Source organism: Haliotis cracherodii, unplaced genomic scaffold (genome assembly GCF_022045235.1).
Source record: "Haliotis cracherodii isolate W230 unplaced genomic scaffold, xgHalCrac1.p SCAF_37, whole genome shotgun sequence".
Lineage (NCBI taxonomy): Eukaryota > Metazoa > Mollusca > Gastropoda > Lepetellida > Haliotidae > Haliotis > Haliotis cracherodii.
The window spans coordinates 990729-1247008 of record NW_027266294.1 but is presented as its reverse complement, the minus strand read 5'-3'; the positions used below and the strand labels follow the sequence as shown (position 1 = coordinate 1247008).

Here is a 256280-nt window from a genome sequence, read left to right as displayed (position 1 = left end):
AATAGCGTCTGCTCTGTACAAGTGCCAAATTAAATCTGCCAAAACCAAGCATCAACTGTGTGCTTGACTCAAATAACCGAAGAGATGTCCATTTACTTGCCCTTTTATAACTGAGTAAGGAAAGTCTCGATTATGTCAAGATTTGATTTTTCAACATTACAAGCACAGAAACATCATCCCTTTATCAGTGGGGATCAGTCAATAAACGGGATGACCATAGATACAGTTTACATCTCTATCGTCAAAGGTCCAGGACAATCTGTCAATAATGAAAGCAAATGCCAACTGACGTATGTTGACAAAACTAAATCTGAAATACTTGAATTCCTCGTTAATAACATTTATATAAAATTTGGGGATCGGACATTGAAGCAATAGGCATCCCCATGGGTACACGGTGAGCTCCCAACCTTGCGCATCTGTTTCTTTATGCATACGAGTCATCATTTCTGCCTGACAAACATAGAAATGTTGCCAAGAAGTTTTAAATTAAGCTTAAACATCGGTGACCTGATATTGTTCAATAATGGTTAAATAGCCAATTCCCTTCCTCCAATATGTCCTCATGAAAGTTTCACATAGATCTCTGACAAGAGGGACATTTCTAAATTTAACGCATCAGTGACAACAGTGGTGTCTGAAACAATTCTCTATTTTGATATGTACACTTGACTTGCCTTTATATGTGTTATGAGTGCTTTAAGTTGGGTAAAATGCTCTCAACTTTCACGAACTATCACAACTAATTGACAGTGACTGATAAACAGATGCTTAATGATATGGTAGGAATCTTTCAATGGTACATGTGTACCTTGCTTATGGAAAGGATTTGTTGCTTTGTATCGTGTTTTCAAGTGTTTCTTAACTTGAACACTTGACGTGCCTTTACATGTGTTCGTGACGGGTACCATAGGTGGGGTAGTATGCGCTCAGCTTTGACGAACACCCGGTATCACCCGATGACAGATGAACTCATGCTTATGACATTGTTGGAATCTTACAATGGACTCTGCCTTCAGCAGCGATTTCCTGTGCTTATAGAAAGGCTGTGTTGCTTTAATTCATTGCTATTGAGGTAATGACATAAGTAGAACTTTATTTTTACATGCAAAAACTATATCAGGAGCAAACAAGTACGATTTAAAAGACGTAAATAATGATAATTACCTCATGACTTAGTTGAGAAAGCTGTTAGCGGCAGGTTCAGTGTGGTTGTGTTAGCCTTTGTTCTCAGTGCCCTAATTTCGTCTTCCTCCTCGCTCCACGTGATTAAATATCATATCATATCAATGAGGACTGGATGCACCATACAGAAGAGACTTCGGACAGATCATCTGGGGATAAAAGGCTATGGTATACCATGGTTTTGAATAGTGTAAGCGAAACTAGGTAAATGAGAGTTTAGATATTATATTTTTGAATCATTTAACCTTTAGCCTGCTGAATTATTTTCACACTTCTTACCCCTGCCTGCTGGATTAATTTTAGCATAAGGCGCTCTAAAGAGGGTGGGTGATTTCAAACAGTCGGTGCCTCATTAAACAAGGGCCAATTGAAGAAATATTTTGCACATTTATTCCTGATAGAAAACTACACAATTCTATATAAAAATATCCTGATGTTTTCAATCATACCAAGGTTAAGACCAAAGCGAACACAAAATTTGTACATTTTCTTGAACTTACCTGAATTGCGTTATTGAAGGTGGTTTGCATTTCCTGCTAGGAACCTTTTAATATCGTAACATTTGTGCAAATTGATTTCAGTAATCATATCTCCGATATCTTAATTTTAATTGAGTAAAAAATCGGGTTTTATAATCGGCATATATCAGCGCGATGGTAAAATTATGAACCATTTCAGTGAATTTATTATCTAAATGTTAAACAGAAAAAAAACTTAATTTTCGAGGTCATCATGTCGGTTGCAGAAATACGAATATTCGGGTTGATCTGAAGTGTCAGTTATAAAATTTGCAGGAAACAATTAATGACTTATAAATATTCACCAATCCTAATTTCAAGCGTTTTGGTTGAATATTTACGATATACAAAAATAAACAACCCGTGTCATGATGCTAGCAGACGTCCTAAAATCAAACATGGCGCGCTTCGCCCGACCTCCGCATAACTTATTGCTATCTTAATATCAACAAAGTTTACATTGCCTTTATAAATATAACTTGGCGAAAGTTGACGATCTTCTCAATCGAAGAATGTTTTATTCGTCATATTCCAATAAATATGACGAGAGAAAAATGAAAATAAAGATCGTGAATTCTGACAGCACTATTTCAATAAGTGCAAAGGTCACCGGATGTGATGTCACAGACAGGGGTAGTCTGCTGATAAGCTTTCGAAACAAAACAATTACAGTAAATTTTGAAATAGTTCGCCTATCACATAGAGCAAAAATATAAGTCGATACACAGTATAAGTAATCACCACAAACATGAAATAAAAATGTGACTTTGACGATATAATTCGCGTATTAGTTAATCCGTTTGACCTTGCATGCTCCCGTGACCCGGAAACGGTAGACGATAAATCAACATGCCACATGCAAGTTTCTTGGTATCTTTTATTTGAACTTCTGTTGATATTTAAGAATCACCATTCAATGTTGTGAATATAAATGGGACATGATTCATATTTCTGCGATGTACACGCTGATAAGTTTCACTACAACAAGTGTATCCCACTTAATACGTCTATGGATATCGTCGATCAGCAAGATCACCCTCAACAACAGGTGCGCGAAAATGGGCTTGACAAAACGTGTTTCAAAATAACATCCCCGCGTTGCTGAATATGATAGGGTATATATAAGTAATAAAATGCTACGTACATATTTTCGGTGTTAGTTCCACATTACATTTAGGATAGTTTTCCTTTCGGGAATACATTCATAGATTCTAGTATGATTCTAGAACAGTTACACGAAGGATTTCTAAATTTATTCCAAAAATATGAAGACCACCATGATTGCGTATTGATGATAGATTTGTAATTGTTTAATTATTTACAGCTGTTTACAGGTTTTAAAATTTTAAGATATATTTAATAGTTATTGTTCCCACAATGATGGTGTGTGGGGACAGTAAATATTAGTCTTTGCATCAGCACAGTGTAACTGATCAAACTTCAATTATTATCTTTAGTTTAAACATATTTATTCAACAATTATTATCTTGCACTCTGAAAATCAACTATATGAAAAAGTAACTCTCTGATGTCATCATTTTAATTTTAGTATTCCATGAATAATGAATAAATCAGATCCTTAACATATACATACTAAACTCATATGGACATTAATCTTGTGCATTATGTGGTTTGTTTCCAAATAAAACAATTCTGAAAGATAATTTAATAGGAATTAATTTAATTTAATTACAGTAACAGTACTTGTAACAGTACATGACATTTTTGTTTGTTTAATCACAAGAACCATGGTGGCACATGAGCTGGTAAGTTTGCCATAAGTTTCTTAGAAAATGCTATCTCAGTCTTCTGGTTGGAATGAAAAGAAACATGCCTGTGTACATGTTTACCCTTGCCAGATGTATTTTTTCCAGTCAGCCAATCCATTACTTTTGTTCACCTTATGTGGTCTATTTTATACATACAGGTACTGCTTCCAACCTGTTTTTTCTTTGTATGCAATCACAGTATCACAACTTCCTCAGCTGGTGTGTATAAAAATTCCCCTGTCATCATGAAAAAAAAATTATAAAGGAAGGTCATATTTTCATTCAAAAACATATCTGTCTTTCCTTGAATACTCTTTGTCTAAGTGACAGAAATGTCAGTGTCATAAAAAAAATTTAAAAAGATTTTCATAAGGACCTTTCTTAGATAGACCTAGATCTAAGTCAAACCATGTGACTAGTTAGGTAGAATTATACTTATAAGCCCTCATTTCTGAGGTGTCCATATTTTTCACATTTTTAGGACTAAACGTGATCCGTGTAGATCTGCCTGTTTTGTTATGTAAACAAATTCTTGTCTTAAAAAATGAGAAAAGGAATCATTCAGACGAATTTTTTTATCCCATTGATTCACGAAAATCAGTTGAAATGTACAGTTGTGACTTTTGTACCCAAAATTTCTAGTAATTTGTTACCAGAATTGGTATGTGATTTTGTAGATCTACCTAGAATTATTTCAAAGATATACATTAATTTGGTGTCTTAAACTTAACATAATATCACTTTCCTATCAAAACAATTCATTCTAACTTAGGTTTAACCAACTTAACTGGCCTCTCCTTCAGTGACAAGACGTCAATTTTCTCTCAACACTAAACAATCAATTTCAAGGATAACAGTCATAATCATATTTGGAACTTGATGAAATATTTTATCATGTGTTCTGTTCATCTACATGAAAACATAAATATAATTTTAGATCTATTGTCTTATTTTCTTAGGTACGAATTCACAAAGTATTTTGGGTACAATTTAATTTGTTTTGGGTACAAAATCACATATATAGGAGCCTAGAATCTATATATATATTTACACTAGCCTACCTCGTTGTGTACCAAAATTGTATCGGTTCAGAGGACGGGAGGTTCTCAGAAAGTTTTCAACAACATCTTTAATATTTAAATTGTTCTTTTTGTAATGTTAGACCAATAACAATATTATGTTATTATTATGGCATATCAATACGTTGTATCGCTCTCCGTTGCGTTCGTTTTTAGAAAATATTTTTAAAATTAAAATCATCGAGCGTGAAATCCATTACGGTTTCGGATTTAGACTTACACATTTGATGGCGACAATCACGAAGAAATATGAAACAAATAGGAGTGTAGACTGCTCTCCAGATCAATAAATAGTAAATAGTTGACGAAAAATAGTAAATTATGTATTGTCTTTTGATTTTGAATCTATTTCGGAATTTCTTTATGATAGCTTACCAACTTTTGCATATTTTGCTTCCATGTGTCACATGCGGTACGTGCTTCCGGTTTCAGAAATGATAGCTAAAATTGCAAGTATTTTGATTATTTCTCGTAAAATGCATTATTTTGCTAATGAATGGTTTACCTAGAATGTATATCAGTTCAGATTTTGCGTATCATCCAATATTTGTCATTTTTCCGCAGTGTTTGTTGACTTTGTTCAACTCAACAAATCGCGAGTTAGGCCACGCCCAAACGTATCTCTGACGTTTGTCGGCTTGTCAATGTGTCGGAAAGTTTATCAAACGAAATCATTTGCAAACTCTTTAAAAATGAAATTCTTTTTACAAAGATTTATACATACGTGTCAATAATTCTAGAAAATTAAGTTAGATGTAACAAAATGATTGTAATAGTCTAACGGGATAACTATGCATGTGGAGTTGTTTGTTTACCGCCCTTTCCATGATCGTACAAGTTCCATCCAATCGATGATGTTACGATTCAGATTGTTTTTGTTCACAATTAGTTACACCGAAAGTTGCTAATTTTTAGAAATAAAGGAACATGAGTGTTTTCCTTTCGTCAGCAAACAAAAAATTATGATCGAATAGGAAAAATGATGAAATTATAAAGAAAATATCGGACTGCATGCCGCTCAACGTGAAGTGCCAAAAGTCAACAATGGCCGTTTCTGGTAGTTGTGTGCCGAGAAGTTTGGCCGAAACTTTTTTAACTCGCGATATTTTCTTTTTGAGGTAAATAAATGACTGAACGTTTTGATATTGAGCAAGCTGAGCATTTATGCATGTCATACGTAATTTAAATGTTACGCAAAGCCTTCTTGGTAAATAGATATGGCGAGTTTTATTTTGGGGTGTTGTTATGATATTCGCCTGTCGAATGGGTTCGACATCAGATGCACGGGGATGGACACCTCTGTCGAATGGGTTCGACGTTAGCGTGCAGAGCTTTAAATAAAAGCATATGTAAATGTAAGGTTTGGATGGGTTATATTTCCGTCACCAGTTTGCTCAACCAGTGAAGGCATGGCTTCAATTCCCCACATAGGTACAATGTCCATCTGTTAGATCATGTGACTTGACTGTTACACTGTACACTTGATCAAGTGATCTGACTGTACGTAACACTGTACACGTGATCAAGTGACCTGACTGTACATAACACTGTACACTTGATCAAGTGATCTGACTGTACGTAACACTGTACACGTGATCAAGTGACCTGACTTTACGTAACACTGTACACGTGATCAAGTGACCTGACTTTACATAACACTGTACACGTGATCAAGTGACCTGACTGTCCGTAACACTGTACATGTGGTCATCGGACCTGAATGTACGTAACACTGTACACGTGATCAAGTGATATGACTGTACGTAACACTGTACCCGTGATCAAGTGACCTGACTGTACGTAACAATGTACACATGATCAAGTGACCTGACTTTACGTAACACTATACACGTGATCAAGTGACCTGACTGTACATAACACTGTACATGTGATCAAGTGATATGACTGTATGTAACACTGTACACTTGATCATGTGACCTGACTGTACATAACACTGTACACTTGATCAAGTGACCTGACTGTACGTAACAATTTACACGTGATCAAGTGACCTGACTGTACGTAACACTTTACACGTGACCAAGTGACCTGATTGTATGTAACACTGTACACGTGATAAAGTGACCTGCTTGTACGTAACACTGTACATGTGATCAAGTGACCTGACTGTACGTAACACTGTACACATGATCAAACGACCTGATTGTACGTAACAATGTACACGTGATCAAGTGACCTGACTGTACGTAACAATGTACATGTGATCAAGTGACCTGACTGTACGTAACACTGTACACATGAACAAATGACCTGATTGTACGTAACAATGTACACGTGATCAAGTGACCTGACTGTACGTAACAGTGTACACGTGATCAAGTGACCTGATTGTATGTAACACTGTACACGTGATAAATTGATCTGACTGTATGTTACACTGTACACTTGATCAAGTGACCTGACTGTACGTAACACTGTACACATGATCAAATGACCTGATTGTACGTAACAATGTACACGTGATCAAGTGACCTGATTGTATGTAACAATGTACACGTGATCAAGTAACCTGACTGTACGTAACACTGTACACATGATCAAATGACCTGATTGTACGTAACACTGTACACGTGATCAAGTGACCTGACTGTACGTAACACTGTACACATGATCAAATGACCTGATTGTACGTAACAATGTACACGTGATCAAGTGACCTGACTGTGCGTAACAATGTACACGTGATCAAGTGAACTGCTTGTACGTAACACTGTACTCGTGATCAAGTGACCTGATACTGTACACGTGAACAAGTGATCTGACTATGCGTAACACTGTACACGTTATTAAGTGACCTGACTGTACGTAACACTGTACATGTGATCAAGTGATATGACTGTACGTAACACTGTACACGTGATCAAGTTACCTGATTGTACGTAACACTGTACACGTGATCAAGTGACCTGCTTGTTCGTAACACTGTACACGTGATCAAGTGATCTGACTGTATGTAACACTTTACACGTGATCAAGTGATCTGACAGTATGTAACACTGTACACGTGATCAAGTGACCTGATTGTATGTAACACTGTACACTTGATCATGTGACCTGACTGTACGGAACACTGTACACGTGATCAAGTGACCTGACTGTACGTAACACTGTACCCGTGATCAAGTGATCTGACTGTACGTAACACTGTACATGTGATCAAGTGACCTGATACTGTACACGTGAACAAGTGATCTGACTATGCGTAACACTGTACATGTTATTAAGTGACCTGACTGTACGTAACGCTGTACACGTGATCAAGTGATCTGACTGTGCGTAACACTGTACATGTGATCAAGTGATCTGACTGTACGTAACACTGTACACTTGATCAAGTGATCTGACTGTACGTAACACTGTACACGTGATCAAGTGACCTGACTGTACGTAACACTGTACACTTGATCATGTGACTTGACTGTAACACTGTACGTGTGATCAAGTGATCTGACTGTACGTAAAACTGTACATGTGATCAAGTGACCTGACTGTACATAACACTGTACATGTGATCAAGTGATCTGACTGTATGTAACACTGTACACGCGATCAAGTGATCTGACTGTACGTAACACTGTACACGTGATCAAGTGATCTGACTGTACTTAACACTGTACACGTGATCAAGTGATCTCTCTGTGCGTAACACTGTACACGTGATCGGTGACTTCGGTGCATACGTGCTGTCTGGTTACAGTATTTGCATTATGTTATCACGGATCTTTTGTGTTAACTTGAAAAGATATTTTTTTTCATATGCGACTTCATTGAGACTTGTATCAATGTTACTCTCCAGGTGGCTGTTAGAAGTTGTTGGGGAGTGCAGTGTGCTTGGTTGAGAATGTCATTGTCACAGGGGGCCGAACATGTGCTCATAGCGGGTAGACAGAAGTAAGACTCGCATAGTGACACAACTGAATATGTGTATTTTGCTTGGATAGAAAATTCTCGATAGGCATATGTTTAGGCCTTGTCAGTAATGTATTCCATGAAATGAGTATGTGTTGTCAAGGCGTGTGCTCATTCTATATAAACTGTAGGAGGTACTACAATTCAGGGCTGCCACTTTCTAGAACTAGCACACCACAGGCTTCAATTTTTAGTAATTTACCTTCATGTTATTAAGGATGTCTGCTGGTGCTGTCGAACTGTCGTGTCTTATTTAACACAGATATTTACATCATGTACAAGAACTAGCACACCACAGGCTTCAGTCTTTAGTGTTTTACCTTCATGTTATTAAGGATGTCTGCTGGTACTGTCGAACTGTCGTGTCTTATTTAACACAGACGTTTACATCAAGTACAAGACGTCAAAATGGCCGCAACAATAAACGTGACGGGAGAGATTTCGGAAGTTGTTTATGAACCTGTGGCGGTTACATGTTTTAGTCATCATTGATCAATTGGCCGATTATTGAAAGGTGATTAAAGATGTGTCAAATAGACACTGTTGACACTCATTGTCAGCCTAGACACGGATCGAGTCGATACTACCATAGTTTGGATGTGCATTTTTTCGTTTTGCTCACTTGGATTGGTCGTCAAATTGTGTCGTTCATACAGTTATGAATGTCAATTTCGCGTTCATGTGACCGACCTCTCGTCCGATGGAAAAGCCGTATATCGTGCAACCTTCAAAATAAAAAATATATTATATAAAATTGGACATTGGCATCACATTGGTTTGGCCGAATGTATAAGCCTAATTTGACTCAACTTTAACGTAGAACATTGACCACCATTGGACAAACGTTACCATACTATCTGGGATTCTAAAAGGGGAATGAGAGGGGTTGTTGACAAAGTAGTCAATACAATGTCAGGAAAGGAGGAAGTACAAACTCTGAAATCAGATACACTCGGAATATCAACTGGCTATTTGTCATAAAGAACCGGAAGAACATTGAATGGTTGACTTATTTGAAATAGCCCTGCACAGATTGTCCGAGTAAAGCATTTTAGAAACGGATTTAGACATGACATTGGGCCGACATTGGCAACTTTTCGTATATAGTTTATGCCGATGAGCAAGGTTGAGTTGACCCAACGTTGTAAGCCAACTGTGACTCAAAACCCAACGGAGAGCGCTGCGCCAATGAGGGAGCGTATCAAGATGTTATATGGGTATTTATGTAATTTGGACCAGGATCGAGAGGCAAATAGAATATTTATTTGGGGTAATAAGCTAGCTTTAAAAATAAAAATGAATTGGAATTATAGAGTATAATTTAAGCTTTCTAACCATGGTCTTGGACATTTTAGTAAGGTTGACAATAATTAACATGTATATGTGTGTCGGACATAAAACGTGTTATATTGTGAAGATATACGACGCAGTGGAATCCAGTAGTACAGAGTGGCACGGGTACAGGAGGCTATCAACTGAGAGTTTTACTGCAACTTTTAAACACGTGTTTGATGAGGAATAATAGTTACTCTTCATATGTCTCGTCCCTTCCAGAGGGCATTAGCTTGTTTTAGATTTCTTGCTCCGCTAAGAGTTGAAACTGGAAGATATAATGGTAGCCCCTCTGTGAAACAACGTGTTTCTACTCTAACGAATTTATTAAAGATGAATGTCATGTTTTACTCTATCGTCCTGTATATACAGATGGAAGAACTAATGTAATTACTAGATGAACTATTAGATAACTTCGGTAATGTTACTGATAAGGAAAACGAACAATCTAGTTTATTCAGATGTGTGTCTACTGGCGACAAAACCTGCTCTTATTTACTACAGAAAAATATATGTACAATGTTGGATAATATTAAACATTAATGTTTCACTGTTTTATGATGTTCAATTAATGTTTTACGTTTGCATATGCATCAGACACATGTATTACTGACAAATAGTTTCTCATAATGCCGTGTCGAATAGCTCAATTATTGTAACCTATTTGTGTATGTTATATGTTTGTGGAGGTGAGACTCAAATAAGGCGTCCGTCTGTTAACAAATGAGTAAATATTTCAGTGTTCACCATCATTGATGAGTTATTACATAACCTACATTAGCGCGTGCATTGATGAACCTCACAGGTTATTTTCAATATTGTTCATTACAATATTCTTATACAAATACACACTCAAACTGGCGTATATATTTAGCTTGTCTGTCATGGGGGAGACTTTCTCAGTTAATCCACATGTCAATACACGTGTCTTTCTGTATGCTGGCAGTGTTCAGGTATTTCCATGTGCGTTATTACTGTAAGGTGGACTATAGGCATACGGTGAAAGTGTGGACTTTTGACACAGGACGAACAATATGAAGTGTACTTGAAAAGACATGACTGTCAGATACAAGTCGTATTGCAGTCATTAAACGCTGCCTTTAAAACGCAGACGTCATCCGAACTGATTTGTTGATCAGCCAAGCCGTGTCCCACGCCCGGTGATGACACCAACATTATATAGTTGACAAAAGAGGACATATCGACATTCTTGTGAAGTTTCACTCTTTGAAATGTAGCATGTTTTACACATGCTAATACCATTCAAAAGAGTCATAATAGCAACCAAACATGAAACGTATTTCAATCTGTTCATTGTTGATATCGAACCCTCACTGTACTGTTTACTTGTGTTGTGACAACACCAACCCAGTCAGGCCCCGGAGTCGTACTAAAAACGCATTGTGTTTGTGTGAACTCAATAATGGCTGTCTGTTACCGTGTTGTGCAGGGTATCGCGTGTTAACATACAGACGTGTGACACGTTGATCTATCCATCTATCTGTTACAGGCCACATATGTCTGTAACATCCACCTGGTCTGTAACATCCACCAGGTATGTAACATATACCAGGCCTGTAACATCCACCAGGTCTGTAACATATACCAGGTCTGTAACATATACCAGGTCTGTAACATATACCAGGTCTGTAACATCCACCTGGTCTGTAACATCCACCTGGTCTGTAACATATACCAGGTCAGTAACATATACCAACTTAGACCTGATCATATATAACATATACATCGTCTCTAACATACATCTGCTCTCTACACCAGGTCTGCAACATTTACATGATCTCTAACCTACACCTGGCCTGTAACATACACAACGTCTCAAAGGTGGCACATGTCTTCACAGCGGATATACAGTAGTAAGACCGATAAGCCTATATTCAGGCCGTGTGCAATAATGTATTCCATGAATTGTGTATGTGTTGTGGTGGTGTGTGTGTGTGTGTGTGTGTGGGGGGGGGGGGGGGGGGGGGGGGGGGGGGTCTGGTGGTGTTGAGACGAAAGGAGGATGCTTTTGACAATCAATACAATGGTCAGGGAAGGAGGAAGTACAAACTCTGAAATCAGATACACTCGGAATGTCAACTGGCTATTTGTCACAAAGAACCGGAAGAATAGTGAATGTGTGAGTTATCAGTGGTCGCCCTGCACATACTGCACGTCCGAGCAAAGCATTCTGAAACAGGTCACATGTTATTATTTAACAATTTACGTAATCGAATGATTTAATTGAAAATATATCACCAACCGGGTAAGTGATTGTGATGTTCTATATGTAAACATAGACACTGAATAAACTACATTGGAACCCCGTTATTTCGAACTCGGATGTGTCGAATGCCTGGCAAACAATCACCGTATTTATCACTATTTCAACCTGGGAGCCAAAGGCGAACTTAAAATATTTGGCACAACTTTGCACAAATACACCGGCCTTAATACGGCGGGAAACATCAAAGAACAGTTGATGGACCTGGATGAAATGCTAAAACAATCAGTGCATTGACTTGTTTACTGTGTGATCTGATATCGGTAATGAACAATCCCGCTTGTCAGAACTACATGTTCGGCTGTTCTTTATGTAATGCGGTGACGTCGATGTGTTGAATCCCGGATAAGTCAAACTTTGTTGATTTGCCGTTGTGGAGGTGTGCTTGTTAGGAACTCCTCCTACCCCACCCCACTTCCCCCGACCTACCAGTGCATATAGAATACAGACAGATTTGTAAACATTGTGGATGTGTGCTTGTCAGGAACGTCCCCTACCCCACCCCACTTCCCCCGACCTACCAGTACATATAGAATACAGACAAATATGTACACATTGTGGAGGTGTGCTTGCCAGGAACTCCTCCTACCCCACCTCACTTCCCCCGACCTACCAGTGTATATAGAATACAGACCGATGTGTACACATTGTGGAGGTGTGCTTGTCAGGAAATCTTCCTACCCCACCCCACTTCCCCCGACCTACCAGTGTATATAGAATACAGACCGATGTGTACACATTGTGGAGGTGTGCTTGTCAGGAACGTCCCCTACCCCACCCCACTTCCCCCGACCTACCAGTGTATATAGAATACAGACCGATATGTACACATTGTGGAGGTGTGCTTGCCAGGAAATCTTCCTACCCCACCCCACTTCCCCCGACCTACCAGTGTATATAAAATACAGACCGATGTGTACACATTGTGGAGGTGTGCTTGTCAGGAACGTCCCCTACCCCTTCCCCACCCCACTTCCCCCGACCTACCAGTACATATAGAATACAGACACATATGTACACATTGTGGAGGTGTGCTTGTCAAGAACCTCCCCTACCCCACTGGGTAAAATCAAAGGTCCAAGACACTGGTTACGGGGTGAGAACGTTTTATTCCGGTCAATTAACACACCCTGAAACATTCATTCAATATATACAGCATCATAAAATATACTTGAGGCTTAAAAACAGTCCATTACACAAATTAGGTGAAACATAAATGGCAGATCATATGACAATACAACAAGGGGAGATAACTCCATGATTAACTCATATCTTATAAACATACGAGATGCAAAATAACATAGTTCCTACCCGGTGTATGGCATTAGGGTGCACATGACGTTCACCAAGCTCCGCCAAGCCAGATATACCAAGCGTACCTAAAATCCGTGTAAACAATATGCAACATTAATTCTACAGTAACTACAAATCAACATATCTATTATCATTACAAACGCATGTAACAAATCAAAACAACTTAGGCTAAAATCACATTCGTCCTTACATTCACATATACACTATTCTTCCTCTCATATATGAAATCAGTCAAACACTCAAACATGCAACAATTCACTCATAGGGAAAATATAATGAATGAATTATATGAGTTATTTGATAGTTATTTTGTATTAATTCTATACTCTGAAATGCACTAAAACCTGACTAAAGTGTTATTTACATTTAGGTTAGATTAACCATTGTTAAGGTTGAATTTACTGGTAATATTTATACCCACACAATACAAATATAACATATAAAGTGTACACACTTATAAACCAATGTAAAGGATTAAATTAAACTGTGAGGTATTTGCATCTGTTTATGACTCCATTACAATCCTGAATGTGCAAAGTTCGAATGTGAAGTGCAGTTTTGAATTAAGAAAGAGGGCAAGAGTTTGAATGATCCAATCGGTGTTGATTAAATCAGGCCACGTAATAATGTGGTAGCCCTACCTATCTACCCTCAATCATATTAGAATGAAACTAACTATAGAGCTAATAATAGACCCAACTTTCTGTGTCCTTATAATTATAGTCTGTATCAAAATGACCAAACCTGTTGATAGAAAAAATACATTCATTTGTTAAAATTTGAAATAATATACCTGCAATTCTTAAAGCAATTGTCATTAAACAAATATCAATGCAACGCTTGAATGACTTAAAACTAATATTTACATAACTATGTAATACAATAATATGTATCTGCCACATATACACATTGTGGATGTGTACTTGTCAGGAACCTCCCCTACCCCTTCCCACCTCCCCCGCTACCGCCATCATTGGTCACATCCGCAGTGGTATATCCAAAGCACTACTTTCTCTCGTTGATGAACAACCAGAATGACGTGGACGTCATTTTCACAGGAGGGAAGTATGTGGCAGTTACATATTTTGACTATTTCTTGTATTCTACCTTTTAAGTATAATTCATGTACATGATTAAATGCAGTTGTAGTCATTTTATTTTATTTCTCAGCTATGCAAGTAGAAAACTTAGGAAATCAGAGGGAAACTATTCAGCTGATCGCCTTGAGTTTCTAGCACTAAAGTGGGCAGTGACTGAAAAGTTTCATGACTATCTGTATGGTAATACTTTTACCATCTACACAGATAATAATCCTCTTACTTATGTACTCACCTCAGCTAAACTTGATGCCACAGGACACGGATGGCTAGAAGCCCTTGCTGCATACAATTTTGACATTGTATACAGACCAGGCCTCAATAATGTTGATCCAGATGGGCTCTCCAGACTACCAGGAACAGAGAATGGTAATCACCACTAGCAAATGTCAGCTGAGTCACTAAGAGCAGTATGCAATACTCTACAAGATCATCCAGTTGTACAGTCCCTGTGCTTCTCTGTAACACCAGAGGTCACACATATGGATCCACCTGGACAGCATCTTCAGACAATGACACAGCAAGACTGGAGAATGGCTCAGTCATCTGATAACATTCTTAGACCATAGATAGAACTGGTGAAAGCAAGGAAGAAACCCAGGCGACAGGATTATCCACCATGTCCAGCCAACACTTTTATCGGCACTTTGACAGTCTGACATTACAGAGCGGATAGACTGGCACTAAGGAATCGAGGTGATACTGATTCAGATAATATAAAGAGAGCATAGTCTCACGATTGATATATGTTAAGCCCATTTCTGGTGTCCCCCGCCGTAATATTGCTGGAATATTGCTAAAAGCGGCGTAAAACCCCACTCACTCACTCACTCTTAATATCATCCAGCGTCAAGCAATGGAGTTACGAAACACTCGCTAAACACCGTACAACCGACTGTTTAATTCAACATTAATGTCTGATCGCGCTAATGCTATGCCCTGATGTGCTTTGCAGGTCATGTTTTTAATTTCATACACATGTACGCAAATAAAGCAACATTTGATGGTGTTTCAGCAACACGCATTGGACAAGGAAGGTTGCTTTTTCATATGTACCCCATCTTGATCAGTCGCTGTATTTACATATTCGGCCTCTAATAACTGTAGTGTTGTGTGAGAATTTATTTTTTATTTGTTCTCGATTACTGTTTTTTAGTTACATGCAGTTTTCTTTTTAAACATTTTCAAATGAAATGCTAACAAACCAAAACAAATGTACTCTGCACAACTGGCGTTGTAGTCTGTGAGATAGTTCCCTGATCATCAGCACTTATTTCGCTGTTTTCCTCACCTGAACTTTAGCAAATACAAGGAGTGGGCCACTTCTATCATTTCCTGTCCTTGTGTAGACAGTCAGACAGCGCCAGGTCCCAGGACAGCCACAGAGTTGTACGCCGTTACATCGAATCTTGTCTGGAAGGAAACACATGAGGATATGTATGAGGATATCAACTGAGTACATTACAGCTATTGTATACATGGAATAGAAGCCCGAGATACTCGTCAAGTTCTACTACTGCATTTATTCTTACATCCTGATTGCTCTATAAGGCTGGTCAAACGCTAACAACGTGACCCACCAAGTTTAAGTGTATGGCATACAGGCACAGAAGTTGGCGCAATTACACAGCAAACACTGTTTTTTCTGATTGTTTCATGTCAATCCGATACACAGTTGTTGGTATTAGGGATGCTGGTCTCGATTTGCCAGTCGCGAAGTATTGACCATAGATACAACATATGTTTTACTTGATGTTATTAATCATATGTGGATGAAACAAATTTAACAATACTTACAGTTAATTCAGAAGTAGATACCAGCTTGAGGTGACCGTTCTTCTGTCTGCGGATCCACCTCCCACCAAGCTGTGGGTGGGTCTAAATCAGTGTGGATTGTAAGCGACTGGTTCAGTGACTCCACCTTCCACCAAGCTGTGGGTGGGTCTAAATCAGTGTGGATTGTAAGCGACTGGGTCAGCGACTCCACCTTCTACCAAGCTGTGGGTGGGTCTAAATCAGTGTGGATTGTAAGCGACTGGGTCAGCGACTCCACCTTCTACCAAGCGGTGGGTGGGTCTAAATCAGTGTGGATTGTAAGCGACTGGGTCAGTGACTCCACCTTCCACCAAGTTGTGGGTGGGTCTAAATCAGTGTGGATTGTAAGCGACTGGTTCAGTGACTCCACCTTCCACCAAGCTGTGGGTGGGTCTAAATCAGTGTGGATTGTAAGCGACTGGTTCAGTGACTCCACCTTCCACCAAGTTGTGGGTGGGTCTAAATCAGTGTGGATTGTAAGCGACTGGTTCAGTGACTCCACCTTCCACCAAGCTGTGGGTGGGTCTAAATCAGTGTGGATTGTAAGCGACTGGTTCAGTGACTCCACCTTCCACCAAGCTGTGGGTGGGTCTAAATCAGTGTGGAATGTACACGACTGGTTCAGTGACCCCACCTTCCACCAAGCTGAGGGTGGGTCTAAATCAGTGTGGAATGTAAGCGACTGGTTCAGTGACCCCACCTTCCACCAGGCTGTGGGTGGGTCTAAATCAGTGTGGATTGTACACGACTGGTTCAGTGACCCCACCTTCCACCAAGCTGTGGGTGGGTCTAAATCAGTGTGGATTGTAAGCGACTGGTTCAGTGACTCCACCTTCTACTAAGCTGTGGGTGAGTCTAAATCAGTGTGGATTGTAAGCGACTTGTTCAGTGACCCCACCTTCCACCAAGCTGTGGGTAGGTCTAAATCAGTGTGGATTGTAAGCGACTGGTTCAGTGACCCCACCTTCCACCAAGCAGTGGGTGGATCTAAATCAGTAGGGGTTTCAAGCGACTGGTTCAGTGACCCCAACTTCCACCAAGCTGTGGGTGGGTCTAAATAAGTGTGGAATGTAAGCGGCTGGTTCAGTGACTCCACCTTCCACCAAGCTGTGGGTGGGTCTAAATCAGTGTGTGGATTGTAAGCGACTGGTTCAGTGACTCCACCCCTTCCACCAAGCTGTGGGTGGGTCTAAATCAGTGTGGATTGTAAGCGACTGGTTCAGTGACTCCACCTTCCACCAAGCTGTGGGTGGGTCTAAATCAGTGTGGATTGTACACGACTGGTTCAGTGACTCCACCTTCCACCAAGCTGTGGGTGGGTCTAAATCAGTGTTCTACTGTAGTATCAGTCAGCTACTGGCAGAGCGGTTGTCCATGCTGGTTTGCATGCTTGTTTGTTCAGAGCAATGTTGTTATTTTTACTGTATCAGAGGGTACTCGTATTCTAGTATTTTACACCACCTAACACGGCAGACATACTTAGCTATGTGCATTCAAAAGCACTACAGTTGATGTGGTAGACCTCTTGGGGCCAGGCGGTTCTCCGGTTCAATACAAGTTAATATAAACCTCACTGCCAAACGTGTGCAGCATGTGTTGTTTTGTGTCTTGCTGGTACCCAGCGGTGTTCCTGTAAAGTTCATAATTTCAAACAGAGAATACTCTCGAATATCTGCTGTAACAGGTTCCATAAGTAAAACACTGATATAAAACGTCAAAGAATAACCCGTCTCGATTATCTGACAAAACAGACTCCTTTGGGGGTAAAGGGCCTATATAGCGATGAATATACGAATAGATCACTGAACATCAGGATGACACGTGCACGAGGTGTTCGCGAAGAGACTCAGCTGGTGAGTGGGGAGGTGTGAAATCTCCATGTTAAGGTTGGGATAGCATCGCGAATTACGTTGACAAGCCACCTGCCATATTTGGTCATTTACTCTGAATAACCGTTTCTAACAGAGTCGATTGTGTTAGGAATGAAACATAATGTCATGAATTAATGCAGCTGATACACATCCTTGACCTGCAGGTACTTCTTGTCTGACATCCATCTGACATCCCTGCCTGTCACAACGTTGACGACCTGCATGCACTGACAGTAACGTCTCTATTTATATGTTCGCTCTTACCAGCACACAGAGGAACGCCACTGTCTACATTTAGCACACAACTGTTACGTCACTGCATTGTTTGAATCACTCATTATTTTCACAACTGTTTGAAAATACTAGCAGCCATTTCTACTATGACCCAGTTGTCAATTAATACACAGTTGGGATTGACAAAACTATATTTTCATTTGACACTCAAGCACATAATTGTCATGTTTGTGTCGAAAAACATGTGTTGCCAACGTGGCTCGAACCCGTCTCGTATTATTTGAGGATGTAGCTCTCTGAACATCCACTTTGTGAATGGAATCTGGCGCAATATAAATGTACTTATTATTAATGGTAAGTTTAGATCATGTATTCGGCTAGTAGAGTCTTATTCAAGAACCAAACAGTTGTTCTTCATAACTGAAAGTAATAATGTACCAGAAAAAGGCACGATGACAATGCCAGCGTTGTAAATACGACACCATGCCTTCAGAACGCACTCGAGGTTGACCAGTTCAGGCAAATTACCGTCTCACCGCGGGTTTATATCAGTACGAATACTGGGCCAACATGACAGGCTTGTGTTATATTACCTGGGAATCTCTCGCCAGATAAATAGGAGTTTCTTAACCATATCCGTCTCATCTCCTACTGCCATGTTTCCAACTCGTGTAAGTAGGACTTAAATGAACGTAATATATATTTGGGTTAGACATATGTTGAATAAATCTATACACTGAGCAAAATGTTTAAACACTGGTATGTTTTGTTCTTGTAACACTCATTAGATATATAACATGTCAACGCCACGGAATACACAGTGTCGATAATCACACAAAACAGATGACATTGGCTTACAGTAAAGGGCAAAGTGGCAGGGCATACACAGTGTCGATTATCACACAAAACAGATGACATTGGCTTACAGTAAAAGGCAAAGTGGCAGTGAAACATATGAATGAATCACTGAAAATCAGTTATGACACCGGGTGTTCGCCAAAGGAGTAAAGCATATTGTTAGAGTCGATTCCCGAGGCAGGGAATCCGGGGTCATTTTCTCACGAAAGCGGGTCTTGATGTATTCTAAGATGAAAATGTGTGAATTATTAATTCGTTAAACACTTGTGTTAAATCTAAACTAAATCTACAATCAAATTTAACTATTAATCATTGCTTAAATACCATCTAACTACATGTGTGAAAGCAGTACTTATGTATGTATGTATGAAGATTATGATTAAATGGATAGGTATAAAAAGGTTATTTTACATGTTCTTAATTTTATTGGCCATTTTCTGTTTCAATTTTCTAGAATATGGCAATCGATCTTATGATGCCTGTGCTCTGACCTTCAAAACCATAGCTGCCAGCTCATTGCCACACAGTTGTTAGTTATGTGTACATAGTTGCCAGGTTATTGTCACACAGTTGTTAGTTATGTGCATATAGTTGCCAGCTCATTGCCACACAATGGTTAGTTATGTGTATATAGTTGCCAGCTCATTGCCACACAGTGGTTAGCTATGTGTACATAGTTGCCAGCTCATTGCCACACAGTGGTTAGTTATGTGTACATAGTTGCCAGGTCATTGCCACACAGTGGTTAGTTATGTGTATATAGTTGCCAACTCATTGCCACACAGTTGTTAGATATGTGTACATAGTTTCCAGCTCATTGCCACACATTGGTTAGTTATGTGTATATAGTTGCCAGCTCATTGCCACACAGTGGTGGGTTATGTGTACATAGTTGCCAGCTCATTGCCACACAGTGGTTAGTTATGTGTACATAGTTGCCAGGTCATTGCCACACAGTGGTTAGTTATGTGTATATAGTTGCCAGCTCATTGCCACACATTGGTTAGTTATGTGTATATAGTTGCCAGGTCATTTCCACACAGTTGTAAGTTATGTGTATATAGTTGCCAGGTCATTGCCACACAGTGGGTAGTTATGTGTATATAGTTGCCAGCTCTTTGCCACACAATGGTAAGTTATGTGTATATAGTTGCCAGCTCATTGCCTCACAGTGGTTAGTTATGTGTATATAGTTGCCAGGTCATTGCCACACAGTTGTTAGTTATGTGTATATAGTTGCCAACTCATTGCCACACAGTTGTTAGATATGTGTACATAGTTTCCAGCTCATTGCCACACATTGGTTAGTTATGTGTATATAGTTGCCAGCTCATTGCCACACAGTGGTGAGTTATGTGTACATAGTTGCCAGCTCATTGCCACACAGTGGGTAGTTATGTGTATATAGTTGCCAGGTCATTGCCACACAGTGGTTAGCTATTTGTACATAGTTTCCTGCTCATTGCCACACAGTGGGTAGTTATATGTACATAGTCACCAGGTCATTGCCACACAGTGGTTAGTTATGTGTATATAGTTGCCAGCTCATTGCCACACAGTGGGTAGTTATGTGTATATAGTTGCCAGGTCATTACCAGACAGTGGTTAGTTATGTGTAGATAGTTGCCAGGTCATTACCACACAGTGGTTAGTTATGTGTATATAGTTGCCAGCTCATTGCCTCACAGTGGTAAGTTATGTGTACATAGTTGCCAGCTCATTGCCACACAGTGGTTAGTTATGTGTACATAGTTGCCAGCTCATTGCCACACAGTGGTTAGTTATGTGTACATAGTTGCCAGCTCATTGCTACACAGCTGAGATATCAGGTCATTAATATAGACTAGAAACATCCACGCGACCTTGTCCTACTCCTTGTTGGACATTGAACAAATCACTTGTCCTCCCATTGTATTTAACACAAGCACTTGCTTCTTGGTAAGATTGACGGATAATGTGCCATGCACGGCCTTTCACACCAAGATTGTATGGTTTCAGTAGCAGCCCCTCATGCCATATCCTGTCGAAGGCCTTTTTGTTATCCAGAAAGGCAACATATATATTTGAGTGTCTATCTTGATAATAGGAAATGGCCTCTTTTAACACATATGTAGCAACACTGGCGCCATGCTCCTTCCGGAAGCCGCACTGGAGACGATGTGGGAAATCAGGATTAATAGTTTTGATGTAGGACTCCAGTCTGTCTAGCAACAGCCTCTCAAATACCTTCCCAGTCACGGATGTGAGAGTGATACCGCGATAATTAGCTGGGTTGCATTTATCTTTATTATTCCTTTTGTAGATGGGAATAATACTTCCAGTTCTCATCATGACAGGCGTGTAACAAGTACTGATCATCATATTGTAGAGGTGTTTAAACAGAAGATTGTCAGCATTATAGAGGTGTTCTACAGTAATACAGTCTGGTCCTGGAGACTTGTTCTTTTTCAGCCTCTTAATGGCTGATTTCACTTCATTAGATGCAATACTTGTTGTCAGGATTGGATCGTTCTCAGATATGTTACTGTTTGCTATATCACAAACCTTTGTTTCCTCATAAAAGTCCGTTTCAAAGTCAGGCCTACCGAGAGGAGACAGCAGATCCCCATAGTAATCAGTCCACATATTGCAGATGTCCTCGGGTGTGTGGCCGTCTTGTCTTTTTACTGTAAAGATGTACATGTTACATTAGTCTTCCTCTGTTTCCTGACATTTCTATAAAATTCACCAATGTCCACTTCACAGGCAGAAATCAGCTCTGTATATTTGTGTCTGTCCCATTGCCGTTCGGCTTTTTTTTCAGACAACGGAAGTTTCATTTAGCTGCTTTATACTGTTTATAAGAGCCATGTGCATCTCCTCAAGGTTTACCTTGAGATATCCATTGTTGTCTAGCATGACGCATCTGGTAGTGGTAGTAGTCTAGACTAGATCCTCTCCAATAGGGTGGAAGGTATGGTCTGTAGTATCCTGTTGGGATGTACATTGCTGTTGACGTGTGGAGAGAGCTCACTTTAGCATCAAAGTAATATTCCACCATATCGCTGTCGGCATGTGTCACGTCTGGAAGGGTGTCACCAAGTATTTTGTTAACTTCAGATGAGTACATCTTCAGTTCAAAGCCATTCGCCTTCTGCCATTTGTAAATTGGGGAAGTCCATAGCTTGTGCTCTGTTAAGAACGCATCACTAAGGAATGATACCACTACTGGTGAATGATCCGATATCTCGATATCGATGCTGTTATTGACAGAGGTCGTCAGCACAGATGATTGAAGAGCATCTGGCAAGAATATATAATCAATCAGAGATGACTGTGTTCCAGCCTTGTTGCACCATGTCTTGAGATGACCTTGAGTGACACCACAGTTGTATGATGGTATCCTGTTTCTTGTATCCAAGAATGACTACAGTGCAGTGGAGCGAGGGGATGCTGGGTAATTCACAAGATCTGTATTAAAATCTTCACAAAGAACAACATAACTGTTTTCTGATAGCTCATCAACCACGTCGAACATTTTCTTGACACTCTCCTCATACACTGATGTGTTGTGATTATCGGAGGGGAGCAGAGCCCACACTACATACATATCAGCACACTATATAGTATGAGCTTATAATAATGCTACAATATGATATGGTGTTATAGAATATGTTGTATGATATAACAAGTTGTGATATGGTACAATCACAATTATGAAATTACAGGGTATGGTATTGTACTGTATGTGCTAAATTATGTGACTGTGTTGAGATGCGATGTGGAATGACGTGAGGTGATTTGGTGAGCTATGTACATAAATTGTATAAAATTGTATATTCTTCAAATTGTACTATAGGCCTGTGGCCTCTTCAGTACGTGAAATAAAGATAGAACACTATCATACTCACATCCACATATCAGTGTACCTGTACATATTTTTCTTAACTAAAATTGCCACAACGCCTTCTCCTCTACATCCTCGCTGGTTAGCCTTAACCTTAGCCACGACGTCAAACTTGTCATTTAGACAGTCAAACCAGCTCTGCGTTCTATCGTTCAACCAGTGTTCACACACTGCAAGGGCATCACAGTCACTCGCTCGTTTCTCTAAGTACTGACGACAATACAGTACACCTCTTACATTCCATGTTCCTATACTTATCATGGCAATAAGTATTAGGCAAGTTTTCAATGCTATCATGTTAGATGAGTTAACGTGCACCATTGCTGTTTCTGTTTGACTGTGGTATCCATTCCCGACATCTTACATTTGGCGGCCAGAAATGTCCATTCTCAGTAACTTGTTCTGCTGTCCTACTGTCAATGTTCACTCTCAGTGTGTAGGTGGGATTGTAGCCTTCCCAGTGCCTGATCAAACGAACGTAACTCACATGGACGCCACGTTGTTGAGCATATTCACATATGGCATCTTGCACTGTTTTTAGTGGTTTATCCGCTCTAACATACGATAGCACAAACCTTTTTGTTTTAAATTTTGGTGAAACACCCCTAAAAGCTCTGGACCATTCACTGTCGAATCTCACAGATCTCAATGCATGGTCGTCTTGTTGTTTATGGCTGACGTCATCATATCCAACATCCCTGATATGGTCATCGCTGACTCTGTCATGTTGAGTAGGGCTTGTACATATAGTGTTACTGTCGCCGCCCTCGTCGTTCTCGGTGTTGTCCCCAATAGTATTCCTCTCATGGTTAATAGTTATGTCCACAACACTTGGAGTCTTAGTTTTGTTGGTCTCTGCTGTTCTGGTCAGAACACTGTCAGCCTCATTTCCTGGTTGTGCACAAGAGCTCACGGTTCTGAGCAGTGGGGGGCTTTTAACTGCCTCAGAGTACATCAGCTTGTTGCGAGTGTTTACTATGTCTATTTTGCCGTCTATAGTATTGGTTTTTCGTGTTAGGTTACTAATATTGTCTTTCAGATCACTTTCAAGGTGGTGTACCCATGAATCTTTCTCACGTAGTTGAGAGACTAGTATCCGTACGTCTCCACGTAGCTTGAGCTCTGCGTTTTTCTATCTCCCTTGACGCTGTTATTAGGTCGCTGTTCTTCTCTTCGATGGTCCGCTTCATATTCCTGAGTTCAGTGTCGAATTTGTTATGTAATTCTTCAATTCTTCTGTCCAGACTGGCATTATGTTCGCTCGCAGAATCCCGCATTTCCGTCAATATGGCATAGATTAGGGTCAAAAGATCATAACCTATTTGTGTATCCAGTAATCTATCTCCTGGTACGTTGGTGGGACGTGCGTTTGATTTGCCTTTGCTGAGTACTTGTTTTTCCAGTATATGGCAATATACATCAGACGGATATTTCTCAATTACAGACTTCCTGGAATGTTCTCTTTGTACACGTTTTGGTAGATATCCATTTGGGGTTTCGTGTCGAGTATCCTTGGCTACGTCATAAAGACTTTGTCTCACTTCGTTTAGTTTTTCTTCATCATCATTGTATATGTCCAAAAGTTTCAAAAGCAATTCTATCTAGTTGTCCAAGGCGTCTGTGTATTTCATTGAAAATGTCATTGTCTATATCATCCACACTTTATGTAGCGTATCGAAGGTCATCTTCCTCGCTGACAGAGCTACTCAATGCTTCACTGACTCTGCTTGGGCTGCCCATTGTTTGTTGATTAATCGGACGCTCAGTCAATCAGCACTGGTCCACTTGTGTAGATTCTCCTTCACATTTCTACACATTTTGGAGACTTGATTTTAAGCAAAACCCTATATCACCTTCATGATTCACTAACATGAGTCCATTGTAGGTATCTTCACAGTCACCTTACCTGACTTTTGACCTGACCTTACCTTGACACAGTGGTTAGATACATGTACATAGTTGCCAGCTCATCGCCACACAGTGGTTAGTTATGTGTATATTTTGTGTACATTGTCTTTATATCATGGCAGTTTGTGGAGGCGGTACTTGTGTAACCGTCGTAAGTATTGTAAGATGTAATTTGGCTTAAAACCACAAGTGTAGCTGTAACTACTGTAACTGTAACCACTGTAACTGTGACTACTGCCCTGCATGTCTGATACAAATCAAGTATTAGTAACATGTATAGTATGCATAGCATATGAAACTGGACGAGTCGTGTATCTAAATGTAGTTAATTCATGGGTGTGTTGACACCCTGTGATATGTTTGTTATATTTCATATATCTGATATTTCAATTGTATTTTTATGCATATTTGCAGAGTTATAACCAACTAGTGTATGTGCATTGCACATGAAAGAAAGTCCAGCTGTCATCTCACACACCAGTAGCCTGTTCTGTGTTTGCTGCCCTAACCGGAGCCTTGTCCTCTACTACATACATATAACTACATACTCACTCCGTGGCAAGGCTGTCATCTCACACACCAGTAGCCTGTTCTTTGTTAGCTGTCCTACCCGGAGCCTTGTCCTCTACTACATACATATAACTACATACTCACTCCGTGGCAAGGCTGTCATCTCACACACCAGTAGCCTGTTCTGTGTTTGCTGCCCTACCCGGAGCCTTGTCCTCTACTACATACATATAACTACATACTCACTCCGTGGCAAGGCTGTCAACTCACACCCCAGTAGCCTGTTCTGTGTTTGCTGTCCTAACCGGAGCCTGGAGCCTTGTCCTCTACTACATACATATAACTACATACTGACTCCGTGGCAAGGCTGTCATCTCACACACCAGTAGCCTGTTCTGTGTTAGCTGTCCTACCCGGAGCCTTGTCCTCTACTACATACATATAACTACATACTCACTCCGTGGCAAGGCTGTCATCTCACACCCCAGTAGCCTGTTCTGTGTTTGCTGTCCTACCCGGAGCCTTGTCCTCTACTACATACATATAACTACATACTCACTCCGTGGCAAGGCTGTCATCTCACTCCCCAGTAGCCTGTTCTGTGTTTGCTGTCCTACCCGGAGCCTTGTCCTCTACTACATACATATAACTACATACTGACTCCGTGGCAAGGCTGTCATCTCACACACCAGTAGCCTGTTCTGTGTTAGCTGTCCTACCCGGAGCCTTGTCCTCTACTACATACATATAACTACATACTCACTCCGTGGCAAGGCTGTCATCTCACACACCAGTAGCCTGTTCTGTGTTTGCTGTCCTACCCGGAGCCTTGTCCTCTACTACATACATATAACTACATACTCACTCCGTGGCAAGGCTGTCATCTCACACCCCAGTAGCCTGTTCTGTGTTTGCTGTCCTACCCGGAGCCTTGTCCTCTACTACATACATATAACTACATACTCACTCCGTGGCAAGGCTGTCATCTCACACCCCAGTAGCCTGTTCTGTGTTAGCTGCCCTAAACAGAGCCTTGCCCGCGACTACATTTGTGTTTGTGACTCGTACGACCGTGGGGCAGGATACGCCGACCTCTTCGCCGACCGGACCACCCTCGCCCTCGAGTCTCTCTGTGAATAAGGTTCCCAGCCGTGAGCACCCTTCTTAGTTCTCATACTTAGACGACTGGACCACCCTCACCCTCGAGTCTCTCTGTGAATAAGGTTCCCAGCCGTCAGCACCCTTCTTAGTTCTACTTAGGCGACCGGACCACCCTCACCCTCAAGTCTCTCTGTGAATAAGGTTCCCAGCCGTGAGCACCCTTCTTAGTTCTCCTACTTAGACGACCGGATCACCCTCGCCCTCGAGTCTGTCTGTGGATAAGGTTCCCAGCCGTCAGCACCCTTCTTAGTTCTACTTAGGCGACCGGACCACCCTCACCCTCGAGTCTCTCTGTGAATAAGGTTCCCAGCCGTGAGCACCCTTCTTAGTTCTCCTACTTAGACGACCGGATCACCCTCGCCCTCGAGTCTGTCTGTGGATAAGGTTCCCAGCCGTCAGCACCCTTCTTAGTTCTCCTACTGAGACGATTGGACCACCCTAGCCCTCGAGTCTGTCTGTGGATAAGGTTCAACCAAAATTCATTCTGATACTGAGGAGGAGGACTAAGCAACCTCTAAATATGTAACTCCCCGTCTGTAAGCCGACATTGTAATGAGGTCAGGGTTACAGTGAACGATCAGCTTCATGACAGGGAATACGTTTAGGGGAGAGTAAGCTTAGCATTAGTTCTGAAGCGCTTAACATTGTGCGACACTGGGATCCAAAATTGAACCAAGTTCTGTCGTAAACCCGATACACAGTTATGCATTGTTCGTTCTCCTTTAGACCCGTGCCGATCCGGGGTAGAATAGATCTTTAGCAACCCATGCTTACCGTAAAAGGCGACTAATGGGATCGGGTGGTCAGGCTCGCTGACTTGGTTTGATTGCGTAGATCGATGCTCATGATGTCCATTACTGGATTGTCTTGTCCAGACTCGATTATTTACAGACGGCCGTCATATAGCTGGAATATTGCTGAGTGCTGTGTGAAAAAACAAACGAACAAACGAACGTTCTCCTGTAACACTTCATACGCACAAACCACGCAAACAACAATAGGTCTGTATAGGTCGCTCTGCAATCACCTTTCTATATTATTACCATGCATTCTGTAACTTATCTATATGAACCCAAAAATGTTTAGAATTGTGAGAGATATAAGTTCCTTGAAATAGTTCCATGATAATAATTAACGAGTTGGGAAAACATTAAAACCGGTACTCTGTAATGAAGAAGGACAGTTGATGTTATGACCGCAAACGATATTGACGGACGATATGTGTTGAACCTGTCAAACATGTGTTCTGTGTTTGTTAGAAGTATTTTGGATGCAAATTTGGTACGCCTATAGTCTTAAGTCTTGCATTGTGAGTGAAATCTATAAATAACTTCGGAAATCTCGGAATTGTTCGCAGTAGAGAGACGTTGTTGAGCGCGCTTACGACGGTCATATGCGACGCCACGTTGGTGACGGCAGTGAGGTGAGGTGAAAGGGGGTTTAACGTCGCGTCCAAGACTATATTGCACTTATATAGCGACGTGCATGAGCGCGTGCTAGTGTGTGTGTGTGTGTTTGTGTGTGTGTGTGTGTGTGTGTGTGTGTGTGTGTGCGTGTGCGCGCGTGCGTGCGTGTGTGTGCGTGCGTGTGTGTGTGTGTACTAGTCCGCACTGATGCCGATTTATAGTGCTGGCACACGGAGATACCATAAGGCAGTTTAACATGAATACCCCGCTCAGACACAGTATACTGACTCCGAGCCGACCAGCCCTTGTTTTAGCCCCTTAATGCCGAGCGCCAGACAGGGTAACAATAAGTACCATATTTAACGACTTTTGGTATGACACGGCTGGGGATGGAACCCCGGACCTTCCGCTCATTATAACATTTTACAAAGAAATGAAACATTTGGAAACTCCAAGGTTATACTAAAAAGAGCGATATGAATGCTTACAGAGAATGTTGTTGTGCCACCGGCTGGTTTCCGCCATTTCTTTTAGTCTTATTTTTTAAATATTCCGTTTACAAAGTTGACTTTAGAAACAACTTTTATTTTTGTAAAACGTTTATAAAAAGGCGGAAAAAGTTCGAACAGATTTCTCTTAATTATAATGCGACAAGAGGGAATCAAAACGGTGAAATAGGACTTTCGGTTCCGATTGACTAAATGTAACTCAGGGAGATTACTGTGAATATTTGATTCAGCTTTAGCTGCAAACCAGATATTGTTTCAATCAAAACTTTGAGCCTGAATACTAGTATTTTATTAAGAAACACACCTTGGAACGATCTAATTTTTGTGGCAGACTGTTAAATCTTTTCTTAATTTTCTGAAGCAATTTTTTTTTTTTTTATAAATTACGGGACAATTTTTTCCCCGATAGTTTGCCTGCGTTACTAACTCTATATGGGAGATATTTGCAACACGTACGGCCCAACCTTACCCTGGATGACAGAAGGACATATTATATGTCACCCCTCTTCACCCCTCACTTTGCACTCGAATAAAATTCATTCACAATACATCACACAGACAAATACACTTTAAGGTTTTGAATGTGTGGGCAACGCCCTGTTCTGTGATATCATCCACTCTCATTTTAGGCAAAGCAAGATTACTGAAATATGACCCCTGGAAATTGGGTACATCGTAAATCTCTCCATTTTGGACACATATTACTAAATCACCATACAGGCGAGTTTATTTAATATATGTTTTGAAACCTAAATATCGGATATTTACTTGGATATTTAGAAATGAGTTTTAAAAATAGCATATGAATGATCACGGTTATCTGTTGTTTATCAAATCACCAAAAATCATTCTGAAACGATATAAATAACCCAAGAAATGTTTTAGAAAATACGCAAACACGAACGCCAATTATGTGAACGTTCCGCCATATTGGATAGTGTTTACAAGACGCCTGTAACATCACGAATATTTCAAACTCAACTACGATACATACATCCTTGAATTCCTCATATATTTTAGAATGAAATGACAAATGGTCTTTGTCACATATACAAAGTGTCTAGCTGAAATCAGGCAACATACATTAGGTGTGAATGAAGGCTGTGCTCTGAAGACTGCACTGGTTGGGAATGAAAACAAAGCAAAATTAAGATTTTACATTGTAGCATTATCTCATATAGTTTGAGAGATCAGTTCGTCTATTCGTTGCATATATTGGCTCAATAAGCATATCAATCTATTTGATATATATTTTTGTCGTTCACGTTTTAGGCAGTATAGACTGTTAAATTTACACGATCAGGAACTTTAATAACCTACACGCCCTATGCAAGTTTATTGTCCGTGGTAGACCCAGAACGTGTCGAGATAGCAGCAAGCTATATACGGTCACTAACGAGGTCAGTACTATTATTCCATGACCCGTTAGTGTTCTTGGTGAGTCGTGAAGATGCGGGGTAAAATAAGTCTTCAGCAATAGTCAGGTGACTATGATCGTCGTAAGAGGCGACTAATGGGATCGGATGGTCAGGCTCGCTGACTTGGTTGAAGCATGTCATCGTATCCCAATTGTGTGGATCGATGCTCATGATATCACTCACTATATTGTCTGTCCCAGACTTGATTCTTTACAGACCGCCGTCATATAGCTGGAATATTGCTGAGTGCGGCCTTAAACAATAAACGTACCACCGGGCGGGGCCGAGGATATAGGAACGGAGTTCGTTCTTTCGTCAGTCCGCCCAGAGAAATGAAACTTTTCACACTGGTGTTGCTGGTCATGATCTCAAATGAGTTCCAAAATTGGTGTCCTAAATAATTTTGTACATAGTTCCAGCCCGTGCGTTTCAACTTAGTGCATACTGCGTGCATACTGCGTGCATACTGCGTGAAATAGGGACACCGTTTCTGAGAAACTACTGAAGTTACATAGATGAAAGTTTGCTTGTCCATCTAAGAGATTCTTGTGAAGACTGCAGTTCGTAAATTGGTGCTTCTAATTATTTTTTCCGAGAGATGTGGCCTCTTGTGTGTATTAGTTTCACATTTAAAGCATTTTTTTCTGATGACAGAAAGCAACCCTAGTGCCTATCTTTTCTTCACCCTTTATAGGACTGTTTTATTTCCATAGCTAATATTAACTTCCTTATAGGTCATTACTGCACGAACAAACAAAATACTTATGTGCCCATGGTAGGATATTGATAACGCTGTATTTGTAAAAAAAATCTTATCTGGGAAAAAGATGAATGCATTATTGTGTTTATTTAGATTGGGTTTTTTCTTCACAAGTTTAAAGGATATAAATTCCCTCCAAAAGAAAACGGGAAAACTATATATTCATTGAAGTGAATATGGGAACAATGACAAACATAGGGACATAAACTTTGCTGTCGGTACATTGGGAATAGCGCGCATACAAATTCAACACGTCGGAATCAAACGTTGACATGTAGTTGTGTGCATTGTTTCCAACAGGTAGACAAGGCAGGGAAACCCATGATAGCATATCATATTGCTGTCTCTTAAACAAAGTGTACCCTTATTCATTTACATCAGTATAATTGCTGCAAACCATTTATATTTACGACTTTGCTAGTTTTTGATTAAATCTACGTAAACTTACTTTTGGGTGATAGTACGTACGTTAGTTGAGTGTTAGTTATCATGAATTGTTAATTTTAGGATTGTTTGGGCTATTTAATCATCTTTTATAAAATGTCCGATGTCAATCACCCCGAAGTTGTGTTTATCATGAAACAGCACGACACTGACATCTATATGGACGCAACTATCTGTGACGTCACTGTCATTGTACATTTGGCGCCACGTCAGCTGGTCGAACCTTGCCTCAGTCTGAGGTCAGAGAGTGCAGCGAGATGTAAACAAACAGTTTGTTGTCTGTTTCACGACTAATTATAAACTCTTCACTTACAGTTAACACAGACTAATTATATCACGAGATGCAGTGTGTACATAATACTCACACATCATCTCTATTTACACTCAGTTAGCAACTTTCTTACCTGATTATGCGAAGTTCCAAACATAACAAATGACAAAATATCTGAAAATATTTTAATCAAGTTTTATTTCTCCTCAAACACAACAAACATTCTTACAAAATCCGGGAATATATAACACGACGACGTGCACGGCACACCACGTCACTGTCTGTAACATCATGTCCCCCTCCACCGTCTACACAAACACGACATTGACGTCACTGACCGCCGCGGGACACCAGCAGTTCCACCACTCGCTTATGTTTATAGGCTCTCGCCTCGTCTGCCGCTGTCCTCCCCGATCTGTTCTTGGCGTTCATGTCCACCTTGTTCAGAGACAGCACAAACTCCACCGTCTCTACATCTCCTCCCCGACAGGCGCAGTGAAGGATGTTGTTACCGGCCACGTCCACCAGTGACACATCAGCCCCTTTACTCACCAGGAGCTCCACCAAGTCTATGTATCTCCACCGTGCTGCCTCCATCACCGGTGTCATTTCCTCCTCTCCTCTACTGTTGATGTCCACCACTTTCGGTAACAGCACACACTTCACCGTCTCTACATGTCCTATAACACAGGCCAGGTGAAGGGTGTTGTTACCGTTATCGTCCTTCAGTGACACATCAGCTCCTTTTCTCACAAGGTGCTTCACCACCTCGCTGCGTCCCTTGTATGCTGCCATCATCACCGGTGTCCAGCTCCCTCCCACCCTACAGTTGACGTTGACTCCCGGTGTAGTCAGGAGCCGCTTCCCCTTCTCCAGGTTCCCGGCCTCGCTGGCGTCGAAGAGGTCGCGGTCTGCTTGTGATGGAGTCGCTGTAACACAAAGTAAACTCTGTACACATCCAGACATCTTTGTCATACATCTACTGTGTTCACACCACGAAGTGTTGATACGTGACAGGAACATCGATACATGATGAACCGCTTCCTGTGTGGATGACAACAATATAACGATGAGGTTTATGTATTGAACTTAGAATAATCTATTCACGTGACATTTGTTCAAGTGCTTTCTTCTACATCCAGTAGTTGTAACACTATTCTGTGTATGTACAGAGCTTTATAGGATGATAGTCAGACACGGTCAGTGCAATTGCTGTTTGAATATGATATGTATTATTACATTGCTTTACATCAGCTAGTTAATTGGAAACTCTGTTTAAATTCGACAAGTTTCAGACATTGTGAAACTTTTACTACAGAACGAGATTTAAAATACGTTTATTATAGCAAAAGTGTAAATATATAGTTTTGTGATTGTCAAATAAATGAAATGACTCTCATAAAAATACAACACAAGTATAGATTGTTGTTCATCTATCCGGCATGTCAATACACCTGCTTGTTGAATTGACCTTTATGAAAAAAATGATGATATTATTAGTGCAATTGTTGATTTGTTGATAAATTAATAGGATAAAACACGTATCAAATTTCAGAGACTGTTTATAGGACATTTTCGGAGTAGAATCCCCCTAGCCTTGGCTGACATGATGATCTTACCAAATATCATACAAAGTTGGACAATGACACGATCTACCACATGTTGGGTTCCCCCACCTACCTCGTCGATCAGAATCTTGTCCCTTCACAGGTGGCTTCAAACTCGGATCACTCGAGGCTGAAACAGAATATGGTGGTCAGAAACTATATATAGCATAGGAAAAGCATCATGAATACTGGCCTAAGATAACTTATTGCCATTCGACAAATATTTTGCCCCTTAAGATGTTCACTCATGAATGTGTTTGTAGCAAAGGTATAATATCAGGTAAGTCTAGTTCAGTGATTGGTAAATGACTATAAATGATTGTGTTGTTGTTTACTCAGCAATATTTCAGGTATGTGCCAGCGGTCAGTAAATAAACGAGGCTGGGCCAGACCATCGAGCGACTGACATCATGAGCATTGTTCCACGCAATCGGGATACGATGACATGCATCAACCAAGTCAGTGAGTCTGACCACCCGATCCCGTCAGTCGCCTCTCACAAGCATAGTCGTCTTTTATGGCAAGCATTGATTGCCAAAGACCTATTTTACAACGGGGCTATAAATGACATAATATAAATGACATAAAATACACTAACACAGCATAAATATTGACCTGCTCAAAAGCCGATATTCGGCAGCAAATGTCAGTAAAGATTCCCAAATCGGAATAAAAACAGTCCCGATCCATGTTAATATATCTATCACTAATTCGTCTAACAGTACGGCTTTGTAGGGGTAAGCTGTATTTCACTGACACCAGGACAACACACAGGAACAGTTTTAATTCTTTGTTTTATATTATTACACTTATCCTATAATTGTTAAATACAACGTTAGAAAAACACTGAATTTAACAAACTAAGATCTTAATAATCTCAATTTTGAATAAAATAACGCTTAATCCCCAATCTGTCTCAGTTTAGAATCCTGGATAAATCCCTCGTACAACACACACCGAGATTGTTGCTCATCTGCCCCGTGTGTCTTTATAAATCATAACATGAAACACGTCATGAATCCTGTTTTGTATCTTGGAATCTAAGTGTGTTTAGCTGTACACTGCTTTTGTGATTACTTGCTGAGATATAGATCTATTGCTTCTCTGTGTTAAAGGGACGGTCGGGTAGCCTAGTGTTTAAAGCATTCGCTCGTCACGCCGAAGACCCGGGTTCGATTCCCGACATGGGTAAAATGTGTGAAGCCCATTTCTGGCGTTCCTTGCCGTGATATTGCTGGAATATTGCTAAAAGCGGCGTAAAACCATAGTCACTCACTCACTCACTCTGTGTTAAATGTTGGAGTAACTGAAAATATTGTTATTTTCTTTCAGAACATAAACATACTACAGTTATAAATTGAAAGTCAAAATATACGGAGTTGGTATTATGAAGTCTGATTGAAACTTAAATGATCCGATTATGGTTCAAGTAACTTGATATGTCTTTCTTACAATCACAGTTTCCTGCAATAGTTTGTCGAACATAATCTGTGGTTGGGTTATTTTGTGTAAAAGTGAATTGGTTCAATGAAAACAGGGGTAAGGAATGAATTTGGAACGACATGGTAGACTCCTACCATGTTTGAAGATAAGATGTCTAAGTTACACATCAGCAGTTTGGGGCAATCTGATTTGGAATGTTCTAAAAATAATATACATCTGTATATGTAGAAATACCGTATTTCCTCCATTACACGCCGGGTCTCTAATAGAAGCCGGGTCTCTAATAGAAGCCGGGTCAATTGTTCAGTGCAAAAAATAGAAGCCGGGCCTCTTATAAGATTCGGACTACGGACTTGTTTGAGGTATATCTACGGATATCTACAAACTCAAAATATTTTCATTTCGTGACGATTCCGGCCATTTGTGGTCATAGTGAAATTGGGGTATTAATAGAAGCCGGGCCTCGAATAGACGCCGGGCCTCTAATAGACGCCGGGTCAAAGGCTTGTCCGAAATAAATAGAAGCCTGGGTGTCTAATAGAGGAAATACGGTATTCTTAAAGTGCTGACTATTGAAGCGTTAGTACAATATCTCTACCTTGAGATAATTTCTAGTGAAAATCAAGCATATGATAAAATCATTAATCAGATGTATAGTTGCCAGTGCAAACCGTTATAAATTTGGACCAGAACGGACAGGCGCCCACCAGTGTAGTAATAAATTTGTCGTGCATTTCAACGTCTGTCTTAATCAGAAGATAATGTTCATTCAGAGACTCTAACTTAATACTGCATTATTTATACTGAAATTGTTGCAATTAGATCTATTCTCGTCTTAAGGCAATACCTCTGGCATTTCTATGAAAACACTGCCATAATTTCAATCGAGAGGTTTCTATTTTCTAACGACACGATAGTCGTCCTGTTGACACGGGAGCATTATGTAATTAAAATAATTATTTTACGTTTGATGCGGCGTTTACTCAGGGCATAATTTTACATCGTTTGGTGTGTCGGGTTGCAGTGTTTATGGTATTTTCGGTAATTCCTTAAATTCAAACATAGACATACGTCAGTAAACAGATTAATATTTCAGTTATGACAATGTAATGATAAAGCAATGTGAAGAGCAACAGGTCTACTTGACTCGGAGCTTGTGCAACACAGTTGTAATTCTATGTCGGGCAAACTTTCCTATGTAGCACTGTCATAATTTACATGGACCGAGCGATGGCGGTAGTACAATCATCACAGATCAGCTTACTATCTGAGGCCGAAACTGCAGCCAACACAACAGTGCTTCATGTATTAGACGGTGTTTGGTTTGATAAAGGACAAGGGTACAAATATCTGACAAAAGAAGGTGACAAAGATTGATAAAACAGAACTGATAAAATAGAACAAGCCTATCGGTTGAAACGCTATTTAGAAATGGTTACGTCCAGACGTTTGTTTCTCCCCGCTGACAGGCTAAACAACTGTCTGGGTGTAAACACTCTGTGAAGCAAGCACCTGATTCCTATCAGTCTTACTATATGTACAATTTCTGTTTCATCTAATTTTCTTAAAGTAGAAATAGATAACTTACCCACCCATTACGTTATGGTAAGTGAGTGAGTGAGTGAGTGTGTGAGTGAGTGAGTGAGTGAGAGAATACAATCTGAGGCCGTATCGGTAATATATAAGCAACACAACGGCGAGGGAGAATGCTGTTTGGTATTGTGGATACAAATAAGTGGTTTTGAAGATTTGTTATAGAGGTGAAGTGTAACATCAACGCTGTACTTCATTGTGGTGGTTATGTTTTGATATAGTCTGATATGTTGACCTGAAACCATGTTCTTTTTGTGTTACATTGTTTTTGGTGTACATGGCGGGAGAGGCGTGGTCAGTACTGGCCAATGACAAATCACCTTCCACGTAACGAGGCGGAGTTTCATAAATGTGCAGTTATACAGATATATTTGCACACTTTTTGAATGAAAAATCGCCTAGGTGTGGGCCAAGAGACTGCATGGTAGTACAGTTGTCAGTTGACACCGTGTGTGTAGTTTATCAACATACATGGCTTCACCCACAGTAAGAGTTAATTAAGTGTTACACTAAGAAGTGTTGATTAAGTGTTACAATAAGAAGTGTTAATTAAATGTTACAATAAGAAGTGTTAATTAAGTGTTACAATAAGAAGTGTTAATTAAGTGTTAAAATAAGAAGTGTTGATTAAGTAACCCGTCAAGATCCGGGTTAGAATTGTCTTCACGAACCAATGCGTGCCGTAACTGGGATACGATGACATGCATCAACCAGGTCGGCGAGTTTGACCACCCGATCCCATAAGTCGCCTCGTACGTATACGCATGGGTTGCTAAAGACATATTTTAACCCGGATCTTCATGGGTATGTATGTAATACACCCAATAACCCCGGGGCTGTGAATTATGTTAACGTTTCATATAATCCTTATGATTTTTTTTTTAGGATTTAGAAAACTGCTAAAATTGGATTTGTATCTGCACTCGGCCGCTGACAATTAAGTGGATGGGGTGTATTCTGTTCTCTCTGCTCGCACCACCTTTTGTATTCAAAGTGATTCATGATGCTAGAGCTACCACATCAAATATTCGGCTACGTCTCTGAATGAATATTAAACTATGTTTCCACCAAACACTTGCATATTCATTATTGTTATAATATTGATTAAACATTATCTCCAAATGATTATTGTTTCTTCGGTTAAATATATTTTATATACCTGCTCTTGATGTTGTCATATTATGTAATTCAGAAAAGTGGATAAAAGCCAAACAAAGGAAGATTCTGGCAATCAATACATTCGTAAAGTGTTTGAGTGTTTTTTAAATATTTTTTCTTTTTACAGAATTAAGTCTTGAAATTCTTTGTTGAGGGGTCACATCACAAGACTGGAAGTTGAAGACAGAGTGATGATTAGCATGTCTGCCATTCTAACTTTGTTTCCTGCAGTACAAGCCTAAAGGGAAGCGGTCTCTGCCTACTTGTCATATGTGTCTTGTTAACAGTTATTTGGTGTTTTACGTTTTGAACATAGGCAGCAAAACACAAACTAACTGTTAACATGGCTCCTCCGACGACCTGGTTCGTTTTCAAAACTCTTTCGATACGTTATAGCCAAATGTTTACAGAAAACGTTTTTAAAACATTTTACGAACACTTTTTTAAACATACACATTCAGTGAATAAAACACGTTTTAAAACATTTTGGGACATTTCGCGAAATCCTTTTTAGGATGTTTTAATAACATTTTGAGACAGTTGGTATTCATCTGACTTTCCACGTAGTCGTATGACAAGAATGGGAAACAAACACAAGCATAATGACTGCCGACTGATTCTGATGACTCATTTATGAAGATGCGATCCCTGCGTCAACGAAACTCCTGCTCAGAACCCCCAACACACTGCTATCAGTGAACACGCTATATTGTGAATGGAGGTTGCCGGGAGTCCGACCTCAACACTATTGTACACATTTAGTATTTTCTTTGATGTGTATGCTGTAGTTTACAGTTACAATCGTAAAGTGCAGTTTGAATATCTCTCGGATATCTTTTCACCAAATAGATGTGACAGCTGCTTTGTAGCTAGGTTTATTGTTATTGAGAACCTTGCAATTCCATTGGTTAATGTTTATCACGAAACAATACATTTCAATTTAGACCCTGAGATCATGTGACTAACACTGACCTCGAATATTGACTCGTGACTTGATCAGTATTGACTTGTCACGTGATGAATATTGATTCGTCTGCTAGAAAAAAAGATGGCGTCTGGTACGAACATTTTACGGTTCGCAGCAAAGTTACTGTAACGAATCAGAGGACGGTATCTTTAAAGTAAATTTCAGTTAAAGAAAAAGAAGTATTACTCTTGACGAAGTAATATGCAACAACAAGGACCCGGTACAAATTTGCACCATGGCTGATTTGAGCTTGCTTTGATCAAACACACACACACACACACACACACACACACACACACACACACACACACACACACACACACACACACACACACACACACACACACACACACACAAACAAACAAAAAACAAAAAAACAAACCAAAGCCGACATACTTAACATAATGTTGAAAGTTAAAAGGAAAAAGTTTGGACGAACTTGTTGTTACAGCCTTTCAAAGTATATCACTTGGGGGTATGGTTACGTTTTGGGTTGTCATCTCACTGGTGATCCACTGATCATCAAGGGTGATATACCACTGGAAGCCATATATAAGTACCTCTCCAATGATGTATCAATAATTGGTATTGGGTGAATATGGACCAACCTAGGGCAAATCAAACGTCATATTTCCTGACAAAATCAAAATTATTAAATCAAGGTAACTAAGGAAAGAAGCACTTAAAAAAGCCAGGCGGGTCATTACTAAACTCCCCTTGGCCAGAAAAATTAGAAATTCTCCAAAAGAACATATAAGAGCAGCCAAAAGAAAACACTGGGAGACTTTCACTAGCACCTTGAAAATGGGCAAACAAAATATTAAAATTTTATGGAAAAAATTCAAGGCAATTAAAGGACACTCTAAAATTGTCACTGCCCCTAATATTCCGAACCTAAATACACATAAAGAAAAGGCTAGAGCACCTTTCGGTCTCATGAAGCTCCGCCAACTACACTAAACACATGAAAAGCACAACCAAGAATCACTTCATACACAGACCTCCTCATACCGACCTACTAGTCAAGGGTTGAACCTGGTTTTATTGGATAACGTTTTTTTCACTGCTGTTTCCTGTAGCCTTGGGGGTAACTGATTAAGAATCAGGAGGGTTCCCGTGATATCCCTGGGCAAATCCTGATAATAACCCCATTATATCCAACCCCCCAAAACCATGAAAAATTGGATATTTCCAATAATTACAAAGTAAATACACATAGCAAATGCATCCAGTTTGATGTCTCTGACATTTATTCACAGAATACGTTATGCATAATCACATATGGATCAACACAGTACGGATTAACCCTTTTCTCGCATTTCAAATTACGAAATAAGTGTGTACACGTTTACACCTCGTCATAAATATCGCACCCCACATTTTAAAGTAAAAGTAGAAAATATAATTTTCGGTTTTTTAAACTACAAGTACATATTTCATAAACTACACCATCTGTATACATACTATCACAAACACACCCTGTTTCGAGCTGCACGTGCATGCTTGTGTTGAGCATGCTTGTACCGGAGGTCAGTTTGCGAAACAAAAAAATGCAGTATGCACACAGCCTCTTTTGGCGTATGTTATGTTTGCAGACACAGCTAAAATTTCGTTTTAGGCATAAATTAAGCTTTAATTTGACCAACCAGTGAAATACAACAGAGTGTCCATCAGCACCATCAGACGACGCCTAAATACTGCACGACTGAGAGCAAGACGACCAATCAGACGTCCAATCCTCACAAATCGGCACTGCCATGTCTGTTTAGCCTGGTGCCAAGCACATGCTCGCTGGAACCTGAGGACATGGAGAAGGATCCACTGGTCCGATGAAAGCAGATTTTTGCTGCATCATACAGACGGGAGGGCTCGAGTTGGGAGGCAGAGAGGCACAGCATATGATCAGAGGAACATTCAAGCTGATTTTCCATTTGGGGGTGGATCCGTCATGGTGTGGGGGTGTTGTTCCTACGATTGTAAACTTGACCTCATCACAGTTCCCGGAACACTGAATGGACAGAGGTACGAGAACTTGATCATGGATGGTGGTGTTGTGCCTCATTTCGATAACCATGCTCTCGCCACCCATCCAGTCTTCATGGACGATAATGCCAGACCACATCGTGCTCGAGCTGTTGTTCAGCATCTCCAACACAACGACATGATGAGTTGCAGCAGATCCCCCAACAGAGATTCAGACGTTTGGTGATCAGCATGAGACAGCGTGTAGAACATGTTATCCAAGTGCGAGGCGGTTACACCAGGTACTGAGTTAGCCAGTCATTGTGGACCTTACTAGTGTGTTCGACATTAGTGACATGTGAACTGTGTTGTGTGTCTGTTGTAACGACTCCGACAGCCATACTTATTTCACCTTATTTCACGGTGATATTAGTGAACGTTAGTTTGCTACATTTAAACCCTCAATTAGTGCTCAAATTCGATCTTGTGTTGTTAATTTTCCGACTGAACGCTCACATGAGGCCATATAAACATTTTAATGTGCTTTTCTAAGCACCATTTTTATGAGGTTGAAGATCCAGTTTTACTTATAGAAAAGGGAGTGGTGTGATATTTATGATGAGGTGCATATTTCAACAATATTTTTTGCATTATTTTGCACGCGAGATGTAAAGAGAGAAAAATGCAAACTTAATTTTGAAGAAGTTTTAACACTCCCTTACCAACAAACAGAAAAGTTCCTGTGTATAACATCATTCACGTCTCTCTCTCTGTGTACATGACCTAATTCACAACATTATGACCCAAACTGCCAAGTAGAGCAAGCGAAGTCCTCAAAGCTCGTTTGGGAGAATAATATAAAACAAACTCTTGTATGCATGATGGCTAGTTCAGGCTACTGTGGTCCTGAGCATCCTACCCGGAAACATGCATAAACATGGTACAAGGTAATCCCTTATCCTTACAACTTCATCTTTTCGAATTTCAAGGGGGTTCACATTTGCAGCCACATCTGATCATTTCCAAAATGTAGTCTGGGGCAGGCTTTGTGTTGTTTAGTAAAGTGGTTGGGCACAGTGATTTGTTGTTTGTATCTTTCTTCGAACCAAAATCTTCTGAGTTCAGTAACTCAGGGTTAACATGGATAGCAACATTGTATTGTATTGTTGTTTACTTAGCAGAATTCTCCCCAGAAAAATAGAAGGCCTGCCAAACCTAATACGTTAACAAGTGTAGTATCATTTCTATCTAAACTAGACCTGCAAGCTAACAGTGAATGTCAAGAATGACCTTTTTTCACTTGAAGGGAGATCAATTCCAGTGTATTTCCTTGGATATGCTGCTATGGATTCCTTCACCTACAGGATTCTTTAGAGTTGTGGCACTAACCTTAGTGTATAATTTGGGATTTTAAGCGTACAGGAAGGGCTTTTTGTGAATTAAAGCCTATTGGCCTTGCTAAGGTATATAAATCTTACATCACACCGAAGCCTGAGCAAAGCATTAGTGGCTCCCGTATGACGTTTCAGTGTCTTATTTCTCAGAAAAAGAAGTAACATGTATAAACTAAACCCACTATTATAAAGGATTTCTACAGCTGGGGTAGGTGAACAATTACAACGGACGTTCTATTCTATTGCTGGTTGAGGGGATATTTTTTCAGGACCACCCTGTATAATGCAGAAAGTTTGATAATCTGCAAAACGATGGCAGCACACACTAATTACAGATTTTAGCCTCATCTGAATATAAATTGCCTTTAAACCAGCCTTTACTATATCGGTGATTTAACAGGCAGTATTCTGGTGGTGCTATAGCACATGCACTTACATTTGTTGACTTCGAAACAGTTGAAAACTAAGATCTGGCATACTTTTACTGGACTGAAAACATTAAACAATGGCAAAGCATGTGTGTTTTTAACAGGAAGTATATGTAACTAAGTGCTACCGTTTATTGTACTCATGAGTGATTACCTTAAACTATTCCAAGAAAAAGCCTTGCATTGAATTTTACATTTCGTATACTCAACTGGCATAATCCAGACTCCATAAATTAACCAGGAAAGGGTTGAACCCTCCCCACAAAACCTCAAAGACAAAACCTCAAACCTAAACAACTAACCCCAACCTCCCAACCTCCCAACCCACCACCACACACACACACACAGTAACCATAGAGAACATACACCCCCGCCCCCTACCAAAACAAATCCCCAACCCACGATACACACACACACACACACAAACACAGTCCCCCTCATCCCTAAACCAACCCTCCTTCTAAACCAAAACACATGCCCCCAAACCCAATTTAAATCAGCCCTCCGCATACCACTTCCACCCAACCCACCCCCATCACAACCCTCAGACCCAACAAGTTCGAAGGTTCATAGTGACACCTGGGGCAGTGACCATTGCCCAATCAAAATACCCCTAAATGTACTAAACAACCCCCCTTTAGCTAACGAGCAAACTTTAATAAACAGCCAGCAAACAAATTTCAAAGAAGCACACTGGAAGTTGTTTATTTAGCTCTGTTATCATTTGCACTACACAATTACAAAGTACCATCACAGACATTTTTAGCCCTAACTTCACCAATACAACACATGAACTTGCTACTAAATGTATCCCTACTTCTTCAATTAACCACACACACCATCCAGTCCTTTGGTGGAGCAATAAAATAATATATTCTGGAAAACAAAAGAAAACAGGCTCTCAATCAATCAAAGAGAGAGCGTTTTAAGTTCTTTTCTTCAGAAATAACACAAAACTTTCAGTAATACCTAAAGAATGGCAAACAAAATACTGGAACACTTGGGAACAAATCTAAAGCCATAAAAGGCACCACCCACATTCCCAAATTCAAAAACACCATATAAATAATTACCCAAAATACATCAAAAGACCAGACCACACACACCTTTCAATTAATAAAACAATATATTTACATGAATTACAGACAACACTTGAAAAAAACACAGGCTCAATCACAGGACTAGATAACACCAGCTGCATCATTCACAACATAATCCCAATTAAAATGCAAAAAAATATTATTACAACATTTCAACAAAATATCAAAACCTCAAAAACTGACAACATGCCCCTCTACTGAAACAAACTGCCACCTTACATATATACCTCATTACACAGCATGCTACAAGCTCAGCCCAACATAGGCAAAACAGACAAAAAACAACACTAATACTTAACTAGATCGAATCAAACTGGCCAACACATACCTACATATATACTGTTGTATCTCAGGATATGTACAAGAACACAGACATAGGTATCGATGCAGACCAACCCATTACAATAACCAATCATCATTATTAAAGCTATACTAATTCCAATACAGCAGCACTTCATCAAGCAAAATATCTAAATCAAACTTTCTTATAATTTCAGTGAGTGAGTGAGTGAGTATGGTTTTACGCCGCTTTTAGCAATATTCCAGCAACATCACGGGGGGGGGGGGGGGGGGACACAAGAAATGGGCTTCACACATTGTACCCATGTCGGGAATCGAACCCGGGTCTTCAGCGTGACGAGCGAACGCTTTAACCACTAGGATACCCGACCGCCCCTTATAATTTCAGACTCTCTTGGTTCTAAAGAACGGATTCTTAACAAATGATCAAACAGCTGACCTAACTAAATCAATAACATGGCCCATCTTACATCAGTATTACGATCACTCAATAAAACAGATGACCTTACTTAATGAATAACATCACCCATCTTAAATCAGTATTACGATCACTCGATAAAACAGCTGACATACTTACATTTCTCCTCCTCTAAGGCCGAAATATAAGAAGCATCAACATCCTAAATTTCCAAACATTTATTCAAAATTCTAAATGCATCTATTTAAAATCTCTTTTCACTAAATCTATAAATCAGTGCCACAACTATAAACTTTTACGCCATCACAATAATATTTGAATAAGTACAGTTTAGTATCAACTAAATATGACATATCTAGATGGGGGTGTTAAGCTGATAGTAACTGTTATGAAAGGGGCATAAATAAAGAAAATAAGGTTATAATTAAAATGCCCAGATTAAAAAAAAGGTTTGGTTTTTGTGCGAGATGAGGTGATAAACGTGTCGGCATTGTTGTGTTGTGAGTGTGAGATGGAACTTGAACTTGAACTTGATGGTAGTTGTCTGTTTACATGAACACGGTGTTATGGGGTTATGGGACATCGTAGAAGACAGTCTGGGTTAAGAATTTCGTTTCCGATTCGAAATTGGAAACTTTGTTTACATTTAGTGTTTTAGGGGATGACTTTATTTGGGATCAGGATCAAAATTTTAAACGCGGATATCTTTTACGAACTTCCAAGCGCTGAACAACAGTTTAACCAGCCACACTTCACCCCACTCCACCCCATGCTCTCAACACCACAACATTGCAACCAATCACCATTCACCCCTCCCGCATTGGACAGCATTTTTAACATAGGAAGTAGGTTTGGCCCAGTTATTCTTTATTTCACAGGCTTTTAATTTAAATATCAGCTCAACTGATTCACATAATGTTATCACATTACACCTTACCATCAGCCCTCATTTATTTATTTATTTATTTATTTATTTATTTATTTATTTATTTATTTCACCGCGTCTGGTTTGGTCCCTTCTTTCCTTACAGCCAATTTCCTTTTTCCTTCCTTCTTTATTAGTCATATTTTCTATCTAATTAATTAATCCTTAGTCTATTGTCATATACGTAGTCACTATAAGGTGGACCCCTTTCTTAACTTTCTTAATTTTTATTTGCCTTTGATTTGTTTCTCTCTTCCGTTCGCTGCACCTACTGTGCTAATCTCTCTTACCTACACCACGTTACCATTCTTATTTCATTAATTTGGTCCCATAATTTACAGGTGTTTGGGTCAGGTATTTAGATGTCATTGCTGCAAATTAAATATATATATATATGTATATGTATCCAAATCCAAATATATATATTTCCAAATTTACCCTCACCTGACCCATACAGCGAAACAGACCGAGTGTGAAGCGGTCGTAAAATTTACAAAACTAACTTTACTTGGGAAGTCTAACATTTGTGTATTTATTGTTCCTGCTTGCATCATAAAAATGTCTACTATATCCTGCAGTGGTCAGATTTTGCTAGGATCTGAGCAGACATTGTGCAGTTTCAATTTATCATCAACTAAGTTATTGCCGAAATAAAAGGGAAAATGTAGTTCAGTTAAGTCATTTAAAAAATTGGACGTTTTAAGTTCAGCATATATCAAATCACAAAATGTCACTTCAAATAAAATTTAATCTCATTGTCCACGTTCGCCTTCAAAAAGTGTTTTTAAAACAATATCTTTCCACCAGACTTTGCATGTTTCCTTCATCAAAATTAACCTTTCTTTTAGAAAAGACGAGTTTCTTGCCAAAGCAAACGCCTGTATCAAACAGCGCCTTCTCCTTCTCCAAGCACTCAATCTTAACCCCTCCACTGACTCAAATGAAGTGAATTGATTGATATTATAATAACTACCCTAAACAGTACACAAGTGTATATAACCACAACCACTTTTCACCCTTTGTCCACGTGGGTATTTTTACCCTGGGGGTATTCTTCCCCAAGTAGCAAAGCGAGTGTATATAAATATGCTTGAAACATCATAATCCAGACAACATGGCAGTATACAGTGGGACAAATATACATATGTGGGCACTTCCATGTGAATAGCACGACTTTGATAACGTTTACTTTATATTACATTATTTAAAAACTATATAGACTGTGATTTGTGAGGAGAGGTGTGTGGTATGGAGGACATACTGCTAGCTCACATATGGTGAGAACCAATCAGGTAATTTACAGAAATGTTGTCTGTGTAGATGTATCAATATTACCTGATGTCTGTGCTGTCTGCTCAACAGACTCACTCAACTCCCGCACCTCCACCTCCATCACGATATCTTCAATTGATGGGTTCAGCTCCTGCAGGAAGTGTAGGATGTCCTCGTTGATGTCTGCGTGCTGAACAATCATACCCATTGCATCTTCCATGGACTCATGTTCAAAACAAAACACCATACATTCCCACCGAATTCGTACCAGTGAATCAGAAAACAGTTCATTCAGTAGAGTCTTTACAGTTTCAATGTCAATATCGGTCGGTTGAGGAATATTTTCATGTTTGGCCTTCCAGCCTGATTCGCAAACAGCTTTTCCAGAAGGGAGATTGATGTTAATCGTACTGTTAACTGTTCTGTTGTCTTAAAAAAAGAAGAAAAACCAAACACATTCATAGACTTAAATGATAACAAAAGTAAACTATTATCACAGCTACCTTCACTGTATAGCATACATCTGCCCAGCATGTATCAAACACCTCAATCACAATCAAATCCCTGGCATTCCTCAGCATATCTCCGTCTTTAGGATTGCAACAAGTAACACAGAATGGAGGACATACATTTCTACTCAAAGACTATGTATCTGAAACCTTCCATGAAAGATATTAAAGTCCATGATTGATTTATTAAAAAAGCAAAGACATCAGACGTGAAGATGTTCAGTCATACCTTGATTAATTGCGTTTGTGTTAATGTCCCCGCCTAAAACGGATTTGTCTGCCCTGCTGTTGTCAGTCATTGCAGTGTTCGTTACACTACCTACGAAATAAAGCAAAGGTTAGACACTGCATACAGATCTTATCTGTAAATATCCCAGTTAGACATATTCTACAGTTTCATTAATTACCAAATACTAAGATTACAACAAACACTTGGCTAGTCTTTTGGAAATAAGTGAATACGTCACACTGAAAGGTGTGGAGAAACTAAAGTGAAGGTATAGGAGATGGCTTCCCACATCATCGCATTACCACCGCCAAATATGTCCACTTCCTGTGTGCAGTCTCGTGCATAGCGTTCCCCCCGAAGCCTGTAAAAACGATGTCTACCATCCGCACGGCAAAGCATAAAACGTGACTCGTCACGAAATCAAAATTTTCTCCATCGCAGTCGGGACCATGCTCTGTGACCTTGACACCACTGACGTCGCAGCCGACGATGCAGATCCATCAAAAAGGTTCATCACTCTCTGGGCTAATACCCTACGGAATCCTGGTATTGCCGTAGTTGAACAGGTGGCCGTGGTTGTTCTTTCACGTACGTGGCATAGCCGTTTAAATCTGTCCTGTGCTTCAGTAGTGATACGTGGTCGACCGAATCCGGGAAAGTCACATGTTGACCCGTGTGTCTAATAGCATTATCACAGTCTTGTAATTGTGCTACATGGAAAAACCTGGCTACAGCTAAAGAGAATTCTCCTGTTTGCAGTCGGCCGATGGCGTTTTTTGCGTTTGGCTTCTGTCAGTCGTGGCACTTTCGGTGTTCATTTGCTGTTTGATTGTGATGGCATTAGAATGAAATCCAATCATTTTCATAGCCAAACAAGTGATGTTGCATGTGCATATCATGTTGATGTGTTTTGGCGCCAGGCTCTCACGCGGTTGTGTTTTTTGCGATTTTTCAATGTTTCCGAAACATTTCTGCAGTACCTCATTCATTCCACACAAATCAATCCCAATCCATGCAGAAATTATCAATTTAATTGTTCCATTAAGTTTGTATGGATATCGGGAATACTGTGTCAGATATTTACGATTTTACTACTTTTCTGTTTCTTTTTTGGCAGAGTATATGTCAGCTCTATCTACTCACTGGCAACACCAGAGTGAGCCAATGCATGTCACCATGATTCCCGTCCTGTCAACACTAAACTTGGTCAACGAAGATGTCAAGACAGTTACGTAAGCCATGATTTGAGATCAATTACTGGTAGTTCTGCTCCCTTGATCCATTATGTATAAAGTTAAGTATGTCTATGTATTAAGTACACTTGCTTGACAAACAATAGTACCCTTTTTGATTGCTCAATAGGTATTGTGGTTTCACATTCATTCTAATTGCTGTTACAGAAGCGATCACCAACTTGCAAATTCACAAAGAAACAATTTTAAAACTCAAAGTGTTTGCTTACCATATTCGCCAATCGAAAACCTGTCAAGCAGGGGCGCATCTCTTAGGAGAGTAACAGTGATGGGAATCCTACACAAGCTGAATATATTTGGCATTCACTGTAGCCTACATAAAAGGTTTATTGGTCATCTGCAGGTCTGTTTATAGCAGCTCGTGATAACGAAGTGTTCCCTGGATATTGTATTTCTGTGTGGCATTTCGTAAAAATAGAATATACTGTGTGTTTCAATATAATATTTAATTATTCATTGATGGTGTGTTGTTATTTATTAACTTCACAATTTAATTCCTTATTCCTGGATTTCTTGGTTAACATCTGAGTTTCAAGTTGGGGGTCACCTAATGTAATCACATGTACAACCATCTCTTTAACAATCTGTCCAAACAAGAACAAAATGCTTTATACCAGTTGAGAGGTGAGCGGCGCCCTCGTCCTCCTGGGCTTGTGGGACGTCGCCGTGCCTCTGCTGGAGATGTGAGTGAGGCGCGTCCACATCATCCTCATTTTTGGAGCTGAACAGAACTTCTTGATCCGTCGTCTGTGTGAAGTTTCTGTGAACAAATGATGAAAAGAAACCATCTATCATGGCACTGAAGATGAGATGTATTCTGCGTGCCACTGACAACACAATCCAAGGACAGGGCAAGGACGTTACTTGGATCCCAGCCGACTTTGGAATATTTGGAAACAAAGAAGCTGCATCAGTGGTCAACATAAGCTTACGACATGGTTTGGAACAAAGGCATCAAACAACAAAGGCGTATACTAAATTTCATCCACTCTTTTCTAACGGACAGAAAGATAACAGCTAAATCACATAAAACCCTATCTAACACATACCCATTACAAAATGGCACCCTGCAAGGTATTATCCTGTCGCCGACCCTTTTTAATTTCATGAGTAATATTTTTCCAAATTCCGACCAAAATAAAAATTTATCACCAGCAAAATTTGCAGATGACATTTCTCTCTGGAACTCCTCCACTTCAATAAACAAGCGCAAACTAAAACCCAATCTGCACTAAATATAATCAAAACTGGTCTATCAAATGGGGATTTCAAATCAATACCCCCAAAAGATTGGCTTTCTATTACTATAAAAATACAACTTTTACAACAAATTCTACACCCAAACTAAACTTACATAAAGAAGAAATCATTTTCCAAAAATGAGCAAATTACTAGGAGTAACATTTGGCCTACACCTAACATGGACACCCCATATTCATAACCTGGTCAAGTCATGCCAAAACATTTACATCTAATGACGCTTATCTGGGGCCTTGACTAGGGTGCTGACATCCAAACCCTCTTAAATGTAAACAAAACACGTATACAGGGTTTTACCTTGAATCACAAAAGTGGTGTCCAGGGGACCCCCAATAATTAAGCCTAAGGGTCTGTATGACAATATGATGGTCCTGTAAAGTAATGAAAGGGTGTTGTTTTCTGTACGTTGAGATAATTACTTTAGTGAGTGAGTGAGTTGGGCTTAACGCCGCTTTTAACAATATTCCAGTTATATCGCGGCGTGTCAGCTTAATGTGGGAGGAAAGCCCGAAGTGGTGCAGGTCTCAGACGTTTACCACTTCGGTGAAACCCACGAGCACGGGTATGGTGCTGACAAACCTAGAAACCTAATCGGGGCGAACCGGGATTCGAACCCACAATCATAGGTTTCTGGCGTGCCCAAGGGACGCGACTCTGCACAGCGAATCGCGTCGCCTTAGACGACTGGGCCACCCGTGCCCCCTAATTACTTTAGAGCCTGGAATGAATCAGTGACCACGTGGACAGTGGTCATTGTTGATGTATGAGATAACAGTCAGACCCATCTGCGCTGTAGGTACAATGAATATCATTGTGATATGCCTTGGGACGTAGTGTATTTCTTTCTGTGAACTATCTCAACATTTGTGCGCACTGGACACACATTTGTGCAGCGCGTTTAACCCTGCTTATACAACTCAAATATTTATTAAGCCGCTCCCATACTAAAGGTGAGGTGAAATTTGGATTAACGTCGCGTCCAAGATTATTAGCCCACTGAGATACCATGCCGCAGTTTAACATGAATACCCCCCTCAGACACAGCATACTGACTCCGAGCCGACCAGTCCTTGCTTTAACCCTTAATGCCGAGCGTCAAACAGGGTAACAACAAGTACCATATTTTAACGTCTTTTGGTATGACACGGCCGGGGATCGAATCCCGGACCTTCCGCTCGCCGGGCGGACGCTCTACCACTAGACCACGGAGGCGGTCTCCCATACTAAAAGCTCTATCCAATATCAATAATGATAAACTTAACTATTCAGTATAAAGCCTTCAAAATAGACTTAGGCTCGCGATATACACGTGATTATTTTATGATTAAACATAATGTCTTGACATCATACCATGTTCCCAATTTAAGGATAAGTTACTTGCAGAACTTGCAAGTGTTTGATACTGAATTGGGTTGAAATATACATGAATCGATTACATAAATACATACACATAGAGACCAGCGTTTGACGACATAAAACAGCATCCATGTATACAAGTTGAATACAATAGTCTATCCTTACACATATATCAGTACAAAGACAAGCATGATACACTCTAAGTATACAAGTACAAAACAATACCTTGGTCTATACTCGCTGCTGCTTCATCTACTTCTGACTTCATCTTGATATCTGTCACCTGTGCACCAGTTTCACGAAGAAACTTTAAAATGATTTCTTTAATAATTGTATAGCTTTCCAGCATCCCAATGGCTTTATCCTCTGTTTCATGTCTGAAGACAAACATCCTCCGGTCGATCTGTATGCTGGTCAGGCGTCCATGAGTTGCAAACTTCTCCTTCAACGCAGATAACTGTTGTAGGAATTTTACGTTGATATAGGGGGAGTATTCGTCGGGTATAAGTGTGCAGTTCCAGGTTATTCCATGACACCACGAGGATGTGTCATGGAAAGTAACCCCCAGCACACGTCTTTCGTCTTGTGCCAAGTACAGCGTAACTGTCAAAACACATTAAGAAGAAATAGCCCATTAAACGCTCAGGGTGAATTTTATATATACTAGCAGATCAAAGTAACTGAGCTTCATTTAACTGAGTTAGCGTTACCGACTGGTTCTGGTCCTGTCATAGACGTCGCTCCATCTCATCCCCACTGGACGTTGTGCACCCTCAAATTCGTCCCTACGGCTCTGCCATAATTGGTGTCAACCAAGGAATTGTCCAAGCTGTTAATGTTCCAGTGTGTTGTTAACTTTCAACCATGTGTGTAAGTATCACGCTCTTAACAAACACGATAACATCCAAATTGTGCGCCATGCAAACTAAGAATCATGACCTTGGAATCGAGGAGATGTCTTCATGAATATGTATTGAAAGTTGCATTATTAAATTTTAAAATAAATGTATTCTTATTGAACTGTATACGAAGGAAGCACAGTTGCATTTTTCCGTTAGGGTATACTCTTAGTAGGGATAATGAAATATGTATGTTAATACCAAGTAAAGATAAGTGGTAACGACAAACGTCCTATGCAAGAACGTTTAGGTCTATGAACCAAAACACTCCGGATTTTTACACTTTCAAGAAATCATTATTTCTGCCAATCTTATTGATCCTAATTATGATGCAGTTGGAATTTGCTTGACTTCATTCATTGTGTGTGTTTGAACTTGCCACGTTACGTCTGCAACGCTATGCGTGTCAACGGGTTTTGACATGCTGGAAATTGGCAGAAAGCTTGAAGTGGTCAGTATATTCAATGCTTCACAGTCTATAACTAGCAGACGATGGAACAGGAACGGGCGTCCAAGATCAACGACAAGTGTACAGGATCAATTGGAAATCAGGCTCTACAAAATCGATCTAAGTCGGCGAATCAAACTGCTGTAAACTTTCATCAGGCTGCTGGAGTACGAGTCACGGGTCAGGCGATTGTACATCGTTTACATGCAGCTCATCTCCATGCTCGACGGCTTTGTGATCTGCCTTTCGCATTGTAGACACCTTCCTATCTCATAGAAACCTTGTGTGGGGTACTTCTTTCATGTGAAAATTTCACGACTATAATCGAACCTGTTGGCTCATATATGGTGTTAAGTTTTGTAACCCACTGATTTCCCCACGGAGCAGGTGATGAAATGGTGTTTCATTTTACTTGCCAAGACTTCTTTGAATGAATTCCTTATATATCGCGACACACTGTATTTTTTCATTAAAATATAACCGCGATTTTTTCTGGTATTTCTTGCATTCACACCCATCATAAGTTGGATAAAACCATTTACCTCGGGTAAAGCCTCGCTCGCGGTTTTCCATTTTCAACCAAAACCGATTAGGAGTGTCTAAGTTGCTCAAAAACGTCAATGGTGTACACAAAGTCGCAACATTGGTAATCATCGCTGACTATGTGCCATGTTTATCAACCAGTCCCAATACACTTTGAACTTCCTTGATAGGCTTGGTCGTGTCTCGCAACGTCTTGCCAAACAACCTGTTTTGAGATTATCTCCAGCCACATCGTTTTATGAGTGTGCCTGTTGGCTTAAGTTGAAAACAGCAAGCAGTAGCATGACGTTTTGTATATTGTAGCAATATATATGACCAGATAAAATGTAATCTAAAACTGAAATGTCTGGGATTATCTGACCAGTAATACATCGTACTAAAACTAATGTAATTCGACCAATACATTTGTTAACACTATGCAAACGGACAAATTCAAGAAACTGTTCACCTTCAGTCGTTGATGCCATCATCCCTGATTTGCCTGCTTTTTCTGCTTTCCTGAAAAATATAAAACATGTGCTCAGTCACACAAACAAAACAGCATGTATGATTAAATGCAGTATGTTTACACAAGTAAGATAATTATATCCACACTATTTGTTATTTGTTTAACGCTTCTGCCGAAATGTTAGGTGGCTGTCCAATTCACAATTTCTCGAAAGTTAGTTATTTTACTTATTGACCATGTGAGTGAGTTTGGCTTATAGGAGTAATATACGGACTAGAAGGCTCGAAGTGACGTAGATCTGACTTGCAAAAGTCTTGCGAGTGTATATGTTTGGTATCTGACGAAAGAAAGGGAGCCAGAAAAAAGAATTGATTGTGGGTTTGAATCCCAGTTCGCCCAGATTATGTTTCTAGGTTTGTCAGCACCATACCCGTGCTCGTGGGTTTCACCGAAGTGGTAAAGGTTTAATGTGTTATAGTGTCAGTGACAAATGTCCCGGAAATAAATGATTACAACAAGGACATGCAAACCATTAGTCGGGAAAAACGTACGATTCGGAAAAATGCACCCAATGCATTAACAAAAGAGCCAGGGAGCTGCACGTACTGCACGTGCTGCAGCACTATGAACGGTATTAAAGTACAGGGTTTTTGATTACCTGGCATCTGCGTGAATCGAACAGTGACAGTTCAACAACATGCCAAGATTAACAGAAGTGCAAAGAAACAACGTCATAGGCCACTTAAGCTTGCAGGCAGGGAAATCCTGATCAGTTGTTGCCAGCGTTTTTAATGTAGGGCCCAGCACCTCCGCAAGGCTATGGGATCGGTTTTAACAGCATGGGTCACGCGTGATTGGCCAAGGTAACCACCCCCGCCGAAGATTACTACATCCGACTACGCCACCTACGTGAAAAGACGACCACAGCCACCTCAACCGCATCCCAAACACCCGGACTACGCCGAATCTCCGACCAGACCGTACGAAACAGTTTAAGAGAAGCAGGTCTACGAGCAAGACGTCCAATTGAACGTGGCATATTGTGTCGACAACCTCGTCAACAATTGGTGTCGTCAACACAAGGTATGGCCTCAACTGTGATGGAGAGATGTCTGGTTCAGCAACGAATTAAAATTTCTCCTCCATCAAGGATTTTAGCTGACTTTTACCTTGGACTTTTCCTATGTACCACTCCACAAAAGTTTGGCTCAATACCTTGTACGGTTCCTCGTTTCAATGTATTTTCCTTCTTCACACAAATCTGGCTTTGCGTTTCTTTTTTTAAGGGTATATTATTTCACAAAGAGCAATTCTACAGGTTAAAAAGTATTGTTTGCGCCGGCAAAAATTGACAAAGGTTTTCCTCAGACAAGGTTTGGACCACATACTTTCAGGAGGAATGAGTCGTCAACCATTTGGTGGATTTTAGCAAATTTCTGCCATGCGTTTCATTATGGGCACATACTTATTGATGCCAACAGCTCTCGCTTAAACCAAGGATGTCTCGGAGCAGTTGCTGTTTTGGAATTTGTTTCTAAGTAAAAAGCAAAGCGTTTCTATGCAAGGGCGGGGTAGCGATTGGTACTGTTGCCCAAGCTATTGGTGTGATAGTGGAACATGCCATTTCTATCTTGATTTAACGTTCACGTCATCCCTGTCCATATTCTATGCGGAGTATTGCATAGCCAAACATTCGCTGTGTTGTGCCATCAAATTTGAGCCCAGTTAACCCACTCGTGCACATGGACACTCACAAGCACACACGCACACACGCATACACGCATGCACGCTAACGCACGCACATACACACGCACGCACGCACGCACGCACGCACACAGACACACATATGTACATGTGCTTTATGTACATACACTGAGCACTGCCCTGTCAGTCATGGGTTCCTTATTCAATAAGCAGCAGCAATTACAATCAGCAGTACGTTTATACTTTTGTTCATGTCTTTAGGAATGCCATCATAGTGAATATTGAAAAGGTTTACGACTGACCAGCTTTTCCAGATGAATTTACCTTTGTGTTTGTTTGATCTGATTGGTTTGAGATTGCAGACAGGCAAAATCACACAACGTCTCCCGTACATTTTTACCATACTAATTGCATGATAGTTGAAATGAAATAAAATTCAAATTGACACACGATGAAAAATAATTTAGCCAGGGTAAGAGTATTCGGTGTCATGGCAAGCGTAACTCGCTTGTAAACATAACAGTCGGAGTTCAACCCCATGCATTATTGTAGAAATCAGAGTGGGGAGCTTTGATTCGTGGCAGCGATAGCATAGAGAGCTCCGTTCTCGGGCTATCACAAGGAGGAGTTTGCTTCAAACCTTAAACAAGGGAGTAAACTCCTGTGACTTTACAACAACAACACACTACACTGTTATACTGCCACTGTATTTAACCTACATTTCTTACACAAGGGAGGCAACTCCTGTCACTCTACAACAACACATTACTCCGTTATACTGCAAACTGCCTGGTGCCATACTGTATATAACCTACATACCTTCAACAGGGGTTGTAACTCCAGTCACGCGACAGCAACACAGTACACCGTAACACTGCCTCTGCATATAACCTACATACCTTATGTAGGGGAGGTAACTTATGTCAATCTACAGCAACACACTACACTGGTACACTGCCACAGGATATGACCTACATACGTTACGCACGGGAGGAAATTACTGTCACTCTACAGCAGCACCCTACACTGTTACACTGCCACTGTATATTATCTCCATACCTTATGTAGGGGAGGTAAGTCCTGTCACTACAACTCAATACACTGTAACACTGCCACTGTATATGACCTACATACGTTACGCAGGGGACGAAATTACTGTCACTCTACAGCAACACACTACACTGTTACATTGTCACTGAAAACAACCTGCATACCTTCAACAGAGAAGGTAAATCCTGTCACTCTACAGCAACACACTACACTGTTACACTGCCACTGTATATAACCTACATACCTTCAACAGGGGAGGTACCTCCTGTCACTCTACAGCAACACACTACACTGTTACACTGCCACTGTATATAACCTAGATACCTTCAACAGGGGAGGCAACTCATGTCACTCTACACCAACACACTACACTGTTACACTGCCACTGTATATAACCTACATACCTTATATAGGGGAGGTAACTAATGTCACTCTACAGTAATAACACTACACTGTTACACTGCCACTGTATACAACCTACATGCCTAACATAGGGGAGGTAACTCATGTCACTCTACAGCAACACACTACACTCTTACACTGCCACGTTATATTACCTCCATACCTTAGGGAGGGGAGGCAACTCATGCATCTCTACAGCAACACACTACACTGTTACACTGCCACTGTATATAACCTATATATCTTATGTAGGGGAGGTAACTCATGTTACTCTACACCAACACACTACACTGTTACACTGCCACTGTATATAACCTACATACCTGACGTAGGGGAGGTAACTCATGTCACTCTACACTGTTACACTGCCACGTTATATAACCTACATACCTGACGTAGGGAAGGTAACTTATGTCACTCTACACTGTTACACTGCCACTGTATATAACCTACATACCTTCAACAGGGGATGTCACTCAGTCACTCAACAGCAACACACATACCTTATATAGGGGAGCTTACTACTGTCATTTTACACACTGTTACACTGCCGTAGGTACAACCTACATACCTTATGTAGGGGAGGTAACTCCTGTCACTCTACACTGTTACACTGCCACTGTATGTAACCTACATACATTATGTAGGGGAGGTAACTCATGTCACTGTACAGCAACACACTACACTGTTACACTGCCACTGTGTATAACCTACCTGCCTTATGTAGGGGAGGTAACTCGTGTCACTCTACAGTAACACACTACACTGTTACACTGCCACTGTATATAACCTCCATACCTTCAACAGGGGAGGTAACTCCTGCCACTAAACAGCAACACATCACACTGTTACACTGCCACGGTATATAACCTCCATACCTTATGTAGAGAAGGTAACTCCTGCCACTATACAAAAACACACCACACTGTTACACTGCCACGGTATATTACCTCCATACCTTATTTAGGTGCGGTAACTCCTGTCAATCTACAGCAAAACAACACACTGTTACACTGCCACGGTATATAACCTCCATACCTTTTGTAGGGGAGGTAGCCTGATCAACATGTACAAATATCCTGGTTGTGAACATCGACCTGTCTTCAGGTAACAGTGTGAAGTGTCTGGTGGCACACATTGAATAGGTTCAACATTCAGTTCTGTTGATGGAGTTACAAAGAAAAGCTAGTTACAGAAGTTTAAGGTACACCATGCCTAAACTCAGCTTAGCTGACATAACCGTCGTACAATTTAGATATGTTCAACTAATGCTGTAGAAAATATTATGACTGTAAAAGTTCAACCTTTTCTTCTTTTAATAGTTATATATCCATAACACTATCACGAGTCTTTCAACACAACAAAAAAGACATTTATTTTCATGCAATCAAAAGTAAAAAAGAACTTCTTATCATCAATGATTTACAGCGATCCATTCATATACTGTTCTTCATTGTCTTGTATTGGGTGTTTATGCAATGCCTGCTAATTTACATGGATAGAGAAGATAATCATAGTGGATCCTTGACCCCCTTTCTAAAGCATGTAAAGTTGACGGATAACAACAGTTTGACTGATATGTTTCAACACAAATAACAATCTTATTGACTTCGGACTTCGGCTGACAAACGCTAATTATTACCTTGTTACAACAACTCCTCCACACACACACACACACACACACACACACACACACACACACACACACACACACACACACACACACACGCACACACGCACACACGCACACACACACACACACACACACGATAATGTTTACCCAGGTCTACCAAATCATCACCACACACAAGTTTGTAAAACGATGCTTATTTCAATAACTTTAAATAATTTTTCACGTCCAAGCATGTCTACAAAATGGATATTAGACCGAATTTGGTTTTGGTTTAGGAAGCTAAGTAGACTTATAGCTCAATGGAAAGGATGTCGCAGTGGGTGTGGTATCCTGGGTGTAAAGGATCTAGCTGTGAGTGTGGTATCCTGGGTGTAAAGGATCTCGCTGTGGTTGTGCTATCCTGGATGTAAAGGATGTCACTGTGGGTGTGGTATCCTGGGTGTAAAGGATCTCGCTGTGAGTGTGGTATCCTGGGTGTAAAGGATCTCGCTGTGGTTGTGGCATCCTGGATGTAAAGGATGTCACTGTGGGTGTGGTATCCTGGGTGTAAAGGATCTCGCTGTGAGTGTGGTATCCTGGGTGTAAAGGATGTTGCTGTGGGTGTAGTATCCTGGGTGTAAAGGATGTCGCAATGGGTGACGTATCCTGGGTGTAAAGGATGTCGCAGTGGGTGTGGTATCCTAGGTGTAAAGGGTGTCGCAGTGGGTGTAGTATCCTGGATGTAAAGGATGTCGCAATGGGTGACGTATCCTTGATGTAAAGGATGTCGCAATGGGTGACGTATCCTGGGTGTAAAGGATGTCGCAGATGTTGTGGAATCCTGGGTGTAAAGGATGTCGCAATGGGTGACGTATCCTGAGTGTAAAGGATGTTGCTGTGGGTGTGGTATCCTGGGTGTAAAGGATGTCGCTGTGGGTGTGGTATCCTGGGTGTAAAGGGTGTCACTGTGGGTGTGGTATCCTGGGTGTAAAGGATGTCGCAGTGGGTGTGGTATCCTGGGTGTAAAGGGTGTCACTGTGGGTGTGGTATCCTGGGTGTAAAGGATGTCGCAGTGGGTGTGGTATCCCGGGTGTAAAGGATGTCGCAGTGGGTGTGGTATCCTAGGTGTAAAGGATGTCGCAGTGGGTGTGGTATCCTGGATGTAAAGGATGTGCAATGGGTGACGTATCCTGGGTGTAAAGGATGTCGCAGATGTTGTGGAATCCTGGGTGTAAAGGATGTCGCAATGGGTGACGTATCCTGAGTGTAAAGGATGTCGCTGTGGGTGTGGTATCCTGGGTGTAAAGGGTGTCACTGTGGGTGTGGTATCCTGGGTGTAAAGGATGTCGCAGTGGGTGTGGTATCCTGGGTGTAAAGGGTGTCACTGTGGGTATGGTATCCCGGGTGTAAAGGATGTCGCAGTGGGTGTGGTATCCTGGGTGTAAAGGGTGTCACTGTGGGTGTGGTATCCTGGGTGTAAAGGATGTCGCAGTGGGTGTGGTATCCCGGGTGTAAAGGATGTCGCAGTGGGTGTGGTATCCTGGGTGTAAAGGATGTCGCTGTTGGTGTGGTATCCTGGGTGTTAAGGGTGTCGCTGTGGGTGTGGTATCCCGGGTGTTAAGGGTGTCGCTGTGGGTGTGGTATCCTGGGTGTAAAGGATGTCACTGAGGGTGTGGTATCCTGGGTGTATCATAGATGAACGTGTGTATTTGAATCTATCATCATACATGGTCTCACAAGGAATATCATCAGTGTATAATACACCAACAGTCATTTATTCTTTTAGATTTCTAAGTTGTTGTGATGTGTGCTACCAAATGTTCAATTTCTCACGTTACCATAATTAATTTTACTATTCAGAATCTAAGTACCGCAACTCTGACGGGCATTCTGATTAGCATACGTCAATTGGATCATCGGTAATCGAGAAATACACGGACCCCTTGAAGTCTACGGGAAGATGCGAGTGGTGACGAATGTCTAGGAGGATACTGGGTACAATACACCTTTTATGTCACAGGTAACTCTGTCACTGTTATACTGCTACTGACGTCATTCACTTACACCTACCTCGGCCTTCTACAATGTACAGGAACGCCCCTGAATACAGCCCCCACACAACACGATCTTATTGGACAATCTGAATGTGACGGACGTTCGGGGATTCCCCTCGGAAATGAGGTCATCAGAGCGTCAGCTCAAACCGAAACTAGAAGTGATAGACTGGTTCCCTAAGTACCTTCACGTGATTTGTTTGTAACGGTCAAACACAGATGGAAGGTTCCTATATAACAATGTTCCAAAATCTTACAAATTATTCTTGAAGTATGTAATTATCACGACAACACACACTACCTGACTTGCGCGTATCAGATTTCTCCTCCCACTCTTCTAGATTCGGGTGGGTCGCCCAAACCGCCTCTCACACAGGTCCAGTGTACACAGGCCGCCTCACACACACAGGTCCAGCGTACACAGGCCGCCTCACACACACAGGTCCAGTGTACACAGCCTGAGTAAAACTGTGGCTGATGTATACCCTGTCCCACTACAGCAACACACTGCTGAGGATTGAAAGAAGTGAGACCGGTGTGTATCTAGAGAGACAGTGGCACGGAGAGCTGGTCCCCCACTCAACACTACATAGCTTCCGGGTGTGACGCTCAATATACATTCGTCAGCACTCGGCCTTTTCCGTGCAAGAAGTCAATACCAGTATCGATCGAACCTGTCCAGACTTGCCTACTGTACACATCTGGTCTTTTAAGATAACAATCATGAACATGCAGATATCACATAGTTTTTTAGTTCTATATAGGTATCAAATTGTCAGAAAACAACCTGAGTACCTGGTAATGAACAATGTAATATCTGTATCTATTTTACAAGCAAAGTAGCTACAATAGAAAAAGTAACTGACCATAAAAAATTAGAGATATACATATACTTTTTGACATGTCATGCCATGATTTGTTCGCAAACGATGATCATACAGATTGCTCAAGAGAGAAGCCGTTGTATATTTACGTCTTATTTAGAGGTTATTACATGGCATTTTTATTATCATCCCCCATATCATCCCGAGACCCCTACATCAGCCAGAGACCCCCACATCAGCCCGAGACCCCCACATCAGCCCGAGACGCCCATATCAGCCCGAGACTCCCATATTAGCCCAAGATCCCAATATAAGCCCGAGACCCCCATATCAGCCCGAGACCCACATATCAGCCCGAGATCCCCATATCAGCCCGAGACCCACATATCAGCCCGAGATCCACATATCAGCCCGAATTTCCAATATCACCCCGAGACCCACATATTAACCTGATACAGTTGTATCAACCCAAAAATCCCATATAAACCCAATACAACCACATCAGTCAAAGACCCCGATATCAGCCCAAGACCCTAATATCAGTCCGAGACCCCGACATCAACCTGATACACCCATATCAACCTGATACAGTCATATGAGCCAGGTACAAACATATCATATCAGCCCGTGACCACCACATTAGCCTGTGACACCCACACCAGCCCGTGTACCACATATCAGCCTGAGACCCTAGTATCAGCCCGTGTCCCCAACATCAGCCCATGAACCATATATCAGCCCGAGACCCCAACATCAGTCCGAGACCCCCGTATCAGTCCCAGACCCTCACATCAGTCCGAGACCCCCACATCAGCCCGAGACCCCCACATCAGCCCGAGTCCCCCACATCAACCCGATACCCCCACATCAGCCCGAGACCCCCACATCAGCGCCAGACCCTCACATCAGCCCGAGACCCCCACATCAATCCGAGACCCCCACATCAGCCCTAGACCCTCACATTAGCCCGAGACCCCCGGAGAGGGTGTGAGGGGAGCAGTCAATACAATGTCAGGGAAGGAGGAAGTACAACTGCTGACATCAGATACACTCGGAATGTCAACTTGCTTTTTGTCACAAAAAACCATCGAATGTTTGAATTATTTGTAACCGCCCTGCACAGATTGTCCGAGTAGAGCATTTTAGAAAAGAAGGAGAGTCCGGTAGCTAGGTACAGACAAGGTGTGCAGTGCCCAGATGACCACATGTGCAGTGAGTGAGTCCGGTAGCTAGGTACAGACAATATGTGCAATGTCCAGATGACCACATATGTCGTGAGTGACTCCGGTAGCTAGGTACAGACAAGATGTGCAATGGCCAGATGTCCACATGTGAAGTGAGTCCTGTAGCTAGGTACAGACAGGATGTGCAATGCCCAGATGTCCACATGTGCAGTGAGCCCGGTAGGTAGGTACAGACAGGATGTGCAATGACCAGATGTCCACATGTGCAGTGAGTCCGGTAGCTAGGTACAGACAGGATGTGCAATGCCCAGATGTCCACATGTGCAGTGAGTCCGGTAGCTAGGTACAGACAAGATGTGCAATGCCCAGATGACCACATGTGCAGTGAGGGACGGTAGCTAGGTACAGACAGGATGTCCAATGCCCAGATGACCGACCACATGTGCAGTGAGTCCGATAGCTTGGTACAGACAAGATGTGCAATGCCCAGATGTCCACATGTGCAGTGAGTCCGGTAGCTAGGTACAGACAAGATGTGCAATGCCCAGATGACCACATGTGCAGTGAGTCCGGTAGCTAGGTACAGACAAGATGTGCAATGCCCAGATGGCCACATGTGCAATGAGTCCGGTAGCTAGGTACAGACAAGATGTGTAATACCCAGATGACCACATGTGCAGTGAGGGACGGTAGCTAGGTACAGACAGGATGTGCAATGCCCTGATGACAACATGTGCAGTGAGTCCGGTAGCTAGGTACATACAGGATGTGCAATGCCCAGATGACCACATGTGCAGTGAGTCCGGTAGGTAGGTACAGACAGGATGTGCAATGTCCAGATGACCACATGTGCACTGGGTCCGACAGCTAGGTACAGACAGGATGTGCAATGTCCAGATGACCACATGTGCAGTGAGTCTGGTAGCTAGGTACAGACAAGATGTGCAATGCCCAGATGACCACATGTGCAGTGAGTCACGGTAGCTAGGTACAGACAGGATGTGCAATGCCCAGATGACCACATGTGCAGTGAGGGACGGTAGCTAGGTACAGACAAGATGTGTAATGCCCAGATGACCACATGTGCAGTGAGGGACGGTAGCTAGGTACAGACAGGATGTGCAATGCCCAGATGACCACATGTGCAGTGAGGGACGGTAGCTAGGTACAGACAAGATGTGTAATGCCCAGATGACCACAGGTGCAGTGAGGGACGGTAGCTAGGTAGAGACAGGATGTGCAATGCCCAGATGACAACATGTGCAGTGAGTCCGGTAGCTAGGTACATACAGGATGTGCAATGCCCAGATGATCACATGTGCAGTGAGTCCGGTAGCTAGGTACAGACAAGATCTGCAATGTCCAAATGACCACATGTGCACTGGGTCCGACAGCTAGGTACAGACAGGATGTGTAATGCCCAGATGACCACATGTGCAGTGAGTCACGGTAGCTAGGTACAGACAGGATGTGCAATGCCCAGATGACCACATGTGCAGTGAGTCCGGTAGCTAGGTACAGACACGATGTGTAATGCCCAGATGTCCACATGTGCAGTGAGTCCGGTAGCTAGGTACAGACACGATGTGTAATGCCCAGATGACAACAGGTGTCGTGAGTCCGGTAGATAGGTACAGACAAGATGTGTAACACCCAGATGACCACATGTGTAGTGAGGGACGGTAGCTAGGTACAGACAGGATGTGCAATGCCCAGATGACCACATGTGCAGTGAGTCACGGTAGCTAGGTACAGACAGGATGTGCAATGCCCAAAAGACCACATGTGCAGTGAGGGAAGGTAGCTAGGTACAGACACGATGTGTAATGCCCGGATGACCACATGTGCAGTGAGTCACAGTAGCTAGGTACAGACAGGATGTGCAATGCCCAGATGACCACATGTGCAGTGAGGGACGGTAGCTAGGTACAGACAAGATGTGCAATGCCCAGATGACCACATGTGCAGTGAGGGAAGGTACCTAGGTACAGACACGATGTGTAATGCCCAGATGACCACATGTGCAGTGAGTCACGGTAGCTAGGTACAGACAGGATGTGCAATGCCCAGATGACCACATGTGTAGTGAGGGACGGTAGCTAGGTACAGACAGGATGTGCAATGTCCAGATGACCACATGTGCAGTGAGTCCGGTAGCTAGGTACAGACAACATGTACAATGCCCAGATGACCACATGTGCAATGAGGGGCGGTAGCTAGGTACAGACAAGATATGCAATGCCCAGATGACCACATGTGCAGTGAGTCCGGTAGCTAGGTAGAGACAAGATGTGCAATGCCCAGATGACCACATGTGCACTGAGAGAGCCCGGTAGCTAGGTACAGACAGGATGTGCAATGCCCAGATGACCACATGTTTCGAGAGTCCGGTAGGTAGGTACAGACAAGATGTGTAATGCCCAGATGACCACATGTGTAGTGAGGGACGGTAGCTAGGTACAGACAAGATGTGCAATGCCCAGATGACCACATGTGCAGTGAGGGACGGTAGCTAGGTACAGACAGGATGTGCAATGCCCAGATGACCACATGTGCAGTGAGGGAAGGTAGCTAGGTACAGACACGATGTGTAATGCCCAGATGACCTCATGTGCAGTGAGTCACGGTAGCTAGGTACAGACAGGATGTGCAATGCCCAGATGACCACATGTGCAGTGAGGGACGGTAGCTAGGTGCAGACAAGATGTGTAATGCCCAGATGACCACATGTACAGTGAGTCACGGTAGCTAGGTACAGACAGGATGTGCAATGCCCAGATGACCACATGTGCAGTGAGGGAAGGTAGCTAGGTACAGACAAGATGTGTAATGCCCAGGTGACCACATGTGCAGTGAGTCACGGTAGCTAGGTACAGACAGGATGTGCAATGCCCTGATGACCACATGTGCAGTGAATCCGGTAGCTAGGTACAGACAACATGTGCAATGCCCAGATGACCACGTGTGCAACGAGGGGCGGTAGCTAGGTACAGACAGGATGTGCAATGCCCAGATGACCACATGTGCAGTGAGTCCGGTAGCTAGGTAGAGACAAGATGTGCAATGTCCAGATGACCACATGTGCACTGAGAGAGCCCGGTAGGTAGGTACAGACAGGATGTGCAATGCCCAGATGACCACATGTGCAGTGACGGAAGGTAGCTAAGTACAGACAGGATGTGCAATGCCGAGATGAGCACATGTGGAGTGAGTCCGGTAGCTAGGTACAGACAACATGTGCAATGCCCAGATGACCACATGTGAAGTGAGTCCGGTAGCTAGATACAGACAAGATGTGCAATGTCCAGTTGACCACATGTGCACTGGGTCCGCCAGCTAGGTACAGACAGGATGTGCAATGCCCAGATGACCACATGTGCAGTGAGTCCGGTAGCTAGGTACAGACAACATGTGCAATGCCGAGATGACCACATGTGCAGTGAGTCCGGTAGCTAGGTACAGACAGGATGTGCAATGCCCTGATGACCACATGTGCAGTGAGGGACGGTAGCTAGGTACAGACAGGATGTGCAATGCGCAGATGACCACATGTGCAGTGAGTCCGGTAGCTAGGTACAGACAACATGTGCAATGCCCAGATGACCACATGTGCAATGAGGGACGGTACTTAGGTACAGAAAGGATGTGCAATGACCAGATGCCCACATGTGCAGTGAGTCCGGTAGCTAGGTACAGACAATATGTGCAATGCCCAGATGGCCACTTGTGCAGTGAGTCACGGTAGCTAGGTACAGACAAGATGTGCAATGCCAAGATGACTACATGTGCAGTGAGGGACGGTAGCCAAGTAGAGACAGGATGTGCAATGCCCAGATGACCACATGTGCAGTGAGGGAAGGTAGCTAGGTACAGACAGGATGTGCAATGCCCAGATGACCACATGTGCAGTGAGTCAGGTAGCTAGGTACAGACAAGATGTGCAATGTCCAGTTGACAACATGTGCACTGGGTCCGCCAGCTAGGTACAGACAGGATGTGCAATGCCCAGATGACCACATGTGCAGTGAGTCCGGTAACTAGGTACAGACAAGATGTGTAATGCCCAGATGACCACATGTGCAGTGAGTCACGGTAGCTAGGTACAGACTGAATGTGCAATGCCCAGAAGACCACATGTGTAGTGAGGGAAGGTAGCTAGGTACAGACACGATGTGCAATGGCCAGATGTCCACATGTGCAGTGAGTCCGGTAGCTAGGTACAGACAAGATGTGTAATGCCCAGATGTCCACATGTGCAGTGAGTCCGGTAGCTAGGTACAGACAACATGTGCAATGCCCAGATGACCACATGTGCAGTGAGTCCGGTAGCTAGGTACAGACAACATGTGCAATGCCCAGATGTCCACATGTGCAGTGAGTCCGATAGCTAGGTACAGACAAGATGTGCAATGCCTAGATGACCACATGTGCAGTCAGTCCGGGAGCTAGGTAAAGACAGGATGTGCAATGCCCTGATGACCACATGTGCAGTGAGGGACGGTAGCTAGGTACAGGCAGGATGTGTAATGCCCAGATGACCACATGTGCAGTGATGGACGGTAGCTAGGTACAGACAAGATGTGTAATGCCCAGATGACAACATGTGCAGTGAGGGACGGTAGCTAGGTACAGACAGGATGTGCAATGCCCAGATGACCACATGTGCAGTGTGTCACGGTAGCTAGGTACATACAGGATGTGCAATGCCCAGATGACCACATGTGTAGTGAGGGACGGTAGCTAGGTACAGACAGGATGTGCAATGACCAGATGACCACATGTGCAGTGTGTCCGGTAGCTAGGTACAGACAGGATGTGCAATGCCCTGATGACCACATGTGCAGTGAGGGACGGTAGCTGAGTACAGACAGGATGTGCAATGCCCAGATGACCACATGTGCAGTCAGGGACGGTAGCTAGGTACAGACAAGATGTGTAATGCCCAGATGACCACATGTGCAGTGAGGGAAGGTAGCTAGGTACAGACAGGATGTGCAATGCCCAGATGACCACATGTGCAGTGAGTCCGGTAGCTAGGTACATACAGGATGTGCAATGCCCAGATGACCACATGTGCAGTGTGGGACGGTAGCTAGGTACAGACAAGATGTGTAATGCCCAGATAACCACATGTGCAGTGAGGGACGGTAGCTAGGTACAGACAGGATGTGCAATGCCCAGATGAGCACATGTGCAGTGAGTCTGGTAGCCAGGTACAGACAGGATGTGCAATGCCCAGATGACCACATGTGCAGTGAGTCCAGTAGCTAGGTACAGACAAGATGTGCAATGTCCAGTTGACCACATGTGCACTGGAACCGCCAGCTAGGTACAGACAGGATGTGCAATGCCCAGATGACCACATGTGCAGTGAGTCCGGTAGCTAGGTACAGACAAGATGCGTAATGCCCAGATGACCACATGTGCAGTGAGTCACGGTAGCTAGGTACAGACAACATGTGCAATGCCCAGATGACCACATGTGCAGTGAGTCCGGGAGCTAGGTACAGACAGGATGTGCAATGCCCTGATGACCACATGTGCAGTGAGGGACGGTAGCTAGGTACAGACACGGTGTGTAATGCCCAGATGACCACATGTGCAGTGAGTCCGGTAGCTAGGTACAGACAGGATGTGCAATGCCCAGATGACCACATGTGTAGTGAGTCACGGTAGCTAGGTACAGACAGGATGTGCAATGCCCAGATGACCACATGTTTAGTTAGTCACGGTAGCTAGGTACAGACAGGATGTGCAATGCCCAGATGACCACATGCGTAGTGAGTCACGGTAGCTAGGTACAGACACGATGTGTAATGCCCAGATGACCAAATGTGTAGTGAGGGACGGTAGCTAGGTACAGACAGGATGTGCAATGCCCAGAACACCACATGTGCAGTGAGTCACGGTAGCTAGGTACAGACAGGATGTGCAATGCCCAGATGACCACATGTGCAGTGAGGGACGGTAGCTAGGTACATACAGGATGTGCAATGTCCAGATGACCACATGTGCAGTAAGTCCGGTAGCTAGGTACAGACAGGATGTGCAATGTCCAGATGACCACATGTGCAGTAAGCCCGGTAGCTAGGTACAGACAGGATGTGCAATGCCCAGATGACCACATGTGCAGTGAGTCCGGTAGCTGGGTACATACAGGATGTGCAATGCCCAGATGACCACATGTGCAGTGTGGGACGGTAGCTAGGTACAGACAAGATGTGTAATGCTCAGATGACCACATGTGCAGTGAGGGACGGTAGCTAGGTACAGACAGGATGTGCAATGCCAAGATGAGCACATGTGCAGTGAGTCTGGTAGCTAGGTACAGACAGGATGTGCAATGCCCAGATGACCACATGTGCAGTGAGTCCGGTAGCTAGGTACAGACAAGATGTGCAATGTCCAGTTGAACACATGTGCACTGGGACCGTCAGCTAGGTACAGACAGGATGTGCAATGCTCAGATGACCACATGTGCAGTGAGTCCGGTAGCTAGGTACAGACAAGATGTGTAATGCCCAGATGACCACATGTGCAGTGAGTCACGGTAGCTAGGTACAGACAGAATGTGCAATGCCCAGATGACCAAATGTGCAGTGAGGGAAGGTAGCTAGGTACAGACACGATGTGCAATGCCCAGATGACCACATGTGGAGTGAGTCCGGTAGCTAGGTACACACAAGATGTGTAATGCCCAGATGACCACATGTGCAGTGAGTCACGGTAGCTAGGTACAGACAGGATGTGCAATGCCCAGATGACCACATGTGCAGTGAGGGACGGTAGCTAGGTACAGAAAGGATGTGGAATGCCCTGATGACCACATGTGCAGTTAGGGACGGTAGCTAGGTACAGACAGGATGTGCAATGCCCAGATGACCACATGTGTAGTGAGAGACGGTAGCTAGGTACAGACAAGATGTGTTATGCCCAGATGACCACATGTGCAGTGATGGACGGTAGCTAGGTACAGACAAGATGTGCAATGTCCAGATGACCACATGTGCAGTGAGTCCGGTAACTAGGTACATACAGGATGTGCAATGCCCAGATGACCACATGTGCAGTGAGTCCGGTAGCTAGGTACAGAAAAGATGTTCAATGTCCAGATGACCACATGTGGACTGGGTCCGCCAACTAGGCACAGACAGGATGCCTAATGCCCAGATGACCACATGTACAGTGAGTCTGGTAGCTAGGTACAGACAAGATGTGCAAAGCCCAGATGACCACATGTGCATTGAGTCCGGTAGCTAGGTACAGACAAGATGTGTGGAATGCCCAGATGACCACATGTGCAGTGAGTAACGGTAGCTAGGTACAGACAGGATGTGCAATGCCCAGATGACCACATGTGCAGTGAGGGAAGGTAGCTAGGTGCAGACACGGTGTGTAATGCCCAGATGACCACATGTGCAGTGAGTCCCGTAGCTAGGTACAGACAGGATGTGCAATGCCCTGATGACAACATGTGTAGTGAGTCACGGTAGCTAGGTACAGACAGGATGTGCAATGTCCAGATGACCACATGTGTAGTGAGTCACGGTAGCTAGGTACAGACAGGATGTGCAATGCCCAGATGACCACATGTGTAGTGAGTCACGGTAGCTAGGTACAGACAGGATGTGCAATGCCCAGATGACCACATGTGTAGTGAGTCACGGTAGCTAGGTACAGACACGATGTGTAATGCCCAGATGACCAAATGTGTAGTGAGGGACGGTAGCTAGGTACAGACAGGATGTGCAATGCCCAGATGACCACATGTGCAGTGAGTCACGGTAGCTAGGTTCAGACAGGATGTGCAATGCCCAGATGACCACATGTGCAGTGAGGAACGGTAGCTAGGTACAGACAAGATGTGTGGAATGCCCAGATGACCACATGTGCAGTGAGTCACGGTAGCTAGGTACAGACAGGATGTGCAATGCCCAGATGACCACATGTGCAGTGAGGGAAGGTAGCTAGGTGCAGACACGGTGTGTAATGCCCAGATGACCACATGTGCAGTGAGTCCCGTAGCTAGGTACAGACAGGATGTACAATGCCCTGATGACAACATGTGTAGTGAGTCACGGTAGCTAGGTACAGACAGGATGTGCAATGTCCAGATGACCACATGTGTAGTGAGTCACGGTAGCTAGGTACAGACAGGATGTGCAATGCCCAGATGACCACATGTGTAGTGAGTCACGGTAGCTAGGTACAGACAGGATGTGCAATGCCCAGATGACCACATGTGTAGTGAGTCACGGTAGCTAGGTACAGACACGATGTGTAATGCCCAGATGACCAAATGTGTAGTGAGGGACGGTAGCTAGGTACAGACAGGATGTGCAATGCCCAGATGACCACATGTGCAGTGAGTCACGGTAGCTAGGTTCAGACAGGATGTGCAATGCCCAGATGACCACATGTGCAGTGAGGGACGGTAGCTAGGTACAGACAGGATGTGCAATGTCCAGATGACCACATGTGCAGTAAGCCCGGTAGCTAGGTACAGACAGGATGTGCAATGCCCAGATGACCACATGTGCAGTGAGTCCGGTAGGTAGGTACAGACAGGATGTGCAATGTCCAGATGACCACATGTGCAGTGAGTCCGGTAGCTAGGTACAGACAGGATGTGCAATGCCCAGATGACCACATGTACAGTGGGTCACGGTAGCTAGGTACAGACAGGATGTGTGGAATGCCCAGATGACCACATGTGCAGTGAGGGACGGTAGCTAGGTACAGACAAGATGTGTAATGCCCAGATGACCACATGTGCAGTGAGGGACGGTAGCTAGGTACAGACAGGATGTGCAATGCCCAGATGACCACATGTGCAGTGAGGGAAGGTAGCTACGTACAGACCGGATGTGCAATGCCCAGATGACCACATGTGCAGTGAGTCACGGTAGCTAAGAACAGACAGGATGTGTAATGCCCAGATGACCACATGTGTAGTGAGGGACGGTAGCTAGGTACAGACAAGATGTGTAATGCCCAGATGACCACATGTGCAGTGTAGGGCGGTAGCTAGGTACAGACACGAAGTGTAATGCCCAGATGTCCACATGTGCAGTGAGTCCGGTAGCTAGGTAGAGAAACGATGTGTAATTCCCAGATGACCACATGTGTAGTGAGGGACGGTAGCTAGGTACAGAGAGCATGTGCCTGCCCAGATGACCACATGTGCAGTGAGTCACGGTAGCTAGGTACAGACAGGATGTGCAATGCCCAGATGACCACATGTGCAGTGAGTCACGGTAGCTAGGTACAGACAGGATGTGCAATGCCCAGATGACCACATGTGCAGTGAGGGAAGGTAGCTATGTACAGACACGATGTGTAATGCCCAGATGACCACATGTGCAGTGCGTCACGGTAGCTAGGTACAGAAAAGATGTGCAATGCCCAGATGACCACATGTGCAGTGAGGGACGGTAGCTAGGTACAGACAGGATGTGCAATGCCCAGATGACCAAATGTGCAGTGAGGGACGGTAGGTAGGTACAGAAAGGATGTGCAATGCCTAGATGACCACATGTGTAGTGAGTCCTGTACCTAGGTAAAGACAAGATGTGCAATGCCCAGATGACCACATGTGCAGTGAGTCCGGTAGGTAGGTACAGACAAGATGTGTAATGCCCAGATGACCACATGTGCAGTGGGTCCGCCAGCTAGGCACAGACAGGATGCGCAATGCCCAGATGACCACATGTGCAGTGAGTCACGGTAGCTAGGTACAGACAAGATGTGCAAAGCCCAGATGACCACATGTGCAGTGAGTCCGGTAGCTAGGTACAGACAAGATGTGTTGAATTCCCTGATGACCACATGTGCAGTGAGTCACGGTAGCTAGGTACAGACAGGATGTGCAATGCCCAGATGACCACATGTGCAGTGAGGGAAGGTAGCTAGGTACAGACACGGTGTGTAATGCCTAGATGACCACATGTGCAGTAAGTCCGGTAGCTAGGTACAGACAGGATGTGCAATGCCCAGATGACCACATGTGCAGTGAGTCACCATAGCTAGGTACAGACAGGATGTGTAATGCCCAGATGACCAAATGTGTAGTGAAGGACGGTAGCTAGGTACAGACAGGATGTGCAATGCCCAGATGACCACATGTGCAGTGAGTCACGGTAGCTAGGTTCAGACAGGATGTGCAATGCCCAGATGACCACATGTGCAGTGAGGGACGGTAGCTAGGTACAGACAGGATGTGCAATGTCCAGATGACCACATGTGCAGTAAGCCCGGTAGCTAGGTACAGACAGGATGTGCAATGCCCAGATGACCACATGTGCAGTGAGTCCGGTAGGTAGGTACAGACAGGATGTGCAATGTCCAGATGACCACATGTGCAGTGAGTCCGGTAGCTAGGTACAGACAGGATGTGCAATGCCCAGATGACCACATGTACAGTGGGTCACGGTAGCTAGGTACAGACAGGATGTGTGGAATGCCCAGATGACCACATGTGCAGTGAGGGACGGTAGCTAGGTACAGACAAGATGTGTAATGCCCAGATGACCACATGTGCAGTGAGGGACGGTAGCTAGGTACAGACAGGATGTGCAATGCCCAGATGACCACATGTGCAGTGAGGGAAGGTAGCTACGTACAGACCGGATGTGCAATGCCCAGATGACCACATGTGCAGTGAGTCACGGTAGCTAAGAACAGACAGGATGTGTAATGCCCAGATGACCACATGTGTAGTGAGGGACGGTAGCTAGGTACAGACAAGATGTGTAATGCCCAGATGACCACATGTGCAGTGTAGGGCGGTAGCTAGGTACAGACACGAAGTGTAATGCCCAGATGTCCACATGTGCAGTGAGTCCGGTAGCTAGGTAGAGAAACGATGTGTAATTCCCAGATGACCACATGTGTAGTGAGGGACGGTAGCTAGGTACAGAGAGCATGTGCCTGCCCAGATGACCACATGTGCAGTGAGTCACGGTAGCTAGGTACAGACAGGATGTGCAATGCCCAGATGACCACATGTGCAGTGAGTCACGGTAGCTAGGTACAGACAGGATGTGCAATGCCCAGATGACCACATGTGCAGTGAGGGAAGGTAGCTATGTACAGACACGATGTGTAATGCCCAGATGACCACATGTGCAGTGCGTCACGGTAGCTAGGTACAGAAAAGATGTGCAATGCCCAGATGACCACATGTGCAGTGAGGGACGGTAGCTAGGTACAGACAGGATGTGCAATGCCCAGATGACCAAATGTGCAGTGAGGGACGGTAGGTAGGTACAGAAAGGATGTGCAATGCCTAGATGACCACATGTGTAGTGAGTCCTGTACCTAGGTAAAGACAAGATGTGCAATGCCCAGATGACCACATGTGCAGTGAGTCCGGTAGGTAGGTACAGACAAGATGTGTAATGCCCAGATGACCACATGTGCAGTGGGTCCGCCAGCTAGGCACAGACAGGATGCGCAATGCCCAGATGACCACATGTGCAGTGAGTCACGGTAGCTAGGTACAGACAAGATGTGCAAAGCCCAGATGACCACATGTGCAGTGAGTCCGGTAGCTAGGTACAGACAAGATGTGTTGAATTCCCTGATGACCACATGTGCAGTGAGTCACGGTAGCTAGGTACAGACAGGATGTGCAATGCCCAGATGACCACATGTGCAGTGAGGGAAGGTAGCTAGGTACAGACACGGTGTGTAATGCCTAGATGACCACATGTGCAGTAAGTCCGGTAGCTAGGTACAGACAGGATGTGTAATGCCCAGATGACCAAATGTGTAGTGAAGGACGGTAGCTAGGTACAGACAGGATGTGCAATGCCCAGATGACCACATGTGCAGTGAGTCACGGTAGCTAGGTACAGACAGTATGTGCAATGCCCAGATGACCACATGTGCAGTGAGGGACGGTAGCTAGGTACAGACAAGATGTGCAATGTCCAGATGACCACATGTGCAGTAAGTCCGGTAGCTAGGTACAGACAGGATGTGCAATGTCCAGATGACCACATGTGCAGTAAGTCCGGTAGCTAGGTACAGACAGGATTTGCAATGCCTAGATGACCACATGTGCAGTGAGGGACGGTAGCTAGGTACAGACAGGATGTGCAATGCCCAGATGACCACATGTGCAGTGAGGAACGGTAGCTAGGTACAGACAGGATGTGCAATGCCCAAATGACCACATGTGTAGTGAGGGACGGTAGCTAGGTACAGAAAGGATGTGCAATGCCCAGATGACCACATGTGTAGTGAGTCACGGTAGCTAGGTACAGACACGATGTGTAATGCCCAGATGACCACATGTGTACTGAGGGACGGTAGCTAGGTACAGACAGGATGTGCAATGCCCAGTTGACCACATGTGCAGTGAGTCACGGTAGCTAGGTACAGACAGGATGTGCAATGCCCAGATGACCACATGTGCAGTGAGGGACGGTAGCTAGGTACAGACAGGATGTGCAATGTCCAGATGACCACATGTGCAGTAAGCCCGGTAGCTAGGTACAGACAGGATGTGCAATGCCCAGATGACCACATGTGCAGTGAGTCCGGTAGGTAGGTACAGACAGGATGTGCAATGTCCAGATGACCACATGTGCAGTGAGTCCGGTAGCTAGGTACAGACAGGATGTGCAATGCCCAGATGACCACATGTGCAGTGAGGGACGGTAGCTAGGTACAGACAAGATGTGTAATGCCCACATAACCACATGTGCAGTGAGGGACGGTAGCTAGGTACAGACAGCATGTGCAATGCCCAGATGACCACATGTGCAGTGAGGGAAGGTAGCTACGTACAGACCGGATGTGCAATGCCCAGATGACCACATGTGCAGTGAGTCACGGTAGCTAGGTACAGACAGGATGTGTAATGCCCAGATGACCACATGTGTAGTGAGGGACGGTAGCTAGGTACAGACAAGATGTGTAATGCCCAGATGACCACATGTGCAGTGTAGGACGGTAGCTAGGTACAGACACGAAGTGTAATGCCCAGATGTCCACATGTGCAGTGAGTCCGGTAGCTAGGTAGAGACACGATGTGTAATGCCCAGATGACCACATGTGTAGTGAGGGACGGTAGCTAGGTACAGAGAGGATGTGCATGCCCAAAAGACCACATGTGCAGTGAGTCACGGTAGCTAGGTACAGACAGGATGTGCAATGCCCAGATGACCACATGTGCAGTGAGTCACGGTAGCTAGGTACAGACAGGATGTGCAATGCCCAGATGACCACATGTGCAGTGAGGGAAGGTAACTAGGTACAGACACGATGTGCAATGCCCAGATGACCACATGTGCACTGAGAGATCCCGGTAGCTAGGTACAGACAGGATGTGCAATGCCCAGATGACCACATGTGCAGTGAGGGAAGGTAGCTAGGTACAGACACGATGTGTAATGCCCAGATGACCACATGTGCAGTGCGTCACGGTAGCTAGGTACAGACAGGATGTGCAATGCCCAGATGACCACATGTGCAGTGAGGGACGGTAGCTAGGTACAGACAGGATGTGCAATGCCCAGATGACCACATGTGCAGTGAGGGACGGTAGCTAGGTACAGAAAGGATGTGCAATGCCCAGATGACCACATGTGTAGTGAGTCCTGTACCTAGGTAAAGACAAGATGTGCAATGCCCAGATGACCACATGTGCAGTGAGTCCAGTAGGTAGGTACAGACAAGATGTGTAATGCCCAGATGACCACATGTGCACTGGGTCCGCCAGCTAGGCACAGACAGGATGCCCAATGCCCAGATGACCACATGTGCAGTGAGGAACGGTAGCTAGGTACAGACAGGATGTGCAATGCCCAGATGACCACATGTGCAGTGAGGAACGGTAGCTAGGTACAGACAGGATGTGCAATGCCCAGATGACCACATGTGTAGTGAGGGACGGTAGCTAGGTACAGAAAGGATGTGCAATGCCCAGATGACCACATGTGTAGTGAGTCACGGTAGCTAGGTACAGACACGATGTGTAATGCCCAGATGACCACATGTGTAGTGAGGGACGGTAGCTAGGTACAGACAGGATGTGCAATGCCCAGTTGACCACATGTGCAGTGAGTCACGGTAGCTAGGTACAGACAGGATGTGCAATGTCCAGATGACCACATGTGCAGTGAGGGACGGTAGCTAGGTACAGACAGGATGTGCAATGTCCAGATGACCACATGTGCAGTAAGTCCGGTAGCTAGGTACAGACAAGATGTGCAATGTCCAGATGACCACATGTGCAGTAAGTCCGGTAGCTAGGTACAGACAGGATGTGCAATGCCCAGATGACCACGTGTGCAGTGAGTCCGGTAGGTAGGTACAGACAGGATGTGCAATGTCCAGATGACCACATGTGCAGTGAGTCCGGTAGCTAGGTACAGACAGGATGTGCAATGCCCAGATGACCACATGTGCAGTGAGGGACGGTAGCTAGGTACAGACAAGATGTGTAATGCCCACATGACCACATGTGCAGTGAGGGACGGTAGCTAGGTACAGACAGCATGTGCAATGCCCAGATGACCACATGTGCAGTGAGGGAAGGTAGCTACGTACAGACCGGATGCGCAATGCCCAGATGACCACATGTGCAGTGAGTCACGGTAGCTAGGTACAGACAGGATGTGTAATGCCCAGATGACCACATGTGTAGTGAGGGACGGTAGCTAGGTACAGACAAGATGTGTAATGCCCAGATGACCACATGTGCAGTGTAGGACGGTAGCTAGGTACAGACACGAAGTGTAATGCCCAGATGTCCACATGTGCAGTGAGTCCGGTAGCTAGGTAGAGACACGATGTGTAATGCCCAGATGACCACATGTGTAGTGAGGGACGGTATCTAGGTACAGAGAGGATGTGCATGCCCAGATGACCACATGTGCAGTGAGTCACGGTAGCTAGGTACAGACAGGATGTGCAATGCCCAGATGACCACATGTGCAGTGAGTCACGGTAGCTAGGTACAGACAGGATGTGCAATGTCCAGATGACCACATGTGCAGTGAGGGAAGGTAACTAGGTACAGACACGATGTGTAATGCCCAGATGACCACATGTGCATTGAGTCCGGTAGCTAGGTAGAGACAAGATGTGCAATGCCCAGATGACCACATGTGCACTGAGAGATCCCGGTAGCTAGGTACAGACAGGATGTGCAATGCCCAGATGACCACATGTGCAGTGAGGGAAGGTAGCTAGGTACAGACACGATGTGTAATGCCCAGATGACCACATGTGCAGTGCGTCACGGTAGCTAGGTACAGACAGGATGTGCAATGCCCAGATGACCACATGTGCAGTGAGGGACGGTAGCTAGGTACAGACAGGATGTGCAATGCCCAGATGACCACATGTGTAGTGAGGGACGGTAGCTAGGTACAGAAAGGATGTGCAATGCCCAGATGACCACATGTGTAGTGAGTCCTGTACCTAGGTACAGACAAGATGTGCAATGCCCAGATGACCACATGTGCAGTGAGTCCGGTAGGTAGGTACAGACAAGATGTGTAATGCCCAGATGACCACATGTGCAGTGAGTCAGAGTAGCTAGGTACAGACAGGATGTGCAATGCCCAGATGACCACATGTGCAGTGAGGGAAGGTAGCTAGGTACAGACACGATGTGTAATGCCCAGATGACCACATGTGCAGTGAGTCACGGTAGCTAGGTACAGACAGGATGTGCAATGCCCAGATGACCACATGTCCAGTGAGGGACGGTAGCTAGGTAGAGACAAGATGTGCAATGTCCAGATGACTACATGTGCAGTGAGGGACGGTAGCTAGGTAGAGACAACATGTGCAATGCCCAGATGACCACATGTGCAGTGCGTCACGGTAGCTAGGTACAGACAAGATGTGCAATGCCCAAATGACCACATGTGCAGTGAGGGACGGTAGCTAGGTACAGACAGGATGTGCAATGCCCAGATGACCACATGTGCAGTGAGGGACGGTAGCTAGGTACAGAAAAGATGTGCAATGCCCAGATGACCACATGTGTAGTGAGTCCTGTACCTAGGTAAAGACAAGATGTGCAATGCCCAGATGACTACATGTGCAGTGAGTCCGGTAGGTAGGTACAGACAAGATATGTAATGCCCAGATGACCACATGTGCACTGGGTCAGCCAGCTAGGCACAGACAGGATGCGCAATGCCCAGATGACCACATGTGCAGTGAGTCCGGTAGCTAGGTACAGACAAGATGTGCAAAGCCCAGATGACCACATGTGCAGTGAGTCCGGTAGCTAGGTACAGACAAGATGTGTGGAATGCCCTGATGACCACATGTGCAGTGAGTCACGGTAGCTAGGTACAGACAGGATGTGGAATGCCCAGATGACCACATGTGCAGTGAGGGAAGGTAGCTAGGTACAGACACGGTGTGTAATGCCAAGATGACCACATGTGCAGTGAGTCCGGTAGCTAGGTACAGAGAGGATGTGCAATGCCAAGATGACCACATGTGTAGTGAGTCACAGTAGCTAGGTACAGACAGGATGTGCAATGCCCAGATGACCACATGTGTAGTGAGTCACCATAGCTAGGTACAGACAGGATGTGTAATGCCCAGATGACCAAATGTGTAGTGAAGGACGGTAGCTAGGTACAGACAGGATGTGCAATGCCCAGATGACGACATGTGCAGTGAGTCAAGGTAGCTAGGTACAGACAGTATGTGCAATGCCCAGATGACCACATGTGCAGTGAGGGACGGTAGCTAGGTACAGACAAGATGTGCAATGTCCAGATGACCACATGTGCAGTAAGTCCGGTAGCTAGGTACAGACAGGATGTGCAATGTCCAGATGACCACATGTGCAGTAAGTCCGGTAGCTAGGTACAGACAGGATGTGCAATGCCCAGATGACCACATGTGCAGTGAGGGACGGTAGCTAGGTACAGACAGGATGTGCAATGCCCAGATGACCAAATGTGCAGTGAGGAACGGAAGCTAGGTACAGACAGGATGTGCAATGCCCAGATGACCACCTGTGTAGTGAGGGACGGTAGCTAGGTACAGAAAGGATGTGCAATGCCCAGATGACCACATGTATAGTGAGTCCTGTACCTAGGTACAGACAAGATGTGCAATGCCCAGATGACCACATGTGCAGTGAGTCCTGTAGGTAGGTACAGACAAGATGTGTAATGCCCTGATGACCACATGTGCAGTGAGTCAGAGTAGCTAGGTACAGACAGGATGTGCAATGCCCAGATGACCACATGTGCAGTGAGGGAAGGTAGCTAGGTACAGACACGATGTGTAATGCCCAGATGACCACATGTGCAGTGAGTCACGGTAGCTAGGTACAGACAGGATGTGCAATGCCCAGATGACCACATGTCCAGTGAGGGACGGTAGCTAGGTAGAGACAAGATGTGCAATGTCCAGATGACCACATGTGCAGTGAGGGACGGTAGCTAGGTACAGACAGGATGTGCAATGCCCAGATGACCACATGTGCAATGAGGGACGGTAGCTAGGTACAGACAGGATGTGCAATGCCCAGATGACCACATGTGCAGTGAGTCCGGTAGCTAGGTACAGACAAGATGTGTAATGCCCAGATGGCCACATGTGCAGTGAGGGACGGTAGCTAGGTACAGACAAGATGTGTAATGCCCAGATAACAACATGTGCAGTGAGGGACGGTAGCTAGGTACAGACAGGATGTGCAATGCCCAGATGACCACATGTGCAGTGAGTCTGGTAGCTAGGTACAGACAAGATGTGTAATGCCCAGATGACCACTTGTGCAGTGAGGGACGGTAGCTAGGTACAGACAGGATGTGCAATGCCCAGATGACCACATGTGCAGTGAGTCCGGTAGCTAGGTACAGACAGCATGTGCAATGCCCAGATGACCACATGTGCAGTGAGTCCGGTAGCTAGGTAGAGACAAGATGTGCAATGTCCAGTTGACCACATGTGCACTGGGCTCACCAGCTAGGTACAGACAGGATGTGCAATGCCCAGATGACCACATGTGCAGTGAGGGAAGGTAGCTAGGTACAGACAAGATGTGTAATGCCCAGATGACCACATGTGCAGTGAGGGACGGTAGCTAGGTACAGACAAGATGTGCAATGCCCAGATGACCACATGTGCAGTGAGTCCGGTAGGTAGGTACAGACAAGATGTGTAATGCCCAGATGACCACATGTGCAGTGAGTCAGAGTAGCTAGGTACAGACAGGATGTGCAATGCCCAGATGACCACATGTGCAGTGAGGGAAGGTAGCTAGGTACAGACACGATGTGTAATGCCCAGATGACCACATGTGCAGTGAGTCACGGTAGCTAGGTACAGACAGGATGTGCAATGCCCAGATGACCACATGTCCAGTGAGGGACGGTAGCTAGGTAGAGACAAGATGTGCAATGTCCAGATGACTACATGTGCAGTGAGGGACGGTAGCTAGGTAGAGACAACATGTGCAATGCCCAGATGACCACATGTGCAGTGCGTCACGGTAGCTAGGTACAGACAAGATGTGCAATGCCCAAATGACCACATGTGCAGTGAGGGACGGTAGCTAGGTACAGACAGGATGTGCAATGCCCAGATGACCACATGTGCAGTGAGGGACGGTAGCTAGGTACAGAAAAGATGTGCAATGCCCAGATGACCACATGTGTAGTGAGTCCTGTACCTAGGTAAAGACAAGATGTGCAATGCCCAGATGACTACATGTGCAGTGAGTCCGGTAGGTAGGTACAGACAAGATATGTAATGCCCAGATGACCACATGTGCACTGGGTCAGCCAGCTAGGCACAGACAGGATGCGCAATGCCCAGATGACCACATGTGCAGTGAGTCCGGTAGCTAGGTACAGACAAGATGTGCAAAGCCCAGATGACCACATGTGCAGTGAGTCCGGTAGCTAGGTACAGACAAGATGTGTGGAATGCCCTGATGACCACATGTGCAGTGAGTCACGGTAGCTAGGTACAGACAGGATGTGGAATGCCCAGATGACCACATGTGCAGTGAGGGAAGGTAGCTAGGTACAGACACGGTGTGTAATGCCAAGATGACCACATGTGCAGTGAGTCCGGTAGCTAGGTACAGAGAGGATGTGCAATGCCAAGATGACCACATGTGTAGTGAGTCACAGTAGCTAGGTACAGACAGGATGTGCAATGCCCAGATGACCACATGTGTAGTGAGTCACCATAGCTAGGTACAGACAGGATGTGTAATGCCCAGATGACCAAATGTGTAGTGAAGGACGGTAGCTAGGTACAGACAGGATGTGCAATGCCCAGATGACGACATGTGCAGTGAGTCAAGGTAGCTAGGTACAGACAGTATGTGCAATGCCCAGATGACCACATGTGCAGTGAGGGACGGTAGCTAGGTACAGACAAGATGTGCAATGTCCAGATGACCACATGTGCAGTAAGTCCGGTAGCTAGGTACAGACAGGATGTGCAATGTCCAGATGACCACATGTGCAGTAAGTCCGGTAGCTAGGTACAGACAGGATGTGCAATGCCCAGATGACCACATGTGCAGTGAGGGACGGTAGCTAGGTACAGACAGGATGTGCAATGCCCAGATGACCAAATGTGCAGTGAGGAACGGAAGCTAGGTACAGACAGGATGTGCAATGCCCAGATGACCACCTGTGTAGTGAGGGACGGTAGCTAGGTACAGAAAGGATGTGCAATGCCCAGATGACCACATGTATAGTGAGTCCTGTACCTAGGTACAGACAAGATGTGCAATGCCCAGATGACCACATGTGCAGTGAGTCCTGTAGGTAGGTACAGACAAGATGTGTAATGCCCTGATGACCACATGTGCAGTGAGTCAGAGTAGCTAGGTACAGACAGGATGTGCAATGCCCAGATGACCACATGTGCAGTGAGGGAAGGTAGCTAGGTACAGACACGATGTGTAATGCCCAGATGACCACATGTGCAGTGAGTCACGGTAGCTAGGTACAGACAGGATGTGCAATGCCCAGATGACCACATGTCCAGTGAGGGACGGTAGCTAGGTAGAGACAAGATGTGCAATGTCCAGATGACCACATGTGCAGTGAGGGACGGTAGCTAGGTACAGACAGGATGTGCAATGCCCAGATGACCACATGTGCAATGAGGGACGGTAGCTAGGTACAGACAGGATGTGCAATGCCCAGATGACCACATGTGCAGTGAGTCCGGTAGCTAGGTACAGACAAGATGTGTAATGCCCAGATGGCCACATGTGCAGTGAGGGACGGTAGCTAGGTACAGACAAGATGTGTAATGCCCAGATAACAACATGTGCAGTGAGGGACGGTAGCTAGGTACAGACAGGATGTGCAATGCCCAGATGACCACATGTGCAGTGAGTCCGGTAGCTAGGTACAGACAAGATGTGTAATGCCCAGATGACCACTTGTGCAGTGAGGGACGGTAGCTAGGTACAGACAGGATGTGCAATGCCCAGATGACCACATGTGCAGTGAGTCCGGTAGCTAGGTACAGACAGCATGTGCAATGCCCAGATGACCACATGTGCAGTGAGTCCGGTAGCTAGGTAGAGACAAGATGTGCAATGTCCAGTTGACCACATGTGCACTGGGCTCACCAGCTAGGTACAGACAGGATGTGCAATGCCCAGATGACCACATGTGCAGTGAGGGAAGGTAGCTAGGTACAGACAAGATGTGTAATGCCCAGATGACCACATGTGCAGTGAGTCACGGTAGCTAGGTACAGACAAGATGTGCAATGCCCAGATGACTGCATGTGCAGTGAGGGAATGTAGCTAGGTACAGACACGATGTGCAATGCCCAGATGACCACATGTGGAGTGAGTCCGGTAGCTAGGTACAGACAAGATGTGTAATGCCCAGATGACCACATGTGCAGTGAGTCCGGTAGCTAGGTACAGACAGGATGTGCAATGCCCAGATGACCACATGTGCAGTGAGTCCGGTAGCTAGGTACAGACAGGATGTGTAATGCCCAGATGACCACATGTGCAGTGAGTCACGGTTGCTAGGTACAGACAGGATGTGCAATGCCCAGATGACCACATGTGCAGTGAGGGACGGTAGCTAGGTACAGACAGGATGTGCAATGCCCAGATGTCCACATGTGCAGTGAGCCCGGTAGCTAGGTACAGACAGGATGTGCAATGCCCAGATGATGTGCAGTGAGTCCGGTAGCTAGGTACAGACAAGATGTGTAATGCCCAGATGACCACATGTGCAATGAGGGACGGTAACTAGGTACAGGCAGGATGTGCAGTGCCCAGATGACAACATGTGCATTGAGTCACGGTAGCTAGGTACAGACAAGATGTGCAATGCCCAGATGACCACATGTGCAGTGAGTCCCGTAGCTAGGTACAGACAGGATGTGCAATGCCCAGATGACCACATGTGCAGTGAGTCCGGTAGCTAGGTACAGACAGGATGTGCAATGCCCAGATGACCACATGTGCAGTGAGTCCGGTAGCTAGGTACAGACAAGATGTGTAATGCCCAGATGACCACATGTGCAATGAGGGACGCTAACTAGGTAGAGGCAGGATGTGCAGTGCCCAGATGACCACATGTGCATTGAGTCACGGTAGCTAGGTACAGACAAGATGTGCAATGCCCAGATGACCACATGTGCAGTGAGTCCCGTAGCTAGGTACAGACAAGATGTGCAGTGCCCAGATGACCACATGTGCATTGAGTCAGGGTAGCTAGGTACAGTGAGTGAGTGAGTGAGTTAACATTTAACGTCACATCGGCAATATTGCAGCCATATCGTGACGAGAAGTTGGTCATAAATAATGCATATATTTAAACTGTATAAAAACCTGTCATCGAAGGACAGTACGATAACTAGCATATCACAGATTAGATTTAAAACTAGTCGAGGCACATTTAAAAGAAGAAAGATTGAGTTGACATCACAATATAAAAATGGGCTTGAGATCGTCAGTAACTAAAGGGAGATCACCATACCAGGGACCATGGGGACTTACAGTGCCTTTGCTTCCTGCATGGACCCCGGCAGGATTTATATCATCCCTTCAGTCACTGGTGATTGTAAACCAGTTAAGCCTGAAGTTAAAATGACGAAAATACTACTCTTTAAAATTCTGGCATGCATACAAATACTTCGAATGATTAGGGACTTACATACCCTCTTAGGGGGACAATAATTTTACGCTACTTCAACCCCCCTCAAGGGTACAGCCACTAACAATCTCAGTTAGAAATAAGCACTACCAATTTATAAAAGAATATCCTAAATACATCAAAATTTATGAAACAGTTCTATTTCTTTTAAAAAGCATAATATTAAACGATAATTAACGTCATTAAAAAGGTCCTTGATCGTTTTAACACTGAAATATTTATCCCTTGTGATGGAAAAATCAATACAGTCAAGCAGGACATGCTTGACCGTGATTCTTTCATCACAAGGGATACAAAACAGAGGATCCTCACCTTTCAATAAATATTCCTGCGTATATCTTGAATGACCAATACGACATCGTCGCATAATGACCTCCTCAAATCTGGACTGACAGCCCAAGTAGGTGTAACCGATATTTGGTTTAATTTCATGTAATTTATTGATACCTACTTGGGCGTCCCACTTCTGCTGCATTAAATCTCGGATGTAAGATCTGATTACAGGTTTATAATCAGTATATGGGATGAGAAGTGGTGTCACAGATTTGTTGAGTGCTTCTTTTGCAGCAGCATCTGCCATTGTGTTACCTAAGATACCAACATGGCTGGGTAACCAACAAAAGACGATGTCATATTGGCCAGTAGCAAGATCATTAAATAATTCTATAATTTCGTGTAAAAGTGGATGTTCATATGAAATATTCTTAATGGCTTGAAGACAAGAAAGGGAATCAGAAAATATGATGAAGTTATTATGTTTGGACTGAGTATTTATATATTTGAGAGCTGTTAATATTGCCTGCGATTCTGCTGTAAAAATGGAACTGTCATTTGGTAATCTGGATGATATGGTTCTGGATCCAATGACGGTGGCGCAAGCAACTGCGTCACCATCCTTGGATCCATCTGTAAATATAGACTTATAAGTATTGTATGCGCTTCTTAATTGATTATATTCTTGCTGATACATGAGTTGATTGGTGTCTGATTTCTTTAGTGCCGTTAATGAAAGATCTACCTGTGGCTTTACTAGTTGCCACGGAGGAGACGAGAGTAGTTGAGTCTGAGAAATGATCGTGAGATCAATATTTGCAGCAGAAATGTCAGGTTGTATTCTTATTCCAAGGGGTGGAACAAGCGACGGTTTCTTATGATAGAGGTCTACATGTTGAGGATGAAAAACACAGTCATATGCAGGATTTGATTGATTTGAATATAGTTTTGTGATGTATTGTAAAGATAATTTAAGGCGGCGGTCTTTAAGGGATGGCTCATCAGCTTCAACATACAGACTAGATACAGGAGATGTTCGGAAGGCACCCAGGCAAAGCCTGAGGCCTTGATGGTGGATAGAATCAAGCAGTTTTAAGTTACTTTTGCAAGCTCCACCATAAATGATGGAGCCATAATCCAGTTTGGAGCGTATGAGAGCTCTGTACAGTTGGAGGAGAGTTTTCTGATCCCCTCCCCACTTTGCGTTGGAGACAACTTTCAACAGGTCAAGTGCCTTCAGGCATTTATTCTTTAAATATTTGATATGTGGCAAAAAGGTTAAATGATGGTCAAAAATAATGCCTAAGAACTTGGCCTCCTTTACAACTTTAATAGGAGTGCCATCTAAAACTAGATCTGGGTCCTTGTGAGGCTTGTACTGTCTACAAAAATGTATACAATTAGTTTTAGATTTTGAAAATCTAAAACCATTTTCTAATGACCACTTTTGGATTTTGTTTAGGCATAATTGTAGTTGCCTTTCAATAGTATTCATATTTTTACCACGACAGGAAATATTAAAATCATCCACGAATAAAGATCCATCGATGGAATCGTTTAAAACCTTAGACAGGCTATTTATTTTTATACTAAACAGTGTGACAGACAAAATACTGCCTTGTGGGACACCCTGATCCTGAGTATAATGATCAGACAGGGTAGAACCCACGCGGACCTGAAATTGTCTGTCGGATAAAAACTTGGATATAAATTGAGGCAAACGGCCTCGCAATCCAAAGTCATGTAAATCTTTTAAAATGCCATGCTTCCATGTAGTGTCATATGCTTTTTCCAGATCGAAAAAGATAGACACTGCATGCTGTTTTTTAACAATGGCATTCTTAACGAATGACTCCAATCTAACTAAATGGTCAATGGTACTACGATTTTTACGGAATCCACATTGGATATTTGTAATTAAATTATTGGATTCTAAGTACCATGTTAATCTATTATTGACCATGCGTTCCATGGTTTTGCAAACGCAACTAGTTAATGAAATTGGTCGATAATTTGAAGGATCAGTATGATCACGACCAGGTTTAGGTATGGGAATTACAATAGCATCACGCCATGAAGAAGGAAATTCTCCTGACGTCCAGATTTTATCAAAGATCATCAAGAGGGTTTCTAAACAGGATTGCGGTAAATGTTTTAAGAGTTGATAATGTATATTATCAGACCCTGAAGCAGTGTCATGAGCTTGCCCAAGGGCAGTATTGAGTTCATGAATGGAAAAGATTTCATTGTAATCCTCCCCATTATCTGAATTAAAAGTAATAGGTTTCTTTTCTTGTTGCTTTTGATATTTTTGGAATTGAGGGGCATAGTTCGAGGAGGAAGAATGTTGAGCCAGAGTTTCACCAAGTTTGTTAGCAATATCAGAAGTATCGGTTAATAATTCATTCCCATTTTTAAGGTGGTGGACACTAGATTTAGAACCCTTACCTTTTATTTTCTTAATCATGTTCCATACCTTCGATATCGGCGTACGTGAATTTATCTTCGAGACATAATTTTGCCAAGACTGACGCTTGTTTTGTTTAAATGTACGCCGTGCTTTAGCGTTTAATATTTTGAATTTATTTAAATTGTGGACCATAGGATGGCGACGGAAATATTGTTCAGCTTTTTTCCTCGCCTTCCTAGCTAGTTTGCAATCATTGCTGAACCATGGTTTACGAATGTGAGGATTTGAAGAGGACTTCGGAATACATTCATCAGCTATTTTCTTAAGACTATCAGAGAAGAGCTTTATAGGATCAGTGGCATCAATAAAAACATCAGGATTTAGTTGGTTTGTGCAAAGGACTTCATATAAAGCCCAGTTTGCCTTAGGAAAATTCCATCTTGATGATGGAGGAATATCAGATGGTGTCACGGATTTTAAAATGGTAGGAAAATGGTCACTTCCACAGAGGTCATCGTGGACTGACCATTCAAATTCAGCAAGTAAATTAGAGTCTACAACGGACAAGTCAAGACAAGAGTAAGTTCCAGTTGCCGGATGCAGATACGTATGAGAACCATCATTAAAAATGCATAAATCGTTAGTTAAGAAAAAATCCTCCAATAATTTACCTTTGGAATTGCTGTCATTACTGCCCCAAAGTGGGTTATGGCCATTCAGATCTCCCATGAGAACACAGGGCTTAGGGAGTTGGTCATACAGTGCCTGAAGATCAGACTGTCGGAGAGAGTACGTTGGAGGGACATACAAAGAACACAAAGTAAAAACAATATTCAATGTTATACGTACTGCTACAGCCTGAAGAGGGGTATGGAGAGGAACAGGACTGTGAATGATGCCCTGCCTCACCATAACAGAAGATCCCCCAGTTGCTTTATCCCCTGGTGGGGAAAAGCAATGGTAGGAATCATATTGTCGTAAATCAAAATTATCTGTAGTTTTAAGGAACGTTTCTTGCAAACAAAAGGCCGATGGTTTAAAATCTTGAACTAAGAGCTGAAGGTCATTAAAATTGGTCCGAAGTCCTCTACAATTCCACTGGATTAAATGGGGAGAGCAACTCATGGCGGCTCAATTGGAGATCGTGAGCGTGGAGAAGGTCCTTTACGCTGTAATGACAGCGATGGAGTGACCTCCATATCTAAAGGTTCAAAGGGATTTTGAACCTCCAGAGGGAATGTCAAGGGTGAAGGCACCTTAATATGTTTAAGGGCCTTAGATTCTTTTTTCCTTTGTTGCTTTCTTTCTTTTCTGGTTTGGGTCACATCATTTTTTTTGTCACTTTCAGGTACAGGTGAGGTATCAAGTTGAGAGTGAGTGAGTGAGTTAGGTTCATTTTCTGGCAGAGGTTCCGTTTGTGAAGGTTTTGAAGTGGATTGGGGGGAAGTGGTGGTATCTTCAGCATCAATTTGAAACAACATGGTGCGTTCATTTGACACCCAGCTAATAGCTGTTTGGCATCCGTTATCCACTTTGATAGCAGAGGAGACAGCAGCAGAGGAGACAGCAGCAGAGGAGACTGCAGCAGAGTAGGTCAGTGAATGGGTGGAAGAGGTTGATTCAATCTGAAGCAGTTTCTTAGCATCTGAGAATGAGATATCATTAGTATATTTTAATTTGAGTATTTTTGTCTGAATCACAAAGGAAGGGCACGATTTAGATGACGACATGTGGTCACCACTGCAGTGTGAACATTTGATGGTATCTGTACAGTCAGTGCCATCATGTTTCGTACTGCAGCGGGAGCAAACTGCTGAGTTGCGACAGGATTTAGCTCCATGTCCGAACTGCTGACATTTAAAACAACGGAGCGGATTTGGTATATACACATCCACTCCGATGTTGAAATATCCGGCCTTGATTGATGAAGGGATCCTTGAAAGGGCAAAAGTAAAAAGGTACGTATTTGTCTTCACAAATATTTCACCATCTTTTCTATTGAACCGTTTGACAGATGTTACACCCTGAGGCTTCATTTCTGCTACAATCTCCTCTTCCGACATGTCTGAGAGGCACTTTGCACGATCGCGTACAATGCCTCTACATGAATTCAGAGTTTTATGTGCTGAGACAACAATCTCTGTATTTGCAAAATGATGTGCTTGTAAAAGATTGAGAGATTGTTGTCTCTTGGCGCATTCCACAAGCAGGGAACCAGACCGGAGACGAGTGACGTTTTTAACTGTACCACATATCCCTTGGATAGATTTTGAAACCACAAAGGGGTTGATTCTGAGAGGCTCTCCATCAACTCCTTCGACAACCAGAAATCGTGGCCACGATTCTACATTAAGTAAAGATTCATCATCAGACGACACGACACTATCTGTATCGAGATGCCTTCTTTTCGTTTTTGAACGAGAACCAGTGAGCTGTGAGGTAGCCATAATGAAAGGAAAAGTTTCGACACCCCTGTTCCCCACCCACCATGGAGCGTCAACAAGGACAGTGTTGAAGTGGAAACCGACTACAAACACCAGGGCTACAGGGGTGCTATACTCCAGCAAAAAGGACGCAGGTAGCTAAAAATGTCAAACAGGGTAAAAGTCAGGCTGGTTCTGCCCTAGACAGAAACCTGAAGACAAAAAGAACCCGGAGGTCAATAATGCCAGATTGGCCCATGAGCCACCGCCTTCTGGCATAGGACTCTAGGCAAAACATATTACAGAACATGATATTTAAGATTTGTAGATGTCCTGATCAAAACCATTGCATAACATTGGAACTAAGTTATCCATGCACAGGGCATGGCGTGACCAGCCGATTGATAGAATCGGGCCCATTCTACCACCCGTCTAGGTGAAGTTAGGGTCAAAGTGGTGTGTTGGGCAAAAGGAACACTGATCCTGGCTCCAGTGCCCTCAACCACCAGACTCCCTTCCTCCACCGACACAGGGGCGCAACCCACGGCAAACAGGCTGCCCACTTTGGTCGCCTCTTACGACCAGCAATGGGGTGCTGTGGAAATATTCTACCCAGGTTCCACACGGGGGAAGAGCTATTAGCGCTACCCAGCACTCACCACGAGGAGGTTGCTCTTCACGAGTGCCTAGCTAGGTACAGACACGATGTGCAATACCCAGATGACCACATGTGCAATGAGTCCGGTAGCTAGGTACAGACAGGATGTTCAATGCCCAGATGACCACATGTGCAGTGAGGGACGGTAGCTAGGTACAGACAGGATGTGCAATGCCCAGATGACCACATGTGCAGTGAGGGAGGGTAGCTAGGTACAGACAAGATGTGCAATGTCCATATGACCACATGTGCAGTGAGTCACGGTAGCTAGGTACAGACAGGATGTGCAATGCCCAGATGACCACATGTGCAGTGAGGGACGGTAGCTAGGTACAGACAAGATGTGCAATGTCCAGATGACCACATGTGCAGTGAGGGACGGTAGCTAGGTACAGACAGGTTGTGCAATGCCCAGATGACCACATGTGCAATGAGGGACGGTAGCTAGGTACAGACAGGTTGTGCAATGCCCAGATGACCACATGTGCAGTGTGTCCGGTAGCTAGGTACAGACAAGATGTGCAATGCCCAGATGACCACATGTGCAGTGAGGGACGGTAGCTAGGTACAGACAAGATGTGCAATGTCCATATGACCACATGTGCAGTGAGTCACGGTAGCTAGGTACAGACAGGATGTGCAATGCCCAGATGACCACATGTGCAGTGAGGGACGGTAGCTAGGTACAGACAAGATGTGCAATGTCCAGATGACCACATGTGCAGTGAGGGACGGTAGCTAGGTACAGACAGGTTGTGCAATGCCCAGATGACCACATGTGCAATGAGGGACGCTAACTAGGTACAGGCAGGATGTGCAGTGCCCAGATGACCACATGTGCATTGAGTCACGGTAGCTAGGTACAGACAAGATGTGCAATGCCCAGATGACCACATGTGCAGTGAGTCCCGTAGCTAGGTACAGACAAGATGTGCAGTGCCCAGATGACCACATGTGCATTGAGTCAGGGTAGCTAGGTACAGACACGATGTGCAATACCCAGATGACCACATGTGCAATGAGTCCGGTAGCTAGGTACAGACAGGATGTTCAATGCCCAGATGACCACATGTGCAGTGAGGGACGGTAGCTAGGTACAGACAGGATGTGCAATGCCCAGATGACCACATGTGCAGTGAGGGAGGGTAGCTAGGTACAGACAAGATGTGCAATGTCCATATGACCACATGTGCAGTGAGTCACGGTAGCTAGGTACAGACAGGATGTGCAATGCCCAGATGACCACATGTGCAGTGAGGGACGGTAGCTAGGTACAGACAAGATGTGCAATGTCCAGATGACCACATGTGCAGTGAGGGACGGTAGCTAGGTACAGACAGGTTGTGCAATGCCCAGATGACCACATGTGCAATGAGGGACGGTAGCTAGGTACAGACAGGTTGTGCAATGCCCAGATGACCACATGTGCAGTGTGTCCGGTAGCTAGGTACAGACAAAATGTGCAATGCCCAGATAACCAAATGTGCAGTGAGGGACGGTAGCTAGGTACAGACAGGATGTGCAATGCCAAGATGACCACATGTGCAGTGAGTCCGTTAGCTAGGTACAGACAAGTTGTGCAATGTCAAGTTGACCACATGTGCACTGGGTCCGCCAGCTAGGTACAGACAGGTGGTGCAATGCCCAGATGACCACATGTGCAGTGAGTCCGGTAGCTAGGTACAGACAACATTTGCAATGCCCAGATGACCACATGTGCAGTGAGGGACGGTAGCTAGGTACAGACAAGATGTGCAATGTCCAGATGACCACATGTGCAGTGAGTCCGGTAGCTAGGTACAGACAACATGTGCAATGCCCAGATGACCACATGTGCAATGAGAGACGGTAGCTAGGTACAGACAGGATGTGCAATTCCCAGGTGACCACATTTGCAGTGAGGGACGGTAGCTAGGTACAGACAAGATGTGCAATGTCCATATGACCACATGTGCAGTGAGTCACGGTAGCTAGGTACAGACAGGATGTGCAATGCCCAGATGACCACATGTGCAGTGAGGGACGGTAGCTAGGTACAGACAAGATGTGCAATGTCCAGATGACCACATGTGCAGTGAGGGACGGTAGCTAGGTACAGACAGGTTGTGCAATGCCCAGATGACCACATGTGCAATGAGGGACGGTAGCTAGGTACAGACAGGTTGTGCAATGCCCAGATAACCACATGTGCAGTGTGTCCGGTAGCTAGGTACAGACAAGATGTGCAATGCCCAGATGACCACATGTGCAGTGAGTGACGGTAGCTAGGTACAGACAAGATGTGTAATGCCCAGATAACCACATGTGCAGTGAGGGACGGTAGCTAGTTACAGACAGGAGGTGCAATGCCAAGATGACCACATGTGCAGTGAGTCCGTTAGCTAGGTACAGACAAGTTGTGCAATGTCAAGTTGACCACATGTGCACTGGGTCCGCCAGCTAGGTACAGACAGGAGGTGCAATGCCCAGATGACCACATGTGCAGTGAGTCCGGTAGCTAGGTACAGACAACATTTGCAATGCCCAGATGACCACATGTGCAGTGAGGGACGGTAGCTAGATACAGACAAGATGTGCAATGTCCAAATGACCACATGTGCAGTGAGTCCGGTAGCTAGGTACAGACAACATGTGCAATGCCCAGATGACCACATGTGCAATGAGAGACGGTAGCTAGGTACAGACAGGATGTGCAATTCCCAGGTGACCACATTTGCAGTGAGGGACGGTAGCTAGGTACAGACAGGATGTACAATGCCCAGATGACCACATGTGTAGTGAGGGACGGTAGCTAGGTACAGACAAGATGTGCAATGCCCAGATGACCACATGTGCAATGAGAGACGGTACCTAGGTACAGACAGGATGTGCAATGCCCAGATGACCACATGTGCAGTGAGGGACGGTAGCTAGGTACAGACAGGATGTACAATGCCCAGATGACCACATGTGCAGTGAGGGACGGTAGCTAGGTACAGACAGGATGTGCAATTCCAAGGTGACCACATTTGCAGTGAGGGACGGTAGCTAGGTACAGACAGGATGTACAATGCCCAGATGACCACATGTGTAGTGAGGGACGGTAGCTAGGTACAGACAAGATGTGCAATGCCCAGATGACCACATGTGCAATGAGAGACGGTAGCTAGGTACAGACAGGATGTGCAATGCCCAGATGACCACATGTGCAGTGAGGGACGGTAGCTAGGTACAGACAGGATGTACAATGCCCAGATGACCACATGTGTAGTGAGGGACGGTAGCTAGGTACAGACAGGATGTGCAATGCCCAGATGACCACATAGGCAATGAGGGACGGTAACTAGGTACAGGCATGAGGTGCAGTGCCCAGATGACCACATGTGCATTGAGTCCGGTAGCTAGGTACAGACAAGATGCGCAATGCCCAGATGACCACATGTGCAGTGAGTCACGGTAGCTAGGTACAGACAGGATGTGCAATGCCCAGATGACCACATGTGCAGTGAGCCCGGTAGGTAGGTACAGACAGGATGTGCAATGCCCAGATGACCACATGTGCAGTGAGTCCGGTAGCTAGGTACAGACAAGATGTGCAATGCCCAGATGCCCACATGTGCAATGAGTCCGGTAGCTAGGTACAGACAGGATGTTCAATGCCCAGATGACCACATGTGTAGTGAGGGACGGTAGCTAGGTACAGACAGGATGTGCAATGCCCAGATGACCACATGTGCAGTGAGGTACGGTAGCTAGGTACAGATCAGATGTGCAATGTCCAGATGACCACATGTGCAGTGAGTCCGGTAGCTAGGTACAGACAACATGTGCAATGCCCATATGACCACATGTGCAATGAGAGACGGTAGCTAGGTACAGACAGGATGTGAAATGCCCAGATGACCACATGTGCAGTGAGGGACGGTAGCTAGGTACAGACAGCATGTACAAAGCCAGATGACCACATGTGTAGTGAGGGACGGTAGCTAGGTACAGACAGGATGTGCAATGCCCAGATGACCACATGTGCAGTGAGTCACAGTAGCTAGGCACAGACAGGATGTGCAATGCCCAGATGACCACATGTGCAGTGAGGGACGGTAGCTAGGTACAGACAACATGTGCAATGCCCAGATGACCACATGTGCAGTGAGTCCGGTAGCTAGGTACACACACGATGTGTAATGCCCAGATTACCACAGTTGCAGTGAGGGACGGTAGCTAGGTACAGACAGGATCTGCAATGCCCAGATGTCCACATGTGCAGTGAGCCCGGTAGCCAGGTACAGACAGGATGTGCAATGCCCAGATGACCACATGTGCAGTGAGTCCGGTAGCTAGGTAGAGACAAGATGTGCAATGCCCAGATGACCACATGTGCAGTGAGGGACGGTAGCTAGGTACAGACAGGATGTGCTATGCCCAGATGACCACATGTGCTGTGAGTCCGGTAGCTAGGTACAGACAAGATGTGCAATGCCCAGATGACCACATGTGCAGTGAGTCCGATAGCTAGGTACAGACAAGATGTGCAATGTCCAGATGACAACATGTGCACTGGGTCCGCCAGCTAGGTACAGACAGGATATGCAATGCCCAGATGACCACATGTGCAGTGAGTCACGGTACCTAGGTACAGACAAGATGTGCAATGCCCAGATGACCACATGTGCAGTGAGGGACGGTAGCTAGGTACAGACAGGATGTACAATGCCCAGATGACCACATGTGTAGTGAGGGACGGTAGCTAGGTACAGACAGGATGTGCAATGCCCTGATGACCACATGTGCAGTGAGTCACGGTAGCTAGGTACAGACAAGATGTGCAATGACCAGATGACCACATGTGCAGTGAGGGACGAGAGCTAGGTACAGACAGGATGTGTAATGCCCAGATGACCACATGTGCAATGAGGGACGGTAACTAGGTACAGGCAGGATGTGCAGTGCCCAGATGACCACATGTGCATTGAGTCCGGTAGCTTGGTCCAGACAGGATGTGCAATGCCCAGATGACCACATGTGCAGTGAGTCACGGTAGCTAGGTACAGACAGGATATGCAATGCCCAGATGTCCACATGTGCAGTGAGCCCGGTAGCTAGGAACAGACAGGATGTGCAATGCCCAGATGACCACATGTGCAATGAGTCCGGAAGCTTGGTACAGACAGGATATGCAATGCCCAGATGACCACATGTGCAGTGAGGGACGGTAGCTAGGTACAGACAGGATGTGCAATGCCCAGATGACTACATGTGCAGTGAGTCCGGTAGCTAGGTATAGACAAGATGTGTAATGCCCAGATGACCACATGTGCAATGAGGGACGGTAACTAGGTAGAGGCAGGATGTGCAGTGCCCAGATGACCACATGTGCATTGAGTCCGGTAGCTTGGTCCAGACAGGATGTGCGTCCGGTAGCTAGGTACAGACAAGATGTGTAATGCCCAGATGACCACATGTGCAATGAGGGACGGTAACTAGGTACAGGCAGGATGTGCAATGCCCAGATGACCACATGTGCATTGAGTCCGGTAGCTTGGTCCAGACAGGATGTGCAATGCCCAGATGACCACATGTGCAGTGAGTCACGGTAGCTAGGTACAGACAGGATATGCAATGCCCAGATCTCCACATGTGCAGTGAGCCCGGTAGCTAGGAACAGACAGGATGTGCAATGCCCAGATGACCACATGTGCAATGAGTCCGGTACCTTGGTACAGACAGGATATGCAATGCCCAGATGACCACATGTGCAGTGAGGGACGGTAGCTAGGTACAGACAGGATGTGCAATGCCCAGATGACCACATGTGCAGTGAGGGACGGTAGCTAGGTACAGACAAGATGTGCAATGTCCAGATGACCACATGTGCAATGAGGGACGGTAGCTAGGTACAGACAGGATGTGTAATGCCCAGATGACCACATGTGCAGTGAGGGACGGTAGATAGGTACAGACAAGATGTGCAATGCCAAGATGACCACATATGCAATGAGGGACAGTAGCTAGGTACAGAAAGGATGTGCAATGCCCACATGACCACATGTGCAGTGAGGGACGGTAGCTAGGTACAGACAGGATGTGCAATGCCCAGATGACCAAATGTGTAGTGAGGGACGGTAGCTAGGTACAGACAGGATGGGCAATGCCCAGATGACCACATGTGCAGTGAGTCAAGGTAGCTAGGTACAGACAGGATGTGCAATGCCCAGATGACCACATGTGCAGTGAAGGACGGTAGCTAGGTACAGACACGATGTGCAATGCCCAGATGACCACATGTGCAGTGAGTCCGGTAGCTAGGTACAGACACGATGTGTAATGCCCAGATGACCGAATGTGTAGTGAGTCACGGTAGCTAGGTACAGACAGGATGTGCAATGCTCAGATGACCACATGTGCAGTGAGGGACGGTAGCTAGGTACAGACACGATGTGCAATGCCCAGATGTCCACATGTACAGTGAGGACGGTAGCTAGGTACAGACAGGATGTGCAATGCCCAGATGACCACATGTGCAGTGAGTCCGGTAGCTAGGTACAGACAGGATGTGTAATGCCCAGATGACCACATGTGCAGTGAGTCCGGTAGCTAGGTACAGACAAGATGTGCAATACCCAGATGACCACATGTGCAGTGAGTCCGATAGCTAGGTACAGACAAAATGTGCAATGTCCAGATGACCACATGTGCACTGGGTCCGCCAGCTAGGTACAGACAGGATGTGCAATGCCCAGATGACCACATGTGCAGTGAGGCCGATAGCTAGGTACAGACAGGATGTGCAATGCCCAGATGACCACATGTGCAGTGAGTGAGTCCGGTAGCTAGGTACAGACAAGATGTGCAATGCCCAGATGACCACATGTGCAGTGAGAGACGGTAGGTAGGTACAGACAGGATGTGCAATGCCCAGATGACCACATGTGCAGTGAGTCCGGTAGCTAGGTACAGACAAGATGTGCAATGCCCAGATGTTCACATGTGCATTGAGTCCGGTAGCTTGGTCCAGACAGGATGTGCAATGCCCAGATGACCACATGTGCAGTGAGTCACGGTAGCTAGGTACAGACAGGATATGCAATGCCCAGATGTCCACATGTGCAGTGAGCCCGGTAGCTAGGAACAGACAGGATGTGCAATGCCCAGATGACCACATGTGCAATGAGTCCGGAAGCTTGGTACAGACAGGATATGCAATGCCCAGATGACCAAATGTGCAGTGAGGGACGGTAGCTAGGTACAGACAGGATGTGCAATGCCCAGATGACTACATGTGCAGTGAGTCCGGTAGCTAGGTACAGACAAGATGTGTAATGCCCAGATGACCACATGTGCAATGAGGGACGGTAACTAGGTAGAGGCAGGATGTGCAGTGCCCAGATGACCACATGTGCATTGAGTCCGGTAGCTTGGTCCAGACAGGATGTGCGTCCGGTAGCTAGGTACAGACAAGATGTGTAATGCCCAGATGACCACATGTGCAATGAGGGAAGGTAACTAGGTACAGGCAGGATGTGCAGTGCCCAGATGACCACATGTGCATTGAGTCCGGTAACTTAGTCCAGACAGGATGTGCAATGCCCAGATGACCACATGTGCAGTGAGTCACGGTAGCTAGGTACAGACAGGATATGCAATGCCCAGATGTCCACATGTGCAGTGAGCCCGGTAGCTAGGAACAGACAGGATGTGCAATGCCCAGATGACCACATGTGCAATGAGTCCGGTAGCTAGGTACAGACAGGATGTGCAATGCCCAGATGACCACATGTGCAGTGAGGGACGGTAGCTAGGTACAGACAAGATGTGCAATGTCCAGATGACCACATGTGCAGTGAGTCCGGTAGCTAGGTACAGACAACATGTGCAATGCCCAGATGACCACATGTGCAATGAGGGACGGTAGCTAGGTACAGACAGGATGTGCAATGCCCAGATGACCACATGTGCAGTGAGGGACGGTAGATAGGTACAGACAAGATGTGCAATGCCAAGATGACCACATATGCAATGAGGGACAGTAGCTAGGTACAGAAAGGATGTGCAATGCCCACATGACCACATGTGCAGTGAGGGACGGTAGCTAGGTACAGACAGGATGTGCAATGCCCAGATGACCAAATGTGTAGTGAGGGACGGTAGCTAGGTACAGACAGGATGGGCAATGCCCAAATGACCACATGTGCAGTGAGTCAAGGTAGCTAGGTACAGACAGGATGTGCAATGCCCAGATGACCACATGTGCAGTGAGGGACGGTAGCTAGGTACAGACACGATGTGCAATGCCCAGATGACCACATGTGCAGTGAGTCCGGTAGCTAGGTACAGACACGATGTGTAATGCCCAGATGACCGAATGTGTAGTGAGTCACGGTAGCTAGGTACAGACAGGATGTGCAATGCCCAGATGACCACATGTGCAGTGAGGGACGGTAGCTAGGTACAGACACGATGTGCAATGCCCAGATGTCCACATGTGCAGTGAGGACGGTAGCTAGGTACAGACAGGATGTGCAATGCCCAGATGACCACATGTGCAGTGAGTCCGATAGCTAGGTACAGACAGGATGTGCAATGCCAAGATGACCACATGTGCAGTGAGTGAGTCCGGTAGCTAGGTTCAGACAAGATGTGCAATGCCCAGATGACCACATGTGCAGTGAGTCACGGTAGCTAGGCACAGACAGGATGTGCAATGCCCAGATGACCACATGTGCAGTGAGAGACGGTAGCTAGGTACAGACAGGATGTGCAATGCCCAGATGACCACATGTGCAGTGAGGGACGGTAGCTAGGTACAGACAGGATGTGCAATGCCCAGTTGTCCACATGTGCAGTGAGGACGGTAGCTAGGTACAGACAGGATGTGCAATGCCCAGATGACCACATGTGCAGTGAGTCCGGTAGCTAGGTACAGACAGGATGTGCAATGCCCAGATGACCACATGTGCAGTGAGTCCGGTAGCTAGGTACAGACAAGATGTGCAATACCCAGATGACCACATGTGCAGTGAGTCTGATAGCTAGGTACAGACAAGATGTGCAATGTCCAGATGACCACATGTGCACTGGGTCCGCCAGCTAGGTACAGACAGGATGTGCAATGCCCAGATGACCACATGTGCAGTGAGTCCGATAGCTAGGTACAGACAGGATGTGCAATGCCAAGATGACCACATGTGCAGTGAGTGAGTCCGGTAGCTAGGTTCAGACAAGATGTGCAATGCCCAGATGACCACATGTGCAGTGAGTCACGGTAGCTAGGTACAGACAGGATGTGCAATGCCCAGATGACCACATGTGCAGTGAGGGTCGGTAGCTAGGTACAGACAGGATGTGCAATGCCCAGATGTCCACATGTGCAGTGAGCCCGGTAGCTAGGTACAGACAGGATGTGCCATGCCCAGATGACCACATGTGCAGTGAGGGACGGTAGCTAGGTACAGACAGGATGTGCAATGCCCAGATGACCACATGTGCAGTGAGGGACGGTAGCTAGGTACAGACAGGATGTGCAATGCCCAGATGTCCACATGTGCAGTGAGGACGGTAGCTAGGCACAGACAGGATGTGCAATGCCCAGATGACCACATGTGCAGTGAGTCCGGTAGCTAGGTACAGACAGGATGTGCAATGCCCAGATGACCACATGTGCAGTGAGTCACGGTAGCTAGGTACAGACAAGATGTGCAATGCCCAGATGACCACATGTGCAGTGAGGGACGGTAGCTAGGTACAGACACGATGTGCAATGCCCAGATGTCCACATGTGCAGTGAGCCCGGTAGCTAGGTACAGACAGGATGTGCAATGCCCAGATGACCACATGTGCAGTGAGAGACGGTACCTAGGTAGAGACAGGATGTGCATTGCCCAGATGACCACATGTGCAGTGAGTGAGTCCGGTAGCTAGGTACAGACAAGATGTCCAATGCCCAGATGACCACATGTGCAGTGAGAGACGGTAGCTAGGTACAGACAGAATGTGCAATGCCCAGATGACCAAATGTGCAGTGAGGGACGGTAGATAGGTACAGACAAGATGTGCAATGCCCAGATGACCACATGTGCAGTGAAGGACGGTAGCTAGGTACAGACAAGATGTGTAATGCCCAGATGTCCACATGTGCAGTGAGCCCGGTAGCTAGGTACAGAGAGGATGTGCAATGCCCAGATGACCACATGTGCAGTGAGGGACGGTAGCTAGGTACAGACAGGATGTGCAATGCCCAGATGTCCACATGTGCAGTGAGCCCGGTAGCCAGGTACAGACAGGATGTGCAATGCCCAGATGACCACATGTGCAGTGAGTCCGGTAGCCAGGTACAGACAAGATGTGCAATGCCAGATGACCACATGTGCAGTGAGGGACGGTAGCTAGGTACAGACAGGATGTGCAATGCCCAGATGACCACATGTGCAGTGAGTCCGGTAGCTAGGTACAGACAAGATGTGCAATGCCCAGATGACCACATGTGCAGTGAGTCCGATAGCTAGGTACAGACAAGATGTGCAATGCCCAGATGACCACATGTGCAGTGAGTCCGATAGCTAGGTACAGACAAGATGTGCAATGTCCAGATGACCACATGTGCAGTGAGTCCGGTAGCTAGGTACAGACAAGATGTGCAATGCCCAGATGACCACATGTGCAGTGAGTCACGGTAGCTAGGTACAGACAGGATGTGCAATGCCCAGATGACCACATGTGCAGTGAGAGACGGTAGCTAGGTACAGACAGGATGTGCAATGCCCAGATGACCACATGTGCAGTGAGGGACGGTAGCTAGGTACAGACAGGATGTGCAATGCCCAGATGTCCACATGTGCAGTGAGGACGGTAGCTAGGTACAGACAGGATGTGCAATGCCCAGATGACCACATGTGCAGTGAGTCCGGTAGCTAGGTACAGACAGGATGTGCAATGCCCAGATGACCACATGTGCAGTGAGTCCGGTAGCTAGGTACAGACAAGATGTGCAATACCCAGATGACCACATGTGCAGTGAGTCCGATAGCTAGGTACAGACAAGATGTGCAATGTCCAGATGACCACATGTGCACTGGGTCCGCCAGCTAGGTACAGACAGGATGTGCAATGCCCAGATGACCACATGTGCAGTGAGTCCGATAGCTAGGTACAGACAGGATGTGCAATGCCAAGATGACCACATGTGCAGTGAGTGAGTCCGGTAGCTAGGTTCAGACAAGATGTGCAATGCCCAGATGACCACATGTGCAGTGAGTCACGGTAGCTAGGTACAGACAGGATGTGCAATGCCCAGATGACCACATGTGCAGTGAGGGTCGGTAGCTAGGTACAGACAGGATGTGCAATGCCCAGATGTCCACATGTGCAGTGAGCCCGGTAGCTAGGTACAGACAGGATGTGCCATGCCCAGATGACCACATGTGCAGTGAGGGACGGTAGCTAGGTACAGACAGGATGTGCAATGCCCAGATGACCACATGTGCAGTGAGGGACGGTAGCTAGGTACAGACAGGATGTGCAATGCCCAGATGTCCACATGTGCAGTGAGGACGGTAGCTAGGCACAGACAGGATGTGCAATGCCCAGATGACCACATGTGCAGTGAGTCCGGTAGCTAGGTACAGACAGGATGTGCAATGCCCAGATGACCACATGTGCAGTGAGTCACGGTAGCTAGGTACAGACAAGATGTGCAATGCCCAGATGACCACATGTGCAGTGAGGGACGGTAGCTAGGTACAGACACGATGTGCAATGCCCAGATGTCCACATGTGCAGTGAGCCCGGTAGCTAGGTACAGACAGGATGTGCAATGCCCAGATGACCACATGTGCAGTGAGAGACGGTACCTAGGTAGAGACAGGATGTGCAATGCCCAGATGACCACATGTGCAGTGAGTGAGTCCGGTAGCTAGGTACAGACAAGATGTCCAATGCCCAGATGACCACATGTGCAGTGAGAGACGGTAGCTAGGTACAGACAGAATGTGCAATGCCCAGATGACCAAATGTGCAGTGAGGGACGGTAGATAGGTACAGACAAGATGTGCAATGCCCAGATGACCACATGTGCAGTGAAGGACGGTAGCTAGGTACAGACAAGATGTGTAATGCCCAGATGTCCACATGTGCAGTGAGCCCGGTAGCTAGGTACAGAGAGGATGTGCAATGCCCAGATGACCACATGTGCAGTGAGGGACGGTAGCTAGGTACAGACAGGATGTGCAATGCCCAGATGTCCACATGTGCAGTGAGCCCGGTAGCCAGGTACAGACAGGATGTGCAATGCCCAGATGACCACATGTGCAGTGAGTCCGGTAGCCAGGTACAGACAAGATGTGCAATGCCAGATGACCACATGTGCAGTGAGGGACGGTAGCTAGGTACAGACAGGATGTGCAATGCCCAGATGACCACATGTGCAGTGAGTCCGGTAGCTAGGTACAGACAAGATGTGCAATGCCCAGATGACCACATGTGCAGTGAGTCCGATAGCTAGGTACAGACAAGATGTGCAATGCCCAGATGACCACATGTGCAGTGAGTCCGATAGCTAGGTACAGACAAGATGTGCAATGTCCAGATGACCACATGTGCAGTGAGTCCGGTAGCTAGGTACAGACAGGATGTGCAATGCCCAGATGACCACATGTGCAGTGAGTCACGGTAGCTAGGTACAGACAAGATGTGCAATGCCCAGATGACCACATGTGAAGTGAGTCACGGTAGCTAGGTACAGACAGGATGTGCAATGCCCAGATGACCATATGTGCAGTGAGGGACGGTAGCTAGGTACAGACAGGATGTGCAATGCCCAGATGACCACATGTGCAGTGAGTCTGGTAGCTAGGTACAGACAGGATGTGCAATGCCCAGATGACCACATGTGCAGTGAGGGACGGTAGCTAGGTACAGACAGAATGTGTAATGCCCAGATGACCTCATGTGCAGTGAGGGACGGTAGCTAGGTACAGACAGGATGTGCAATGCCCAGATGACCACATGTGCAGTGAGGGACGGTAGCTAGGGACAGACAGGATGTGCAATGCATAGATGACCACATGTGCAGTGACGGACGGTAGCTAGGTACAGACAGGATGTGTTTTGCCCAGATGACCACATGTGCAGAGAGGGTCGGTAGCTAGGTACAGACAAGATGTGCAATGCCCAGATGACCACATGTGCAGAGAGGGACGGTAGCTAGCTACAGACAGGATGTGCAATGCCCAGATGACCACATGTGTCGTGAGTGAGTCCCGTAGTTTAGGTACAGACAAGATGTGCAATGCCCAGATGACCACATGTGCAGTGAGTCCGGTAGCTAGGTACAGACAGGATGTCCAATGCCCAGATGACCACATGTCCAGTGAGGGACGGTAGCTAGGTACAGACAAGATGTGCAATGCCCAGATGACCACATGTACAGTGAGGGAATGTAGCTAGGTACAGACACGATGTGCAATGCCCATATGACCACATGTGCAGTGAGTCCGGTAGCTAGGTACAGACAGGATGTGCAATGCCTAGATGACCACATGTCCAGTGAGGGACGGTAGCTAGGTACAGACACGATGTGCAATGCCCAGATGACCACATGTGCAGTGAGTCACGGTAGCTAGGTACAGACAGGATGTGCAATGCCCAGATGTCCACAGGTGCAGTGAGTGAGTCCGGTGGCTAGGTACAGACAGGATGTGCTATGCCCAGATGTCCATATGTGCAGTGAGTGAGTCCGGTAGCTAGGTACAGACAGGATGTCCAATGCCCAGATGACCACATGTGCAGTGAGTCCGGTAGCTAGGTACAGACAAGATGTGCAATGACCAGATGACCACATGTGCAGTGAGGACGGTAGCTAGGTACAGACAGGATGTGCAATGCCCAGATGACCACATGTGCAGTGAGTCTGGTAGCTAGGTACAGACAAGATGTGCAATGCCCAGATGACCACATGTGCAGTGAGTCTGATAGCTAGGTACAGACAAGATGTGCAATGTCCAGATGACCACATATGCACTGGGTCCGCCAGCTAGGTCCAGACAGGATGTGCAATGCCCAGATGACCACATGTGCAGTGAGTCACTGTAGCTAGGTACAGACAAAATGTGCAATGCCCAGATGACCACATGTGCAGTGAGTCACGGTAGCTAGGTACAGACAGGATGTGCTATGCCCAGATGACCACATGTGTCGTGAGTCACGGTAGCTAGGTACAGACAAGATGTGCAATGCCTAGATGACCACATGTGCAGTGAGTCACGGTAGCTAGGTACAGACAAGATGTGCAATGTCCAGATGACCACATGTGCACTGGGTCCGCCAGCTAGGTCCAGACAGGATGTGCAATGCCCAGATGACCACATGTGCAGTGAGTCCGGTAGCTAGGTACAGACAGGATGTGCAATGCCCAGATGACCACATGTGTCGTGAGTCACGGTAGCTAGGTACACACAAGATGTGCAATGCCTAGATGACCACATGTGCAGTGAGTCACGGTAGCTAGGTACAGATAAGATGTGCAATGCCCAGATGACCACATGTGCAGTGAGGGAAGGTAGCTAGGTACAGACAGGATGTGCAATGCCCAGATGACCAGATGTGCAGTGAGTGAGTCCGGTAGCTAGGTACAGACAAGATGTGCAATGCCTAGATGACCACATGTGCAATGAGAGACGGTAGCTAGGTACAGACAAGATGTGCAATGCTCAGATGACCACAGGTGCAGTGAGTCCGGTAGCTAGGTACAGACAAGATGTGCAATGCCCAGATGACCACATGTGCAGTGAGTCACGGTAGCTAGGTACAGACAGGATGTGCAATGCCCAGATGACCACATGTGCAGTGAGGGACGGTAGTTAGGTACAGACAGGATGTGCAATGCCCAGATGACCACATGTGCAGAGAGGGACGGTAGCTAGGTACAGACAGGATGTGCAATGCCCAGATGATCACAGGAGCAGTGAGTCCGGTAGCTAGGTACAGACAGGATGTGCAATACACAGATGACCACATGTGCAGTGAGGGACGGTAGCTAGGTACAGACAGGATCTGCAATGCCCAGATGACCACATGTGTCGTGAGTGAGTCCGGTAGCTAGGTACAGACAAGATGTGCAATGCCCAGATGACCACATGTGCAGTGAGTCACGGTAGCTAGGTACAGACAGGATGTGCAATGCCCAGATGACCACATGTGCAGTGAGTTCAGTAGCTAGGTACAGACAGGATGTGCAATGCCCAGATGACCACATGTGTAGAGAGGGACGGTAGCTAGGTACAGACAAGATGTGCAATGCCCAGATGACCACATGTGCAGTGAGTTCAGTAGCTAGGTACAGACAGGATGTGCTATGCCCAGATGACCACATGTGTCGTGAGTCACGGTAGCTAGGTACAGACAAGATGTGCAATGCCTAGATGACCACATGTGCAGTGAGTCACGGTAGCTAGGTACAGACAAGATGTGCAATGTCCAGATGACCACATGTGCACTGGGTCCGCCAGCTAGGTCCAGACAGGATGTGCAATGCCCAGATGACCAAATGTGCAGTGAGTCCGGTAGCTAGGTACAGACAGGATGTGCAATGCCCAGATGACCACAGGAGCAGTGAGTCCGGTAGCTAGGTACAGACACGATGTGCAATACCCAGATGACCACATGTGCAGTGAGGGACGGTAGCTAGGTACAGACAGGATGTGCAATACCCAGATGACCACATGTGTCGTGAGTCACGGTAGCTAGGTACACACAAGATGTGCAATGCCTAGATGACCACATGTGCAGTGAGTCACGGTAGCTAGGTACAGATAAGATGTGCAATGCCCAGATGACCACATGTGCAGTGAGGGAAGGTAGCTAGGTACAGACAGGATGTGCAATGCCCAGATGACCAGATGTGCAGTGAGTGAGTCCGGTAGCTAGGTACAGACAAGATGTGCAATGCCCAGATGACCACATGTGCAATGAGAGACGGTAGCTAGGTACAGACAGGATGTGCAATGCTCAGATGACCACAGGTGCAGTGAGTCCGGTAGCTAGGTACAGACAAGATGTGCAATGCCCAGATGACCACATGTGCAGTGAGTCACGGTAGCTAGGTACAGACAGGATGTGCAATGCCCAGATGACCACATGTGCAGTGAGGGACGGTAGTTAGGTACAGACAGGATGTGCAATGCCCAGATGACCACATGTGCAGAGAGGGACTGTAGCTAGGTACAGAAAGGATGTGCAATGCCCAGATGACCACATGTGTCGTGAGTGAGTCCGGTAGCTAGGTACAGACAAGATGTGCAATGCCCAGATGACCACATGTGCAGTGAGAGACGGTAGCTAGGTACAGACAACATGTGCAATGCCCAGATGACCACATGTGCAGTGAGTCCGATAGCTAGGTACAGACAAGATGTGCAATGTCCAGATGACCACATGTGCACTGGGTCCGCCAGCTAGGTACAGACAGGATGTGCAATGCCCAGATGACCACATGTGCAGTGAGTCACGGTAGCTAGGTACAGACAAGATGTGCAATGCCCAGATGACAACATGTGCAGTGAGTCACGGTAGCTAGGTACAGACAGGATGTGCAATGCCCAGATGACCACATGTGCAGTGAGGGACGGTAGCTAGGTACAGACAGGATGTGCAATGCCCAGATGACCACATGTGCAGTGAGTCCGGTAGCTAGGTACAGACAGGATGTGCAATGCCCAGATGATCACATGTGCAGTGAGGGGCGGTAGCTAGGTACAGACAGGATGTGTAATGCCCAGATGACCACATGTGCAGTGAGGGACGGTAGCTAGGTACAGACAGGATGTGCAATGTCCAGATGACCACATGTGTAGTGAGGGACGGTAGCTAGGTACAGACAGGATGTGTTTTGCCCAGATGACCACATGTGCAGTGAGGGACGGTAGCTAGGTACAGACAGGATGTGCAATGGCTAGATGACCACTTGTGCAGTGAGGGACGGTAGCTAGGTACAGACAGGATGTGCAATGCCCAGATGACCACATGTCCAGTTAGGGACGGCAGCTAGGTACAGACACGATGTGCAATGCCCAGATGACCACATGTGCAGTTAGTCACGGTAGCTAGGTACAGACAAGATGTGCAATGCCCAGATGTCAACAGGTGCAGTGAGTGAGTCCGGTAGCTAGGTACAGACAGGATGTGCAATGCCCAGATGACCACATGTGCAGTGAGTCCGGTAGCTAGGTACAGACAGGATGTGCAATGCCCAGATGTCCACAGGTGCAGTGAGTCCAGTAGCTAGGTACAGACAGGATGTGCAATGCCCAGATGTCCACATGTGCAGTGAGGGACGGTAGCTAGGTACAGACAAGTTGTGCAATGCCCAGATGGCCACATGTGCAGTGAGGTACGGTAGCTAGGTACAGACAGGATGTGCAATGCCCAGATGACCACAGGAGCAGTGAGTCCGGTAGCTAGGTACAGACACGATGTGCAATACCCAGATGACCACATGTGCAGTGAGGGACGGTAGCTAGGTACAGACAGGATGTGCAATACCCAGATGACCACATGTGCAGTGAGTCCGGTAGCTAGGTACAGACAAGATGTGCAATGCCCAGATGACCACATGTGCAGTGAGTCACGGTAGCTAGGTACAGACAGGATGTGCAATGCCTAGATGACCACATGTGCAGTGAGTTGAGTAGCTAGGTACAGACAGGATGTGCAATGCCCAGATGTCCACATGTGTAGAGAGGGACGGTAGCTAGGTACAGACAAGATGTGCAATGCCCAGATGACCACATGTGCAGTGAGTTCAGTAGCTAGGTACAGACAGGATGTGCAATGCCCAGATGACCACATGTGCAGTGAGTCACGGTAGCTAGGTACAGACAAGATGTGCAATGCCTAGATGACCACATGTGCAGTGAGTCACGGTAGCTAGGTACAGACAAGATGTGCAATGCCCAGATGACCACATGTGCAGTGAGGGAAGGTAGCTAGGTACAGACAGGATGTGCAATGCCCAGATGACCACATGTGTCGTGAATGAGTCCGGTAGCTAGGTACAGACAAGATGTGCAATGCCCAGATGACCACATGTGCAGTGAGAGACGGTAGCTAGGTACAGACAGGATGTGCAATGCCCAGATGACCACAGGTGCAGTGAGTCCGGTAGCTAGGTACAGACAAGATGTGCAATGCCCAGATGACCACATGTGCAGTGAGTTCAGTAGCTAGGTACAGACAGGATGTGCAATGCCCAGATGACCACATGTGTAGAGAGGGACGGTAGCTAGGTACAGACAAGATGTGCAATGCCCAGATGACCACATGTGCAGTGAGTTCAGTAGCTAGGTACAGACAGGATGTGCAATGCCCAGATGACCACATGTGCAGAGAGGGACGGTAGCTAGGTACAGACAGGATGTGCAATGCCCAGATGACCACATGTGTCGTGAGTGAGTCCGGTAGCTAGGTACAGACAAGATGTGCAATGCCCAGATGACCACATGTGCAGTGAGGGACGGTAGCTAGGTACAGACAAGATGTGCAATGCCCAGATGACCACATGTGCAGTGAGGGACGGTAGCTAGGTACAGACAGGATGTGCAATGCCCAGATGACCACATGTGCAGTGAGTGAGTCCGGTAGCTAGGTACAGACAAGATGTGCAATGCCTAGATGACCACATGTGTAGAGAGGGACGGCAGCTAGGTACAGACAGGATGTGCAATGCCCAGGTGACCACATGTGCAGTGAGGGACGGTAGCTAGGTACAGACAAGATGTGCAATGCCCAGATGACCACATGTGCAGTGAGGGACGGTAGCTATGTACAGACAAGATGTGCAATGCCCAGATGACCACATGTGCAGTGAGTTCAGTAGCTAGGTACAGACAGGATGTGCAATGCCCAGATGACCACATGTGCAGAGAGGGACGGTAGCTAGGTACAGACAGGATGTGCAATGCCCAGATGACCACATGTGTCGTGAGTGAGTCCGGTAGCTAGGTACAGACAAGATGTGCAATGCCCAGATGACCACATGTGCAGTGAGGGACGGTAGCTAGGTACAGACAAGATGTGCAATGCCCAGATGACCACATGTGCAGTGAGGGACGGTAGCTAGGTACAGACAGGATGTGCAATGCCCAGATGACCACATGTGCAGTGAGTGAGTCCGGTAGCTAGGTACAGACAAGATGTGCAATGCCTAGATGACCACATGTGTAGAGAGGGACGGCAGCTAGGTACAGACAGGATGTGCACTGCCCAGGTGACCACATGTGCAGTGAGGGACGGTAGCTAGGTACAGACAAGATGTGCAATGCCCAGATGACCACATGTGCAGTGAGTGAGTCCGGTAGCTAGGTACAGACAAGATGTGCAATGCCCAGATGACCACATGTGTCGTGAGTGAGTCCCGTAGCTAGGTACAGACAAGATGTGCAATGCCTAGATGACCATATGTGTAGTGAGTGACGGTAGCTAGGTACAGTCAAGATGTGCAATGCCCAGATGACCACATGTGCAGTGAGGGACAACCTTTTCTGTAAAACATTTATAAAAGAGCGGAAAAAGTTCGTATCGATTTCTCTTAATTTTAATGCCACAAAAGCGAATCAAAACGGTGAGATAAGACAATCGGATCTGTAACCGGTCAGTACTATTATACTTTGTTTGTCTGTTTGTTGTTTAGCGCCGCACTGAGCAATATATATTTTCCAGATACATGACGGCGGTCTATAAATAATCGAGTATGGACCAGACAATCCACTGACTGACATCATAAGCATCGATCCACGCAAATAGGAGACGATGATATGCATCAACCAAGTCAGCGAGTCTGACCACCCAATAACCCCGCAAGTGCCCTTGCTGCTAATGTTTGCGTGACAAGCCCCAGTGCTGTGAACACAATCCTCGCACAACGTTCACATGTGTTTACGAAAGCCTAATGATATGCCACTTTGGCAGAATATCTATATTTTAAATTCGATATTTTTCCTTAAAAATGAAATAACGAGAATAAAATCGAATTACGAGAAATCGAAGCAAAAAGAAAATAATCGATGTAACGAGAAAAAACTCGAATTTTCAGGCTTGCTGACTTGTTTGATGTAGTCACCGTACCCCATTTGCATAAATCTATGCTCATAATCACTGGATTGTCTGGACCAGACTGGCTTACGTAAAGACCGCCGTCATACAGCTGGAATATTGATGAGTGCGGCGATAAACAACAAACAAACATGGATGGTGTGTTGCAGCCACGCTACGGATTATCACGTGTCAACCTAGCTTATAACTGTAATAGTCCCGTGAAGATTCTGGGTTAGAATAGGTCTTCAGCAACCCATGCTTGACGTAAGAGGCGACTAAAATGTTCGGGTGGTCGGCTCGCTGACTTGGTTGATGCATGTCATCGTATCCCAATTGCGTGGATCGATGCTCACGATATCAATCACTGGATTGTCTATCCAGGACATGATTCTTTACGGACCGCCGTCATATAGCTGGAATATTACTGAGTTCGACCTTAAACAACAAACGAACCACCGGGTGGGGCCGAGGATATAGGAACGGAGCTCGTTCTTTCGCCCGTCCACCCAGAGAAATGAAACTTTTCACTCTGATGTTACAGGTCATGATCTCAAATGAGTACGAAAATTGGTGTATTTTATTGTTTTACAGACTTCCAGCCAGTGCGTTTCAACAGTGCATACTGCGTGCATACTGAGTGCATACTGCGTGCATACTTTGTGCACACTGCGTTCATACTGAGTGCTTACTGCGTGAATACTGCGTGAAATGGGGACACGTTTTCTGAGAAACTACTGAAGTTACATAGATGAAAGTTTGCACGTCTATCTAAGAGACACTTGTGAAGACTGAGTTCGAAAATTGGTTCAACTGATTATTTTCCCCAGGGGGGCCTTTTGTTGGTATCAATTTCACATTTAATCATTGTTTCTGATGACATAAAGCGACCATAGTACCCTCTCTTCTTCAGTGAGTGAGTGAGTGATTATGGTTTAACGCCGCTGTTAGCAATATTCCAGCAATATCACGGCGGGGTCACCAGAAATCGGCTTCACACATTGTACCCATGTCAGGAATCGAAACCTGGTCTTCGTAAGGAAATTTTGTAAGGAAATATTCTTAAAACACCCCAATAATCACCTTGCTCACATACAACTTTAGAAAAAAGAAGGCGGGCGGTGTCACGTGACTAATTCACAAGAAAATATAAATCAAACAACACGATGATACACATTCAGTTCGCTTATAGTTTACTGTCTGTCATTTCTTCCCCAAAATACAATACTCAAACCTACTTGAGCTATATTTCCAAAACTGCATAACAGCGTTAGGAATTGGCACTAGTCCGGTAGTCTTTACCAAACTGCCCAATAGTTATGGTATCGTAAGGACTAGTAGACATTTGACAATTTTAAGGGTTTTGCTATATGCTATCATTATAAGGACTAGTGGAGTAAAACTGTTAGTTTCTATTGCTGCATAACCATGTAAAGATCGCGAAATCCACAGTACATACAGTGTTAAGGATCTAGATCGAATTTGGGGAATGTTGTGTTTTGTCAGTTTGGAGACAAGTTAAAAATAACATTTCTTATTCATTTTGAGACTACCAAATGACGAGGGCGACGCCCTGTTTGTTTATAAACAGTGAAAGTAGTCCTACTTGACCTTTGATATTTGCATCTCTATCCGCATATGAGCCCAACGGATATCGTTTCTATCCATTGCCTTATCCTGCCGACAAACCTACCCATTATATGATAAAAGTTAATATTAGCATTTCTTGTTCATTTTGATGAATACAAAAATTAAGTTCGATGCCCGAGATACTAAATAATGTAATTTGTATAACTGAAACGGTGCGCGTGATCACGAGGCACTTGCTGTTAAGACGATGGCGATAACTGGTAATCCACGTGAAAGTTTAATTGCCACTGTTTTGATTCCCCATCGTACCGTTACAACAGAAATCAAGTGAATCATATTCCTATGATAGAAATAAGTGCATTTGCTAATAATTTCACCAAAAAAATAAATAATTCATTGGTACAGAAAAATTTGTACAAGGAATAATTCAGAAATAAATGTACCATGGAAATAATGGCGATGACTGATCGGTGAAGGCAGTCAGCGCTAGTTCATGTTTTTTATTTGGTTACACTGTGTGAAGAAATAAAAACGTTGTTACACTTTTGATACAATGTTACGATTTGGAAACTGCGACTGACGGCCAGGCACCATGAGGGATAAACACATGCTCATGATATAGACGGAATTGTAAAATCGACAGTGATTTCTTATGAATACAGAAAAGGCTTTGACGCTTTTATTTTTTAAAAATTCAAACAGCAATAATGTGCACATTAAAAGTAACACCATAGAAATAGATGTATATATCTGCCTTTGTTAAACTATATCTACCACAAAGTCCATGTGTTGTATGCATATGCCACGAAGCCTGCTTTGTGCCGCCCTGTTTTGGCAGAGAAAACAGCTGGTCACTTTGGTGCACGACCTTGACCGCAATGCTTTGACGTCATGGACAGTGTGACGTCACCGCCATTGTACATTTGGCGCCATGTCAGCTGGGCGAACCTCGGCTCAGTATGAGGTCACAGAGTGCAGCGAGATGTAAACAAACAGTTTGTTGTGTGTTCCATTTTTAATTATAAACTTGTGACACACAATTTACACAGACTAATTATAGTACGAGATGCAGTGTTCACATAATAATCACACATCATCTATATTTACACTTAGTTTAGTGAGGTAACAATTTTCTTACCTGATCATGCGAAGTTCAAAACACAACAAATGACAAAATGTCTCAAAATATTTTCAAGAAGTTTTATTTCTCCTCAAACACAACAAACATTCTCACCAAACATTCTCACCGGGAACATAAAACACAACGACGTGAGCGGCACACCACGTCGCTGTCTGTAACAACATGTCCCCCTCCACCGTCTACACAAACACGAAACTGACGTCACTGAGCGCCCCGGGACACCAGCAGATCCACCACTGGCTGATGTCTCCTGCGTCTCGCCACGTCCGCCGCTGTCTGCCCCCTGTTGTTCCTGGCGTCGATGTCCACCACGTGCAGAGACAGCACAAACTCCACCATCTCCACATATCCTCCCATACAGGCGAGGTGAAGGATGTTGTGACCGACCTTGTCCACCATTGACACATCAGCCCCTTCACTCACCAGGAGCTCCACCACCTCTCTGCGTCCCCACTCTGCTGCCTCCATCACCGGTGTCCTGCTCCCATCTCCTCTACTGTTGATGTCCACCACGTGCAGAGACAGCACATACTTCACCGTCTCCACATCTCCTCTTATACAGGCGAGGTGAAGGATGTTGTGACCGACCTTGTCCACCATTGACACATCAGCCCCTTCACTCACCAGGAGCTCCACCACCTCTCTGTGTCCCCACTCTGCTGCCTCCATCACCGGTGTCCTGCTCCCATCTCCTCTACTGTTGATGTCCACCACGTGCAGAGACAGCACATACTTCACCGTCTCCACATCTCCTCCCCTACAGGCGTAGTGAAGGATGTTGTCACCGTCCACGTCCACCAGTGACACATCGGCCCCTTCACTCACCAGGAGCTCCACCACCTCTCTGTGTCCCCAGTATGCTGCCTCTATCACCGGTGTCCTGCTCCACTCTCCTCTACTGTTGATGTCGACTCCCGGTGTAGTCAGGAGCCGCTTCACCTCCTCCAGGTCCCCGTCCCCGCTGGCGTAGAAGAGGTAGTAGTCTGCTCGTGATGGAGTCGCTGTAACACAAAGTAAACTGTACTCATCCAGACATCTTCGTAAAACATCTACTGTGTTCACACCTCGAAGTGTTGACACGTGACAGGAACATCGATACATGATGAACCACTTCCTGTGTGGATGACAACAATATGACGATGAGGGGTGTGGTTCATGTATTGAACTAAGAATAATCTATTCACGTGACATTTGTCCAAGTGCTTTCTTCTACATCCAGTAGTTGTAACAATATTCTGTGTAGGGCTGGAGAATGTTAACGTTTGTTTTCTTTATACGATATTAGTCCGACACTGTCAGTACAATTGCTGTCTCAAATTATTAAGATAATATGATATTTATTTTTACTTTGCTTTACATAAGCTTGTTGTGTATGAAGGGTTAGGAGTGAGCTTTCTGCCTGCTGGGTTCTCCCACCTACCGTGTGAAGCAGTGGAGAACCATGGATACCTCCTGCGCCGGCTCGGGTCACTCGAGGCTGAAACACAGAATATGTTGTTTAGAAAACTATAAATAGCACATAAGCATTAAAAAATATTGGCCACAGACCAGTTATTGCCTTTCCACAAATTTGAAGCCTTTTGAAACGTTTACTACAGAACTAGATTTGAAATACGTTTATTATAGCAAAAGTGTAAATGATACTAAATATATAGTTTTGTGATTGTCAAATAGATTAAAGACTCTCATAAAAATACAACACAAGTATAGATTGTTGTTCATCTCTCCGGCGTGTCAATACACCTGCTTGTTGAATTGACCTTTATAAAAAAAATGATGATACTATTAGTGCAATTGTTGATTTGTTGATAAAACATGTATCAAATTGCAGAGACTGTTTATAGGACATTTTCGGAGTAGAATCCCCCGAGCCTTGGCTGACATGATGATCTTACCAAATATCATACAAAGTTGGACAATGATACGATCTACCACATGCTGGGTTCCCCCACCTACCGTGTCGATCAGAATCTTGTCCCTTCACCAGTGGGTTCAAACTCGGATCACTCGAGACTGAAACAGAATATGGTGGTCAGAAAACTATATATAGCATAGGAAAAGCATAATCAATATTGGCCTCAGATAACCAATTGCCATTCGACAAATATTGTTTACTCAGCAATATTTCAGGTATGTGACAGCGGTCAGTATATAAACGAGGCTGGGCTAGACCATCGAGCGACTGACATCATGAGCATCGTTCCACGCAATTGGGATACGTTGACATGCATCAACCAAGTCAGCGAGTCTGACCACCCGGTCCCGTTAGTCGCCTCTCACAAGCATAGTCGCCTTTTACGGCAAGCATGGGTTGCCGAAGACCTTTTTTACACCGAGGCTATAAATGACATAATATAAATGACATAATAAAAAGGAAACATAGGCATTATTAATAATAAATATAGACCTGCTAAGAAGCCGATATTCGGCAGCAAATGTCAGCAAAGATTCCCAAATCAGAATAAAGACAGTCCCAATCCATGTTAATATATCTATCACTAATTCGTCTAACCGTACGGCTTTGTAGGGGTAAGCTGTATTCCACTGATACCAGGACAACACACAGGAAGAGTTTTAATGCTTTGTTTTATATTATTACACTGATCCTACAATTGTTAAATACAATGTTACAAAAAACACTGCATTTAAGAAACTACAAACTTAATAACCCAACGCTTTGCTTCCAATTTGTTTCAGTTTAGAATCCTGGATAAATCCCTCATACAACACACACCGAGATTGTTGCTTATCTACCCCGTGTGTCTTTATACATCATGACATGAAGCACGTCATGAATCTAATTTCTTATGTTTGAATATACAATGCCTTTGTCCTTACTTACTGAGATATAGATCTATTGCCTCTCTGTGTTAAAATGTTAGAGTAACTGAAAATATTGTTATTTTCTTTCAGAAGATAAACATACAACAGAAACAAACTGAAAGTCAAAATTTACGGAGTTTGTATTATGAAGTCTGATTGAAAATTAAAAGAACTGAGTCTTGATACAAGAAACTTGATAATGTCTTTCTAACAATCACAGTTTCCTGCAACAGTTTGTCGAACATAATCTGTGGTTGGGTTATTTTATGTAAAAATGAATTGGTTCAATGAAAACAGGGGTAAGGAATGAATTTGGAACGACATGACAGACTCCTACCATGTTTGAAGATAAGATGTCGAAGTTACACATCAGCAGTTTGGGGCAGTGTGATTTGGAATGTTTTAAAAATGATATAGATCCATATATGTAGAAGTATTCTTAAATTGCTGACTATTAAAGCGTTAGTACAATATCTCTAACTTGAGATAATTTCTATTGAAAATCAAGCATATGATAAAACCATTAATCAGATTTTTAGTTGCCAGGTGTTTGTTGTCTGGGGGAATCAGTGCACACCGTTATAGATTTTGACCAGAACGGACTGTCGCCCACCAGTGTAGTAAAAATCTGTCGTGCATTTCAACGTCTGTCTTAATCAGAAGATAATGTTCATTCAGAGACTCTAACTTAATACTGCATTATTTATACTGAAATTGTTGCAATTAGATCTATTCTCATCTTAAGGCGCTACCTCTGACATGTCTATGAAAACACTACAATAATTTCAATTTCTGTTTTCTCCATCGACACAAGTAATCGTCCTGTTGAAAAGGGAGCATTATGTAATAAAAATAATATTTTACGTTTGATGCGGCGTCTACTTAGGGCATGGTTTTACATCGTTTGGTGTGTCGGGTTGCAGTGTTTATGGTGTTTTCGGTAATTCCTTAAATTCAAATATAGACATAGATCTACGTCAGGAAACAGATTAATATTTCAGTTATGACAATGTAATGATAAAGCAATGTAAAGAGCAACAGGTCTACTTGACTCGGAGCTTGTGCAACACAGTTGTAATTCTATGTCGGGCAAACTTTCCTATGTAGCACTGTCATAATTTACATGTAGCGAGCGATGGCGGTAGTACAATCATCACAGATCAGCTTACTATCTGAGGCCGAAACTGCAGCCGACACAACAGTACTTCATGTGTTAGACGGTGTTTGGTTTGATAAAGAACAAGGGTACAAATAACGCTATTTAGAAATGTTTACATGCAGACGTTAGTTTCTCCCCGGTGACAGGCTGAACAACTGTCTTGGTGTAAACACTGTGTGAAGCAAGCACCTGATTCCTACAACATTCATTCTGCTGTACATCAATCTTACTATATGTACAATTTCTGTTTCATCTTATTTCCTAAAAGTAGAAATAGATAACTTACCCACTGATTACGTCCTAACACGAGTGACACATCTCACTGCCGGTCATGAAATGCCTTGACCGGCGACACTACGGCCGCCAAGGTGCGACCTATGTCGTCACTGTGACGTGTCTGGCTAGGAGCATGGCATAGTTTGGCGCTCGACTGTTTGTACAGATCAAGCGCTAGTTGACCTAGGCCCAAACCTCACACCACCCAGCCAGCCGCCACTCTAAGATAGATCTAACAATGACGAGATTGAATCCTTAAACTTACATATCACAGGGAATGAAAATAAAGTGAACATGAATAATATTCTTAATTATATTGTGTAAACATCACAGGAGCGTCGATCATTGGCTGACAGTTAAATAATATATAAACTGGCCTCATTTTGATGCAAATTGCAGGCTAAGGTCTAAATTAAGCCTACTGCATTGGTTAACGAAATTTACCTTATCACCCTGCGTCTTTATTTTGGACAAAAATCTATATTGTGATTAAAAGACGCCTTTCGTAAAAAGAATACCTTCACTTAAATTATATTCGCAAGGGTTACTTGTTATTCATAATAGCAATTGCCATACTTTATAGGACCATTTGTGTGAAAAATATTGAATTCATTTTGTGTAAAGAAATAATAACGTGGACATTAATTGAGGAAGATGAAGTAAATCATGGTCTCCTTTATAGTGAGTGAGTGAGTGAGGGAGAGAGTGAGTGAGTGAGGGAGAGAGTGAGGGAGAGAGTGAGGGGGGATGAGAGTGAGGGAGAGAGCAAGGGAGGATGAGTGAGTGAGAGAGTTCAATCAATTAATCGGTAATATATAAGCCACATAACGCCGGGGACTAATTATACATTGACGTTATAATTGTGAGTGAGTGAGTGAGTGAGTGAGTGAGTGAGAGAATTCAATCTGAAGCCGTATCGGAAATATATAAGCCACATAACGGCGAGGACTAATTATACATTGACGTTATGGTGAGTGACTGAGTGAGTGAGAGAATTCAATCTGAAGCTGTATCGGTAATATGCAAGCTACATAACGCCGGGGACTAATTATACATTGACGTTATGGTGAGTGAGTGAGAGAGTGAGTGAGTGAGAGAATTCAATCTGAAGCTGTATCGGTAATATGCAAGCCACATAACGGCGAGGACTAATTATACATTGACGTTATGGTAAGTGAGTGAGTGAGTGAGTGAGAGAATTCAATCTGAAGCTGTATCGGTAATATGCAAGCCACATAAAGGCGAGGACTAATTATACCTTGACGTTATGGTGAGTGAGTGAGTGAAAGAGTGAGTGAGTTAGTGAGTGAGAGAATTCAATTTGAGGCTGTTTCGGGAATATATAAGCCACATAACGGCGAGGGAGAATGCTGTTTGGTATTGAGGTATTTGTTATAGAGGCGAAGTGTTACATCAACGTTGTACTACATTGTGGCGGTTATGTTTTGATATAGTCTGATATGTTGACCTGAAACAATGTTTTTTGTGTTACATTGTTTTTGGTGTACATGGCGGGAGAGGCGTGGTCAGTACTGGCCAATGACAAATCACCTTCCAGGTAACGAGGCGGAGTTTCATAAACGTGCTGCTATACAGATATATCTGCACACTTTTTGAATGAAAGATCGACTAGGTGTGGGACAAGAGACTGCATGGTAGTACAGTTGTCAGTTGACACGGTGTGTGTAGTTTATCAATATACATGGCTTCACCCATAGTAAGTGTTAATTAAGTGTTACAATAAGTAGTGTTAATTAAGTGTTACAATAAGAAGTGTTGATTAAGTGTTACAATAAGAAGTGTTGATAAAGTGTTACAATAAGAAGTGTTGATTAAGTGTTACAATAAGAAGCGTTGATTAAGTGTTACAATAAGAAGTGTTGATTAAGTAACCCGTCAAGATCCGGGTTAGAATTGTCTTCACGAACCAATGCGTGCCGTAACTGGGATACGATGACATGCATCAACCAGGTCGGCGAGTCTGACCACCCGATCCCATAAGTCGCCTCGTACGTATACGCATGGGTTGCTGAAGACCTATACTAACCCGGATCTTCATGGGTATGCATGTAACACACCCAATAACCCTGTTAACGTTTCATCTAATCCTCTTGATATTTTTTAGAATTTATACGACTGCTAAAATTGGATTTGTATCTGCACTCGGCCGCTGACAATTAAGTGGATGGGGTGTATTCTGTTCTCTGCTCGCACCACCTTTTGTATTCAACGTGATTCATGATGCTAGAGGGGCGGTCGGGTAGCCTAGTGGTTAAAGCGTTCGCTCGTCACGCCGAAGACCCGAGGTCGATTCCCGACATGGGTACAATGCGTGAAGCCAATTTCTGGTGTCCCCGGCCGTGATATTGCTGGAATATTGCTAAAAGCGGCGTAAAATCATACTCACTCACTCATGCTGGAGCTACCATATCAAATATTCGGCTACGTCTCTGAATGAATATTAAACTATGTTTCCACCAAACACTTGCATATACATTATGTCATAATATTGATTAAATTTTATCTCAAAATGATTGTTGTCTCTTCGGTTTAATATATCTTATATACCTGCTTCTGATGTTGGAGGTTGCCGGGAGTCTGACCTCAACACTATTGCACACATTTAGTATTTCCTGTAGTTTACAGTTACAATCGCAAAGGGCAGTTTGAATATCTCTCGGATATCTTTTCAGCAATTTGATGTGACAGCTACTGCATTGTTAATGTGTACTTACTGTATCCACTTGAGTGTGATCCTGAACCTGTAAAGGGAGATACAATACATTAGTATTTTCAATTCATTCAAGGTCTGCCGGATCATTTAAGCAAGAAATGTGTAGTCGTTGTCATTGTTTCTGCTTGTATTATAATAACTGTTACGAAAGAAATATCTAATAGCATACTCCAAGAAATTTAAATCTCTTTACAGCAGGGTAACATATATCGCCTTTGAGGAAAAGGGATCAGTTTTAAAGTATAATACTGTGAAATATTCCCTTGTTCCCTAAACCGTCAACTCTGAAGTTAGTCAATATACATGTCACATCTTTCTACCCACTGTCAACACTGGAGTGAGTCAATGTACATGTCACCTCTATCTACTCTCTGTCAACACTGGAGTGAGTCAATGTACATGTCAAGTCTTTCTACCCACTGTCAACACTGGAGTAGGTCAATGTACATGTCACCTCTACCTACTCACTGTCAACACTGGAGTGTGTCAATGTACGTGTCAAGTCTTTCTACTCACTGTCAACACTGGAGTAGGTCAATGTACATGTCACTTCTATCTATTCACTGTCAACACTGGAGTGTGTCAATGTACATGTCACCTCTATCTACTCACTGTCAACACTGGAGTGTGTCAATGTACATGTCACCTATATCTACTTACTGTCAACACTGGAGTGAGTCAATGTACATGTCACCTGTATCTACTCACTGTCAACACTGGAGTGAGTCTATGTACATGTCACCTCTATCTACTCACTGTCAACCCTGGAGTGAGTCAATGTACATGAAACCTGTATCTACTCACTGTCAACACTGGAGTGAGTCAATGTACATGTCAAGTCTATCTACTCACTGTCAACACTGGAGTGTGTCAATGTACATGTCAAGTTTATCTACTCACTGTCAACACTGGAGTGAGTCAATGTACATGTCAAGTCTTTCTACTCACTGTCAACAATGGAGTGTGTCAATGTACATGTCACCTCTATCTACTCACTGTCAACCCTGGAGTGAGTCAATGTACATGTCAAGTCTATCTACTCACTGTCAACACTGGAGTGTGTCAATGTACATGTCAAGTCTATCTACTCACTGTCAACACTGGAGTGAGTCAATCTAAATGTCAAGTCTTTCTACCCACTGTCAACACTGGAGTGAGTCAATGTACATGTCAAGTCTATCTACTCACTGTCAACACTGGAGTGTGTCAATGTACATGTCAAGTCTATCTACTCACTGTCAACACTGGAGTGAGTCAATGTACATGTCACCTGTATCTACTCACTGTCAACACTGGAGTGAGTCAATGTACATGTCTCTATCTACTCACTGTCAAAACTGGGGTGAGTCAATGTGCATGTCAAGTCTATCTACTCACTGTCAACACTGGAGTGAGTCAATGTACATTTCACCTCTATCTACTCACTGTCAACACTGGAGTGAGTCAATGTACATGTCAAGTCTATCTACTCACTGTCAACACTGGAGTGTGTCAATGTACATGTCAAGTCTATCTACTCACTGTCAACACTGGAGTGAGTCAATGTATATGTCATGTCTATCTAATCACTGTCAACACTGGAGTGAGTCAATGTACATATGTCACCTCTATCTACTCACTGTCAACACTAGAGTGAGTCAATTTACATGTCACCTCTATCTACTCATTGTCAACACTGGAGTGAGTCAATGTACATGTCAAGTCTATCTACTCACTGTCAACACTGGAGTGTGTCAATGTACATGTCAAGTCCATCTACTCACTGTCAACACTGGAGTGAGTCAATGTACATGTCAAGTCTTTCTACCCACTGTCAACACTGGAGTGTGTCTATGTACATGACTCCTCTATCTACTCACAGTCAACCCAGGAGAGCCTCAATGTACATGTCACCTCTATCTACTCACTGTCAACACTGGAGTGTGTCAATGTACATGTCAAGTCTATCTACTCACTGTCAACACTGGAGTGAGTTAATGTACATGTCAAGTCTTTCTACTCACTGTCAACACTGGAGTGTGTCAATGTACATGTCACCTCTATCTACTCACTGTCAACCCTGGAGTGAGTCAATGTACATGTCACCTGTATCTACTCACTGTCAACACTGGAGTGAGTCAATGTACATGTCTCTATCTACTCACTGTCAAAACTGGAGTGAGTCAATGTACATGTCAAGTCTATCTACTCACTGTCAACACTGGAGTGAGTCAATGAACGTGTCACCTCTATCTACTCACTGACAACACTGAAGTGAGTCAATGTACATGTCAAGTCTATCTACTCACTGTCAACACTGGAGTGTGTCAATGTACATGTCAAGTCATGTATAATGTACATGTCATGTCTATCTACTCACTGTCAACCCCGGAGTGAGTCATTGTACATATGTCACCTCTATCTACTCACTGTCAACACTGGAGTATGTCAATGTGCATGTCAAGTCTATCTACTCACTTTCAACACTGGAGTGAGTCAATGTACATGTCAAGTCTATCTACTCACTGTCACCACTGGAGTGTGTCAATGTACATGTCAAGTCTATCTACTCACTGTCAACACTGGAGTGAGTCAATGTACATGTCAAGTCTTTCTACTCACTGTCAACACTGAAGTGTGTCAATGTACATGTCACCTCTATCTACTCACTGTCAACACTGGAGTGAGTCAATGTACATGTCACCTCTATCTACTCACTGTCAACACTGGAGTGAGTCAATGTACATGTCACCTCTATCTACTCACTGTCAACACTGGAGTGAGTCAATGTACATGTCAAGTCTATCTACTCACTGTCAACACTGGAGTGTGTCAATGTACATGTCAAGTCTATCTACTCACTGTCAACACTGGAGTGAGTCAATGTACATGTCACCTATATCTACTTACTGTCAAGACTGGAGTGAGTCAATGTACATGTCACCTGTATCTACTCACTGTCAACACTGGAGTGAGTCTATGTACATGTCACCTCTATCTACTCACTGTCAACACTGGAGTGAGTCAATGTACATGTCACCTCTATCTACTCACTGTCAACACTGGAGTGAGTCAATGTACATGTCAAGTCTATCTACTCACTGTCAACACTGGAGTGTGTCAATGTGCATGTCAAGTCTATCTACTCACTGTCAACAATGGAGTGAGTCAATGTACATGTCAAGTCTTTCTACTCACTGTCAACACTGGAGTGTGTCAATGTACATGTCAAGTCTATCTACTCACTGTCAACACTGGAGTTTGTCAATGTACATGTCACCTCTATCTACTCACTATCAACACTGGAGTGTGTCAATGTACATGTCTTTATCTACTCTCTGTCAACACTGAAGTGAGTCAATGTATACATGTCACCTCTATCTACTCTTTGTCAACACTTGAGTGAGTCAATGTACATGTCAAGTCTTTCTACCCACTGTCAACACTGGAGTGTGTGAATGTACATGACTCCTCTATCTACTCACTGTCAACACTGGAGTGAGTCAATGTACATGTCAAGTCTATCTACTCACTGTCAACACTGGAGTGAGTCAATGTACATGTCAAGTCTTTCTACCCACTGTCAATACTGGAGTGTGTCAATGTACATGACTCCTCTATCTACTCACTGTCAACACTGGAGAGACTCAATGTACATGTGACCTGTATCTACTCACTGTCAACACTGGAGTGAGTCAATGTACATGTCAAGTCTATCTACTCACTGTCAACACTGGAGTGTGTCAATGTACATGTCAAGTCTATCTACTCACTGTCAACACTGGAGTGAGTCAATGTACATGTCAAGTCTTTCTACTCACTGTCAACACTGGAGTGTGTCAATGTACATGTCACCTCTATCTACTCACTATCAACCCTGGAGTCAGTCAATGTACATGTCACGTCTTTCTACTCAATGTCAACACTGGAGTGTGTCAATGTACATGTCAAGTCTTTCTACTCACTGTCAACCCCGGAGTGTGTCAATGTACATGTCACCTCTATCTACTCACTGTCAACACTGGAGTGAGTCAATGTACATGTCACCTCTATCTACTCACTGTCAACACTGGAGTGTGTCAATGTACATGTCAAGTCTATCTACTCACTGTCAACACTGGAGTGAGTCAATATACATGTCACCTCTATCTACTCACTGTCAACACTGGAGTGAGTCAATGTACATGTCACCTCTATCTACTCACTGTCAACACTGGAGTGAGTCAATGTACATGTCACCTCTATCTACTCACTGTCAACACTGGAGTGAGTCAATGTACATGTCAAGTCTATCTACTCACTGTCAACACTGGAGTGTGTCAATGTACATGTCAAGTCTATCTACTCACTGTCAACACTGGAGTGAGTCAATGTACATGTCACCTATATCTACTTACTGTCAAGACTGGAGTGAGTCAATGTACATGTCACCTGTATCTACTCACTGTCAACACTGGAGTGAGTCTATGTACATGTCACCTCTATCTACTCACTGTCAACACTGGAGTGAGTCAATGTACATGTCACCTCTATCTACTCACTGTCAACACTGGAGTGAGTCAATGTACATGTCAAGTCTATCTACTCACTGTCAACACTGGAGTGTGTCAATGTGCATGTCAAGTCTATCTACTCACTGTCAACAATGGAGTGAGTCAATGTACATGTCAAGTCTTTCTACTCACTGTCAACACTGGAGTGTGTCAATGTACATGTCAAGTCTATCTACTCACTGTCAACACTGGAGTGTGTCAATGTACATGTCACCTCTATCTACTCACTATCAACACTGGAGTGTGTCAATGTACATGTCTTTATCTACTCTCTGTCAACACTGAAGTGAGTCAATGTATACATGTCACCTCTATCTACTCTTTGTCAACACTTGAGTGAGTCAATGTACATGTCAAGTCTTTCTACCCACTGTCAACACTGGAGTGTGTGAATGTACATGACTCCTCTATCTACTCACTGTCAACACTGGAGTGAGTCAATGTACATGTCAAGTCTATCTACTCACTGTCAACACTGGAGTGAGTCAATGTACATGTCAAGTCTTTCTACCCACTGTCAATACTGGAGTGTGTCAATGTACATGACTCCTCTATCTACTCACTGTCAACACTGGAGAGACTCAATGTACATGTGACCTGTATCTACTCACTGTCAACACTGGAGTGAGTCAATGTACATGTCAAGTCTATCTACTCACTGTCAACACTGGAGTGTGTCAATGTACATGTCAAGTCTATCTACTCACTGTCAACACTGGAGTGAGTCAATGTACATGTCAAGTCTTTCTACTCACTGTCAACACTGGAGTGTGTCAATGTACATGTCACCTCTATCTACTCACTATCAACCCTGGAGTCAGTCAATGTACATGTCACGTCTTTCTACTCAATGTCAACACTGGAGTGTGTCAATGTACATGTCAAGTCTTTCTACTCACTGTCAACCCCGGAGTGTGTCAATGTACATGTCACCTCTATCTACTCACTGTCAACACTGGAGTGAGTCAATGTACATGTCACCTCTATCTACTCACTGTCAACACTGGAGTGTGTCAATGTACATGTCAAGTCTATCTACTCACTGTCAACACTGGAGTGAGTCAATATACATGTCAAGTCTTTCTACCCACTGTCAACACTGGAGTGTGTCAATGTACATGTTTCCTCTATCTACTCACTGTCAACACTGGAGTGAGTCAATGTACATGTCAAGTCTATCTACTCACTGTCAACACTGGAGTGAGTCAATGTACATGACTCCTCTATCTACTCACTGTCAACACTGGAGTGAGTCAATGCACATGTCACCTCTATCTACTCACTGTCAACACTGGAGTGAGTCAATGTACATGTCAAGTCTATCTACTCACTGTCAACACTGGATTGTGTGAATGTACATGTCAAGTCTATCTACTCACTGTCAACACTGGAGTGTGTCAATGTACATGTCACCTCTATCTACTCACTGTCAACCCTGGAGTGAGTCAATGTACATGTCACCTCTATCTACTCACTGTCAACACTGGAGTGAGTCAATGTACATGTCAAGTCTATCTACTCACTGTCAACACTGGAGTGTGTCAATGTACATGTCAAGTCTATCTACTCACTGTCAACACTGGAGTGAGTCAATGTACATGTCAAGTCTTTATACTCACTGTCAACACTGGAGTGTGTCAATGTACATGTCACCTCTATCTACTCACTGTCAACACTTGAGTGAGTCAATGTACATGTCAAGTCTTTCTACCCACTATCAACACTGGAGTGTGTCAATGTACATGACTCATCTATCTACTCACTGTCAACACTGGAGTGAGTCAATGTACATGTCACCTCTATCTACTCACTGTCAACACTTGAGTGAGTCAATGTACATGTCACCTCTATCTACTCACTGTCAACACTGGAGTGTGTCAATGTACATGTCACCTCTATCTACTCACTGTCAACACTTGAGTGAGTCAATGTACATGTCAAGTCTTTCTACCCACTATCAACACTGGAGTATGTCAATGTACATGTCACCTCTATCTACTCACTGTCACCACTGGAGTGTGTCAATGTACATGTCACCTCTATCTACTCACTGTCACCACTGGAGTGAGTCAATGTACATGACTCATCTATCTACTCACTGTCAACACTGGAGTGAGTCAATGTACATGTCACCTCTATCTACTCACTGTCAACACTGGAGTGAGTCAATGTACATGTCAAGTCCATCTACTCACTGTCAACACTGGAGTGAGTCAATGTACATGTCAAGTCTATCTACTCACTGTCAACACTGGAGTGAGTCAATGTACATGTCAAGTCTATCTACTCACTGTCAACACTGGAGTGAGTCAATGTACATGTCAAGTCTTTCTACTCACTGTCAACACTGGAGTGTGTCAATGTACATGTCACCTCTATCTACTCAATGTCAAACCTGGAGTGAGTCAATGTACATGTCACCTGTATCTACTCACTGTCAACACTGGAGTGAGTCAATGTACATGTCAAGTCTTTCTACTCACTGTCAACACTGGAGTGTGTCAATGTACATGTCAAGTCTATCTACTCACTGTCAACACTGGAGTGAGTCAATGTACATGTCACCTCTATCTACTCACTGTCACCACTGGAGTGTGTCAATGTACATGTCAATTCTCTCTACTCACTGTCAACACTGGAGTGAGTCAGTGTACATGTCATGTCTATCTACTCACTGTCAACACTGGAGTGAGTCAATGTACATGTCACCTCTATCTACTCTCTGTCAACACTGGAGTGAGTCAATGTACATGTCAAGTCTTTCTACCCACTGTCAACACTGGAGTGAGTCAATGTACATGTCAAGTCTATCTACTCACTGTCAACACTGGAGTGTGTCAATGTACATGTCAAGTCTATCTACTCACTGTCAACACTGGAGTGAGTCAATGTACATGTCACCTGTATCTACTCACTGTCAACACTGGAGTGAGTCAATGTACATATCTCTATCTACTCACTGTCAAAACTGGGGTGAGTCAATGTACATGTCAAGTCTATCTACTCACTGTCAACACTGGAGTGAGTCAATGTACATGTCACCTCTATCTACTCACTGTCAACACTGGAGTGAGACAATGTACATGTCAAGTCTATCTACTCACTATCAACACTGGAGTGAGTCAATGTACATGTCAAGTCTATCTACTCACTGTCAACACTGGAGTGAGTCAATGTACATGTCAAGTCTTTCTACTCACTGTCAACACTGGAGTGTGTCAATGTACATGTCACCTGTATCTACTCACTGTCAACACTGGAGTGAGTCAATGTACATGTCACCTATATCTACTTACTGTCAACCCTGGAGTGAGTCAATGTACATGTCACCTGTATCTACTCACTGTCAACGCTGGAGTGAAGCTATGTACATGTCAAGTCTATTTACTCACTGTCAACACTGTCGTGTGTCAATGTACATGTCAAGTCTATGTACTCGCTGTCAACACTGGAGTGAGTCAATGTACATGTCAAGTCTATCTACTCACTGTCAACACTGGAGTGAGTCAATGTACATGTCAAGTCTATGTAATCACTGTCACCACTGGAGTGTGTCAATGTACATGTCACCTCTATCTACTCTCTGTCAACACTGGAGTGAGTCAATGTATACATGTCACCTCTAATTACTCACTGTCAACACTTGAGTGAGTCAATGTACATGTCACCTCTATCTACTCACTGTCAACACTGGAGTGTGTCAATGTACATGTCACCTCTATGTACTCACTGTCAACACTGGAGTGTGTCAATGTACGTGTCTCTATCTACTCTCTGTCAACACTGAAGTGAGTCAATGTATACATGTCAAGTCTATCTACTCACTGTCAACACTTGATTGAGTCAATGTACATGTCAAGTCTTTCTACCCACTGTCAACACTGGAGTGAAGCTATGTACATGTTTCCTCTATCTACTCACTGTCAACACTGGAGTGAGTCAATGTACATGTCACCTCTATCTACTCACTGTCAACACTGGAGTGTGTCAATGTACATGTCAATTCTCTCTACTCACTGTCAACACTGGAGTGAGTCAGTGTACATGTCATGTCAATCTACTCACTGTCAACACTGGAGTGAGTCAATGTACATGTCACCTCTATCTACTCTCTGTCAACACTGGAGTGAGTCAATGTACATGTCAAGTCTTTCTACCCACTGTCAACACTGGAGTGAGTCAATGTACATGTCAAGTCTATCTACTCACTGTCAACACTGGAGTGTGTCAATGTACATGTCAAGTCTATCTACTCACTGTCAACACTGGAGTGAGTCAATGTACATGTCACCTGTATCTACTCACTGTCAACACTGGAGTGAGTCAATGTACATATCTCTATCTACTCACTGTCAAAACTGGGGTGAGTCAATGTACATGTCAAGTCTATCTACTCACTGTCAACACTGGAGTGAGTCAATGTACATGTCACCTCTATCTACTCACTGTCAACACTGGAGTGAGTCAATGTACATGTCAAGTCTATCTACTCACTATCAACACTGGAGTGAGTCAATGTACATGTCAAGCCTATCTACTCACTGTCAACACTGGAGTGAGTCAATGTACATGTCAAGTCTTTCTACTCACTGTCAACACTGGAGTGTGTCAATGTACATGTCACCTCTATCTACTCACTGTCAACACTGGAGTGAGTCAATGTACATGTCACCTATATCTACTTACTGTCAACCCTGGAGTGAGTCAATGTACATGTCACCTGTATCTACTCACTGTCAACGCTGGAGTGAAGCTATGTACATGTCAAGTCTATTTACTCACTGTCAACACTGTCGTGTGTCAATGTACATGTCAAGTCTATGTACTCACTGTCAACACTGGAGTGAGTCAATGTACATGTCAAGTCTATCTACTCACTGTCAACACTGGAGTGAGTCAATGTACATGTCAAGTCTATGTAATCACTGTCACCACTGGAGTGTGTCAATGTACATGTCACCTCTATCTACTCTCTGTCAACACTGGAGTGAGTCAATGTATACATGTCACCTCTAATTACTCACTGTCAACTTTTGAGTGAGTCAATGTACATGTCACCTCTATCTACTCACTGTCAACACTGGAGTGTGTCAGTGTACATGTCAAGTCTATGTAATCACTGTCACCACTGGAGTGTGTCAATGTACATGTCACCTCTATCTACTCTCTGTCAACACTGGAGTGAGTCAATGTATACATGTCACCTCTAATTACTCACTGTCAACTTTTGAGTGAGTCAATGTACATGTCACATCTATTTACTCACTGTCAACACTGGAGTGAGTCAATGTACATGTCACCTCTATCTACTCACTGTCAACACTGGAGTGTGTCAGTGTACATGTCACCTCTATGTACTCACTGTCAACACTGGAGTGTGTCAATGTACGTGTTTCTATCTACTCTCTGTCAACACTGAAGTGAGTCAATGTATACATGTCACCTCTATCTACTCACTGTCAACACTTGATTGAGTCAATGTACATGTCAAGTCTTTGTACCCACTGTCAACACTGGAGTGAAGCTATGTACATGTTTCCTCTATCTACTCACTGTCAACACTGGAGTGAGTCAATGTACATGTCACCTCTATCTACTCACTGTCAACACTGGAGTGTGTCAATGTACATGTCACCTCTATCTACTCACTGTCAACACTGGAGTGTGTCAATGTACGTGTCTCTATCTACTCTCTGTCAACACTGAAGTGAGTCAATGTATACATGTCACCTCTATCTACTCACTGTCAACACTTGATTGAGTCAATGTACATGTCAAGTCTTTCTACCCACTGTCAACACTGGAGTGTGTCAATGTACATGACTCCTCTATCTACTCACTGTCAACACTGGAGAGACTCAATGCACATAGCACCTGTATCTACTCACTGTCAACACTGGAGTGAGTCAATGTACATGTCAAGTCTATTTACTCACTGTCAACACTGGAGTGTGTCAATGTACATGTCAAGTCTATCTACTCACTGTCAACACTGGAGTGAGTCAATGTACATGTCAAGTCTATCTAATCACTGTCAACACTGGAGTGTGTCAATGTACATGTCACCTCTATCTACTCACTGTCAACCCTGGGGTGAGTCAATGTATATGTCAAGTCTATCTACTCACTGTCAACACTGGAGTGAGTCAATGTACATGTCACGTCTATCTACTCACTGTCAACACTGGAGTGTGTAAATGTATATGTCAAGTCTATCTACTCACTGTCAACCCTGGAGTGAGTCAATGTACATGTCACCTCTATCTACTCACTGTCAACCCTGGAGTGAGTAAATGTACATGTCAAGTCTTTCTACTCACTGTCAAAACTGGAGTGTGTCAATGTACATGTCACCTCTATCTACTTACTGTCAACCCTGGAGTGTGTCAATGTACATGTCACTTGTATCTACTCACTGTCGACACTGGAGTGAGTCAATGTACATGTCAAGTCTATGTACTCACTGTCACCACTGGAGTGTGTCAATGTACATGTCAAGTCCATCTACTCACTGTCAACACTGGAGTGAGTCAATGTACATGTCAAGTCTATCTACTCACTGTCAACACTGGAGTGAGTCAATGTACATGTCACCTCTATCTACTCACTGTCAACACTGGAGTGAGTCAATGTACATGTCAAGTCTATCTACTCACTATCAACACTGGAGTGAGTCAATGTACATGTCAAGCCTATCTACTCACTGTCAACACTGGAGTGAGTCAATGTACATGTCAAGTCTATCTACTCACTATCAACACTGGAGTGAGTCAATGTACATGTCAAGCCTATCTACTCACTGTCAACACTGGAGTGAGTCAATGTACATGTCAAGTCTTTCTACTCACTGTCAACACTGGAGTGTGTCAATGTACATGTCACCTCTATCTACTCACTGTCAACACTGGAGTGAGTCAATGTACATGTCACCTATATCTACTTACTGTCAACCCTGGAGTGAGTCAATGTACATGTCACCTGTATCTACTCACTGTCAACGCTGGAGTGAAGCTATGTACATGTCAAGTCTATTTACTCACTGTCAACACTGTCGTGTGTCAATGTACATGTCAAGTCTATGTACTCACTGTCAACACTGGAGTGAGTCAATGTACATGTCAAGTCTATCTACTCACTGTCAACACTGGAGTGAGTCAATGTACATGTCAAGTCTATGTAATCACTGTCACCACTGGAGTGTGTCAATGTACATGTCACCTCTATCTACTCTCTGTCAACACTGGAGTGAGTCAATGTATACATGTCACCTCTAATTACTCACTGTCAACTTTTGAGTGAGTCAATGTACATGTCACCTCTATCTACTCACTGTCAACACTGGAGTGTGTCAGTGTACATGTCAAGTCTATGTAATCACTGTCACCACTGGAGTGTGTCAATGTACATGTCACCTCTATCTACTCTCTGTCAACACTGGAGTGAGTCAATGTATACATGTCACCTCTAATTACTCACTGTCAACTTTTGAGTGAGTCAATGTACATGTCACATCTATTTACTCACTGTCAACACTGGAGTGAGTCAATGTACATGTCACCTCTATCTACTCACTGTCAACACTGGAGTGTGTCAGTGTACATGTCACCTCTATGTACTCACTGTCAACACTGGAGTGTGTCAATGTACGTGTTTCTATCTACTCTCTGTCAACACTGAAGTGAGTCAATGTATACATGTCACCTCTATCTACTCACTGTCAACACTTGATTGAGTCAATGTACATGTCAAGTCTTTGTACCCACTGTCAACACTGGAGTGAAGCTATGTACATGTTTCCTCTATCTACTCACTGTCAACACTGGAGTGAGTCAATGTACATGTCACCTCTATCTACTCACTGTCAACACTGGAGTGTGTCAATGTACATGTCACCTCTATCTACTCACTGTCAACACTGGAGTGTGTCAATGTACGTGTCTCTATCTACTCTCTGTCAACACTGAAGTGAGTCAATGTATACATGTCACCTCTATCTACTCACTGTCAACACTTGATTGAGTCAATGTACATGTCAAGTCTTTCTACCCACTGTCAACACTGGAGTGTGTCAATGTACATGACTCCTCTATCTACTCACTGTCAACACTGGAGAGACTCAATGCACATAGCACCTGTATCTACTCACTGTCAACACTGGAGTGAGTCAATGTACATGTCAAGTCTATTTACTCACTGTCAACACTGGAGTGTGTCAATGTACATGTCAAGTCTATCTACTCACTGTCAACACTGGAGTGAGTCAATGTACATGTCAAGTCTATCTAATCACTGTCAACACTGGAGTGTGTCAATGTACATGTCACCTCTATCTACTCACTGTCAACCCTGGGGTGAGTCAATGTATATGTCAAGTCTATCTACTCACTGTCAACACTGGAGTGAGTCAATGTACATGTCACGTCTATCTACTCACTGTCAACACTGGAGTGTGTAAATGTATATGTCAAGTCTATCTACTCACTGTCAACCCTGGAGTGAGTCAATGTACATGTCACCTCTATCTACTCACTGTCAACCCTGGAGTGAGTAAATGTACATGTCAAGTCTTTCTACTCACTGTCAAAACTGGAGTGTGTCAATGTACATGTCACCTCTATCTACTTACTGTCAACCCTGGAGTGTGTCAATGTACATGTCACTTGTATCTACTCACTGTCGACACTGGAGTGAGTCAATGTACATGTCAAGTCTATGTACTCACTGTCACCACTGGAGTGTGTCAATGTACATGTCAAGTCCATCTACTCACTGTCAACACTGGAGTGAGTCAATGTACATGTCAAGTCTATCTACTCACTGTCAACACTGGAGTGAGTCAATGTACATGTCACCTGTATCTACTCACTGTCAACACTGGAGTGAGTCAATGTACATGTCAAGTCTATGTACTCACTGTCACCACTGGAGTGTGTCAATGTACATGTCAAGTCTATCTACTCACTGTCAACACTGGAGTGAGTCAATGTACATGTCAAGTCTATGTACTCACTGTCAACACTGGAGTGAGTCAATGTACATGTCACCTGTATCTACTCACTGCCAACACTGGAGTGAGTCAATGTACATGTCAAGTCTATGTACTCACTGTCACCACTGGAGTGTGTCAATGTACATGTCACCTCTGTCTACTCTCTGTCAACACTGGAGTGAGTCAATGTATACATGTCACCTCTATCTACTCACTGTCAACACTTGAGTGAGTCAATGTACATGTCACCTCTATCTACTCACTGTCAACACTGGAGTTTGTCAATGTACATGTCACCTCTATGTACTTACTGTCAACACTGGAGTTTGTCAATGTACATGTCTTTATCTACTCTCTGTCAACACTGAAGTGAGTCAATGTATACATGTCACCTCTATCTACTCACTGTCAACACTTGAGTGAGTCAATGTACATGTCAAGTCTTTCTACCCACTGTCAACACTGAAGTGAGTGAATGTACATGACTCCTCTATCTACTCACTGTCAACACTGGAGTGAGTCAATGTACATATCAAGTCTATCTACTCACTGTCAACACTGGAGTGAGTCAATGTACATGTCAAGTCTTTCTACCCACTGTCAACACTGGAGTGTGTCAATGTACATGACTCCTCTATCTACTCACTGTCAACACTGGAGAGACTCAATGTACATGTCACCTGTATCTACTCACTGTCAACACTGGAGTGAGTCAATGTCCATGTCAAGTCTATCTACTCACTGTCAACACTGGAGTGAGTCAATGTACATGTCAAGTCTTTCTACTCACTGTCAACACTGGAGTGTGTCAATGTACATGTCACCTCTATCTACTCACTGTCAACCCTGGAGTGAGTAAATGTACATGTCACGTCTTTCTACTCACTGTCAACACTGGAGTGTGTCAATGTACATGTCAAGTCTATCTACTCACTGTCAACACTGGAGTGTGTCAATGTACATGTCACCTCTATCTACTCACTGTCAACCCTGGAGTGAGTCAATGTACATGTCACCTCTATCTACTCACTGCCAACACTGGAGTGAGTCAATGTACATGTCAAGTCTATCTACTCACTGTCAACACTGGAGTGTGTCAATGTACATGTCAAGTCTATCTACTCACTGTCAACACTGGAGTGAGTCAATGTACATGTCAAGTCTTTCTACTCACTGTCAACACTGGAGTGTGTCAATGTACATGTCACCTCTATCTACTCAATGTCAACCCTGGAGTGAGTCAATGTACATGTCACCTGTATCTACTCACTGTCAACACTGGAGTGAGTCAATGTACATGTCAAGTCTATCTACTCACTGTCAACACTGGAGTGTGTCAATGTACATGTCACCTCTATCTACTCACTGTCAACACTGGAGTGAGTCAATGTACATGTCAAGTCTATCTACTCACTGTCAACACTGGATTCTGTGAATGTACATGTCAGGTCTATCTACTCACTGTCAACACTGGAGTGTGTCAATGTACATGTCATCTCTATCTACTCACTGTCAACCCTGGAGTGAGTCAATGTACATGTCACCTGTATCTTACTCACTGTGAACACTGGAGTGAGTCAATGTACATTTCAAGTCTATCTACTCACTGTCAACACTGGAGTGAGTCAATGTACATGTCACCTCTATCTACTCACTGTCAACACTGGAGTGAGTCAATGTACATGTCAAGTCTATCTACTCACTGTCACCACTGGAGTGTGTCAATGTACATGTCAATTCTCTCTACTCACTGTCAACACTGGAGTAAGTCAGTGTACATGTCATGTCTATCTACTCACTGTCAACACTGGAGTGAGTCAATGTACATGTCACCTCTATCTACTCACTGTCAACACTGGAGTGAGTCAATGTACATGTCACCTCTATCTACTCTCTGTCAACACTGGAGTGAGTCAATGTAAATGTCAAGTCTTTCTACCCACTGTCAACACTGGAGTGACTCAATGTACATGTCAAATCTATCTACTCACTGTCAACACTGGAGTGAGTCAATGTACATGTCACGTCTATCTACTCACTGTCAACACTGGAGTGTGTAAATGTATATGTCAAGTCTATCTACTCACTGTCAACCCTGGAGTGTGTCAATGTACATGTCACCTCTATCTACTCACTGTCAACCCTGGAGTGAGTAAATGTACATGTCAAGTCTTTCTACTCACTGTCAAAACTGGAGTGTGTCAATGTACATGTCACCTCTATCTACTTACTGTCAACCCTGGAGTGTGTCAATGTACATGTCACTTGTATCTACTCACTGTCAACACTGGAGTGAGTCAATGTACATGTCAAGTCTTTCTACTCACTGTCACCACTGGAGTGTGTCAATGTACATGTCAAGTCCATCTACTCACTGTCAACACTGGAGTGAGTCAATGTACATGTCAAGTCTATCTACTCACTGTCAACATTGGAGTGAGTCAATGTACATGTCACCTGTATCTACTCACTGTCAACACTGGAGTGAGTCAATGTACATGTCAAGTCTATGTACTCACTGTCACCACTGGAGTGTGTCAATGTACATGTCAAGTCTATCTACTCACTGTCAACACTGGAGTGAGTCAATGTACATGTCAAGTCTATGTACTCACTGTCAACACTGGAGTGAGTCAATGTACATGTCACCTGTATCTACTCACTGTCAACACTGGAGTGAGTCAATGTACATGTCAAGTCTATGTACTCACTGTCACCACTAGAGTGTGTCAATGTACATGTCACCTCTGTCTACTCTCTGTCAACACTGGAGTGAGTCAATGTATACATGTCACCTCTATCTACTCACTGTCAACACTTGAGTGAGTCAATGTACATGTCACCTCTATCTACTCACTGTCACCACTAGAGTGTGTCAATGTACATGTCACCTCTGTCTACTCTCTGTCAACACTGAAGTGAGTCAATGTATACATGTCCCCTCTATCTACTCAATGTCAACACTTGAGTGAGTCAATGTACATGTCAAGTCTTTCTACCCACTGTCAACACTGAAGTGAGTGAATGTACATGACTCCTCTATCTACTCACTGTCAACACTGGAGTGAGTCAATGTACATATCAAGTCTATCTACTCACTGTCAACACTGGAGTGAGTCAATGTACATGTCAAGTCTTTCTACCCACTGTCAACACTGGAGTGTGTCAATGTACATGACTCCTCTATCTACTCACTGTCAACACTGGAGAGACTCAATGTACATGTCAACTGTATCTACTCACTGTCAACACTGGAGTGAGTCAATGTCCATGTCAAGTCTATCTACTCACTGTCAACACTGGAGTGAGTCAATGTACATGTCAAGTCTTTCTACTCACTGTCAACACTGGAGTGTGTCAATGTACATGTCACCTCTATCTACTCACTGTCAACCCTGGAGTGAGTAAATGTACATGTCACGTCTTTCTACTCACTGTCAACACTGGAGTGTGTCAATGTACATGTCAAGTCTATCTACTCACTGTCAACACTGGAGTGTGTCAATGTACATGTCACCTCTATCTACTCACTGTCAACCCTGGAGTGAGTCAATGTACATGTCACCTCTATCTACTCACTGTCAACACTGGAGTGAGTCAATGTACATGTCAAGTCTATCTACTCACTGTCAACACTGGAGTGTGTCAATGTACATGTCAAGTCTATCTACTCACTGTCAACACTGGAGTGAGTCAATGTACATGTCAAGTCTTTCTACTCACTGTCAACACTGGAGTGTGTCAATGTACATGTCACCTCTATCTACTTAATGTCAACCCTGGAGTGAGTCAATGTACATGTCACCTGTATCTACTCACTGTCAACACTGGAGTGAGTCAATGTACATGTCAAGTCTATCTACTCACTGTCAACACTGGAGTGTGTCAATGTACATGTCACCTCTATCTACTCACTGTCAACACTGGAGTGAGTCAATGTACATGTCAAGTCTATCTACTCACTGTCAACACTGGATTCTGTGAATGTACATGTCAGGTCTATCTACTCACTGTCAACACTGGAGTGTGTCAATGTACATGTCATCTCTATCTACTCACTGTCAACCCTGGAGTGAGTCAATGTACATGTCACCTGTATCTTACTCACTGTCAACACTGGAGTGAGTCAATGTACATTTCAAGTCTATCTACTCACTGTCAACACTGGAGTGAGTCAATGTACATGTCACCTCTATCTACTCACTGTCAACACTGGAGTGAGTCAATGTACATGTCAAGTCTATCTACTCACTGTCACCACTGGAGTGTGTCAATGTACATGTCAATTCTCTCTACTCACTGTCAACACTGGAGTAAGTCAGTGTACATGTCATGTCTATCTACTCACTGTCAACACTGGAGTGAGTCAATGTACATGTCACCTCTATTTACTCTCTGTCAACACTGGAGTGAGTCAATGTAAATGTCAAGTCTTTCTACCCACTGTCAACACTGGAGTGACTCAATGTACATATCAAATCTATCTACTCACTGTCAACACTGGAGTGTGTCAATGTACATGTCAAGTCTATCTACTCACTGTCAACACTGGAGTGAGTCAATGTACATGTCACCTCTATCTACTCACTGTCAACACTGGAGTGAGTCAATGTACATGTCTCTATCTACTCACTGTCAAAACTGCGGTGAGTCAATGTACATGTCAAGTCTATCTACTCACTGTCAACACTGGAGTGAGTCAATGTACATGTCACCTCTATCTACTCACTGTCAACACTGGAGTGAGTCAATGTACATGTCAAGTCTATCTACTCACTATCAACACTGGAGTGAGTCAATGTACATGTCAAGTCTATCTACTCACTGTCAACACTGGAGTGAGTCAATGTACATGTCAAGTCTTTCTACTCACTGTCAACACTGGAGTGTGTCAATGTACATGTCACCTGTATCTACTCACTGTCAACACTGGAGTGAGTCAATGTACATGTCACCTATATCTACTTACTGTCAACCCTGGAGTGAGTCAATGTACATGTCACCTGTATCTACTCACTGTCAACACTGGAGTGAGTCAATGTACATGTCACCTCTATCTACTAACTGTCACCACTGGAGTGTGTCAATGTACATGTCACCTCTGTCTACTCTCTGTCAACACTGGAGTGAGTCAATGTATACATGTCACCTCTATCTACTCACTGTCAACACTTGAGTGAGTCAATGTACATGTCAAGTCTTTCTACCCACTGTCAACACTGAAGTGAGTGAATGTACATGACTCCTCTATCTACTCACTGTCAACACTGGAGTGAGTCAATGTACATATCAAGTCTATCTACTCACTGTCAACACTGGAGTGAGTCAATGTACATGTCAAGTCTTTCTACCCACTGTCAACACTGGAGTGTGTCAATGTACATGACTCCTCTATCTACTCACTGTCAACCCTGGAGAGACTCAATGTACATGTCACCTCTATCTACTCACTGTCAACACTGGAGTGAGTCAATGTCCATGTCAAGTCTATCTACTCACTGTCAACACTGGAGTGTGTCAATGTACATGTCAAGTCTATCTACTCACTGTCAACACTGGAGTGAGTCAATGTACATGTCAAGTCTTTCTACTCACTGTCAACACTGGAGTGTGTCAATGTACATGTCACCTCTATCTACTCACTGTCAACCCTGGAGTGAGTAAATGTACATGTCACGTCTTTCTACTCACTGTCAACACTGGAGTGTGTCAATGTACATGTTAAGTCTATCTACTCACTGTCAACACTGGAGTGTGTCAATGTACATGTCACCTCTATCTACTCACTGTCAACCCTGGAGTGAGTCAATGTACATGTCACCTCTATCTACTCACTGTCAACACTGGAGTGAGTCAATGTACATGTCAAGTCTATCTACTCACTGTCAACACTGGAGTGTGTCAATGTACATGTCAAGTCTATCTACTCACTGTCAACACTGGAGTGAGTCAATGTACATGTCAAGTCTTTCTACTCACTGTCAACACTGGAGTGTGTCAATGTACATGTCACCTCTATCTACTCAATGTCAACCCTGGAGTGAGTCAATGTACATGTCACCTGTATCTACTCACTGTCAACACTGGAGTGAGTCAATGTACATGTAAAGTCTATCTACTAACTGTCAACACTGGAGTGTGTCAATGTACATGTCACCTCTATCTACTCACTGTCAACACTGGAGTGAGTCAATGTACATGTCAAGTCTATCTACTCACTGTCAACACTGGATTCTGTGAATGTACATGTCAGGTCTATCTACTCACTGTCAACACTGGAGTGTGTCAATGTACATGTCATCTCTATCTACTCACTTTCAACCCTGGAGTGAGTCAATGTACATGTCACCTGTATCTTACTCACTGTCAACACTGGAGTGAGTCAAGGTACATGTCAAGTCTATCTACTCACTGTCAACACTGGAGTGAGTCAATGTACATGTCACCTCTATCTACTCACTGTCAACACTGGAGTGAGTCAATGTACATGTCAAGTCTATCTACTCACTATCAACACTGGAGTGAGTCAATGTACATGTCAAGTCTATCTACTCACTGTCAACACTGGAGTGAGTCAATGTACATGTCAAGTCTTTCTACTCACTGTCAACACTGGAGTGTGTCAATGTACATGTCACCTGTATCTACTCACTGTCAACACTGGAGTGAGTCAATGTACATGTCACCTATATCTACTTACTGTCAACCCTGGAGTGAGTCAATGTACATGTCACCTGTATCTACTCACTGTCAACACTGGAGTGAGTCAATGTACATGTCAAGTCTATCTACTCACTGTCACCACTGGAGTGTGTCAATGTACATGTCACCTCTGTCTACTCTCTGTCAACACTGGAGTGAGTCAATGTATACATGTCACCTCTATCTACTCACTGTCAACACTTGAGTGAGTCAATGTACATGTCAAGTCTTTCTACCCACTGTCAACACTGGAGTGAGTGAATGTACATGACTCCTCTATCTACTCACTGTCAACACTGGAGTGAGTCAATGTACATATCAAGTCTATCTACTCACTGTCAACACTGGAGTGAGTCAATGTACATGTCAAGTCTTTCTACCCACTGTCAACACTGGAGTGTGTCAATGTACATGACTCCTCTATCTACTCACTGTCAACACTGGAGAGACTCAATGTACATGTCACCTGTATCTACTCACTGTCAACACTGGAGTGAGTCAATGTACATGTCAAGTCTATCTACTCACTGTCAACACTGGAGTGTGTCAATGTACATGTCAAGTCTATCTACTCACTGTCAACACTGGAGTGAGTCAATGTACATGTCAAGTCTTTCTACTCACTGTCAACACTGGAGTGTGTCAATGTACATGTCACCTCTATCTACTCACTGTCAACCCTGGAGTGAGTAAATGTACATGTCACGTCTTTCTACTCACTGTCAACACTGGAGTGTGTCAATGTACATGTCAAGTCTATCTACTCACTGTCAACACTGGAGTGTGTCAATGTACATGTCACCTCTATCTACTCACTGTCAACCCTGGAGTGAGTCAATGTACATGTCACCTCTATCTACTCACTGTCAACATTGGAGTGAGTCAATGTACATGTAAAGTCTATCTATTCACTGTCAACACTGGAGTGTGTCAATGTACATGTCAAGTCTATCTACTCACTGTCAACACTGGAGTGAGTCAATGTACATGTCAAGTCTTTCTACTCACTGTCAACACTGGAGTGTGTCAATGTACATGTCACCTCTATCTACTCAATGTCAACCCTGGAGTGAGTCAATGTACATGTCACCTGTATCTACTCACTGTCAACACTGGAGTGAGTCAATGTACATGTCAAGTCTATCTACTCACTGTCAACACTGGAGTGTGTCAATGTACATGTCACCTCTATCTACTCACTGTCAACACTGGAGTGAGTCAATGTACATGTCAAGTCTATCTACTCACTGTCAACACTGGATTCTGTGAATGTACATGTCAGGTCTATCTACTCACTGTCAACACTGGAGTGTGTCAATGTACATGTCATCTCTATCTACTCACTGTCAACCCTGGAGTGAGTCAATGTACATGTCACCTGTATCTTACTCACTGTCAACACTGGAGTGAGTCAATGTACATGTCAAGTCTATCTACTCACTGTCAACACTGGAGTGAGTCAATGTACATGTCACCTCTATCTACTCACTGTCAACACTGGAGTGAGTCAATGTACATGTCAAGTCTATCTACTCACTGTCACCACTGGAGTGTGTCAATGTACATGTCAATTCTCTCTACTCACTGTCAACACTGGAGTAAGTCAGTGTACATGTCATGTCTATCTACTCACTGTCAACACTGGAGTGAGTCAATGTACATGTCACCTCTATCTACTCTCTGTCAACACTGGAGTGAGTCAATGTAAATGTCAAGTCTTTCTACCCACTGTCAACACTGGAGTGAGTCAATGTACATGTCAAATCTATCTACTCACTGTCAACACTGGAGTGTGTCAATGTACATGTCAAGTCTATCTACTCACTGTCAACACTGGAGTGAGTCAATGTACATGTCACCTCTATCTACTCACTGTCAACACTGGAGTGAGTCAATGTACATGTCTCTATCTACTCACTGTCAAAACTGCGGTGAGTCAATGTACATGTCAAGTCAATCTACTCACTGTCAACACTGGAGTGAGTCAATGTACATGTCACCTCTATCTACTCACTGTCAACACTGGAGTGAGTCAATGTACATGTAAAGTCTATCTACTCACTATCAACACTGGAGTGAGTCAATGTACATGTCAAGTCTATCTACTCACTGTCAACACTGGAGTGAGTCAATGTACATGTCAAGTCTTTCTACTCACTGTCAACACTGGAGTGTGTCAATGTACATGTCACCTGTATCTACTCACTGTCAACACTGGAGTGAGTCAATGTACATGTCACCTCTATCTACTTACTGTCAACCCTGGAGTGAGTCAATGTACATGTCACCTGTATCTACTCACTGTCAACACTGGAGTGAAGCTATGTACATGTCAAGTCTATTTACTCACTGTCAACACTGTCGTGTGTCAATGTACATGTCAAGTCTATCTACTCACTGTCAACACTGGAGTGAGTCAATGTACATGTCAAGTCTATCTACTCACTGTCAAAACTGGAGTGTGTCAATGTACATGTCACCTCTATCTACTCACTGTCAACCCTGGAGTGTGTCAATGTACATGTCACCTGTATCTACTCACTGTCGACACTGGAGTGAGTCAATGTACATGTCAAGTCTATGTACTCACTGTCACCACTGGAGTGTGTCAATGTACATGTCAAGTCTATCTACTCACTGTCAACACTGGAGTGAGTCAATGTACATGTCAAGTCTATCTACTCACTGTCAACACTGGAGTGAGTCAATGTACATGTCAAGTCTTTCTACTCACTGTCAACACTGGAGTGTGTCAATGTACATGTCACCTCTATCTACTCAATGTCAACCCTGGAGTGAGTCAATGTACATGTCACCTCTATCTACTCACTGTCAACACTGGAGTGAGTCAATGTACATGTCAAGTCTATCTACTCACTGTCAACACTGGAGTGTGTCAATGTACATGTCACCTCTATCTACTCACTGTCAACACTGGAGTGAGTCAATGTACATGTCAAGTCTATCTACTCACTGTCAACACTGGATTGTGTGAATGTACATGTCAGGTTTATCTACTCACTGTCAACACTGGAGTGTGTCAATGTACATGTCATCTCTATCTACTAACTGTCAACCCTGGAGTGAGTCAATGTACATGTCACCTGTATCTTACTCACTGTCAACACTGGAGTGAGTCAATGTGCATGTCAAGTCTATCTACTCACTGTCAACACTGGAGTGAGTCAATTTACATGTTAAGTCTATCTACTCACTGTCAACACTGGAGTGTGTCAATGTACATGTCAAGTGTATCTACTCACTGTCAACACTGGAGTGAGTCAATGTACATGTCACCCCTATCTACTCACTGTCAAAACTGGAGTGAGTCAATGTACATGTCAAGTCTATCTACTCACTGTCACCACTGGAGTGTGTCAATGTACATGTCAATTCTCTCTACTCACTGTCAACACTGGAGTGAGTCAGTGTACATGTTATGTCTATCTACTCACTGTCAACACTGGAGTGAGTCAATGTACATGTCACCTCTATCTACTCTCTGTCAACACTGGAGTGAGTCAATGTACATGTCAAGTCTATCTACTCACTGTCAACACTGGAGTGTGTCAATGTACATGTCAAGTCTATCTACTCACTGTCAACACTGGAGTGAGTCAATGTACATGTCACCTGTATCTACTCACTGTCAACACTGGAGTGTGTCCATGTACATATCTCTATCTACTCACTGTCAAAACTGGGGTGAGTCAATGTACATGTCAAGTCTATCTACTCACTGTCAACACTGGAGTGAGTCAATGTACATGTCACCTCTATCTACTCACTGTCAACACTGGAGTGAGTCAATGTACATGTCAAGTGTATCTACTCACTATCAACACTGGAGTGAGTCAATGTACATGTCAAGTCTATCTACTCACTGTCAACACTGGAGTGAGTCAATGTACATGTCAAGTCTTTCTACTCACTGTCAACACTGGAGTGTGTCAATGTACATGTCACCTGTATCTACTCACTGTCAACACTGGAGTGAGTCAATGTACAAGTCAAGTCTATGTACTCACTGTCACCACTGGAGTTTGTCAATGTACATGTCAAGTCTATCTACTCACTGTCAACACTGGAGTGAGTCAATGTACATGTCAAGTCTATGTACTCACTGTCAACACTGGAGTGAGTCAATGTACATGTCAAGTCTGTCTACTCACTGTCAACACTGTAGTGAGTCAATGTACATGTCAAGTCTATGTAATCACTGTCACCACTGGAGTGTGTCAATGTACATGTCACCTCTATTTACTCTCTGTCAACACTGGAGTGAGTCAATGTATACATGTCACCTCTATGTACTCACTGTCAACACTTGAGTGAGTCAATGTACATGTCACCTCTATCTACTCAATGTCAAAACTGGAGTGTGTCAATGTACATGTCAAGTCTATCTACTCACTGTCAACACTGGAGTGTGTCAATGTACATGTCACCTCTATCTACTCACTGTCAACACTGGAGTGAGTCAATGTACATGTCAAGTCTATCTACTCACTGTCAACACTGGATTGTGTGAATGTACATGTCAGGTTTATCTACTCACTGTCAACACTGGAGTGTGTCAATGTACATGTCATCTCCATCTACTCACTGTCAACCCTGGAGTGAGTCAATGTACATGTCACCTGTATCTTACTCACTGTCAACACTGGAGTGAGTCAATGTACATGTCAAGTCTATCTACTCACTGTCAACACTGGAGTGAGTCAATTTACATGTTAAGTCTATCTACTCACTGTCAACACTGGAGTGTGTCAATGTACATGTCAAGTCTATCTACTCACTGTCAACACTGGAGTGAGTCAATGTACATGTCACCTCTATCTACTCACTGTCAAAACTGGAGTGAGTCAATGTACATGTCAAGTCTATCTACTCACTGTCACCACTGAAGTGTGTCAATGTACATGTCAATTCTCTCTACTCACTGTCAACACTGGAGTGAGTCAGTGTACATGTTATGTCTATCTACTCACTGTCAACACTGGAGTGAGTCAATGTACATGTCACCTCTATCTACTCTCTGTCAACACTGGAGTGAGTCAATGTACATGTCAAGTCTATCTACTCACTGTCAACACTGGAGTGTGTCAATGTACATGTCAAGTCTATCTACTCACTGTCAACACTGGAGTGAGTCAATGTACATGTCACCTGTATCTACTCACTGTCAACACTGGAGTGTGTCAATGTACATATCTCTATCTACTCACTGTCAAAACTGGGGTGAGTCAATGTACATGTCAAGTCTATCTACTCACTGTCAACACTGGAGTTAGTCAATGTACATGTCACCTCTATCTACTCACTGTCAACACTGGAGTGAGTCAATGTACATGTCAAGTGTATCTACTCACTATCAACACTGGAGTGAGTCAATGTACATGTCAAGTCTATCTACTCACTGTCAACACTGGAGTGAGTCAATGTACATGTCAAGTCTTTCTACTCACTGTCAACACTGGAGTGTGTCAATGTATATGTCACCTGTATCTACTCACTGTCAACACTGGAGTGAGTCAATGTACATGTCAAGTCTATGTACTCACTGTCACCACTAGAGTGTGTCAATGTACATGTCAAGTCTATCTACTCACTGTCAACACTGGAGTGAGTCAATGTACATGTCAAGTCTATGTACTCACTGTCAACACTGGAGTGAGTCAATGTACATGTCAAGTCTGTCTACTCACTGTCAACACTGGAGTGAGTCAATGTACATGTCAAGTCTATGTAATCACTGTCACCACTGGAGTGTGTCAATGTACATGTCACCTCTATCTACTCTCTGTCAACACTGGAGTGAGTCAATGTATACATGTCACCTCTATGTACTCACTGTCAACACTTGAGTGAGTCAATGTACATGTCACCTCTATCTACTCACTGTCAAAACTGGAGTGTGTCAATGTACATGTCACCTCTATCTACTCACTGTCAACACTGGAGTTTGTCAATGTACATGTCTCTATCTACTCACTGTCAACACTGAAGTGAGTCAATGTATATATGTCACCTCTATCTACTCACTGTCAACACTGGATTGAGTCAATGTACATGTCAAGTCTTTCTACCCACTGTCAACACTGGAGTGTGTCAATGTACATGTCACCTCTATCTACTCACTGTCAACACTGGAGTGAGTCAATGTACATGTCAAGTCTATCTACTCACTGTCAACACTGGATTGTGTGAATGTACATGTCAGGTTTATCTACTCACTGTCAACACTGGAGTGTGTCAATGTACATGTCATCTCCATCTACTCACTGTCAACCCTGGAGTGAGTCAATGTACATGTCACCTGTATCTTACTCACTGTCAACACTGGAGTGAGTCAATGTACATGTCAAGTCTATCTACTCACTGTCAACACTGGAGTGAGTCAATTTACATGTTAAGTCTATCTACTCACTGTCAACACTGGAGTGTGTCAATGTACATGTCAAGTCTATCTACTCACTGTCAACACTGGAGTGAGTCAATGTACATGTCACCTCTATCTACTCACTGTCAAAACTGGAGTGAGTCAATGTACATGTCAAGTCTATCTACTCACTGTCACCACTGAAGTGTGTCAATGTACATGTCAATTCTCTCTACTCACTGTCAACACTGGAGTGAGTCAGTGTACATGTTATGTCTATCTACTCACTGTCAACACTGGAGTGAGTCAATGTACATGTCACCTCTATCTACTCTCTGTCAACACTGGAGTGAGTCAATGTACATGTCAAGTCTATCTACTCACTGTCAACACTGGAGTGTGTCAATGTACATGTCAAGTCTATCTACTCACTGTCAACACTGGAGTGAGTCAATGTACATGTCACCTGTATCTACTCACTGTCAACACTGGAGTGTGTCAATGTACATATCTCTATCTACTCACTGTCAAAACTGGGGTGAGTCAATGTACATGTCAAGTCTATCTACTCACTGTCAACACTGGAGTTAGTCAATGTACATGTCACCTCTATCTACTCACTGTCAACACTGGAGTGAGTCAATGTACATGTCAAGTCTATCTACTCACTGTCAACACTGGAGTGAGTCAATGTACATGTCAAGTCTTTCTACTCACTGTCAACACTGGAGTGTGTCAATGTATATGTCACCTGTATCTACTCACTGTCAACACTGGAGTGAGTCAATGTACATGTCAAGTCTATGTACTCACTGTCACCACTAGAGTGTGTCAATGTACATGTCAAGTCTATCTACTCACTGTCAACACTTGAGTGAGTCAATGTACATGTCAAGTCTATGTACTCACTGTCAACACTGGAGTGAGTCAATGTACATGTCAAGTCTGTCTACTCACTGTCAACACTGGAGTGAGTCAATGTACATGTCAAGTCTATGTAATCACTGTCACCACTGGAGTGTGTCAATGTACATGTCACCTCTATCTACTCTCTGTCAACACTGGAGTGAGTCAATGTATACATGTCACCTCTATGTACTCACTGTCAACACTTGAGTGAGTCAATGTACATGTCACCTCTATCTACTCACTGTCAAAACTGGAGTGTGTCAATGTACATGTCACCTCTATCTACTCACTGTCAACACTGGAGTTTGTCAATGTACATGTCTCTATCTACTCACTGTCAACACTGAAGTGAGTCAATGTATATATGTCACCTCTATCTACTCACTGTCAACACTGGATTGAGTCAATGTACATGTCAAGTCTTTCTACCCACTGTCAACACTGGAGTGTGTCAATGTACATGTCAAGTCCATCTACTCACTGTCAACACTGGAGTGAGTTAATGTACATGTCAAGTCTTTCTACTCACTGTCAACACTGGAGTGTGTCAATGTACATGTCAAGTCTATCTACTCACTGTCAACACTAGAGTGAGTCAATGTACATGTCAAGTCTTTCTACCCACTGTCAACACTGGAGTGTGTCAATGTACATGACTCCTCTATATACTCACTGTCAACACTGGAGAGACTCAATGTACATGTCACGTGTATCTACTCACTGTCAACACTGGAGTGAGTCAATGTACATGTCAAGTCTATTTCCTCACTGTCAACACTGGAGTGTGTCAATGTACATGTAAATTCTATCTACTCACTGTCAACACTGGAGTGAGTCTATGTACATGTCACCTCTATCTACTCACTGTCAACACTGGAGAGTGTCAATGTACATGTCACCTCTATCTACTCTCTGTCAACACTGGAGTGAGTCAATGTATACATGTCACCTCTATCTACTCACTGTCAACACTGGAGTGGGTCAATGTATACATGTCACCTCTATCTACTCACTGTCAACACTGGAGTGTGTCAATGTACATGTCAAGTGCATCTAATTACTGTCAACACTGGAGTGAGTCAATGTACATGTGAAGTCTTTCTACCCACTGTCAACACTGGGGTGTGTCAATGTACATGACTCCTTTATCTACTCACTGTCAACCATGGAAAGACTCAATGTACATGTCACCTGTATCTACTCACTGTCAACATTGGAGTGAGTCAATGTACATGTCAAGTCTATCTACTCACTGTCAACACTGGAGTGTGTCAATGTACATGTCCAGTCTTTCTACCCACTGTCAACACTGGAGTGTGTCAATGTACATCACTCCTCTATCTACTCACTGTCAACACTGGAGAGACTCAATGTACATGTCACCTGTATCTACTACCTGTCAACACTGGAGTGTGTCAATGTACATGTCAAGTCTATCTACTCACTGTCAACACTGGAGTGAGTCAATGTGCATGTCAAGTCTTTCTACCCACTGTCAACACTGGAGTGTGTCAATGTACATGACTCCTCTATCTACTCACAGTCAACCCTGGAGAGACTCATTGTACATGTCACCTCTATCTACTCACTGTCAACACCGGAGTGAGTCAATGTACATGTCAAGTCTTTCTACTCACTGTCAACACTGGAGTGAGTCAATGTACATGTCACCTCTATCTACTCACTGTCAAAACTGGAGTGAGTCAATGTACATGTCAAGTCTATCTACTCACTGTCACCACTGAAGTGTGTCAATGTACATGTCAATTCTCTCTACTCACTGTCAACACTGGAGTGAGTCAGTGTACATGTTATGTCTATCTACTCACTGTCAACACTGGAGTGAGTCAATGTACATGTCACCTCTATCTACTCTCTGTCAACACTGGAGTGAGTCAATGTACATGTCAAGTCTATCTACTCACTGTCAACACTGGAGTGTGTCAATGTACATGTCAAGTCTATCTACTCACTGTCAACACTGGAGTGAGTCAATGTACATGTCACCTGTATCTACTCACTGTCAACACTGGAGTGTGTCAATGTACATATCTCTATCTACTCACTGTCAAAACTGGGGTGAGTCAATGTACATGTCAAGTCTATCTACTCACTGTCAACACTGGAGTTAGTCAATGTACATGTCACCTCTATCTACTCACTGTCAACACTGGAGTGAGTCAATGTACATGTCAAGTCTATCTACTCACTGTCAACACTGGAGTGAGTCAATGTACATGTCAAGTCTTTCTACTCACTGTCAACACTGGAGTGTGTCAATGTATATGTCACCTGTATCTACTCACTGTCAACACTGGAGTGAGTCAATGTACATGTCAAGTCTATGTACTCACTGTCACCACTAGAGTGTGTCAATGTACATGTCAAGTCTATCTACTCACTGTCAACACTTGAGTGAGTCAATGTACATGTCAAGTCTATGTACTCACTGTCAACACTGGAGTGAGTCAATGTACATGTCAAGTCTGTCTACTCACTGTCAACACTGGAGTGAGTCAATGTACATGTCAAGTCTATGTAATCACTGTCACCACTGGAGTGTGTCAATGTACATGTCACCTCTATCTACTCTCTGTCAACACTGGAGTGAGTCAATGTATACATGTCACCTCTATGTACTCACTGTCAACACTTGAGTGAGTCAATGTACATGTCACCTCTATCTACTCACTGTCAAAACTGGAGTGTGTCAATGTACATGTCACCTCTATCTACTCACTGTCAACACTGGAGTTTGTCAATGTACATGTCTCTATCTACTCACTGTCAACACTGAAGTGAGTCAATGTATATATGTCACCTCTATCTACTCACTGTCAACACTGGATTGAGTCAATGTACATGTCAAGTCTTTCTACCCACTGTCAACACTGGAGTGTGTCAATGTACATGTCAAGTCCATCTACTCACTGTCAACACTGGAGTGAGTTAATGTACATGTCAAGTCTTTCTACTCACTGTCAACACTGGAGTGTGTCAATGTACATGTCAAGTCTATCTACTCACTGTCAACACTAGAGTGAGTCAATGTACATGTCAAGTCTTTCTACCCACTGTCAACACTGGAGTGTGTCAATGTACATGACTCCTCTATATACTCACTGTCAACACTGGAGAGACTCAATGTACATGTCACGTGTATCTACTCACTGTCAACACTGGAGTGAGTCAATGTACATGTCAAGTCTATTTCCTCACTGTCAACACTGGAGTGTGTCAATGTACATGTAAATTCTATCTACTCACTGTCAACACTGGAGTGAGTCTATGTACATGTCACCTCTATCTACTCACTGTCAACACTGGAGAGTGTCAATGTACATGTCACCTCTATCTACTCTCTGTCAACACTGGAGTGAGTCAATGTATACATGTCACCTCTATCTACTCACTGTCAACACTGGAGTGGGTCAATGTATACATGTCACCTCTATCTACTCACTGTCAACACTGGAGTGTGTCAATGTACATGTCAAGTGCATCTAATTACTGTCAACACTGGAGTGAGTCAATGTACATGTGAAGTCTTTCTACCCACTGTCAACACTGGGGTGTGTCAATGTACATGACTCCTTTATCTACTCACTGTCAACCATGGAAAGACTCAATGTACATGTCACCTGTATCTACTCACTGTCAACATTGGAGTGAGTCAATGTACATGTCAAGTCTATCTACTCACTGTCAACACTGGAGTGTGTCAATGTACATGTCCAGTCTTTCTACCCACTGTCAACACTGGAGTGTGTCAATGTACATCACTCCTCTATCTACTCACTGTCAACACTGGAGAGACTCAATGTACATGTCACCTGTATCTACTACCTGTCAACACTGGAGTGTGTCAATGTACATGTCAAGTCTATCTACTCACTGTCAACACTGGAGTGAGTCAATGTGCATGTCAAGTCTTTCTACCCACTGTCAACACTGGAGTGTGTCAATGTACATGACTCCTCTATCTACTCACAGTCAACCCTGGAGAGACTCATTGTACATGTCACCTCTATCTACTCACTGTCAACACCGGAGTGAGTCAATGTACATGTCAAGTCTTTCTACTCACTGTCAACACTGGAGTGTGTCAATGTACATGTCACCTCTATCTACTCACTGTCAACCCTGGAGTGAGTCAATGTACATGTCACCCGTATCTACTCACTGTCAACACTGGAGTGAGTCAATGTACATGTCTCTATCTACTCACTGTCAAAACTGGGGTGAGTCAATGTACATGTCAAGTCTATCTACTCACTGTCAACACTGGAGTGAGTCAATGTACGTGTCACCTCTATCTACTCACTGTCAACACTGGAGTGAGTCAATGTACATGTCAAGTCTATCTACTCACTGTCACCACTGGAGTGTGTCAATGTACATGTCAAGTCTATCTACTCACTGTCAACACTGGAATGAGTCAATGTACATGTCAAGTCTTTCTACTCACTGTCAACACTGAAGTGTGTCAATGTACATGTCACCTCTATCTACTCACTGTCAACACTGGAGTGAGTCAATGTACATGTCACCTATATCTACTTACTGTCAACCCTGGAGTGAGTCAATGTACATGTCACCTGTATCTACTCAGTGTCAACACTGGAGTGAGTCTATGTACATGTCACCTCTATCTACTCACTGTAAACCCTGGAGTGAGTCAATGTACATGTCACCTCTATCTACTCACTGTCAACACTGGAGTGAGTCAATGTACATGTCAAATCTATCTACTCACTGTCAACACTGGAGTGTGTCAATGTACATGTCAAGTCTATCTACTCAGTGTCAACAATGGAATGAGTCAATGTACATGTCAAGTCTTTCTACTCACTGTCAACACTGGAGTGTGTCAATGTACATGTCACCTCTATCTACTCACTGTCAACACTGGAGTGAGTTAATGTACATGTCACCTATATCTACTTACTGTCAACCCTGGAGTGAGTCAATGTACATGTCACCTGTATCTACTCACTGTCAACACTGGAGTGAGTCAATGTACATGTCAAGTCTTTTTACCCACTGTCAACACTGGAGTGTGTCAATGTACATGTCAAGTCTATCTACTCACTGTCAACACTGGAGTGTGTCAATGTACATGTCACCTGTATCTACTCACTGTCAACACTGGAGTGAGTCAATGTACATGTCAAGTCTTTCTACCCACTGTCAACACTGGAGTGTGTCAATGTACATGTCACCTCTATCTACTCACTGTCAACACTGGAGTGAATCAATGCAGATGTCACCTCTATCTACTCACTGTCAACACTGGAGTGAGTCAATGTACATATCAAGTCTATCTACTCACTGTCAACACTGGAGTGAGTCTATGTACATGTCACCTGTATCTACTCACTGTCAACACTGGAGTGAGTCAATGTACATGTCAAGTCTTTTTACCCACTGTCAACACTGGAGTGTGTCAATGTACATGTCACCTCTATCTACTCACTGTCAACACTGGAGTGTGTCAATGTACATGTCAAGTCTATCTACTCACTGTCAACACTGGAGTGAGTCAATGTACATGTCAAGTCTTTATACTCACTGTCAACACTGGAGTGAGTCAATGTACATGTCAAGTCTTTATACTCACTGTCAACACTGGAGTGTGTCAATGTACATGTCACCTTTATCTACTCACTGTCAACACCGGAGTGAGTCAATGTACATGTCAAGTCTTTCTACCCACTGTCAACACTGGTATGTGTCAATGTACATGACTCCTCTATCTACTCACTGTCAACCCTGGAGTGTGTCAATGTACATGTCACCTGTATCTACTCACTGTCAACACTTTAGTGAATCAATGTACATATGTCACCTCTATCTACTCACTGTCAACACTAGAGTGAGTCAATGTACATGTCACCTCTATCTACTCACTGTCAACACTGGAGTGAGTCAAAGTTCATGTCAAATCTTTCTACCCACTGTCAACACTGGAGTGTGTGAATGTACATGACTCCTCTATCTACTCACTGTCAACACTGGAGTGAGTCAATGTACATGTCAAGTCTATCTACTCACTGTCAACACTGGAGTGAGTCAATGTACATGACTCCTCAATCTACTCACTGTCAACACAAGAGAGACTCAATGTACAAGTCACCTGTATATACTCACTGTCAACACTGGAGTGAGTCAATGTACATGTCAAGTCTATCTACTCACTGTCAACACTGGAGTGTGTCAATGTACATGTCAAGTCTATCTTCTCACTGTCAACACTGGAGTGAGTCAATGTACATGTCAAGTCTATCTACTCACTATCAACACTGGAGTGTGTCAATGAACTTGTCACCTCTATCTACTCACTGTCAACCCTGGAGTGAGTCAATGTACATGTCACGTCTATCTACTCACTGTCAACACTGGAGTGTGTCAATGTACATGTCAAGTCCATCTACTCACTGTCAACCCTGGAGTGTGTCAATGTACATGTCAAGTCTATCTACTCAGTGTCAACAATGGAATGAGTCAATGTACATGTCAAGTCTTTCTACTCACTGTCAACACTGGAGTGTGTCAATGTACATGTCACCTCTATCTACTCACTGTCAACACTGGAGTGAGTTAATGTACATGTCACCTATATCTACTTACTGTCAACCCTGGAGTGAGTCAATGTACATGTCACCTGTATCTACTCACTGTCAACACTGGAGTGAGTCAATGTACATGTCAAGTCTTTTTACCCACTGTCAACACTGGAGTGTGTCAATGTACATGTCAAGTCTATCTACTCACTGTCAACACTGGAGTGTGTCAATGTACATGTCACCTGTATCTACTCACTGTCAACACTGGAGTGAGTCAATGTACATGTCAAGTCTTTCTACTCACTGTCAACACTGGAGTGTGTCAATGTACATGTCACCTCTATCTACTCACTGTCAACACTGGAGTGAGTCAATGCAGATGTCACCTCTATCTACTCACTGTCAACACTGGAGTGAGTCAATGTACATATCAAGTCTATCTACTCACTGTCAACACTGGAATGAGTCTATGTACATGTCACCTGTATCTACTCACTGTCAACACTGGAGTGAGTCAATGTACATGTCAAGTCTTTTTACCCACTGTCAACACTGGAGTGTGTCAATGTACATGTCACCTCTATCTACTCACTGTCAACACTGGAGTGTGTCAATGTACATGTCAAGTCTATCTACTCACTGTCAACACTGGAGTGAGTCAATGTACATGTCAAGTCTTTATACTCACTGTCAACACTGGAGTGAGTCAATGTACATGTCAAGTCTTTATACTCACTGTCAACACTGGAGTGTGTCAATGTACATGTCACCTTTATCTACTCACTGTCAACACCGGAGTGAGTCAATGTACATGTCAAGTCTTTCTACCCACTGTCAACACTGGTTTGTGTCAATGTACATGACTCCTCTATCTACTCACTGTCAACCCTGGAGTGTGTCAATGTACATGTCACCTGTATCTACTCACTGTCAACACTTTAGTGAGTCAATGTACATATGTCACCTCTATCTACTCACTGTCAACACTAGAGTGAGTCAATGTACATGTCACCTCTATCTACTCACTGTCAACACTGGAGTGAGTCAAAGTTCATGTCAAATCTTTCTACCCACTGTCAACACTGGAGTGTGTGAATGTACATGACTCCTCTATCTACTCACTGTCAACACTGGAGTGAGTCAATGTACATGTCAAGTCTATCTACTCACTGTCAACACTGGAGTGAGTCAATGTACATGACTCCTCAATCTACTCACTGTCAACACAAGAGAGACTCAATGTACAAGTCACCTGTATATACTCACTGTCAACACTGGAGTGAGTCAATGTACATGTCAAGTCTATCTACTCACTGTCAACACTGGAGTGTGTCAATGTACATGTCAAGTCTATCTTCTCACTGTCAACACTGGAGTGAGTCAATGTACATGTCAAGTCTATCTACTCACTGTCAACACTGGAGTGTGTCAATGAACTTGTCACCTCTATCTACTCACTGTCAACCCTGGAGTGAGTCAATGTACATGTCACGTCTATCTACTCACTGTCAACACTGGAGTGTGTCAATGTACATGTCAAGTCCATCTACTCACTGTCAACCCTGGAGTGTGTCAATGTACATGTCACCTCTATCTACTCACTGTCAACCCTGGAGTGAGTCAATGTACATGTCTCCTCTATCTACTCACTGTCAACAATGGAGTGAGTCAATGTACATGTCAAGTCTATGTACTCACTGTCAACACTGGAGTGTGTCAATGTACATGTGAAGTCTATCTACTCACTGTCAACACTGGAGTGAGTCAATGTACATGTCAAGTCTTTCTACTCACTGTCAACACTGGAGTGAGTCAATGTACATGTCACTTCTATCTACTCACTGTCAACCCTGTAGTGAGTCAATGTATATGTCACCTGTATCTACTCACTGTCAACACTGGAGTGAGTCAATGTACATGTCAAGTCTTTCTACTCACTGTCAACACTGGAGTGTGTCAATGTACATGTCACCTCTATCTACTCACTGTCAACACTGGAGTGAGTCAATGCAGATGTCACCTCTATCTACTCACTATCAACACTGGAGTGAGTCAATGTACATATCAAGTCTATCTAATCACTGTCAACACTGGAGTGAGTCAATGTACATGTCGCCCTTATCTACTCACTGTCAACACTGGAGTGAGTCAATGTACATGTCAAGTCTTTCTAACCACTGTCAACACTGGAGTGTGTCAATGTACATGACTCCTCTATCTACTCACTGTCAACCCTGGAAAGACTCAATGTACATGTCACCTGTATCTACTCACTGTCAACACTGGAGTGAGTCAATGTACATGTCAAGTCTATCTACTCACTGTCACCACTGGAGTGTGTCAATGTACATGTCAAGTCTATCTACTCACTGTCAACACTAGAATGAGTCATTGTACATGTCAAGTCTTTCTACTCACTGTCAACACTGAAGTGTGTCAATGTACATGTCACCTCTATCTACTCACTGTCAACACTGGAGTGAGTCAATGTACATGTCACCTATATCTATTTACTGTCAACCCTGGAGTGAGTCAATGTACATGTCACCTGTATCTACTCACTGTCAACACTGGAGTGAGTCAATGTACATGTCACCTCTATCTACTCACTGTCAACACTAGAGTGAGTCAATGTACATGTCACCTCTATCTACTCACTGTCAACACTGGAGTGAGTCAATGTACATGTCACCTGTATCTACTCACTGTCAACACTGGAGTGAGTCTATGTACATGTCACCTCTATCTACTCACTATCAACCCTGGAGTGAGTCAATGTACATGTCACCTGTATCTACTCACTGTCAACACTGGAGTGAGTCAATGTACATGTCAAGTCTATCTACTCACTGTCAACACTGGAGTGTGTCAATGTACATGTCACCTCTATCTACTCACTGTCAACAATGGAGTGAGTCAATGTACATGTCAAGTCTTTCTACTCACTGTCAACACTGGAGTGTGTCAATGTACATGTCACCTCTATCTACTCACTGTCAACCCTGGAGTGAGTCAATGTACATGTCACCAGTATCTACTCACTGTCAACCCTGGAGTGAGTGATTGTACATGTCAAGTCTATCTACTCACTGTCAACACTGGAGTGTGTCAATGTACATGTCACCTCTGTCTACTCTCTGTCAACACTGGAGTGAGTCAATGTATACATGTCACCTCTATCTACCAACTGTCAACACTGGAGTGTGTCAATGTACATGTCACCTATATCTACTTACTGTGAACCCTGGAGTGAGTCAATGTACATGTCACCTGTATCTACTCACTGTCAACACTGGATTGAGTCTATGTACATGTCACCTCTATCTACTCACTGTCAACCCTGGAGTGAGTCAATGTACATGTCACCTCTATCTACTCACTGTCAACACTAGAGTGAGTCAATGTACATGTCAAGTCAATCTACTCACTGTCAACACTGGAGTGTGTCAATGTACATGTCACCTCTATCTACTCACTGTCAACCCTGGAGTGAGTCAATGTACATGTCACCCGTATCTACTCACTGTCAACACTGGAGTGAGTCAATGTACATGTCTCTATCTACTCACTGTCAAAACTGGGGTGAGTCAATGTACATGTCAAGTCTATCTACTCACTGTCACCACTTGAGTGTGTCAATGTACATGTCAAGTCTATCTACTCACTGTCAACACTGGAGTGAGTGAATGTATATGTCATGTCTATCTACTCACTGTCAACCCCGGAGTGAGTCATTGTACATATGTCACCTCTATCTACTCACTGTCAACACTAGAGTGAGTCAATGTACATGTCACCTGTATCTACTCACTGTCAACACTGGAGTGAGTCAATGTACATGTCATGTCTATCTACTCACTGTCAACACTGGAGTGTGTCAATGTACATGTCAAGTCTATCTACTCACTGTCAACATTGGAATGAGTCAATGTACATGTCAAGTCTTTCTACTCACTGTCAACACTGAAGTGTGTCAATGTACATGTCACCTCTATCTACTCACTGTCAACACTGGAGTGAGTCAATGTACATGTCACCTATATCTACTTACTGTCAAACCTGGAGTGAGTCAATGTACATGTCACCTGTATCTACTCAGTGTCAACACTGGAGTGAGTCTATGTACATGTCACCTCTATCTACTCACTGTCAACACTGGAGTGAGTCAATGTACATGTCACCTCTATCTACTCACTGTCAACACTGGAGTGAGTCAATGTACATGTCAAATCTATCTACTCACTGTCAACACTGGAGTGTGTCAATGTATATGTCAAGTCTATCTACTCAGTGTCAACAATGGAATGAGTCAATGTACATGTCAAGTCTTTCTACTCACTGTCAACACTGGAGTGTGTCAATGTACATGTCACCTCTATCTACTCACTGTCAACACTGGAGTGAGTCAATGTACATGTCACCTATATCTACTCTCTGTCAACCCTGGAGTGAGTCAATGTACATGTCACCTGTATCTACTCACTGTCAACACTGGAGTGAGTCAATGTACATGTCAAGTCTTTCTACCCACTGTCAACACTGGAGTGTGTCAATGTACATGTCAAGTCTATCTACTCACTGTCAACACTGGAGTGTGTCAATGTACATGTCAAGTCTATCTACTCACTGTCAACACTGGAGTGTGTCAATGTACATGTCAAGTCTATCTACTCACTGTCAACACTGGAGTGAGTCAATGTACATGTCAAGTCTTTATACTCACTGTCAACACTGGAGTGTGTCAATGTACATGTCACCTCTATCTACTCACTGTCAACACCGGAGTGAGTCAATGTACATGTCAAGTCTTTCTACCCACTGTCAACACTGGAGTGTGTCAATGTACATGACTCCTCCATCTACTCACTGTCAACCCTGGAGAGACTCAATGTACATGTCACCTGTATCTACTCACTGTCAACACTTTAGTGAGTCAATATACATATGTCACCTCTATCTACTCACTGTCAACACTAGAGTGAGTCAATGTACATGTCAAGTCTATCTACTCACTGTCAACACTAGAGTGAGTCAATGTTTATGTCAAGTCTTTCTACCCACTGTCAACACTGGAGTGTGTCAATGTACATGACTGCTCTATCTACTCACTGTCAACACTGGAGTGTGCCAATGTACATGTCACCTCTGTCTACTCTCTGTCAACACTGGAGTGAGTCAATGTATACATGTCACCTCTATCTACTAACTGTCAACACTGGAGTGTGTCAATGTACATGTCACCTATATCTACTTACTGTGAACCCTGGAGTGAGTCAATGTACATGTCACCTGTATCTACTCACTGTCAACACTGGAGTGAGTCTATGTACATGTCACCTCTATCTACTCACTGTCAACCCTGGAGTGAGTCAATGTACATGTCACCTGTATCTACTCACTGTCAACACTGGAGTGAGTCAATGTACATGTCAAGTCTATCTACTCACTGTCAACACTGGAGTGTGTCAATGTACATGTCACCTCTATCTACTCACTGTCAACCCTGGAGTGAGTCAATGTACATGTCACCTCTATCTACTCACTGTCAACACTGGAGTGAGTCAATGTACATGTCTCTATCTACTCACTGTCAAAACTGGGATGAGTCAATGTACATGTCAAGTCTATCTACTCACTGTCAACACTGGAGTGAGTCAATGTACGTGTCACCTCTATCTACTCACTGACAACACTGAAGTGTGTCAATGTACATGTCAAGTCTATCTACTCACTGTCACCACTGGAGTGTGTCAATGTACATGTCAAGTCTATCTACTCACTGTCAACACTGGAGTGAGTGAATGTATATGTCATGTCTATCTACTCACTGTCAACCCCGGAGTGAGTCATTGTACATATGTCATCTCTATCTACTCACTGTCAACACTAGAGTGAGTCAATGTACATGTCAAGTCTATCTACTCACTGTCACCACTGGAGTGTGTCAATGTACATGTCAAGTCTATCTACTCACTGTCAACACTGGAATGAGTCAATGTACATGTCAAGTCTTTCTACTCACTGTCAACACTGAAGTGTGTCAATGTACATGTCACCTCTATCTACTCACTGTCAACACTGGAGTGAGTCAATGTACATGTCACCTATATCTACTTACTGTCAACCCTGGAGTGAGTCAATGTACATGTCACCTGTATCTACTCACTGTCAACACTTTAGTGAGTCAATATACATATGTCACCTCTATCTACTCACTGTCAACACTAGAGTGAGTCAATGTACATGTCACCTCTATCTACTCACTGTCAACACTAGAGTGAGTCAATGTTCATGTCAAGTCTTTCTACCCACTGTCAACACTGGAGTGTGTGAATGTACATGACTCCTCTATCTACTCACTGTCAACACTGGAGTGTGCCAATGTACATGTCACCTCTGTCTACTCTCTGTCAACACTGGAGTGAGTCAATGTATACATGTCACCTCTATCTAATAACTGTCAACACTGGAGTGTGTCAATGTACATGTCACCTATATCTACTTACTGTGAACCCTGGAGTGAGTCAATGTACATGTCACCTGTATCTACTCACTGTCAACACTGGAGTTAGTCTATGTACATGTCACCTCTATCTACTCACTGTCAACCCTGGAGTGAGTCAATGTACATGTCACCTGTATCTACTCACTGTCAACACTGGAGTGAGTCAATGTACATGTCAAGTCTATCTACTCACTGTCAACACTGGAGTGTGTCAATGTACATGTCACATCTATCTACTCACTGTCAACCCTGGAGTGAGTCAATGTACATGTCACCTCTATCTACTCACTGTCAACACTGGAGTGAGTCAATGTACATGTCTCTATCTACTCACTGTCAAAACTGGGGTGAGTCAATGTACATGTCAAGTCTATCTACTCACTGTCAACACTGGAGTGAGTCAATGTACGTGTCACCTCTATCTACTCACTGTCAACACTGAAGTGAGTCAATGTACATGTCAAGTCTATCTACTCACTGTCACCACTGGAGTGTGTCAATGTACATATCAAGTCTATCTACTCACTGTCAACACTGGAGTGAGTGAATGTATATGTCATGTCTATCTACTCACTGTCAACCCCGGAGTGAGTCATTGTACATATGTCATCTCTATCTACTCACTGTCAACACTGAAGTGTGTCAATGTACATGTCACCTCTATCTACTCACTGTCAACACTGGAGTGAGTCAATGTACATGTCACCTATATCTACTTACTGTCAACCCTGGAGTGAGTCAATGTACATGTCACCTGTATCTACTCACTGTCAACACTTTAGTGAGTCAATATACATATGTCACCTCTATCTACTCACTGTCAACACTAGAGTGAGTCAATGTACATGTCACCTCTATCTACTCACTGTCAACACTGGAGTGAGTCAATGTTCATGTCAAGTCTTTCTACCCACTGTCAACACTGGAGTGTGTGAATGTACATGACTCCTCTATCTACTCACTGTCAACACTGGAGTGTGCCAATGTACATGTCACCTCTGTCCACTCTCTGTCAACACTGGAGTGAGTCAATGTATACATGTCACCTCTATCTACTAACTGTCAACACTGGAGTGTGTCAATGTACATGTCACCTATATCTACTTACTGTGAACCCTGGAGTGAGTCAATGTACATGTCACCTGTATCTACTCACTGTCAACACTGGAGTTAGTCTATGTACATGTCACCTCTATCTACTCACTGTCAACCCTGGAGTGAGTCAATGTACATGTCACCTGTATCTACTCACTGTCAACACTGGAGTGAGTCAATGTACATGTCAAGTCTATCTACTCACTGTCAACACTGGAGTGTGTCAATGTACATGTCACATCTATCTACTCACTGTCAACCCTGGAGTGAGTCAATGTACATGTCACCTCTATCTACTCACTGTCAACACTGGAGTGAGTCAATGTACATGTCTCTATCTACTCACTGTCAAAACTGGGGTGAGTCAATGTACATGTCAAGTCTATCTACTCACTGTCAACACTGGAGTGAGTCAATGTACGTGTCACCTCTATCTACTCACTGACAACACTGAAGTGATTCAATGTACATGTCAAGTCTATCTACTCACTGTCACCACTGGAGTGTGTCAATGTACATGTCAAGTCTATCTACTCACTGTCAACACTGGAGTGAGTGAATGTATATGTCATGTCTATCTACTCACTGTCAACCCCGGAGTGAGTCATTGTACATATGTCATCTCTATCTACTCACTGTCAACACTAGAGTGAGTCAATGTACATGTCACCTGTATCTACTCACTGTCAACACTGGAGTGAGTCAATGTACATGTCAAGTCTATCTACTCACTGTCAACACTGGAGTGTGTCAATGTACATGTCACCTCTATCTACTCACTGTCAACACTGGAGTGAGTCAATGTACATGTCAAGTCTATCTACTCACTGTCAACACTAGAGTGAGTCAATGTTTATGTCAAGTCTTTCTACCCACTGTCAACACTGGAGTGTGTCAATGTACATGACTGCTCTATCTACTCACTGTCAACACTGGAGTGTGCCAATGTACATGTCACCTCTGTCTACTCTCTGTCAACACTGGAGTGAGTCAATGTATACATGTCACCTCTATCTACTAACTGTCAACACTGGAGTGTGTCAATGTACATGTCACCTATATCTACTTACTGTGAACCCTGGAGTGAGTCAATGTACATGTCACCTGTATCTACTCACTGTCAACACTGGAGTGAGTCTATGTACATGTCACCTCTATCTACTCACTGTCAACCCTGGAGTGAGTCAATGTACATGTCACCTGTATCTACTCACTGTCAACACTGGAGTGAGTCAATGTACATGTCAAGTCTATCTACTCACTGTCAACACTGGAGTGTGTCAATGTACATGTCACCTCTATCTACTCACTGTCAACCCTGGAGTGAGTCAATGTACATGTCACCTCTATCTACTCACTGTCAACACTGGAGTGAGTCAATGTACATGTCTCTATCTACTCACTGTCAAAACTGGGGTGAGTCAATGTACATGTCAAGTCTATCTACTCACTGTCAACACTGGAGTGAGTCAATGTACGTGTCACCTCTATCTACTCACTGACAACACTGAAGTGTGTCAATGTACATGTCAAGTCTATCTACTCACTGTCACCACTGGAGTGTGTCAATGTACATGTCAAGTCTATCTACTCACTGTCAACACTGGAGTGAGTGAATGTATATGTCATGTCTATCTACTCACTGTCAACCCCGGAGTGAGTCATTGTACATATGTCATCTCTATCTACTCACTGTCAACACTAGAGTGAGTCAATGTACATGTCAAGTCTATCTACTCACTGTCACCACTGGAGTGTGTCAATGTACATGTCAAGTCTATCTACTCACTGTCAACACTGGAATGAGTCAATGTACATGTCAAGTCTTTCTACTCACTGTCAACACTGAAGTGTGTCAATGTACATGTCACCTCTATCTACTCACTGTCAACACTGGAGTGAGTCAATGTACATGTCACCTATATCTACTTACTGTCAACCCTGGAGTGAGTCAATGTACATGTCACCTGTATCTACTCACTGTCAACACTTTAGTGAGTCAATATACATATGTCACCTCTATCTACTCACTGTCAACACTAGAGTGAGTCAATGTACATGTCACCTCTATCTACTCACTGTCAACACTGGAGTGAGTCAATGTTCATGTCAAGTCTTTCTACCCACTGTCAACACTGGAGTGTGTGAATGTACATGACTCCTCTATCTACTCACTGTCAACACTGGAGTGTGCCAATGTACATGTCACCTCTGTCTACTCTCTGTCAACACTGGAGTGAGTCAATGTATACATGTCACCTCTATCTAATAACTGTCAACACTGGAGTGTGTCAATGTACATGTCACCTATATCTACTTACTGTGAACCCTGGAGTGAGTCAATGTACATGTCACCTGTATCTACTCACTGTCAACACTGGAGTTAGTCTATGTACATGTCACCTCTATCTACTCACTGTCAACCCTGGAGTGAGTCAATGTACATGTCACCTGTATCTACTCACTGTCAACACTGGAGTGAGTCAATGTACATGTCAAGTCTATCTACTCACTGTCAACACTGGAGTGTGTCAATGTACATGTCACATCTATCTACTCACTGTCAACCCTGGAGTGAGTCAATGTACATGTCACCTCTATCTACTCACTGTCAACACTGGAGTGAGTCAATGTACATGTCTCTATCTACTCACTGTCAAAACTGGGGTGAGTCAATGTACATGTCAAGTCTATCTACTCACTGTCAACACTGGAGTGAGTCAATGTACGTGTCACCTCTATCTACTCACTGTCAACACTGAAGTGAGTCAATGTACATGTCAAGTCTATCTACTCACTGTCACCACTGGAGTGTGTCAATGTACATATCAAGTCTATCTACTCATTGTCAACACTGGAGTGAGTGAATGTATATGTCATGTCTATCTACTCACTGTCAACCCCGGAGTGAGTCATTGTACATATGTCATCTCTATCTACTCACTGTCAACACTGAAGTGTGTCAATGTACATGTCACCTCTATCTACTCACTGTCAACACTGGAGTGAGTCAATGTACATGTCACCTATATCTACTTACTGTCAACCCTGGAGTGAGTCAATGTACATGTCACCTGTATCTACTCACTGTCAACACTTTAGTGAGTCAATATACATATGTCACCTCTATCTACTCACTGTCAACACTAGAGTGAGTCAATGTACATGTCACCTCTATCTACTCACTGTCAACACTGGAGTGAGTCAATGTTCATGTCAAGTCTTTCTACCCACTGTCAACACTGGAGTGTGTGAATGTACATGACTCCTCTATCTACTCACTGTCAACACTGGAGTGTGCCAATGTACATGTCACCTCTGTCCACTCTCTGTCAACACTGGAGTGAGTCAATGTATACATGTCACCTCTATCTACTAACTGTCAACACTGGAGTGTGTCAATGTACATGTCACCTATATCTACTTACTGTGAACCCTGGAGTGAGTCAATGTACATGTCACCTGTATCTACTCACTGTCAACACTGGAGTTAGTCTATGTACATGTCACCTCTATCTACTCACTGTCAACCCTGGAGTGAGTCAATGTACATGTCACCTGTATCTACTCACTGTCAACACTGGAGTGAGTCAATGTACATGTCAAGTCTATCTACTCACTGTCAACACTGGAGTGTGTCAATGTACATGTCACATCTATCTACTCACTGTCAACCCTGGAGTGAGTCAATGTACATGTCACCTCTATCTACTCACTGTCAACACTGGAGTGAGTCAATGTACATGTCTCTATCTACTCACTGTCAAAACTGGGGTGAGTCAATGTACATGTCAAGTCTATCTACTCACTGTCAACACTGGAGTGAGTCAATGTACGTGTCACCTCTATCTACTCACTGACAACACTGAAGTGATTCAATGTACATGTCAAGTCTATCTACTCACTGTCACCACTGGAGTGTGTCAATGTACATGTCAAGTCTATCTACTCACTGTCAACACTGGAGTGAGTGAATGTATATGTCATGTCTATCTACTCACTGTCAACCCCGGAGTGAGTCATTGTACATATGTCATCTCTATCTACTCACTGTCAACACTAGAGTGAGTCAATGTACATGTCACCTGTATCTACTCACTGTCAACACTGGAGTGAGTCAATGTACATGTCAAGTCTATCTACTCACTGTCAACACTGGAGTGTGTCAATGTACATGTCACCTCTATCTACTCACTGTCAACACTGGAGTGAGTCAATGTACATGTCAAGTCTATCTACTCACTGTCAACACTGGAGTGTGTCAATGTACATGTCAAGTCTATCTACTCAGTGTCAACAATGGAATGAGTCAATGTACATGTCAAGTCTTTCTACTCACTGTCAACACTGGAGTGTGTCAATGTACATGTCACCTCTATCTACTCACTGTCAACACTGGAGTGTGTCAATGTACATGTCAAGTCTATCTACTCACTGTCAACACTGGAGTGAGTCAATGTACATGTCAAGTCTTTATACTCACTGTCAACACTGGAGTGTGTCAATGTACATGTCACCTCTATCTACTCACTGTCAACACCGGAGTGAGTCAATGTACATGTCAAGTCTTTCTACCCACTGTCAACACTGGAGTGTGTCAATGTACATGACTCCTCCATCTACTCACTGTCAACACTGGAGAGACTCAATGTAGATGTCACCTGTATCTACTCACTGTCAACACTTTAGTGAGTCAATATACATATGTCACCTCTATCTACTCACTGTCAACACTGGAGTGAGTCAATGTTCATGTCAAGTCTTTCTACCCACTGTCAACACTGGAGTGTGTGAATGTACATGACTCCTCTATCTACTCACTGTCAACACTGGAGTGTGCCAATGTACATGTCACCTCTGTCTACTCTCTGTCAACACTGGAGTGAGTCAATGTATACATGTCACCTCTATCTACTAACTGTCAACACTGGAGTGTGTCAATGTATATGTCACCTATATCTACTTACTGTGAACCCTGGAGTGAGTCAATGTACATGTCACCTGTATCTACTCACTGCCAACACTGGAGTGAGTCTATGTACATGTCACCTCTATCTACTCACTGTCAACCCTGGAGTGAGTCAATGTACATGTCACCTGTATCTACTCACTGTCAACACTGGAGTGAGTCAATGTACATGTCAAGTCTATCTACTCACTGTCAACACTGGAGTGTGTCAATGTACATGTCACCTCTATCTACTCACTGTCAACCCTGGAGTGAGTCAATGTACATGTCACCTCTATCTACTCACTGTCAACACTGGAGTGAGTCAATGTACATGTCTCTATCTACTCACTGTCAAAACTGGGGTGAGTCAATGTACATGTCAAGTCTATCTACTCAGTGTCAACACTGGAGTGAGTCAATGTACGTGTCACCTCTATCTACTCACTGACAACACTGAAGTGAGTCAATGTACATGTCAAGTCTATCTACTCACTGTCAACACTGGAGTGTGTCAATGTACATGTCAAGTCTATCTACTCACTGTCAACACTGGAGTGAGTGAATGTATATGTCATGTCTATCTACTCACTGTCAACCCCGGAGTGAGTCATTGTACATATGTCATCTCTATCTACTCACTGTCAACACTAGAGTGAGTCAATGTACATGTCACCTGTATCTACTCACTGTCAACACAGGAGTGAGTCAATGTATATGTCAAGTCTATCTACTCACTGTCACCACTGGAGTGTGTCAATGTACATGTCAAGTCTATCTACTCACTGTCAACACTGGAATGAGTCAATGTACATGTCAAGTCTTTCTACTCACTGTCAACACTGAAGTGTGTCAATGTACATGTCACCTCTATCTACTCACTGTCAACACTGGAGTGAGTCAATGTACATGTCACCTATATCTACTTACTGTCAACCCTGGAGTGAGTCAATGTACATGTCACCTGTATCTACTCACTGTCAACACTTTAGTGAAACAATATACATATGTCACCTCTATCTACTCACTGTCAACACTAGAGTGAGTCAATGTACATGTCACCTCTATCTACTCACTGTCAACACTGGAGTGAGTCAATGTTCATGTCAAGTCTTTCTACCCACTGTCAACACTGGAGTGTGTGAATGTACATGACTCCTCTATCTACTCACTGTCAACACTGGAGTGTGCCAATGTACATGTCACCTCTGTCTACTCTCTGTCAACACTGGAGTGAGTCAATGTATACATGTCACCTCTATCTACTAACTGTCAACACTGGAGTGTGTCAATGTACATGTCACCTATATCTACTTACTGTGAACCCTGGAGTGAGTCAATGTACATGTCACCTGTATCTACTCACTGTCAACACTGGAGTGAGTCTATGTACATGTCACCTCTATCTACTCACTGTCAACCCTGGAGTGAGTCAATGTACATGTCACCTGTATCTACTCACTGTCAACACTGGAGTGAGTCAATGTACATGTCAAGTCTATCTACTCACTGTCAACACTGGAGTGTGTCAATGTACATGTCACCTCTATCTACTCACTGTCAACCCTGGAGTGAGTCAATGTACATGTCACCTCTATCTACTCACTGTCAACACTGGAGTGAGTCAATGTACATGTCTCTATCTACTCACTGTCAAAACTGGGGTGAGTCAATGTACATGTCAAGTCTATCTACTCACTGTCAACACTGGAGTGAGTCAATGTACGTGTCACCTCTATCTACTCACTGACAACACTGAAGTGAGTCAATGTACATGTCAAGTCTATCTACTCACTGTCACCACTGGAGTGTGTCAATGTACATGTCAAGTCTATCGACTCACTGTCAACACTGGAGTGAGTGAATGTATATGTCATGTCTATCTACTCACTGTCAACCCCGGAGTGAGTCATTGTACATATGTCATCTCTATCTACTCACTGTCAAAACTAGAGTGAGTCAATGTACATGTCACCTGTATCTACTCACTGTCAACACTGGAGTGAGTCAATGTACATGTCAAGTCTATCTACTCACTGTCAACACTGGAGTGTGTCAATGTACATGTCACCTCTATCTACTCACTGTCAACACTGGAGTGAGTCAATGTACATGTCAAGTCTATCTACTCACTGTCAACACTGGAGTGTGTCAATGTACATGTCAAGTCTATCTACTCAGTGTCAACAATGGAATGAGTCAATGTACATGTCAAGTCTTTCTACTCACTGTCAACACTGGAGTGTGTCAATGTACATGTCACCTCTATCTACTCACTGTCAACACTGGAGTGTGTCAATGTACATGTCAAGTCTATCTACTCACTGTCAACACTGGAGTGAGTCAATGTACATGTCAAGTCTTTATACTCACTGTCAACACTGGAGTGTGTCAATGTACATGTCACCTCTATCTACTCACTGTCAACACCGGAGTGAGTCAATGTACATGTCAAGTCTTTCTACCCACTGTCAACACTGGAGTGTGTCAATGTACATGACTCCTCCATCTACTCACTGTCAACCCTGGAGAGACTCAATGTACATGTCACCTGTATCTACTCACTGTCAACACTTTAGTGAGTCAATATACATATGTCACCTGTATCTACTCACTGTCAACACTGGAGTGAGTCAATGTTCATGTCAAGTCTTTCTACCCACTGTCAACACTGGAGTGTGTGAATGTACATGACTCCTCTATCTACTCACTGTCAACACTGGAGTGTGCCAATGTACATGTCACCTCTGTCTACTCTCTGTCAACACTGGAGTGAGTCAATGTATACATGTCACCTCTATCTACTAACTGTCAACACTGGAGTGTGTCAATGTACATGTCACCTATATCTACTTACTGTGAACCCTGGAGTGAGTCAATGTACATGTCACCTGTATCTACTCACTGTCAACACTGGAGTGAGTCTATGTACATGTCACCTCTATCTACTCACTGTCAACCCTGGAGTGAGTCAATGTACATGTCACCTGTATCTACTCACTGTCAACACTGGAGTGAGTCAATGTACATGTCAAGTCTATCTACTCACTGTCAACACTGGAGTGTGTCAATGTACATGTCACCTCTATCTACTCACTGTCAACCCTGGAGTGAGTCAATGTACATGTCACCTCTATCTACTCACTGTCAACACTGGAGTGTGTCAATGTACATGTCAAGTCTATCTACTCACTGTCAACACTGGAGTGAGTGAATGTATATGTCATGTCTATCTACTCACTGTCAACCCCGGAGTGAGTCATTGTACATATGTCATCTCTATCTACTCACTGTCAACACTAGAGTGAGTCAATGTACATGTCACCTGTATCTACTCACTGTCAACACAGGAGTGAGTCAATGTACATGTCAAGTCTGTCTACTCACTGTCACCACTGGAGTGTGTCAATGTACATGTCAAGTCTATCTACTCACTGTCAACACTGGAATGAGTCAATGTACATGTCAAGTCTTTCTACTCACTGTCAACACTGAAGTGTGTCAATGTACATGTCACCTCTATCTACTCACTGTCAACACTAGAGTGAGTCAATGTACATGTCACCTCTATCTACTCACTGTCACCACTGGAGTGAGTCAATGTTCATGTCAAGTCTTTCTACCCACTGTCAACACTGGAGTGTGTGAATGTACATGACTCCTCTATCTACTCACTGTCAACACTGGAGTGTGCCAATGTACATGTCACCTCTGTCTACTCTCTGTCAACACTGGAGTGTGTCAATGTATACATGTCACCTCTATCTACTAACTGTCAACACTGGAGTGTGTCAATGTACATGTCACCTATATCTACTTACTGTGAACCCTGGAGTGAGTCAATGTACATGTCACCTGTATCTACTCACTGTCAACACTGGAGTGAGTCTATGTACATGTCACCTCTATCTACTCACTGTCAACCCTGGAGTGAGTCAATGTACATGTCACCTGTATCTACTCACTGTCAACACTGGAGTGAGTCAATGTACATGTCAAGTCTATCTACTCACTGTCAACACTGGAGTGTGTCAATGTACATGTCACCTCTATCTACTCACTGTCAACCCTGGAGTGAGTCAATGTACATGTCACCTCTATCTACCCACTGTCAACACTGGAGTGAGTCAATGTACATGTCTCTATCTACTCACTGTCAAAACTGGGGTGAGTCAATGTACATGTCAAGTCTATCTACTCACTGTCAACACTGGAGTGAGTCAATGTACGTGTCACCTCTATCTACTCACTGACAACACTGAAGTGAGTCAATGTACATGTCAAGTCTATCTACTCACTGTCACCACTGGAGTGTGTCAATGTACATGTCAAGTCTATCTACTCACTGTCAACACTGGAGTGAGTGAATGTATATGTCATGTCTATCTACTCACTGTCAACCCCGGAGTGAGTCATTGTACATATGTCATCTCTATCTACTCACTGTCAACACTAGAGTGAGTCAATGTACATGTCACCTGTATCTACTCACTGTCAACACTGGAGTGAGTCAATGTACATGTCAAGTCTATCTACTCACTGTCACCACTGGAGTGTGTCAATGTACATGTCAAGTCTATCTACTCACTGTCAACACTGGAATGAGTCAATGTACATGTCAAGTCTTTCTACTCACTGTCAACACTGAAGTGTGTCAATGTACATGTCACCTCTATCTACTCACTGTCAACACTGGAGTGAGTCAATGTACATGTCACCTATATCTACTTACTGTCAACCCTGGAGTGAGTCAATGTACATGTCACCTGTATCTACTCAGTGTCAACACTGGAGTGAGTCTATGTACATGTCACCTCTATCTACTCACTGTCAACCCTGGAGTGAGTCAATGTACATGTCACCTGTATCTACTCACTGTCAACACTAGAGTGAGTCAATGTACATGTCAAGTCTATCTACTCACTGTCAACACTGGAGTGTGTCAATGTACATGTCAAGTCTATCTACTCAGTGTCAACAATGGAATGAGTCAATGTACATGTCAAGTCTTTCTACTCACTGTCAACACTGGAGTGTGTCAATGTACATGTCACCTCTATCTACTCACTGTCAACACTGGAGTGAGTCAATGTACATGTCACCTATATCTACTTACTGTCAACCCTGGAGTGAGTCAATGTACATGTCACCTGTATCTACTCACTGTCAACACTGGAGTGAGTCAATGTACATGTCAAGTCTTTCTACCCACTGTCAACACTGGAGTGTGTCAATGTACATGTCACCTGTATCTACTCACTGTCAACACTGGAGTGTGTCAATGTACATGTCAAGTCTATCTACTCACTGTCAACACTGGAGTGTGTCAATGTACATGTCAAGTCTATCTACTCACTGTCAACACTGGAGTGAGTCAATGTACATGTCAAGTCTTTATACTCACTGTCAACACTGGAGTGTGTCAATGTACATGTCACCTCTATCTACTCACTGTCAACACCGGAGTGAGTCAATGTACATGTCAAGTCTTTCTACCCACTGTCAACACTGGAGTGTGTCAATGTACATGACTCCTCTATCTACTCACTGTCAACCCTGGAGAGACTCAATGTACATGTCACCTGTATCTACTCACTGTCAACACTTTAGTGAGTCAATGTACATATGTCACCTCTATCTACTCACTGTCAACACTAGAGTGAGTCAATGTACATGTCACCTCTATCTACTCACTGTCAACACTGGAGTGAGTCAATGTTCCTGTCAAGTCTTTCTACCCACTGTCAACACTGGAGTGTGTGAATGTACATGACTCCTCTATCTACTCACTGTCAACACTGGAGTGAGTCAATGTACATGTCAAGTCTATCTACTCACTCTCAACACTGGAGTGAGTCAATGTACATGACTCCTCTATCTACTCACTGTCAACACAGGAGAGACTCAATGTACATGTCACCTGTATCTACTCACTGTCAACACTGGAGTGAGTCAATGTACATGTCAAGTCTATCTACTCACTGTCAACACTGGAGTGTATCAATGTACATGTCAAGTCTATCTTCTCACTGTCAACACTGGAGTGAGTCAATGTACATGTCAAGTCTATCTACTCACTGTCAACACTGGAGTGTGTCAATGTACATGTAACCTCTATCTACTCACTGTCAACACTGGAGTGAGTCAATTTACATGTCACGTCTATCTACTCACTGTCAACACTGGAGTGTGTCAATGTACATGTCAAGTCTATTTACTCACTGTCAACCCAGGAGTGTGTCAATGTACATGTCACCTCTATCTACTCAAAGTCAACCCTGGAGTGAGTCAATGTACATTTCTCCTCTATCTACTCACTGTCAACACTGGAGTGAGTCAATGTACATGTCAAGTCTATCTACTCACTGTCAACACTGGAGTGTGTCAATGTACATGTGAAGTCTATCTACTCACTGTCAACACTGGAGTGAGTCAATGTACATGTCAAGTCTATCTACTCACTGTCAACACTGGAGTGTGTCAATGTACATGTCACCTCTATCTACTCACTGTCAACACTGGAGTGAGTCAATGCAGATGTCACCTCTATCTACTCACTGTCAACACTGGAGTGAGTCAATGTACATGTCAAGTCTATCTACTCACTGTCAACACTGGAGTGAGTCAATGTACATGTCGCCCTTATCTACTCACTGTCAACACTGGAGTGAGTCAATGTACATGTCAAGTCTTTCTAACCACTGTCAACACTGGAGTGTGTCAATGTACATGACTCCTCTATCTACTCACTGTCAACCCTGGAAAGACTCAATGTACATGTCACCTGTGTCTACTCACTGTCAACACTGGAGTGAGTCAATGTACATGTCAAGTCTATCTACTCACTGTCAACACTGGAGTGTGTCAACGTACATGTCAAGTCTTTCTACCCACTGTCAACACTGGAGTGTGTCAATGTTCATGACTCCTATATCTACTCACTGTCAACCCTGGAAAGACTCAATGTACATGTAACCTGTATCTACTCACTGTCAGCACTGGAGTGAGTCAATGTACATGTCAAGTCTATCTACTCACTGTCAACACTGGAGTGAGTCAATGTACATGTCAAGTCTATCTACCAACTGTCAACACTGGAGTGAGTCAATGTACATGACTGCTCTATCTACTCACTGTCAACCCTGGAGAGACTCAATGTACATGTCACCTCTATCTACTAACTGTCAACACTGGAGTGTGTCAATGTACATGTCAAGTCTATCTACTCACTGTCAACACTGGAGTGTGTCAACGTACATGTCAAGTCTTTCTACCCACTGTCAACACTGGAGTGTGTCAATGTTCATGACTCCTATATCTACTCACTGTCAACACTGGAAAGACTCAATGTACATGTAACCTGTATCTACTCACTGTCAACACTGGAGTGAGTCAATGTACATGTCAAGTCTATCTACTCACTGTCAACACTGGAGTGAGTCAATGTACATGTCAAGTCTATCTACCAACTGTCAACACTGGAGTGAGTCAATGTACATGACTCCTCTATCTACTCACTGTCAACCCTGGAGAGACTCAATGTACATGTCACCTGTATCTACTAACTGTCAACACTGGAGTGTGTCAATGTACATGTCAAGTCTATCTACTCACTGTCAACACTGGAGTGAGTCAATGTACATGTCAAGTCTTTCTACCCACTGTCAACACTGGAGTGTGTCAATGTACATGACTCCTCTATCTACTCACTGTCAACCCTGGAGAGACTCAATGTACATGTCACCTGTATCTACTAACTGTCAACACTGGAGTGTGTCAATGTACATGTCAAGTCTATGTACTCACTGTCAACACTGGAGTGAGTCAATGTACATGTCAAGTCTTTCTACTCACTGTCAACACTGGAGTGTGTCAATGTACATGTCACCTCTATCTACTCACTGTCAACACTGGAGTGAGTCAATGCAGATGTCACCTCTATCTACTCACTGTCAACACTGGAGTGAGTCAATGTACATGTCAAGTCTATCTACTCACTGTCAACACTGGAGTGTGTCAATGTACATGTCACCTCTATCTACTCACCGTCAACACTGGAGTGAGTCAATGCAGATGTCACCTCTATCTACTCACTGTCAACACTGGAGTGAGTCAATGTACATGTCAAGTCTATCTACTCACTGTCAACACTGGAGTGAGTCAATGTACATGTCGCCCTTATCTACTCACTGTCAACACTGGAGTGAGTCAATGTACATGTCAAGTCTTTCTAACCACTGTCAACACTGGAGTGTGTCAATGTACATGACTCCTCTATCTACTCACTGTCAACCCTGGAAAGACTCAATGTACATGTCACCTGTGTCTACTCACTGTCAACACTGGAGTGAGTCAATGTACATGTCAAGTCTATCTACTCACTGTCAACACTGGAGTGTGTCAACGTACATGTCAAGTCTTTCTACCCACTGTCAACACTGGAGTGTGTCAATGTTCATGACTCCTATATCTACTCACTGTCAACCCTGGAAAGACTCAATGTACATGTAACCTGTATCTACTCACTGTCAACACTGGAGTGAGTCAATGTACATGTCAAGTCTATCTACTCACTGTCAACACTGGAGTGAGTCAATGTACATGTCAAGTCTATCTACCAACTGTCAACACTGGAGTGAGTCAATGTACATGACTCCTCTATCTACTCACTGTCAACCCTGGAGAGACTCAATGTACATGTCACCTCTATCTACTAACTGTCAACACTGGAATGTGTCAATGTACATGTCAAGTCTATCTACTCACTGTCAACACTGGAGTGTGTCAACGTACATGTCAAGTCTTTCTACCCACTGTCAACACTGGAGTGTGTCAATGTTCATGACTCCTATATCTACTCACTGTCAACACTGGAAAGACTCAATGTACATGTAACCTGTATCTACTCACTGTCAACACTGGAGTGAGTCAATGTACATGTCAAGTCTATCTACTCACTGTCAACACTGGAGTGAGTCAATGTACATGTCAAGTCTATCTACCAACTGTCAACACTGGAGTGAGTCAATGTACATGACTCCTCTATCTACTCACTGTCAACCCTGGAGAGACTCAATGTACATGTCACCTGTATCTACTAACTGTCAACACTGGAGTGTGTCAATGTACATGTCAAGTCTATCTACTCACTGTCAACACTGGAGTGAGTCAATGTACATGTCAAGTCTTTCTACCCACTGTCAACACTGGAGTGTGTCAATGTACATGACTCCTCTATCTACTCACTGTCAACCCTGGAGAGACTCAATGTACATGTCACCTGTATCTACTAACTGTCAACACTGGAGTGTGTCAATGTACATGTGAAGTCTATGTACTCACTGTCAACACTGGAGTGAGTCAATGTACATGTCAAGTCTTTCTACTCACTGTCAACACTGGAGTGTGTCAATGTACATGTCACCTCTATCTACTCACTGTCAACCCTGGAGTGAGTCAATGTACATGTCACCTGTATCTACTCACTGTCAACAATGGAGTTAGTCAATGTACATGTCTCTATCTACTCACTGTCAAAACTGGGGTGAGTCAATGTACATGTCAAGTCTATCTACTCACTGTCAACACTGGAATGTGTCAATGTATATGTCATGTCTATCTACTCACTGTCAACCCCGGAGTGAGTCAATGTACATATGTCACCTCTATCTACTCACTATCAACACTAGAGTGAGTCAATGTACATGTCACCTCTATCTACTCACTGTCAACACTGTAGTTAGTCAATGTACATGTCAAGTCTATCTACTCACTGTCACCACTGGAGTGTGTCAATGTACATGTCAAGACTATCTACTCACTGTCAACACTGGAGTGAGTCAATGTACATGTCATGTCTTTCTACTCACTGTCAACACTGGAGTGTGTCAATGTACATGTCACCTCTATCTACGCACTGTCAACACTGGAGTGAGTCAATGTACATGTCAAGTCTTTCTACCCACTGTCAACACTGGAGTGTGACAATGTACATGACTCCTCTATCTACTCACTGTCAACCCTGGAGAGACTCAATGTACAGGTCACCTGTATCTACTCACTGTCAACACTTTAGTGAGTCAATGTACATATGTCACCTGTATCTACTCACTGTCAACACTAGAGTGAGTCAATGTACATGTCACCTCTATCTACTCACTGTCAACACTGGAGTGAGTCAATGTTCATGTCAAGTCTTTCTACCCACTGTCAACACTGGAGTGAGTCAATGTACATGACTCCTCTATCTACTCACTGTCAACACAGGAGAGACTCAATGTACATGTCACCTGTATCTACTCACTGTCAACACTGGAGTGAGTCAATGTACATGTCAAGTCTATCTACTCACTGTCAACACTGGAGTGTGTCAATGTACATGTCAAGTCTATCTTCTCACTGTCAACACTGGAGTGAGTCAATGTACATGTCAAGTCTATCTACTCACTGTCAACACTGGAGTGTGTCAATGTACATGTCACCTCTATCTACTCACTGTCAACACTGGAGTGTGTCAATGTACATGACTCCTCTATCTACTCACTGTCAACCCTGGAGAGACTCAATGTACATGTCACCTGTATCTACTAACTGTCAACACTGGAGTGTGTCAATGTACATGTGAAGTCTATGTACTCACTGTCAACACTGGAGTGAGTCAATGTACATGTCAAGTCTTTCTACTCACTGTCAACACTGGAGTGTGTCAATGTACATGTCACCTCTATCTACTCACTGTCAACCCTGGAGTGAGTCAATGTACATGTCACCTGTATCTACTCACTGTCAACAATGGAGTTAGTCAATGTACATGTCTCTATCTACTCACTGTCAAAACTGGGGTGAGTCAATGTACATGTCAAGTCTATCTACTCACTGTCAACACTGGAATGTGTCAATGTATATGTCATGTCTATCTACTCACTGTCAACCCCGGAGTGAGTCAATGTACATATGTCACCTCTATCTACTCACTATCAACACTAGAGTGAGTCAATGTACATGTCACCTCTATCTACTCACTGTCAACACTGTAGTTAGTCAATGTACATGTCAAGTCTATCTACTCACTGTCACCACTGGAGTGTGTCAATGTACATGTCAAGACTATCTACTCACTGTCAACACTGGAGTGAGTCAATGTACATGTCATGTCTTTCTACTCACTGTCAACACTGGAGTGTGTCAATGTACATGTCACCTCTATCTACGCACTGTCAACACTGGAGTGAGTCAATGTACATGTCAAGTCTTTCTACCCACTGTCAACACTGGAGTGTGACAATGTACATGACTCCTCTATCTACTCACTGTCAACCCTGGAGAGACTCAATGTACAGGTCACCTGTATCTACTCACTGTCAACACTTTAGTGAGTCAATGTACATATGTCACCTGTATCTACTCACTGTCAACACTAGAGTGAGTCAATGTACATGTCACCTCTATCTACTCACTGTCAACACTGGAGTGAGTCAATGTTCATGTCAAGTCTTTCTACCCACTGTCAACACTGGAGTGAGTCAATGTACATGACTCCTCTATCTACTCACTGTCAACACAGGAGAGACTCAATGTACATGTCACCTGTATCTACTCACTGTCAACACTGGAGTGAGTCAATGTACATGTCAAGTCTATCTACTCACTGTCAACACTGGAGTGTGTCAATGTACATGTCAAGTCTATCTTCTCACTGTCAACACTGGAGTGAGTCAATGTACATGTCAAGTCTATCTACTCACTGTCAACACTGGAGTGTGTCAATGTACATGTCACCTCTATCTACTCACTGTCAACACTGGAGTGAGTCAATGTACATGTCACCTCTATCTACTCACTGTCAACACTGGAGTGTGTCAATGTACATGTCAAGTCTATCTACTCACTGTCAACCCTGGAGTGTGTCAATGTACATGTCACCTCTATCTACTCACTGTCAACACTGGAGTGAGTCAATGTACATGTCTCCTCTATCTACTCACTGTCAACACTGGAGTGAGTCAATGTACATGTCAAGTCTATCTACTCACTGTCAACACTGGAGTGTGTCAATGTACATGTCAAGTCTATCTACTCACTGTCAACACTGGAGTGAGTCAATGTACATGTCAAGTCTTTCTACTCACTGTCAACACTGGAGTGAGTCAATGTACATGTCACCTCTATCTACTCACTGTCAACCCTGTAGTGAGTCAATGTACATGTCACCTGTATCTACTCACTGTCAACACTGGAGTGAGTCAATGTACATGTCAAGTCTATCTACTCACTGTCAACACTGGAGTGTGTCAATGTACATGTCACCTCTATCTACTCACTGTCAACACTGGAGTGAGTCAATGCAGATGACACCTCTATCTACTCAGTGTCAACACTGGAGTGAGTCAATGTACATGTCAAGTCTATCTACTCACTGTCAACACTGGAGTGAGTCAATGTACATGTCGCCCTTATCTACTCACTGTCAACACTGGAGTGAGTCAATGTACATGTCAAGTCTATCTACTCACTGTCAACACTGGAGTGTGTCAATGTACATGTCAAGTCTTTCTACCCACTGTCAACACTGATGTGTGTCAATGTTCATGACTCCTATATCTACTCACTGTCAACCCAGGAAAGAGTCAATGTACATGTCACCTGTGTCTACTCACTGTCAACACTGGAGTGAGTCAATGTACATATCAAGTCTATCTACTCACTGTCAACACTGGAGTGTGTCAATGTACATGTCAAGTCTTTCTACCCACTGTCAACACTGATGTGTGTCAATGTTCATGACTCCTATATCTACTCACTGTCAACCCTGAAAAGAGTCAATGTACATGTAACCTGTATCTACTCACTGTCAACACTGGAGTGAGTCAATGTACATGTCAAGTCTATCTACTCACTGTCAACACTGGAGTGAGTCAATGTACATGTCAAGTCTTTCTACCAACTGTCAACACTGGAGTGAGTCAATGTACATGACTCCTCTATCTACTCACTGTCAACCCTGGAGAGACTCAATGTACATGTAACCTGTATCTACTCACTGTCAACACTGGAGTGTGTCAATGTACATGTCAAGTCTATCTACTCACTGTCAACACTGGAGTGAGTCAATGTACATGTCAAGTATTTCTACCCACTGTCAACACTGGAGTGTGTCAATGTACATGACTCCTCTATCTACTCACTGTCAACCCTGGAGAAACTCAATGTACATGTCACCTCTATCTACTCACTGTCAACACTGGAGTGTGTCAATGTACATGTCAAGTCTATGTACTCACTGTCAACACTGGAGTGAGTCAATGTACATGTCAAGTCTTTCTACTCACTGTCAACACTGGAGTGTGTCAATGTACATGTCACCTCTATCTACTCACTGTCAACCCTGGAGTGAGTCAATGTACATGTCACCTGTATCTACTCACTGTCAACACTGGAGTGAGTCAATGTACATGTCTCTATCTACTCACTGTCAAAACTGGGGTGAGTCAATGTACATGTCAAGTCTATCTACTCATTGTCAACACTGGAGTGAGTCAATGTACGTGTCACCTCTATCTACTCACTGTCAACACTGGAGTAAGTCAATGTACATATCAAGTATATCTACTCACTGTCAACACTGGAATGTGTCAATGTATATGTCATGTCTATCTACTCACTGTCAACCCCGGAGTGAGTCAATGTACATATGTCACCTCTATCTACTCACTATCAACACTAGAGTGAGTCAATGTACATGTCACCTCTATCTACTCACTGTCAACACTGGAGTGAGTCAATGTACATGTCAAGTCTATCTACTCACTGTCACCACTGGAGTGTGTCAATGTACATGTCAAGACTATCTACTCACTGTCAACACTGGAGTGAGTCAATGTACATGTCATGTCTTTCTACTCACTGTCAACACTGAAGTGAGTCAATGTACATGTCACCTCTGTCTACTCACTGTCAACACTAGAGTGAGTCAATGTACATGTCAAGTCTTTCTAACCACTGTCAACACTGGAGTGTGTCAATGTACATGACTCCTCTATCTACTCACTGTCAACCCTGGAAAGACTCAATGTACATGTCACCTGTGTCTACTCACTGTCAACACTGGAGTGAGTCAATGTACATGTCAAGTCTATCTACTCACTGTCAACACTGGAGTGTGTCAATGTACATGTCAAGTCTTTCTACCCACTGTCAACACTGATGTGTGTCAATGTTCATGACTCCTATATCTACTCACTGTCAACCCTGGAAAGACTCAATGTACATGTAACCTGTATCTACTCACTGTCAACACTGGAGTGAGTCAATGTACATGTCAAGTCTATCTACTCACTGTCAACACTGGAGTGAGTCAATGTACATGTCAAGTCTTTCTACCAACTGTCAACACTGGAGTGAGTCAATGTACATGTCACCTCTATCTACTCACTGTCAACCCTGGAGAGACTCAATGTACATGTCACCTGTATCTACTAACTGTCAACACTGGAGTGTGTCAATGTACATGTCAAGTCTATCTACTCACTGTCAACACTGGAGTGAGTCAATGTACATGTCAAGTCTTTCTACCCACTGTAAACACTGGAGTGTGTCAATGTACATGACTCCTCTATCTACTCACTGTCAACCCTGGAGAAACTCAATGTACATGTCACCTCTATCTACTCACTGTCAACACTGGAGTGAGTCAATGTACATGTCAAGTCTTTCTACCAACTGTCAACACTGGAGTGAGTCAATGTACATGACTCCTCTATCTACTCACTGTCAACCCTGGAGAGACTCAATGTACATGTCACCTGTATCTATTAACTGTCAACACTGGAGTGTGTCAATGTACATGTCAAGTCTATCTACTCACTGTCAACACTGGAGTGAGTCAATGTACATGTCAAGTATTTCTACCCACTGTCAACACTGGAGTGTGTCAATGTACATGACTCCTCTATCTACTCACTGTCAACCCTTGAGAATCTCAATGTACATGTCACCTCTATCTACTCACTGTCAACACTGGAGTGTGTCAATGTACATGTCAAGTCTATGTACTCACTGTCAACCCTGGAGTGAGTTAATGTACATGTCACCTGTATCTACTCACTGTCAACACTGGAGTGAGTCAATGTACATGTCAAGTCTATTTACTCACTGTCAACACTGTAGTGTGTCAATGTACATGTCAAGTCTATCTACTCACTGTCAACACTGGAGTGAGTCAATGTACATGTCACCTCTACCTACTCACTGTCAACACTGGAGTGAGTCAACGTACATGTCACCTCTATCTACTCACTGTCAACCCTGGAGTGAGTCAATGTACATGTCACCTCTATCTACTCACTGTCAACACTGGAGTGAGTCAATGTACATGTCAAGTCTATCTACTCACTGTCTACACTGGAGTGTGTCAATGTACATGTCACCTCTATCTACTCTCTGTCAACACTGGAGTGAGTCAATGTATACATGTCACCTCTATCTACTCACTGTCAACACTTGAGTGAGTCAATGTACATGTCAAGTCTTTCTACCCACTGTCAACACTGGAGTGTGTCAATGTACATGACTCCTCTATCTACTCACTGTCAACCCTGGAGAGACTCAATGTACATGTCACCTTTATCTACTCACTGTCAACACTGGAGTGAGTCAATGTACATGTCAAGTCTATCTACTCACTGTCAACACTGGAGTGTGTCAATGTACATGTCAAGTCTATCTACTCACTGTCAACACTGGAGTGAGTCAATGTACATGTCAAGTCTTTCTACTCACTGTCAACACTGGAGTGAGTTAATGTACATGTCACCTGTATCTACTCACTGTCAACACTGGAGTGAGTCAATGTACATGTCAAGTCTATTTACTCACTGTCAACACTGTAGTGTGTCAATGTACATGTCAAGTCTATCTACTCACTGTCAACACTGGAGTGAGTCAATGTACATGTCACCTCTACCTACTCACTGTCAACACTGGAGTGAGTCAACGTACATGTCACCTCTATCTACTCACTGTCAACCCTGGAGTGAGTCAATGTACATGTCACCTCTATCTACTCACTGTCAACACTGGAGTGAGTCAATGTACATGTCAAGTCTATCTACTCACTGTCTACACTGGAGTGTGTCAATGTACATGTCACCTCTATCTACTCTCTGTCAACACTGGAGTGAGTCAATGTATACATGTCACCTCTATCTACTCACTGTCAACACTTGAGTGAGTCAATGTACATGTCAAGTCTTTCTACCCACTGTCAACACTGGAGTGTGTCAATGTACATGACTCCTCTATCTACTCACTGTCAACCCTGGAGAGACTCAATGTACATGTCACCTTTATCTACTCACTGTCAACACTGGAGTGAGTCAATGTACATGTCAAGTCTATCTACTCACTGTCAACACTGGAGTGTGTCAATGTACATGTCAAGTCTATCTACTCACTGTCAACACTGGAGTGAGTCAATGTACATGTCAAGTCTTTCTACTCACTGTCAACACTGGAGTGTGTCAATGTACATGTCACCTCTATCTACTCACTGTCAACCCTAGAGTGAGTCAATGTACATGTCAAGTCTATCTACTCACTGTCAACCCTGGAGTGAGTCAATGTACACGTCAAGGCTATCTACTCACTGTCAACAATGGAGTGAGTCAATGTACATGTCAAGTCTATCTACTCACTGTCAACACTGGAGTGTGTCAATGTACATGTCACCTGTATCTACTCACTGTCAACACTGGAGTGAGTCAATGTACATGTCTCTATCTACTCACTGTCAAAACTGGGGTGAGTCAATGTACATGTAAAGTCTATCTACTCACTGTCAACACTGGAGTGAGTCAATGTACGTGTCACCTCTATCTACTCACTGTCAACACTGGAGTAAGTCAATGTACATATCAAGTATATCTACTCACTGTCAACACTGGAATGTGTCAATGTATATGTCATGTCTATCTACTCACTGTCAACCCCGGAGTGAGTCAATGTACATATGTCACCTCTATCTACTCACTATCAACACTAGAGTGAGTCAATGTACATGTCACCTCTATCTACTCACTGTCAACACTGGAGTGAGTCAATGTACATGTCAAGTCTATCTACTCACTGTCACCACTGGAGTGTGTCAATGTACATGTCAAGACTATCTACTCACTGTCAACACTGGAGTGAGTCAATGTACATGTCATGTCTTTCTACTCACTGTCAACACTGAAGTGAGTCAATGTACATGTCACCTCTATCTACTCACTGTCAACACTAGAGTGAGTCAATGTACATGTCAAGTCTTTCTAACCACTGTCAACACTGGAGTGTGTCAATGTACATGACTCCTCTATCTACTCACTGTCAACCCTGGAAAGACTCAATGTACATGTCACCTGTGTCTACTCACTGTCAACACTGGAGTGAGTCAATGTACATGTCAAGTCTATCTACTCACTGTCAACACTGGAGTGTGTCAATGTACATGTCAAGTCTTTCTACCCACTGTCAACACTGATGTGTGTCAATGTTCATGACTCCTATATCTACTCACTGTCAACCCTGGAAAGACTCAATGTACATGTAACCTGTATCTACTCACTGTCAACACTGGAGTGAGTCAATGTACATGTCAAGTCTATCTACTCACTGTCAACACTGGAGTGTGTCAATGTACATGTCAAGTCTTTTTACCAACTGTCAACACTGGAGTGAGTCAATGTACATGACTCCTCTATCTACTCACTGTCAACCCTGGAGAGACTCAATGTACATGTCACCTGTATCTACTAACTGTCAACACTGGAGTGTGTCAATGTACATGTCAAGTCTATCTACTCACTGTCAACACTGGAGTGAGTCAATGTACATGTCAAGTCTTTCTACCCACTGTCAACACTGGAGTGTGTCAATGTACATGACTCCTCTATCTACTCACTGTCAACCCTGGAGAAACTCAATGTACATGTCACCTCTATCTACTCACTGTCAACACTGGAGTGTGTCAATGTACATGTCAAGTCTATGTACTCACTGTCAACACTGGAGTGAGTCAATGTACATGTCAAGTCTTTCTACTCACTGTCAACACTGGAGCGTGTCAATGTACATGTCACCTCTATCTACTCACTGTCAACCCTGGAGTGAGTCAATGTACATGTCACCTCTATCTACTCACTGTCAACACTGGAGTGAGTCAATGTACATGTCTCTATCTACTCACTGTCAAAACTGGGGTGAGTCAATGTACATGTAAAGTCTATCTACTCACTGTCAACACTGGAGTGAGTCAATGTACGTGTCACCTCTATCTACTCACTGACAACACTGGAGTGAGTCAATGTACATGTCAAGTCTATCTACTCACTGTCACCACTGGAGTGTGTCAATGTACATGTCAAGTATATCTACCCACTGTCAACACTGGAATGTGTCAATGTATATGTCATGTCTATCTACTCACTGTCAACCCCGGAGTGAGTCAATGTACATATGTCACCTCTATCTACTCACTATCAACACTAGAGTGAGTCAATGTACATGTCACCTCTATCTACTCACTGTCAACACTGGAGTGAGTCAATGTACATGTCAAGTCTATCTACTCACTGTCACCACTGGAGTGTGTCAATGTACATGTCAAGACTATCTACTCACTGTCAACACTGGAGTGAGTCAATGTACATGTCATGTCTTTCTACTCACTGTCAACACTGAAGTGAGTCAATGTACATGTCACCTCTATCTACTCACTGTCAACACTGGAGTGAGTCAATGTACATGTCAAGTCTTTCTAACCACTGTCAACACTGGAGTGTGTCAATGTACATGACTCCTCTATCTACTCACTGTCAACCCTGGAAAGACTCAATGTACATGTCACCTGTGTCTACTCACTTTCAACACTGGAGTGAGTCAATGTACATGTCAAGTCTATCTACTCACTGTCAACACTGGAGTGTGTCAATGTACATGTCAAGTCTTTCTACCCACTGTCAACACTGATGTGTGTCAATGTTCATGACTCCTATATCTACTCACTGTCAACCCTGGAAAGACTCAATGTACATGTAACCTGTATCTACTCACTGTCAACACTGGAGTGAGTCAATGTACATGTCAAGTCTATCTACTCACTGTCAACACTGGAGTGAGTCAATGTACACGTCAAGGCTATCTACTCACTGTCAACACTGGAGTGAGTCAATGTACATGTCAAGTCTATCTACTCACTGTCAACCCTGGAGTGTGTCAATGTACATGTCAAGTCTATCTACTCACTGTCTACCCTGGAGTGTGTCAATGTACATGTCACCTGTATCTACTCACTGTCAACCCTGGAGTGAGTCAATGTACATGTCACCTCTATATACTTTCTGTCAACACTGGAGTGAGTCAATGTACATGTCAAGTCTATCTACTCACTGTCAACACTGGAGTGTGTCAATGTACATGTCACCTGTATCTACTCACTGTCAACACTGGAGTGAGTCAATGTACATGTCACCTCTATCTACTTACTGTCAACACTGGAGTGTGTCAATGTACATGTCAAGTCTATCTACTCACTGTCAACCCTGGAGTGAGTCAATGTACAGGTCAAGTCTTTCTACTCACTCTCAACACTGGAGTGTGTCAATGTACATGTCATCACTATCTACTCACTGTCAACCCTGGAGTGAGTTAATGTACATGTCACCTGTATCTACTCACTGTCAACACTGGAGTGAGTCAATGTACATGTCAAGTGTATTTACTCACTGTCAACACTGTAGTGTGTCAATGTACATGTCAAGTCTATCTACTCACTGTCAACACTGGAGTGAGTCAATGTACATGTCACCTCTACCTACTCACTGTCAACACTGGAGTGAGTCAACGTACATGTCACCTCTATCTACTCACTGTCAACCCTGGAGTGAGTCAATGTACATGTCACCTCTATCTACTCACTGTCAACACTGGAGTGAGTCAATGTACATGTCAAGTCTATCTACTCACTGTCTACACTGGAGTGTGTCAATGTACATGTCACCTCTATCTACTCTCTGTCAACACTGGAGTGAGTCAATGTATACATGTCACCTCTATCTACTCACTGTCAACACTTGAGTGAGTCAATGTACATGTCAAGTCTTTCTACCCACTGTCAACACTGGAGTGTGTCAATGTACATGACTCCTCTATCTACTCACTGTCAACCCTGGAGAGACTCAATGTACATGTCACCTTTATCTACTCACTGTCAACACTGGAGTGAGTCAATGTACATGTCAAGTCTATCTACTCACTGTCAACACTGGAGTGTGTCAATGTACATGTCAAGTCTATCTACTCACTGTCAACACTGGAGTGAGTCAATGTACATGTCAAGTCTTTCTACTCACTGTCAACACTGGAGTGTGTCAATGTACATGTCACCTCTATCTACTCACTGTCAACCCTAGAGTGAGTCAATGTACATGTCAAGTCTATCTACTCACTGTCAACCCTGGAGTGAGTCAATGTACACGTCAAGGCTATCTACTCACTGTCAACAATGGAGTGAGTCAATGTACATGTCAAGTCTATCTACTCACTGTCAACACTGGAGTGTGTCAATGTACATGTCACCTGTATCTACTCACTGTCAACACTGGAGTGAGTCAATGTACATGTCTCTATCTACTCACTGTCAAAACTGGGGTGAGTCAATGTACATGTAAAGTCTATCTACTCACTGTCAACACTGGAGTGAGTCAACGTACGTGTCACCTCTATCTACTCACTGTCAACACTGGAGTAAGTCAATGTACATATCAAGTATATCTACTCACTGTCAACACTGGAATGTGTCAATGTATATGTCATGTCTATCTACTCACTGTCAACCCCGGAGTGAGTCAATGTACATATGTCACCTCTATCTACTCACTATCAACACTAGAGTGAGTCAATGTACATGTCACCTCTATCTACTCACTGTCAACACTGGAGTGAGTCAATGTACATGTCAAGTCTATCTACTCACTGTCACCACTGGAGTGTGTCAATGTACATGTCAAGACTATCTACTCACTGTCAACACTGGAGTGAGTCAATGTACATGTCATGTCTTTCTACTCACTGTCAACACTGAAGTGAGTCAATGTACATGTCACCTCTATCTACTCACTGTCAACACTAGAGTGAGTCAATGTACATGTCAAGTCTTTCTAACCACTGTCAACACTGGAGTGTGTCAATGTACATGACTCCTCTATCTACTCACTGTCAACCCTGGAAAGACTCAATGTACATGTCACCTGTGTCTACTCACTGTCAACACTGGAGTGAGTCAATGTACATGTCAAGTCTATCTACTCACTGTCAACACTGGAGTGTGTCAATGCACATGTCAAGTCTTTCTACCCACTGTCAACACTGATGTGTGTCAATGTTCATGACTCCTATATCTACTCACTGTCAACCCTGGAAAGACTCAATGTACATGTAACCTGTATCTACTCACTGTCAACACTGGAGTGAGTCAATGTACATGTCAAGTCTATCTACTCACTGTCAACACTGGAGTGAGTCAATGTACATGTCAAGTCTTTCTACCAACTGTCAACACTGGAGTGAGTCAATGTACATGACTCCTCTATCTACTCACTGTCAACCCTGGAGAGACTCAATGTACATGTCACCTGTATCTACTAACTGTCAACACTGGAGTGTGTCAATGTACATGTCAAGTCTATCTACTCACTGTCAACACTGGAGTGAGTCAATGTACATGTCAAGTCTTTCTACCCACTGTCAACACTGGAGTGTGTCAATGTACATGACTCCTCTATCTACTCACTGTCAACCCTGGAGAAACTCAATGTACATGTCACCTCTATCTACTCACTGTCAACACTGGAGTGTGTCAATGTACATGTCAAGTCTATGTACTCACTGTCAACACTGGAGTGAGTCAATGTACATGTCAAGTCTTTCTACTCACTGTCAACACTGGAGCGTGTCAATGTACATGTCACCTCTATCTACTCACTGTCAACCCTGGAGTGAGTCAATGTACATGTCACCTCTATCTACTCACTGTCAACACTGGAGTGAGTCAATGTACATGTCTCTATCTACTCACTGTCAAAACTGGGGTGAGTCAATGTACATGTAAAGTCTATCTACTCACTGTCAACACTGGAGTGAGTCAATGTACGTGTCACCTCTATCTACTCACTGACAACACTGGAGTGAGTCAATGTACATGTCAAGTCTATCTACTCACTGTCACCACTGGAGTGTGTCAATGTACATGTCAAGTATATCTACCCACTGTCAACACTGGAATGTGTCAATGTATATGTCATGTCTATCTACTCACTGTCAACCCCGGAGTGAGTCAATGTACATATGTCACCTCTATCTACTCACTATCAACACTAGAGTGAGTCAATGTACATGTCACCTCTATCTACTCACTGTCAACACTGGAGTGAGTCAATGTACATGTCAAGTCTATCTACTCACTGTCACCACTGGAGTGTGTCAATGTACATGTCAAGACTATCTACTCACTGTCAACACTGGAGTGAGTCAATGTACATGTCATGTCTTTCTACTCACTGTCAACACTGAAGTGAGTCAATGTACATGTCACCTCTATCTACTCACTGTCAACACTGGAGTGAGTCAATGTACATGTCAAGTCTTTCTAACCACTGTCAACACTGGAGTGTGTCAATGTACATGACTCCTCTATCTACTCACTGTCAACCCTGGAAAGACTCAATGTACATGTCACCTGTGTCTACTCACTTTCAACACTGGAGTGAGTCAATGTACATGTCAAGTCTATCTACTCACTGTCAACACTGGAGTGTGTCAATGTACATGTCAAGTCTTTCTACCCACTGTCAACACTGATGTGTGTCAATGTTCATGACTCCTATATCTACTCACTGTCAACCCTGGAAAGACTCAATGTACATGTAACCTGTATCTACTCACTGTCAACACTGGAGTGAGTCAATGTACATGTCAAGTCTATCTACTCACTGTCAACACTGGAGTGAGTCAATGTACATGTCAAGTCTATGTACTCACTGTCAACACTGGAGTGAGTCAATGTACATGTCAAGTCTTTCTACTCACTGTCAACACTGGAGCGTGTCAATGTACATGTCACCTCTATCTACTCACTGTCAACCCTGGAGTGAGTCAATGTACATGTCACCTGTATCTACTCACTGTCAACACTGGAGTGAGTCAATGTACATGTCTCTATCTACTCACTGTCAAAACTGGGGTGAGTCAATGTACATGTAAAGTCTATCTACTCACTGTCAACACCGGAGTGAGTCAATGTACGTGTCACCTCTATCTACTCACTGACAACACTGGAGTGAGTCAATGTACATATCAAGTCTATCTACTCACTGTCAACACTGGAGTGAGTCAATGTACATGTCAAGTCTATCTACTCACTGTCAACACTGGACTGTGTCAATGTACATGTCAAGTCTATCTACCCACTGTCAACACTGGAGTGAGTCAATGTACATGTCAAGTCTTTCTACTCACTGTCAACACTGGAGTGTGTCAATGTACATGTCACCTCTATCAACTCACTGTCAACCCTGGAGTGAGTCAATGTACATGTCAAGTCTATCTACTCACTGTCAACCCTGGAGTGAGTCAATGTACACGTCAAGGCTATCTACTCACTGTCAACACTGGAGTGTGTCAATGTACATATCAACTCTATCTACTCACTGTCTACCCTGGAGTGTGTCAATGTACATGTCACCTGTATCTACTCACTGTCAACCCTGGAGTGAGTCAATGTACATGTCACCTCTATATACTTTCTGTCAACACTGGAGTGAGTCAATGTACATGTCAAGTCTATCTACTCACTGTCAACACTGGAGTGTGTCAATGTACATGTCACCTGTATCTACTCACTGTCAACACTGGAGTGAGTCAATGTACATGTCACCTCTATCTACTTACTGTCAACACTAGAGTGTGTCAATGTACATGTCAAGTCTATCTACTCACTGTCAACCCTGGAGTGAGTCAATGTACACGTCAAGGCTATCTACTCACTGTCAACAATGGAGTGAGTCAATGTACATGTCAAGTCTATCTACTCACTGTCAACACTGGAGTGTGTCAATGTACATGTCACCTGTATCTACTCACTGTCAACACTGGAGTGAGTCAATGTACATGTCTCTATCTACTCACTGTCAAAACTGGGGTGAGTCAATGTACATGTAAAGTCTATCTACTCACTGTCAACACTGGAGTGAGTCAACGTACGTGTCACCTCTATCTACTCACTGTCAACACTGGAGTAAGTCAATGTACATATCAAGTATATCTACTCACTGTCAACACTGGAATGTGTCAATGTATATGTCATGTCTATCTACTCACTGTCAACCCCGGAGTGAGTCAATGTACATATGTCACCTATATCTACTCACTATCAACACTAGAGTGAGTCAATGTACATGTCACCTCTATCTACTCACTGTCAACACTGGAGTGAGTCAATGTACATGTCAAGTCTATCTACTCACTGTCACCACTGGAGTGTGTCAATGTACATGTCAAGACTATCTACTCACTGTCAACACTGGAGTGAGTCAATGTACATGTCATGTCTTTCTACTCACTGTCAACACTGAAGTGAGTCAATGTACATGTCACCTCTATCTACTCACTGTCAACACTAGAGTGAGTCAATGTACATGTCAAGTCTTTCTAACCACTGTCAACACTGGAGTGTGTCAATGTACATGACTCCTCTATCTACTCACTGTCAACCCTGGAAAGACTCAATGTACATGTCACCTGTGTCTACTCACTGTCAACACTGGAGTGAGTCAATGTACATGTCAAGTCTATCTACTCACTGTCAACACTGGAGTGTGTCAATGCACATGTCAAGTCTTTCTACCCACTGTCAACAATGATGTGTGTCAATGTTCATGACTCCTATATCTACTCACTGTCAACCCTGGAAAGACTCAATGTACATGTAACCTGTATCTACTCACTGTCAACACTGGAGTGAGTCAATGTACATGTCAAGTCTATCTACTCACTGTCAACACTGGAGTGAGTCAATGTACATGTCAAGTCTTTCTACCAACTGTCAACACTGGAGTGAGTCAATGTACATGACTCCTCTATCTACTCACTGTCAACCCTGGAGAGACTCAATGTACATGTCACCTGTATCTACTAACTGTCAACACTGGAGTGTGTCAATGTACATGTCAAGTCTATCTACTCACTGTCAACACTGGAGTGAGTCAATGTACATGTCAAGTCTTTCTACCCACTGTCAACACTGGAGTGTGTCAATGTACATGACTCCTCTATCTACTCACTGTCAACCCTGGAGAAACTCAATGTACATGTCACCTCTATCTACTCACTGTCAACACTGGAGTGTGTCAATGTACATGTCAAGTCTATGTACTCACTGTCAACACTGGAGTGAGTCAATGTACATGTCAAGTCTTTCTACTCACTGTCAACACTGGAGCGTGTCAATGTACATGTCACCTCTATCTACTCACTGTCAACCCTGGAGTGAGTCAATGTACATGTCACCTCTATCTACTCACTGTCAACACTGGAGTGAGTCAATGTACATGTCTCTATCTACTCACTGTCAAAACTGGGGTGAGTCAATGTACATGTAAAGTCTATCTACTCACTGTCAACACTGGAGTGAGTCAATGTACGTGTCACCTCTATCTACTCACTGACAACACTGGAGTGAGTCAATGTACATGTCAAGTCTATCTACTCACTGTCACCACTGGAGTGTGTCAATGTACATGTCAAGTATATCTACCCACTGTCAACACTGGAATGTGTCAATGTATATGTCATGTCTATCTACTCACTGTCAACCCCGGAGTGAGTCAATGTACATATGTCACCTCTATCTACTCACTATCAACACTAGAGTGAGTCAATGTACATGTCACCTCTATCTACTCACTGTCAACACTGGAGTGAGTCAATGTACATGTCAAGTCTATCTACTCACTGTCACCACTGGAGTGTGTCAATGTACATGTCAAGACTATCTACTCACTGTCAACACTGGAGTGAGTCAATGTACATGTCATGTCTTTCTACTCACTGTCAACACTGAAGTGAGTCAATGTACATGTCACCTCTATCTACTCACTGTCAACACTGGAGTGAGTCAATGTACATGTCAAGTCTTTCTAACCACTGTCAACACTGGAGTGTGTCAATGTACATGACTCCTCTATCTACTCACTGTCAACCCTGGAAAGACTCAATGTACATGTCACCTGTGTCTACTCACTTTCAACACTGGAGTGAGTCAATGTACATGTCAAGTCTATCTACTCACTGTCAACACTGGAGTGTGTCAATGTACATGTCAAGTCTTTCTACCCACTGTCAACACTGATGTGTGTCAATGTTCATGACTCCTATATCTACTCACTGTCAACCCTGGAAAGACTCAATGTACATGTAACCTGTATCTACTCACTGTCAACACTGGAGTGAGTCAATGTACATGTCAAGTCTATCTACTCACTGTCAACACTGGAGTGAGTCAATGTACATGTCAAGTCTATGTACTCACTGTCAACACTGGAGTGAGTCAATGTACATGTCAAGTCTTTCTACTCACTGTCAACACTGGAGCGTGTCAATGTACATGTCACCTCTATCTACTCACTGTCAACCCTGGAGTGAGTCAATGTACATGTCACCTGTATCTACTCACTGTCAACACTGGAGTGAGTCAATGTACATGTCTCTATCTACTCACTGTCAAAACTGGGGTGAGTCAATGTACATGTAAAGTCTATCTACTCACTGTCAACACCGGAGTGAGTCAATGTACGTGTCACCTCTATCTACTCACTGACAACACTGGAGTGAGTCAATGTACATATCAAGTCTATCTACTCACTGTCAACACTGGAGTGAGTCAATGTACATGTCAAGTCTATCTACTCACTGTCAACACTGGACTGTGTCAATGTACATGTCAAGTCTATCTACCCACTGTCAACACTGGAGTGAGTCAATGTACATGTCAAGTCTTTCTACTCACTGTCAACACTGGAGTGTGTCAATGTACATGTCACCTCTATCAACTCACTGTCAACCCTGGAGTGAGTCAATGTACATGTCAAGTCTATCTACTCACTGTCAACCCTGGAGTGAGTCAATGTACACGTCAAGGCTATCTACTCACTGTCAACACTGGAGTGTGTCAATGTACATATCAACTCTATCTACTCACTGTCTACCCTGGAGTGTGTCAATGTACATGTCACCTGTATCTACTCACTGTCAACCCTGGAGTGAGTCAATGTACATGTCACCTCTATATACTTTCTGTCAACACTGGAGTGAGTCAATGTACATGTCAAGTCTATCTACTCACTGTCAACACTGGAGTGTGTCAATGTACATGTCACCTGTATCTACTCACTGTCAACACTGGAGTGAGTCAATGTACATGTCACCTCTATCTACTTACTGTCAACACTGGAGTGTGTCAATGTACATGTCAAGTCTATCTACTCACTGTCAACCCTGGAGTGAGTCAATGTACAGGTCAAGTCTTTCTACTCACTCTCAACACTGGAGTGTGTCAATGTACATGTCATCACTATCTACTCACTGTCAACCCTGGAGTGAGTTAATGTACATGTCACCTGTATCTACTCACTGTCAACACTGGAGTGAGTCAATGTACATGTCAAGTCTATCTACTCACTGTCAACACTTTAGTGTGTCAATGTACATGTCAAGTCTATCTACTCACTGTCAACACTGGAGTGAGTCAATGTACATGTCACCTCTACCTACTCACTGTCAACACTGGAGTGAGTCAACGTACATGTCACCTCTATCTACTCACTGTCAACCCTGGAGTGAGTCAATGTACTTGTCACCTCTATCTACTCACTGTCAACACTGGAGTGAGTCAATGTACATGTCAAGTCTATCTTCTCACTGTCAACACTGGAGTGTGTCAATGTACATGTCACCTCTATCTACTCTCTGTCAACACTGGAGTGAGTCAATGTATACATGTCACCTCTATCTACTCACTGTCAACACTTGAGTGAGTCAATGTACATGTCAAGTCTTTCTACCCACTGTCAACACTGGAGTGTGTCAATGTACATGACTCCTCTATCTACTCACTGTCAACCCTGGAGAGACTCAATGTACATGTCACCTTTATCTACTCAGTGTCAACACTGGAGTGAGTCAATGTACATGTCAAGTCTATCTACTCACTGTCAACACTGGAGTGTGTCAATGTACATGTCAAGTCTATCTACTCACTGTCAACACTGGAGTGAGTCAATGTACATGTCAAGTCTTTCTACTCACTGTCAACACTGGAGTGTGTCAATGTACATGTCACCTCTATCTACTCACTGTCAACCCTAGAGTGAGTCAATGTACATGTCAAGTCTATCTACTCACTGTCAACCCTGGAGTGAGTCAATGTACACGTCAAGGCTATCTACTCACTGTCAACACTGGAGTGAGTCAATGTACATGTCAAGTCTATCTACTCACTGTCAACCCTGGAGTGTGTCAATGTACATGTCAAGTCTATCTACTCACTGTCTACCCTGGAGTGTGTCAATGTACATGTCACCTGTATCTACTCACTGTCAACCCTGGAGTGAGTCAATGTACATGTCACCTCTATATACTTTCTGTCAACACTGGAGTGAGTCAATGTACATGTCAAGTCTATCTACTCACTGTCAACACTGGAGTGTGTCAATGTACATGTCACCTGTATCTACTCACTGTCAACACTGGAGTGAGTCAATGTACATGTCACCTCTATCTACTTACTGTCAACACTGGAGTGTGTCAATGTACATGTCAAGTCTATCTACTCACTGTCAACCCTGGAGTGAGTCAATGTACAGGTCAAGTCTTTCTACTCACTCTCAACACTGGAGTGTGTCAATGTACATGTCATCACTATCTACTCACTGTCAACCCTGGAGTGAGTTAATGTACATGTCACCTGTATCTACTCACTGTCAACACTGGAGTGAGTCAATGTACATGTCAAGTCTATTTACTCACTGTCAACACTGTAGTGTGTCAATGTACATGTCAAGTCTATCTACTCACTGTCAACACTGGAGTGAGTCAATGTACATGTCACCTCTACCTACTCACTGTCAACACTGGAGTGAGTCAACGTACATGTCACCTCTATCTACTCACTGTCAACCCTGGAGTGAGTCAATGTACATGTCACCTCTATCTACTCACTGTCAACACTGGAGTGAGTCAATGTACATGTCAAGTCTATCTACTCACTGTCTACACTGGAGTGTGTCAATGTACATGTCACCTCTATCTACTCTCTGTCAACACTGGAGTGAGTCAATGTATACATGTCACCTCTATCTACTCACTGTCAACACTTGAGTGAGTCAATGTACATGTCAAGTCTTTCTACCCACTGTCAACACTGGAGTGTGTCAATGTACATGACTCCTCTATCTACTCACTGTCAACCCTGGAGAGACTCAATGTACATGTCACCTTTATCTACTCACTGTCAACACTGGAGTGAGTCAATGTACATGTCAAGTCTATCTACTCACTGTCAACACTGGAGTGTGTCAATGTACATGTCAAGTCTATCTACTCACTGTCAACACTGGAGTGAGTCAATGTACATGTCAAGTCTTTCTACTCACTGTCAACACTGGAGTGTGTCAATGTACATGTCACCTCTATCTACTCACTGTCAACCCTAGAGTGAGTCAATGTACATGTCAAGTCTATCTACTCACTGTCAACCCTGGAGTGAGTCAATGTACACGTCAAGGCTATCTACTCACTGTCAACAATGGAGTGAGTCAATGTACATGTCAAGTCTATCTACTCACTGTCAACACTGGAGTGTGTCAATGTACATGTCAAGTCTTTCTACCCACTGTCAACACTGATGTGTGTCAATGTTCATGACTCCTATATCTACTCACTGTCAACCCTGGAAAGACTCAATGTACATGTAACCTGTATCTACTCACTGTCAACACTGGAGTGAGTCAATATACATGTCAAGTCTATCTACTCACTGTCAACACTGGAGTGAGTCAATGTACATGTCAAGTCTTTCTACCAACTGTCAACACTGGAGTGAGTCAATGTACATGACTCCTCTATCTACTCACTGTCAACCCTGGAGAGACTCAATGTACATGTCACCTGTATCTACTAACTGTCAACACTGGAGTGTGTCAATGTACATGTCAAGTCTATCTACTCACTGTCAACACAGGAGTGAGTCAATGTACATGTCAAGTCTTTCTACCCACTGTCAACACTGGAGTGTGTCAATGTACATGACTCCTCTATCTACTCACTGTCAACCCTGGAGAAACTCAATGTACATGTCACCTCTATCTACTCACTGTCAACACTGGAGTGTGTCAATGTACATGTCAAGTCTATGTACTCACTGTCAACACTGGAGTGAGTCAGTGTACATGTCAAGTCTTTCTACTCACTGTCAACACTGGAGTGTGTCAATGTACATGTCACCTCAATCTACTCACTGTCAACCCTGGAGTGAGTCAATGTACATGTCACCTGTATCTACTCACTGTCAACACTGGAGTGAGTCAGTGTACATTTCTCTATCTACTCATTGTCAAAACTGGGGTGAGTCAATGTACATGTAAAGTCTATCTACTCACTGTCAACACTGGAGTGAGTCAATGTACGTGTCACCTCTATCTACTCACTGACAACACTGGAGTGAGTCAATGTACATGTCAAGTCTATCTACTCACTGTCACCACTGGAGTGTGTCAATGTACATGTCAAGTATATCTACTCACTGTCAACACTGGAATGTGTCAATGTATATGTCATGTCTATCTACTCACTGTCAACACTGGAATGTGTCAATGTATATGTCATGTCTATCTACTCACTGTCAACCCCGGAGTGAGTCAATGTACATATGTCACCTCTATCTACTCACTATCAACACTAGAGTGAGTCAATGTACATGTCACCTCTATCTACTCACTGTCAACACTGGAGTGAGTCAATGTACATGTCAAGTCTATCTACTCACTGTCACCACTGGAGTGTGTCAATGTACATGTCAAGACTACCTACTCACTGTCAACACTGGAGTGAGTCAATGTACATGTCATGTCTTTCTACTCACTGTCAACACTGAAGTGTGTCAATGTACATGTCACCTCTATCTACTCACTGTCAACACTGGAGTGAGTCAATGTACATGTCACCTGTATCTACTCACTGTCAACACTGGAGTGAGTCTATGTACATGTCACCTCTATCTACTCACTGTCAACCCTGGAGTGAGTCAATGTACATGTCACCTCTATCTACTCACTGTCAACACAGGAGTGAGTCAATGTACATGTCAAGTCTATCTACTCACTGTCAACACTGGAGTGTGTCAATGTACATGTCAAGTCTATCTACTCACTGTCAACAATGGAGTGAGTCAATGTACATGTCACCTCTATCTACTCACTGTCAACACTTGAGTGTGTCAATGTACATGTCACCTCTATCTACTCTCTGTCAACCCTGGAGTTAGTCAATGTACATGTCACCAGTATCTACTCACTGTCAACCCTGGAGTGAGTCATTGTACATGTCACCTCTGTCTACTCTCTGTCAACACTGGAGTGAGTCAATGTATACATGTCACCTCTATCTACTAACTGTCAACACTGGAGTGTGTCAATGTACATGTCACCTATATCTACTTACTGTGAACCCTGGAGTGAGTCAATGTACATGTTAAGTCTATCTACTCACTGTCAACACTGGAGTGTGTCAATGTACATGTCAAGTCTATCTACTCACTGTCAACACTGGAGTGAGTCAATGTACATGTCAAGTCTTTCTACTCACTGTCAACACTGGAGTGTGTCAATGTACATGTCAAGTCTATCTACTCACTGTCAACCCTGGAGCGTGTCGATGTACATGTCACCTCTATCTACTTTCTGTCAACCCTGGAGTGAGTCAATGTACATGTCACCTCTGTCTACTCACTGTCAACACTGGAGTAAGTCTATATACATGTCACCTCTATCTACTCACTGTCAACACTGGAGTGAGTCAATGTACATGTCACCTCTATCTACTCACTGTCAACACTGAAGTGAGTCAATGTACATGTCAAGTCTATCTACTCACTGTCAACACTGGAGTGTGTCAATGTACATGTCAAGTCTATCTACTCACTGTCAACACTGGAGTGAGTCAATGTACATGTCAAGTCTTTTTACTTACTGTCAACACTGGAGTGTGTCAATGTACATGTCACCTCTATCTACTCACTGTCAACACTTGAGTGAGTCAATGTACATGTCAAGTCTTTCTACCCACTGTCAACACTGGAGTGTGTCAATGTACATGACTCCTCTATCTACTCACTGTCAACCCTGGAGAGACTCAATGTACATGTCACCTGTATCTACTCACTGTCAACACTGGAGTGAGTCAATGTACATGTCAAGTCTATCTACTCACTGTCAACACTGGAGTGTGTCAATGTACATGTCAAGTCTATCTACCCACTGTCAACACTGGAGTGAGTCAATGTACATGTCAAGTCTTTCTACTCACTGTCAACACTGGAGTGTGTCAATGTACATGTCACCTCTATCTACTCACTGTCAACCCTAGAGTGAGTCAATGTACATGTCAAGTCTATCTACTCACTGTCAACCCTGGAGTGAGTCAATGTACACGTCAAGGCTATCTACTCACTGTCAACACTGGAGTGTCTCAATGTACATGTCAAGTCTATCTACTCACTGTCTACCCTGGAGTGTGTCAATGTACATGTCACCTGTATCTACTCACTGTCAACCCTGGAGTGAGTCAATGTACATGTCACCTCTATATACTTTCTGTCAACACTGGAGTGAGTCAATGTACATGTCAAGTCTATCTACTCACTGTCAACACTGGAGTGAGTCAATGTACATGTCACCTCTATCTACTTACTGTCAACACTGGAGTTAGTCAATGTACATGTCAAGTCTTTCTACCCACTGTCAACACTGGAGTGTGTCGATGTACATGTCACCTCTATCTACTTTCTGTCAACCCTGGAGTGAGTCAATGTACATGTCACCTCTGTCTACTCACTGTCAACACTGGAGTAAGTCTATATACATGTCACCTCTATCTACTCACTGTCAACACTGGAGTGAGTCAATGTACATGTCACCTCTATCTACTCACTGTCAACACTGAAGTGAGTCAATGTACATGTCAAGTCTATCTACTCACTGTCAACACTGGAGTGTGTCAATGTACATGTCAAGTCTATCTACTCACTGTCAACACTGGAGTGAGTCAATGTACATGTCAAGTCTTTTTACTTACTGTCAACACTGGAGTGTGTCAATGTACATGTCACCTCTATCTACTCACTGTCAACACTTGAGTGAGTCAATGTACATGTCAAGTCTTTCTACCCACTGTCAACACTGGAGTGTGTCAATGTACATGACTCCTCTATCTACTCACTGTCAACCCTGGAGAGACTCAATGTACATGTCACCTGTATCTACTCACTGTCAACACTGGAGTGAGTCAATGTACATGTCAAGTCTATCTACTCACTGTCAACACTGGAGTGTGTCAATGTACATGTCAAGTCTATCTACCCACTGTCAACACTGGAGTGAGTCAATGTACATGTCAAGTCTTTCTACTCACTGTCAACACTGGAGTGTGTCAATGTACATGTCACCTCTATCTACTCACTGTCAACCCTAGAGTGAGTCAATGTACATGTCAAGTCTATCTACTCACTGTCAACCCTGGAGTGAGTCAATGTACACGTCAAGGCTATCTACTCACTGTCAACACTGGAGTGTCTCAATGTACATGTCAAGTCTATCTACTCACTGTCTACCCTGGAGTGTGTCAATGTACATGTCACCTGTATCTACTCACTGTCAACCCTGGAGTGAGTCAATGTACATGTCACCTCTATATACTTTCTGTCAACACTGGAGTGAGTCAATGTACATGTCAAGTCTATCTACTCACTGTCAACACTGGAGTGAGTCAATGTACATGTCACCTCTATCTACTTACTGTCAACACTGGAGTTAGTCAATGTACATGTCAAGTCTTTCTACCCACTGTCAACACTGGAGTGTGTCAATGTACATGACTCCTCTATCTACTCACTGTCAACCCTGGAGAGACTCAATGTACATGTCACCTCTATATACTTTCTGTCAACACTGGAGTGAGTCAATGTACATGTCAAGTCTATCTACTCACTGTCAACACTGGAGTGTGTCAATGTACATGTCACCTGTATCTACTCACTGTCAACACTGGAGTGAGTCAATGTACATGTCACCTCTATCTACTTACTGTCAACACTGGAGTGTGTCAATGTACATGTCAAGTCTATCTACTCACTGTCAACCCTGGAGTGAGTCAATGTACATGTCAAGTCTATCTACTCACTGTCAACACTGTAGTGTGTCAATGTACATGTCAAGTCTATCTACTCACTGTCAACACTGGAGTGAGTCAATGTACATGTCACCTCTACCTACTCACTGTCAACACTGGAGTGAGTCAACGTACATGTCACCTCTATCTACTCACTGTCAACCCTGGAGTGAGTCAATGTACATGTCACCTCTATCTACTCACTGTCAACACTGGAGTGAGTCAATGTACATGTCAAGTCTATCTACTCACTGTCAACACTGGAGTGTGTCAATGTACATGTCACCTCTATCTACTCTCTGTCAACACTGGAGTGAGTCAATGTATACATGTCACCTCTATCTACTCACTGTCAACACTTGAGTGAGTCAATGTACATGTCAAGTCTTTCTACCCACTGTCAACACTGGAGTGTGTCAATGTACATGACTCCTCTATCTACTCACTGTCAACCCTGGAGAGACTCAATGTACATGTCACCTTTATCTACTCACTGTCAACACTGGAGTGAGTCAATGTACATGTCAAGTCTATCTACTCACTGTCAACACTGGAGTGTGTCAATGTACATGTCAAGTCTATCTACTCACTGTCAACACTGGAGTGAGTCAATGTACATGTCAAGTCTTTCTACTCACTGTCAACACTGGAGTGTGTCAATGTACATGTCACCTCTATCTACTCACTGTCAACCCTAGAGTGAGTCAATGTACATGTCAAGTCTATCTACTCACTGTCAACCCTGGAGTGAGTCAATGTACACGTCAAGGCTATCTACTCACTGTCAACACTGGAGTGAGTCAATGTACATGTCAAGTCTATCTACTCACTGTCAACCCTGGAGTGTGTCAATGTACATGTCAACTCTATCTACTCACTGTCAACCCTGGAGTGAGTCAATGTACATGTCACCTCTATCTACTTACTGTCAACACTGGAGTGAGTCAATGTACATATCATCACTATCTACTCACTGTCAACACTGGAGTGAGTCAATGTACATGTCAAGTCTATCTACTCACTGTCAACAATGGAGTGAGTCAATGTACATGTCAAGTCTATTTACTCACTGTCAACACTGGAGTGTGTCAATGTACATGTCAAGTCTTTCTACCCACTGTCAACACTGATGTGTGTCAATGTTCATGACTCCTATATCTACTCACTGTCAACCCTGGAAAGACTCAATGTACATGTAACCTGCATCTACTCACTGTCAACACTGGAGTGAGTCAATGTACATGTCAAGTCTATCTACTCACTGTCAACACTGGAGTGAGTCAATGTACATGTCAAGTCTTTCTACCAACTGTCAACACTGGAGTGAGTCAATGTACATGACTCCTCTATCTACTCACTGTCAACCCTGGAGAGACTCAATGTACATGTCACCTGTATCTACTAACTGTCAACACTGGAGTGTGTCAATGTACATGTCAAGTCTATCTACTCACTGTCAACACAGGAGTGAGTCAATGTACATGTCAAGTCTTTCTACCCACTGTCAACACTGGAGTGTGTCAATGTACATGACTCCTCTATCTACTCACTGTCAACCCTGGAGAAACTCAATGTACATGTCACCTCTATCTACTCACTGTCAACACTGGAGTGTGTCAATGTACATGTCAAGTCTATGTACTCACTGTCAACACTGGAGTGAGTCAGTGTACATGTCAAGTCTTTCTACTCACTGTCAACACTGGAGTGTGTCAATGTACATGTCACCTCAATCTACTCACTGTCAACCCTGGAGTGAGTCAATGTACATGTCACCTGTATCTACTCACTGTCAACACTGGAGTGAGTCAGTGTACATTTCTCTATCTACTCATTGTCAAAACTAGGGTGAGTCAATGTACATGTAAAGTCTATCTACTCACTGTCAACACTGGAGTGAGTCAATGTACGTGTCACCTCTATCTACTCACTGACAACACTGGAGTGAGTCAATGTACATGTCAAGTCTATCTACTCACTGTCACCACTGGAGTGTGTCAATGTACATGTCAAGTATATCTACTCACTGTCAACACTGGAATGTGTCAATGTATATGTCATGTCTATCTACTCACTGTCAACCCCGGAGTGAGTCAATGTACATATGTCACCTCTATCTACTCACTATCAACACTAGAGTGAGTCAATGTACATGTCACCTCTATCTACTCACTGTCAACACTGGAGTGAGTCAATGTACATGTCAAGTCTATCTACTCACTGTCACCACTGGAGTGTGTCAATGTACATGTCAAGACTATCTACTCACTGTCAACACTGGAGTGAGTCAATGTACATGTCATGTCTTTCTACTCACTGTCAACACTGAAGTGTGTCAATGTACATGTCACCTCTATCTACTCACTGTCAACACTGGAGTGAGTCAATGTACATGTCACCTGTATCTACTCACTGTCAACACTGGAGTGAGTCTATGTACATGTCACCTCTATCTACTCACTGTCAACCCTGGAGTGAGTCAATGTACATGTCACCTCTATCTACTCACTGTCAACACAGGAGAGAGTCAATGTACATGTCAAGTCTATCTACTCACTGTCAACACTGGAGTGTGTCAATGTACATGTCAAGTCTATCTACTCACTGTCAACAATGGAGTGAGTCAATGTACATGTCAAGTCTTTCTGCTCACTGTCAACACTTGAGTGTGTCAATGTACATGTCACCTCTATCTACTCTCTGTCAACCCTGGAGTGAGTCAATGTACATGTCACAAGTATCTACTCACTGTCAACCCTGGAGTGAGTCATTGTACATGTCACCTCTGTCTACTCTCTGTCAACACTGGAGTGAGTCAATGTATACATGTCACCTCTATCTACTAACTGTCAACACTGGAGTGTGTCAATGTACATGTCACCTATATCTACTTACTGTGAACCCTGGAGTGAGTCAATGTACATGTTAAGTCTATCTACTCACTGTCAACACTGGAGTGTGTCAATGTACATGTCAAGTCTATCTACTCACTGTCAACACTGGAGTGAGTCAATGTACATGTCAAGTCTTTCTACTCACTGTCAACACTGGAGTGTGTCAATGTACATGTCACCTCTATCTACTCACTGCCAACCCTAGAGTGAGTCAATGTACATGTCAAGTCTATCTACTCACTGTCAACCCTGGAGTGAGTCAATGTACACGTTAAGGCTATCTACTCAATGTCAACACTGGAGTGTGTCAATGTACATGTCAAGTCTATCTACTCACTGTCAACCCTGGAGCGTGTCGATGTACATGTCACCTCTATCTACTTTCTGTCAACCCTGGAGTGAGTCAATGTACATGTCACCTGTATCTACTCACTGTCAACACTGGAGTGAGTCTATATACATGTCACCTCTATCTACTCACTGTCAACACTGGAGTGAGTCAATGTACATGTCACCTCTATCTACTCACTGTCAACACTGAAGTGAGTCAATGTACATGTCAAGTCTATCTACTCACTGTCAACACTGGAGTGTGTCAATGTACATGTCAAGTCTATCTACTCACTGTCAACACTGGAGTGAGTCAATGTACATGTCAAGTCTTTTTACTTACTGTCAACACTGGAGTGTGTCAATGTACATGTCACCTCTATCTACTCACTGTCAACACTTGAGTGAGTCAATGTACATGTCAAGTCTTTCTACCCACTGTCAACACTGGAGTGTGTCAATGTACATGACTCCTCTATCTACTCACTGTCAACCCTGGAGAGACTCAATGTACATGTCACCTGTATCTACTCACTGTCAACACTGGAGTGAGTCAATGTACATGTCAAGTCTATCTACTCACTGTCAACAATGGAGTGTGTCAATGTACATGTCAAGTCTATCTACCCACTGTCAACACTTGAGTTAGTCAATGTACATGTCAAGTCTTTCTACTCACTGTCAACACTGGAGTGTGTCAATGTACATGTCACCTCTATCTACTCACTGTCAACCCTAGAGTGAGTCAATGTACATGTCAAGTCTATCTACTCACTGTCAACCCTGGAGTGAGTCAATGTACACGTCAAGGCTATCTACTCACTGTCAACACTGGAGTGTGTCAATGTACATGTCAAGTCTATCTACTCACTGTCTACCCTGGAGTGTGTCAATGTACATGTCACCTGTATCTACTCACTGTCAACCCTGGAGTGAGTCAATGTACATGTCACCTCTATATACTTTCTGTCAACACTGGAGTGAGTCAATGTACATGTCAAGTCTATCTACTCACTGTCAACACTGGAGTGTGTCAATGTACATGTCACCTGTATCTACTCACTGTCAACACTGGAGTGAGTCAATGTACATGTCACCTCTATCTACTTACTGTCAACACTGGAGTGTGTCAATGTACATGTCAAGTCTTTCTACCCACTGTCAACACTGGAGTGTGTCAATGTACATGACTCCTCTATCTACTCACTGTCAACCCTGGAGAGACTCAATGTACATGTCACCTGTATCTACTCACTGTCAACACTGGAGTGAGTCAATGTACATGTCAAGTCTATCTACTCACTGTCAACACTGGAGTGTGTCAATGTACATGTCAAGTCTATCTACCCACTGTCAACACTGGAGTGAGTCAATGTACATGTCAAGTCTTTCTACTCACTGTCAACACTGGAGTGTGTCAATGTACATGTCACCTCTATCTACTCACTGTCAACCCTAGAGTGAGTCAATGTACATGTCAAGTCTATCTACTCACTGTCAACCCTGGAGTGAGTCAATGTACACGTCAAGGCTATCTACTCACTGTCAACACTGGAGTGTGTCAATGTACATGTCAAGTCTATCTACTCACTGTCTACCCTGGAGTGTGTCAATGTACATGTCACCTGTATCTACTCACTGTCAACCCTGGAGTGAGTCAATGTACATGTCACCTCTATATACTTTCTGTCAACACTGGAGTGAGTCAATGTACATGTCAAGTCTATCTACTCACTGTCAACACTGGAGTGTGTCAATGTACATGTCACCTGTATCTATTCACTGTCAACACTGGAGTGAGTCAATGTACATGTCACCTCTATCTACTTACTGTCAACACTGGAGTGTGTCAATGTACATGTCAAGTCTATCTACTCACTGTCAACCCTGGAGTGAGTCAATGTACACGTCAAGTCTTTCTACTCACTCTCAACACTGGAGTGTGTCAATGTACATGTCATCACTATCTACTCACTGTCAACACTGGAGTGAGTTAATGTACATGTCACCTGTATCTACTCACTGTCAACACTGGAGTGAGTCAATGTACATGTCAAGTCTATCTACTCACTGTCAACACTGTAGTGTGTCAATGTACATGTCAAGTCTATCTACTCACTGTCAACACTGGAGTGAGTCAATGTACATGTCACCTCTACCTACTCACTGTCAACACTGGAGTGAGTCAACGTACATGTCACCTCTATCTACTCACTGTCAACCCTGGAGTGAGTCAATGTACATGTCACCTCTATCTACTCACTGTCAACACTGGAGTGAGTCATTGTACATGTCAAGTCTATCTACTCACTGTCAACACTGGAGTGTGTCAATGTACATGTCACCTCTATCTACTCTCTGTCAACACTGGAGTGAGTCAATGTATACATGTCACCTCTATCTACTAACTGTCAACACTGGAGTGTGTCAATGTACATGTCAAGTCTATCTACTCACTGTCAACACTGGAGTGAGTCAATGTACATGTCAAGTCTTTCTACTCACTGTCAACACTGGAGTGTGTCAATGTACATGTCACCTGTATCTACTCACTGTCAACACTGGAGTGAGTCATTGTACATGTCAAGTCTATCTACTCACTGTCAACACTGGAGTGTGTCAATGTACATGTCACCTCTATGTACTCTCTGTCAACACTGGAGTGAGTCAATATATACATGTCACCTCTATCTACTAACTGTCAACACTGGAGTGTGTCAATGTACATATCACCTATAACTACTTACTGTCAACCCTGGAGTGAGTCAATGTACATGTCACCTGTATCTACTCACTGACTACACTGGAGTGTGTCAATGTACATGTCAAGTCTATCTACTCACTGTCAACACTGGAGTGAGTCAATGTACATGTCAAGTCTTTCTACTCACTGTCAACACTGGAGTGTGTCAATGTACATGTCACCTCTGTCTACTCACTGTCAACACTTGAGTGAGTCAATGTACATGTCAAGTCTTTCTACCCACTGTCAACACTGGAATGTGTCAATGTACATGACTCCTCTATCTACTCACTGTCAACACTGGAGAGACTCAATGTACATGTCACCTGTATACACACTGTCAACACTGGAGTGAGTCAATGTACATGTCAAGTCTATCTACTCACTGTCAACACTAGAGTGTGTCAATGTACATGTCAAGTCTATCTACTCACTGTCAACACTGGAGTGAGTCAATGTACATGTCTAGTCTTTCTACTCACTGTCAACACTGGTGTGTGTCAATGTACATGTCATCACTATCTACTCACTGTCAACCCTAGAGTGAGTCAATGTACATGTCAAGTCTATCTACTCACTGTCAACACTGGAGTGAGTCAATGTACATGTCAAGTCTATCTATCCATTGCAACACTGGAGTGTGTCAATGTACATGTCAAGTCTATCTACTCACTGTCAACCCTGGAGTGTGTCAATGTACATGTCACCTCTATCTACTCACTGTCAACCCTGGAGTGAGTCAATGTACATGTCACCTCTATCTACTTACTGTCAACACTGGAGTGAGTCAATGTACATGTCAAGTCTATCTACTCACTGTCAACACTGGAGTGTGTCAATGTACATGTCAAGCCTATCTACTCACTGTCAACCCTGGAGTGAGTCAATGTACATGTCAAGTCTTTCTACTCACTATCAACACTGGAGTGTGTCAATGTACATGTCATCACTATCTACTCACTGTCAACCCTGGAGTGAGTTAATGTACATGTCACCTGTATCTACTCACTGTCAACACTTGAGTGAGTCAATGTACATGTCAAGTCTATCTACTCACTGTCAACACTGGAGTGTGTCAATGTACATGTCAAGTCTATCTACTCACTGTCAACACTGGAGTGAGTCAATGTTCATGTCACCTCTATCTACTCACTGTCAACACTGGAGTGTGTCAATGTACATGTCAAGTCTATCTACTCACTGTCAACCCTGGAGTGAGTCAATGTACATGTGAAGTCTTTCTACTCACTGTCAACACTGGAGTGTGTCAATGTACATGTCATCACTATCTACTCACTGTCAACACTGGAGTGAGTTAATGTACATGTCACCTGTATCTACTCACTGTCAACACTGGAGTGAGTCAATGTACATGTCAAGTCTATCTACTCACTGTCAACACTGGAGTGTGTCAATGTACATGTCACCTCTATCTACTCACTGTCAACACTGGAGTGAGTCAATGTACATGTCACCTCTATCTACTCACTGTCAACACTTGAGTGAGTCAATGTACATGTCAAGTCTATCTACTCACTGTCAACCCTGGAGTGAGTCAATGTACATGTCAAGTCTATCTACTCACTGTCAACCCTGGAGTGAGTCAATGTACATGTCAAGTCTATCTACTCACTGTCAACACTGGAGTGTGTCAATGTACATGTCAAGTCTATCTACTCACTGTCAACACTGGAGTGAGTCAATGTACATGTCACCTCTATCTTCTAACTGTCAACACTGGAGTGAGTCAATGTACATGTCAAGTCTATCTACTCACTGTCAACCCTGGAGTGAGTCAATGTACATGTCAAGTTTATCTACTCACTGTCAACACTGGAGTGTGTCAATGTACATGTCAAGTCTATCTACTCACTGTCAACACTGGAGTGTGTCAATGTACATGTCATCACTATCTACTCACTGTCAACACTGGAGTGAGTCAATGTACATGTGAAGTCTATCTACTCACTGTCAACACTGGAGTGTATCAATGTACATGTCAAGTCTATCTACTCACTGTCAACACTGGAGTGTGTCAATATACATGTCAAGTCTATCTACTCACTGTCAACACTGGAGTGAGTCAATGCACATGTCAAGTCTATCTACTCACTGTCAACACTGGAGTGTGTCAATGTACATGTCAAGACTATCTACTCACTGTCAACACTGGAGTGAGTCAATGTACATGTCACCTCTATCTACTCATTGTCAACACTGGAGTGAGTCAATGTACATGTCAAGTCTATCTCCTCACTGTCAACACTGGAGCGTGTCAATGTACATGTCAAGTCTATCTACTCACTGTCAACACTGGAGTGAGTTAATGTACATGTCATGTGAATCTACTCACTGTCAACACTGGAGTGAGTCAATGTACATGTCACCTCTATCTACTCTCTGTCAACACTGGAGTGAGTCAATGTACATGTCAAGTCTTTCTACCCACTGTCAACACTGGAGTGTGTCAATGTACATGACTCCTCTATCTACTCACTGTCAACACTGGAGAGACTCAATGTACATGTCACCTGTATCTACTCACTGTCAACACTGGAGTGAGTCAATGTACATGTCAAGTCTATCTACTCACTGTCAACACTAGAGTGTGTCAATGTACATGTCAAGTCTATCTACTCACTGTCAACACTGGAGTGAGTCAATGTACATGTCAAGTCTTTCTACTCACTGTCAACACTGGTGTGTGTCAATGTACATGTCATCACTATCTACTCACTGTCAACCCTAGAGTGAGTCAATGTACATGTCAAGTCTATCTACTCACTGTCAACACTGGAGTGTGTCAATGTACATGTCAAGTCTATCTACTCACTGTCAACCCTGGAGTGTGTCAATGTACATGTCACCTCTATCTACTCACTGTCAACCCTGGAGTGAGTCAATGTACATGTCACCTCTATCTACTTACTGTCAACACTGGAGTGAGTCAATGTACATGTCAAGTCTATCTACTCACTGTCAACACTGGAGTGTGTCAATGCACATGTCAAGTCTATCTACTCAGTGTCAACACTGGAGTGAGTCAATGTACATGTCACCTCTATCTACTCACTGTCAACACTGGAGTGAGTCAATGTACATGTCAAGTCTATCTACTCACTGTCAACACTGGAGTGTGTCAATGTATAGGTCAAGTCTATCTACTCACTGTCAACACTGGAGTGAGTTAATGTACATGTCACCTCTATCTGTTCACTGTCAACACTGGAGTGAGTCAATGTAGATGTCACCTTTATCTACTCACTGTCAACACTGGAGTGAGTCAATGTATACATGACTCCTCTATCTACTCACTGTCAACACAGGAGTGAGTCAATGTATACATGACTCCTCTATCAACTCACTGTCAACACTGGAGTGAGTCAATGTATACATGACTCCTCTATCTACTCACTGTCAACACTGGAGTGAGTCAATGTGCATGTCAAGTCTATCTACTCACTGTCAACACTGGAGTGTGTCAATGTACATGTCACCTCTATCTACTCACTGTCAAGACTGAAGTGAGTCGATGAACATGTCACCTCTATCTACTCACTGTCAACACTGGAGTGAGTCAATGTACATGTCACCTCTATCTACTCACTGTCAAAACTGGAGTGAGTCTACATACATGTCTCCTCTGTCTACTCACTGTCAACACTGGAGTGTGTCAATGTACATGTCACCTTTATCTACTCACTGTCAACACCGGAGTGAGTCAATGTGCATGTCTCTATCTACTCAGTCTCAAAACTGGGGTGAGTCAATGTACATGTCAAGTCTATCTACTCACTGTCAGCACTGGAGTGTGTCAATGTACATGTCGCTTCTATCTACTCACTGTCAACACTGGAGTGAGTCAATGTACATGTCACCTCTATCTACTCACTGTCAACACAGGAGTGAGTCAATGTGCATGTCTCTATCTACTCACTGTCAAAACTGGGGTGAGTCAATGTACATGTCAAGTCTATCAACTCACTATCAATACTGGAGTGAGTCAATGTACATGTCACCTCTATATACTCACTGTCAACATAAAAGTGAGTCAATGTACATGTCTCATCTGTCTACTCACTGTCAACACTGGAGTGTGTCAATGTACATGCCACCTTTATCTACTCACTGTCAACACTAGAGTGAGTCAATGTGCATGTCTCTATCTACTCACTGTCAACACTGGAGTAAGTCAATGTACATGTCAAGTCTATCTACTCACTGTCAACACTGGAGTGTGTCAATGTACATGTCGCCTCTATCTACTCACTGTCAACACTGGAGTGAGTCAATGTACATGTCACCTCTGTCTACTCACTGTTAGGACTGGAGTGAGTCAATGTACATGTCACCTCTATGTACTCACTGTCAACACTGGAGTGAGTCAATGTACATGTCACTTCCATCTGCTTACTGTCAACACTGGAGTGATTCCATGTAGCTGTCGATTCTATCTACTCACTGTCAACACTGGAGTGAGTCTATTTACATATCAAGTCTATCTACATCTATCTGTCAACACTGGAAAGGATCAATGTACATATTACCTCTATCTACTCACTGTCATCACTGGAGTGAGTCAATGTACATGTCACCTCTATCTACTCACTGTCAACACTGGGGTTGGTCAATGCACATGACACCTCTGTCTATTCAATGTGAACACTGAAGTGTGTCAATGTACATGTCGCCTCTAACTGCTGAGGAATTCACCTTGACAAAATTAAAATTACCTTTCTCTATCCCGGTTGTTTGATATTTGAATTTGACCTTTACGTACACCTGCTGTGGCTGTAGGTGAGATGTGTACTCGTCCGTCTGTTGAGGCGTTTCATCTTCTTCTGTCTTCTGGGGATGTAGGTGAGAGGTGTCCTCGTCCGTCTGTTGAAGAGACGTTTTATCTCCTTCTGTCTTCTGGGGATGTAGGTGAGAGGTGTACTCGTCCGTCTGTTGAAGAGGCATTTTATCTCCTTCTGTCTGCTGGGGATGTAGGTGAGAGGTGTCCTCCTCCGTTTGTTGAATAGACGTTTTATCTTCTTCTGTCTTCTGGAGATGTGGGAGACAGGTGTCCTCATCTTTTGTCTGTGGGGAATGGGAGGGAGAAGAGCTATTGTCGCCCGATTCCTGGATATGAGGGTGCGATGTTTCGTCATCGTCCTTCTGTTGGGGATGTGAGCAAGATGCGCCCTCCTCATCCTTATGTTCAGGATCCGCCATCCCTCTAGGCCGTGTTTCTGTGAACAAATGATGACAAGAGAAAACATTTCATGAAGAAGAGAGGTGTACCACATGTTAGTGACAACACAATAAAAAAACAGGATATGGAGTTCCACCAGGGCCCAAGCCCACATTGGGATATCTGGAAACGAAACGCTAAGAAAGTTGCCAAATCAAGTGTCACTGCAACCTCCTTCCTCTCCCACATAAAGGCGATATCAGACCTATCAGTGCTCATCTTAATCCTGTCTTAACCTTAAACTCATCCTGTCATGCGGGTCACCCTAACCAAGGAACAGAATATCTAGATATAAATATAATGCATTTAAATGTTCGCAGTCTTAAAGATACACGGGATGTTTTGAAGTAAAATTAGGAACAGATGAATTTGATAATTATTCTCTAGAGAATACGTTAATACTATTGCAGTAGAGTTCTCAAAATTTCACATAAGTCATGTGATCAGTTCATACCAAGCAAAACGGTTACAGTTTAACCTTTTTGTCCACTTTGAATAGTAATCGCCATCATAAAATCACAAAGAGAAGAAATCTGAGTAAAATGTAAATGAATTATTTATATAGTTGTATAAGCTATATTATAGACAAGAACTCGAAAATACAAGGGAATGTTGGTTTAAAAATAAATTAATTAATGCTACCGAAGTGGCACCATTAGGCTTTTGTAAATAAATGGTCTCTATTACATCACTGTTTTAGGTGGGTGGGTAAACTGCTACATTTGCCGTCAGGCAAGGCACCGGTCAGGGAAGAGTTATCTCAACTTTACTTTTTCTTGCGTACATAAAATGACCTCATAAGGGAGCTTCAGCAGATAGATACAGGAATATATCATTTTCGTTTACCATGCATATGTATTTCTTTCTGATGATATCTTGCACTTATCAGTTACAGTCCTTAAGGTATACAAACATCTGTTGATACACTTGTACATTACTCATGCAAATGAGACGTTTAATGCATCAAGAAGTAAAACTGTTGTGTTTCATAAAACGAAGCAATTATTGTGTAAGTATGCTTATCATGTTGGATGACCTATGTTTGATAATGTGAAATATCAGAGGTTCTGCAAATTATTCTTTCTTTTTAGCTTTTTGTTGAAGCAATGCACATTATTATTCTCTCCTCTCATTGTACCCCGACCCGTAGATCTTTGTTAAAATATCAATCATTCGGTTGATGGCGTCGACGTCATATAGTCATACATGCTAACGTCATATAGATGGAATATTGCTATAAAAGAACATATGCCGAATGGACGTGTAGAACCTGCTTTGTTTCTTCCCAAGGTGGCCGTGCAGCACACATGCACGCACGCACGCATGCACGCACGCACGCACGCACACACACATATATATCAAGATTGTTTTAGGAGGAGTGGGTGGTAGGGAGGGTGTACTGTTGTAAGAATGATGTCAGAGTTGACAGAAATACTGTCTGTGTCGATGTACAATTATTACCTGTTATCTGTGTTGTCTGGTCCTCAGACACACTCAACTCCCGCAACACCACCTCTATTCTGATGTCCTCAACTGATGGGTCCAGCTCCTGCACGAAGTCAAGGAAGACCTCCTTGACCTTCCTGTGTTTAACAATCATGTCAATTGCATCCTCACTGGTCGTATGTGCGAAAGAAAATATCAGACTTCCCCGAGTCACCCTCCTCAGTGTAGCCAGACAGAACTCACTGATCCTTTTGCCGAGACGGTGAAATGAGTTCATGGGGACTTGAGATATATGTTTGTTTGGCGCAGGAGTGCTGCGCCAGCTTGTTTCACAGTTGACGTTGAGGATAACGTCTCCCTTGATCTCAACTGATCTCCCAAAATATATATTGATAGAAAGGGAAATAGCAAAATTCATATCAACTCATAAAATGTATAAGCTGCCAATATCTACTCAATAACATTTAAAATATTTGCAAAGATCTGCACCAATATTTATTTTCCCTGAAATTAAGATTGATAGGAAGGAAAATAAATAAATACATTTTAATACACGAACTACACAGTACAAATGTGCAAATAACCACACGATAAGATGAAAAATATCTATTAAGAATTTGGGAGCCGTCTTATTGTACCTTGATGCATTTCCTGGACGTTCTGTGTACCGGATACATTGGAATGTATTGCTGTGCTATCTCCATCCATCCCAGTAATGCTTTGACCAGACTCTGGAAGAAGATGAAGTTCATGAAGACACCCAAACAACATTTCTAATGTATTTTTCATATATATTGATATCATATGACATGACAGTACATCACCTTTCTGCTGTTTCTGTCTCTTTGCTGTTCTCTTCGGTGTTCTCTTTGCTGTTCTCTTCGGTGTTCTCTTTGCTGTTCTCTTTGCCTCCTGAACGACAGCTTCCATCCTGATGTTTTTCACTTGTGAGCCGATCTCGTGAAGAAATAGCAAAATGGCTTCTTTTATTTCCGAATGTCTAGCCGCCATCTGAATTGCATCATCCTCTGTGTCATGTCCGAAGACAAATATCAAACTTCCGCTACGAATGCTGGTCAGATGCTCACCGCGAGACTCCCATCTTTCCTTCAACTCTCCCAACTGTGCACGGAGCTTAGGGGTATTCAGGGACAGGTTCCGAGTGGGACTACAGCTCCAGGATGTTTCATGAGGCCATGACTGGCAGCTTGTGAACTCGACTCTCAGAACACGTGCCTCAGTTACATACAGAATGACTGTAACATATGGAGCATTGACATGGTATCCTATTAAGATACATAAGGGCTCAGGAAGTTACAGGAAGACAATTGAAGACAATCCTTCAGTGACAATTTTGGTTAAATGCGCTCTGGAACAATATCAAATTTATATATTTATACCCTTCATCCTGTATGTTACAATATTTAAAACCATACATGACGGTATTAGCATTGCAGGATGTCTTGGCCATATAGCCGTTCCGTTCACCGCTAAATTGATATAGAGATGCACAGATAACTCCTTTGTTTCAGTAGTGGACAGAAGCACAGATGATCAACTTAACAAACTGAACACTCACGGTTATGGACAGGGATGTGTACCCGGACTTCACCTTAAAAATAAACTGACAAATATTCACAGGAATAAGACCTAACAGGGACAAGACATAACGCTTCTTACTTTGGAGGTTAATTAATGAATATCAGGTAAACATACAACGCTGACACTGCTTAGATAATGACAAATTTATCAGAATAATGCTTCTTGTCTCTTTTTCAAAATAATTCATAACGTGGACCAACACGGACAAACTAATCCATTTTTACTTGTTTTGTTTGATCTGTTCAAAACAACTTTCGATATTTTGTTTGATAGGCATCACTTAGAAGTTGACGGATGACAAATTATACACAATTTATGACAAAACGTCGACTTCATAGTAACTAAAGAAGTTGTTATCCATAAATTGTGCCTCCTTTGTAACTGGTGATGTGCTGAGAATATTACCTGATGATTCATCAGAGGACAGCATCTCCTCGTGTGTTGATGACTCCGCCATCTCCCTGACAGTGTTTCTCTTCTTCCTAAATATGGAGTAACAGCAGTTACAATAAAACTTTTGAAATCATTAATATGATTTCGGGTCTTCAACACAATTGTAAACCTTTAGAAACTTCCATTGAAAAGGGACTTGTCAAAGCATACACACACTTGCATCAAGTGCCTAAACTGAAATATATCAACCATTAAACCGATGACATTTTGTGAAGGCTCTAAACTGAGTGTATATATTTCAGTATCACATATACATCCGCACACTTTGTCTGAGTACTCCTCATAAACTGCTAAATGTATATTTGCCAACTGTTTGCTTGGTGTATTGAGGTCGTCAGAGCCTTTTTACTGCATTTGGTCTAAAAGGTAGAAAACAATGTACTTATTTCACAGTCAGTTATACTTGATAATTCTTCGACACTAAATAGAAGCAAAAGATGTCACTTCGACCAAAAATACTCAATGCTTGATCAACTATTGGTGTATGTCAGTCGATTGCCAATGGCCACCCATCACAGTGGGAAGCTTTGCCTGGTGGCAGGGGTAGGAGCTTGAACATGCTTTAGACTCTTGTGTAGAAAATGCAGCCGGAGTCTTTGTATATCAACATACGTTGATGCTGTGCATCCCCCTTACAAAGGGGGGGGGGGGGGGGGGGGGGTAACTCCTGTCTCTCTAGTAAAAACACGGTTCCATTGCCACTTGCTGGGATACTGTGCACAACATGCCTGACACAGGGGAGGTAAACCATGTCACTCCACAGCAATACACAACACTGTTACACTGTCACGGTATATAACCAACATACCTTACGTAGGGGAGGTATCTCATGTCACTCTACAGCAATTCACTACACTGTTATACTGCCACTGTATATAACCAACATACCTTATGTATGGGAGGTAACTTATGTCACTCTTCAGCAACACACTACACCGTTACACTGCCACGGTATATAACCTCCATACCTTATTTAGGGGAGGTAACTCCTGCCACTATACAGCAACACACAACACTGTTACACTGCCACTGTATATAACCTACATACCTTAAATAGGGGAGGTAAGTCCTACCACTCCACAGCAACACACTACACTGTTACACTGCCACGGTATATTACCTCAATGCATTATGTAGGGGAGGTAACTCATGTCAGTCTCGGCAACACACCACAATGTTACACTGCCACTGTATATTACCTCCATGCCTTATGTAGGGGAGGTAACTCATGTCAGTCTACAGTAACACACTACACTGTTACACTGCCACGGTATATTACCTCCATACCTTATGTAGTGGAGGTAACTCATATCAATCTACAGCAACACACCACACTGTTACACTGCCACTGTATATAACCTACATACCTGATGCAGGGGAGATAACTCCTGCCACTATACAGCAACACACCACACTGTTACACTCCCACAGTATATAACCTCCATACCTTTTGTAGGGGAGGTAGCCTGATCAACATGTACAAATATCCTGGTTGTGAACAAGTTGGAGATTACATCGACACGTCTCCGGGTAACAATGTGAAGTGTCTGGTGGCAGACATTGAATAGGTTCAACTTTCAGTTCTGTTGATGGAGTTACAAAGAAAAGCTAGTTACAGAAGTTTAAGGTACACCTGGCCTAAACTCAGCTTAGCTGACATACCCGTCGTACAATTTAGATATGTTCAACTAATGCTGTAGAAAACATTATGACTGTAAAAGTTCAACCTTTTCTTCTTTTAATAGTTATATATCCATTACACTATCACGAGTCTTTCAACACAACAACAAAAATTAATCCTTTTCACGCAATCAAAAGTAAAAAAGGACTTCTTGTCATCAATGATTTACAGCGATCCATTCATATACCGTTCTTCATTGTCTTGTAGTGAGTGTTTATGCAATGCATGCTAATTTACACGGATAGAGAAGATAATCATAGTGGATCCTTGACCCCCTTTCTAAAGCATGTAATGTTGACGGATAACAACAGTTTGACTGATATGTTTCAACACAAATAACAATCTTATTGACTTCGGACTTCGGCTGACAAACGCTAATTATTACCTTGTTACAACAACTCCTCCACACACACACACACACACACACACACACACACACACACACACACACGCACACACGCACACACGCACACACACACACACACACACACGATAATGTTTACCCAGGTCTACCAAATCATCACCACACACAAGTTTGTAAAACGATGCTTATTTCAATAACTTTAAATAATTTTTCAGGTCCAGGCATATCATCAAAATGGATATTAGACCGAATTTCGTTTTGGTTTGGGAAGCTAAGTAGACTTAAAGCTCAATGGAAAGGATGTCGCTGTGGTTGTGGTATCCTGGATGTAAAGGATGTCGCTGTGGGTGTGGTATCCTTGGTGTAAAGGATCTCGTTGTGAGTGTGGTATCCTGGGTGTAAAGGATCTCGCTGTGCTTGTGGCATCCTGGGTGTAAAGGATGTCGCAGTGGTTGTGGTATCCTGGGTGTAAAGGATGTTGCTGTGGGTGTGGTATCCTGGGTGTAAAGGATGTTGCTGTGGGTGTGGTATCCTGGGTGTAAAGGATGTCGCAATGGGTGACGTATCCTGGGTGTAAAGGATGTCGCAGTGGTTGCGGTATCCTAGGTGTAAAGGATGTCGCAATGGGTGACGTATCCTGGGTGTAAAGGATGTCGCAGTGGTTGTGGTATCCTGGGTGTAAAGGATGTCGCTGTGGTTGTGGTATCCTGGGTGTAAAGGAACTCACTGTGGTTGTGGTATCCTGGGTGTAAAGGATGTCGCAGTGGTTGTGGTATCCTGGGTGTAAAGGATGTCGCAGTGGTTGTGGTATCCTGGGTGTAAAGGAACTCACTGTGGTTGTGGTATCCTGGGTGTAAAGGATGTCGCAGTGGTTGTGGTATCCTGGGTGTAAAGGATGTCGCTGTGGGTGTGGTATCCTGGGTGTAAAGGATGTCGCAGTGGTTGTGGTATCCTGGGTGTAAAGGACGTTGCTGTGGTTGTGGTATCCTGGGTGTAAAGGATGTCGCAGTGGTTGTGGTATCCTGGGTGGAAAGGATGTCGCAGTGGTTGTGGTATCCTGGGTGTAAAGGATGTTGCTGTGGGTGTGGTATCCTGGGTGTAAAGGATGTCGCAGTGGTTGTGGTATCCTTGGTGTTAAGGATGTCACTGTGGGTGTGGTATCCTGGGTGGAAAGGATGTCGCAGTGGTTGTGGTATCCTGGGTGTAAAGGATGTCGCAGTGGTTGTGGTATCCTGGGTGTAAAGGATGTTGCTGTGGTTGTGGTATCCTGTCTGTAAAGGATGTCGCAATGGGTGACGTATCCTGGGTGTAAAGGATGTCGCAGTGGTTGTGGTATCCTGGGTGTAAAGGATCTCGATGTGGTTGTGGTATCCTGGGTGTAAAGGATGTCGCTGTGGGTGTGGTATCCTGGGTGTAAAGGATGTTGCAGTGGTTGTGGTATCCTGGGTGTAAAGGATGTTGCTGTGGTTGTGGTATCCTGGGTGTAAAGGATGTCGCAGTGGTTGTGGCATCCTGGGTGTAAAGGATGTCGCAGTGGTTGTGGTATCCTGGGTGTAAAGGATGTTGCTGTAGGTGTGGTATCCTGGGTGTAAAGGATGTCGCTGTGGTTGTGGTATCCTGGGTGTAAAGCATGTCGCTGTGGTTGTGGTATCCTGGGTGTAAAGGATGTTGCTGTGGGTGTGGTATCCTGGGTGTAAAGGATGTCGCAATGGGTGACGTATCCTGGGTGTAAAGGATGTTGCAGTGGGTGTGGTATCCTGGGTGTAAAGGATGTCGCAGTGGGTGTGGTATCCCTGGGTGTAAAGGATGTCGCAATGGGTGACGTATCCTAGGTGTAAAGGATGTTGCAATGGGTGACGTATCCTGGGTGTAAAGGATGTTGCAGTGGGTGTCGTATCCTGGGTGTAAAGGATGTCGCTGTTGGTGTGGTATCCTGGGTGTAAAGGATGTCGCAATGGGTGTGGTATCCTGGGTGTAAAGGATGTCGCAGTGGGTGTGGTATCCTGGGTGTAAAGGATGTCGCAATGGGTGACGTATCCTGGGTGTAAAGGATGTTGCTGTGGGTGTGGTATCCTGGGTGTAAAGGATGTCGCAGTGGGTGTGGTATCCTGGGTGTAAAGGGTATCGCAGTTGTTGTGGTATCCTTGGTGTAAAGGATGTCACTGTGGGTGTGGTATCCTTGGTGTAAAGGATGTCGCTATGGGTGTGGTATCCTGGGTGTAAAGGGTGTCACTGTGGGTGTGGTATCCTGGGTGTAAAGGATGTCGCAGTGGGTGTGGTATCCTGGGTGTAAAGGATGTCGCTGTGGGTGTGGTATCCTGGGTGTAAAGGATGTCGCAGTATGTGTGGCATCTTTGGTGTAAAGGATGTCTCAGTGGGTGTGGTACCCTTGGTGTACAGAGATGAACGTGTGTATTTGAATCTATCATCATACATGGTTTCAGAAGGAATATCATCAGTGTATAATACATCAACAGTCTTTTATTCTTATAGATTTCTAAGTTGTTGTGATGTGTGCTACCAAATGTTCAATTTCTCATGTTACCATAATCAATTTTAATATTCTGGATCGAAGTACCGCAACTCTGACGGGCATTCTGATTAGCTAACGTCGTTTGGATCCTCGGTAATCGAGAAATACACGAACCCTTGAAGTCTACGGAAAGATGCGAGTGGTGACGAATGTCTAGGAGGATACTGGGTACAATACCCCTTTTATGTCACAGGTAACTCTGTCACTGTTATACTGCTACTGACTTCATTCACTTACTCCTACCTCGGCCTTCTACAATGTACAGGACGCCCCTGAATACAGCCCCCACACAACAAGATCTTATTCGTCAATCTGAGTGTGACGGACGTTCGGGGATTCCCCTCGGAAATGAGGTCATCAGAGCGTCAGCTCAAACCGAAACTAGAACAGATGATGGACTGGCTCCCTAAGTACCTTCACGTGATGTGTTTGGAACAGTCAAACAACGATGGAAGGTTCCTATATAACAATGTTTCAAAATCTCACAAATTATTCTTGAAGTATGTAATTAACATGACAACACACGATACCTGACTTGCTCGTATCAGATTTCTCCTGCCAATCTTCTAGATCCGGGGTGGGTCGCCCAAACCGCCTCTCACACACAGGTCCAGTGTACACAGGCCGCCTCACACACACAAGTCCAGCGTACACAGGCCGCCTCACACACACAAGTCCAGTGTACACAGGCCGCCTCACACACACAGGTCCAGTGTACACAGCCTGAGTAAAACTCTGGATGATGTATACCCTGTCCCACTACAGCAACACACTGCTGAGGATTGAAAGAAGTGAGACTGGTGTGTATCTAGAGAGACAGTGGCACGGAGAGCTGGTCCCCCACTGCACTCTAAACAGCTTCCGGGTATGACGCTCAATATACATTCGTCACCACTTGGCCCTTTCCGTAAAAATGTGTATGTGCATTTGTGTTGTGTGTATGTGTGTATTTATATGTATGTGTGTGCATGTGGGGGCAGGTGTAGAGGAGACCCCCATATCAATCTGAGACCTCCATATCAGCTAGAGACCCCCATATCAGCCAGAGACCCCCATATCAACCAGAGACTCCCATATCAACCTGACACCCCTATATCAGCCAGAGACCCCCATATCAGCCCGAGACCTCCACATCAACCTGAGACCTCCATATCAACCTGACACCCCCATATCAGCCTAAGACCCCCATATCAGCCTGAGACCCCCATATCAGCTTAATACAAACATATAAGCCCGAGACCCACATATCAGCCCGATACCCCCATATCAACCCGAGAATCTCCTATAAACCAAATTTACTACTCAAAATTTGATAAGGATCGTAGATATTTTTCTTAATAAAAAAACAAAATAACTGCATAACTGGCAAAATTGTGTTCAAGTGAAATCAAAAACGTCTCCAACACACTTGCACGTGCATTTCATGCCATGGGAAATGCGTTTCACATCACAGTTCATGCTTTTGCTACCATTGCACGATTTCCAATCAGGCAACGGTGTCTGATTCATTCTGAAACTTTAAACTCAATTGAGTGTTTACACTACGTTTATCTACGCAATGCCCCCTCAACGTGTAAGGCGTCGCCTGACGACAGAACAACTGGGCAGATGTATTGGAATGCTTGATGCTGGCTATTCACAACGTGACGTTGCCAATGCACTAAACGTCAGCCAGAGCGTTGTAAGCAGGGCCTGGTCCCGACAGCAAAATGTTGGTACAGCAGCACACCGACATGGGGGTGGTCGTCAGATGTCGACAACCCAACGCCAAGATCATTTTGTGGCTCTTCAGGCACGACGTCATCCCTTCTGGACAGCAACCAGCCTACGTAACGACCTCCTGAACGCCTCGGGGGTGAATGTGTCCACTCAGACGATACGGAATCGTCTTCACAATGCAGGTCTCTACTCGAGAAGGGCATGTGTCCGGATCCCCCTGACTGTTCGACACCGGTGGGAGCGATTGGAATGGGCTGAAGATCATGTCACTTGGACACGGAACGATTGGGTTCCAGTTCTGTTCACCGATGAGTCCAGGTATTGTTTGGACTTTACAGACAGGAGGCAGCGGGTGTGGCGACGACAACGTGAACGTTTCCATGATGCCAACATCAGTGAACATGACCGTTATGGTGGTGGTTCCATCATGGTCTGGGGTGGAATCAACAGAGATGGAAGGACAGATCTTCATGTCCTGGAGAGAGGAACAATGACGGGGGTGAGGTACCGGGATGAGATCCTCGATGTGTACGTCAGACCCTACGCTGGTGCTGTTGGCCCTGAGTTCATCCTGATGGATGATAACGCCCGTCCTCATCGCGCCAGGGTGGTTGAGCAGTACCTTGAGCAGGAGACAATTTTCCGCATGGATTGGCCAGCGCGCTCGCCGGACTTGAACCCGATTGAGCATGTCTGGAACATGCTGCAGGTTGCCCTTTCACGCCGTAGAGCACAACCCACGACTTTGGCAGAGCTCGGACATGCCCTCGTGGAAGAGTGGAACAACCTTCCCATTGGGAACATCCGGGTGCTTATTGACAGCATATCTCGACGTTGTCAGGCCGTCATTGATGCAAGGGGAGGTCATACTCGATATTGACACTTCATCGACTAAGTGTAATGATGGACTATCCCTCATAACTGTGTAATTCTTTCTCTTGTTTGCTGTTAACATTTTTTAATGAAATGCCTTTTGGTGTTTGCAGATTTCAAACATTCCATATTGATACAAGTTCATGAATTTTCATTCATAACATGATTAAACACGTTTCTGAGTCAGAGTCATGTCTTTTGTTATGTTTGTGGTAACTTACACACATATCACCTAGTGATCCTTATCAAATTTTGAGTAGTATATACAACCACATCAGCCCGATACCTCCATATTACCCTAAGACCCCAAAATCAACCTGAGACTCCCATATCAACCTGAGACTCCCATATCAGCATGATATGCCCATTTCAGCCCGAGACCTTCATATCAACCTGAGGCCCCTATATCAACCTGAGACCCCCCATATCAACCTGAGACCCCCATATCAACCTGAGACCCCCATAACAACCTGAGACCCCTATATCAACCTGAGACCCCCATATCAACTTGAGACCCCCATATCAACCTGTGACTCCCATAACAACCTGAGACCCCTATATCAACCTGAGACCAAATATCAACCTGAGACCCCCATATCAACCCGAGACCCGATATCAGCCTGAGATCCCCATTTCAGCCAAAGACCCCCCATATCACCCAGAGAATCCCCTATAAACCCAATATACAACCATATCAACCCGATACCTCCATATCACCCTAAGACCTCAAAATCAACATGAGACTCCCATATCAACCTGAGACCCCCAGAACAGCCCAAGACCACAATATCAACCTGAGAGCCCCAGATCAGCCGGGGACCTCCATATCAACCTTAGACCCCCATATCAACCTGAGACCCCTGATCAGCCGGAGACCTCCATATCAACCTTAGACCCCCATATCAGCCAGAGACCCACATATCAGCCTGAGACCCCCATATCAACCAGAGACTCCCATATCAACCTGACACCCCTATATCAGCCAGAGACCCCCATATCAACCTGAGACCCCCATAACAACCTGAGACCCCTATATCAACCTGAGACCCCCATATCAACCTGAGACCCCCATATCAACCTGAGACTCCCATAACAACCTGAGACCCCTATATCAACCTGAGACCAAATATCAACCTGAGACCCCCATATCAACCCGAGACCCGATATCAGCCTGAGATCCCCATTTCAGCCAAAGACCCCCCATATCACCCAGAGAATCCCCTATAAACCCAATATACAACCATATCAACCCGATACCTACATATCACCCTAAGACCTCAAAATCATCATGAGACTCCCATATCAACCTGAGACCCCCAGAACAGCCCGAGACCACAATATCAACCTGAGAGCCCCAGATCAGCTGGGTACCTCCATATCAACCTTAGACCCCCATATCAACCTGAGACCCCTGATCAGCCGGAGACCTCCACATCAACCTGAGACCTCCATATCAACCCGACACCCCCATATCAGCCTGAGACCCCCATATCAACCCGAGACCCCATATCAGCCTGAGACCCCCATATCAGCTTAATACAAACATATAAGCCCGAGACCCACATATCAGCCCGATACCTCCATATCACCCTAAGACCCCAAAATCAACCTGAGAATCCCATATCAACCTGAGACTCCCATATCAGCATGATATACTCATTTCAGCCCGAGACCTTCATATCAACATGAGGCCCCCATATCAACCTGAGACCCCCCATATCAACATGAGACCCCCATATCAACCTGAGACCCCCATAACAACCTGAGACCCCTATATCAACCTGAGACCCCCATATCAACCTGAGACCCCCATATCAACCTGTGCCTCCCATAACAACCTGAGACCCCTATATCAACCTGAGACCAAATATCAACCTGAGACCCCCATATCAACCCGAGACCCGATATCAGCCTGAGATCCCCATTTCAGCCAAAGACCCCCCATATCACCCAGAGAATCCCCTATAAACCCAATATACAACCATATCAACCCGATACCTCCATATCACCCTAAGACCTCAAAATCAACATGAGACTCCCATATCAACCTGAGACCCCCAGAACAGCCCGAGACCACAATATCAACCTGAGAGCCCCAGATCAGCCGGGGACCTCCATATCAACCTTAGATCCCCATATCAACCTGAGACCCCTGATCAGCCGGAGACCTCCATATCAACCTTAGACCCCCATATCAGCCAGAGACCCACATATCGGCCTGAGACCTCCATATCAACCTGAGACCCCCATATCAACCTGACAGCCCCATATCAGCCAGAGACCCAATATCAACCTGAGACCCCCATATCAACCCGAGACCCGATATCAGCCTGAGATCCCCATTTCAGCCAGAGACCCCCCATATCAGCCCGAGAATGCCATATAAAACCAATACAACCACATGAACCCAAGACCCCCATATCAGCCCGAGAATGCCATATATACCCAATACAACCACACCAACTCAAGAAGCCTATACCAGCCCGAGACCCCCATATCAACCCGAGAATGCCATATTAACCCAATACAACCACATCAACCCAAGACCCCAATATCAACCCGAGAATGCCATATAAACCCAATACAACCACATCAACTCAAGAAGCCTATCTCAGCCCGAGACCCCCACTTCAGCCCGAGGCCCTAGTGGGAAGCAGGAAGTAAAAACTCTGACATCAAAAACACTCGGAATGCCAACTGGTTATTTAACAACCATCGAATGTTTGAATTATTTGTAATCACCCTGAACAGATTGTCCGAGTACAGCATTTTAGAAACGGAGGAGTGTGTTTATGATTTGACAAACTCTCTGTAAACCTAATGGGTTTAGTCATTGTGATGTTCTATCTGTGAATAACGAAACTGAATCAACTACACTCAAACGCTGTTGTCTCCAACTCTCCATTGTGTGAATAAAATATGTGTGTGTGTGTGTGCGTGTGTGTGCGTGTGTGTGTGTGTGTGTGTGTGTGTGTGTGTGTGTGTGTGTGTGTGTGTGTGTGTGTGTGTGTGTGTGTGTGTGCGTGTGTGTGTGTGTGTGTGTGTGAGAGAGAGATGTCACTGGCAGTGTCGGCGGCTTTAGGTGCTACCATTGGAGAGATGCCACTGGCAGTGTCGGCGGCTGTAGGCGCTACCATTGGAGAGATGTCACTGGTAGTGTCGGCGGCTTTAGGTGCTACCATTGGAGAGATGTCACTGGTAGTGTCGCCGGCTGTAGGCGCTACCATTGGAGAGATGTCACTGGCAGTGTCGGCGGCTGTAGGCGCTACCATTAGAGAAATGTCACTGGCAGTGTCGGCGGCTGTAGGCGCTACCATTGGAGAGATGTCACTGGCAGTGTCGGCGGCTGAAGGCGCTACCATTGGAGAGATGTCACTGGTAGTGTCGGCGGCTGTAGGCGCTAACGTTAGAGAGATGTCAGTGGCAGTGTCGGCGGCTGTAGGCGCTACCATTGGAGAGATGTCACTGGTAGTGTCGGCGGCTGTAGGCGCTAACGTTAGATAGATGTCACTGGCAGTGTCGCCGGCTGAAGGCGCTACCATTGGAGAGATGTCACTGGCAGTGTCGGCGGCTGTAGGCGCTACCATTGGAGAGATGTCACTGGCAGTGTCGGCGGCTGTAGGCGCTACCATTGGAGAGATGTCACTGGCAGTGTCGGCGGCTGTAGGCGCTACCATTGGAGAGATGTCACTGGCAGTGTCGGCGGCTGTAGGCGCTACCATTGGAGAGATGTCATTGGCAGTGTCGGCGGCTGTAGGCACTACCATTGGAGAGATGTCAGTGGCAGTGTCGGCGGCTGTAGGCGCTACCATTGGAGAGATGTCACTGGTAGTGTCGGCGGCTGTAGGCGCTAACGTTAGAGAGATGTCACTGGCAGTGTCGGCGGCTGTAGGCGCTACCATTGGAGAGATGTCACTGGTAGTGTCGCCCGCTGTAGGCGCTCCCATTGGAGAAATGTCACTGGTAGTGTCGGCGGCTGTAGGCGCTACCATTGGAAAGATGCCACTGGTAGTGTCGGTGGCTGTAGGCGCTACCATTGGAGAGATGTCACTGGCAGTGTCGGCGGCTGTAGGCGCTCCCATTGGAGAGATGTCACTGGTAGTGTCGCCGGCTGTAGGCGCTACCATTGGAGAGATGTCACTGGCAGTGTCGGCGGCTGTAGGCGCTACCATTGGAAAGATGTCACTGGTAGTGTCGCCCGCTGTAGGCGCTCCCATTGGAGAAATGTCACTGGCAGTGTCGGCGGCTGTAGGCGCTACCATTGGAGAAATGTCACTGGTAGTGTCGCCAGCTGTAGGCGCTCCCATTGGAGAAATGTCACTGGTAGTGTCGCCGGCTGAAGGCGCTACCATTGGAGAGATGTCACTGGCAGTGTCGGCGGCTGTAGGCGCTACCATTGGAGAGATGTCACTGGCAGTGTCGGCGGCTGTAGGCGCTACCATTGGAGAGATGTCACTGGCAGTGTCGCCGGCTGTAGGCGCTACCATTGGAGAGATGTCACTGGCAGTGTCGGCGGCTGTAGGCGCTACCATTGGAGAGATGTCATTGGCAGTGTCGGCGGCTGTAGGCACTACCATTGGAGAGATGTCAGTGGTAGTGTCGGCGGCTGTAGGCGCTACCATTGGAGAGATGTCACTGGTAGTGTCGGCGGCTGTAGGCGCTAACGTTAGAGAGATGTCACTGGCAGTGTCGGCGGCTGTAGGCGCTACCATTGGAGAGATGTCACTGGTAGTGTCGCCCGCTGTAGGCGCTCCCATTGGAGAAATGTCACTGGTAGTGTCGGCGGCTGTAGGCGCTACCATTGGAAAGATGCCACTGGTAGTGTCGGTGGCTGTAGGCGCTACCATTGGAGAGATGTCACTGGTAGTGTCGGCGGCTGTAGACGCTACCATTGGAGAGATGTCACTGGCAGTGTCGGCGGCTGTAGGCGCTACCTTTGGAGAGATGTCATTGGCAGTGTCGGCGGCTGTAGGCGCTACCATTGGAGAGATGTCACTGGCAGTGTCGGCGGCTGTAGGCGCTACCATTGGAGAGATGTCACTGGCAGTGTCGGCGGCTGTAGGCGCTACCTTTGGAGAGATGTCACTGGTAGTGTCGGCGGCTGTAGGCGCTACCATTGGAGAAATGTCACTGGTAGTGTCGGCGGCTGTAGGCGCTCCCATTGGAGAGATGTCACTGGTAGTGTCGGCGGCTGTAGGCGCTACCATTGGAGAGATGTCACTGGTAGTGTCGGCGGCTGTAGGCGCTACCATTGGAGAGATGTCACTGGCAGGGTCGGCGGCTGTAGGCGCTACCATTGGAGAGATGTCAGTGGTAGTGACGCCAGCTGTAGGCGCTACCATTGGAGAGATGTCACTGGTAGTGTCGGCGGCTGTAGGCGCTACCATTGGAGAGATGTCACTGGCAGTGTCGGTGGCTGTAGGCGCTACCATTGGAGAGATGTCACTGGCAGTGTCGCAGGCTGTAGGCGCTACCATTGGAGAGATGTCATTGGCAGTGTCGGCGGCTAAAGGCGCTACCATTGGAACGATGTCACTGGCAGTGTCGGCGGCTGAAGGTGCTACCATTGGAGATATGTCACTGGCAGTGTCGGCGGCTGTAGGCGCTACCATTGGAGAGATGTCACTGGTAGTGTCGGCGGCTGTAGACGCTACCATTGGAGAGATGTCACTGGCAGTGTCGGCGGCTGTAGGCGCTACCTTTGGGGAGATGTCATTGGCAGTGTCGGCGGCTGTAGGCGCTACCATTGGAGAGATGTCACTGGCAGTGTCGGCGGCTGTAGGCGCTACCATTGGAGAGATGTCACTGGCAGTGTCGGCGGCTGTAGGCGCTACCTTTGGAGAGATGTCACTGGCAGTGTCGCCTGTCATGTGATGGACTCTTTTAACATTTTCAGTTTTATGTGTCAACAGAAATCCCCTGGTCGGATAAGATGCGAATCTCACGACCTGATTGTATGATCGTTGTAGTTTGGGTCCACTGACATCATGACTTGGCGAATCCACACGGACATACTATCACTGTGTTGTCAGTGAGAAGACTATCACTGTTTTGTAGGACAGAAAGAGACATATTTGAACGTATACATACACTCGTGAGTGGTTGTTACAAAGGGTCAAATATCATATGTCCAATTGTCATGATGTCCATACGTACAAATACTGTGATTGCCAAAATTCCCAATCGGCGGTATGTGTTGACAATGCTTCTAAGGTAGCACAAAAGATTTGTCAGCGAAATTGAGGCTTGAAGTTATCTTATCAAGGACGAGAAACCTACGATTGTCAATAGCCTGGGAGCTGTGCCCAAGTCTGGCCCTAACGATATACGTTTGATCCACGACTGCAGCAGACCTGCTGGAGAAAGTGTCAATGCCTAAGTGAGTACCAATCATGTGACTTATGATAGTATAGACAAAGCTGTAGACCTGCTCCCTAGAAACGGATATATGGCAAAGAATGACCTTAAAAATGCTTACAGCAGTGTCCCCATCCATCCAAACTGTTATGATGCTCACGGCTTAATGTTAAAGTTCGAGGGGCATAACGTATATGGTAGATACTAGGCTACCTTTCGGAGCAGCTAAAAGCCCAGAAATATTTCAAAGACTCAGCTCTAGTATTACCCGTTTGCTGAATCGTAGGGGGCTTGGCTCTGATCACAGCTGCAACTAAATCTGAGTGTGAAATAGCTGCACAGTGCCTAAAAGAATTCATTGAAAGTCTTTGGTTTATGATAAACTATGATAAGAATGTGCCCCCAACCCACATCGTGGTATTCTTAGGAATCGAGATCTACAGCATATATACGTCGATTATAAGACCGTCCCAGTAGTAATGGTGACATAACAAATCATACACAATTGACAAACAAAAGTATGTATATCCACTGGAAATTACTGAGATACATTCCAGAGATGGAGGGCCGACAAGGTTTATTTCCTTCAGAAGTGTCATTGTGCGGGGGGCCATATCCTACACCACGGGACCTGACTTGGTTGTGGTTCAGGAAAATTTGACAGCAAATTGCTACATGAATCAACTTCTCCAACCTCCGGTTGCGCACGTTCGGCCGCTAACGTGTTTCCCGCTGGCTCACACTAACCCATGGATAAATCGTAACAATCCTCATTGGCGGCCTTAACACCACCTACAAACATCAGAAACCAAAGCAAGTGGGGTAAACCCTTAACTTTGATATCTATTTGTGTGGTTTTGCCAACCTTACGACTTTTGACATGTCTGTGAAATGATTTACATGTCGGACACTCAGCGCCTTAATCGCAGTAATATGGCTAACATGACTAAAGTTGAGGAGATTGTTAAAGCTTCTGAGAAAAGACTTTCCAGAGCTAATTCGAAATACAAAAGATGAAATTCAGGAATCTATTGACTCTTTAAAACTGGATGTTTCTGACATGAAAGAAAATGTGAGAGGAATTAAACATGACGTTGCGAATCACGATAGCGAAATCAGGACACTACGTGGGGAGCTATCAGCCGAAAGAAGCCGTCGTTTTCAGTTAGAGAAACAGGTTACCCTTAAGGAGTCCATGACAGAAAACCAAACTTGCTCATCTATGGAATTCCGGAATCCCCGGAAGAAAATACAGAAGGGGTTGTTCAGGTATTCCTCGTCGATGAACTAAAATTCTCACAAGCCCGAGTAGATGACATATACTTAGAAGTGGTACATCGACCCTCTGTATCGGAGTATTAGAAGAAACACCGCCCTACATCCCCCGTAGCATTATTGCCTGATCGGGAAGCTGTCTATGGAGCCAGGAAACTACTACGAGAAACCGGGATAAGTATCCAAACTGACTTGCCAGACATTTTAAAGAAGAGACGAGCGATTCTGAGTAGGGAAGCGGCATCAATTCATGACGCGGATAACAAGATATGGACAAGGATAAGAGTTGTGTCAGCCGAAGTCATCCTGGAGACCAAAGATACCAAGGAACCAGGATCTTCCTGGCGCAAGGTTGACCAGTAGGTAGTGTAACACTAACAGGATGCGAACACGTTATGACTCTCTCTGTTTACATATAACTCACTGCTGATAATATTTGCCCACACACAGTAAATAAGTAAATGAATGGTTGGTCTTTTTTCACGGCATATAAAAACTGTAGAATTTGTAACATTTTGGGGGAGTAATTTATTTTCCAGAGTCAACATTTTGACAGATTGTTAAATGTCCAGTTGGGTTCGAAAGATAGGTTTCTACACAGGCAAAATGTTGGACACTCAATGTGTTGAGTTGTACTCGTCGACCTCCTGGCTATTTATAACATGCACGCGCAATGCGAGAGCAGTAGGGTCAACGAGTGCAAACACGTGTTGCCCAGATTGATTCTCGCAGTTTTGTGGCAACGACAACACTTTATTTTGTGGTGACTGTCAGTGTATATTCGTGAGGACTTTTGGAATTACTTATTCACCGGCACAATATGTAAGTAGCATCGTGAAACAATTTAACTATTGCCTGCTTGCTTTAACCCGCTTCTTCATATTGAGTACTATATGCATGTGATATATGTGCTTGCAGCCATGTTTACGCATGTGTAATGTATATGTGTGTTTATTTACGGGTATATGTATATGGGCGTGTATGGCCATGTAGGTATGCTAATGTAGGTGTATATGGATAAATGTATTTATTATGACTACCCTGCTAATCCATTGGAAGGTAGCTTCCTTCTCCATCTCAAAAGTCAGAGCTCATGGCAACAAGGGATATTTATTTATTCAAAACATAAAACTCATTCCAGTTGGTACATGCCTATATTTCAAGAGAAAGAGGGATTAATAATACATGGGAGTAAATGAGAAAATACATATAGCCTCAGCTAATTGTAGAGGCCTAGCCACAAAGACCAAAAGAAAAGAAGTCATGAATTTATATTGAAAAAAGAAATCCTCTATCATTTGTTTGCAAGATTTTCAAATTTCCAAAGATAATGAAAATCTTATGAAAAATGAATGGGAACCTGATGGTGTTATTGCACTGTACAAGTCAAATGCACGAGGTGTAGCAATCCTCTTCAACAACAATTTTGAATATAAAATACACAAGACTTGTGTTGACTATAATGGTAATTATATTATTTTAGACATTGCGGTAGATGGTATAAAGTTTACGCTCACCACAGTGTATGGCCCAAACTCCGATCACCCCTCATTTTACTAAAACATCATTTGCAAAAAATTTGATGATACGGATAATGACTCTTTAGTAATATGTGGAGATTGGAACTTTGTCCTTGATCCTTCAATAGACTTACAAAACTATGAAAATATCAACAATCCTAATGCAAGAAAATAAGTCTTAGATAAAATGATTGAATTATTAAACCTACATGTAATAGATGCATGGAGAGAACTACATCCAATCAACAATACATTTACTTGGTGGATATTGGAAGCTCAATACATCATAACTACGAAAAGATGAATATGCAGCAATGGTAATAAATATTCTAAACGAAACTAAACGTGAATACGCTGATCCTAAATATGATAATGAAGAAATTAAAAATATCCCTGAAGAAACTTTAGATCTTACAATTACTGATTCTCTATTCTTAGAGACATTTTGATGAAAGCTACACACTTGAAAAAAGTAAAAGAGAAAAAATATAAAGAAATAGAAAACGATATATTGGAATTAGAAACACAAGTAAGGAACGACTTTCAAAACGTTAGCGAAACATTGTTATCCAAACTGTCAGAACGGAAATCTGAGCTCGAAACAATTAAAGAAGAAGATGAAAAGAGAGGAATTCAAATACACAATAGAATACAGTGGTATAACGGAGGGGAGAAACCAACTAATTACTTTTGCCACTTAGAAAACAGGAACTATACGAATAAACTTAACAATACTATTGTTACTGATAAAGGTGAGGGAATAACAGATGGTTTTTTTATGGAAAATTATACAAGTCGACAGACGATATTGACGCTGAAGGTTTAGTTTGTTTAAAAGACATAACCACTTTAAATAACAATCTTTCAGAAGAACTAGATGAAGAAATAAATATTAACGAGATAGCTGCTGCTATTAAGTCAATGAAAATAATAAGAGCCCGGGACTTGATGGTTTTCCTCTCGAATTTTTCAAATATTTTTGAAAAATATCAACATTTGGATTTATCGCTATATAAAGGACTCTTTCAAAAACAACTCTTTGAGTTGAACAATGAACAGCGGAGTTATAACATGCATTCCAAAACCAAATAAAGAGGTTTTTTAAAAAAAATGGAGGCCCATTTCTCTTTTGAATGCCTTATATAAGAGTATTAGCACTTAGGATAGGATAAAAAAAGACACTGGATCTCCTTATCAACGATAACCAGACAGGATTTATACCAGGTAGGCGTGTAAGCAAAAACATTAGACTCCTATATGACATCATCTTCGAAACAAAAAGATTAAAGAAGAAAGGCCTATTATTATTAATTGATTTCGAAAAAGCCTTTGACACAGTTTCTAAGCGATTCATTGTGAAGGTTTTAGATAAATTCGGTTTTGGAACTTTGGTAAATATCCTGATCTCAAACTCTACTTCTTGTGTCATACAAAACAATCACTTGTCTTCATTTTTCAGCAACTAGAGAGGATGTAGACAAGGAGATCCGATTTCCCCATACTTGTTTCTATTCATCGCAGAAATACTAGGCATAATGATAAGAAATTATACAAATAAAAAAGGTATAGTCCTTGGAGAAATAGGTCAATATGCCGATGACACTGAACTATTTTTGGATGGCTCAGCAACGACTCTAAATGAAACAGTAAATACACTGAGTAAGTTCTATAGAATGTCTGGCTTACAAATAGACACAGACAAAACTAAAGCTGTACGGGGAATTAAACTAAATGCTGATTTGATAAACCTTTGGGTTATCAACACTAGAAAATGACTGGAAACAATTAGAAGAATTATTTCAAACTGGCGTAAACGCAACTTGACATTAATAGGGAAAATAACCACAATAAAACCTTGGCTTTGTCAACTATAGTTCATATATTAACTGCTTTACCAAATCCCCCAAAAGAATTTATAAAAGAATTAAACAGCATTTTTTCAATTTCAATGGAAAAGGAAAGAAAGACATAATAAAAAGAGTAAACCTAGTTCGAAAATATGAAGATGGTGGCCTTAGAATGGTTGATATTACAACCATTATTTACTCACTTAAGGTATCGTGTATCAAACGATATATTTTCAAACCAAACAGCTCCCCTCTTTCAGGCTTTCCCTTACAAGATATCTTCCGTTTGGGCGGTAATATTCAAAAACACTTCAATATCTCAAACCCATTTTGGAAAGACACATTAGACGCTTGGAACAAATACAAAAAAACGCATAACGTAAAAACGAAAATAAAGGAAAACGATGTTAATGAAATTTTAAAGCAACCATTGTGGTACAATCATTAATATAAATTTCAGGATTTCATTATTAGAAATTGGTACACAAGGGGTATTTGCCATATAACGGATTTATGTGACTCGAACAGCTTTATTCCATTCCCTGTGCTGATAATGTATGGAAAAAAGGTACTTTATTGGACTATAACCTATTGCTCTTAAACATCCCGAAGCCATGGAAAGATCTTGTGAGTGAGTGAGTGAGTATGGTTTTACGCCGCTTTTAGCAATATTCCAGCAATATCACGGCGGGGGACACCAGAAATGGGCTTCACGCATTGTACCCTTGTTGGGAATCGAACCTGGGTCTTCGGCGTGACGAGCGAACGCTTTAACTACTAGGCTACCCGACCGCCCCGGAAACATCTTGTGCATGATTCAAATAATCTAAACACAATGCATGGCTTGTTTTACTTAATACAAGCAAAGGTTCTAAGATATTTTATGGCAACTTTATTTCATCATCTAACTTTCCAGAAATTTGTGAGAAGTGGGAACGAGAATTTAACAATCAAATTAATTGGAAATATCTATTTTTACAATATAGAAAATCTGCAATTGATATCAAATTATTAGAATTCAAATTCAAATTTCTACACAAAATTATATACACCAAAAAGAATTGTTAATGATGAACTTGGTTGACAACAGCCTTTGCAAAAAGAAACGGAACAATTATCTCTTTCACTACAAAATGGAGTTTAATGGAGAAAACCATAACGCAGGTGGATTAGCTTCCTTAATCAATATCTCTTACAATTTTACAAAGTATGAAAGGTGAACCTTCTGTCATATCACTTCCTGTACATCTTTCTCATTATAATTAACATGTAATTGATGCCTCTTATGCTACGATGACTAGGTACCCTCTGGAATGAATAAAAACAATTTCGAAAAAAAACTTCAACCTCACCTTCTTCCGATCATTGACAAACAGGGGCAGCTGTTTCAACAGGACAACGCTCCACCCCACACAGCTCGTGTCACGGTAGACTACCTTCATAATGCCAACATCAACGTCATGCCCTGGCCGTCGAGATCTCCAGATCTCAACCAAATTGAACACCTCTGGGATGAACGCGTTACATGCACTTATCCAGTCAGTGCCGAGGAGATGCAGAGCTATGATTCCTGCCTGGGGAAGTCACACGGGAAACTGAGTTCAACGCAAACTTTTCAATGCCCTTGTACAACGACAACATCCAACTATGGTACTCCAAGTTTGTATCTATGATATTAAATTAGATCTGTCGACTTTATTAGGTACAATAAATTTCCTAAAAATCTACCTTTCACCGAAGTGGTAGACGTCTGAGGCCTGCATCACTTCGTCTTTCCACCTACATTAAGCTGACACGCCGTGATATAACTTGAATACTGTAAAAAGCGTCGTTCAACCCAACTCACTCCCTCATTCACACACCATTGTAAGCTGTCAATATACATGTTTATGGAAAGGTCGTTATAAGTTGGACAACTTTTGTCTCATGCATTCATTTGACCTTCTATAAACAAAAACAACTTATGATATTCGGATCTCACTATAACTATGACCATGCTTTACATGCCATTGTCACTGGGCTGTCATGTGCAGATGAACTATACACTGTTGGGTCTTTTCTACTTGTTCACTTACACTCTTCATCCAATATTCCAACACAAATGTCCATCCTGAAACCATGTGCTTTAAGATTTATTATTCATCACATGCAGTGATGGAATCGTGTTGAAACCATATCATTTAAGGTTAAACATTATTGTTTGTTTGTTTGTTAATTAACGTTGCTCTCGGCAATATTCCAGTTATAAAACGGTGGTCTGGCGCAGACAAACCAGCAATTGACATCATAAGCATCGATCTACGCAGTTGGGATACAATGACATGCATCAACCAAGTAAGCGAGCTTGACCACCTGATCCCGTTAGGTGTCTCCTACGACAAAAATAGTCTCCACTTACGACAAATATGGGTTGCTGAAGACCTATTCTAACACGGATTTTCACGTGTGAGATTTAGTATTAATCACATGCAGTGATACAGTCGTGTTGAAACCATATACTATAAGATTTGTTATCAATCACATGCAGTATATTTTAATTGTTTGATAGGCATTACTTAGAAATTTACAAATGACAAAATAGACACAATTTATGGATAACAATTTCTTAATAATGGTTAAGGCGAAGATTCGGTATAAATCCCTATACTACTGTCAAACACGAGTGAATGTGTGAGTGAGCGAGTTGGGTTTAACGCCGCTTTTAACAGTATTCCGGTTATATCACAGAGTTTCAGCTTTATGTGGGGGGAAAGCCCGAAGTGATGCCAGTCTCATACGTTTACCACTCTGGTGCAGTCCACGAGCATGGGTGTGGTGCTGACAAACCTAGAAACATAATCGGGGCGAAGCAGGATTCGAACCCACAATCATAGGTTTCAACTGTAAAACTCTATTCTTGGAAAAACCCTTAAACCCTCTGGATGCCGAGTTGTTGTTTTTACGCTCATTTTTCCAAGATCTGAAAAGTTGAGGTTGTGCGAGAATTGCACTCACGTGGCACTGGATCTACCTCCTACCTACAATGATGCAGAGATGTAGAATATTACATCGGTTTGAAAAAAATGACACTACTAAGTGTTGTCTGAGAATTTATTCTGCATTAGAAAAACAGCTAATTTCGCCACTATTCAACGTACACTGATAAAAGTACTGTGCGACGATTTTTTTAATTTGGCTATTTTACAGAAACTGTGAGCGAACAAAATACTGCCTTATATCTGAACGCCATAAATATATATCAAATGGATTTGTATGCTTATGTATAACGTAATACATTCAATACAAAAAATAGCCTGCCGGAAATGACGAAAACGAAAACGGATTTTCCACTATGACGACAAAAGACAACACACGTTTTTTCCACTATGACGTCAAAAGACAACTTATTTCAGTGGCATTTAGAAGTTTGTGTGATGAAGTAAGCCACCAGATCCGCAGACTGCTCAAACACCACGCCAACATTGATAGAGTATTCCAGAGAGGCAGGACAATCCAGAACATCCTCAGTGCCAATGGCAAGCCCCCTACATCAATGAAAGAAGGCCCAGCTGGTGCCGTATATCACATACAATGTGACTGTGGCGATTCCTATGTAGGAGAAACATCCAGGCCCCTTCCCATTAGAATAAAAGAACACAAGACCTCAGTACACAAAAAGGACTCAAAATCAGCCCTCTCCGACCACACCCGAACCCACCCCGACCACAACATCCAGTGGAACAACATCAAGATCCTGGCCAACAATCAATCAGACTACAAAATCAGGAAACTCCTAGAAGCCATCGTCATCAAAAGGAACAGCCAGCAATGAACAGAGACCAAGGCTATTACATCCCGGCTGCTTACCATCACCTAATTGCTAAATCCCTTTGTCCATCCAATTAATCCAGTGGCTTCCATCATCTCTATCAGTCTGCTTGCTGACTCTGTGTCCATTAGTCATCCACTGGCTTCCAATTATCTCAATCAGCTCTCTGTGTCCATCAATCAATTTACTGTATACAATTTGATGTTAATAAGTATATATACCTATGTTGTTTAGCACTATCCATCACTTGCTTGATAAAGGTGTTAGGATCTACACCGAAAAGTCGCACTAATTGTAATAAAGAAGCTGTTCAACCATAGAAATCGTCTTACTTCGTCAAAAGACAACACACGTTACACACGTACACAGACAAAGGGACATGCGCTTTACTTAGCACAAGTTTATTGTAACTCAGGTCACTTGGTAAGAATTAGCTGTGGACAAGGACAATATATTTTGTTCACGAGGAAGCAAACTTTTGCATCACAAATATCGATATTGAAACTGTATACGTTTAGTTATAAACAAACCCTTAAGAAATGATGAAATCATACTTCATAAAAGAGGAAGTAAAAGCGAAATAGATGGCCCTATCTCACCTACAAGTTAGTCCTTAGATTCCAACATGTTCCTAATAGTGCAAGTGTAATTTGACTAATGTTGCACCATTATTAATGGAATAAATAGCCTTTTCATCAAATGTAATGAATTACTTACAAATGACACCATTCTATTTGACGCATGGCTGGTTTAATGGCATTGACAACGTCGGAGAAGGATAACACTGGTATTTTGATTAATATATATCTCCCCTGCTTTTCGTTCATGGTATGAACTAGATGTATAAAACGGAATTTGACGCTTTTTTGACACAACATAAAATAAACTACATAACATAAAAAACTTTTATCCATTTGTTAAAGTAATACATTCAGTTACAGTTTAAAAAAAATTTAAAACGGCTGTTCATGAACCTGTTTTTGTGGAATTACAATATTGACCAGGACACTCCAACACGTACAGGAATGCAGTACATGTTGCAGTTACATTTACATTTCCTTTTCTAACACCCGTCTAAACAACATATTGTATACGACACTGTAAACTTATCAATGTATTATGTAAACAATGTTCAAACAAACAGGAGATTATCAAAGGTTCATACATGTTGTGGTCAAAATCTACATATGATATCATATTGAACATTGATAAATATCCATAGTAAAAATAAATGTGTGAATAAAAATGTATAAAAGATATGCAAAATCTACATCATAATTAAAACTGTTAACAGCATGATACAATGATCGTGTGTACTTTCACTCAAGGGCTTCACCTCAAAGAAATACCAAATATGTACATCAATGTTGACGTATGACATCACTACCAGTGACCGACTTTTACAAAATGGCGTGTTCACTGACAACAGTACGCGGGAATTTACGAGGGAACTTTCCTTGATTCAGGGATCTTATTTACATAAATATGACATGTAAGTAATCAGAACAATTCTGACAATCTGTGTACTGTTATTTGTTGTTATAATTTTCATTGAAACCAAGAGAAATAGTAAGAAATTCTGATAAATATCGTTGTCCTTGTGCGTGATTTTTCGTCAGTCATGGCGTCACGCAAGGGGGGAGACTGTAACTATTTCTGAATTTATCAGTTCATTGCAATGTTTCTATTTCTAATGCCCTAATTCTTCCCACGTGTGGAAAATCTGAATTATGTTTTGTTTACATTTCAAACAAGTGCAGTTTTCCGAGCACATTCTAAACTATTCGAGGACAATCGGCGACGTTTTCACGTGATCACTGATGATTTAATAAAAAAAAGATACCCCAGATCACTGGTATGCGAAAATTACGAGGTACCTAATTTTCAGAGGTCATTTTCAGTTCTTTTATTTGGCCTAAAATGCCAGTGGATGAAATCGCAGAAAAGGAAACTTCCAACAGAATCCATAACTGTGAAGTGTATTTGTGTGCGTGAAGTCTGTTGAATTGTATTCGACTTCAAAGTGAGGGTTGAAGAGGAGGGACATATATGTCCCTCTGGCATCCAGGGGGTTAAACAATCCTACATAATACACACTGCTCATCCAAACCTCACCCACCCAAACACGCTCACACAAACCGAAACTTGTAACTTGTAAAACTCTTACAACTATTCTCTTCTTGAAAACATATCTAGCCTACCTCTGCCATGTTACGATAATTCTATGAAAACATTGCCATAACTTCAACGTTCAGTAATCCTTTATAAAATAGAAATATATTGACAAGGGAGCGTAGCGTAATAACAATAATTATTTTGGTGTTTATTCAGGCAGAATTTTACATTGGTTGGTGTGTCAGGTTACAATGTTTACAGTATTTTCGGTAATTCCCCAAACAGACGTGCGACATGACATGTCAGTGATGACAATCCAAACATGATGCAATGTAAAGAGCAACTTGTCTATTTGACCAACACTGCAACAAAATGGCAGTTAGAATGTCAGGCAAATTGATTTGATGCTTGGCTGAAGAACTGAAGTTATGCATAACTCGGCATTCACATGGCTTGTTGTATGCAAGTAGTTGTACGAGCTGAAGTTGAATACAACTCGGCATTCACGCGGCTTGTTGTATGCAAGTAGTTGTACGAGCTGAAGTTGAATACAACTCGGCATTCACATGGCTTGTTGTATGCAAGTAGTTGTACGAGCTGAAGTTGAATACAACTCGGCATTCACATGGCTTGTTGTATGCAAGTAGTTGTAAGGCTGAGGTGAATACAACTTGGCATTCACATGGCTTGTTGTATGCAAGTAGTTGTACGAGCTGAAGTTGAATACAACTCGGCATTCACATGGCTTGTTGTATGCAAGTTGTTGTACGAGCTGAAGTTGAATACAACTCGGCATTCCCACGGCGGCAAGTTGCATCCAGCTCGGATATCGCGAGTTCTGGCCAAAAGCTTTTGACTCACTACATTAACGCTGGAATCCTGGTTGCCGAATTAATTTTCAGACCCACAGTTTTGAAAATGAAATGCTGTGCGAGAATTGCGGTCGCGCGGAACTGGGCTAACCTCTGACTTTGTAGTTTAACGGAGGTGTATACTGTATTTAGTTGAATTTTCAAATCTATGGTGGAAAGGGAATGACTAAGAAAACTAAAATGCGAATATGGTATATATAGTCTTATATCCAAACAACATTACGACAGATATATAGAAAACGTACTTGCTTCGTGCGGCGAAAAAAAGGGTTTCCACTATGACGTCAAAACACAGGGGCGAAGCCAAATTAACTAAGAAAAAGGGGCATAACTCCGCAATGCTAAACTGTAAGCCATTGTAACTCCGTATCCGCCATGTCCGTGGCGAGGCTCTGCTATGGCTCAGGACAATAGATTCTTGTATGTTTGTGTCCATGTGTACCAAACATGTTCCCATACAGCTATCGATATTGATAACCACATCGGTCCTTTTCTCGGATATTGAATGATTATCATCCAACATGTCCTCAGGACATATGTCAAATTTGGCAATAATATAGAAGAATGTCCTATAAAAGTCATGGTGCTTGTTGTTGCCCTGTTGGTGCTCGGTCGGCTCAGAATCAGTAGACTGTTTCTGAGTGGGGTATTATATACTGCGACAGTGTAATTTCGGTGGACATTTTAAGACGAAATCCAATATATAACCTTGGGCAGAAAGTAGAAGTGTCTGGTTTTCGAATGTGTTTCTTCAACTACATGTTTCGTCACGATATGGCTGAAATACTGCCGATGTGACGTTAAATATTAACTCACTCACTCAACTATTTGTTTTTTTGCATTCATGGACCTCAAATTGGGCAAATCTCGAATACACCTTATATTTTCTAGTTAAATACAGTTTTTCATTTAGGTTTAAAATATATTTGGAAACGCTATTTCAACATAAAATAATGAATGAACTTTACAATCCATTTTGCACCACATAGGCATTTGAAGTGCACTTGTAACAACTGATCAGACATCGGGTCAGCATGACCTTAGTGGCACTCGTAGGTATTGTTTATTTAGGTTGAAACCTGATCTATTGATAACACATATGACCCTGTCACAGGAAGTTGTAAATTACTAACATAATTATGAACTTTTATCCCTCTGCTATACAATCAGCACAAACATACTTTCCATAAATACTTATTGACTAAATTTATGGACACTCTTAAAACCTATCTAGCCGTAGTCTACCTAACCTGTTCTAACAATGTCATGCGAAGTGCACCTGTAACAACTGATAAGACATCACAGGTGGTATTGTTTATTTAGGTTGAAACCTGATCTATGGATCACAGGTTTTCATTCAGACTGACGGTTATCCTTATATGGTTCTTTTTTATATGTTTCAAAACACGTTGAATAGTAGATCACGGCAGCTATAAAACACACGAAGAGGCGCTCATGCATCTCGTACTTATTGCTACACCAAATGCGTCACACATTCACATTACATATACTTAAGTAGTTCTATCACGACGTCATTCCCGGAGATTCGAATTTGCACTCGCCAATTGATGACGTATTGTGGACGAGGTTATTTTTTAGATTGAAGCGTCTAGTGAGTTGTTCGCCAGAGATGTAGCTGGGGAACGTAGACAAACGCAATGGTCGAACAATCGCATCCAAAAGTACGAGATATAAAACAATCGGTATTGGGACGAGAGGATTTTGAAAATATACGGGAAATACCAAACCTGTAACCCACCTGTAGTAAATGGACTTGTCGAATGCTATTCAGGGAGTCATCATTATTAAAATTAAGGGAACTATTTTTAAACAAAGAACGTTTGCGATGTCTGTGTTAGATGTTGTAATACTGTCACGCGACTCTAGTATTCTATTGTCATTGAACGTATGTGACTTGGCTGTTATATGCTGTTATACGGTCATGCGACTCTAGTATTGAATTGCTGAAGAATGTATGTGACTTTGCTGTGTTAGATGCTGTTGCACTGACAGGCGACTCTAGTATTCTATTGTCATTGAAGGATGTGACTTTGCTGTGTTAGATGCTGTTATACTGTACCCAGTAGATAACATTGACGTATGCATTAGGTAAGCAAGCAATCTGAACTGACCAAAGTTCCCTATACACACAGCCTGACATGTGATCCAACTACGAGAGGGCAAACCACCGCATGATTAATAAACTACTTGTCAAAAGCACACTGATACACTATGCGCAGGTGCGTCCCTTTACAGAAACCAGTCGATTTACCCCGGGTAAGTTGCTTTGTTGTGGTAAAATTGAAATACTGTAGTGAAAGTATGTGCCAAAACATTCACTCACTCAATCACCAAAACCCACTCACTCAATATATCGACTCACTCACTCAAACCAAATTCACTCTCACCCTCCAAAACGTACTCAATAACCAAAATTTATTCCCTCACCAAAACATGTTACTCACTCACCTAATCTATATCCGCAAAGTCACTAAAACCTTATTCACTCACGCATCCAAACTATATTCACTCACGCATCCAAACTATATTCACTCACTCACCCAATTTATGTATCAGGGATAAGTTGCGTGTACAATGTGGGGTCCGGCACTGATGCATTGAGTGCATTGGTACGTATGTACTTAAGTCAGGTACAATGTGCTACAATGTATGCATGATACACGGATACCAAAGCTATTAATGCAATTGTAGTATTAAAAAAAAAATACTGTCTGCAACTTTCTGAAATTATTACTATTACTTGAAATGTTGAAATACTGTAGAAATAAAGATTCTGATATGATATTACATACCAGAACGGTTAAACCCGTGCTGCTGACACCGGCATACTACGGTACATACACACTGCAAGCCTCGCCAGTGACGAACCTGCAAAAGGAATACACATTTTATTATATACTTAAGTGTGAAAGACTGAGTTTTTTCCAAAGTTCAGAAAAGTGATATTTTCATTGCAGTGAACATTACAACTGATATTTCACTGCAGTGAACATAACACTTGATATTTCACTGCTGTGGAAATATCACTTTAACGGAACTTTCGTCATACAAGAGTGACCTCCCTTCAAATTGTCTCCCTTTATCATAAGTGTCTAGCCCCTACTCAAACTGTTTGACTTCCCTTTTACGTTAGTGCCACATTGACAAGCAAAATAATGACAGATGGTCATTTATGGAGTCAATATCGCTTCAGGCTGTCTGTTATTCTCTTGAAAATGTTTCGTTATACACTGTAAATTTCTCATTTAACTCGTCAATTGAGGGCTTTCGTTTCGCAAAACACCTTTTTTGTCACTTGACCAGCGTCTATTCCTTCGCTTTCAACAGCGGTTTTGGTAGCTTTCAAGAATAGTTTTTGTTTAAGTTGATTTTGTATATAATCATTGAAACGTCTTTGTGTTGCTTTTTGACATGTTCGATGTAGAACCGTTGTGAAGCATGTATTACATATGATTTTTTTTCAATAACATTACGGGAAATAGTTCAGAATTTAAATTCTGTTTATAAATGATGATAAATCGGAATGAAATACGTAATTTCTGACTTTATGAAAAGTGATGTATTAAATTGGTTGTAACTATCGTTAAAGCTTGCACGGATATTTTTTACCATAAAAGTAAAATAAGAGGACCAAGAGGTGCACAATTGAAAAGTGTAATGTGTTATAGTGTCAATGACAAATTTTCCGATCAAAATTATCACAATAATGGCATGCAAACCAGTGCATAAACAATAGGGCCATGGAGCTGAATGCACTGCACGTTTTTGATCACCTGGCATCTAGCATGTGCGTTAACCTACTCAACTGTACAAACACAACCTCCTATATCATATCCTTACTTAGTACTCAAACTTCTAAATGCCCCTCAAAGAAAATCCTACAAGTATTCACGTGTATTTTTCACTCAGTTGATAAACTAGTTAAATTGACGGACAAAAGTGCAGTACATCTACAATTTTGTGTGAACTATGTTCATCTTAATTAAAATCTGAATTTGGGTAAAATAACTTTCAACCTATAATTTGTTTTCTTGTGAAGGATCAAATTACCACAGGAGTCCTATATTACATGACCATGTTGAAGAACTATATTACATCTTGATTTTAAAAACCAATCACTCAGAGGAAACTTGAAACATTATTTTTCTTCATGATTTTACTATTTTGGTGTTTTTAATCATTGCCAAAGACAAGATCAAAAGGACGAAAACCGAGGGACTCATGAACTGACTCCATCGCATCAAACAACACACGCCTCCATCCCAAACCTTCTAAGTCTCAAAACAGTAAGTCCTTGTCATATTCTTAAGATCCTGATGAAACGTCTCTAAAGCCCCTTAAGACTAAGGATGAATTATGCCTATCTGGTGCAAGCTGCGGTGATACCAAGCGGTATGTTCAAGTGACGATATCTGTCGAATTTCATCAAAGTGGTATACGTCTGAGACCTGCATCATTTCCGGCTTTCCTCCCACATTAAGCTGACACGCCGCGATATAGCTTGAATACTGTTTAAAGCGGAGTTAAACCCAATTCACTCACTCACTGAGATCTTTGGTGTCAATACATATCTGTACACTGTCCGAACCCTTTTTCTTTGTCACTACCATTGGTGACACCCAACCAGTGGATTCGTTTATCGGACAAATCACCCCTTCTTCAGTCATCTTGTTTAATTCTGCTCTTATCTTTTCTCTCATAGATACAGGAACTCGACGTGGAGGTCTGACTACCGGAGATTAATCAGGATCAAGTTGTGCATCATTCAACACAGGCAAGTTTCCAAGTTTACCATCAAACACTTAGGAGGTATTTGTCAATAACGCCCTGTTTGGTCATTCTTGTTTAAGCTTTCACATCATGTATGGCAAGTTTCCCCATGCCCAAGGCAATTCTGCCTTGTATTCCAAGGATTGGTTTCACTGGGCTGTCAGTACTGTGGAATACTAATTTGTATAGTTTGCTCTTGAAGCAAATATTCACTTTGCATGTGCCAAATGTCATCATGGTGTCACCACTGTGAACTTCTAGTTTGACTGCTCCAGCTGTGGAAATTAGTTCTTTGTGTCCCACTTGTTTGAACAAAAGAGAGACATCACATCAACATTGAAGCTTGCTGGTTTGTCATTTATTGTGATTGTTATTTGTGCTTCTGATGGAATGTTGTCTATACCATTTATCTCAATAGTGTCAATAAACAAGCACTCATTTTCATCTTTTTCATACCAGTCGTCTTGAGTTTCAGAATGGCTAGCTGGCTGTAGATCATGAATAGTTCGTGATCCTCGATACTTTGGTGGCCTAGTTCTTGCATGAAATCTACACCTGCCTCTTGGACTTGATGTCCATTTCAAATGTCCACTGGCACTGTGACGGTCTCCTGGCATGATGGACTGGACTGACAAACTGACTGGAAGTGGTTGAAGTTGTAGCATCTGTGACACCTTTTTCCAAAGGCCTGGCACCGGCCTTGTTGGTGTTTCCACCCACATCATCTGCAGTCTCTCATATTTCCTCCAACAGGATGTGATCAATAACTTGGTTTCTTTTGACTCACAAAGTCAAATTCCGTTGTTAATGTCTGTGTGATTTCTTGTACCCCTTTCCTCTGATAGTTCACACAATGTCACAGCTTTAGTTGATATCAGGTCTGTCTCTTACAATAACAACTCTCTCAAATGATCTGATGTTATTCCACACACGATTCTGTCTCTCAACATTTCATCCTTCAGAACTCCATAATTACACGCTAGAGGCGAAACGACGGTGCAGAGTGTCTTTCTGTTTATGATGCTGACTGACCGAAAAAAATTAAAACTAAGCTATGGAAACATAGCTGTGATCGTTCATATTAAAGTGGTATTATGTATTTTATAGGCAGGAAGTTCATGATCAACTCGTAACCATTGAATGGCCAAGACTGTTCAAGTGATCGGCAGGGCACGTTCGAATCAACGTTGTGTCGCGATTTCTTGTCTACGAGTTGACCTACATGCTTGCCAGTTTTCACAAATAACTGCTGTTTTTTCTTATGTATTTTATCTATGTGTGTATAAAATATACATTATAAATCTCATCAGAAAATTGAATAACATCAAAACACGATAGGGTTCGTATTTCCTACATTCTGAGATCTTATTAGTTCAAGATTTATAAATTATTGATGTCGAGTGTAGTCTAGATTGTGATAATCTATCCCAATCCTTTACTTTTATTTGATATGTTGTATGTTGTGTCAGCTATAAGTAAAACCCTTTCTTTGTTTTGTTTTCTTTTGTCTAGGAGAAAGATGAATGCATCATTGTGTTTATTTAGACTGTTGTTCAGTCCAATCATATATGTTCCCTCCATTCTGTATCTAGGCCAAAAGATGAAAAGAGAAAGATATATACTGATTGAAACGAATAAGGGAACAAGGAAAAATATAGAGAATTAAGCTTCAGGTACGTTGAAATAGCGCACATTCAAATTCAACACATGTCAAAATCAAATGTTGAGATGTATTTGTGTGCATTGTTCCCAACTCGTATTTGGCTGGCAACCCATGATAGCATATCATTTTACTGTGTCTGAAACTAAATGTTCCCTTCATTTCCGCCACTATCGTTGCTGAAAACCATTTATATTAAAGACTATGCTAGTTTCATGTTTTAATTCAATTTCATATTCTGCTTTCCCTTTTATGACAAATAATTCCATCAGTTTCATTGATCTACGATCATTATCTAATTCGAACTTTACTTGAAATATACGTGTGTCTTTAAAATTTACATGTATAAATCAAGGTCTAAATACATTCGCATTTATAAAAAAAAAAAAACATATTAGGAAAGGAAATGTGTTTTTAGCAAACACTTAATCCAGGTCCTTCACATTTTCGTAATTCTCTCTTTCTTTGTAGATATTACTTCCTTATTTCACCTGCGAAGATTATCGTTTTCTTGTATGACATATGGACTACTCTACACCTCTTGTGGTTTCACATTCACGTTTCAAAATTTAAATAAATTAGGTATAAATCATTAACAACGCATAAGGACACCCGAAATAAATAAGTGGTCTGCATGATTGCACAAAGAATTTTTGTTTGACATGGCACTCGAGCTACGAGTGATGGAAAATAGGTTTGTTGAATAATTTTGAAACAGTCTGTGCATGAACTAATTTACGACAACTTAAATCATTTTTTTATTTGAAAATCATAAAAAATACTGACAATTTCAACGGGATTTTTATCGGTAAATTAAACTCACGGACAATTCTCAATGAATGTTTACTTTGGCATGAGTGTCATATGTCTTTCATCGTTAGGATTTACTTTATGAATTATTGTCAAACAAGGGCGCTTGCTGGACATAACCTACTACATTCGGGTGCTTTTATATTAGGGTAAATGTAACAAAAGTAGCAAACTGAGAATCCCGCCACTTCCATCCATGTCGAGGCAGTGCATAGACCGTTGAGATTATCTTACTTTAGATACTCTTTTAAAGACAATCAACTCTAGTTGAATGTTATACAATTTGGGTTCCCTGTGTGAAGAAATAATAACGTTGTAACACTTTTGATACACTATATATATACGTTTTTAAAACCACGACCGACGGTCAGACACGACATGAGAGATAAAACATGCTCATGATATAGCCGGATTCGTACAATCGACTTTATGTAGGGCAGATATTTCTTATCAATATGGAAAGGTTGTGGCTGCCTTTATTTAAATGGATGTATATATATCTGCCTCTGTCAAACTATTCCTACCACATATACTGAACAACAAAAGTTCCTTTGACATTGTATAAGATTTCATGCAAAGTTAAGCTTTTTACCCAATCTGAAACAATTTCGGTTTGCAACAGAAAAGACTTCTGTAAGTGTTCAAATGGTTTAATTTGCCATACTGACTTCAGAAATTGCGTGATTTCATAAAAAAACAAGACCATGCCAAAATGTCAATTTACAAATCAATAGCGTGGGTGTCCACCTGTGGTTGCAATTCAAGCAACACATTGTCTCATGGAATGGACCAGGCGTCGCACAAACTCCTGTGGGATATCTGTTCATATCTGCTGGAGCATGTTTCGAAGTTCTTCTGTCGAACACTTGGTTGACGTCGAAGGCGCCGATTCATCTCATCCCACATGTGCTCAATTGGTTTTAGAGATCAGGGGAGCGAGCCGGCCAGGGGACACTCACGTTGTTTTGTTGAACAAGTCGAGCAATATTAGGCGTTGAAAGGTAATGCCTGGGCCATGACAACGATAGAACAAACGGTAGAACAACAGGGCCAATGATCTCGTCGCGGTAGCACTGTCCATTGCGATTTTCCCTCTACCCCGACCCATACCAAGACGCAATGATTGACGTAACGTTAACCTCGACGTTGGTCCACTCGAATCCGTCCATCGCTGTGGCTGAGGTGAAAACGAGACTCATCAGTGAATGGAACTTGTCCCCACTGCGTGGCCGTCCAGCGTAGACGCTGTCTGCACCACTGTAGACGTGCTTGACGGTGGTTACATTGTTACATTGTCTTGCAACATCACGTTGACTCGATCCTGCTTCAAGCATACCAATGGCTCGCATATTGGAACAGGCGTGGCATTTCGTAATGCTGAATAATTGCGTAATTTTGTTTTTGTTTCTGAGTGGTTGTTGTCAGCAACATGGTAAACAATGCATAGATAGATAGATAGATTGTCTTTATTTCCTCCAGTACTGAAGATACATTATATAAGATAAATTGTAGATACATGAATTAGATTAAAACTAAACAAAGTAGTTACATGTCATAGTGAAGAGGGTATGAACAAGTGTTGCCACTTGTTAACGTAATGAGAGACGAGTAACATAGTTTCGCCCCATATCTCAAGCTCAAGGTCTTTCATGCAATCAGGCAGTCCACCTAAGAGGAAAGACATGATAACATCATCATCATTTGACCAAAGGTCAACAAAGGAATTTGCATCTGTGATATCAAAGATATTTTCGAACATTTCATTTCTTTCTTGCATATTTATAGTACATGACATAAAAATGTGTTTGACTATGTCATGGGCTACAGTTCCGCAATGACATTCTCGCGATTCTATCTTGGAGCATCCTATTTTGACCATATTAGACAGACCATAAAACTTTGAAGGAAATCGTAAAGAAAGTTGCACAAGAAATCCTGTGTTGACCTTCTGACCTGATACCAGTATATTTAACAGGTCCTGTCGGTCACACATTTGTTTCAATAGCCTAACAGAGTCTACATTTCTTATCTTTTCATTCACAAGACTAGTCCATTTACATTTACTGGGAACATTACAATTAGCTATGTAATCATTCAAAACATGGAAAAGATCGTATTTATGTACAAGGCGCAGCATGTTAAAACAGGGAGATTTATAACATCTTTTGTCAAAGTCTGGTTGACATTTGTATTGCCCAAGTCTGCCAATAAACAGTTGTTTGAAATAGAAGTCGCAACTAGATCGACACAGTTTACCAAATAAGAGCAGAGCTTGTTTATCAATGTATGCCTGAATGGTAATAAGATCTAGACTATCCAATACAACTTCGCTTGGTGTAAGTCTTGGTAGACCCTGTACTTTTTTACTGAAGTAGCGCTGTGGTATTTCCAGCAATTCATACTCTCTACCAGTGAGTTGCCCCCATACATTGCATCCATATAAGGCACATGGCAAGATAACTCTCTGTAGTATTCGCACAGCTGCAATTGGGTTCAACCCACCGAAATACAAGCCATTGTTATGATTTACATTAATAAGTCTTTTCAGTTTTTCACATGCAACACGCGAGCGTTCGAGTGTTGAGATACTGTCACTAAGGCATACACCAGCATACGTAACAAAATGTCTGTGTGGCAATTCTATCTTTCCACAGGAAACATGAGGGTCGGGTACATTATATTTACAATGCGAAAATACTACGACTGCACTTTCATTCACATTATAAACCAGACGCCATCTACACGCATAATTGTGAGCAATATCTAGCAGGTTTTGCAGTGCTGATGGAGAGCTACTGACAATGGTTGTATCGTCTGCTAGCAGTTGACCTGGATAGTGACCCCAAGGTAAGCGGAGGCCGTAGCCAGAGCAATCAAGCTTGCAAATGAGATCATTGATATACACTGTGAAGAGCCAGGCGGATAATACACGTCCTTGACCAACATCTTGATAGATAGAAAATACATCTGAGTTGTAGCCTGCGTATGTAACATATGATTGCATGGACGAGTAGGCATTACGCAAAAGACGCCATGTTTTACCAGTTATACCCATGTCATATAACTTAACGAATAAGCCATCAAGCCATACTCTATCAAATGCCTTTGCCTTATCAAGAAATGCACAATAAACAACTGATTTTCTTTCCGTATAGTATGCACAGTTTTCGAGGAGGCTGAAGCAGGCTGTTTCAGTCCCTGCATTTTGGGGAAATCCGAATTGTAACGGATGCGGAAAAACACACTTTCTGTTTACCCACTTTTCAATTCTGAAAAGCAGGAGGCGTTCAAAAAGCTTACTGAGGACAGATGTTAAGGTAATCCCTCTGTAATTGTTTGGGTCAGCCTTGCTCTTACCATGACCTTTGTGAATTGGTAAGATCTTGCCTACGTGATAAGCAGATGGTATATGTTCATATTTAATTATATCATTGAACATTGTAGTTAAATGGCCAAATAATGATCTACCTGCACGTTTAAGGTGTTCATTAGTTAGGCAGTCTGGACCAGGGGATTTTCCCATTTTCAAGGACTTGACAGTACACCAAACCTCTTGGGAGGTAAAAGGATCGGATAGCGGTGTATTAAGCTTTTCCACATCAGGATTTTTATAGATCCTTTCGATTAATTCTACTCTTTCCGTTACATGAGAAGCAAAAGATTCATCAAAACAATCAGATATTACAGGTGTAGCTAAATCAGCAAAATACATGCCAAACGCTGAGCATATGTCCTCTGGCGTCGTTGAAGAAATCCCATTAACAGTTAGTTTTGACATTTGTCCATTCTGTCTCGATAAGCGTTTAGTCACTTTCACATATTCGTTAATGTCCACTTCAGCAGCTTTCGATATTTCGCAGAGTTTATCGTCAAAACTGCGTTGTTTTGATCTGCGATGGCGTTTTCGAAATTCACGTTTAGCGTCTTTGTACTTTCTATAGTGTTCATCGTCTATATTATGAGATTTTCCCGAGTCACGCCAGAGTCCGCGACATCGTCTCATTTCATTATGGAGAGGTTTCAAGCAATCTCTTTTCCAATATGGTTTCAGGTACGAGCGATATCTGGAGCATGGTATACTGTTGTTTGATGAATCTCTGAGTGCCTGTACGATAAAGTCGTTGTAGGAGTTGATATATTCTGCAGGAGTTGAGTAGCATGACACATCAACGCACGTCTCTCGGAGATGGTTCTCAGTCTCATACCGGTAGAGCATCAAGTCAACTTCACTTGCTTTTTTCCAGTCAATCTTGTCACCACCATAGTGTTTACTGGAACCGGCGACATTAAGATACACAATTATAGGCAAGTGATCAGACACACTGTAGGGCACACTAGTCACTGGCACTGTGACGGTCTCCTGGCATGATGGACTGGACTGACAAACTGACTGGAAGTGGTTGAAGTTGTAGCATCTGTGTCACCTTTTTCCAAAGGCCTGGCACCGGCCTTGTTGGTGTTTCCACCCACATCATCTGCAGTCTCTCATATTTCCTCCAACAGGATGTGATCAATAACTTGGTTTCTTTTGACTCACAAAGTCAAATTCCGTTGTTAATGTCTGTGTGATTTCTTGTACCCCTTTCCTCTGATAGTTCACACAATGTCACAGCTTTAGTTGATATCAGGTCTGTCTCTTACAATAACAACTCTCTCAAATGATCTGATGTTATTCCACACACGATTCTGTCTCTCAACATTTCATCCTTCAGAACTCCATAATTACACGCTAGAGGCGAAACGACGGTGCAGAGTGTCTTTCTGTTTATGATGCTGACTGACCGAAAAAAATTAAAACTAAGCTATGGAAACAGCTGTGATCGTTCATATTAAAGTGGTATTATGTATATTTATAGGCAGGAAGTTCATGATCAACTCGTAACCATTGAATGGCCAAGACTGTTCAAGTGATCGGCAGGGCACGTTCGAATCAACGTTGTGTCGCGATTTCTTGTCTACGAGTTGACCTACATGCTTGCCAGTTTTCACAAATAACTGCTGTTTTTTCTTATGTATTTTATCTATGTGTGTATAAAATACACATTATAAATCTCATCAGAAAATTGAATCACATCAAAACACGATAGGGTTCGTATTTCCTACATTCTGAGATCTTATTAGTTTAAGATTTATAAATTATTGATGTCGAGTGTAGTCTAGATTATGATAATCTATCCCAATCCTTAACTTTTATTTGATATGTTGTATGTTGTGTCAGCTATAAGTAAAACCCTTTCTTTGTTTTGTTTTTAAATATCTTGTCTAGGAGAAAGATGAATGCATCATTGTGTTTATTTAGACTGTTGTTCAGTCCAATCATATATGTTCCCTCCATTCTGTATCTAGGCCAAAAGATGAAAAGAGAAAGATATATACTGATTGAAACGAATAAGGGAACAAGGAAAAATATAGAGAATTAAGCTTCAGGTACGTTGAAATAGAGCACATTCAAATTCAACACATGTCAAAATCAAATGTTGAGATGTATTTGTGTGCATTGTTCCCAACTCGTATTCGGCTGGCAACCCATGATAGCATATCATTTTACTGTGTCTGAAACTAAATGTTCCCTTCATTTCCGCCACTATCGTTGCTGAAAACCATTTATATTAAAGACTATGCTAGTTTCATGTTTTAATTCAATTTCATATTCTGCTTTCCCTTTTATGACAAATAATTCCATCAGTTTCATTGATCTACGATCATTATCTAATTCGAACTTTACTTGAAATATACGTGTGTCTTTAAAATTTACATGTATAAATCAAGGTCTAAATACATTCGCATTTATAAAAAAAAAAAACATATTAGGAAAGGAAATGTGTTTTTAGCAAACACTTAATCCAGGTCCTACACATTTTCGTAATTCTCTCTTTCTTTGTAGATATTACTTCCTTATTTCACCTGCGAAGATTATCGTTTTCTTGTATGACATATGGACTACTCTACACCTCTTGTGGTTTCACATTCACGTTTCAAAATTTAAATAAATTAGGTATAAATCATTAACAACGCATAAGGACACCCGAAATAAATAAGTGGTCTGCATGATTGCACAAAGAATTCTTGTTTGACATGGCACTCGAGCTACGAGTGATGGAAAATAGGTTTGTTGAATAATTTTGAAACAGTCTGTGCATGAACTAATTTACGACAACTTAAATCATTTTTTTATTTGAAAATCATAAAAAATACTGACAATTTCAACGGGATTTTTATCGGTAAATTAAACTCACGGACAATTCTCAATGAATGTTTACTTTGGCATGAGTGTCATATGTCTTTCATCGTTAGGATTTACTTTATGAATTATTGGATGGTCCTAGATGTCAAACAAGGGCGCTTGCTGGACATAACCTACTACATTCGGGTGCTTTTATATTAGGGTAAATGTAACAAAAGTAGCAAACGGAGAATCCCGCCACTTCCATCCATGTCGAGGCAGTGCATAGACCGTTGAGATTATCTTACTTTAGATACTCTTTTAAAGACAATCAACTCTAGTTGAATGTTATACAATTTGGGTTCCCTGTGTGAAGAAATAATAACGTTGTTACACTTTTGATACACTGTATACGTTTTTAAAACCGCGACCGACGGTCAGACACGACATGAGAGATAAAACATGCTCATGATATAGCCGGATTCGTACAATCGACTTTATGTAGGGCAGATATTTCTTATCAATATGGAAAGGTTGTGGCTGCCTTTATTTAAATGGATGTATATATATCTGCCACTGTCAAACTATTCCTACCACATATACTGAACAACAAAAGTTCCTTTGACATTGTATAAGATTTCATGCAAAGTAATGCTTTTTACCCAATCTGAAACAATTTCGGTTTGCAACAGAAAAGACTCCTGTAAGTGTTCAAATGGTTTAATTTGCCATACTGACTTCAGAAATTGCGTGATTTCATAAAAAAACCAAGTACATGCCAAAATGTCAATTTACAAATCAATAGCGTGGGTGTCCACCTGTGGTTGCAATTCAAGCAACACATCTTCGTCTCATGGAATGTACAAGGCGTCGCTCAAAGTCCTGTGGGATATCTGTCCATATCTGCTGGAGCATGTTTCGAAGTTCTTGAAGTGTCTGTAAAACACATGGTTGACGTCGGAGGCACCGATTCATCTCATCCCACATGTGCTCGATAGGTGAGAGATCAGGGGAGCGAGCCGGCCAGGGGGCATTCACGTTGTTTTGTTGAACAAGTCGAGCAATATGAGACGTTGAAAGGTAATGCCTTGGCCATGACAACGCAAAAACGAAAGAACAACAGGGCCGATGATCTCGTCGCGGTAGTGCTGTCCATTGAGATTTCCCTCTACCCCGACCCATACCATGAAGCAATGATTGACGTAACGTTCACCTCGACGTTGGTCCACTCGAATCCGTCCATCGCTGAGGCTGAGGTGAAAACGAGACTCGTCAGTGAATAGAACTTGTCCCCACTGTGTGGCCGTCCAGCGTAGACGCTGTCTGCACCACTGTAGACGTGCTTGACGGTGGTTACATTGTTACATTGTCTTGCAACATCACGTTGACTCGAACCTGCTTCAAGCATACCAATACCAATTCGAACAGGCATGACATTTCGTAATGTTGAATAATTGCGTAATTTTGGTTTTTTTCTGAGTGGTTGTTGTCAGCACCATGGTAAACAAGGCATATGGAATCCCATTAACGCACATGTTTTTATACACATTCTTGGGTAGTGTAATGCATGGGGCTTGCATAAAAGTCAACTTTTGCATTGAATGCATACTTTTCTGTAGCAGTTGCGTTTTTGCGACTTGATTCCATACATATACTAAAATATTGAGACCACCTCCGTGGTCTAGTGGTAGAGCGTCCGCCCGGAGAGCGCACAAGAAAAAATACCCATATATACAAAAATATACAATTTTGTATATTTGATATTTCCAAAATATACAATTTTGTATAATTGGTATTTCCAAAATATACAATTTTGTATATATGGTTAGATTTTACCTCTGCTTTATTCAATTTCCTCACCTCTTATAGAATGTTTCACATAATATGTGGTTGCAAAGTTTACTAATGATACCGAACAGTATAATTATTGCATGTGACAATAATGCTTTAATACTATTTTCATTATGACAACTATATGATGTTATGAAATAATTTGTATTTCGTTATGTTTTACAGATCTTAATAACAGTTTGATCAATATAAAATGCGTACGCCAGCAACAAGTAGTTGAAAGTAGTTTTAAACATTGATGTTTATCGTTCCAAAGCTCTGTTCTCCAGCTCAGTTCATCTTTGTTTACGAGAACGTTTTTAATATGGGCAATTTTCTTCTTTCGGGACATTGGAGCAGTCATGATATTCATAACATCATAAATATTAAGATTACAGGCAATTTTAACAACTTTAGTACTCCATGAACTTTTACATAGTAACCATTTTCTTCATCAAAGCGTTACAAGTACTGTTATTAATCTTGGGGTAGCCTAAAAACATTAGCATGTAATGTAACAAACGGGGAGGAGAGACCCATGTCTCCATTAGTGGCTATACTGGAGGTACCGTTACTAACACCAAGAAATAATTTACCGGCTCTATT

At 43.2% G+C, this 256280-nt stretch overlaps 5 protein-coding genes and 1 long non-coding RNA gene across 7 annotated transcripts; 2 read left to right on the top strand and 4 right to left on the bottom strand.

Moving 5' to 3' along the window:
- Positions 1–31769: 31769 nt before the first annotated feature.
- On the bottom strand, positions 31770–48772 carry LOC139477904 (26S proteasome non-ATPase regulatory subunit 10-like). Its single transcript, XM_071260341.1, has 5 exons — positions 48732–48772; positions 46865–46954; positions 46190–46555; positions 33240–33296; positions 31770–32488 (listed from the first exon to the last, which is right to left on the bottom strand). Exons 2-5 carry the CDS (start codon positions 46932–46934, stop codon positions 31890–31892), a joined length of 1092 nt encoding a protein of 363 aa, XP_071116442.1. The 5' UTR covers positions 46935–46954; positions 48732–48772; the 3' UTR covers positions 31770–31889.
- A 2192-nt stretch (positions 48773–50964) lies between these two features.
- On the bottom strand, positions 50965–60476 carry LOC139477911 (uncharacterized). Its single transcript, XR_011654162.1, has 3 exons — positions 60195–60476; positions 53072–53121; positions 50965–51336 (listed from the first exon to the last, which is right to left on the bottom strand). It is a non-coding gene; the product is annotated as an uncharacterized lncRNA (long non-coding RNA).
- Positions 60477–112674: 52198 nt separating this feature from the next.
- On the bottom strand, positions 112675–220877 carry LOC139477894 (ankyrin repeat and KH domain-containing protein mask-like). 2 transcript variants are annotated; one of them, XM_071260325.1, is made up of 11 exons: positions 220565–220877; positions 215409–215485; positions 214981–215013; positions 214226–214657; positions 214040–214132; positions 213417–213770; positions 211453–211953; positions 119596–119622; positions 114559–114615; positions 114023–114079; positions 112675–113603 (listed from the first exon to the last, which is right to left on the bottom strand). In XM_071260325.1, exons 2-11 carry the CDS (start codon positions 215458–215460, stop codon positions 112804–112806), a joined length of 2406 nt encoding a protein of 801 aa, XP_071116426.1. In that variant the 5' UTR covers positions 215461–215485; positions 220565–220877; the 3' UTR covers positions 112675–112803. The 2 variants fall into 2 exon arrangements, with proteins under 2 accessions (XP_071116426.1, XP_071116427.1); XM_071260326.1 differs by lacking the exon at positions 220565–220877 and adding an exon at positions 220278–220302.
- A 4341-nt stretch (positions 220878–225218) lies between these two features.
- LOC139477882 (uncharacterized) lies at positions 225219–227653 on the bottom strand. Its single transcript, XM_071260313.1, has 4 exons — positions 227263–227653; positions 226453–227016; positions 225716–226206; positions 225219–225269 (listed from the first exon to the last, which is right to left on the bottom strand). Exons 1-4 carry the CDS (start codon positions 227651–227653, stop codon positions 225219–225221), a joined length of 1497 nt encoding a protein of 498 aa, XP_071116414.1.
- A 412-nt stretch (positions 227654–228065) lies between these two features.
- LOC139477881 (uncharacterized) lies at positions 228066–228500 on the top strand. Its single transcript, XM_071260312.1, has one exon. It carries the CDS (start codon positions 228066–228068, stop codon positions 228498–228500), a length of 435 nt encoding a protein of 144 aa, XP_071116413.1.
- An 8456-nt stretch (positions 228501–236956) lies between these two features.
- LOC139477880 (uncharacterized) lies at positions 236957–237436 on the top strand. The gene has a single exon (XM_071260311.1). It carries the CDS (start codon positions 236957–236959, stop codon positions 237434–237436), a length of 480 nt encoding a protein of 159 aa, XP_071116412.1.
- The last annotated feature ends 18844 nt before the right edge of the window (positions 237437–256280 follow it).

What these genes read in the sequence shown, in the direction of transcription:
- LOC139477894 (XM_071260325.1), bottom strand. Translation starts at nt 215,460, where the DNA reads ATGGCGGAGTCATCAACACACGAGGAGATGCTGTCCTCTGATGAATCA. An exon ending in ATCACACTCAAGTGGATACA is followed by an intron (nt 114,616 to 119,595) that starts GTAAGTACACAT and finishes ATTCTGTTTCAG; the next exon opens with TCTCGAGTGATCCGAGTTTG. An exon ending in GTTCTCCACTGCTTCACACG is followed by an intron (nt 113,604 to 114,022) that starts GTAGGTGGGAGA and finishes TTTGTGTTACAG; the next exon opens with CGACTCCATCACGAGCAGAC.
- LOC139477904 (XM_071260341.1), bottom strand. Translation starts at nt 46,934, where the DNA reads ATGACTGACAACAGCAGGGCAGACAAATCCGTTTTAGGCGGGGACATT. An exon ending in CACAAACGCAATTAATCAAG is followed by an intron (nt 46,556 to 46,864) that starts GTATGACTGAAC and finishes TCTTTTTTTAAG; the next exon opens with ACAACAGAACAGTTAACAGT. An exon ending in ACAAGATTCTGATCGACGAG is followed by an intron (nt 32,489 to 33,239) that starts GTAGGTGGGGGA and finishes TTTGTGTTACAG; the next exon opens with CGACTCCATCACAAGCAGAC.
- LOC139477882 (XM_071260313.1), bottom strand. Translation starts at nt 227,653, where the DNA reads ATGGTAGCGCCTACAGCCGCCGACACTGCCAGTGACATCTCTCCAATG. An exon ending in TACAGCCGCCGACACTACCA is followed by an intron (nt 226,207 to 226,452) that starts GTGACATCTCTC and finishes CTCCAATGGTAG; the next exon opens with CGCCTACAGCCGCCGACACT. An exon ending in CCAGTGGCATCTCTCCAATG is followed by an intron (nt 225,270 to 225,715) that starts GTAGCACCTAAA and finishes GCTTCCCACTAG; the next exon opens with GGCCTCGGGCTGAAGTGGGG.
- LOC139477881 (XM_071260312.1), top strand. Translation starts at nt 228,066, where the DNA reads ATGTCACTGGCAGTGTCGCAGGCTGTAGGCGCTACCATTGGAGAGATG.
- LOC139477880 (XM_071260311.1), top strand. Translation starts at nt 236,957, where the DNA reads ATGACGACAAAAGACAACACACGTTTTTTCCACTATGACGTCAAAAGA.